The sequence below is a fragment of the Stegostoma tigrinum genome, chromosome 30 (genome assembly GCF_030684315.1).
Source record: "Stegostoma tigrinum isolate sSteTig4 chromosome 30, sSteTig4.hap1, whole genome shotgun sequence".
Taxonomy (NCBI): Eukaryota; Metazoa; Chordata; class Chondrichthyes; order Orectolobiformes; family Stegostomatidae; genus Stegostoma; species Stegostoma tigrinum.
The window spans coordinates 26,907,645-27,152,895 of NC_081383.1; the positions used below are offsets into that span (position 1 = coordinate 26,907,645).

General features: G+C 42.2%; 1 protein-coding gene across 1 annotated transcript; it reads left to right on the forward strand.

The window, feature by feature from the left end:
• Positions 1 to 30,902: 30,902 nt before the first annotated feature.
• fbn2b (fibrillin 2b) lies at positions 30,903 to 236,485 on the forward strand. Its single transcript, XM_048560154.2, has 65 exons — positions 30,903 to 31,420; positions 41,867 to 41,949; positions 43,098 to 43,196; positions 47,782 to 47,877; positions 48,821 to 48,916; positions 82,852 to 83,049; positions 84,068 to 84,193; positions 114,323 to 114,448; positions 125,486 to 125,638; positions 128,162 to 128,410; positions 130,686 to 130,823; positions 137,713 to 137,832; positions 139,635 to 139,760; positions 141,561 to 141,683; positions 142,780 to 142,902; positions 144,008 to 144,160; positions 146,915 to 146,968; positions 147,692 to 147,817; positions 149,377 to 149,502; positions 149,947 to 150,066; positions 152,938 to 153,075; positions 155,269 to 155,319; positions 156,148 to 156,273; positions 158,792 to 159,019; positions 160,340 to 160,465; positions 160,763 to 160,891; positions 162,744 to 162,869; positions 164,481 to 164,606; positions 165,640 to 165,762; positions 168,359 to 168,484; positions 169,319 to 169,444; positions 171,978 to 172,100; positions 172,975 to 173,097; positions 174,917 to 175,042; positions 175,602 to 175,724; positions 177,527 to 177,649; positions 179,906 to 180,067; positions 180,886 to 180,954; positions 181,030 to 181,155; positions 182,670 to 182,795; positions 184,702 to 184,851; positions 186,413 to 186,484; positions 187,487 to 187,612; positions 187,740 to 187,865; positions 188,317 to 188,442; positions 189,097 to 189,213; positions 190,996 to 191,124; positions 197,513 to 197,632; positions 202,137 to 202,262; positions 204,065 to 204,217; positions 206,398 to 206,463; positions 207,891 to 208,016; positions 210,529 to 210,648; positions 210,928 to 211,050; positions 211,949 to 212,080; positions 212,935 to 213,060; positions 214,760 to 214,966; positions 216,550 to 216,675; positions 217,930 to 218,052; positions 219,226 to 219,342; positions 223,426 to 223,554; positions 226,169 to 226,288; positions 227,248 to 227,479; positions 231,166 to 231,337; positions 232,803 to 236,485. Exons 1-65 carry the CDS (start codon positions 31,245 to 31,247, stop codon positions 233,175 to 233,177), a joined length of 8,676 nt encoding a protein of 2,891 aa, XP_048416111.1. The 5' UTR covers positions 30,903 to 31,244; the 3' UTR covers positions 233,178 to 236,485.
• Positions 236,486 to 245,251: the final 8,766 nt, after the last annotated feature.

A 245,251-nucleotide genomic window follows, 5' to 3' on the forward strand; every position in this document is an offset into this window, starting at 1 on the left:
TGTTGGATCTGTAGGAGTGCTTGACTGCATCCTGTACAGACATCATCTCTCAGAACATTGTTCAACTCTTGAAAAAGACTTGATGGAGTGTAGTTCATGACCTTCAGATGTCTCACAGCATTTTACACGCCAATGAAAAACATGAGAAGTGAATTCATTGTTGTAGTGCAGGACACACGCCAAACGATTGGCACACAACAAACTCACACAGCTGACAATGTGATAATGGCCAGATCTTCTTTTCTCAGTGATGGTGATTGAGAGATAAATATTGGTTAGGACACTAGAGATAACACCCCTGCTTTTCTTTGAAAAACGCCACGGGATCTTTTATGCACACTTAAGAGTGTAGATGAGCTTGGTTTATCACTTCCTTGGAAATACAGCACCACCACAGTCCCTCAGTTCCACACTAAATTTCTGGAGTAGAAGTTGAGCCCATTGAACACAGTTAACTAGGCTGAGACTGCCACCAACATAGACACAGCTGACAGTGATCCCTAATTCCATCAGTTAACATATTACTTGATCCCTACATTACAATACCAGCTCCCTGGGGATTGGCATCCAGTACAGACATTTTAGTGTGTGCCTAGATAACACAGTGTGGAACTGGAGGAACACATCAGGCCAGGCAACATCAGCGGAGCAGGAAAGCTGACGTTTCAGGTTGGGACCCATCTCCTGACCCAAAACGTCAGCTTTCCCACTCCTCTGATGCTGCCTGGCCTGCTGTGTTCATCCAGCTTCACACTTTGTTATCCCTAATTCATGTGTAGCCACCTTGATAAATGGGCATATCAAGTGGGCAGACCTACACTAGAGATGGTAAGAACTGCCGATGCAGGAGTCTGAGATAACACAGTGTGGAGCTTTTGTGCTCCTGAGATGCTGCTTGGCCTGCTGTGTTCATCCAGCTTCACGCTTTGTTATCTTGGATTCTCCAGCATCTGCAGTTCCCATTATTTCTGACACATGAATTAGGATTTGTTTTTGCTCAGTAATGTTCACTAACTAGATGAATCTGTATGGGGTGAAAAGGTGAAATTTTGATAACTGGTGGCCTACTGTCATATCTGATTGGAGGCTACACATTACCATGTGTGTTTGCTGTGTGCGTACGAAGGATATGTCATGGTCACCATGTGTGTATGAACAATTTACAGCATTGTGTAGGCACACACATGGTACTGTGTAAAAAAGAGAGTTGATGAGGGGAAACACTGTTAATGTGATACACATGGACTTTTGGAAGGTATTTGATACAGTGCCACGCAACAGACCTGTGCAGAAAGTTTTATGTCATGAAACAAAAGGAACGATAGCAATGCAGATTCAAAATTGGTAGAGTGGCAGCAAGTGGAGAGTAATGGCCGATGGATATTTTTCAGCTACGAGGAATGTTTGTAGTGGAGTATTGAATAGGGTAGAATCCCTACATTGTGGAAACAGGCCATTTGGCCCAATAAGTCCACACCATCTCTCCAAGGAACATCCCATTCAGACTCGTTCCTCCCCTACCCTATAACCCTGCATTTCCACCTGGCCGGCGCAATTCTCAACATGACAAGCAAATTAGCATGGCCAGTCCATCTCACCTGCACATTTTTGGAGTGTGGAAGGAAACCAGAGCACCTGGAGGCAACCCACACAGACATGAGGATAATGTGCAAATTCCACACAGACAGTCACACGAAACTGGGATTGAACCCAAGTCCTTGGTGCTGTGAGCCACCATGAGACCTCTGCTCATATTTGGTCTGGATCTTGGTGTGCAGAGGGCAATTTCAAAGTCTGCAGATAATGTGAAATTTGGAAGAATTGTAAACTGTGAGGATTGATAGTGTCGAATTCCAAAAGCACACAGACAAGTTGGTGGAGTAGGTAGCTTGGTGACAGGTGGGGATCAATGCAGAGAATTGTGAGGTGATGTATTTTTGTAGAATGAACATTGAAAGATAATATTAAGAAATGGGGTACAATTCCAAAGTTAGTGCAGGAGCGGAGGGGCTGGGCTGCATTATCACAGATCACTGAATGAGGCAGGACAGGTTGACACAGCAATTAATAAACCATATAGTATCCTGGGTTTTATTAATAAAGGCTTAAAGTATAACAGGAAGAAGGTTGATGTTGAATTTGTATGAGGCATTTGTTAGTCCCCTGTTGGAATATTGTGTACAGTTCTGAGCACTGCATTATAGAAGAAATGTGAATGTATTGGAGAGGGTGCAGAAATGGTTTCTCAAAAATGTCTCCAGGGATGAGAAACATAAATTATAGTGAGAGATTTAGAATGTGGGACTGTTCCCTTTGGAGAGAAGGCTAAGCGGAGATTGGATAAAGTTTTCAAAATCATGGGGGTGTTGGATAAAGTTGGTAGGGAGATTCTATTCTCACTTGTAAAAGGATCAAGAGCAAGAGGGCCCGGATTTAAAGCAATTTGCAAAGGGAGCAAATAAGTCAGAGAAAACCTTTATCGCACAGTGAGTAGTTAGGGTATGGAATGCACTGCATAGGCGTGTAGTGGAAAGAAGTTTGATTGAGATATTCCAGAAGATTTTGGATGACTATTTGAATAGAAATATATGAAAAAGGGCAAAAAATAGGCAATGATGTACATTTGAAAAGTCAACATGGACATGATGGGTTGAGTGGACTCCTATTAAGCCATAATCTTTCTGTGATTCTGTGATACTGTATGCATATGAAGGTACATGGTAGTGTGTGTATTTATCATGTATGTATTGTGTAAACTGTACTCTGAGTGTTTGTCATGTGTATGCAGAGTATGTTTTACTATTAGTGTTTGTCATGTTTCAGCATGATAGACGCTCGTTATGAGGGATGTGTAAATACTCATGGTTCTTGGTTCCAGTTTCATGGCAGTACATTGAATCTATCTGACATGGTTCGCATAATGCAGCCTGGGATTAATTTTGCATGGCCAGGTACATGTGCATGTTGTAATCTGTGAAGTTCAAACTTGAAATGTATACATTTCAGCCAAAACTTTACCGTCTCTACTTCAAAAATAAATTTTGCCGGTGTGTTGGCTCTGTGAGTAAATGTTACAACATTTCCCAGGAATGTTTGTCTACTTTCCAGTACCAGCCTTCTCCAAAACTCTAAAGACTGAAATTAATGACATGTTCTTTTGAGCAGACAGCTCTCCCTGTGGAACAGCTTGTAAGACTTGCCGTCTGGTAAAACATTTACAATGGACTATTGGCTTTACGAATCATCATTGCTGTTTGTTTAAAGAAAGAATTAGGTGGAAGGTTTTGGCTCACTAGCGAGTCTTCAGGGAGCTCTGCTCTGCCCAATGTCACTAGCCTACAATGCCAAACATTTTCCATGCACTTTACAAGACACAGTGCCTCTGTGTAGCTGCCATGCCTCCTGGTGATTTTCGGCAATATTATCCAACCCTTGTTGGGCGTATTAGAAACATATGCATTCAAGGTTGGATGATGGACAGTCATATGCAACATGAACAGACCAGCTGAGCTGCATAGTCACTAGAATAGCCACAGAGGCTGGTAACCTGTCACCAAGTTACACTTTATTTACATGAACACTGTACGTGGACACTGACCAGCCATCTCAGAGCCAGTCCCTAGAGTGAGGAGAATCCCTGAGGCTCCTGTTTATGTCTGTTAGCCAGGGCTCCCTGACTGGCCCAAGTTAACAGCCCCAATCAGGGAACTCATACTCAATGAGATCCACCTGGCCAAACTCATTCCAATCACTATAACCCTCCCCCTGGGGATATAGGCCTGTTCTTTCTTTATTGTACATTTTTGCCCCTGGTCTGGTTCCTCTGACTCGGACATGGGTGGCATGCACCGGACCATAGCCTGTCTTTTATGTCTGAAGCATCTCAGAAAACATTCCTCCTCTTCTTCAGGTGGTAATTGTATCAAGACTGTGACACCAGCTACATCTACCTTCCATTCTGAGGTTTCTTCAATGCTAGGTGGAGAGGGAGAACCCATGGTTTCTGACAGGTCTTTCTGGCTGTTCTGAGGGGTTGGTTATGTTTTGCTCCTGCCCTGTTTGTGAAGTAGCAGCTTTAATACAGTGCACATGTTTGTTCAGGACTGCCTCACCTTCCCAAATTTTGCACGTCACTGGACCTCACCTCACATTGACATTGTTTCATACCCATGAAGAGCCGTTTCAATGGTTTCCCCACCAAACTTTGTGCACTGAAGAAAACTCTCTCTTGCTTAGAGGAGGCACATGGAGATCCTGAACCCATTTCACCCTCTTCCTCAGGTCCAGGAATAATAGGTTTATTGTAATTCATGTATTGCAAATGATGTTCACAGCTTTTCAATCATCATCCCTGAGTTTGCTGAATGAACTCTATGCACGTCCAGCCACTTTGAATGGGCATCTACAATGACAAAGAACATTGTGCCCATGAAAGGAACGTCTAAAGTTTACCCAGCCACTCCCACAAATGTGGGGGAGCTGTTGTCAGTAACTTCTATCCTTGTTGGCACTCTGGGCACTACCCCAACAATGTTGCTATGTCAGCATCCAATCCTGGCCATCAGACATAACATCTTGCCAACAGCTTCATTTTGGAAATCCCTGAGTGACCATGGTGGAGTTCAGCCAGTATCTGGTAGTGACCTTCACTCAGAACCATCACTCTTGCTCCCCATAATAAAATGCCGTCCTCTACAGTGATCTGGTCTCTCTACGTCCAGAAAGCTTTTCAATTTTGGTTGTGAAAGACTTTTTGTTTCGCCCATTACCACCAGTTGTTTCAGTTTTGCATCCACAGTCTGATATTGTCGGCAGTGTCCAGAAAGTTTAAAACCAGAACAGGCTCCTCCAGGAGAGGTACTACCAGTGGCGTATTGGCAGTGGGAGGCAGCTCAAAGCACCTGTATTTGCCACTGGGCCTCCCAGACAGTGATCCAACTTGTGATTGTATACATAGAATAAGGGCCCACCGCTGTATTTGACTGGAGGCCATGGGCACCATGGCTTAGCCTTCTTTAACTGGCCCTAGCAGGGGTTTGTGGTCTCTTACTAATACAAATTTATGTCTGTAAAGGTATCAGTGAAATTTTCTCACAGCAAAGATGACCGCCTAACCTTTCTTCTCTATCTGTGTGAACTTGCGTTTAACATCAGCCAAAATCCAGGGAAGCATATGCTTTCGGGCGTTCCTCTCCTTTGGGCTGCCAGTGAGTCGGCATTATCCCAATATCATACAGACAGGTATTTCATATCAGCACCACATGTCGCTTGGGATTATAGTGGGCCAACATCCGACAGCGATAGCTGTTTTTTCACCATCCCTAAAGGCTACTTCTGGGGCTAGGTGTCCATTTCCAAGGCTGACTCTTTTTCAATAACAGGTGTAAGGGCATCAAAACAGAGGCCGGATTATGTATGGATTTTTCAGAATAATTCACCAACCCAAGGAATGACCTAAGCTCTGGTTGAAGATGGGGTGACAGTGTCCACCTCCATTGGCAAACCCTGTAGCTCACAAGCTCCACTTGCAGCATATTCTAATGACAAAGCTAGTTGCAGTGCCTGTTTGAAGTCCAACTGAGCTTCAACTAGTAGGTGCTTCTGCATGGTTACCAAACAATCCATCAGCATCTCATAACCAAAAATCGCACGCCTCTGCCAGTTGTCATAAAGGGACAAGATTCCTAAAATGAATTCCCCACCCCCCCCAGCCTGGTTCTCGACCTGCCAAATAAAACCAATAGCATGTTAGATTCAGTGGAGGCTTAATATTCCATGACTAAGTCCGTCAACTCTCAAAAGATTTTCGTATTTGGTGCCTCAAACAAAGTTAGGATCCTAATAACCAAAAATGCTGCAGGTCTGCAACCAGTCAGGAGAATTACTTATTGCTTTCCACCTGCACCAATGTCATTTGCCTGGAAAAATATAATGCATCCTTTACACATACTGGGCTCAGTGTTTGACAGCAGGATTGAATGAGTCAAGCTTCCCAAATCAGAGCATGATGTCAGAAGTGCTTATCTCAATTCAAAGACAGCTGCGAGCAAATTTTCTTCAGGACCATACTGTTTTCTCTCTTTGCCACTGACATAACTCCACAGAGACCGGTATCCCATCACCAAGTCACCCTTTGTGTACATACTCACAGTATATGGACACTGACCAGCCAGCTCAGAGTCAGTCCCCAGAGTGAGGAGAATCCCTGAGACTCCTGTTTATATCTGTCAGCCAGGGCTCGCTGATTGGCCCAGGGTAACAGGTCCAACCAGGGAACTCATATTCAGTGGGATCTACCTGGCCAACCTGCTTCCTGTCACTACCGTCGTCTATGCTGCAGATTCCATGTAAAGTCACCTCCAGCTCTGATAGTTCAGCAGCTTTAACTGGCAAAAATTAAACCTTCTAAAACAGAAGTACCACTAACAACTCAAGTAAAAAGGGAAATCCCTGTGTCCCTTCAATTCCTATACCCAAGCAACCTTTAACCACAAAGTTCAAGTTCCATTGGCCCCAGTTCTCATTGATGCATTATTAACCATTAATTCCTGGAGGAAATAGGAGGAAATGGCTCATAGTTTCCACCCCCCTTGTTCCAGGCCCATAAAGCAGGCTCTGCAACTTTGGGGGGGGGGGGGAGTGGTCTGAGGAAACAGGACCTTTTTTTCCAGTGGCTAGCCATTTCAATTAGCCCTTCATGAATTACTCCCGAGAAAGTGGTGATCATGGGTATCTCACTTAAGCAATGTAGTATTTGTGATTATTTCTCCAGAATGCAGCAGGAAAAATAGGGGAAAAATTCTAGAACGCTGAAAAGATATTGGGTAGTTGGTCTGAAAAGAAAGCAAGGTGAAGAGGTATAGAGAGCCACCAGGATTGAAGTGTAAAGAGGCAGTTCCAGCTGACCAGAGACTGCTACCCATTCTTCCCCACTCCCCACTCCCCATCCATCTTTCCTGTTTATTTTAATTCCTTTTTACACTCTTTTCTTTCATCTTCCTTCAAATGTCTTTCCTACTCTTTATTTGACATAACTTGCCTTTTCTGTTCCCTGTCTTTCCCCCTTCCTTCCTGCTTTTGGTGTATTATCTCTTTATCCAGTTTCTTTCTGATTCCTTCATTTTTTTTTCAGGGAATTCCCACCCCCCCCCCCCCTCTTTGTTCCCTTCTCTTTCTTAGTCCTTTCTTCCCCCTCTCTCCTCCGGTATCAAACCATTTAACTACACTGAACCAAAGGTCTCTTCATGTTAATTGATCTTGACCAGGTAGTGGTAAGGATGTTACAGTTGTCTTGAGCTCCCCTGGGATGGTGAGGGTTACAAACAGACTCACCTGTGTCATTTAACATTATGGCACTTGAGTATTGCTCAAAAGAGAGGCATGTTCCCCCACATTTTTGCCTTCTTTTCATTAGGACAAATGCAAATGCCAAATGTCAAATGATCCCAACAATTCATACTACAGGAGTAGAAGGGTGCGGATCCAGTTGCCACATTGACTCTGATTCTGTTTTGGTTGATAATGCAATGGGATGCTCAAGGTTCCATATTTTTCCCTAGTAATTCACAAAGATGCAAAATTTGAATCTATTCTCCTTGTTTGCAGAAAACAGATCCCCATGTATGTGTAAAAGAATCATATTGCAAGTGTGACTGATTATATTAAATTGGTTGTTAATGGAACTGTTAGCACACTTAGAGCTGCTCAGCCCCTGGTGCCCAATCATGGAATCACACAAGTTGCATTTTATATCCTGGAATTATGCACACTGGCGAAATGAGAAAGGACATTTTGTTCCAGATATTTCCCAATCAAAGTCTTGAATCTCACTTTCTCTAATCATAACTCAATCTTGCTTTAATCAATGTGTTTGATCCCTTATCCCCTCCCCCCACCTCCAACATGGCCCATTCCCTCTGATTTCCTGCAATTGCATGATTGAATTAAATAATATGTTGCTTTGGTTGCTCATAATATGCAGAGCACACACAATGTTCAAACAAGTCATGCTTGCAAAAGTCAAAAAGTAACAAATACTGTATGGTGTATGGGGATTGGACAGCATTTACTGAACAATTTGGAGTTTACCAATATCTTAACTAACAGCCATTTCAAATAATCAAATAAGATCATAACCTGAGTCATTTGTGATTGCTCGATGCAGCTACATATGTTCCAGTTCTCCGCAACAAAAGGAATGTATTCAAGAGCCGTGCCTACTTTGGATCACTTGGGAACTTGAGGAACTTATAGTGCCTGATGCTTTATTCATGGCATTGTCTTAGCTAATCCGAGACAGCTTGCCTGTCAATCAGCACAACTTTTCTCTTGTATAAACTGTTGTGCTTGTTTGAAATTTGGCATCCTTGCATGTCTCCTGGTGAGTGCAAAGCAAAAAGCTTCAGCACAGTGTATCTATTTTCAGCAATATTTAAGTTCTGTCTCATCATGCAAATTTCAAGAAGTTCTCTGGGCACGCGTGTGGAAACAGTTACTGGGTGAGCTATTGGGGATAGTGGGTGTCTGTGGAACTGAATAACAGCCAGAGTGGCTTCAGGAAATCAGACGGAATGGGCCATGTTGGAGGTGGGGGGAGGGGATAAGGGATCAAACACATTGATTAAAGCAAGATTGAGTTATGATTAGAGAAAGTGAGATTCAAGACTTTGATTGGGAAATATCTGGAACAAAATGTCCTTTCTCATTTCGCCAGTGTGCATAATTCCAGGATATAAAATTTAACTGAACTCAGATGGCTTCTGGACTTTAAATGAGTCAGTGGGTTGGCATGGGGCTCACGGCTGCATATCTTATCCTCGGGTAAGAGCCAGGATCTGCTCTGCACTGCTGAGGTGTTAAGTGGGAGCCTGTAGCGGGAAGTAAATTAGAGTAGCAGCTCAGACACCCTGTGCCGAGGACAAAACCTGAAGGAGAAAGAGTTCAACAGGAATCTTCATTTGACTGGAAACTCTCACATCCCAAAATAACCACAATCACAGCCAGAGAAATCAGTAATAAACATCTGTTTGTAATTTCAGACAAAATTAGAAACACAAAACCATTCAGATCTGTATACTATTGTCATCTTATTCATCCTTTCAAATATTTCTTTTGAATCTCTCCTTCTTAATGTCTTAATTTTTCTTAATGCCCCTTCATTCTGCTCCCTGGCACACATGCCCTTTCTCTATGCACCTCCCAAAAGTTGTGGTCACCATCATATATGTTATCAAAGTGATCATTGTCTGAGCAATTTCCACAGTAACCTCTTGCCTGTTCCAAACTGTGGTTGTAGCTTCTCTTTGGTACAGAATTTAATTACATCTGGGCACAGCCTTACAGCTTTCTGTCCTGTTTTAACCTTATTTTATCCAGCTTCTTTTCAAGGTATTAGCAACTCTGGGCTTAATTTTGCTAGCTCAGCAACTGCTAATAATAACAACATGAATTTATATCACACTTACATTGTAGTGAAACATCTAAAAATGATTCATTGTAATATTATCAAACAAAATTTGATGCCAAGTCTTACAAAGACCTGGGAGGACCGAGGATCAATAGTACAGTCACAGGGATAGGTTTTAAAGTGCACTGCACTGGAGGAGAAAGAGTTAAAGCTGATCACAATTTCAAAATTTAGGGCCAAGACAGTGGAAGGCATAGCCACCAATGGTGAAATGATTAAAACAGGGGACACGCAATGAGGAAACATAACTCTTCAATCTCCATTTCACTTCAATTCTTCTCATTTTTCCCTTAAGCCCTTTCTTGCTCATAGTTCTGCCTAAATAACCAACATCAACCTATCTCACGTGTTCTTTTCAACATTTTATGAACCTGGAACACCTGCTCTTCATAAAACAAATTCAGATCTGCAAGACTCTCTTTATAAAGTGGAACCTTGAAACTGTGCTGTGGAATTTTAGCTGGAGAACACTTGGTACATTTGTCTGCAATTTTATGTTGGTCTCATAACAAGCATTAACCATTGAGATTGAACTGATTACATCCTCCATTAAAATAGTGAACAGGAGAAATTTCAACAGAATATTAAAGCATTTTTGCACTAATGTCTCACAGTGTAATTTCAAGGGACAAGCATTAAACTTTTGTTTGCGTTTGGACTCTGTTCAATTCTGCAGACAGCGGGATGCCTGTAATTGTACACGCTATTCCAAGCAGGGTTGTGTGAGTGAGTTACAGAGGGTTAAAGTATTAGTGGCTCGGTTCGCGCAGCTTGTTCTCTGGAATGTTTTTTCTAGCAAGAGCTGGGTGAGCTGGGTAAAGTTGCCTCCTATTAGGTTTCCTGGTTCATGATGACTGAGACAGCACCTCTTGCTCACAATAAGCTACCTGCTGTGTCACAAAGGCAGCAAGGGTGATGACTGCAGCCTGGTGCCGTCATTTCTTCCACTCCGTTTCACATTGGGCCTATTCAGCATGCTTGAGGTTTCCTCTTGGTACAGTGCTGTCACTGTTTATTTGAAAGCTCATAACCGCAGTACTCCAGTGAGGTACCACATCTCATTTAGATCAGGGTCTTCGGGAATCCAGGATACTCTTTGAGTATTTCTCATGGGAATTTTAAAGGCAGGGTACCAGCTCTTTCTGACGAACACCTCGGGATCTTAATCATTCTGCTGCACCAACAGTTAGGGCCTTGTCTGGAACTTGGGCCTGCAAAACCGAGGGTGTGTCCTCACTTAGCCTCTCCTGCTTGCTTCAGAGGCCTGAGATGACTTGTACCTGATTCCCTGTGATTCTCTTTTTCTCATGACTATAATACCACACAAGAGAAGTTAATAAATTAAAGGGTCGTCAATGTTTTCTAAACCTTCTTGGTAATTTTCTGAAGAGAGAACAAAGCCAAGTTAAAATTGAGCAGTAATGTTCAGGACACTGAAACATGCAGGTTTATATTTTGGGAGTTTCATAATTAAAAAAGAAGTTGTTGGAGCAGTTTAACTAACGCGTGCAGGTCAATGAAAATGATCATGTCACCTTAAATTAGGGTTCTTGATTTATTACCCAGATTTTAAAGCTTTAATGCACATTTAGATTATTTATTTTTTCTTCAGACAATCCTGAGGGCACGGAGCAGATGTTTTAGATTCTGTTCCGTGATACACACAGTACCTGTTTTCATGAGTGAGCCATCAAAGTAAATAGTCCTGTAATTCACTTAATCTCCCCCGCAACACTAAATTAAAAAGCACATTTGCTAGCCGGCCTCAGGGTCAGACAGGCAAACAGGGCTGCTCCTGGCCTGCTGTCTCCTGCAGTACTCCTGTTGCTGAGATTATACAAACTCAGACCTCTCCTGCCTGAATGGGCAGGAGACTTCTTTGGCTGTTTGCTAATTATGAGCCTTAGAGCGTCAGTCATCAGTGGGTCCCACAAAACCCAACACATCAAAGCCCCATTAGTGCTGTCTGAAATGTGACGTCAGCTTTTCCTAAACAGCTGGACTTTTGCTGCTGATTTATGTTCGAAGTTTGTTTTCTGGAAAAAAACCCGTGAAGCAGCAACCATTCCTCTCCACACTCTACAACTCTACATCGCTGCCATTCTAATTGGTGATGCCTAAGTTGGAATAGCAGTTGTCTGATCCCTTGTTAGATTGTGGAGCTGTTCTTGTTTGAAACCTGTGGGGAAAGGGAGCAGAAGGAAGGACTGGGTGGGTGGAGGGGTGGGGTTTGAAAAAAACAATGCTCAGGAATCCAGTTGGTTTGTGATGTGACTACACTCACAAACTGAGCTGCTTTCCTTTAAAAGACACAATCCTGCTTTTCAACTTCTTGTCACTGACCCTCCCCATTACTTTGAGACGAGGGTCATGCTGGCTTTGAAAACATTAGGCTACCGATGTGCTTTGAACACGCCGAACTGTTCATTCCCAATGCTGTCAATTATACTCTATTCAAGCCCTATCGATAAATATATCTACAGTTCAGTGTTCATCACTGACTGGATAGACTGACCTCAGGAAGCATGCGGAACAGCTTGCATGTTGCAGTGAGAGTCAATGGAATTTAGGACGGGGGTTGGTTGTGAGCTATGCTTGTGATTGTCGTCAAGGTATTTACAACCTTCACTTAACCAGTCATCTACTTGATCGTGAGCACCTCACAGCAATGAAGAACTGGGTGTGAGAAATACATTGAGCACCATCCATCTCACTGGGCATGAACTATGGGCCTCAAAACCCAGTCGACTGCTCTCCACCAGTGTAAGTAGAGAGTCGATCACTTTCAAAGCCAATGCTTGAACTTGATTTCCAAGCCTGGGATATTACTTTCTAAGATCTAGAGGATTCAGCAAACAATGAGGTATATTCTAACCAGAAGATGAGCTTAGTCAGGCACTGGATCTCTTGTTGACATTCTGGATCCCAGTGCAGCACCATGAAGTCATCCACTGACCCCAGCTCCAATGTACAGAGGAGCATATATCTACAGCAGAGAATTCAGCACCAACTTGTACTGGACTATTCAGGGTAAACGCATTGGACCATTCAGGACAAACTTGCACTGGGGAATTCAGCATAAACTTTCCTAACGACGATGATTTTATTCAAAGTACTCTTTCTTGATCGCATCTCGTCCTCTGATCATTATTCAATTGCTCATTGCAACAATTAGATCAACTAGGACACTATGGTGTTTGTCTTTCTGGGGAGATTTTCCCCTTAAGTTGCTGTAGCTTAAGTTCTAATCAGACCTGCACAGAGCCCTGCAGGCAGAGTGGATAATGTCTAATGTTAATGTGGTTGACTTCAATGCCCTGTGAAATGGCATAGTATGCTATTCAATTGTATCATCTGCTACAAAGTCTAACAAAAAGAATGAAACCAGAGGACCACCCAGCCTTGGCCAAATCACTGAAAACAACATTGGCATTACACATCCCTCTGAACTGTTAATAACCTTCCTGACTAACATCTGGAAACTGCTGCCAAACTGGGAGTGCTGTCACACAGACTTCTCAAGCAACAGTCACAGACTCATACAGCCTGTACGGTAACAGCATGGTTACAGACCCTTCATTCCAACTCATCCATGCCAACCAAATATCCCAAAATAATCTAATCCCATTTGCCAACATTTGGCCCATATCCCTCTAAACCCTTCCTATACCTGCCCAAATGCCTTTTATATGTTGTATTTCTACCAGCCTCCACCACTTCCTCTGACAGCTCATTCTATACATGCACCATGAAAATATTGCCCCTTAGGACCCTTTTAAATATTTTCATTCCCAACTAAACCTATGTCCTCTGTTTTTGGACTCCCCCCACCGAAAGGAAAAGATCTTTACTAATCACCCTATCCATATCCCCCACGATTTTATAAACCTCAATAAGCCTGCTCCTCAGCCTCTGATGCTCCAGGGAAAGTAAACTCAGCCTGTTCAGCCTCTCCCTACAGCTCAACTCCTCCAACCCTGGCAACATCCTTGTAAATCTTTTCTGAACTCTTTCAAGTGCATAAAAGTGGATAAATCCCCAAGACCTGATCAATTGTATCCTAGAACTTTGTGGGAAGTTAGAGAAGTGATTGCTGGGCCCCTTGCTGGGATATTTGTATCATTGATAGCCACGGGTAATGTAGCAGAAGACTGGAGGTTGGCTAAAAGGGGAGGCAATGGCCTAGTGGTATTATCACTAGGCTGTTAATATAGAGACCCAGAGAATGTTCTGGGGACCTGGGTTCAAATCCTGCCACAGCAGATGGTGGAACTTGAATTCAATAAATATCTGGAATTAAGAACCTAATGATGACCATGACTCCATTGCCGATTGTTGGGGAAAACTCATTTAGTTCACTAATGTCCTTTAAGAAAGGAGACTGTCATCCTGGCCTGCACATGGATCCAGTTCCACAGCAATGTGGTTGACTCTTAACTGCCCTCTGGGCAATTAGGGATGAGCAATAAATGCTGCCTAGCCAGTAATGCTCTCATCCCATGAATGAATAAATAAAAGGCTTAACAACATTTTTCCTTTACCAGGGAGACCAGAATTAAATGCAATATTCCAAAAGTTGCCAAACCAATGTCCTGTTCAGCCACAACATGGCCTCCCAACTCCTATACTTAGTACACTGACCAATAAAAGCAGGTAAACCATACACCTTCCTTAGCATCCTGTCAACCTGGGATTTCACTTCCAAGGAACTATGAACCTGCACTCCAAGGTCTCTTTTTTTTTTAGACAGCATGCCCAAGGGCCCTACCATTAAGTCCTGCACTTAATTTCCAAAATGCAACACCTCACATTTATCTCGATTAAACTCCATCTGCCACTCCTTAGCCAGTTGGCCTATCTGATCAAAGTCCCGTTGCACTCTGAGGCAACCTTTTTCGCTGTCCACGACACCACCGATTTGATGCCATTTGCAAACTTAGTAACAGTATCTCCCATAATCACATCCAAATCATTTATATGAATGTCAAAAAAGCAGCGTACCCAACACCGAACTTAGCAGCACACCGCCAATCACAGGTCCGAGAAACAACCTTTCATCACCACCGGCTGTCTCCTATCTTCGAGGCAGTTTTGTGTCCACACAGCTAGTTCTCCCTGTATTCCATGTGATCTAACTTTCTTAATCAGTTTACCATGAGTAACCATGTTGAACACCTTACTGAAGTCCATGTAGGCAACATCCTTCATCAATCTTCTTTGTCACTTCTTCAAAAATTTCAATCTAGTTAGTGAGATATGATCTCGCACACATAAAGTCATGTTGATTATCCCTAGTTACTCCTTACCTTTGAAAATACGTGTAAATCCTGTCCCTGAGAATCCCCTCCAACGACTTGCCTACCAGTGACAACAGGCTCATGGGTTTATTGTTCCCTGGCTTTTCCTTACCAGCTTTCTTAAACAATTGCACAACATTAGCCAACCTCCAGTCTTCTGCTACACCACCCATGGCTATCGATGATACAAATACCCCTGCAAGGGGCCCAGCAATCTCTTCCCTAGTTTCCCACAAAGTTCTAGCATACACCTGATCAGGTCTTGCAGATTTATCCACTTTTGTGCATTTTAAGTTGTGCAGCACTTCAGCCTCTGTCAGGTAGACACTCTTCTAGATATCACTATTTATTTCTCCAAGCTCTCTAGTTTCCATAGATAATGGGAACTGTAGATGCTGGACAATTCGAGATAACAAAGTGTGGAGCTGGATGAACACAGCAGGCCAAGCAGCATCAGAGGAGCACAAAAGCTGACGTTTCGGGCCTAGATCCTTCATCAGAAAAGGATGAAGGGTCTAGGCCCGAGACGTCAGCTTTTGTGCTCCTAAGATGCTGCTTGGCCTGCTGCGTTCATCCAGCTCCACACCTTGTTACCTTTAGTTTCCATATCCTTCTCCATAGCAAACACTAATGTAAAATACTTGTTTAGTCTCTCACCAGTCTCCTATGGTTCTACACATAGATGGAATTGTTGATCTTTAAGGGGCTCTATTCTCTCCCTGGTTACTCCTTTGGCCTTAATTTATTTGTAGAACCTTTTGGATTCTCCTTAACCCTTTTTGCCAAAGTTATCTCATGTCCCATTTTTGTCTTCCTGATTTCTCTCTTAGGAAACTCCTGCTGCTCTTACACTCTTCAAGAGGTTCACTCAATCCCAGCTGTCTATACCTGCCTTATGCCTCTACACTGTAGGGATTTTAAGATGATTTCTTGACCAGACCCTCAATATTCTCCAGTCATCCAGTATTCCCTACACCTACCAGCTTTGCCCTTCACACTAACAGGAACATACTGCCTCTGGACTCACGTTATCTCATTTTTGAAGGGTGCCACTTTCTAACCATCCCTTTACATGTGAATAATCTCTCCCAATCAACTCTTAATTGTTCTCTCTGTGAGGGAAAAGGGTGATAAAAAGTAGAGACTTTAAAACGTCAACAACTGAAGATCAACAACTGAATCAAAGAACAACCATCGTTTTGCAGACAACATCACCAAATAAAATCAAAAAGCCTGGGAAACACAACTCATTCCACATTTATGATCTGGACTCCTGAACTACAAGAATGTACTGTCAAAACTGGCCTTACTCCAATTTAGATTAGATTCCCTATAGTGTGGAAACAGGCCCTTTGGCCCAACAAGTCCACAGTGCCCCTTGAAGCATCCTACCCAGACCCATCCCCCTATAACCCCCATACCCCTGAGCACTACGGGCAATTTAGCATGGCCAATCCACCTAGCCTGCACATCTTTGGGCTGTGGGAGGAAACTGGAGCACCCAGAGAAAACCCACGCAGACATGGGGAGAATGTGCAAACTCCACACAGACAGTCACCCGAGGCTGGAATCAAACCCGGGTCCCTGGCGCTGTGAGGCTGCGGTGCTAACCACTGAGCCACCATGCCACCCTAGAGCTCCAACTGTTAGATCAGATCTATCCTTTTCCATAACTATTTTAAAACTAACAGAATAATGATCACTGGCCCCAACGTGCTCCCCCACTGACAACTCATCACTTGCCCCGCCTTATTTCACAGAAGTAGGTCAAGATTTGCTCCTTCGCTAGTAGGTACATTCACATACTGAAAAGAAAATGTGCTCATTCTCACAGAATCATAACGAGCAGGCAATGTCTCAAACATGACCACCACCACCCCTGATTTTGCGTTATATCACAATTCAGTGAGGAAGATTGTTTAGATAATTGAACCCCACTAATCCACGAACTGTCACATATGTTGAGTTGACAAACTAAGCCACCAATGCTATCCATTTTCTTGACTGCCTACTATTGAGAACAGAAGCAATTCACACCAGGTTTTGTCATGAACAGGAATAAGTACAGTAAATGAGTAAGTGCGTGAACAGTAAACAAACTTAAACTTTACTAAATGGCAAACCAAAATGGATTATTCATTGTGATTTAAGCCAAATCCCTTAAGGAGCTCAAACACCCACACAGTTTGTCTCTGAGACAACAATCAGATTGATACAATTATTAGGGACACAAAATGTAAATAGGGAAAAACAAAATATGTAATTCAGGAGTCCAGATTACAAAGGTGGAATGAATTGTGTCTCACAGGCTTTCTGATTTTATTTGATGAAGTTGTCTGCAGAACGCTGATTGTTCTTTGATTCAGTTGTTGATCAGTTGGGCTTAGATCTTGCATCACAATTCTTTTCTTTAAAGTCTCTACTTTTTATCACACTTTTCCCTCACAGAGGGAAATAGTGAGAGATGCTTCCTGTTTGCAGGTTTCTCAATGTTCCTGAGTGCATTACACTCACAGTCTGTAACAATTTGTAACTGGGCCAATCTGAAGGCTGCCATTAAACAGTTTTTCCTTAACTCAAATACTCCTGGTGCCACTGTGTGCCATAAATTCCCAATTTATTGCTCTAACATAAAGCATAGGACTGAATCTTAGTGAGTGCATGTGCTATGAGAATGACTGAAGGTCCCAGAGTTGCAGCCTGGTCCAGTCTATGAGCTGGATGTGTGCCCCCTGAGTACATAGTATCCTTGCTGCAACATCATTATAATGAAAACAGCCAGTGCAGCGTGAGGTGGAGCATTGTGGAACAGAGGTATCCTGTCGGTGCTTTGGAGATGTGCAGTGAGGGTTGTTAGACTCTGAGATGTAACAGATGTCATATCCATGGATCCTTGGATCATGCCCGGAGATGTCAGTGCCTGCTTTCCAGCATCAAGTCGCTTGGAGCGAGTGATGAGCTGAATCTGCCAAGTGCTTCCTTTGGTTTCCTTATTGCCTCTTGCTGACATTGAGCTTATGTGGTGAGGTGGGTAAGATGGGAGGCTGAATGTTAGTAAGATAAGTTGGGCCATTAACAAGGTGTTTAATAAATAATAATTACTGTCAATCAGCAACTGACTGCTGCCCACTGAGAATCTCTAACTCAAATACCATTTGTGTAAAGCATAAAAAAAGGGCATGTGTTGCTCTTGTAATCAAGATGGGCCTCATTGGACTTGTCGCCCACTTCTACCACACATCATTACCACTTCAAAATGCTTAGGAACCTCACAGACCCTCTTCCCAAATTCTGTATCTACATCGTCCATGTACAAGGCAAATATAGGTGTGAAGTACTTATTTAACACACTACCATCATTCTCCTTGCATGGATCGCCTCCTTGGTCCCTGGTTATCTCTCACCCTTGATAAACATAGAATATCTTGGTATTCTCCTTATCTTATCTGCCAGTATTTTTTCAATACCACTTTTGCTCTCCAAATTGCTTTCTTATGCACACTCCCCCCACACATTCTATATTTCTCTAGCGCCTCCGTTGACTTGTTCCCTTCTGACTTGTTATTTGCTCTCTTTTGCTTCTTCTCCAGTCTTGAATATTCCTAGACATTAGGGTTCTCTGGCTTTATAGCTCCTACATCTAAAGGGAACATGTTGAGGCTATACTCTCACCAATTCCTTTTTGAACGGCCCTACCCATTCTGCCGTAGATTTAACCAGAAGAGCTGTTCCCTGTCTATTTTGGCCAGATTCTACCCAATTTTAATACTACAATATCTGACTATCACCCTTCCTCTTCAGGGTACCCTACAGCTACTTAGTGACATCCCTGACCCTGGCGCCAGGGAGACATCACGCCATCCTGAACTCACATCTGCAGCCACAGAAACACCTGCCTGTTCCTGTAATGAATGAATCCACACTCACTATTGCTCCTGGTTTCTCCTTCCTCCCCTCCTGTACAGTCAGGCCACTTGTGGTGCCGGAAGTTTGGTTATGTCTGTATTCCTTTGAGGAACCCGTGCCGTCATCAGCTTCCAAAGTGTAATATTGACTCCACATGATATCAAGAAACAGTAAAAAGCACTGGACACTTTTTTTCATTTACTGATGGGATGTGGACATTGAGGTCAGCATTTATCACCTGTCCGTAGTTGCTCTTGAGAAGTTGGTGGTGAGCTGCCATCTTGAACCTCTACAGCCACCTGCTGTGGGTAAAACCTACAATGCCATTAGGAGTGGAATTGCAAGCTTTTGACCCAGCAACCGTGACGGAATGGTGATCTATTTCCAAGTCAGGATGATGAGTGACTTGGTGGAGAATTTGCAGGGGGTGGTGTTACCATGTATAACCTGCCCTTATATTCCTAGATGGAAGCGGCTGAGGGTTTGGAAGGAGCTGTCTAAGAATCATTGGTGAATTTCTGCAGTACATCGGGCAGATAGTACATACTACTACTACTGAGTGTCTATGGTGGTATGATTAAATTTTTGTAGATGTGGAACCAATCAAGTGGGTTGCTTTGTCCTCGATGGTGTCAAGTTTCTTGAGCGTTATTGCAGCTGTGCCCATCCAGGCAAGTGGGGAGTATTCCATCACACACTTGACTTGTGCCTTGTAGATGGAGGCTAGACTTTGGGGAGTCAAGAGATGAGTTACCTGCTGCAGTATTCATAGCCACTAACCTCCTCTTGTAGCCTTAGCATTTATATGGTGAGTGCAGCTGAATTTCTGGTCAATGGTAAACCCCAGGATGATGATAGAAGGAAATTCAGTGATGGTAACACCATTGAATGTCATGGGCGGTAGTTAGATAGTCTCTTATTGGAGATAGTCATTGCCTGGCATTTGTATGGTGTGAATGTGACTTGCCACTTGCCAGCCCAAGCCTGGATATTATCCAGCTCTTGATACATTTGAACATCAACTGTTTCAGAATCCAAGGAGTTGTGAATGGTGCTGAACATGGTGTAATCATTAGCAAACATCCCTGCTCCTGACCTGATGTTGGAGGGAAGGTCATTAATGAAGCAGCTGAAGCTGGTGGGCTCCAGGACACTATCCTGAGGAACTCCTCCAGAGATGTCCTGAAGCTGAGATGACTGTCTTCCAACAATGACCACTCGCCTCCTATGTGCCAGGTCTGACTCCAACCAGCATGGGGTTTTACCCTGTTTGCCTTTGACTCCAGCTTTGCTTGTGTGCAGGCTGGCACAATCACAACATTTAAAACACATCTGGATGGGTACATTAAAAAAGAGTTGAGAGGGGTATAGACCCCATTGGCAAATGGGACTAGATGAATTGCGGATATCTGGTAGCATGGACAATTGGACCGAAGAGTCTGTTTCTGTGTTGTACAACTTTATGACTCATGAGTGTCTTGACATCACACTTAGTCAAATGCAGCCATGATGTAAAATGTTATCACTCTCATCTCACTTCTAGAATTCAGCTGCTTCATCCATGTTTGAACTAAGGCTGTTAGGAGGTCAGGAGCTGAGTGGCCCTGGCAGAACTCAAATTCGGCGTCACTGAGCAGGTTATTGCTGAGCAGGTGCTGTAATTGTGCTAGAGGGGTGCAGCAAGTTCTGATGCACATGCTTTCAGTACTGTTGCTGGAATGATGTCAGGGCCCGTAGCCTTTGCAGAATCCAGTGCCTCCACCTGCTTCTTGGTATCATGTGGAGTGAATCAAATTGGCTGAAGACTGGCATCTATGATGTTGGGAGCCACTGGAGGAGGCTGAGATAGATCATCACAGTGCTCCTGGGTGAAGTTTGTTGCGAATACCTTAGTCTTGCACTGATGTACTGGGCTCTCCCATTATTGAGGATGGAGATATTTGTGGGGATTCCTTGTTCAGTGAGTTTTTAAAAGAACTAATTCTCAGCGTATTGGCATCACTGGATAGACCAGCTCTTATTGAATCCCTGAGGCAACCACATTGCTGTTTGTCTTGAGTCACGTATAGGTAGCGCAGGTAAGGATGGTAGATTTCCTTCTCTCATGAGTGAACCAGATGGGTTTATCCAACAGTAATTTCCTGGTGATCATTGGATTCTCAATTCTCCCATTTGCCATAGTAGGATTTGAATGCAGGTATCCCAGTGCATCGCTTACATCTCTCCGTTAATAGTCTCGGAATAATACCATTTGACCATCACCTCCTCACCATTCAAAACTGGATAGAGTGCAGTACTTAGTGCTGATCCTTTGTTTGTGGGATCACTTAGCTCTGTGTATCACTTGGTATAAAGGACTAACAGCCCAGACACTATTCTGGAAATAGAACTGAAGGTATGTACTTCAGGACTAGCCATGCCCATAGTCAAGCTATTTCAGTACAAATTTATTACTGGCATATACCTGAGAATGTGGAAAATTGCCCACAAATTTCCAGTTTATAAAAAGCAGGTCAGATCTAAACTAGTCAGTTAGTGTCCCATTATTCTACTCTCAATCATTAGCAAAATGATGGAGAATGTTGACAACAAAGCTATCAAACGGTGTTTATTTAACAATGACCTGCAACAGGCCTTCAGCTTTTTAAGTCCTAAGTTCTAGAATTTCCTCCCTGCCACTCTACATCACTCTCTTCCTACAAGACACACTTAAAACTAAGTTCACTGAAGTACCTACAGGTTGTGGGCATCACTGGCTACTGCTACTAATGTTGTGAACAGTCTGGCTTAGCTCCAGGTTGCTGTCAGTGAAAAGAATGGAATCGATGGCTGGGTTATTGAGTTTGTGATGGCAACCAAAGATAACATTCCATTCGAGGAGAATTCTGTCCATCCAGAACTAGATGTTGACCAATGTGAAAATCCATGTGGAAGTTTTGAGAGAGGTGAGTTAAAGCTGAGTATCATCTGCGTTCATCATGAAACTTGATGTTGTGTTTTTCAATGCTGTTTAAGAACATCATAAACTCAGTTACGTCTCTTTGAAAGGAGCAGCTAATAAGGCAGAAAACAGCAGATCACCTGAGAAGGATGTGTGAAATGTGAAATGAATTAATGGCCAGAGCAGAAAGGAGTTAGTGCTTGAACTGACATGAACACATGGCTAGACTGAGAAAGAAGCCCATGGTCAGGCAGAAAGGTTCATTGAAATGTAGAATCCCTATACTGTTGAAGGAGGCCATTCAGCCCATTGAGTCTGTACTGAGCTTCCAACAAGCAACCCACCCAGATCTAGACCCCTAACCTATTCCCTTAATCCTGCATTTCTCACGGCTAATCCACCTAGCCTGTGTATCCCTAGACACTACAGAAAATTTAGCATGGCCAATTAACTTAACCTGCACATCTTTTGGATGTGGAAGGAAATTGGAGCACCCAGCAGAAACCCACACAGATAGGAGGACAGTGTGTAAACTCCACACAGACAATTACCCATGGCTGGAATCAAACCCGGGTCCCAGGTGCTGTGAGGCAGCAGTGCTGACCACTGAGCCACCGTGCTGGCCCAATTCAGTCGATCAACCAGAGCTTTAGTATATGATTAAACTGAGGACAGAGCTCATCATTAAGCAAAGGATCATTGATAGGCACATACCTTTTCTAGAATGACTGCGTTATTACTGGATCATAACTGGTGAGCTGTATGAACACTATTGTGTTTGGTTAGCTGTTTATTTGCAAAAGATTAACAGGTCATCCTAGTGCTGTAGATTTGCTGTTTTTTTCTTTATTCTAGTTTTACTGATTTTCCATTTTATCGTTCTTCCGATTATATAAAAACGCACAGGAAAACAGCAACTTTCTGGAGTTGAAGATGTGAGCACAGAACGTGCTAACAATGAACGTGTGGGCCCTGCCTTATTTAACTGTGGCAGCTGCACCCTGTGGGTGTTGCTCAGAAGTTGTGAACAATTGGGTGCAATGGCCAACACATTTTGGTGCAATGCCCAGCACTTTTAGAGCGAGCATCCGGGAATGTCAGATGTCAGGCTTCCGCAGTCATCCTTGCTGCTTTGGGAACGCTGCTGAAAGTGAGTCGGGTTGTATACTTTATCACATGCTGGTTCCCTGACATTCCAGGAACAGCCTGGGATCATCGGCTTAACATTTGCTGACAGCTCAGTAAGAATTGCACCTTCTCCATGGGCCTGCGCTCACTTCCTCTTTAGTCTGGTGACTTGCAGGAATGCCATTCCAATCTGTGAAAAATTACACTGAGCAGCTCAAGAGAAGCAGCTGCATTCTTTATGAGTCTGAGTTGAAGAAAGCAGCAAAAAAAAGACTTACAAGGACCAAACTCTTGTTTAACTTCATAAAATTTGCTGCACTCTCAGGTTTATTTCATAGCCAACTTAGGGAATTCAGCAGATGCAAAAAGAAGAGGAAGACACAAAGTGGCAGAGAGTATGATGGAGAGGAATGTGGGGCAAGGGCAGGGGAAAGGCAAGGGGGGGAGAGGCAGACATAAAAACAGAGACACTGAGAGAAAGAGGGAGACCAAGGAGAGATGTGACAGAAGGAGAATGGCAGGAGAAGGTGGGAAGGTAAAGAAAGTAAATAGGCGAACAGACTGCGTAAAAGTATGCAATGAGAAAGATAAGATAGAATACTTGAGAAATAAAGGCAACGTGTCAAAGGAGAGAGAAATGAAACAGAAGGGAAGGAGGGGAAAAGAAAGGAAGAGGTAGAACTGTACACAGAAACAGTAAAAGAGACAGAGAGTGCAAATTCTGATTGGGCAGTATTTGTTGCTTGGGTTCTGTAGGTGCCATTCCGGTACCAAACTGCCATTGGGTCGCTTCATGCACACCTCTATTGCAAGCAATTAATCATACACACAGCTAACTTCATCAAGTAACACAGAACAAGCAGTTCCTGATGTCAATCAGGGTGCAACCTTAGCATGAGAGTGGTGTCATTTTGTAGCCCAATATTCCATTCAACATGCCTATTGATCTTGAAAAGCTGACAACTTGTTATTCAGCAGAAAGGTCCTTTGTACGTTTAACTACTTATTGGTTAGTCACAAGTTGAATTCTCGTTGATGCTACAAGTTTTTAGTGCTTTGTCTAGTTCTTTTCATTTGCAAAATCTACAGGAGTAGTGTAGCAGGTATTGAAAGCCTTTTCTCTGAGTTCAAGCCACTTGCACTAACCATTTACTCCCAGACATAAATGAAGTAGTAGGCATTCCTCCTGGAGTACAGCATTCCTCAGACAATAAGCAGAGACCACACAGAGCAGGACAAAACTGCCTGAAGAGAGGATTTGCAAAAGCATTAAGAGAGGAGAAAGCAAAGAGTGTAGGTCCGTGATAGCTCTGTTTGCCTGTGTGTCTGTGAAAATCTAATTTAAGCATGATGCCAGTTCCTACAACACCCAAGTTGCCACTTATCAAAAGTCTTGCCCTTTCTTCTGTAAAACAAAATCACAGTATCTGATCGGGTGGCCATGCAAAACCTTAAAGCCATCAACAATAAATATCAAAATGGTAATGAAATCAAATTAAATTGCATCCAATATAAATTAGTCACCCTGCTGCATTCCTGTAGTACCTGTTGTCAGTGTGGCCTTAACCGTCCTGGTTCCCCCCAGGTGACTGCAGTATGGATGTTATAGGCTGCTGATTTGCAGCAGAAGATAACTAATGGCCTTCAAACAGCTCTGGATCTAGAAGGCCCGGGTTTGGACTGTATCAAACTACATTTCAGCATGGCTACTTTATTGGCTGGAGAGCACATTTGGGATCTTAAGGTCCTGAAAGCCAGTAGTTTTTTTTCTAATATCAACATGAGCAACAACAGCCTGGGCTGGCAACCACAGGGCACAGACTGGGTGCCAGGGTGGGAATATGAAGACTGTCACCCTGAGACAGGGACAGCAGGATTGTTACCTATGGAGTCATTGCCACTTATCCAGGGTGGTACCTCACAGTAATCTGTTGGAGTTCCTTTGAACACTGTTATTCGCAGCTTTGATGGCAAAGTCCAAGCTTGTGTCACAGCAAACATAGTTTACACAATAACAGGCTGAGCTTCCAGAGAGGCACTGATTCACTGAGTGGCTGCTGCTATATTGGAAGCTGCAAACTTGGCAGCCAGCAGCTGCTGCATCATAGCTGTGTCCATAAATGTGCTCATGGATTTGGTCACCACTTCCCTGCTGGAAAGGATGGGCTCCATCTCTGCGAAAGGTTCAAAAATGCTACATTCCACTTAACGTGAAGGAAGGTTTTCTGGCAGCGTTCAAAATGCATTAAGCATTTTGTTGCCTGTACATTTTCTGTAGATTACGCTATTGAAATTCTCATGTGAGTTCTCTGCAACAACTTAGGCAAACTGGTCCTTATGCTAACTGTGTCCCTTATCGTGGCATTTTCTCACTCACCTCAGGTGTCCCACTATGTACAGATGTAGAGCCAGTGTCTGAGCTGGTGGCAGCAAGTGTGAAATATCGTGACAGTGTTGTGTTTTCAATAACACTGTCTTCTCGGTATTCAACTGCTGCCTGATGAGGCTTCATCTCTTGAGTAGGTGAAAGGAAAATGGTACCAGGGCAAGGTGTGTCAAAAGGAGAGTGGAGTAAGTCAGTAAAAGTCACCATCTGCAGATTGTAAATCATAAAAGCTTGTGGGATGAGAGGGAAAGCCACAGGCTAGGGCTGTAGCAATGGCTGTTTTCACAATGGCTAGCACCTCTCCTCCAGGAGGGTCAGGACATTCACATGAGCCTGGCCCATTAACTTTCAGTGCTACTTCAGCTTGTAGGAGAGAAGGGACCACGTCAAGGACTGTTGAACAATCTGTTTGGACAATGATGTGGCTGTCATAGTTGTATAACTGATAAATATGTGCAAACTGGGAGATGTAGCTGTGAGGCGAACAGCAGTGCTAAATGCTGTGAAGGTGAGCTGAAGCAATGAGTGATGAATACTGATTGACAGATGTTGTTGGTATGCAAGTGATGAAGTGTGTTGAATTGTGTGCCTTAGGCTAGCGGTGCTGTTAGTAGACCATTTGAATTTTAGAGCAGTTGAGGATGCATTCCTGATCTTAACAATTTGTGTGAAATTATTGAAAAACTTGCGGCAATGTCTCCAGATTGGAGGATTTAACTCATTGCATTGATGTCTATAGCTATGACCATGTGGCCTGTGTCCCAACCATGGATGGCACCTCTCTCACCAGGACATTTGCACAAATCTCAGTACATGTTTCAGCCACAATACACCTTCCCTTTAACAGGTTACCTTTAAGTGGTGCCAAGAAATTAAAATTTTTGGGGCCCATAATAATCTTTGCAACCCTCAAAGACCACACTTGGCCCTGGCTTAGAGTATAAGTCATTCCAAAGAGCAGGCAACATGAAGTTGGCATGCTGGCTATATTTCAATTATTGAGCATGGGTCAATAGTGCATTGTGATCCACATGTTTGTTTTCAGGGCTGATCTAATTCATCCCCAAAGGCATTAATGGACACACAATTTAAGTAATGGTCGTAGAAGTGAAAAGTGGAGAAGGAGCTTGAGACTCACAGTTTGTTAGATCATTGTGTCACAGCTCAGTCTATCAGTTACATGTGATAATAGTGGTGCTGAGAGCCTGACTGGCTTCTTAGATTTTTTATTCATTAATGGGAGTATCTCTGGCTGGGCCATCATTTACTACCGATCCCTAGTTGCTCATGGGGAGGTGGTGGTGAGCTGCCTTTTTGAGGTGCTGCAGTCCACGTGCTGTATCTTGACCTGCATTACCTTTAGGGAAGGAATTGTCTGAAAGTTGTACTGCTGTCTCACAACGTCAGGAATCCAGGCTGAAATCCAGCCTCGAGCAACTGTCAGTGTGGAGTTTGCACATTCTCCCCGCGTCTGTGTGGGTTTCCTCTGGGTGCTCTGGTCTCCTCTCACAGTCCAAAGATGTGCAGCTTAGGTGGATTGGCTGTGGGAAATGCTGGGTTACAGGAATAAGGTAGGGAGATGGATCTGGATAGGATGGTCTTTGGAGGATTAGTGTGGACTCGATGGGCCGAATGGCCTGCTTTCAAACTGTAGGGATTTCATTACAATTACTTCATCAGGTTGTGTTGCTGCCATTTAATCAGGAAACTGCTTCTTTTTAAAGACGTGTCCATTTGAAAGTGTTAATTTTCTGATAAGGTTCATCCAAACAGGGGCCAATCATTGTTGGAGTGAAAGTGGTGGGTGGATGGGTGAACTTGGGAAGTTATCTATGCCATCCCGTCCTCTACCAGTAATGATGGCAACATGGGCACTTTGTATCTATTCCTTCCTGATCACTTCAATTAACAGTAATAATGAGAACGATATCTTGAGTTTATCTCGTCAAGAGTCACTTCCATTAATTGTGACAATAGTAATATATCAATGCCAATATTAATGGGGCTGCAGTGAGGCAATAGTAAACCAGAAAACAGGTTTTCATCAAGCTCACTTCCATTTTTGAAGTCCATTTCATGACCAGCCACACACATTGGATTGCAAGCAAGTTTTGAGAAGATTTGTAGCTCAGGTTGAGGTTCTGGATGTAAGTTTGCTCGCTGAGCTGGAAGGTTCGTTTTCAGACGTTTCGTCACCATTCCAGGTAACATCATCAGTGAGCCTCCGGTGAAGCGCTGGTGTTATGTCCCGCTTTCTATTTATCTGTTTAGGTTTCCTTGGGTTGGAGATGTCGTTTCCTGTGTTGGTGATGTCATTTCCTGTTCTTTTTCTCAGAGGATGGTAGATGGGCTCCAAATCAATGTGTTTGTTGATGGAGTTCCGGTTGGAATGCCATGCTTCTAGGAATTTTTGTGCATGTCTCTGTTTGGCTTGTCCTAGGATGGATGTGTTGTCCCAATCAAAGTGGTGTCCTTCCTCATCTGTATGTAAGGATACGAGTGATAGTGGGTCATGTCATTTTGTGGCTGGTTGATGTTCACGTATCCTGGTGGCTAGCTTTCTGCCTGTTTGTCCAATGTAGTGTTTGTCACAGTTCTTGCAAGGTATTTTGTAAATGATGTTCGTTTTGCTTGTTGCCTGTACAGGGTCTTTTAAGTTCATTAGCTGCTGTTTTAGTGTGTTGGTGGGTTTGTGGGCTACCCTGATGCCAAGATGTCCAAGTAGTCTGGCACTCATTTCCGAAATGTTTTTGATGTAGGGAAGAGTGGTTATGGTTTCTGGGCATGTTTTGTCTGTCTGTTTGAGTTTGTTGCTGAGAAATCAGCGGACTGTGTTCATTGGGTACCCGTTCTTTTTGAAAAAGCTGTATAGGTGATTTTCTTCTGCTCTTTGTAGTTCCTCTGTGCTGCAGTGTGTGGTGTCTCGCTGAAATAATTTTCTAATGCAGCTTCGTTTGTGGGTGTTGGGATGGTTGCTTCTGTAGTTCAGTATTTGGTCCGTATGTGTTGTTTTCCTGTTGACGCTGGTGATAGGTTTGCAAGTTATAGGAGAAATTCATGAAGGGAATGGAAGGAGCAGTCAAGAACATATGGGATGTGTGGAGGAATTGCAGGCAACGCAGGCAGACAATGGTTAAAGGATATTGCTTGGTGAGCCAAAAGAAAAAAGGCTAGATTCTCCTGACCCACAGTGATGCTGGAGATGCACTAACCCTTCCCATGTTGCTGATGGATTTTCCTCGTTTTGAAACTTCTAACAAGCTAACTATTAAAATTAGAACAGTGTAAGAATCTGAGACACTCATTAAAGTATTGAATTGAAACATGATGATTTTATCCAAGTCACGTTTAGTATTAGACAGCATGTTCATTGTGTCTCTTCCCTGTAATAATGGCAGTACATATGCATTGAATCCATTCATTTGACTATTGCCAGCAAACTGCTAATAGTACAAGCACATTGCGTCTTGGGGATTCCGCAGACTCGCGGAAATATCATTTCTCCAACCTAAAATCTATGTAACTATTAATATTTCTAACCATGGGAAAAAAGCCTTTTGTCCCAATGGACTTTCATTATTTTAATCAATCATTGTCACCATCTCCTTACCATAACTTTCACTCTCAGTTGTGCGGCTTCCAGTCACATATATGAACTCATCTCGACAATATTATTCTGAATCTGATGTATGTAATCAGTAAGGAAAGAAGGGATTGTTTGAACAAAGGTTGTCATGAAAGGGGAAGAACTGAGAGCAGAGGTGGGGCTGGGTTTGTTGAAGAAAGGTGATTGCTACCTCAATTCCGCACCACATCAGTTGGTTAGGACTTGCTCAGTGTCAGCGGCCTGATGGTATCACAACTTTGTAAATATCAAGGTATCACCTGCGAGGTGAATTGTTACAACCCCTTTGATTTAATTTATTACTGTCACATGTACCTAAGTACTGATGGGGAGGTGCTGGAGTTGGACTGGGGTGAACAAAGTCAGAAATCACAGGTTATAGTTCAACAGGTTTATATGAAAACACAAGCTTTCAGAGACTCAGTCCTTCCTCAGGTGTTAGTGAGAGACGTACTATCAGACAGAGTATTTGTAAGCAAAAGATCAAAGGTTCACACCATTGATGAGGAATGGACTAAACAAACCTAAGATGCTGGTAAATCTTTAATCAGTTCAAAAGTTTTAATTAACTAATATGTATATGTAAATCACCATTCCTTTCAAGCCATGGTCCTGAGAGAACTAAAGGTTTTATCAGTGTAAAGAAGAGGTGACATTTCAGGTCAGACAATGCTTGTTAGGTGTGAGGCCTTGTTTAGAATCTGTTTGTGTTCTGGTTTGGAGTCAGACTGATTTCATTTCTGAAGTGGGAATTTAGAAAATGCCACATTAACTGACTGTCTATAACTTGTATGCTTTTTGAGCAAAACAAATTATATCTGCAAATACAAATTCACCCCATAAATTCATATGTATATGTGCATGTGTGTGTGTGTGTCTGTGTGCATGTGTGGGAGAGAGTGTGTATGAGACAGTGTGTGTATGTCTGTGTATGTAGGGGAGAATGTGTGTGTGTGTGAGAGAGAGAAAGAGTGTGTGTGGGTGAGACTGTTGTGTGTGTGGGAAAGAGAGAGTGTGTGTGTTTGTGTGTGTGTTGGGGGGCTGAGGAGGAGAAAGAGAGGTTTGAGATGGTGTCTGTGTGAGAGAGGATCTCTGTGAGTGTGTGTTTGTGTATGTGTGTGTGTGCATGCATGTGTGAGAGTGTATAGTGTGGTGGGATCACCTGTAGTGTGGCATAAATCCACCTCCTTTACATTGATAAAACCTTTAGTTCCCTCAGGGGCATGACTTGGAAGGAATTTGGGGATTTACATGTATATATTAATCATTTAAAACCTTCTAACTGATTAAAGATTTAACAGCATTTTAGGTTTGTTTAGTATATCTTCATCAATGGTGTGAAGGTTTGATCTTTTACTTATATATTGTGTCTGATAGCACCTCTCTCACTAACATCTGAAAAAGGACAGGCTCTGAAAGCTTGTGTTTTCAAATGTACCTAAGTACAGTGATAAGTTCTGTTTTGCACGCAGTACAGGTAGATCATAGCTTACAAAGATCATAGGGTGTCTGCATGACTCTGTACAGATTCTGCAAGAAGAGGGCATTTCAATATGCCATTCTAAATTAAGGGCAAATTCAGATTCTGGTTCTGAAACTGGAAAACCTATGGAGCATAAGAATTCGGGTTTGGATTGGAGTTGGATGATTGGAGAACAAATTATTGTTTGGTTGGACTATGTTTCTTCCTCGGACCAGGGATTTTACTAATCAATTCTGTGCTCATCTTTTAAATGTCAACTCTTTGGGTGGGAGTGTAACATCCAGCAGCTCATAGACCGATGTGATCTGAACTGATGGATGTTATTCTGATGCAGGGTTGCTTTGTGCACCCACTTCCAGTTTTTTAAATGCATTGTTTTTATCATCTGAGATCGGATTATTTTTTAAAGTGCCGGATTGCCGTGAGAGTTTGAAATTGTCTTGAAATAGACAAATAGGGATTTTGCAGCTGAAAAGTGTTCAGCTGTTGCTTGTTCATTTCGGACCCCATGCAAGTTGAGAAGAAGTTTGGCTGAGGAATGCGCTGGGTTTCTCTCTCTAGCCCCCCTCACCATTGTCGACAAAAGGGACCGCCTCCCTGCCCGGTTTGGATCCAGCTCCCCCCCCCTCCTCGGGTTAGAATTTTTTATTCCCTCCCCGGCCCAGACTCCCCCAGCAAACAAAGAGCTCTGGGGCTGATCAAGATCTCCCGACCCTGGAGGAATTCTCTTCTGTGTTCCTGATTGGAAGCAGATGTCCTGTTGCTGCTCGGCAGATGATAAACTCTTACCTATTTCTTTAATACCCAGTGCCCTACTCCATCCAGTCCGCGGGATCGCCTGCTGCCTGTCTCAGATGTGAGAGAAGGGGGAGTGGGACAGTTGGAGACACCCCTTTAATCTCTCTCTCTCTCTCTCTCTGTCTGTCTTCAATCCAACTGGAGTGGATCGTGGGGGAGGGGGTGGCTTTGCTCAGTTACAGGAGTGTGAAGCAGTTCTCCAGGAGGTCGCAACATGGGGGTATGGTGGATAGCCAAGTTTGTACTGGGATGCACGGCCCTGATCTCTCCTTCCCTGGAAGATGCACTGAGCCAACAAGAAAGTCAGTTCGGAGCACCGCGCTTCGCAGGAGCCGGGGACAGAGATTTGCAATCGCGGGTCAGGAGGCGAGGTCAAGACAATTTGAGAGGGTAAACTTTAATCCTTCATTGCAAATAATCCGAAAAGATCTGTAAATGTCTCATAGGAGAGAACAGAGAATTAGGTCGGTTTCATTTGAAACGTGGTGCTGGTGGAGAACAGTGAATAGTTCTCTTTAACGGTGTGTAATTCTAACTGGATGAGATTTTTACATTGCTCCCCAATACCGCTGAGCGTCTGAAGTCCCTATATGAAACGAACCGACTTTGAAAGGAGGCGAAACGCGACAACCCAGTGTAATCCTCCGAAAGTTTTACTAACCCACTGATCCTCTGCCCCCGTCGATAGTCGCGCTCGCTCCCCTGCAGAATTTGTAAAGTTTTGTGGGGTTTATTTTGCTGTGTTGTTAATGCAGAGAAAACTGTTGGTTGGGATGTTCGGTGGTGAACAGCCTTAACGGGAAGGTGATGGATTTGTTGATGACGGGAAGATTAGATTTTGAGTTAAGACCATGGATTTTGGGGCTGGGCTTCTGAAGAGGTCTCGGCGCTTCTTTTGTCTTGTTTGGAATGTGACTTGGGAAAAGAGACAGATCTTAAAGGGGTGGGGGGTGCAGAGAGAACGCTGGCCCGGACTGGGAAAAATGTCAACAGCTACAGGGAGTTTATAGGATCCACTTGCAAAAACCCGTATTTGACAGAAAAGTTCGAATTGGAACTTTAAAGTCAATTGTGTGAATTTCCTTCCATGTATTTAACACCCCCAAGCTCCAGATTGTAAAGACAGCAGCTAAGCTGAGCTCCCAACGCCTCAGGAAATCCATTCTAAACAGCGGCAATGGGTTTAGAACTGGCAGGAGAAAGCAAATTCCTTTCTTTCGTGACGTGGAATTCCACAATTTTTTTATCATCGTTTTGGGATCACATTCTGTGGTTCCATTGCTTTTCTCATGGAATCCATTGGGCCTGGATTGTAGTTTTCCAAGGCTCAGATCTGATGAATGGAAGTCTCAAATGGCCAATGTTGATGAGTTGGGTTTTTGTTAAACAATGAGAAACTCGGTGAAATGAGATAGCTGTAAGTGGGATTAAATAGTAGGTAAAACTAACACAGTTGGCAATTTTGGCATTCGACAGAGATTATTGTGAAAGATAGGGTTGCAATAATTTTACCTTGAGGGTAATATTTCTCTCCTGCTGAACATGAGCCAGTGCAAATCTCAAACGTATGAAAATATGCAGGACCCGAATTAACTTGTGTGTAGATTTCACAGAAGTCTGCATTTTTGATAAAGTGGCCGCCTTGGATGTGTGTAAGGAATGAGAGATTCTCCCTGACACAGTATTGGCAGAGGCCCAGAAGCTGCACAGTTTAGACTGTGACAGGACAATGAGCGCGGTATGTTTGCTGGTGACCAGCTTGCCACAGCGCCTCGAGTTGATTTTCCACGAACGTTTTGAAACACAGTTACAATTAACTTTGAGTGTCAGTTGAGATGAATGGTCTACGTCACTCAGACTCACAATTCAGACTGAAGGATCATGAATAATTCATTCTTCTGGTGAGCAAATGAGCCAAGTGTGGTTTCTTTTGAATGTTACACGTGCAGAGTGTAGCTTACAACCCCTTTGCACGAACAAAGTTGCTCTATTGTTCAAAGCGGAAGCAGTTTTGCCTTAAAATGCATGAAGACGAAAACCCATCACGCTACTTGAAACCCAGTGAAATATTTGGTAATAAGCAGCTATGCATTTCTAACTAAAACAAATCCGTTAGACCACAAGATCTGGGAACAGAATTAGACCACTCAGCCCATCGAAGCTGCTATTCCATTTTATCAAGGCTGATAGGTTTCTCAGTCCCATTCTCCTCCTTCTGCCCCCACCCTTATCACGTGATCATGTTACGAATCAAGACCCTCTGGCTCAAAAACGATCCATGAGTGCAAATGCATTTTGTGAGGTCTCCTTTTGCATTCAAAATGCTTCTCGTCAGAGAGACTGAAGTTGACAATCGTTCCATCAAACCTTTCTTCTCGATTTATAAAAGTATAAGAACATGCCGTATTGTTATAGCTTCACCATAGAAATAAACCAGTTTTTGACATGACCAAATCTAAAAGGTCAGTACCTCCTTGGATTACCAGTTAACGCAAGCTTTTTAAAAAATAAAGCCTTTTTCTGTTGCACTATACATATGTTAACCTGGTTTACAATGTGCTACTTTGTGTTTAGACACAGAAGTGTGCATACAAATTCAATTCAGATACATTTATACTGTAGCAAAGTGACCATAATAGCTCACTAAGACCTTATTTTCTGCCCAGTTCGGATTTCCTTGGTCAGGAGAGAGCTTTACATGTTTAAACGTTTACACATTCACATGGAAATTTGCACCAGTGTTCCCTGGTTAAACCACACTGGAATTACACTCCATACAGGTCACACACAAGGTATGAGAGATCGCCTTCTCCATAGGGCTTTCCCTCTTCAGAACTGTTCTGGACCTATTTGTGATACAACATTAGGAATCACACCATTTTTGCATAAATATAGAAGTTACTGTTGCAGTTTGGTAGTAAAGAAAGCGTAGTTTTGTGTTACAGAAATCACTTTACTGCAGTTTTGTAAATCACTTCATTGATAAAGAGTTATTAAGGATTGAGCATTACTTTGAAAACTGAAAAGAGAATTTAATTGCATTACTGAGCTTTATGCTTGGTAGTTCTGTTCAATACAGATGTCTGCAGGACACCCCAAAGTTCTTATGATTGCCCATATAATGAGCTCCCAATCTTGCTCAGCTAGGTATGATGCTAGTATAATGGGTTAGGGAAGAAGAAACGATGTTGCCACTCCTATAGCTGCAATGCATGGGGAAACCATCACTTGCAGTTCCCTGCCAAGCCACATGCCGTCCTGTCGTGGAACTATAATTGCTGTTCCTTCACTGTTCATAGATCAAATTCTGAATTGCTTCCAAACAACATTGTGAATGCAACTGCAGCAGTTCAAGAAGTCAACTCACACCACCTTTCAAGGACAATTCAGAAACCATCATAAATGCTGGCCTACCCAGCCATGCTTGCATCCTGTGAAAGGATAAAAGAAGACAAAGAATATGAAGAAAATGCAGTGTTGCAAAGTTCTGATCTTAATTTTTGAATTTGAGATTTTAAGGCCACCATACCACAAATCATAGATCTCTCCAAATTATATATTGCCTGTATCAATATAATAACTGAAGAAAGTATGAAGCAAAAAAAATTCTATTTGTCTAACGACCCACAGCCCTTTTACAAAAAGTTCCTCATCATGGGCTCAACCCATTCCTTCTGCAGTCTCTACTTCTTCCACAACCAATGCACAATTTACCATATCATGAAATCCACACCTTTCATTAAATCTTCTGAAGATTTGTGTAACTCAGTGGTGTAACTCAGCAGAAACCTATCCATTCATACCATTCAATTCACCCTCTTATTTGTTGCATGACCGGATTTCACTGGCCAGAATAAAATAACCAGCTTGGGCTTCATCCACTGACATAAATAGAACACGAGGTATGGAGATTAACTGTCAGCATAATTCTAATATATAAACTGAATGATGGAAGACTGGTTAAAATATAGATTTAGTCTTTTGAAATTTACCTGTTCTGTTTAATTGAGAATGAATTCAACACGTTAATTTCCTGCTTGAATTAAAAGTTCTAACTGGCTTCAATTAGCAGAATGAGGAAGGAAATTTAGGTTATTGGAGGCCAATACTTGCAACCATTATCTCATTGTCTGTTTCAACAGAATAGCCATTTATGTTGGAAAGAAGTTCTGATGTAAATATTCTCTGTGTATGAACTATCTGATTGGCAGCATAGTCATTTCTGTCAATCTGTATCAATTGAGGTGTAATTCCAGATTTGAAGGATTGTACAATAGATTATATTTATATTTATCACTTGCAGATGTGACTTTCATCCACCGTGAAGCAAAATTAATTTCATTGTTTGTTGGTCAACAGCTGTAATTTTAAACAAATCCACATTACAACAAAAGCTCAGGGGAGAGGAGACAGCAATTAGTACTGGTATTTCAAATTGTGGGTTTGCTTCAGCAAATGGTAGCGAACAACAGGAAGTGTTTGCATTCTTGCAACTTTCAAAGCCAGACATTTTTAACTCTTTGCTTGATTGAATTTCTTATTTAGTGTCTCTGGCTCAGTCAATAGCTACTGCAGATCAGGAACGGCCCAGGTTCCTTGTTTGGATGCAGTTGGGATAATTAGTTTATAGAATCCATACAGTGTGGAAACAGGCCAGTCAGCCCATCTAGCCACATTGACTTTCCAAAGAGCATCCCGTCCAGACCCACCCCGAATCCCATCCCTGTAATTCTGCATTTCCCATGGCTAATCCACCTAACCTAGGCATTTCTGGACAATATGGGCAATTTAGAATAGCCAATCCACCTAACTTGCACATCTTCAGATTGTGGAAGGAAACTGGAGCACCTGGAGGAAACCCACGCAGACACAGAGAGAATGTGCAAACTCTACACAGACAGTTGCCCGAGGCTGGAATTGAACTTAGGCTCCCTGGTGCTGTGCAGCAGCAGTGCTAACCACTGAGCCAATGTGCCACCCAATTAGTGTTGGAGGCCAAAATTAGTGTTAGTGTACATAGATGAAGGTAGGCAGAACCAAGTAAGATTCCTGTTCTTGGTCGCTTATTCTGATGAATGAGGGCACTTTGGATGTGGCTGAACAATTTACTTGGTCACAACCCTGCAGTCACCTCTTGCCCCCACTGCTGTGCTGCTGTACTTTGTGTTTGGTAAGTACTGTTCAGGTTTATGAAGATTGGACATTTGCTGAGGAAAGGGGTACACTTGGAAAAATGTTCCATGCTTTAGAATGGTATCCCATAAACAGAACTGTCACAGGCAATGCCCAGCAAACTGTACCCTGGTCACAGTCAACATCCAGCAAATTGTAGCCCGGTCACAGTCATCGCCCAGCAAATTATACCCTGGTCACAGCCAGGACTCGTCGAACTGTACCCAAGTCAGAGTCAGTGCCAAAAAACTGTAGCCCAGTCTGAATTAGTGCCAGGGAACTGTACTCCAGTCACAGTCAATGCCAGGGAAGTCTACCCACTGTCAGAGTCAGCAACAGGGTCTGTGCTTTCGTCAGAGTCAGTGCCAGGAACTGTACTCCAAACAAAGTCATCATCCTGGGAGCTGTACCTTGTTCATTCAGTGCCATTGTGCAGGGGACCATACTGTAATCACTTGGAAACTGTAGCCCAATGGAAGCTGATGCTTACAGGAGAGGAAATAAGAGTGGTGAAGGAAACTGTGGTGGAAAATTAATAGATGATTCAATCTTAGGTGCTTGGAAAATATAGAAAGGCAGCCCATTCAGTGCATGGTATCAAAACATTGTGGATTTTAGTCATTGTCAATGCTGTTTCTATCAAATTAAGGTTGGTATTTTTCTGTAACTAGCTGAAGAGAAAAAGTCTTGTATGATACGAGATATTGTGTATCTAGTCTCAGAATATAACACGTCTACTGAGGTCCTGAGACAGTGCTGTTGTCTGAATTCTAGAGCTGCAATTCTAATTTAATTCTCATTTGCTGAAGTCCTGTCAAATGGACTGACCTTCACTGGTCACTGTCCCTAATTGGGAAGAAATCAAAGGAAGAAGACTATGCTGCACTTCTAGAAGCTGTATGTTGTTAAACAAGTGTACCAGTAGTGTTGCTAGTGCCTGTCACAATGAATTTGCCACCTCCTACTGATTGTACACACTTTTAATGAAGTAAGAACTGTAAGGCTCAATGACAGATTCTAATATACAAAGATTTTTGAAAAGCGTTTGTAGCCCAGACTCTTCCTCATAGAGGACCATGTCAAGACAAAATAGGAAATTTGACAAATTAAACCATGCAAAGTAAAGTCTACCATGACTGGAGCTTTCTGTTTCTAAGTTAAGGACGTTTTAAAAACTATAGATAACGGACAGATTTAGGTTAAAATGAATGAAACCTTCACCAGAAAGGATGAAGTGGGGAGGATTTTGGATGTGCTGTCAGTCAAACTTGTCAGTTGTCTGAAATCGTAAGGCTAAGAGAGTGCGAGCCTTCATGTGTTCAAGATTCATTCTTTTCCTTTTATTTATCTTAAGGAAGCTTTGATTGTTATGAAAGCACAAACCCACAAGGCCTAGTGTGGAAGAAATTGGAGGGGGTTGTCTCCCATGCTGGAGACTGTGCAATTTAGACTACTTCCAATCTCAGTGCATTCATGTCCAAAGATATATAGGTTAGGTGGATTGGCCAATCCAAATTGCCCCATAGTGTCTAGGAATGCGTAGGCTAGGTGGGTTAGCCATGATTAATGAGGGGCTATGGGGGTAGGCTAGGGCGTGCTGGGTCTCAGAGGGATACTGTTTTGGTGGGGGGAGGTTGGTGTGGACCTGATGAACCAAATAGCCTGCTTCCACACTGTAGGGATTGTATGATTCTATGTTATGGCAGGGGTGTTGGTTAAAGGTCAGGAGCAAGACCCCAAGTGAATTATCATCCTCTTGATAGTGATCCCTTAACCCAAATGAAACTAAATGATTAGGCATTTATGCTTCACTGGCATCCAATTATATTTTCTAACCTTCAGCTTTAGGGCCCTTAAAAGATCATTAGAGTCCAAAGTGTTTGCCTCAGTTCATTAATAAATTATCAAAACTCCTCAATGCTTCTCCCCTAGCACAAAGCACACAGTAAGTATGTTTACACACTGTGGGTTTACACAGTAAAATAATTAATAACCCAATTTAAATTTCACTGGTTTGGCCTTTGAGATTTAATTCAGGAAAAAAGTTTGGAAATGTGAACATCCTTTAAGCATTTTTTCATTACATTGGGACCAAATCCTAATCAGCAAAATCTTAGTTTAACAATGATCCTGCTTGGTCACCAAGTCTATAAATAATAATACCACACTATTCCAACAGAAATTAACTTAGAAGGGGTTTAGAGCTATGTGTTTCTGAGCTGCCTTTAAGGCCAAAGTTGTCCTGCTTGTATGAGATTAGTGATTATAGTAATTTATTCAGGGGGATTTCACACTGTAATAGATGACTGACAAAGCTGTGGTTAGTCTGTATCTGAACTCATCTCTCTAGTTCATCCTAGACTTCAGGAATTACATCCCACTACATCTTCCTCTTTGCCCTTTCAATGTCCCAAAATTAACACTCAGCATATTCCCTTCTATTCTAAATAGTTATTTTTCAGGAATTTAACATTTCCCCTGCTTCAGTTTTTTCATTCAATTTACAGTCTTTAAAAGACAACTCGATATCACTTAATTGGTACTTGATTAACTTCATCCTATCTTTCTAATTGTGAGGATATCCTGCTCTGCAGTCCTTAGCCATTCTCAGGACAGCTCTCAGTTATAAGATTTGATATCTTGATGGATAAATATCCCTAACCTTTAATTCCCATCCTGTTCCTTTTGCAGGCTAGTGCGCACTGACTAATTTATCTGGTATAATCAGTCTTCAGTTAGTAATTCAGGCTGAATAAAACCATACAGTAATAAGGCTGTCTATCTAATAATAGCTCAGCTACTAAAATGGGTTTAGAACTGTGAGCTTCTACTTAAGCAGATGATTACAAAACATGCTATCTTTGGATCTCGGGTTTACATTGGAGTTGTTTTGCTTGTGCAACAGTCAGGCCCGCGGGTATACAGAGTTTGAGATTTCCTTTCGGCATCTGTTTATCTAGGGGTGACTGAGTTTCAAACTGATGTAAGTACAAATCAGTTCTTCAGGAGCAAGAACAACAATTTACGTTTATATAGTGCCTTTAACATAGTGAGAGATCCCAAGTTGTTTCATGAGAGCATTATCTGGGGACGGTGGAGTCAATGTAAATGTCATAGTGACTACAGTGGGAAAATGGAAGACCAAGCCATAATAGGACAGCCAGCCAGAAGTTTGGTCAAAGCAGTATGTTTTAAACAGTATCATAAGGGAAGTGAAGAGGTTTCAGGGATGGTATTCCAGATTGCAGAGTCTAGTAGATGGTGGTGCAATGGAAACTGTGACTAGCACATCAAACTGGCAATTAATTAAGAAACACTAATTAGACTTGATAAGTGTGGATATGATGTTATAATAATACAACCTTCTTGATTTAATTGTTGGGTCCATGCCTGAAATTGATATTAATTCAGTTCTGTTTGTCTCTACTTTTTGCATAATAGTAAACAAGGGCATACTTGTGTAAGTATTGCTTGTGATCCATTGTTGCGTGCAGATATAAGAAATATCTGGAACTGTTTACCAAACCTATCTTGAAAAATATTTCCCATCAGCCTCATGTCTTGCTGGAGGCGAATCTACGTTAGTGTCTCTGTACTGAACGCTAGCACATTCATAATCACAGCTGAATATTTCACTTGCATTATTTGTACAAAATGACAGATGAGAGGAATTTTTCACCATTTTTGTTTGAACTATTTACATGTATAGTTCAAAATCAATCGATCCCACCGAAGTTGTTAGAATTTAACTATTAAATCTACATGCCATCAGTTCTTGGCTCAAATTGTCTTTATTGATCTGAACCAGCCAAGTACATATTTTGAGAAAAGTCACATGATAACTTGTCAAAAGCCTCAAAATCCTACCGCATTAGTTGCCCTAAGTAACTTTGAAATGTTTCAGAATTCCCTTGCTCTGAAGTTATGTTATCCAAGATATTTATTTATATTATCATTGACTGTTTATAATTGTGTATAAGTATTATACAGACTGCTTTAGAAAACTTTACAAATCATATGAATGGCCACAGCAGCAATAATTCTGCAAATGCAAGGGACAAGCTGCCTGGATGGAGTCACCAAATCTGCAAAACTTTGAGAGAAGTCACATGACCCAGTTAATGGCTGAAACAGTGTTGGATTTGAACGCAGTCTGACATAACTTACATTAGCAGCAACAATTTCTGTCTTCTCTCTTTTCTTCTCTTAAACCGCTCACCAAAGTGTGCGTTGAAAACCCACTGCCATTCTTCATCACTAAAAGTAGAGGGTTCTAAAGGAGAAATCAGATTTTACCACCACTGTCTCCAGAAAAAGGAAATCCAGCCAGACATGACTGATCCAGGAAGAAGACAGAATATCATCAGCTTGTGTGCTAAGTGATTTGGGCTACAGACCAACATTTGGGACAATTTATGAATCATTCATTTTCCTAAATTTGACTGTTAATTGACCAATGTACTTATAAGATAATACTTTACAAAAATAAGACAATATATGTTAGACTTGGGGGGTGGTGTATGTAAGGTTGATTGTGTATATCTATTCAGTTTAAAAAGATGGTTAATAATCTTTGCATCTAGCTTAAGTGAGTACCGTTTACAATAATCTATTCTTTATTTGTCATTTAAAGAACTTAGCTGACTTGTTTCTTATACTGAGCCATATGCAGTCAGATAGATTTGGTTATATTATTACCAATGCCACATTTTTAAATGCAGACTTTGTTGTGACCAGTGCAGGAGTGGGCCAGGGAAATGAATTAGTTCACCCTTCTAACTAGATTATACACCTATCAGGAAGCTTCTAGAAACAGTAGAGTGAATTATCCAGGCACATCATTGAATGTTGCATCAATATCACTTTGACTGTGGTGACAATGTGTTCCTGAAGTAAGTAACAGCTTCTTGTATGGGACATTTCAATTTCACCTTCTGTTTAGCGTGGAACACCTGATCTGAAAATGAGTTACTAAGATCCATTATGACATTGGCAGTTGGATTTAAGTGTCAAACACTTGTATTATTGCAATGGATAGGCATTCTCCATTAATAAGAAGATTGAAAAAAAGACTGTGGATTCATGCGTTAGCTCATATTTCCGTTCCCTTATCTGGAAGCATTTGAGGATGAGACGCCTAAGTGAGAGGCAATGAATTGCCCAGACACATCTCTTATTGACCAAAGAATGTTTTCTGAGTGAATGCAGGCATGTCTCCAGTCGGGAGGCTGCATTTAGATTCAAGAATGGAAACCAAAAGCTTTCTAAACTATGGCTACTATGATTTGAGCATATTTACTCTTGAAGCAAATTATGATCTTGCTGCACTTTTGCACGTTTGTGTAAACTTATACAGTTACCCCAAATAGTTTTTTGCATGTGTCAGGAAATGCCTGGAATGAAACTTTCAAATCAGATTGGTATAAAAAGCACCAAACTGCAATTTTCAGGGCAACTTATTCCATTACTTTCGTCTTATGATATTACAACCATGACACTGTAAGCAAGCAGGATGGATATAGAGGGTGATTGGAAGGAGTAACTGCAATAAGCTTATCTAAATGTCAGCTCCACCATTCACTGTAAGTTTGAGTTCAGCTAGTACTATAGCAATCATTAGGGTCACAGGAAGCTCTGTAACTGTTATGTTTCATTTTCTTTCAGGCCAAATGTGTGCGGATCTCGATTTCATTCTTACTGTTGCCCTGGATGGAAAACGTTGCCTGGTGGTAACCAATGTATTGTGCGTAAGTATTGCCAGCTCTATCCACTGGGGAAACATAATTTAATCTGGGCCTCTTTGGGTTACATGCTTTTTCCCTTCAAAGCTAATTCCAGCCTATAATATTGTCGCGCTGAAGACCATTTTTGGAGTTGGTCTGAGACTGATGCAGTGTTTCACTGCCATATTCCAAAAATAACCCAGAATATTTCCACCTAGTCTCAGTTTTGCAGCTGACATTGGCCCTTGGATTATCGTGTTGGGTTGCCAAGCCTCCAGGCTTGTCCTAGAGACTCCAAGAATTGAAGATAAATGTCCTGGACACTGCCAGCAATCTGTGAAAAAGTCACAGTGACTTTCACAATTATCGTGCTTCACTTACATCCTATGATTATTTTTGTCTATTCGTTTCAGAAATATTCAAAATAGGAAAATAAATTGCTGATTGACTACTGAAGGTGGGAGTGATGTGATGCAACCTCTAGGAATGTAGCCGGCCAATTGATCAACCTTGTTTGGCTATGAATTTAAATGAGTCCTTAGCCAGCTAATGTTTAAAATAAAAGTCCATTTCACACACTCTGACAGTGCCAGATTTTACACTTGTAGTCAGATAGCTTCGTAGGTTTCAGGTATTTCCATCATTAGCACACAAACTTAATCGTTTTAAATGAAAGTAAAAATATTTACTTTTTCTCACTTTGCTTCTCCATTCCTCTATTCTTTTCTCCCTTACATTTAGATTGTTTCTCTTGTCTATCTAACTAGACCTATTTTACCTGTTCTGAATAATTTTATTTCCCTCTTCTCTTCATTTGAGATGCAACTTTTAGCAGTTGATAAGCTGTAACTGGTAAAAGAAATGGTTGATACCATCCAGTCAAAAGTGAAAGGTTTTTGTAACAAGAACACAGCAAACTAATTATTGACCAAACTGAGAAAGTCTGTCCATTGCATAACAGCTCAACATCACTGCGGGCAGAACAGTGTAGTGTCATTTACCACAGTATTATCAATATATCCAATATTTCACTGTCAATATAATGACAATTGTCATGAATAATTCTTGGTTTTAACATAGCTAAAGATAACCTAATTATAGCTGGTTATATCTTTGAATGCTTTATGCTAAGTTGACAGTTTCTGAGTGTTTTTCCTTCTGTAATTGTTTAGCAATTTGTCGGAACACGTGTGGTGATGGGTTCTGCTCCAGACCAAACATGTGCACCTGTGCCAATGGGCAGCTCTCTCCAGGTTGTGGGTCTGGTTCAAGTAAGTCGCATAACACTGATTGTATAGACAATGTGACAACATGCAATTTGATCAAGTTAGTGACTGGATATAGAATAATGAAATCACTACACTGCCTTATCAAACACCACCATATCAAATGCAACACAAGTTAGATACAGCGTAAAGCTGTACCTATATTGGCCCAATGTAACTCTTCAGGTCAGGCACAACATGAAATAATATAAAGCTAAGCTTCCTTGACACCAACTATTGAACTTCATCATGTGTTGCAACGTTATGTCCAAAAGATGAGGGGAACTTTCATCTTTTTATCCTGGGTTCAGTTTTAACTGAGAGAGACATGGTCAATATCTAAGTCTGCCCCCATAATTAACAATAGCACAACAACCCAATAAAGTGGAAATTAAAATTGAGACCATAAGCTAGGAAGATAAATATAATAGAGTCTGGATGCATGGAAGCTCAGAAACAAAAAATGATAATAGATTTTACCAATCCTTGCAGCTTTAGGTACCAGGCACAAGACATTCTATAATCAGTCACCACTCATTGGGCTATCAGTGCCTCTGCAGGGACAGGCTGTGCTTTTCTGTTCAGTCCTACACTGACTTTTGTACATTGAATATTCATAAAGCAAGTAATGATCCCTCACAAGATAGGTTTCACTTTCTAGTTAATGCCGACGAAAGACAAAAACTTGTTAGTTTAATAGTTTAGCCCCTCCTCACTATCCTATGGCTTATCCAATGCTTGGAATTAAATTTCTCTGCAAGTTGAGATTGGGGAAACTGGCTTTCCTCCTGATTCCCATCGTCTTTTTTTCCTAAGTCATACTAAACTTGGCATAAGGGAAAAAGGTTTAGCAATTGTCTCACTCTGGAATATCCCAGAAAGGGAGTGGAGGATAGAGAGAGAGTATCACAAAGTACATTTTAGTGGTCAAAGCCAGCCCTTATGCCACCTTCTCAAATACAGTGGGTGAGGGGTCGTATTCACTTCTGAAAGTACACGGATCACTGAGAACATTCACTCATAGGGGCAACCAATCGGAGAAAAACTTTCCCCATAAACAGAATGGAAGGAAATGGTGAGGAACTGCTCCTCCAATTGCAGTCAGGTTCTCTCTCATGCTTGATGCTGATAGGTTCACCAGCAAGGAGGAGCAGTGAGCAATTCATCATCAGGGGAGTTGCCGGGAGACTCACTGGGGTAGTTGCCAGGGGAATCGCCGGGGACGTCACGAGGGGAGTTGCTGAGGCAGTTGCCGAAGGAGTCACTGGGGGAGTAGTTGGGGGAGTGGGAGGTCAAGAGCAAAGATCTAGGGGCTGAGGGACTAAGAGCCAGAAATGGAGATGAGCGTTAGTGGGAATTGGGCACCAAGAGATGCCTTTGGCCAGGCTTGGGTATGAGGACGAGCTTTGGTGGAGCGTTGTTCAACAGGAGCTGGAAGAGCTTTTTGCCAAATCTGGAAATTCTGTCTGCTGGATTTGTATTGGGAATGTCAGCCAGAGGAGGTCAATGGAAAGTGAAGGCTACTGGAGAGTTTAGGGAGGGAGAAGGAGGCTGGAAGTCTGGAGTGAGGGAAGGAAGCTGGAAGTCGAGAATGGGAGTGTGGGAATGGGAGATGATACAGTTAGGAGTGATCAGGGGTCTTAGAAAGGTTCTGCAGGTGGGGAGCGAGAGGAAAAAGAGGCTGGAAGCGAGGAGTCAGGGAGGAAAAAAGAGGGTTCAACAGGGATGGTGCAGTGAATAGGCAGGCTAAAATAGTTGTTCATGGGGATTACAATCTGAAGTCACTTTGAGAGATTGCATTCACAAGATGAAAGCAAATCCAGGTATTTGGTGCTTTGAGGACTTCAGGATGTCCTAAAGTGTTTTAAGCTGGTGAAGAATTCTTGAAATGATGTGATGTAGTCATTGTTTATAGTGTAAGTAATAGGTCAGCTCGTTTGAGCAGAACAAGCTCCAGCAAACAAGCATGTGATAATGACCAGCTTTCAGTGATGTTGATTGAGAAATATTGGGCTGGACACCAGGGAAAGCTCTTCTGTCTTCTTCAGAACAGTGCCTTGCAACCGCTTAAGACCACATGTGAAGGCAGACAGAAGCCCAGCTTGCTTAGATCTTGTTCAAAAGATGGTGCAGCAGTTGGTTAGTCATGAGCTGGCATGGCAGCTTAGATTTCTGTGCTCAAGTCTCTGTCAACCTCTTTGCTTCAGAGGTCCACACTGAACCACAATTGACACTTTTCTATTTGAAACTTTGAATATACCTATTTGTAAGCAAGATGGCCATTTGGGGGTAACTTTGAGTATTATTTTACCCTGTAAACAATTGATGTGATGAGTGTTGGATGTTTCACAAGTGCATTCTGACATCTGTACCGCACCTCCCATAGTCCCGTTGGGATGACCACAGTTATTGTGAAGATCAGAACAGGACAAAGTTGAGAGCCATGACCAAGGCTCATTATTAATCCATTGAGAGGGTCTCTTATTTGAAAGCCCTTTTCTGCAGCAAAAGTTCCTGTTCTTCAATTAATAATAGTCATTTGCTTTGGTCACTTAGATATAATGTTTAGTTATTATTCCAATCATGATCAAGTATGATTAAAATCCATGCATGTCTGGGAATAATACATTTTGGGGCAGAATTGCTCTGCAATTTTGGTGTAGTTTTGGTCTTCGTCAGAAGACCGGGAGAATACCTGGGGAAACTACAGTCATTTATGGCATTTCATCCAGTTCTCACAAGACCGTAAGAAAGTTGGGAGAATTAAATCTTAGTTACTTTTACATGAAAAAAAAGATAAAACGTGTTTGCAAATGGTTCACTTTGATTAGTGTTGTAATCTGGTGGTTCTTAATTTCATATAAAAAACGAGCATAACATGGGTGGATATTCTTGACAATTCTGTAAGATTTTGTAATTCTTGAATGGTTCAATTCTTGATGAGGCCATTGAATCTTTGCACATTATTAGGTCTGGACATTGAAACAAATCCAGTCAAATTCTCACATGGAGAGAGGGCAATGGTTATATTGTTATCTGTCTAAATGATTTGGGGCTGCTTCTCTCTTTTGTTATCACAGGTGGCAGCCATACTATTCTGTCTAGGAATTGCAAGTATGCTAATGTTTTGCCTGACTGCTTGCTACAAATTTCCAACCAACAAACCCCCGCACCCCCACCCCCACACCCCCCCCTCCACAGACACACACACACACACACACACACACACACACACACACACACACACACACACACACACACACACACACACACACACACACATTCTCCATCTGACCATTATCAGGCTTTTCTCTCACTACACACTCCTCCTTAACCTGAAAAAGTATAATTCTAACAAATTAACGCAAAGGTGATTAAGAAAGCTGGTTGAGAAAGCAGACTTGTAGTCAATGTCATTGAGTAGTTTCAAATGATCAGGCCAAAACATGACCCAAGCCTAGCCCCATTAGCTTTATAGTGCCTTGTTTATATGGATTTCTATTCACTTTCTCTCATTTGTCTCCTCCCAAGTTGGAGGACGGCTGTGTGCTAAGTGGGAAATGTGGGGAGGAGGGCTGCATAGGGCAGATATTGTGCTAAATATGGAACATTCAAAACTTTTACTAAATTAATTTAAACTGAAGGTGAAAGGATGCAGGCTCTATTACTAATATTCCATGCTGTATGTTAATGCGCACCGCTCTGCATTCTGCCCAGGTGAGAGTTTCTGCTACACTCTACTCAGAAGCACAAAAGGTGTGGGAGCAACACCATTAACACTGTGGCTGGTTGGGAATTTTGTAACTCAAACTGGTGCAGGAGAATGGCCTTCACCTTTCTTCCTACAACACTGAAGATCTCCTTTCAGCCCCATTCCCACCCAGAAGCTAATTCAAATCAGAAAACCATATGAAGAGAGAAAAAGGAGTAAATCCCCCTCTTAAAGGGGTTGTCAAAGTTAACACAATAAATTATTTTGAGCAAAAGTAGCCTTTGTTTTGCAATATTAAATCTTGTTTAAATATCTTTTTTCTGTACTTCTAAAACCCTTCTTAAAATAAATGCATCTCAATTTACAGTTGTAGAAAATCAATTTTCAGGGGAATCACTTTGAGGACTAGATGGCACACAGTCAGACATAGGGTGAGACAATCAGAGTCAGGAGCTGAGCTTGGCAGTGAGCATTTACTTAAGCCTATTTTCTGTGTAAGAACAGCCTGCAATAATGGGAATGGGATTTTGGGTCTTACTGAATATGTTGATGGCGCAGCCTTTGAGCCCCATTTGAGTGCAGCTGTAGCCAACACCATATGTGAAGAAGATAACAAAGTGTGAAGCTGGATGAACACAGCAGGCCAAGCAGCATCTCAGGACCACAAAAGCTGACATTTCCAGCTAGGCCTGAAACGTCAGCTTTTGTGCTCCTGAGATGCTGCTGGGCCTGCTGTGTTCATCCAGCTGCACACTTTGTTTATCTTGGATCCTCCAGCATCTGCAGTTCCCATTATCTCTGACCATATGTGAAGAAGTCAGAGTCGAGTTTGTGATGCTGCGGGTACAAGTCGGCTGACCTGCTTTGTTCTCCTTGCAGTCCAGCAGTGTAATGTCAGGTGTATGAATGGTGGCTCTTGCTCAGATGACAGCTGTATTTGCCAGAAAGGATACACCGGGACACACTGTGGGCAACGTGAGTATCAATACCACATGACTGCTAATAGATTTTATTTGAGATTTCAGTGCACTGAGGGCTGAGAGCCGTGACAGTTATTAATCAGGGCAAATGTTTTCCACTCTGTGTAGAAACTGCAGAGCTACATGTAATCTCAATGTATTCATTGAGCAAAACTATTTAGGAAACAGCAACAGTCTGTGGCTAATCATGCAAGATTATAACAGCAGTGATACAAGATCTCCTTTTGTGTTGTTAAATGTTCAGAGGGTTGATTACAGTTACATTGTTTTTTCTGCACTGGATGCCTGTTTTAGATCAATGGAAATGTTGTGGTAATCTTTATTCATACAATAAAATCAGGAGTTCAACTATCTGGGTTAGTGGTTAACCTTGATTACTGGCTTTAATATTTAGTAGTCACACTGTCCGTTACTTGCCATATAAAACAGTTAACATCACTCAGAAAGAATTGAATTTTTACCAAAATAAACAGCAGGATTACCAATAATTTCAAGAATACATTAATGTTGTACGTGAAGCCTGGGCTGAATATTCTAATAACTATGATATCCCTGGTGGCAGGCCTGTGTCATTAACCATTGCTGTAACCCATATGGAAGGCATTTGAAGACATACGTTTAACTTATCTCCCTAACAATAGTCTGTCATATTTGACATTATTTGGCATTCTTTTGCCTAACAAAGTTGGAAATTTCCAGGAAGCCATGATTCATACAGGAATCTGGTTAGTGATGTATAATTTTCAGGACCATTTCACACTGACTTTTGCTGGGAATCTGTAACAGCTACATTTGTTTCCGCTAAAAATCATATTTAATCTAAACCATATTTGTTGCATTTTAAATGGATCTGAAAAAAAAATCGCCATTGTGTCTTTATTCAAACCAATGATGTGGATGCTTTGCCAAAGGGTGTCATCTTTCCTTTTCCTCATTAGCTGTTTGTAAGAATGGCTGCCAGAATGGAGGGCGATGCATTGGACCAAGTCGCTGCGCGTGTGTGTATGGGTTCACTGGGCCACAGTGTGAACGAGGTAAGGCCATTTCTGAGGGACAGCTCAGTTCTAGGGTTATGGATGACATGCCAGGTATGGGAATTAATCTTTATCACTGTGTGAATTTTTTTCTCCAATAATTTACATTGGAATCATTAGATCAGGCTCAATGTCAATGCTGCCTGATTGAAAATTATGTTCAAAAATTTTCTGGATGGGCTTTTTACTAAAATTAGTATCCCATGTAAAGTTGATAGATGGATTTCAAACTCTGAGGGTGACTATGATACAGCGATGTGAAAATGTCACGTGGATGTGGACAGATGTGAAAAGGCCTTAATAGTGTAAACATGATGCTTGAAAAAACGTATACATCGTAAAGGAGCAAGAAACATAAATACCTTTAAAAACTGCATTTGTGTAGCAACTCACACAAACATGAGACAGTCCAAAGTGCTTTACAGCTATCAAAGCAGCTTTGAAGGGCAGTCATGCTTGTGGTGAAGACCCAAATTATGAAGCAAATAAAATGGAAAAGGAAAATAAACTTCGAAAAAGTGGAGAAAAAAAATCATCTCTAGCAGTCAAAAAATTAAAAAAACAAAGAATTGTGGGTGTTGGAACTCTGAAACAGAAACACACGTGCTAGAGAAACTCAGCAGGTCTGGTGCAGCTGCGGAGAGAGAAAAACACCTCCGCTCGGTTCGCAATAAACAACTGCACCTCCCAGTCGCAAACTATTTCCACTCCCCCTCCCATTCTTTAGATGACATGTCCATCATGGGCCTCCTGCAGTGCCACAATGATGCCACCCGAAGGTTGCAGGAACAGCAACTCACATTCTGCTTGGGAACCCTGCAGCCCAATGGTATCAATGTGGACTTCACCAGCTTCAAAATCCCCCCTTCCCTCACCGCATCCCAAAACCAGCCCAGTTCGTCCCCTCCCCCCTATGCACCACACAACCAGCCCAGCCCTTCCCCTCCACCCACTGCATCCCAAAACCAGTCCAACCTGTCTCTGCCTCCCTAACCTGTTCTTCCTCTCACCCATCCCTTCCTCCCACCCCAAGCCGCACCTCCATTTCCTACCTACTAACCTCATCCCACCTCCTTAACCTGTCCGTCTTCCCTGGACTGACCTATCCCCTCCCTACCTCCCCACCTATACTGTCCTCTCCACCTATCTTCTTTACTCTCCATCTTCGGTCCGCCTCCCCCTCTCTCCCTATTTATTCCAGAACCCTCACCCTATCCCCCTCTCTGATGAAGGGCCCAGGCCCGAAACGTCAGCTTTTGTGCTCCTGAGATGCTGCTGGGCCTGCTGTGTTCATCCAGCCTCACATTTTATTATCTTAACATTTTGAGAGCAGTGACCAATGGGTATGTGTGACTTACAGCTAAGTTGTGAAAAATTAGAAGGTCACTTGAATATAATTGAGCTGCTAGATGTAGCTATTAAACTGGACCAGGGTAAACAAGGTTCTGAACGCTGATGATACCTGTACCATTCTCCCACACTATATTTAACATTGGAAAGTGAGTAAAATATTTGAAAAATCTTCCTCACATCTGGATAAGAATGATATCGCCTGTATAATATTGTTACCAATTGAAGTACAGTTCAAACACTGGTAAAAAGATGTAATTGAGGTCAGCAGCACTGGATTGGCTGGATTAGTATCTGCAAAAGAGGAGTCAGTGACTTAGTGCTGGCTGGGCGGGATTATTAAATTCATCATTGTGAGTGAGCTGTATTAGCATTACAATGTACTGCTTGTAACACAAAGTGTAGGCAGGGACCAGTTATTAAGTCTTACAATGTTGGGGGTGCACTGGGTTAACATCAGTATTGACGGTTAATGACATAATGCGCTAGTTTGAAGAAGTTACTGATCCCAATCACGTGAGAGAACGGGCTCACTATTACTGGGGTTTGATTCAGTGTCACATGTTGCAGGCTGCAGGGGATGACTGAGTTTAATCATCCAAAGGAGCTGGATTAATCCCAACTGAGAAACAAATACAGCTATGGAGCAGTTACTGAACTTGACAATGAAAAGGAGTTGGATCAGCTGGTCATGATGCAGTTAGCACACTGCGCTGTTTGAGATCATCTCTCCATACAGAAGAAGCACTAAATATCTTGATTGCTAGTGAGGGAGGAGGAGACAGGTGGAATAGCTTCAACTACTACTTTTGTTGCCCTGACATCCGATGGAAGTGATGCAGTGATGTCCTGCAGTTTAGCAATTCCTCCACTGTGAATCATAACGATGCTCATGCTATCTACTAACAAGGCAAAGAAGGATTTTCTCTGGCATGACAACTTTTGGTTAAAGTGTCAATGTTTAAACATGGCGTTAAAAGAGGTGAGAGTAAATGAAAGGCACAGGAGTTTAGGGAGGGGAGTAAGGACTAGGCATTACTGGTATATGTTGGCCACTGTGTGTACCGTATGTAAGAGACAATACAGAATCTTGCAGTGCCTGCCAAAGTCACAATCTCAATCACTTAAAAGGACAAGGCAGTAATAATATGGGAACATCATCGCGTTGCCCTCCAAGCCACACAGCCCCCTCAGCTGGAACTAAGTCTTTGGAACTGTCTCTCGTTTTACTTTTCTGGAGGTGCCTTCCTTGTTGTAAACTTTATGGATATACCAGCCCACATGGACCAAAGTTATTTAAAAAGGTAGCTCACCATCACCCCCTCAAGGGATGAGCAATAAATGCTGCTCTAGCCGACTCCCACATCCTTTAAAAACATGGAATACACATGAATGGACAAATGTGGGAAAGGTCAGATATGTTGCATGTTGGCGGCACTGTCGCAATTTAAATGCCAGAATTTACATTGGAGCTGTTGATGAATCAGAGTTAAATAGGTGAGCAAGACTAAATGCAAAATAGGAAAGAGGAATAAAGATTTGGATGAGTTGGCATTTGCTGAGGATGGCATATAGGAGACAGCATGGAAGAAAATTACTTTAAGCTACCTGTCCCAGTGGGAAATTGACAGGGACAGATGAATAAGTAACATTGGTCAGGCCCTAAAACAAGCTGCTGATCAGAAGTGGTGAGGTTTCCATTGGAAAGCTTGGTGCAAATTCACTAAAAGCATGTAAAGTGCTGAGATGTCCAGTGGTTTTGAAAGGTTCTTATGTACATACAACTAGTTCTTAATTTTCATTACAGCTTGAAGCAAAACATTTTTTAATTCTTTCAAGTTGTCCTCCAGTTTGCAATTGGACGATATTCTCCTCATTCCCTCAGGCCCAGCTGTGTCTGAATCTGTAAAGTTAATATCTAAAAAATTTACTGTTCCCCACTATTGCTTCAATTACATCTAAAATAGTGAGCACTCTACGCTGCTGCGTAATTAATTTAATAGTATTTTTCTTATTTTGTTAGTATAATCTGGGGCAATCAGAATTGAAAGTATGCTGCTTTCAAATAACAAACTTGCACAAAAGTTTTGATTTAATAGCAGACGCTATTAACATCATATACCCACCATTTCTATTTAAGAAATATCGATTTTGACCATTTCAACCATTTCATTAAGTTCCACTAGTATTCCTTAAACTGTAGGGTTGCTCAATACTGTAAATGGTGGCTGCATTAACCTGTCATGAGTTGATCTGTCTGGTGTCCTGTCCATAATATGATGGGGAATATACACTCGTGTAAAATGAATACATTTGAAGCCCACATGGTTATTATCCCTTGGTCAGCATTGTGGCTCTGATACCCAGTGGTTTATGATGGTGATTTACATGTGAGAAGCAAGTGATTGTGTTACAGAAGTGCTGTGACTGGCTTCATTTTTATGCAGTATGTACTTGCTTGTGCCTCTGGGTTTCAGGTGAGACACTGCTCCCATTGTTTTACTGAGGCCACAGATTCTGTTTCTGCTGCCTCTTTAAAAGTGCTTATCTGTAACCTGGGGCATTATTGCCTTAGCAGGAATGTCTCTGCTACTTTGTTCTGTTCTGCATTAACATTGATACCTCATGGGGCCCACCTCAAAGACTATTACTCTGGCAGGACACAGGCTAGGGACTATTACTCTGGCAGGGCACAGCCTAGACACTATTACTCCTGTGGGGCTCTTTCCAGAAACTATTTCTGATTTGAGATAGAATCTAGTGATTATTACTTTGGTAAAGCTTACACCAGGGATTAGGATTCATTCCATGGAGTTATTACATTAGTGAAAGCAGACCTGTGAACATTACAGCCAAAAAGAATTGTACCCCACTGACCAGTCTCTTCTTGTCCTTTGTATGAACTTAGTAAGAACCAACATGCAATAGAATAGCGCTGGCAGAAAACAATTTCCAAGGCATTTTATTTCAAAAATACATGCTATTCAAAAATTATCTGTAAGTTAAAAAAACAACGCAGCTCCATATAGATTTTACAGAAAACACTATGAAAATTTGACATTCCTCGTTACAACTTAAATCCAGTTACAACAAAAAGGACATTTCCTAATTGTAAAAGGAAACTATTTATACTCCTATCAAGACTACAAGGGTATCCTGAAACGTGATAGTCCCTCACTATATTTTAGCAAAAACGCCTTCAACTTTCTCTATTGCACCTTGGCGGCAGCAGCCCCAAGCTTTAGTACGTCCCTGAGCACATATTCCGAGACCTTGGAATGTGCCAGTCTGCAACACTTGGTCAAGGTCAACTCTTTGTACTGGAAGACCACAAACAGCTTTCAAGATGTAATATTGTCCTGCTTCAGTATACAGTACTGAGATTACAGGCCTCATGGTAGAGAAACAGCCCTGATCCTGTCTTGGGTGGATTGGGGAACAGTGTTGGTGTATTTAGAATTAGCATGATTGTTCAGACTTTGTAGCAATGCCCCTTTTGAAACAAATTGTTTGCTCATGGTCACTAGTGCTTGAGTCCTGCCTACTTTACAGGTTTCCTGTCACTGTTAGAGTCGACTCATTCAGGTTGACCAGCTATCCTAAATAAATCTAGTCCCATTTGCCAGCATTTGGCTCAGATCTTTTTAAACCCTCCATATTCATGTACCCATCCAGATGCCTTTTAAATGTTGTAACTGTACCAGCCTCCACTTCCTCTGGCAGTTTATTCCATACATGCACATGTGTGAACAAATTGCCCCTTATGTCCCTTTTATATCTTTTCCCTCTCAACTTAAACCTATGCCCTCTAGTTTTGGACTCCTCCACCCTGAGGAAAAAACCTGACTGTTCATGTCAGCTATGCCCCCCATGATTTTATAAATTTCTGTAAGGTCACCCCCAGCCTCTGACTCGCCAGGGAAAATAACCCCAGTCTATTCAGCCTCAAGCCCTCCAATCCTAGCAAGATCCCTGTAAATCTTTTCTGCACCTTGTCAAGTTTATCAACATCTTTGCCACAGACCAGAGACCAGAGTCGAACACAGTATTCCAAAAGTGGCCTAACCAATGTTCTGTACAGCTGCAACATGACCTCTTAGTTTTAAAGCAGAGATAGATTCAGACCGAAATAACCGATGCATGTGTCAGTGTGTCCTTACATTCAGACTACACATAGACAGGGATCAGTGCCTTTCCATTCATTTCAGTTTGTACCAGAACAATTGGTTGAGTTCCAGAAGTGAAGTTGCTGATGGCATAAGAATGGTTTTGCTTGTAAAACCAGAAAAAAATGCGGGGAATGTGCAGTCCAGTCAAGTTAAAGACAGTTTCTGCATCTACAGACTAGGAACGTACTGCACAATCTCTAGCATTCAGCCGTAGATTATAATAGAGCCAGGCCCTATCTAATCTTTTGTCAGGACCATTGACAAAGTTCACGTGTCCCCAGCTGCCAGCAAACATCAATCTGTTCTCCCTGGGAATCACCAAAGATCAGACTGAGGGCTGAGTGCTAGGGATCAGGCGATAATCATCACTTTGAACATGTTGCTGTTTATCTCTGCTTCTCGAGTTCTATTCATATAACTTGTGATCTTAATATATGAGCTCTTAGTACATTAGAACATAGAACATAGAACATAGAACAGTACAGCACAGAACAGGCCCTTCAGCCCACAATGTTGTGCCGACCATTGATCCTCATGGATGCACCCTCAAATTTCTGTGACCATATGCATGTCCAGCAGTCTCTTAAATGACCCCAATGACCTTGCTTCCACAACTGCTGCTGGCAACGCATTCCATGCTCTCACAACTCTCTGCGTAAAGAACCTGCCTCTGACATCCCCTCTATACTTTCCACCAACCAGCTTAAAACTATGACCCCTCGTGCTAGCCATTTCTGCCCTGGGAAATAGTCTCTGGCTATCGACTCTATCTATGCCTCTCATTATCTTGTATACCTCAATTAGGTCCCCTCTCCTCCTCCTTTTCTCCAATGAAAAGAGACCGAGCTCAGTCAACCTCTCTTCATAAGATAAGCCCTCCAGTCCAGGCAGCATCCTGGTAAACCTCCTCTGAACCCTCTCCAAAGCATCCACATCTTTCCTATAATAGGGCGCCCAGAACTGGACGCAGTATTCCAAGTGCCGTTTGTTCACATGGCGTTTGTTTGCCTACTGTTATAAAAAAAGCTTCATCATGTTTGTTTATTTTGCTTTGTCTATTGATAAGTAATTTTCCTCGGTTTGTGAGATAATGGAACAGAAGTGCACTAAGTGTGAGATATAGGTTGAGGAAATGATTTCTCAGTCCACAGGGACTCAGAGTTTGCGCTCCATTAAAAGGCAGTCTGGTTAGGCTATTAAAATTGTCATTAGAAATTCAAGCCCACCATAATTTTTATAGCCAAGGTGTTTTTGAGACTTTGAGAAATTCATTATACGTAAAAAGTTTTTGCATAAAGTTCCCAGCAAATTCCCCTTAGTGTCTGTGAAGACTCAGTGGGCACCATCTGTGACTGCACTCAGCTTATACTGTTTCTGCAGAAATAGCAGATATTGCTCAAAGCTGTCTTGTTCCTCAGTTACAGACACAGCACAGATATGGTTTTGGGACATGCAGCAGTTGTAGTCAATACTGACCCACCATCATCACTGTCTGTAATAACCATAGGAGGGAATTAAAGCCATCTCTGCATATTCATAAAACAACAAGTGAATAATGCAGCTTTTTGTATCTGAAGTACTTTAAGGACATTTATGAGCGATGAAGGGTTGTATTAACCATCTACCTTAAAACCATAACCCAAATTCATGAAAGTTTTCTTTGATTGTTGTGATGTTGACATTTAGATTAATGCTAGAGATAATCACCGAAGTGTCAGCTTTGGAAAAGTGGGTAACGTTTGCTTCTTGTATCTGGGAGTCATGGGTTCAAGTCCCATTCCCTGGGACCTATTCCATGCTGACACTCCAGAATGGTACTGAGGAAATATTTCACTGTGAGACTGTTGCCTTTTGGATGAGAGATTCAGCTAGGGCCCAATTTGAACTGTCGGGGTTTTCTATTAGTTCATGGGATGCTGGTGTTTCTGGTTGGCCTGGAATGTCTTGTCCATCCCTAGTTGCCCTTAAAAAGATGGCAGTAAACTGCCTTCTTTAACAATTGCAGTCCATTTGCTATACGTAAAACCAAAATGCCTGAGCGAGGGAGTTCCAGGATTCTGACCCACCTCCACTGAAGGAATGACTATATATTTCCTGATCAGGATGGTGAGAGTCTTTGAAGGGAACTTGCAGGTGGTGGTGTTCGCATGTATCTGCTGCTCTTGATCTTCTAGTGGTAGTGATCATGTGTCTGGCAAGTGCTAAGAAGTCTTGATCTATCTTAAAGATGGTACGCACTGTCGCTACTGAGCATCCGTGGAGAGGTACTGAATATTTGTGGATGTTGTACCAATCAAGTGGGCTGCTTTGTCCTGGATGGTGTGAAGCTGCTTGAATGTTGTTGGAGCTGGAGCCATCCAGGCAAGTGGGGAGTGTTCCAACGCAGTCCTGACTTGTGCCTTTGAGGAGTCAGGAGGTGAGTTATTTTTGATATGGTTGGTAGCCTGTGACCTGCTGTTGTACCCAAAGCATTTACTAGGCTGGTTCAGTTCAGTTTCAAGTCAATGGTAACCCCTAGGATGCTGCTGGTGTGGGATTCAGCAATGATAATACCATGAATGTCACGGGACACTGATTAGATTCTTGGTTTTTAGCTGCCTGGCAATTGTGTGATGTGCATTGCACTTGCCTCTGAATATTGTCCAGGTCTTGTTACATTTGAACATGGACTCCTTCAATACCTGAGCAAATAATGAATATTAGTGAACATGCCCATTCGTGATCTTATGATGGGTGGAAGGTCGTTCATGAAGCTGCTGAAGATGGTTGGATCTGGGACACTATTCTGAGGAACTCCTGCAATGATATCTTGGAGTTGCAATATCTGACCTCAGACAACAACCAACCATCTTCCTTTCTTCTAGGTATGATTCCAACCAGCAGTGAAGTTTCCCTCTGTTTCCCATTGAATACAGTTCTGCTTGAGCTTCTTGGTGCCACTGTTGGTCAAATGCAGCCTTGATGTCAAGGCCTGTCATTTTCACCTCACCTTTGGAATTCAGCTCTTTTGCCCATGTTTGAAACAAGTCTCTAAAGAGGTCAGGAACTGACTGGCCCTGATGGAACTCAAACTGAGAGTTAGTGAGCAGGTTATTGCTGAGTAATTTCCTAGCACTGTTCACTACATCTTCCATCACTTTTTTGATTACTGAGTGTAAACTGATGGGTGGGAACCGGCCAAGTTGGATTTGTCCTGATTTTGCAACATGCCTGGGTAATTATCCATATTGCTGGGTAAGTACTATTGTTGCAGCTTTACTGGAAGAGTTTAGCTTGGGAAGCAGCAGGTTCTGGAGAATAAGTCTTCAATACTGTTGAAGGAATGTTGTCAGGGCCAGTAGCCTTTGCAGAATCCAGTACCTCCAATCATTTCATGGAGTGAATCAAACTGGCTGAAAACTGGTGTCTGTGATGCTGGTGGCCTCTGGAGGAGGCCAAGTTGGTTCATCACTTAGCATTTATGGCTGAAGATTGTTGCAAATGTTTAAGCCTTATCTTTTGCATTGAAAGATACCAGGTTGATTCAAAGGAGTGTGGGCAGTTCTATGAGCAATCAGGTTATTTCATAATTTATCACGTTGCTGATTCCTAGAATCTTGCAGTTGCATTTACTTCATTACAAAAGTAACTCAACTTTAAGGATTTGATCAGTTGATTTTATGTATACAAATCGATTTACATCATTTAACAAGCATAATTTAACAAATGTATTTGAATGATCATAATTAATACAAAATAGTTAATGAACAGTACTTAATAAATTCAAACTGAGAGAACCGGACACTGTAAATCAGGAACAAAAACTTAATAAATTCAATTGGATACATGTTGTTAAATGGACATTAATATAACATTATTGTAAGTAATGTAACAAATATAATTAATATGCACTATTTAATAAACATGGTTTAATGAAGGCCACATAATTGTATGATTTAATGAATATTGTTTAATAAGCTCGCTGATCAATTCTATTTAATTTGTTGGGTTTAATGAGGGACATTTATTGAAAGTCAGTTAATCAACGCCATTTATTGAAAGCGGCTGAATTAATTAATTTAATTAGTGAGATTTAATGAAGGTTATTTAATGATTGGAAACTGTCTTAATGAATCAATTTTAAAGCATACCCTTTATTGAAGACTATTTAATAGGCAGGACTTAATGAAGGCATTTCATGAAAGCTGTTTAAAATTCAGAATTTGATGAAGGTCAATTAGTGGACACTATTTAATGAGCATTTTATTGAACACAGTTTAATGTTCACTTTTTAAGAAATACGATGTAATTGAGCAAGATAATAAGATTTTTAATTAATGCAATTTAATGCTTGTCAATCAATAAACATGATTTGTTTACTTAATGCTGTTTAATGAAGGTTATTAATGCACTTGTGTTAATGAAAGGAGGGATGGATTTAATCAACTGTATTGAATAAACATTTCTTAATGCATGCTATTAATTGAATTTGTAATTTAGTGAAAGTCAATTCATTAATGCTGTTTAATAAAGTCCATTTAGTAAATGGGATTTATTGAATGCTATTTCATGAACATGACTAAAGCTATTTTGTTTATACTTTAATACACAAGGTTTTAATGGACGCAATTTAGTGAATGGGATGTGGAATGAAGTTTGACCAATGGAATTTATTGAGTTGATTTAGCAAAAATGATTTGTTGAAAGCCACAATGATGTTACTACCCACCCAACTGTTCTTGCCCCCATTAGTTGGAACACATAATCTGGACTGATTGTTTTAAAAATGGCAGTTAAATTAAAATCGCAACAGTCCCCATGAGCACTACAATGTTAACCAGCTGGAAAATGAATCATGAATAGCTTTGTCCCTTTTACACACATAAGGGTTCAATAAAACATTGTTTACTTAAAATCACTGTATGGTCTTTCCAAACATTTCAGGAAAAAGAAAGGCTTATTTTCTTTTGGTCACTGGGGATTCTGCCTTTGACCAATCTCTATGTAGAGAGACAGAGCTTGAGACATAGTTGAGTACACAGTGACACTATAAGCCAAGACACACACAAGTATCCCCTTTTCAGAAGTCTGTTGTCCGTGAGCTTGGATCCTTAATAAGTCTATCTGTTTTAACAAGGCACTTGTACACATTGCAAGGAAACACCATAAGACTTTTTGCCATGGCTGTTTTTCTGCACTATTTCTCCCAAATTGGCAAAACTTTAAAGGGAAATGTGACTCAAATTTCATCAATCTTAGCAATAAATTAAGAAAAATCAAGTTTCATACCTTCCCATTCACAAAATTGATCATGCCTCCTGAATGAATTCATGAAGGTGTTTGCAAATCTTCAAGGAACCTCCAAGAAATTAGTTAAATGCTTTGGGCATAAGGAGACAAATAGATGTATTTATCTTTTGATTGTGATTTTTATTTTAGTTTACAAAAATTGAGTACAATGACCCGACATAATTAGCAATTATGATATTAATTTTTTTCAGACATTTAATATCTGGTTTCTAAACAGGTAATAGATTAACACTGAAATAAAAAAGCTTTTTAAGTGATGTTACAGCAACTATTACACGTCAACAGAATTTCATGGGCTGTGATGAACTTTTGAATGGTGCTAATCAAGTGCTACTACTCCTTTTCCTGCTTGCTGAATTCTTTTCTCAGTTATATTAACGGCACCAATCTTGGAAGCCTCAAATTTTTAAAATGTTGAATATTTTTCAAAGTTAACTTAAAACACACCACAATTAGTACATGGAGATAGTAAGAACTGCCATTCCTGGAGCCTGAGATAACACAGTGTGGAGCTGGAGGAACACAGCAGGCCAGGCAGCATCAGAGGAGCAGGAAAACTGACGTTTCAGGTCTCGACTTTCCTGCTCCTCTGATGCCACCTGGCTTACAATTAGTATATGGCATATTTTTCATTTAGTGATGTGCATAAAATTCAGGAGTCTGGTGGGCAGAACGTGGGACTTGGGGGGGAAAACTACTTCTTAAAACAAGGGAATTGGCACCTGGATTATTGATTCCCACCTCAAGTGGAAATTCAACCCAGTGGATCTAGAATGAGCCTAAGTAGAATGGGAGATGGTGCAGAAACAGAATCCAGGCAAAGGAAAGAAAGCACCATGAATCGAGATGCCCAGATGCACCTGGAAGAGTTGCGATAACAAGTTGTAGAGCTGAAGAAGGGTCCAGACTCGAAATGTCAGCTTTCCTGCTCCACTGATGCTGCCTGGCCTGCTGTGTTCATCCAGCTCCACGCTTTGTTATCTCAGACTCCAGCATCGTCAGTTCCTACTGTCTCTGAGAGCGTTGTGAGTCTGTCACTGTCTGATGCTCAGTTTATACCAACAGAACATTGTAGATTAGTAACAGTCTAAATGAATATGGAATCGTTGTAGCTCCAAGAAAGTAATGCTCACTGATGGACTCTTAAGAAACAGTGCATGATTGCCATCTGTGGAGCATTTTTGTATGAAATTAGAGCAAGACAAAGCCATTTTTCCCCTTGAGCCTCCTCTGCTCATGGCTGATTCTCTACCTCCACACCAATCACACTATCCCCATAATCCCCTGGTATCTGGAAATCTGTTGATTTCGGTCTTGAACGTAGTCAATGACTGGAGTGGACCAATAGGCTCTTTATGCTTTTTGATTGGCTGATCTGGTTGTGGTCTCAACTTTAGTTTCCTTCCTGCATTCCAGAACCTATGACAGCATTGTCTATCAGAAAATTTATCTAACTCAGATATTTATTGAAGAGGCTCAAGACACTATTGCGTCCTGGTGAAGAGAACTCCACAGACAAATGACCTTTTGAGAGACTAATGCTCTCTTCATCTCTAACTTAAAAGGAAGAAATTTAGTTCTTAAACTATAAGCCCTGGGCCTTGCCTCTCCCTCAAGAGGAACACCATCATGGTATCAACCTTTGCAGTTGCCCTTATACATTTCAATAAGATCACCTCTCATTCTTCTAAACTCCAATGAAGGCAGGCCCAACCTGTTCAACATTTCTTCATGGGATAAGCACTTCATCTCAGGAATGAATTAAATGTACCTTCTCTGAACTACTTATAATGGAATCATATCCTTTTTGAATTGGGAAGGCCAAAACTGTACACAGTACTCAAGATATGGCCTCACCAAGGCTCAGTTCAGCTGTAATGAAACTTCCCTACTTTTATAATTCCATCTCCTTGCAATAAATGCCAACTTTTATTTGCATTCCTAACCATTTGCTCACATTGCATACTGACATATTGTGATCCATGTGCCAGGATACCTATAGTCAAGTACACATTTCGTAAAAGCTTTTCATCTTGCATTTTCATTAGGACTTTCCCAGGAATACCAGTGTAAATGGCAATAACAGTACGTACTGAATGAGAAGAGAGTGCTGATTAGTTGGTAATGGACCTTGATTGGTTGAGGCTTTGTCATGGTGAATGAGCCAATTAGATCATGATTCACAATTATTAAGTTTCCTTCAATTTGATACCTACACTTATTCAGCCATGGATGATGCATCCTTCTCAAAGATCCTTGCTCACGAGGATAAATCTTTGCTGAGATTAAATATCTCCGAAATATCTTCCACTGCGTCTCTACTGTCATATTTCTAAATATTGCTGTACAGTCTACTTTAACCAGATCTATCTCCATACCCTTATAATTATCTTTATAGAATCCCTTCAGTGTGGAAGCAGGCTGCCCAGCCCACACCAACCCTCTGAAGAACATCCCACCCCATTCCTGTAAACCCTGCAATTTCCATGCTAATCCACCTAATGTATACATCGTTGGACTGTGGGAGGAAACCAGAACATCTGGAGGAAACCCATGCCAACATGGGGAGAGTATGTAAACAGACTGCTGAGGTAGAATTGAACGCAGGTCTGTCATGCTGTGAGACAGCATTGCTAACCACTGAGCCACCACACCATACTTCTGCCTTCAAATCAAACATGAAATTCTATCAAGTTATGATCGTTGTTGCCTAGTAGATCCTTCATCAAGAGATTATTGATCCTGTCTCCTTAAACATTACCAAGTCTAAATCAGCTGCACTCTAGTTATATCTGTTGTCGTAAATGTACTGGATGAACTGATTTTCCAGACTACTGATTTGCCAGTTTGATTCACCCATGATTATTGCAATTGTCCTGTTACACTTCCTTATTCTATCTGTATACATTGTCATACAATGTAACTGCTATCAGGGTGTCTATAAACTAGTCTCACAAGTGACCTCCTTGGTATTGCATTTCCTATCTCTACATTAATTGCTTCCCCATCTTACTGTTTCAAGCTAAAGTTGCCTCTCTGTAGTAATGCCACCCTTAATCAGCAGAGCTACCACATCACATTTTCCTAGCTTTCTACCTTTATGACATGTCAAACATCCTTCAATATATGGATCCTAATCAGGCAACGGTTAGATTACCCATGATCTTATTGAATGGGAGTGTTGGCTAGATAGACCAAATGACCTACTCCTGATCCTAATTTGTATGTTTATTATTTTATTCATTCATTGGATGTGGGCTGACCCAGTATTTCTTGCCCATTCCTAGGTACTGTTGAGAAGGTGGCTGTGAGCTGCCTTCTTGAACTATTGCATTGCACATCATCTATCTTCCAGATTTATTGTGTGTTAATTAATTATTTTTCTTCATCAGATTATAATTAACAAATCATATTTCTGCTGATAATATTTACTGTTGCTATTAGACCCTATCAATAATAAAACCTTACAACTATTAATAGATAACCCAAGTTTAGTTTGGGAATACAGTCAGCATGGATTGGTTGGACCGAAGGGTCTGTTTACATTGTGTATGTCTCTATCAATGAGGAAATACTCATTATCCAATTACCTGTCTGTTTCACTGTGAATTTATGCTTTTGGTTACTTTGCAGCAATCAGTAACGATAAAAGTATCAGCAACTCTCTCAGTCGCACACTGCCCCTTTATTCCTGCTGAACTCTCACCTCTCCCGCTAGTTTCATGTGACTCTCAGTCCCTCACTGCTCCTTTATTGCTGCTGAGCTCTCACTGGGTCTGCCAGTTTTGCAGTGACTCTCTCAGTCCCTCATCATTCCTTTATTCCTGCTGAACTCCAGTTTCACAGTCACTCTCACAGTTCTTCCTGCCCCTTTACCTGTGCTGAAACCTCATCTCTCTGGCTGGACACATTGTGACCTAAGTAAGTGTATCGAGTTGTTACTGACAAAAATGCCTTTCCCTTCGGCCCCATTTTCTTTCTACACCTCTGCACTCATTGTTTTCTTCCCTTCCCTGTGGGTTCTGAATCACATTGGGTTCAGTTAGCTGGGCATTAAATCATGCTGGGTACTAAGTCTTACTTGTAGTACAATTCCTCAGACATTGCATTCCTCCATTAGTTTGACTGATTGGTCTTTCTTCAAGTGCTGTCATTGGCCTAAGGAGTGAATGATGAGCAAAAAGAACCATGGCTTTGTCACCTGATACCCTCCCATTATACTCCCAACATATTTGCATTTCCCAGCTTAACTTTTAAAGCAACAGTATGAAAGGCACTTGTACTGTCTCCAGCTGAGATCAGTTAACTCATAGAGCAGGAATCAAACCTGAGAGGGGAGCTTTGCTCCAAAATCACACCAGTTTTGAGGTGGGGTGACATTAAAAAGAAATAGAATATTGATCAGATTTCAGGGAATGAGAAGCAGAATTAAAGCACTTCCACTTTTCCTTGTTTACAGTCAGACGTTGCTTTCGGAAATGGAACATTGCTGGAAGTACGTGGAATGCCTTCAAGGTATAGGAGTTCCCCTCAGATTTCAAACCTTGCAGAAATAACTTTGATGCGAAGCTACATTTAAACCGATTACCAAGTGAAGAATGATGCAGATGTGGTTTAAATTGAGGGCTGGTAATCAGGAAATAATTGTTTCAAAATGTGGCCAAATCTTCAAGGCTCCTGGGGCAGCAATTTTTTGCACAATGTGCAGAAAAATGTTGGATTTGTGCTGTTGCATATATTGTGGCTCTTAACTCTCTCTTGGCCAAAGCACTGTCAGTGCAGCTTCTCTAAACTCTTAAACAGAGGCCACATCTTTGAGAAAACAGCTTCTGCTGAGGCTTTATTGTCAAGGAGATAAACCATTAATCTGCACTATGACTTCACATCTCTTTTTTTTCACGTAACCTCCTTGTTGTTCAAGAGTTACAAATATATGGAGATGTATCATTCAATATGAGTGCAAGGCATGGAAAGAAAGCCCACCTCAGCTGTTATGGACTTTAAACTGCATCAATGGTATCAATCTGCACCACATAACAGCTGTCTAAGCTAAGAGGCGCTAGCACTGTCATTCACTTTTCTTTTGTACTGACACGTACTCAGTAACAAACAACTGGAATCTTACGCTCACTAAACAAAATGTTTTATGGAACCAGTGTGCATTGAGACATTGACCACATCATCAGAGTTCAGATGTGGGCATGAAACAGATATAAAAGGAAAACCAAAAGAATTGCAGATGCTATAAACCAGAAACAAAAATGAAACCGGAAATTGCTGGGTAAACTCAGCAGGTCTGGCAGCATGTGTGGAGAGAAATCAGAGCTAACATTTTGCGTCCAGTGACCCATCTTCAGATATAAAAGGAACTTTAGAAGATAAAGTCTCTTAGAGCAGGGATCTAAGCAGAGTGTCGGGCTGAGGCCCTGGGTGGATTGACACTGATTAGACGCCTTTCAAACTGAGAAGCACTAAATTCAACATTGGTCAGCAGAAATCAACACAAGCTCTCATTGGATCACACATAGTCTTTACACATCATTTAGTTTTGTTTGCAAGCAAAGACATAGATTCAATTATGAGTTTCCGTTGTATTGTATTTTCATTTGGAATTCAGTAAACATTTAATAAACTCATCTTTGGAACTTTTCATTGTGAGAAGCCACACCAGAGCTGTGGAGAGAAGAGCTGGTGGTTTCTATAGTGACAAGGCTTAATGATCTTTCAAATGCATTTGACTGTGAAATACTAAATAATTACAGACCCCCAGTGTTACTAATTAGCAGTAATTTGATGGTTTGGTGATCACTGTAGCAATCACTCAATCTAAATAACCCTTGGAGGGTCTAGTAATGGTTACAATTATTTTTGGAGTCACCTGATCAAGATAAATATCCTGTAGAAACCTCACATATTCCAGCTGCAACACTGAGCTCTCTTTATATTGAGGGATCATTGGTGTGTGTTATAATTCTGTTGCATTGACTCCTCCAACCACCTTCTCTGAGGCTCTCAATGGTACGGTGCTGTGACTATGAATATCCCTAACTCATTGGATTCACAGTGAAGCCCAATTGGTTGAAAGCATTTACAACAAATCTGGGTAGGAGAAGAAAGACTTGCATTTTTATAGCACCTTTCACTACCTCAGGATTTCACAAAGTACTTGATAAAAAGTGATGCACTTTTGAAGCGCAGTCTGGGAAAACACAAGAGCCCACTTTGTCAAAGCAAAGCCTCACAAATGGCAACATCAAATGACCATTCTGTTTCTATTTCAATAACTTATATTTACATAGCGGTTTTTAACATAATAAGACAGCTCAATGTTCACATGAATATGACAAATTAGACAGAGATTAGGAGATATAAGGAGGAAATATAAGTAATAGGACAAATGATCAAAAGCATGGGAGAAGAAATGGGCTTTAAAGGGTAACTCAAAGGAGGAAAGAGAAATAGAGGCAGAAAGATTTAGAGAGGGAATGGGAACCAATTGAAACTAGGAGTACTTAAGAGGCCAGAATTGGGAGGTGTGCAGACTTCTTTGAGGAATGTAGGGAGCGAAGGAAGTACAGAGATTGTGAGGAGCAAGGCCCAGAAAGGACTCTAAATCAAGGGTAAGATTTTGAAGATGTTGCAGGCAACTCTGAGAATAATAGCCTTAGTGGGAGGTGGATACAGTAGCAGCGCTAGAGTGAGTGTGATATATTGGAATGAAGGTGGTGTGACTTAAATTTGTGGAGTGGGGAAGGTCAATGACTTTCTTCCTACATTGCATTGTGACAGCTGAGACTGCACTGACCCAGGTGGCACCCTCAGAGCAGGCTCGGCCTGGTGTGAAGCCCCTGCTGCTGGTTCTGAGGAAGAGGATGTCCTACTTGTGCACTACCCTAAGGATCTCCTGGATCCTGCCTATAAAGCAGGATGTCGATTACTCTCTGACTGCCGTGACTGGGGCAAATGTCAGGAACCATGCAGGACAGCAGTGGACTAACAGTGTTTGTCAGGGGGCACAATGGCTTATTAAAAATAGCACAGGCACCGACTATTTGGAGAGATCCTGGCAGAGGTGAGTTGTGCTGGACACAGTTTGTGGTGAAGATGGGGTTCAAATTGTATCAGAGGGGCATCACAGCGTAGATAGTTAAAGTTGGGTAGTTAGTAAGATACAGCAAGGACACACAATTGTACCTCTGTATGTGCAAGGGCTCCATTTGAGAATGCCCATGAATGATGAAATTCGTGAATATGGAGCTGATTAAAAATACAGGTTAAAAATCATGGCAACATGAGTTTGCCTGCAGATGTTCAATTTTGTTCCTACTTACTTTTTGGTGTGGATAGTTAAATCTGTGATTTGTGAATGCAGGCCCTCCTGCTCCTCTGATGCTGCTTGGCCTGCTGTGTTCATCCAGCTCTACACCTTGTTATCTAGCAAGGATTTACTGTACTTTAGAACCCAACACGAGAAGCCCTCCAACAAACTCGGCAAAACTCACACTTAGCCAAAACAAAATCCAGGCCGGAGATTGACTGGACAGTTACACATGGAAAGAGGCCATTTGGCCTGTCATGTGTATGTTGACTCTCTGCAACCACAACCTGCTTTCCCCACAGCCCTGCTATACATTTCTCTTCAGGCACTTATCCAATTTGCCTACAAAGTTCCTAATGACGATGCCTTTATCATTCAATTCAGCAGGTTGTTAGCTGCAGAAGTGTTATGAACGGATGGATTTTGAAGTTGCAAGTATTAAGTGAATTCAGAGATTGTGTTTTTCTTCCCCCGGGGGCCCTGAAAGAAAGATTCAGCACTGAGGAGGGGCAGGTGAATCTGGCTAAGAAGCAGCCTAGTAAAATGATCAGAGATGGCTAAATCTATGATTGACACCATGGAAATAGTGAGGCCGTGTGAGATGGCATGGTCAAGGGAATGACTGAGAGTATGGTTTGCATAGTTTACATGGAGAAAAGAATGAAGAGAGGGTGAGAGGAGAGAAGACGTGATGGGTGGAGATGGAGGTTAAAATCATGGAAAAGGAGAAGCTGCTTGGTGCAGTGGCTGAGGGAGGAAGTCAATATCTCATTGAGAAACATGTTAATGCTACTCCAGGGAGAAATGAAAAGAGTTGCAACGTGATCCAGGTTAGGGTGAAGAGAATTTACTTAGAAAAGGGGAGAAAGAGTGAAAGTAGTGCTCAGGGTGGGGATGGTGATGGGCTCACTCTTAAATGTTGGTTGGAGGATAAATGTTGGTTTGGCTATTGAAGAGAGATCCTCATTAAATATAGATATAACAGCTGAATTTAATTTATTTTGAAGTGCAACAAATACAACAGCAGCTTGCATTTGTGTGGTGCCTTTAACAAAGCATTACATCCACGACACCATACAGGAGCATTATTCAATTAAATATGACACTGAGCCATATAATGAGATTAACGCAGTTCAGTGACACAAAAACAGAGGTTGCTGGAAGCTCAGCAGGTCTAGCAGCATTTGTGAAGTGAAAAGTCAGAGTTAATGTTTCGAGTCCGGTGAACCTTTCTCAACACCGTTCTGAGGAAGGGACACCAAATCCAAACCATTGACACTGATTTTTACTTTACAGATGCTGCTAGACCTGCTGAGCTTCCAGCAACTTCTGTTTTTGTTCCTGATTTACAGCGTCCACAGTTCTCCGACACTCCAGCAAAATAGCCCCAGCCTCTCCCTATAACTCCAAATGAATCCTGAATTGGAGAAATGCAGAGATTTTGAAGAGTCATCAACAAAGTTATCTCAATGCTGCCTTCATGTGCGGCTCTGCAATAATTATGAGGGTACCATGCAGGTACTCCTCATAGGTCCATCCCTGTAAAATACTGTATGAGATTTGCTGTATAAAACAATTTAAAGATGCTGTACATGGGAGTAAACATGGCAATGAGCAACAAAAAAAGTTTAACAGGATCATTGGTGTTAATGGGTGTGGTGGGGAGGACGAGTCACAGGTATGGATGAGGCTGTGGAAAGATTTGAACATAAAGAGAAAAACTTTAAATTTTGAATGTTGCTGGACTAGAAGCCAATCAGAGGTGATGCATAGAGTTGCGTATTCTGAGCGCGAGATAGCACAGTGTAGAGCTGGAGCAACACAGCAGGCCGGGCAGCATCAGAGGAACAGGAAAGCTGACATTTCAGTTCGGGACCCTTCTTCAGAAAAATAGCCTTCTGATGAGGGGACCCGACCCAAAACATCAACTTTCCTGCTCCTCTAATGCTGCCTGGCCTGTTGTGTTCCTCCAACTCCACACTGTTATCTCTGACTCCAACATCGACAGTTTTTACTATCTCTTACTATCTTCTTACTATCACAATGAGTGCATTGTGTTCCTCCTGTCATTGTTGTATGTAAAATGTTTCTGTGTGTCTTGCAGTTATTGATGGACAGTCAGGATTGTTTCCAACTCACTGATGTGAGTGAGTGTTTTGATTAGGAGTGACTGTTCAGATTGGGAGTATTGGGACTATTCATTGAGACAAACATTGACTGCACCTGGAGGACCATCAATTCGGTGAAAGTTGCTCTTTGGTCTGCCCGAAATTTGTCGGTCCTCCAGAGCAAGGAGTTGCTGCAGACTGGCACATTCCAAAGTCCAGGATTACGAGCGGATGGATGCACTAAAGCCAGGGGCAGCTGCTGCCAAGATGCAGAGGAGAAAGACCACTATCTAAGGTCTTTCTGCTGAAGTTAAAAGGGAGTCCATTCAGTTATTGGACCCTCCCAGTGCGTCAAATATATGTAAATATCGTCTTGTGCAAGTGAGAAATGCCTTGGGTTTTTACATTGGATAGAGTCACATTCTGATGTTTGCTTGTTTCTTCTGCTACTGAATAGAACCGAGCTGCTTCAGTGACTATATGTATATGAAGATATTTTTATGAATAATGTATATCTTTGAAATTAAAGTAAAGTAGTGGGAATGTTCACAATGATCATCAAGACTGGGATTTAGCTGTGCTCATTTTCAAATTCTAATGTTTATTTATGCTAATATTAGAGTCTGAGAATGTTTTGCCAATTGGATTCCATTTTCCACTGAAGCATTACACAAACTCTACAATGCTGGTGAGCAACTTACAATATTTTACTGTAACTGAAAAAAAACTCGGCGATAGCATTTTGTCTCAGAGCAAGTCATTATCTTTTCCATTTTAATTCTTTCTCTCCCTCATTTCTAAAAACTGGTTCCTCAGCTGCCAGCGTTGGCCTATTGCAGTGCGAGCAGTCTCCAACTCCCATAGCCACAACGTCTCCTCCTGGAGAAACCACAGCCAAGGAAACACCCCGCAGCCCTCCCTAAACAGGAAGTGAGTTTAATTTCCTCTATGAAAACCACTGTAAGAAATTTTGAGTGTGCAATTCACTAATGTCTCCACAGAGATTGTAATTCATTTCCAACGTTTGGACAAATAAACACCAGAATCTGAACAGGAATGTTGCCGACTCACTGTCCTGCTGATCAATGTGAACAATCCTGTAGCCTCCAAATTGCAAAACTGCTCCAGATAGAAGCTGCTCAAGTCAGACAGTTGGGAAAAATTCAATTGTCCAGCAATAATGAGATACTTAATCCAGTAGCTCATTAATACAATAGTTTATTTTTGAGCACTTTATCTGGACAAATGCATAATTTAATTGGTAATTGTGTGCATTTCTCAAGGCTAAAGTTTGCCTTGATTTGAAGTGAAAAACTTAACCAAGGCCTAGAAACCAGGTTGAAAAGACAAGGGAGAAAATGTGAGAAATAGGATGTTTGGCTCAGTTGGCTAGATAGCTAGATGCCTAATTCAGAATGATAGATACAGTGTGGGGTTCAATCTATGTCCCCTGGCCAAAATAGACTTGGTGTCTGTGTCCTTGACTGACCTGCAGTGAAGTCACAGCCGGAGCTGAGCTCCAACAATTCTCAACTCTTCTGGGAGGTATAGTTAGTTCATACTGAGCTTTGATATTAAAAGCCAGTAGATCTTAGGAAGCTGACGATTTCCATGGGAAGATACTGGGCCACTGAAATGTAAGATAGTCCACAGCCTGTTGGCAGCCTTAGATCATCAGGTGGCTGCATGCTTCGTTGTAAATTTTACCTGATGCTGCAATGCTGATGTTATCTGCAGTAACATAAGAAATTGGGCCTGGATGTTGATGGGTTATTGTATAACCCTGCACATTTTATTACAATTAACTATTATAAACAAAAGTTGCACTCTTCAGGTACACGATATGTATGGGCTAGTATTAAACTAGTAGCATTACAACAGAGGAGCATGCTTCCAGTAAAGTGTTGTGCTTCAAGTGATCTGAGATGAGATTGAGTATGGGATCTTTATACACTCAGATATCATGCTATGATGCAGTGATGATATCATGAGCTTGTCTCTTAAAGACATATTGACACACAGTCATAAACAGCACAGTCCCAGACATCTGCAGTTCCTACTATCTCTGTTACAATTTTATCCCCACTGTGAGGCCTCTTCTAAGGATGCCCACCCGGAAGAAGTTACCTCCCTCCCTCCAGAAAAATCTCAGTGGATCTCTCCTCTATCCATCTTCTATCTGCCTCCCCCTCTCTCTCCCTATTTATTTCAGATCCCCCTTCCCTTCCCCCATTTCTGAAGAAGAATCTAGGCCCGAAACATCAGCTTTTCTGTTTCTCTGATGCTGCTTGGTCTGCTGTGTTCATCCACCTCTTCACCTTGTTATCTCAGATGCTCCAGTGCCATCTCCTTTCCATATCCTAGTTTTGTTGTTCATGGATTATTTACGCTGGCTAACTCTGCACGGCTGCCAGGCATTTGTTTGTTTGGTGAGATTCACAAAGGGCATTTGTCTATTTGGGTGGAGTTCTTTCGGAAGGAGATAATTAAAGTGGATGACCTGTACATAAACTTTCATAAAACCTTTGACAAACAGATCAGGGATTGCTTAAGAACATTTAAGTGGTAGAGAATTAGTGGGATGGTAGTAATTTGGTCACAAAACAAAATGTACAATTTGGACACAAACCAATAGTGTTATTTAAAGGATTGCTGCATGTTAGACATGAACAATTTATGCAGCTAACTGCAATATGTTCAGATCTCCTCAGTATATATAACTGTCCATCAGACCTTCTGTTAGAATAGACCTCCTGACATGTGAATAGCCTCTATTTGTGCAAGTTAAGTATCATTGACCTGATTTGAACTGTAATCCCATTTGCCTCCTTTCAACTTCAATACTGATTCAATTTTCAAGTGCATTGAAAGTCATTCTTCTGGTATTTTAGTTGCAGTTTTTTTTGACTATTGCTGATAAATGTACTCTTAGTGAAACCCATTCTGCATTATCAGTTTCTTTGAATGCATCTTTTGTGACATAGTATAAAATCAGATGACAGATAATAAAACTTATTCAACTGTAGGCTCCTTGACATGCAGAGGCTCAGCCTTAAGACTGACCAGTGTAGAAGTGGTGGTGGGGTGTTTACAATTTCAAAGATTTGAAACTTAACCCCACCTTGCCTTCAATTTTGAGTTTTAACAGAGATGAGTTGAAGGGCGTATAATTAACCTGCTGTCCAAATCTGGATTTGTTATTTAAATATCTTCGTGGGTCAGTACGCATCCCAGAGTTTAGTTTTAATATGGAAACGCAGCAGCTGGAGGAGGTGTGAGGGCTGAGGCTAGTATGCAAGTTTTGTTTTCCCCTTCCAGCACTTCTTGTGGGCCATAAGCAACGGAAATGCTTTCCCCGGACCCACTAATCAAGCGTGCTGTCATTTTCACAATCAGTCTCTAGCTCATCTTCCACAATGTGCTTCTCCTTCGCCCCCAACCTTACCCCGTGCCTCCCATCACCTCCCCAACTCTGGAAAATGTTTCCCACCCTACCTCCCAGCACAATATAATTTCCCTCATCCATTTCAATCCTTCCCGTCAGCCCTTCTGACTTACAACTCCGCTAGCAGCATGAACAAAAAACTATTGAAGGCAATGTTGAGATGTATCACAGCATTGAGGTAAGAGCTCTGTGAACCTGATATTTCATACTTCACTGAACTATGTACAAACTGATGAGAAACAGCTGAAAGATGTCAATAAGATCTACAAGCTTTTGGCAAGTTAGAGCCACTCAGCTCCTGAAGAAAAGTTCTCCCAGCCCGAATCCCCATCGGTTTGCATTGCAGCTTTAATATAATTTATGCAGTTTAATACTGGTACTGCAAATGAGAAATTGGCAGGTGTTTCCTCAAATGTCACTTGATAGACTGAGAATTATTAGGACTGAAATGTCTGATTCCAATCCTGTTTCTGGTTTTCTGTTTCTCACTCCCTCATCTCCTGCTTGTTGGCGGGATTTGTATTTTACTTTCCAAGTTCTCTCTGCACCCCCTGAGCTGGGGACCATATCAGGATCAAAGTGCTGTGCATGTGGAAGGTAAGCGGTGGCACAGACTGGTTGTGCTGAATTGCCACTTTCCATGGGATGATTTCTACTTCTTTCCTTGACCCTGTTCCTGAATCTGAATTGGTTTACATCGCAGCTCTAATACAATCTATGCAAACTAATCTTGGTAGAGGAGATTAGAAATTGATTGACACTTACTAACGGGTTTCTGTACCCAGCCCAAGAATTATTATGGCTGCTAGTCCCAGCACTGCACAGAGAGAGCAATAGATAGAAGAGGCATCACAATGAGGCAGTTATTTGATCCTACATTCAATTAAATGATAAGTGGCCAGAACATAATTGAATTTTGCAATCCCTGAGACAAAATTATTTAAATCCTCTTTCATGTCATGTAAAAGTGATGTAGGGCAGAGTTTGCTATTTGAAGCTTGTTTTGAATCTTCCATTTGTGCATTTTCTGGAACAATGTACCTTGCCAGTTAATGGTGAATTATCCCAGCTATATGACATGCTGGACACAAGATCCAGTCACACATCAAATATCTTGTTGCCACCTAAATACTATTTTAATAAATGGTACTGTGTTTAACTTCATTGCAGGAATTGGTAAAAGGAAGAAATTTATTTGAGTGATGAAAATGCAACCTGCTGTCTGCCTGCAGCACAGTTAGATACGGTTTTCCCTTTTCCACTATGTGTCCTATTGCAGCTTCTCCTTAGTGGGTGAACTTGCTTTTTTCTGCTGGCCTGAAGGGCTTAATCTGGCTGGTCGAGCCGACCAGCTATCAAGTTGCTGGTGGCATTGGACTTCACATTATCACCCGTGTTATACCTATTAGCAGATAGTCAATAAACAAATATTGAAAAGGTAAACATGCGTGTTTGGCTTTGTGTCTCACCGTGTTACCGAAAAATACACAGAAATCTTAAAGTGCTCATTTATATACCATTACAATGACAACTGTGTCACAGACCCAACAGTGACTTCATATTATTTACTTCATATTTACAAATCAGCCGCATCTGAATTCCCTAATACCCGCATGCAAAACACCGCTGTATACCATGTCATGGTGAAGTGATGCACACTCCCATCTAACCCTGTTTTCTATCATTGTGACTTTGGAAGGTACTGCAAATACTTCTGACCTTTAGTTGGAAATTCTGCAGTTCCTGTCATGTGACGGTGGATTGGTAACTGCTAATATGATGATCCCACTACAACAACATGAAAGGATAATTTGTGGTGGCTGACTTTCCACATTAAATGCAAACCAGATGCTTGGCAAGGAATTAAATAATACTGAACAATCCCAACTTCTTCAATTGATTTGGAGAAAACCAATATGAGTGACAAACCACAGAGGAATTTTTAGAAACAGGAAATAGACATTAGACAAAATCCCACCTCATTTTGTTAGATCTCAGGGCCCCAACTACTCAGCATTTAGCCATGACCTTTAATCACCACTCTGTCCGGAAATGTAGCGAACTGCACTAACGGCCTGTTATCTCTCTTGAGCGATGCACTCACCATTTCACTAATGCATTATCACTTGTGGATCTCCCTGCTGATCACTTACTCCAAAATATTTCCCTCATATCAAATCATACTCTGTTTCAAAGTCCAATTTGACTTCCTTCTCAATTTCAGTTTAATCCTATCATTGTAAAATTAACCATTAGACCATACTTTCGGCCATTGGTTTGAAAATAAAGAATTTATTGACACGCCAGTAACTTTATTTTTTTATTTCATGGCATATCACTGGCTAGGCAGCATTTATTGCTGATCCCTTTAGAAAATGGTTGTGAGCTGCCTTCTTGAAGAGCTACAATTCACAGAGGCTAGGTACTGTTATGAAGGAAGTTCCAGATTGAGTGATAATGAAGGAACAGCCATATTGTTCCAAGTCAGAGTGGTGTATGGCTGAGGAACACAGGATTTAGGAGTGGGATTAGGCCAAACGGACCTTTGTGCCCACTGCACAATGGCGCCCGTTCAACAAAATCACGCCCAATCTACTTGTGGTCTCCACCCTACTTTCTGTCTGTCATCCATAGCCCTTAACTCCATTGTGCCATCAAAGATTTTTCTAACTGTGCCTTGAATAAATTCAAAGACACAGCCTCCACTACTTTCTGGGGAAGAGAATTCTACAGACTAACAATCCTCTGACAGAGGATAAAGAATCCTCACTTTTGTCTTAAAAGGGAGACCTCTTGGCTTGAAGGGGAGCATGCAGGTCCGAGCAATGCATCTGCTGTCCTTGTCCTTATGGAAAGTGGAGGTCCTCATTTCTAAGGTGGTGCCAAAGGAGATTGGGTGAATTTCTGCAGTGCATCTTGTGCACAGTGCACACTGCTGCTACTGACTGTTGGTGGTAGAGGGAGTGAATATTGAAGGTGTTTGACGAACTGCTAATCAAGCAGGTTGCTTTGTGCTGGAGGGGTTGAGCTCCTTGAGTGTTGTTGGAGCTGCACTCATCCAGGCAAGTGGGGAGTATTCCATCACACCCCCCACTTACAGATGGTAGACAAACTTTGCAGAGTTAGGAGGTGAGTTACTGCATGATTTCTAGTCTCTCCTGCTCTTGCAGACACAGTTTTTATTTCATTGATCTCATTAAGTTTTTAGTTGATGGTCAGCCCAGGATTTTGACAGTGGAGGATTGTAATGTATATTACTGAATATCAAGGGTGATAGTTAGATTCTCTTCTGTTGGAGATGGCCAATGCCTGACAAAATGCAACTTGCCTCTTATCAGCCCAATCCTGAACGTTGACCAAATAAAAACTGAAAAAACTGCAGATGTTGTGAATCAAGAACAAAAACAAAGTTGCTGGAAAAGCTCAGCAGGTCTGGCAGCATCTGTGAAGGAAGAAACAGAGTTAACGTTTCACGCCTGGTGACCGTTCCTCAGTTCTTAACTTGCCCCATATCTGACGAGGAGTGTGTTTCTCTCTAACAGAGGTATCTGTAGTTTGTTATGAACTATAGCTAATTACCTTTCTGTTGTTCAGTGCAGTTCATTCATTCACATTCTGGTTCGTTAGGACTATACATTATTGATTCAGTATTGACTTCAGAGTCAAGGTCCTCACTTTCACCAGATGATACAATGGAACTAGCTTTTAACTGATGCCCATTTGCAAATAACTAGTCAGAATGACAGTCTTGGCCAAGGCAAGATTTAGATTAGATTACCTACAGTGTGGAAACAGGCCCTTTGGCCCAAAAAGTCCACACTGCCCCTTTTAACATCCCACCCAGACCCATCCCCCGATAACCCACACACCCCTGAACACTACGGGCAATTTAGCATGGCCGATCCACCTAGCCTGCACATCTTTGGACTGTGGAGGAAACCGGAGCACCCAGAGGAAACCCACACAGACACAGGGAGAATGTGCAAACTCCATACAGACAGTCGCCCGAGGCTGGAATCGAACCTGGGTCCCTGGCACCGTAAGGCTGCAGTGCTAACCTGTAAGCCATCATGCCGCCCGTTTGAACCATTTGAATGGTTACTTTTTACAGAATGCAAATAGACAGTATGGCAAATTATGCCAATGGAACTTTGTAACTGCTAATCAGTTCAAGTAATTTGCCAATTGGTCTCAGTTCGGTAAAACAATAATGTATAGACTTGGTAATATTGTAACCATAAATCAATGTACAGAATAATGATTGACTAAGGATAGTGTAACAATGGAAGTATATTGTATGTCAGGTGGCCATGGGTCAAACGACCAGGGTAACATTCAGTTTGTGACAACACAGAAAGTGGATAATAAAGGTAGTGGGACGATCAAACATGGTTTTTTTTGTAGAACAATGGGTATCAATAGATTAACAGGACTGAATAAGCTTGAAAAACTGCAACATGGCAATGGTGAACTAATTGAACAATGTCAATGGCATATGTTACAATGACAAGGTAAGCACAGATGCTAGGATAGGAAAAGTGCAGGCTATTAAAGCAGGCTAACAATGGGCCAGCGGTAAAGATTAAGCACTGATCGGTAGTGCAATGAAGCTATAAACAATAGAAATATACAGCTCTTGTCAGAGTAACCAGGGGACAAGGGAGGAAACTAATCATTTGCAATTTAATGAGGATAATCAGGGCCAATGGGCACAGTACCTTGTAATTGTGATCTTAGCACTATATATTGTCTCCACTCAACCTGTTTAGAGACATTATTACACACCACTGGAGCAAATAGGATATGAGCTGGAGACTCCTGGTCCACAGGTAGGGACACTACCGTTGTGTCACATGATGGCCCAGCGCTATAGCATCAATAACAGAGAAATTAAAGAAGTATTTCTGTTTTCATTGAATTATAAAACCTCCCAGTGGGAAACTGCCCGCAGTTGTGGGGCCTATAAAATTCCTGGGCTGGTCCTCACCAACCACCACTCAACCTATCTTTTCATGATTGGAGGAGACAGAGGCACACCTCCCCAGGCTCCAACTGAGGTCCTTAAGTGACCAATTAAGGTGTACTTATTTCTCCAGTTTCAATTTTGACGTTTGCACGCAGGGGCAGGGGCAGGGGCAGAGGCAGAGGCAGAGGCAGAGGCAGAGGCAGAGGCGATTAATTGATCCTCTTTAATGGTTTGTAGGTTTGTGTTTAAAATTATCAAGACTTTTGAGACAGTAAATAGAGACAAAATGGTTCCAGTTGTAGGAAGTTTGGTAACGGGAGGTAACATTGGTGTTTGACAGAAGAACTGGATGCAATATGTAGGGCTATGCAGAAAGGGTAAGACTGTAGGCTAATTGGATTGCATTTTCAAAGAGGACCTATGGGGATGCATAGACTCCTCTGTGTTAAACGAGCTATGAAGCTGGGTGCGACAGTTAAATTTTCAAAGTGACCGTACATGGAAGTAGCTAGCAACCTATCCAGATATTTGATCTCAGTGAGTTGAATTGTGAAACCAGGAATTCAATTTTCTTACAGAAAACTAGGTCTTAAAGTTCATCTGCACCTCAGTGAAAACGTAAAGAATGAATTGTTGAGAAGTTGAAGTAATTCAGATCTTAGAGTCTTGCTAGATGTTTTGAAAACTATTCTTGTGCTGGAAAGAATAACTGAATGCAGTGAGGCTGGGTCTACATGAGATTAGTGCTCTGGATTAGGTGAACATTGACTTTGTAAATTGGTTTCTGGGATGGGGGTCACAGCTTAATATATGATCCTCCTTTCATAGGGCAAGGTTCCCAGTCCTAATGACCTTCCAATAATTTCCTGTTCTGAGGATCAGGAAAAGAAAACACTTTGAACTTTAATGGAACCGAAATGAGAAACAGAATGAGAATGTTTCGGGCAAATTAGGGAACCAGTTGGTGTGTGACTGGTTACACTGCACCTGGGTACATCAGGGAGAGTGACACAGAGCATATTTAAAATAGTAAACTGATTCATTTGTTTGACTGTTAGGGTCCACACAGTCTGGAATTTCAATTCTGAAGCAGAAAAAATTGATTTCTTTGAGTTGCTGCTAACATTTTCAGTATGAAACTGAGCAGTGTGTCCTTCAGCCTAATCCAGGGGTTAAAAGTAGCTTGAATATTAAATATTGAAACCTGATGATTTAATAAAGAATATATTTCTTATCAGCATTTAAAGGGTTATTGTAATTGTAATTTATTTCAATGTGACATAGTTTGTGTGTTTTTGTCCCACAAGGAGAATGCTGTGTTCAGATTACATGCTGGTGAATTCATGACATGATTCATTTTAAAGTTCTTTGTAAGTGAGAATCTGCCAGAAGTCATAAATTTAATAAAATGCGACCCTTTTATTAGCAGCTTGGCTTTGCAAAAATTAATGACTTCACGTTGACCTGCTGAGCTCAACCCGAGCAGGCCCAACAAACCCAACCTTCCTTGTTAAAAATGCAACTATCATTCAACTCAGTGTTACAGGAAAACTGAATTGGCATAAAAATTACTTCACAGAAACCTCTGAATGCTTAAGTAAGCTCACTTTTACAAATAGCGCATCAATACAACAGCAGCTTGCATTAATGTAGCGCCTTCCATTGTGCAGACATGCCCTGAGGTGCCACGAAGATGCCTGATGTAAAAACTCTATACAAGAGTTATATTTAAAGGGTCAAGATAAAGGAAGAGGGAAAGATTGAGAGGCTTAGCTTGAGGATTCCAGATTTCAGAGCATTGTGACTGAAATTTGAGGTTTGAGAAATCTCGTGACCCCTTTTTGAGCAATGTGTGTTGAGAGGATTGAGGAGGCAGTTAAGGACTGGAAGCAGGGTCGGTTTTACCTAAGACCTCTCGACACCAAAATTCCTGCTCATGACCCTGTTTGGGGTCCTGATTCCAATTTTGTGGAGGTCTGTCTTTGGAGCTAGCCGTCTGAAGGGACAGCCAGAAATGTGAATCAGTAAAGTTCGGGCACTGAATGGCAGTATAAGAGCTGAACATGAGAGCATTAGGACATGGATATGATTTTCTTCGGATATGATTTTCTTCATTCTAGGAAGGTTATGAAGGATGCTGCCAGAGATTTTTGTTGCTATTTGTGTCTGTGGCAGAAATATAAATTGGAACTACAATTTGTCAGGATCTTGGAGCTGGTATGAGTTACCATTATAAATATGTGTTCTCAGGCAATTTAAAATAAAATGTACAATACATGGGGCCTATAAAGAAACTCAATGTTCCAAATCCTTCAATCAAACAGTAATGAAGGAACTTGAAATCAGGGTTCCTTTAAGTAAAATAAGTAAATAACTTCAGTTAAAGGTGGCTGTTCCTGAGAAAGAGTAAGACATCTGTGTAGAAGTTGTACCCCTGCCACTGGGGAGCAAACTTCTAGGATTCCAGACGATTGATATATTCCAGATGTCCAAATCACAGAGGGTCTGCAAGACTTTGGAGAATTGCATTCCAGGATTAAAATTTTCCAAAAAAGGAATTTTCAATTGTTGACAGGTGTTAACATTGACTGTTCTCATACTTCATTCCTAAGTGTGAAGATTAACATGAGTTCTAAAGTGGGCTCCTTACCATTTGGAGAGTTGTACTGTTATTAGAACATAGATTCCAATGACACCTTGGTCCTAATTGAATTACTCTCAGGTCCTTATCCCCCGACATCTATGGATCTCATCCCTTATCATGCCAGGATCCACATCCCTTCATACCCTTAATGTTCTTATCCTTCTGGATTTATGCCATCTTCATCTAACATCCTTGGGATTATATCCTGCCCCACAATCAGAATCTCCTAAACCTTGCAGATTTTCATCTATCCATACCTTTTGATCTTCACCTCATTTTATCCCAGTATCTGAAGACCTTCGTCCATTATTCAGCTACTCCACTCTCCCACCGTGACATCTTTCCCTGTAGTCCAACTTTGTGTTTGCACTTTCACTTGGTTCCAATTGTAATTATTCCAACATAGTCAGTATATCAACACAACATTTTGTATGAGGCTGCCCTTGATGACAGTCAGCTTCCACTCCACTATCTAACAACAAAACCTAGTTGAGACAAAGGAGCCTAGTTCCTTAGCTGTTAAATCCGGATTTATTCTATGGCAACTTGCAGTGTAGATTCCATAAGAGCCCTTACCATTTCATATTGAATGCTAAACTAATGTTAAGTCATTCAAACATGGCTTCCAAGCAAAAGAACAATATAAAACAAAAAGCTGCGGTTGCTGAAAATCTGAAACAGGAACAAAAATTGCTGGAGAAACTTGGCAGGTCTGGCATCATCTGTTAATGTTTCATGTCTCATCTCAGGCAGTGGAGCCCACTCTGATGTAAAAAGAGTTTCAGTACTTTACTACAGAAAGTGATTTTCTTGCCTAAATATAACACACAACTCAGCAAATGGCAATTTTGTTTAATTTACGAAGTGATAATGCTTTGTAAAGCAGATAATTAAACACAGAGTTCAGCTGTCTTGCTGTTGATTATGTATTTGACAGAGGCCAGCTGTGTGTGTGTGTGTGTGTGTGTGTGTGTGTGTGTGTGTGTGTGTGTGTGTGTGTGTGTGTCTGTGTGTGTGTGTGTGTGTGTGTGTGTATGTGTTTTACTTTCATGATTGTTCAGTTGCCTGGGGTACTGGGAATTTTTCAAAAGAAAATCACTTTACAATCTCATCAAATCATGTGCCACAGTATCAGATATTAGCTAATTAATTGATTGTGAACTTGTTGAGTTATAAAATTTCACCTGAAACAAGTGATATGTTTGCCATATTGTGTTTATATAAAATTTTCACTGAGGCACATTAAACCTAGGCTTCATGATAAATCTACTGTGGGTGTGTGGGCTGTGAAAGATTCATAGTGAAGTATCAAGATAATTTTTACATCTACTTAATTTCCTGTTGGTTATCCAATATGTTTATTGGAGTTAATTTAACAAAATGAAAGTCTAGATATATTTGGGTGCAATGTCAGTGGCGACTGTCTGTCTCTGGTGCGTCTGAATACAGCTGTAACTTCTTCCAAACTAACAGACCAATTGACATCATACAATATAAAACAACACAGGAGAGTCGAAATCCAGAAGGCATAGGTTTAAGTGAGAGGGGAAAGATCTAAAAGGGACCTAAGGGACAACTTTTTCACACAGAGTGATGCATGTGTGGATTGAGCTGCCAGAAGTAGTGGTAGGGGTGAGTACGATTACAACATCTAAAAAACTTTTGCTGAGGTATAACTATAGGAAAGGTTTAGATGGAAATGCAGGCAAATTGAATCAGTTCAATATAGGATACCTGGTCGGGATGGATGAGTTAGACCAAAGGGTCTGTTTCTGTGTTGTATGACTGTATGAATCAACTACTAATGTCACCTGGAGTCCACAATGTCCAGCAGGAAAAAGCCTCTGTTCAAAAAAACTCAAAAAGAAAATGTGAGTTTATATTACTGATGGCAGCTTAAACCTTACTGGTGTATGTCAGGAAATGCATTAGGAGCATCTGACTCCTCAGTTCTGCTCTGCCATTTTCCCTTATTCATTTATTCATTCACAGCATGAGGGCATCACTGGCTAGGCAGCATTTTTGGCCCAGCCGTAATTACCCAGAGGGTGGTTAAGAGCCAACCACGTTGCTTTGGGTCTGGAGTCACATGTAGACCAGGCCAGGTAAGGAGGGCAGTTTTCTTCCCCAAAGGGCATTCGTGATCCAGATGGGTTTTTCCGACAATTGACAGTGGGTTCATGGTCATCATTAGATTCTTATTTCCAGATATTTAATGAGTTCAAATTCCACCATCTGCCATGGTGGGACTCGAACCTGGATCACCAGAATATTATCTGGGGTCTCAATCCATCAACAATACCACGAGGCCATTGCCTCCCCATTTGAAAAGACTGTGGCTAATCTAGTTGTGGCCTTAACCCCCATTTTCCCAAATGCCATCCATATCCCTTGACTCCAGTGCCTTTCAAAAATCCATCTACCAATGGAGGTAATAGTTGCAGCCCGTAATATTCACCTGGAATTACATCTGTAATTGTAGTTGGTGGCGCTCTGACAAGCTGTACCAACCCTGAAAATCAGCGCTCAATTGTTTAACTTGGGGAGTGTAATTCAACTGATGTTACCAACACTGTGGAGACCAGTGAGTGGCGACGGCATTCTCCATGATATTCCAGTACTAACCAGGTCAGTTCTCTTCTATAGATTACCGGACTGGACCATGCTTCACTCAAGTCGAAAATCAAATGTGCCAAGGACAGCTGAGTGGTATTGTCTGTACCAAAACCCTCTGTTGTGCCACCATTGGTCGTGCATGGGGTCATCCTTGTGAGATGTGTCCTGCTCAGCCTCATCCCTGTCGCCGTGGTTTCATCCCCAACATTCGCAGTGGTGCTTGTCAAGGTAAGCACCTTCAGTCTTTATTGAAATTACTGATAGGTTAAGTTCAAATTTCCTTCTAGAAACTTGAGATGTTAGCTTTGGTTTCACACCCAAACTTGATTTTCGTTTTCTCTCGGAGGTGATCTCTATGCATTCACTTCACTTTCCCACTATCCCCACTGCTAGAAGCTAAGACACAGGAGCTTACAGGAGCCTATGTCCATCTGATGCTGCTACATGTGCAAAGCCTATGCACAGGGTGGGGCAGGAAATACAAACCCAGTGTACACGGGTGATCAGGAACAGGAAATACAGACCCAGTGTACACAGGGTAATCAGGGTCAGGAAATACAGACCCAGTGTACACAGGGTGATCAGGGACAGGAAATACAGACCCAGTGTACACGGGTGATCAGGGACAGGAAATACAGACCCAGTGTACACAGTGTAATCAGGGTCAGGAAATACAGACCCAGTGTACACAGGGTAATAAGGGACAGGAAATACAGACCCGGTGTACACGGGTGATCAGGAACAGGAAATACAGACCCAGGGTACACAGGGTTACCAGGGACAGGAAATACAGACCCAGTGTACACAGGGTAATCAGGGTCAGGAAGTACAGACCCGGTGTACAGGGTAATCAGGGACAGGAAATACAGACCCGGTGTATACAGGGTAATCAAGGACAGGAAATACAGACCCGGTGTACACAGAGTTAATCAGGGCCCTTAATTAATTTGAGGTGCTGTAAATACAGAGTCTGTGCACAAGGATAAAGCAGGAAAGTGAAGTTGAGGATAATTTGTTCAGCTACGATCTTACTGAATTGCAGAGCATGCTTGATGGGCCAAAAGGCTTGTTTTTGCTTCTTGATTCTTAATCCTAAGTCTTTCAGGTAATTGTAGATCAGGGTTCGAAATACCATGACTGTAAGTCTGCTGCCACAGGTGTGCTCAGCCTGTGTTGAGATTGGCGATCCCCAGAACATACTTCCAGCTTCAACAATGATTTAATGGTGATCTGTTTTCTTCGGCAGATGTGGATGAGTGTCAGGCAATCCCAGGCCTCTGTCAGGGAGGAAATTGCATCAACACCGTGGGATCCTATGAATGCAAATGTCCAGCTGGGCACAAACAGAGTGAGAACACGCAGAAGTGTGAAGGTAAGTGAAACTTGCTGTGACAAATACCTGTGTTCTACTGTCTGTTGCTGTGAATGTCTCAGTCTATCCATTTAATTACCCTTCCTAGAGCATGTGGGATTGAGGAGGCAATTTGCTGTTTACATGCTGAGAGCTGCCACCAGGTCTGCTTTGGTGAAGGCAGTTCCAGCTTACTCATTAAATATCCTCACCATACTCTTGCCTTCGTTGTAAATGCACTTTTTGGCTCCAGTTCAACCACGCACCCCATTTTACCAACGTTTTGCTCTTCAAATGCTGAGAGAAGACTTTGGGATTTCCTTTACCAACACAAACTCCTGGGCTCGAGGTGGAGCCCAGCACAGACTTCGTGTTTTAGAAAGATTGTAATGCTGAACTTTACCTTCATTTCTTTATTTCTCTAATTTATGCCTAGGATTTTTTACCAAGAAGTCTTTGTACCTAGCATTACAAGGACTGTGATGCTTATCTTTTAACTTCCTTTATTTTTCAAAGTTATACCTGAGAATTTGTACTGAGGTAACTTTGTATCTGAGATGGTGCCGGGAATGGCGACTTTGTACAATTTTCGTTCTCATTTATCCCTCATGTATTATGTATTGAGTACAATAAGCCTAATTTAAAATTAAATTCAAATTCTAATTCTGATTTCTGTTAGCTTATCTGATTCTTTTTGTATTCTGTCTTTAATTTTCTTATATGCTTTCTCAATTGCCCACCTTTTACATTCAGAGAGCTTTCCCAGTTTTATTTATCCACCTTACACTTTTGTTTCTTCGTCTTAATCACAACCTTTTTCTTCATCCTTAGGAACCATGTCAACAATGTCTCCTTCTTGGTTGGACTGGAAACAAAACTGCTTTTTAAAAAATCATCCTGAGCTCATTGTAGGAACTTTTATCCCTCTCTGCCTTTCTCATCAGTTACTATCCCAGTTTATGTTTGGATAATTAAAGTCCCCCAATTAATCTGTATTTCTTGCCATCTCAATACGTTCCTTGTTTGGACTTTGATTCTTCCCCATTAGTTGCTGGTCAAGGACTGCACTGAGTAATGACATGAACTATCTTTGTTCCCCAACTCTCACCAATTTGAATTTGTCTTTGACTCCTCTGGGCTATCCTCACTATTCAACACTGCAATGTTCTGCCCAGTCAATCCTTCGTCTCTCTTCTGATATTCCTGTTACACATTGGTCCATGCTTTCATCTCTCTCTTAGGCATATGTGCAGCATCAGGAAATCTCCCAACTTATTGTGCCTGCCTCAGGTCAAATAACTTCGAATAATGGGATCTTTCTTCTTACTAAGTTTGGGGAAGGGGAGGTGGTGGGCATTGACTAGTGTTGATCCTACTGGCCCTAGAAACAGCTAAAGGCAGTGCCAAGTCATGAGGCTGACGAGTTAAAAGGCCCACATTGGTGATCTCGGAATTTGTTTGTGATGGGTGACTAAATAATAGGGCCTTTAACTCTCAACCCACTGTTATTCGTCATGGCCCTTCCATGCCAACACCGGCTCTACCCACCTTCATGGCTCCTCATGAGCCCCCATGCCAACTCATGCCCCTCCACCTTCCTCAGTAGTACGTCATGCCTTCTATATCAGACTGTTCCCAAATTCATTCCGTGTCGTCTTATAAACCTGTGCCAACTTAGTGCCAAATCATGCCAACACATGATCCTCACACAATCTATGTAAAAGTACAAAACCTGGATAATATTTAGGCCTAAGATGATAATTGGCAAGGATCATTCATGTCACACAAGTGCCAGGTAATAACCAAGAGAAAATTTAATAATTGCTGCTTGACCTTCCAAAGCATTAATGTGCGAAAGCCTAAATAACCTCATTATCAACTTCTGGAGGTTTATCATTGATCAGAAACTGGACTGGACTAGCTATTTAAATACAGTAAATTTAACAGCGGGTCAGAGGTTCGACGTCCTGCAGTGAGTAACTCAACTCCTGATTCCCCAAAGCCTGTCCACCATTTATAAGGCACAAGTCAGGAGCCTGACAGAATACCCCCCACTTACCAGGATGAGAGCAGCTCCAACAACACTGAAGAAGTTTGATATCACCCAGGACAAAGCAGCCCCCTTGTTTGGTGCTGCATCTGCAAACATGAACTCTCCTCAATATGGAGACAAAGTGAAATTTGTCTTTCTGTCATTGCATTTTGGGTTGGTCACTCATAGCTGTTACTACTTCTGACTTGCAAGATTTCTGTCGACTGAGAGAGTATTTTGGATGTGGAGTGGGCTGTACTACTTTCCACGTGTTCATTTGGTATATTTCTCTACTCAAGGATTGCCTTCGTACAAGTCTTTGCTGAATTTGCCTCATTTTTTTTTCTGGAGATTTTCACAGCCGTGTCTACATTCTACAAACCCACTGTTAACATTGACATCAGCTGATCAAACTTCCAGTAGTCAGAATGGTAGCAAATGGTGACAAGACAATTAGTTCCTGGGGTAGTGAAGTGGTTTCCTCCATGGTCTATTAGGAAGTCATAAACAGCTCCTTAGCTTTTTAGCTGACCAGTCATTACAAACACAAAAATGGTAAATGTAGTCCTTAATCTCCTTGGTTATATGTGGCCGGTAGCACAATTCACTTACTTTCCTCAGACTAGGCTCAATTCCTTGATGGCTAGTACGGACGTGCTTTACTGCGAGTTCTCAATCTCCATAACATGTTGGTTTATTTCCTTGTACAAATGCAGTGCTGGGATTTCACATCATCACTATTCTACATCACTACTTCCTACAGCATTGGGAACATTTCTTCCTGCTGTCTAGTTTGCTTGATTTAAGCAGGACACTTGTCGATTCAGTGCCTCTGCTGAGTTGATTTTGCTTGTTGTTGTTGATTCTGGAAGGCGTTTTAAAAAAAAATCATTCATGGAATGAGTGCATTACTAGCTAGGCCAGCATTTAATGCTCACCCCTAATTGCCCAGAAATCAGAATCAACCATATTGCTATGGTTCTGGGGTCAAATGCAAGCCCAGGTAAGGATGGCAACTTGCCTTCCCTAAAGGACATTAGTGACCTAGATGGGTTTTACAACAATTGATGGTGTTTGTATGGTCACCATTAGGCTAGCTTTTTATTTTAGATGTTTATTGGATCCATCTACCATAGTGAGATTCAAACCTTGGTCCCCAGAGCATTAGCCTGGGCTCCTCGATTATTTGTTCAGTGACATTGCCGTTATGCCATTACCTCCCCATTTTACTCTCTGTCTTAGTGCCCTCAACTGTCTTCATAGGGACTGCTGCTCTTGGCAGTATGTCAACAAGCTACAAAAACAGAAGTTGCTAGAAAAGCTCAGCAGGTCTGGCAGCATCTGTGAAGAGAAAATCAGAGTTAACATTTTTGGTCCGGTGACCCTTCCTCAGAACAGGTCAACAAGCTACATTTGTTCTCATTGATTGTATGTCATATCCAGATCCAAATAAAGTAACATTCTTTGCAGACACCTTGAAGCAGATGGAAGTGGTTTGAGAAATATGTTTTGAAGTGGCTGAGGTTGGATTCTACTGTTACTTTGTCTCCTGCAAGCAGGTAGTGATTGAAATGTTCACAAGCAAAGACAATAACTAGGTAGCCCTCTGACCGTAGAGCAATTCCATTGCATTAACACAGAGGCATACGCAGCTGGTTGTCCTGTCTGCATAATAACTGCTATAAGTCCTGTCCCAATGGTATCACACTGCAAGGTTCCTTCATCACTGACGTTGTAGTATCTCAGCCCTGGCATTTTCATTTCTAATTGCTTGATTCTATGGAAGATGCTTTTCTGCTGTGTCCCAATACCACTGCTCATCCTTGGGAATGATGTTGAATAGACATTATTCTTTGGAAAATTAAGCCAAAGAACTACTGTTTTAGCATCTTTAAAGGATCTTTAAGGTCCTTTCAGGAAGTCTGTCAGAACCTTGGGACTTATCAGCTTTTCATTCAATAATTTTCTCAATACTCTCTCCCAGGTTAATCAAACTATTTTGAGTCAAGGACATAAGAACTAGGAGCAGGAATAGGCCATCTGGCCCCTCGAGGCTGCCCCGTCATTTAATAAGATTATGGCTGATCTTTTTGAGACTCAGGTCCATTTACCCGCCCACTCACCATCACCCCTAATTCCTTTACTGTTCAAACATTTATCTAGCCTTGCCTTAACATTCAGTGAGGTAGCTTCAACCGCTTCACTGGGCAGGGAATTCCACAGATTCACAACCCTTTGGGTCCTGACCTCAGTCCTGCATCTGCTTCCCTTTATTTTGAGGCGATGCCCTCTAGTCTAGTTTCACCTGCTAGCGGAAACAACCTCCCTGCCTTCCCTTTATCTATTCCCTTCATAATCTTATATGTTTCCAGAAGATCTCCCCTCATTCTTCTGAATTCCAATGAGTATAATCCCAGTCCACTCAGTCTGTCCTCATAATCCAACCCTCTCAACTCTGGAATCAACTGAGTGAATCTCCTCTGCACCCCATCCAGTGCTAGTATATACCTTTTCAAGTAAGGAGACCGAAACTGCACACAGTACTCCATGTGTGGCCTCACCAGGACCCTATACAGCTGCAACATAGTCTCCCTGTTTTTAAACTCCATCCCTCTAGCTATGGCAGACAAATTCCATTTGCCTTTTTAATTACCTGCTACACCTGCAATCGTACATTTAGCAATTCATGCACAAGGACACCCAAGTCCCTCTGCACAGCAGTGTGCTGCAATTTTTTACCATTTAAAACATTGTCTATTTTGCTGTTATTCCTACCAAAATGGCTGACCTCACACTTATCAACATTGTACTCCATCAGCCAGACCTTTGCCCACTCACTTAAACTATCTGTATCCCGCTGCAGACTTTCAGTGTCTTCTGCACACTTTGCTCTACCACTCATCTTAGTGTCATCTGCAAATTTTGACACACCACACTTCGTCCCCAACTCCAAATCATCTGTGTAAATTGTAAACAAATGCAGTCCCAGCACTGATCCCTGAGGCACACCACTAGCCACTGACCACTAACCAGAAAAACACCCATTTACCCCTACTCTTTGCTTTCTACTGGTCAACCAATCCTCTATCCACGCCAATACATTACCTGTAATACCGTGCAACTTTACCTTAAGAAGCAGTCTTTGGTGTGGCACCTTGTTAAATGCCTTCTGGAAATCCAGATACACCACATCCACAGGTTCCCCATTGTCCACCATGCAAGTAATGTCCTCAAAGAATTCCACCAAATTAGTTAAATATGACCCCCCCTTCATGAACCTATGCTGGGCGTTCCCAACGGGACAATTTATATCCAGATGTCTTGCTATTTCTTCCTTAATAATAGATTCAAGCATTTTCCCCATGACTGAAGTTAAGCAACTGACCTATAGTTACCTGCTTTTTATCTACTTCCTTTTTTAAACAGTGGCGTCACTTTGGCTATTTTCCAATCTGCGGGAACCACCCCAGAGTCCAGTGAATTTTGGTAAATAATTGCTAGTGCATTTGCAATTTCCCTCATCACCTATTTTAGTACCTCCGGGGATGCATTTCATCAGGATCAGGAGACTTGTCTACCTTTAGCCCCATTAGCTTTCCCAGCACTGCCTCCTTAGTGATAATGATAGTTTCTAGGTCCTCACCTGCTATAACCTTCTTGCCATTAGTTTTCGGCATGTTATTTGTGTCTTCCACTGTGAAGACCAACACAAAATAACTGTTTAATGCCTCGGCTACTTCCTCATTCCCAGTTATTAAATTGGCCTTCTCATCCTCTAAAGGATCAACGTTTACCTTTGCCACACTTTTATGATTTACATATTTATGGAAGCTTTTGCTGCCTGCTTTTATGTCCTGACCTAGTTTACTCTCATACTCTATCTTACTTTACTTCATAACTTTTTTTGTGGCTTTCTGTTGGCCTTTAAAGATTTCCCAGTCTACTAGTTTCCCACTACTCTTTGCTTTTTTTGTCTGTGTGTTTTTTTTTCAATCTGTTACTTTCCTTTATTTCCTTAGATAACCATGGCTGGCTCTCTCTTTTCCTACTGTTCTTGCTTATCACTGGAATATACTTCTGCTGAGCATTGTGAAAAATCGTTTTGAAAATCCTTCCCTGTTTGTCAATTGAGCCACCATAAAGTTTGTGCTCCCATTATACCTTAGCTAACTCCTGCCTCATTCCTTCATTGTCTCCTTTGTTTAAGCACAGGACATAGGTACTGGATTTAACCTTCTCACGCTCCAACTGTATTTTAAATTCGACCATACTGTGTTTGCTCCTTCCAAGAGGATCCCTAACTGTGAGATCATTAATTATTCCTGTCTCATTACCCAGGACTATATCTAGGATAGCTTGCTGCCTCGTAGGCTCCATTACATATTGTTCAAGGAAATTATCACGGATGCATTCTATGAGCCCCTCCTCAAGGCTGCCATGACCGACCTGGTTTGACCAATCAATAAGTAGATTAAGATCCCCCATGATAATTGCTGTACCATTTTTACATGCGTTAGCTATTTCTATGTTTATTGCCTGCCCCACCACGATGTTGTTATTTGGTGGCCTATAGACCACACCTATCAGTGACTTCTTCTCCTTGCTATTCCTAATTTCCACCCAAATGCATTCAACATATTGTTCAGTAGCACCTATATCATCTCTCACTACCGCCCTGATATCATCCTTAAAAATCAGAGCAACACTACCTCCCTTACCTTCCTGACTGTCCTTCCCAACAGTTTGATACCCCTGGATATTTAACTCCTAGTCATGACCATCCTGTAACCATGTCTCTGTAATGGCGACAAAATCGTACCCATTTGCCATGATTTTCACCATCAACTCATCCACCTTGTTTCAAATGCTCCAAGCAGTCAATAATGTTACCTTATGCCAGTTTTTGCATCTTCTTTTTGGGTCTTGTTACCTCCATTACTATCAGTTCTTGAGTTCCCCTTCCCTTTGACTTTTTTCTTAATTTTCAATGGAGTTGAAGCTTCCTCATCACCTGCTAACCTGCTGCTTTGCCTTACATTAATTGTTATTCCCCCTGTACGCTCACTTCTCCCTTCCCCCCACTTACTAGTTTAAAGTCCTATTAACCACCTTATTTACCATTTTTGCCAGGACACTGGACCCGGCCCGGTTCAGGTGGAGTCCATCCCAGCGGTATAGATCCCTCCTGTCCCAGAACTGATGCCAGTGCCCCGTGAAAAGGGGCACTCTCTCTTTTATATCCTCATTAACAATTAATTCCGGGATGTTATTTGTGACCTCTACCATGTTGACAGATGTAAAATAGCTGTACAATTCATTTGTCATCTAATTATTTCCATTATTCATAGCCAGAATTCTCTCTGGAGGACCATCACTCACACTACTTATTCTTTTCCATTTCAAATACCTGTGCACTTATGATCTGTTTTTATATTTCTAGCTTTTTCTCATTACCCGTTAATTTCTCCCTAAGATTATTAATCTTAATCATTCTTTGCTGTTCTTTATATTCTGTCAGATCTTTTGACGTGCCACTTATTTTTGTAGAATTATGCAACTTCTTTTATTTTGGAAGAGCTTAAATGAGCTTAGTTACCCAGAGATCCTGCAAACTTCCTGTAGAATTATTCTTCCTCAATTGTATGCCCCTTTTCTGAGTACATCTAAAATAATCTCCTTAAACATCAACCACTGTATCTGTACTGACCTACTCCACATTCTCATTTCCCAGTTCACTAACGCTAGCTCTAATGTCATACCCTCATTATTTCCCTTATTTAAATTTAAAACACTAACCTTAGATCCACTGTTCTCTGCCTCAAACTGATCATGTGAGCATCACTATCTAGGAATGCCTTCACTATGAGATTATTCATTAATCATGTCTCACTGTACACATTTTCGGATGTAGAACAGCTTGCTCTCATTTGGCTCTAAGACATGCTGCTCCCACAAATACTTACTATCCAGACTACCTTTTCCAATCTGATTTGTCCAGTTTCTATGTACATTAAAATCACCCATGATTATCAACATACCTTTCTGACAGACCTCCACGATATTTACAGTAGAACCTGTCCTACTGTGTGGTTAATTTTCGGGAATCTATATACCACTATGGCAAGCAACTTCTTATTTTTACTATTTCTCATCTCTGCTCAAATCTTGAACTCCAGAACAACAGTAATCTCTCTCTATTGTGTCAGTGTCATCCTCAATCAACAGAACAATCCATCCACATTTTCTTAGCTTCACTTCATTTCTAAATGTCACATACCCTTAAATGCTCAGGTAAAATAAAACAAGAACTGCAGGTGCTGGTGATCTGAAACAAAAACGGACATCTAGTGTTCTGATGAAAAGTCGCTGGATTCGAAACATTAACTCTGCTTTCTTCCCAGAGATTCCGCCTGACCTGCTGAGTTTCTCCAGCAATTCCTGTTTTCATTTCTTGAATTATTCAGATCCCAATCTTGCTTTATTTGTAGCCATGTCTTTGTAATGGCTACCAAATTGTACATATTTATTTCTAGTTATGCTGTCAGTTCATCTGTGTGTTACAATGTTACATGTGTTCAAATATAGAGCCTTTCATTCTGTCTTTTTGCTATTTTTATAAGCTCTCAACTTCCCTCTGATGGAGACTTAGAATTGCACACTTGGGATACTCTAATGTTCTTTCCCCTTGCCTTTGCTTGCCCTTTTGCCTTGTCTTCGCTCAACAATTTAATACCTCTTCTCAAACCTGATTCTTTGTCTTCACTACCTAGTTTGAAATGATCTTGACCACCCTTGTTACACAACCAGCCAGAACACTGTTTCCAGTTCCCAGGGTTCAGGTCATGGCTCAGATTCAGCCTGAATGGTACAGCCCCCCAGTACTGGTACCAGTGCTCCATGAATCAAAACTCAATCTCTCCTAAACCAAAAGAAAACCCAGAACTTGCCACAGAAACTCAACAGATGTGGCAGCATCTGTGGAGAGAACATTTCGAGTCCTGTGACCCTTTTTTTCAGAACTTGTAACATTAACTCTGTTTTGTCTCCTCTGAAGCTGAAGGGCCTGCTGAGTTTCTCCAGCATTTCCTGTTTTTTCTTATTGTTTCAGATACCCAGCTTCCTTTGTTTTATTCCCCTGCAGCAATCTTTGAGCCACATGTTTAACATTCCAATCTTATTTACCTCATGTCTTTGTTTGTGGCTCAGGTAGGAAGCCCAAAGTTGATCATGGAGTGAACTGAGTTGGCTGGAAACTTGCATCTATGATGTTGGGGACGTCAGGAGGTGGCCTAGACGAATCACTTCTGACTGAAGTTGGTTGCAAATGCTTCAGCTTTCTCTTGTACATCAACATAGTGAGAGGTTCCACATCATTGAGGATGGGGATATTTGAGGAGCCTCCCCCTTCTGTCATTTGTTTCATTATCCACCAACATTTACAGCAAGATGTGCCAAGACATTAGACTTATTCTGTTCTGGATACTATTATTAGGGAGAGAGTTGACCCCCTAGGTTAGAGCAGCAGCAGCTGCAGCAGTGGCACCACCCTGGCCATGCTGTACTGAAGGGAGGGACAAAGCAAAACAGAGCAATCGTAGTTGGAGATTCAATAGTCAGGTACTTCAATGGCTATGCGAGAGACTGCAGGAAGGAATGTTGCCTCCCTGGTGCCAAGGTCATGGATGTCTCTGACAGGTACAGGGCATCCTGAAATGAGAGGGGTCATTGTCCATACTGGCACAAATTACATAGATAGGAAGAATGACAAGATCCTGCATTGACAATTCAGTAGTAAACGAAGAAGCAGGACCCCTAGAGTAGTAATCTCAAGATTACTGTCCATACCATGTGCTACTGAGGCTAGGAACAGAGACAGAGAACGTGTGGCTAAAGAACTGGTGTAGCGGGGAGGGCTTCAGATATGAGGACCATTGGGATGTGTTTCAGCGAAGGTGGGACGTGTACAAAAAGGATGGGTTGCATCTAAACTGAAGAGGCACCAATATCCTGGCAGGGAGGTTTAATAGTGCTGCTCAAGAGGGGTTTAAATTTGTGTGGCAATTGGGTGGGAACCAGAGCAGCAGTTCCATAAGTATAGAGACAGGGGAAGAGCTTGAGATTAATGCAAATATCGATAAGATGAAGAGCAGCCAGGGAAAGGTTGTTGAGCTCAGCAGAATTGGAGGCTTGGATTGTATTTGTTTCAACGCACGAAGTTTAACAGGTAAGACGGATTAACTTAGAGCCAGGATTGATGCATGCAATTGTGATGTTGTTGCTTTCAGAGTCATGGTTGAAAGAGCGACAGGATTGGCAGCTTAATGTTCCATTAATGTTCTAACATATCAATATGTTAGACGAGACAGAAGAGGAAGCAAAAAAGTTAGGGGAGTTGCATGACTGGTTAGGGAGCATATCACAGTTGTATTGAGGGAGGACACCCTAGAGGGATCTTGCAGTGAGGCATTTTGGGTAGATCTCAGGAATAGGAAGGCTGCCGTAACAGTGCTGAGATTGTATTGCAGTCCTCCTGGCTGCCAGCAGGAGATAGAGGAAAAGATACTTAGATCAGATTCTGGAAATATGTGAAACAAACAGTGTTGTTGTAGTGAGTGATTTTAATTTCCCAGTATTGACTGAGACTCCCTTATTGCTGGAATGTTGGATGGGGAGCAATTTGTTAGGTGTATCTAACTTTTGAAACAGTGTGTGGATAGTCCAACAGGAAGGAGGCATTACTGGACCTGGTATTGGGAAATGAACCTGGCCAGGTGTCAACATTTCAATGCAGGAGCATTTTGGGAATAGTGATCATAATTCCATAAGTTTTCAGATACTCATGGATAAGGACAAGAGTGGACCTCAGATGAAGATGTTAATATGGGAGAAGGCCAACTGTAACCGAATTAGGCAAGAATTAGAGAGTGTGGATTGGGAGCAGCTGTTTGAGGGTAAATCTAAATCTGACATGTGGGAGTCTTTTGAGGACCAGTTGATTAAAGTGCAGCACAGGCACGTTCCTGTGAAAATGAAGGACAGGAATGGCAGGAATTTGGAACCTTAGCTGACAGGGGAAATTGTCAGCTTAGTCAAAAAAGTGGAAGCATACCTAAGATCTAGGCAACTAGAAACAGACAAAGCCCTTGAAGAATATAGAGCAACTAGAAAGGAGCTCAAACAGGAACTTAAGAGGGCTAAAAGGGGCTATAAAATGTGCCTGGCCAGCAGTGTTAAAGAGAATATCAAAGCATTTTATACCTATATTAGGACCCTCATGGTTAAAAGAAGCAGGTTATGTGTGGAGCCAGAGGAAATGGGTAAGCTTTTTAATGAGTACTTTACATTCACCAAAGAAAGGACCATGAGGGATACTGAGGTTAGGGAAACGTATGTGAAAACTCTGGGGCAGGTCAACATAATAAAGGAGGAAGTGTTCGGTGTCTTGAAGTACATTCACATATACTAGTCCGCAGGGTCAGATGTTATCTGTAGGAGACACGGGAGGACATAGCTGGCACTTTGACAGATATTTTTGCATCCGCTTCAACCTTTAGCCGAGGACTGGAGAATGACCCGTGTGGATCCTTTGATTAAGAAGGGAAATTGAGACAATCCTGGTAATTACAGGGCAGCGAACCTGATGTCAGTGGTGGGGATGTTGTTGGAAGAGACACAGAGATGATGGATTTATTCACATTTCGAAGCAAATGGAATTGTTAGTGATCAACAACATGAGAAGGTCTTGTCTCACGAACTTGATTGACTTTGTTGAGGAGGTGACATGAATGATTGATGCGGGAAGGGCAGCGGATGTTGTCTACTTGGACGTTAGTACGGCATTTGACAAGGCACTTCATAGCAGGCTGGTATAGAAGGTGGAGTCTCATGGGATCCAGGGTGAGCTGGCTAAATGGACAAAACTGGCTTGATCATAGATGACAGACAGTGAAAAGGTGTTTTTCAGAATGGAGATCAGTAACTAGTGGCGTTTGCAGCTGATCATAGAACATAGAACATTACAGCGCAGTACAGGCCCTTCGGCCCTCAATGTTGCACCAACCTGTGAAACCAATCTGAAGCCATCTCACCTACACTATTCCATTATCATCCATATGTTTATCCAATGACCAGTTAACTGCCCTTAAAGTTGGCACGTCTACTACTGTTGCAGGCAGGGCATTCCACGCACTTACTACTCTCTGAGTAGTACATGGAATGTACATGGGGTCTAGCTCAATGTGTTTATTAATAGCATGCTTCATGGAGTGCCATGCTTCCAGGAATTCTCATGCTTGTCTCTGCCTAGCCTGTCCCAGGATCTTGGTGTTGTCCCAGTCGAAGTCATGGCTCTCCTTGTCCACGTGGATTGAGATGAGTGAGTATAGGCTGGGATCCTGGGACAGGCTAGGCAGAAACAAGCACAAGAATTCCTAGAAGCATGGCACTCCACGAAGCAGGCTATTAATAAACACATTGAACTCAACCCCTACAGAGGGATTCCACTACAGAGGAAACCTGGACGTGAGGCAATCCATTGCAATGGACCCCAGAGTTTAAAAAACAGGCAGGAAAACACAGTGACACTTCATCAGAGGCTGCACTGAGGATGTTACCCAGCACAGTAACGAAACGCCTGTGGAACAACAAACCAGCTTGGCGAGCTAACCAACCTCATCACCCACAACCCGAGCTACAGATCTACACCAAAACCTTAGAGACAGAGGCTGAGGGATGACCTGATAGAGGTCTACAAAATTACAAGGGGCATAGATTAGGTGGATAGAGGCTTTTTCCCAGGGTCGAATGGCTAACTATAAGAGGGCACAGGCTCAAGCTAAGGGGGTGTACAGTTTAGGGGAGATGTTTGGGGAAAATCTTTCACACAGAGGGTGGTGAGTGCCTGTAGTGCACTGCCATTGGAGGTGGTGGAAGCAGGAACGTTAACAATGTTTAAGGCATATCTTGAACAGGAGACGAACAGAGGGATAGATACCATACATGGGCAATAAGTAGCAATTCTAATTAAGCATTAGGAATCTGCGCAGGCTTGCTGGGCCAAAGGGCCTATTCCTTTGCTGCATTGTAGTGCATAGATCTGATCTATTGGTTGTGGGATCACTTAGCCTTGGCTGTACTATATTAATTGTAACATTTTTATTGAAATCTTTCAATATTAATTACTTCATATTTACTTGTAAGTTTAGGTTACTATTAAGTTTACTGTAGAGATTTCTGTCACTGATGTCAAAATTTGTGCTCAGAAGGTGGACAAAGCCCATCTAGTAATGAGGTTTGACCTACAGCCTGGGATTATTATTGCCCAGTCAACAAATGAAGCAAAGTCAAGGCTTCTTCAACCTTTGTGTTTGTATTTGAATCTCTACAAATATGTGAAGTAAAGACAAAAGACAAGGAGGGCACATTACTGAATTTCACTGAAAAAAAAATGACTCATGACTTGACTTTGACTTTGAACAATATTACTTGTGATTTGACTTGGGGCATAAAAGATTGCCACTCTACTGACTTTCTACCTGTTGTATTTAATATGTGGAGAGAAACAGATGATACAATTCATATTCACTTCAGATCACATCAAAAGCTTCTGCTGACTGAGGCAAAATCAGACTTGAATGAACCTGAATCTATTTCCATACAAAAACTACTTAATGAGCACTTCCTTCTCCATCCACACCCCAAAATTCCACATGATAGCAATGTGACAGATTGTAAACTGAATGTTGAATTGTGGATGAATGTGTAGTGGTTGAAATGAGGTCAGCCAGGTGGACCTGACAAAATATGAATTCTGTGATTGGGGCTGGTACCCATGTCCAACCTGGAACCCTGGCTGATGGATATAAACAGGAGTGTCAGAGGCCGTGTTCACTCTGAGGGATGGCCGTGAGGAAAGAGGACCAATGTCAAGAATTATGCACGTGTAAATAAAGAGTGACTTAGTGATGGGATACTGGCCTCAATAGAGTGATTTAAGAATGTTTCCCATTGTCAGTCATACCCTTCCCCCAACCCCAACCCCACGCCACCTTTCAATCTGCTTCATTTGGCCCAGTCCCCCGACTTCTTCTAATTCAAGATTAGAGCAGCAGCAATAATTTGTATTCATGTGGTGCCTTTAATGTAATAAAGTCTTTCAAGGCACTTCACAGGCATTTTATATAACAAATGTTTGACACTGAGCCACATGGAGAAAACACAGAACATTTACGGCAAGGAGAGGGGCCATTCAACCAACTGTGCCTTGTAGATAACAGCACTCTAATACATACCTAAGTACTTTCTAACCTTACATAAAAGGCAATAAGGGTTTCTGTTTCAACCATCATTTCGGGCAATGAATTTCAGACCAAAATTTCTTCTCAATTCTCGTTTAGTCTTCTGCTAACTACTTTAAAACGGTACACCCTCAGGAACCACGTCCATTTATTACCCACTCTATCTTGAACACTTATCATTTTGTACACCTCAATGATAACTCAGCCTCCTCAGTTCTAAAGATCACAATCCCAGCCTATTTAATTATTGCTCAAGCTAAAATCCTCCATTTTTGGTAATATCCATATAAATCTTCTGTATTCCCTCTAATGCAATCATATCCATCCTGTAATGCACTGACCAGAACTGTACAGTATTCTGTCTGCAGGCTGACCAACATTTCATATGTTCTAGATTAAACAGCTTACTGATATATGTTATGCCCCAGCCATTAAAGGATGGTTTCCCTTGTCCCTTCTTAACCACCTATCCTTTTGCATTAATGAATCTGTGAATTTGCATTCGTAGGTCCCTCTGCACTTCTCAGTATGTTATTATTCATTGTGTATTCCCTTGCATTGTTTGTCCTCCTCAAGTGTATTGTCTTAGACTTACATGGATTGGAGCTTGGTCAAGAAGGTCAGATTTTGGAGACAGTAGGAAATGCAGATGCTGGAGAATCTGAGGTAACAAGGTGTAGAGCTGGATGAACACAGCAGGCTGAGCAGCAGGTTTTCAGAAGAAGGGTTTAGGCCTGCTGTGTTCATCCAGCTTCACACCATAGTATGAGTTTAAAGTTAGCAAGTAGCTTAACTAGGAATTGGCACAGGTCAGCACAGGGTTGATGTTTGGACAGGATTTGATGCAGTTAGTAGGCAAGTAGCAGACTTTTGGAGGACCTCAATTTTACAGATGGAAAAACATGGGAGGTTAGGCAGGGGACATTGGGAGTCTAGCAATAAGACAGGCATAGATGAGGTTTTCAGCAGCAATTTCACACTACAGATACTGATGATAAGAAAAGTACATGCAACTGCAGTGTGCATAGACATGGCCTGAACTATGATGTTGTCATGCCAACTGCACCACAGCCAGATCATTTGATGTAGGATCTTTGGCAGTAAATGGTCATCATTGCATTAAGACTGGAACCTGATCACTGAAAGATTTGAGGATAAAAATAGCTGCTAAAAATGACTAGACATTTTACATATTAATTTGGATTCCATCCATTTCCAGTTTGATAATAATTATGTCATATATCTTTATAATTTAGAATGATAATTACACAGTCTGGAATGCTGTAAGCAGGCCAAGATCCTGTCATCAGCCATTTATCCGAAGTGCACAGGTTACTCAGTTGCAGCTGGATTATTTCTTTGCTGAGGAAGCAACGTTAGGAGGATGCTTTCAACTGAGTGTAATCGTGCAACTCAAAACATTTAATCTTGCTCTCCTTTTGAAACGTGGTTTAATTTGGCTGCAGTGACAAAGGAGTTTGAGAGCCTGTGTGGGCTCTCAAGGTCAGGACAGCAACAGGCTCAATGTGACAAGATCAAGATTTTATCATGTCCAGAAGAATGATGTGTTCACTGAGTTTGAGAGTCACGTCTTCTTGTTACCATAGGGATTTCAGCAAGAAATGGGGGTCTGTGAAACATAACCGCATAACAGTAAGCAGCCAGCAAACCATTGCCCAACATAGACTGCAGCAGTTCAAGGAGGCAACACACTACCATCTTCTCCAGTGCAGTTAGGGATGAGCAACAAATGCTGGCCTAGACAGTGATGCCTACATCCCATTAAAGAAAGATTTTAAAATTAAGACAGAAACCCAGGAAGCTGTACTGCAACCATCATCAAAGCCCAGTGAACTGTATTCAGCAAATGTTAGTGCTCGGGGAACTGTACCCATTAAGACTCGAGAGCTGAGAAACCTTTAATCCACAAACCGTACCTTAGCTATAGTCAGTGTCTTCCAGGAGGGGGAGGAGAGACTTTTACAGTTGAAGAATGAGCTGCTAGACCCCAAACTCATTATGACATTCAAAATTCACACGCACAATTTGAAAGATGAAAACTCCAAATATGGCCAAGTATGTATCTTCATCAGGCCTGATGGTCTAGGGCTGAAACACCAACTCCCATTCCTCTGATGCTGCCTGACCTGTTGTGTTCCACCAGCTGCACTCTGTATCGAGTCCAGCATCTGCAGTCCTTGCTATCTTCAAATGTGTTTCCTAACTCTGAATGGCACATTGTGTGCCTGCCAACCTTTTGAAATTGTTCTTTTAGAATCAATGGATAGGACGCACCTACTTCGGGACTAGAAGCAAATAAGAGATGGAGAATGATAGCCCTTTGGAGAAGGATGGGGAATGTGGATGTGAGGGAAGGGGCTGGATGCAAAACTCAAGGTAGCAATGTGGTGATAACAGAGCAAGATGAAGAATTTAGAGATGAAGAATTTTTTTTAAAAATTGAGGCTATGAGATGAGGTTAGGGAAACTTGAGAGTGAGAATTGAAAGTGGACAATTTGTCTAATGAAGGAAATTTAGACAGAATTGAGCTTGATGGTAATGGAAATAGTCTGGGGTACAGAAAGGATGCACATCATAAAATGCAGAATTTTGGCGGAGTTTAGAACTAGGCAGAAAGAAAGGAAAGCAAAGTGATCCAAAGTATGTGACAGCAGGCAAGCTACTGGATTGTAGCACAGGATACTCTGTTTCATTCACTCATTGGTTATTTTCCAAGTCCAAAAATATCTGTGTGCTGAAAAGGGCCAAATTAAGCAGACTTTCTTGATTCAAAGAAAAACTGAGTTAATTAGTGGGAACAGTTAATGAAATGTAATACACATGCAAACAGATTAGAAATGAACTGACTAACAAGATAACCATTACAAAGGTACATGATTCAGTCCCTGTGAAGATTAGATGGCAGAATGTTTGAGCTGTTAAGTTGAATGATATCAGGTGAATGATACCTGCTCATATTGTTGTTGATAGTGAAGCAATTGATTTCAAGATTCTTGGCTTTGAAAGTTTTCTGACAAAAGCTTATTCTGTTTCCTGTTTCCTTTTTAACAGTGACATTGCTGGCTTGTCTGGCTTATGGCAGTCAGAGTGATCAAGGATCTTTATATACCTGCAATACAAGTATATCTAATGGCTGTCCTCAAACTGTGACCTTCACAGCACACTAATACACACTATCACATCAGCCCACTAACATATGGAGACTATAGGTTGCTGTGGGGTTTTAATTGTTACCGTACATTACTGGAATAGTAAAATATGAGCCTGTCTGCAACTTCAGATGTAACCTACAGGAGATGGCTATGTATGAAGAGAGGTAGTCAGATCCTCATTATCTCTTTAACCAGTGCAAGTCATGGTCCAGTTTGTTTTGAATTGCATCTCTCTTTGAAGGATTGCCGTTTGATGTTCCCTTGACAGCTTTTCAGTTGTGAATTAGCTTTTCCCACATACAATAATTGAAATTGGATCTCCCGTCATCCTTTGGTTGCATGTCCATTTTTAAAAACTGCATGTTGTACTCCGAGGTTCTGTGTGCCCATACATCCAAGGTTATGATCCATTACCATGACAATGAAAAGGTAGTCTCTGGAAACAGTATCTTCCAAATGGTGTTCTGAAAATAGGAACTTCAGCAGATTCCCTGTTTAAGTGTACCAGCCCATATCCATGTTTGGTGTCCAACTTGGAGAAGAACTTAGCCTCTGTGAACATGAGATTAAATTACTTCAGGGCTGGATTCTTGTGTGGGTATCCTTTAAGAGAGAAGTTTAGACATCTCAGATCTTGACACACAATAATTGTACCATCCTTCGATCGTGCACGCATTATTGAACCACATCAGCCTCTGTGGTGATCCACATGGTGAATGATGCATTCCACAACATCCAGCTCATAGTATTTCTTGTACATTGACATTGCATTTGCTGGGAGAGTCAACTGACGAATTGCACATTCTCTGAGATATGAGACAGCATTGCTCTAAAGCCTCCTGTGATGTTAAACCTGTGCAGGTACAATTGTTATAAATTCTTGACCTACTCAGTGTGACTATTCTTGGTCTTTTCCGCCACCATAGTAATCTCATGAATAGTCACAATGTTGAAAGTTGTACTTACAGATCTGTTCTTGTCCATCAGGTAAACCATTTGTAGTTTCCAAGCCAAATTGCAATAGCTGCATTGCACGGTTAGAGTTGCAAGGGATTGGTAATTTTTTTGTATCCAGTTAACTTAGTGGTTGCTGGCCAGCTCAGTCACTAGTGTTTTACTAAGTTAATCTTGGTGATGGGCATTGAATGACTGAATGAATGAATTTGAATGAATGATGTTTTTGTCACATGTATTTTATAGTGAGAAAAGCAGTAAAATACAGTGAAAAGCTTTTCCATGATCCAGCGCTATTTTGAATAGTTTCAGGAATGAGAAAATAAAAGAATGCCTTAGCTTAAAGAGAGTCCATTAGTTCTGAGCCTGCTCATCATCAACAACACCTGCAGCGCCATCCCACCTCACCGCTGCCTACTCCGGACCCAACTCATGTTGAAGACTCCACTCTCTGGGTGCCATCTTTCTCTGCTGGGTGGATTCTCCTCCGCCACTGCCTGCACTGGACCCATCAACATCAGAGTCACATCTCTTGCTGTTGAGCCCACTCATCTATATTGCTGCGATGCCACACTGCCACCACCAGCGCCAGACCCGACGAGGAATGAAATCCCCTAGCCTCAGGAGCTGCTGGGCCCGCCTCACTTGAAGTTCTTCACACAGAACACTACAGCTAAATGTCAACTAAATCCTTAGCTCACCAGTAGGAAGTTTCCTTCCCCCATGTCTGACTTGATGTATTAGGGAATGGAGTCAATGCTGAGGACTCCCAGGGCAGCACCCTTCTGACTGTATACACTGTATCAGTCTGCTAGGACGTAGCCAGGTGTTGTGATGGTAGTGACCTGGAAGTTGCCTCTAAGGTATGTTTCTGAAACAGTGACTATATCAGGGCTGGAAAGAGAGTTTCTGCAAAACAGAGAATTTATGCCATTGACCCTTAGCCTAATGTGGGTGAAAGAAGCTTAAAAGGTTTGTATGCATGAAACAGAGAGATCTGTGAAAGCGTCGCAGAGCAAATGTTTCACTTGGGGCTGACTAATTATTGCCTGCTCTTTTTTTCCTACTTTTCGTGATTTCTGATCAAAAGGGTCGAGTTTCCTGGAGAATATGTAATATTTAATGAGTGCCGTTGCAGTTCTGTGTATCTGAATAGCTAGGTGAGTCTTATGTCTGATGAATAAATTTGAGTCGGTCTTAAACAGAGGAAACGGCAGCAGGAGCAGGCTGTCCATCCCTGAGCCTGCTTTTCCTTTCAATAGGATCATGGCTAATCCTATACTTTAATTCCATCTCCTGTTCTATCTTCATATCAACCCTATTCTCTTAGCACCAAACATCTATTGATCTCACTCTTGAATATAGTCAATGACTGAACATCTGCTGTCCTCAAAAGATTCACAAGCCTCTGAGTGAAGGAATGTTTGCTATCTCAATTTTAAATGATCAACCACTTTATTTTGAGAACATAACCTAAGGATTTAGTTGTCATGGGGGACTTCAACTTTCCAAATATTGACTGGGGACACTATAGTTCGAGTACTATAGATGGGTCAGTTTTTGTCCAGTGTGTGCAGGAGGGCTTCCTGACACAGTATGTAGATAAGCCAACAAGGGGCAAAGCCACATTAGATTTGGTACTGGGTAATGAGCCTGGCCAAGTGTTAGATTTGCAAGTAGGTGAGCACTTTGGTGATAGCGATCACAATTCCGTTATGTTTACTTTAGTGATGGAAAGGGATAGGTGTATACCACTGGGCAAGAGTTATAGCTGGGGGAAAGGCAATTACGATGAGATTAGGCAAGATTTAGGGAGCATAGAATGGGGAAGGAAACTGCAGGGGATGGGCACATTAGAAATGTGGAGCTTATTCAAGGAAAAGCTCCTGTGTGTCCTAGATAAATATGTACCTGTCAGGCAGGAAGGAAGCTGTAGAGTGCGGGAGCCGTGGTTTACGAAGGAGGTGGAATCTCTGGTCAAGAAGAAGAAGGCGGCTTATGTTAGGATGAGATGTGAAGGCTCAGTTAGGGTGCTTGAGGGCTACAAGGTAGCCAGGAAAGACCTAAAGAGAGAGCTCAGAAGAGCCAGGAGGAGACATGAGAAGTTGTTGGCGGATAGGATCAGGGTAAACCTTAAGGTTTTCTATAGGTATTTAAGGGATAAAAGAATGACGAAAGTAAGATTAGGGCCAATCAAGGATAGTAGTGGTAAGTTGTGTGTGGAGTCAGATGAGATAGGGGAAGCGCTAAATGAATATTTTTCAGCAGTATTCACTCTAGAAAATGACAATGTTGTCGAGGAGAATACTGAGATACAGGCTACCAGACTAGGTGGGATTGAGGTTCACAAGGAAGAGGTATCAGAAATCCTAAGATGGTGAAGATAGATAAGTCCCCTGGGCCGGATGGGATTTATCCTAGGATCCTCTGAGAAGCCAGGGAGGAGATTGCCGAGTCTTTGGCATTGATCTTTAATTCGTCATTATCTACAGGAATAGTGCCAGACAACTGGAGAATAGCAAATGTGGTCCCTTGTTCAAGAAGGGGAATAGAGACAACCCTGGTAATTATAGACCAGTGAGCCTTACCTCAGTTGTTGGTAAAGTGTTGGAAAAGGTTATAAGGGATAGGATTTATAATCATTGTGAAGGGAAGATCGTGCCTCACAAACCTTATTGAGTTCTTTGAGAAGGTGACCAAACAGGTAGATGAGAGTAAACTGGTTGATGTGGTGTATATGGATTTCGGCAAGGCGTTCGATAAGGTTCCCCACAATAGGCTATTGTACAAAATGCGGAGGAATGGAATTGTGGGAGATATAGCAGTTTGGATTGGAAATTGGCTTGCTAAAAGAAGACAGAGGGTGGTAGTTGATGGGAAATGTTCATCCTGGAGACCAGTTACTAGTGGTGTACTGCAAGGGTCGGTGTTGGGTCCACTGCTGTTGTCATTTTTATAAATGACCTGGATGAGGGCGTAGAAGGATGGGTTAGTAAATTTGCAGACGACACTAAGGTCGGTGGAGTTGTGGATAGTGACGAAGGATGCTGTAGGTTGCAGAGAGACATAGATAAACTGCAGAGCTGGGCTGAGAGGTGGCAAATGGAGTTTAATGCGGACAAGTGTAGGAGTAACTGGAAGGCAAAGTACTGGGCTAATGGTGAGATTCTTAGTAGTGTAGATGAGCAGGGATCTCGGTGTCCATGTACATAGATCCTTGAAAGTTGCCACCCACGTTGACAGGGCTGTTAAGAAGGCATACAGTGTTTTAGCTTTTATTAATAGAGGGATCAAGTTCCGGAACCAAGAGGTTATGGTGAAGCTGTACAAAACTCTGGTGCGGCCGCACTTGGAGTATTGTGAACAGTTCTGGTCACCACATTATAAGAAGGACGTGGAAGCTTTGGAAAGGGTGCAGAGGAGATTTACTAGGATGTTGCCTGGTATGGAGGGAAGGTCTTACGAGGAAAGGCTGAGGGACTTGAGGCTGTTTTCATTAGAGAGAAGAAGGTTGAGAGGTGACTTAATTGAAACATATAAAATAATCAGAGGGTTAGATAGGGTGGATAGGGAGAGCCTTTTTCCTAGGATGGTGACGGCGAGCACGAGGGGGCATAGCTTTAAATTGAGGGGTGAAAGATATAGGACAGATGTCAGAGGTAGTTTCTTTACTCAGAGAGTAGTAAGGGAATGGAACGCTTTGCCCAAACGGTAGTAGATTCGCCAACTTTAGGTACATTTAAATCGTCATTGGATAAGATGTACATGGATTAGTGTAGGTTAGATGGGCTTGAGATCGGTGTGACAGGTCGGCATAACATCGACTGCCGAAGGGCCTGTACTGTGCTGTAATGTTCTATGTTCTATGTTCTAGTTGTAAATTTTCTATTCATAACAACAAAGATCACCATCCAATTTGGGTTCAGTGTGATCTGATGAAGTAACTAAAGAAATAGTGTATTCTCCAGAGCTATCACATGTTTGCTTTTAATCCTATCTCCATAATTTGCCTATTCCAACATCCACTACATGCCCAAGTAACTCACTGAGTGCAAGTTTTATGTTTAACTTTTTCTATGCCCTTCTTTCTGCAAAGTGAGTAAATGGCTTTCAGTTGGCAGTTCCATCTGTGCCAAGTTACAAATAAACAAAATAGAATAGTCTCTGACACAACTGAATAGTCAGTCTCCTTCATATTATCTCAGCTGACTCCAGCACAGTTTTATTCACAGTAATAAGTGAGACCCCACACATCCTCACCCTTCACTTTTTTATGTGAGTTTGATTCAGGTTGATAACACAACCATCCTTGAGTCAGAATGCAGTGAGTATGACCCTCTATCCGGTATCGAGCAGCTAATGCAGACCATGACTGACTGTTGGATGGGCGTAGAACCCTAGCACTATCTGAAGAACAGCCTGGTGTTCTTCTGATGTTTGACCAAAATTCTTCCTTCATGAAACACCACAAATAGCATTGAAGTAATTTATCTCACTTATCTAATTAATAATTGTTATTTCTAGATTGGCAGCAACATTTCCCTAAGAGTAGCAGCTGCCCTTAAAAGTAATTTGTGGAGTGTAAAATGATTGGGACGTGATATATATTTGTTCTCTTTCACTATTTGTCTTCCATTGCTCAATGTAGCAGGTATGATTGATCATCTTGGGTAATTGGTTCCCAAGACAGTGGCGCAAAAGGAAATAATTTGCTTGATTACATGTGAGTCATAGACAGTCATAGAGTCAACCAGCATGGAAACAGACTCTTTGGTCCAGCTCATCCATGCCAACCGGACATCCTTGTCTGACCTAGTCCCACTTTCCAACATTTGGCCTATATCAGTCTAAATGTTTCCTATTCATGTACCCATCTAGATGTCTTTTGAAAGTTGGAATTGTACCAGTCTTCACCACTTTCTCTGGCGGCTCGTTCCATACACACATCACTCTGTGCGTGAAAAAGTTACCCCTCAGGGTCCTTTTCAAATCTTTCCCCTCTCACCTTAAACCTATGCCCTCTAGTTTTGGACTCCCTCCCCCTAGAGAAAAAGAAAGATCTTGGCTATTCACTTATCTATGCCCCTCACTGTTTTATAAACTTCTATAAGGTCACCCTTCAGACTTCAATGCTCCAGGGAAAATAGCCCCAGTCTATTTAGCCTCTCCCTATAACTCAAGCCTCCATACTTGGTTAAACAGAGTAGTTGAAACTATGCTTTGAGTTACCCCTCATGTCACACTGAGCAAACTGTAAGAAGCTATACGTAGGAATGTCAACTCAGCTCATCGTGTCAGGATTGTCAACACTGAGCAAGGAGATGTTGAATGGAGCCGCTCAGCGAAACAATTAGTAGCAGATTAACATGTGAAAGTAAGAGTCTGGGTGAGAAACGGTGACAGCACAAACAATTACAGTGCAGCCAAAATGCTGAGAGTTTTCAACAATTTTAACAGCTGAGGAATAACAGTGGGGCAGGGCTTGGAAGTTGGTGTGAAGAGAACAGGGGACACACACAGAGTCTATTCCACAAGTGGACAATACATGGAATGTAATCATGTTTACATTGGCCTCGACTCGAGATGATATCTGTGGACCAGTCTGTGGCAAATGAACAAAGAGATGATTGGAATCTGTTTCAATTAAGTTAAATGTTCAGGAGAGAAAAAAGTATATTATTTTTGGCTTTTGACCAAGAATTACGTCAAAAGCAAGAACAAATGTATCAAGCATGCCAGCCAGTTAGAAATGGAATATTTTGAAAGCTCTAACTAAAAATGTTTTTTTGTGAAAGTTTGAGGTAGTCATTAAAAACAGAGTTATTTTAGAGAGTACTTGCATATTTCTAAAAATTATAAGAAATGCCTATCTTTAAGAATTGGAGCTGGATGATTGACATCTGTTCGCTTGTGTTTCCAGCGATATTTAAAACATGTGCACATGCACAAACACTTCAGGCAAGAAGAATACTGTTGGGACCATTGCATCATCACAAAACCACTATATACCTTTAGGACAAAGCCTGACTCGGAGACTGTAGGATTTTCATGGGAAAACTGACATTTCCAAAGCAGTCAGTTTGATTAGATTCTAAGAAAATGTACAGAGTTTGTTTCGAACTCATCTGGGATATTGTGTTCAGTTTTGAGCGATGAAGCTTGCCCTTGGGAGTGACAGCAGATTCATCAGAATGAAAGTGGTTGAATAATGATGCAGACATTTGGTTTGTATTCCTCTCCGTTTAGATGATTGAGCAGTAATCTAATCAAGGTCTTTCATAATTATCAAAGAATTCAATACAATTGAGACTGCAAAACAATTTTCTGTGGCATGAAATCTACACCCAAAGGGTACATTCTTAAAATTTTTACACTATGGTCAGTTTAAGAGTGAATTTCTGACACATAGGAATGTGGAAATCTGGAACGATCTCCGCAAAGCACCTGGATAGTGGGTGATATGAAATGTTAAAGGCTGAAATTGTTAGATTGTTTGCCTGCGTTGGATTACTAGCCATAGAAAACTAATGAGAGTAAGTGCAGTTAAGATAAAAATAGCAAAGATATAATGGTGAGCCAGGCTCGAGGGGCAAAGTAGCTTAATTGTATCCCATGCCCGTAAATATTGACAGCCCTTTTTCACATTTCTGAGGGTTTAAAGTTTTTCATACTGTAGCTACAACTCCTAAGAACAAGGTTTGAGGAGAGACTCCAGCTCCCATTTTGGATTTCTGTCTGTACTGTACTGTAACAAGGTCAGTCAGGTGGCCTCATAGAGTATGCATTCCCTGACTGAGGATGGTAATCTGGTCCAATCAAGGAATGCTGACTGACAGATATAAACAGGAACGTCAATGGTTCTGCTCACTCTAGGAGCTGGCTCTGAGCTAACTGGGAAAGTATCAAATACAATGCACGTGTTAATAAAAGATGACTTGGTGACAGGATACTGGCTTTCATGGAGTTATTTCACTCTCTATCAATTGGCTATTGGTCCTGTTGGCCTTGAGGCCATGGCAGCAGGATAGAGCAGACAATTAATTAGAGAGAAGGGCAGCAGATTGGACGCCACTACCTCCCTAATTTGGGCTTCTGATTTAGTCTAGGTTTGGAAATCCAATGAGGAAGACCTTTTTGTCCTGCCGTCAATTTAGGCCTTTAATGGGCCATTAATGTCCACTGAAAAGCATCACTGGGCTGCTCCTGGTATGAACCCAGCAGCGGTTGGGGGACTTACCATGCCGGAAGCTCAAATTCCAAATTGTCTCAGGGTTGATTGCAGGCTTCTGATGGGGAGTGCCGGTCAGTGCCCCATCAGTGGAACCAGCGTCGGGAAGCAAGACAAATGGGTGGCTGCTCAGAGCCATCCTCTCCCAACCCTTCCTGTCCTGCCCACTCCCATCAACCTCACGCCCTTCAACTTCCTCCCACTGTCCTGGCCCTTGGATGGAAGAATTATCAGCAGCAGGCACCATTGGCTTTGGAAGCAGAGGAGGCAGGATTTCTTGATCTGTGACCAAGCCAAATGTCCATTACTGCCCTGCCAAGTGCCGACTGAGGGAGCGGGCACTGTTGGAGGGTCGGTGCTGAGGGAGCGGGCACTGTCAGAGGGTCAGTGCTGAGGGAGCGGGCGCTGTTGGAGGGTCGGCGCTGATGGAGCGGGCGCTGTCGGATGGTCAGTGCTGAGGGAGCGGGCACTGTCGGAGGGTCAGTGCTGAGGGAGTGGGCACTGTCGGAGAGTCAGTGCTGAGTGAGTGGGCGCTGTCGGAGGGTCAGTGCTGAGGGACTGGCACTCCATTCAGCAGGTCTTGTGGAAACGAGACAATATTCACCTTCCTTCATCTTTCCAGCCAGGTGACAAGAGCTCCATCATCTCAACTAAATACCACCTTGTATCTCTCTGAGATGCCATGGTGGTGACTATCAGGACGATAAAGGGTAACTGGATAGAGGAAGCTTGTTGAATGTAGTTTGGGGAAGTGAGAGAGAGGCCAATGGCAGGGTGAGTGTGTTGGGTTATGGGCTGGTGAAGAGTGGGAGGGTGAAATGGAAGAGAGCAAGGCCCAGCATTTCCAGTGAGACTGAAAGGAGCAGCAGAAACATGGAGATGATGGGAACTGCAGATGCTGGAGATTCCAAGATAATAAAATGTGAGGCTGGACGAACACAGCAGGCCAAGCAGCATCTCAGGAGCACAAAAGCTGACGTTTCGGGCCTAGACCCTTCATCAGAGAGGGTCTGATGAAGGGTCTAGGCCCGAAACGTCAGCTTTTGTGCTCCTGAGATGCTGCTTGGCCTGCTGTGTTCGTCCAGCCTCACATTTTATTATCGCAGAAACATGGAGAGTGAGGGCAGTATTGAGAAAGATGTCGCCAGTGAAGGAATGAGACAAATTTGTGAACATGATTGGGGCTAGAAAGTGAAAGATTGTGACCACTGCTGAGCAAATAAATACAAAGATCAATTTTCACTGGAAGAACCAAGGTGGAAAATAATAAGGAAAGTTTTGGGCCTGAGCATTGTCGGATAGGGAGTGGGTTAAATATTTGAAGGATGATTTGAGGAGATGCAAAATGAGCATGAGTACAATCACAGGGTCCGTGGGACTGAATGATCTCCAGATGTGCAGTAATTTCAAACATGAAAGGTCCCTTTTATTGAGAATAAGCCCAGGGAGTGGTTTGGAAATGTTGGTGCTGAGCTGACTTTAGGATGCCTGGGTTTGATACTGAGCTCACTGCCTCTTGATTTGTTCAGTATAGTGTTGCCTGGTTTTGACATTCACAGGTATCTCCAAATTTAGATCTCAGTCCCAGTTCAGAATTATCATTTTGCCCACAGAACTGAGTCAGAAGATAAGGAGAGAGAAGAAGCCTATTAAAAATGGAAATTAATCTGTAGCCTGACCACAGATATAGTTTCAGTGTGTGTATGAGTGAGTGTAGGATGTTACTAATTAAAGGTACACTGGAAAGGCATTAGACCTATTAGCACCAGTTATGGGCAACCAGTAGGTTATTGGCATTTCTTTTAGCTATGAAGGGCATCTAAATGTATCAATATTACCATTGCAGCATGGTGGCTCAATGGCCAGCACCAGGGACCCAGGATCGATTCCGCCCTCGGATGACTGTCAGTGTGGAGTTTACACATTCACCCTGTGTCTGTGTGGGGGTTTCCTCTGAGTGCTCTGGTTTCGTCCCACAGTCCAAAGATATACAGGCTAGGTGGATTAGCCATGGCAAAAGCAGGGACTTGATGGGCCGAATGGCCTACTTCCATACTGTGGCAATTGTCTGATTTAGTTACCAGTATAATTTCAGCAATTAACTGTATAATTGAAGTTTCTCATTCGGGGTTATCTCTAGAAGAAATAGCTGCACAGGCTGGGCCTAAATTGATTGGAGTTTAGAAGACGGAAAAGTGATCTCACAGTCATTGAAATGTACGGCACAGAAACAGACCCTTCGTTCCAAATTGTCCATGCCGACCAGGTATTCTACATTAGTCTGTCCCATTTGTCAGCACTCGGCTCGTGTCCTTCTTTCCTGTCCCTGTACCGATCCAGGTGCCTTTTAAATGTTGTCATTGTACCAGCCTCCACCACTTCCTGTGGTAGCTCATTCCATACACGCACCACCCTCTGTGTTAAAAAGTTAGCTTTCAGCTCCTTTTTAAATCTTTCCCCTCTCACCTTAAACCTCTGCCTTCTAGTTTTGGACTACCCTACCATGGGAGAAAGACCTTGAATATTCATCTAATCACGCCCCTCATAATTTTATAACCTTATGTCAGGTCACCCTTCAGCTGCCAGTGCTCCAGGGAAAGCAGCCCCAGCCTATTCAGCCTCTCCCTATAGCTCAAACCCTCCAATCCCAGCAACATCCTTGTTAATCTTGTCCACACCCTTTCAAGTTTAACAACATTTTTCCTGTAGCAGGGTGACCAGAAATCTAAAAGTGGCCTGACCAATGTCTTGTACTGCCACAACATGACATCTCAACTCATATCTCAATGCATTGACCAGTGAAGACAAGCATACCAAATGCTGCCTTCACCAGTCTGTCTACCTGTGACTCCACTTCCAAGCAACTATGCATCTGCACCCCTAAAGTCTCTTTGTTTGGCAACACTCCCCAGTGCCCCACCATTAACTGTGTAAGTCCTGCCCCGATTTGCCTTACCAAATTGCGATATTTCATATTATCTAAATTAAACTCCATCTGCCACACCTCTGATTGCAGCCCTGTTGTACTCTGAGATAAGCTTCTTCACTGTCCATTAAACCACCAATTTTGGTGTCATCTGCAAACTTAATAACCATTCCTCCTGTATTCACATCCAAATCATTTATGTAAATGACGAAAAGCAATGGAGCTAGCACTGATTCTTGTGACACACCACTGGCCACAGCCTCCAGTCTGAGAAAGGAATCTGAGAGAGAGGATTTACATGCATTTGGAAAGGCAAGGACTGATTAGTTATAGTCAACATGCCTTTGTGCGTGGGAAATCGTGTCACACTAACTTAATTAAGTTTTTTGGAGAAGTGACAAAGAAGATTGATGAAGACGGAGTGGTAGATGTTGGAAAAACAACCCTCCACCACCACCCTCTGTGTCCTACCTTCAAGCCAGTTTTGCATTGAATTGGCTTGCTTGCCCTTATCCCATGTGCTGTAACCTTACTAACTAGCCTCCGATGAGGAACATTGCCAAATGCCTTGCTGAAGACAACATCTACCACTCTGTCTTCATCAAACTTCTTTGTCACTTCTTCAAAAAACTTAATCAAGTTAGCAAGACACAATTTCCCATGCACAAAGTCATGTTGACTATAACTAATCAGTCCTTGCCTTTCCAAATGCATGTAAATCCTGTCCCTCAGAATCCTCTCCAACAACATACCCATCACTGACTTCAGGCTCACTAATCTGTTGCTCCCTGGCTTTTCCTAACCACTTTTTTATGATCTGTTGTTGTCTGGCACATCACAGTTAGGTCACTAGGAGGCACACTAGCTCATTCATGGTCATTCTGTCATAGTGAAGTGGCCATGTCACTTCCAGGTCCTTTGTGTCACAGCTGAAGTTCTGGTTTCCCTCAGGATGGAATGACAAGTTTGAATCTCACCCCACTGACCTACACTACACCAAGTCTCATAATTTCCCTGTTATTGTTGAATTTCTTTCTCAAATTTTCAAACTCATGGGGGGTGATCTGGACAGAATAGATAAGGGGAAACTGTTCCTTATCATAGAATGATCCAGATTGAAAGGGTATAGTTTTAAAGTGCTTTGCAAATGAAGCAAATACGTGATGAGAAAGGGCTTTCCTTACACAGTGTGTAATTCTGTTTTGGAATGCACTGCCCACAAGTGTGGTAGAAGCAAATTTAATTGATGCATTCAAGAGGACACTGCATGACTATTTAAAACCATGTTCACGATTATGGAGAACAAGCGGGTGTTTGGCACTAAGTCAAAGTGCTCAGAGAGCCAGTGCAGACATAATGGCATTTGTCTGCAATGTAATAACGCTGCAATTCTGATCATACTAAGCAGTTTCTCTTGCTAGTACATTTCGAAATGGTTCAGTGGGATTCAAGGCCTATAGTGAATGTACAACACCTGTGGCCTTTGGTCCATGGTTTTCCTGTTTGTTGTTCATACTTTGATCTTTCTTTCACCTTCCAGACGTTGATGAATGCAGCACCATTTCTGGAGTCTGTGATGGGGGTGAATGCTCAAACACGGTTGGTAGCTACGTCTGTACCTGTCCCCGCAACTTTGTCACAAGCCTGGATGGCTCTAGGTGTATTGGTAAGTCTGATCGATTTTTCAACAAAGCCTGTCCTTTTGGTTTGCCAATCATTGTCGGAAGCCAACTCCTGTCAGTGCCAATCACTTTGGGAAATGTGGTGTTCTTGTGATGTTTTCCTTAGCACAGAATTATCACTCTCATTCTGGATGAGCAAATGGTATGGATCAATTGACCTGAAAATTTCAACTAGGTTTTCTTAATAGATGACTGGTTACGATTGATGGTCTGCATTTCCTTTACTGGGTTTTGCATGTAAATTAACCAATTGGACAAGACTGGTTGTGGTTCATTGATTTAAAAAAAGCCCACAGTGATTTGGTCTTGGGGAGAAAAACGTGTTAAGTTGTGTATAAGACCACTTATGGATATAGAAACACGATTCACTGATAATTTGCAGTCACAGAGCAAAAGTCTAGGCTATAATCATTCAGCCCCTGCCTGAAGCTGTCTCACTTAAACAGTGGTACAACATTCACAGACCTCCAGCAATAGAAAGTGCTGGAAAAAGTCAGCAGATCTGGTAGCCATCTGTGAAGAGAGAAGCAGAAATAACATTACAAGTTTGTTATGTTCAAAACTGAAAGGCTTTAGAAAATGGTTTTTATGCTGTTGATAGGAGGTGAGTGAGAGGTTATGGGGGTGAGTAAATGGAACAGACTTTGTGGGTGCCCAGAAAAATACAAAGTGTTTGCCAATGATGATGTCAGAGAGATAGAGATGTTAAACGGTTGTAAATGAAGGTGTGAAAAAGAGCAATTGGGTGACAAAGTTCATCAAGACACAAAGAAGACATGGTTATACTTAATTCTTAGGCCAGTAACACAACAGGATCGTTGGCCCCCGTGTTGAAAATATTTGTATACTTTCCATTCCTGCTTAAACCAGATCTGGTAACGTAACAAAAATATAGCTGTTGTGCCAGTTATTTCTAAGTCCAGGGCTTCAGCGTTCTGCTTTGTTTAACTCAATATGTTCTCCATTTAAATCCGGTGATTCAGCCTGTAGCTGCTAATAGTGCTCAGGAAATACTCTGTGCCAGTGAAAGGACTGAAACTTTCCAACACGATTATTTCAAAGTGAGCCAAAAGAATACTTTGCAGGTTTGAGTTTGGACAAGGCTGGAATGATTTTGTTCCAAATATTTCTGCCAGCACTGGAATGGGAGTTTGGCTGTGGGCCTAGCTTTGAAAATACCAATGATGTGAGCAGTCCAGTAACTTCTTCTGTATCCACCGCACACAAGCACTCATTGTTACACTTCACAGAAGTATAGTTCCAAATTAAACACTCTGTTTATGTAGAGAGCAGATTATCTCACTGACCCTGCCAACTTTGATCATTGGCAAAGGCTCATTGCCCTCAGTACATCACCCCAACAAAACAAGGGGAATAGACAATGTCAATGAAGGAATAGTGGATTCCAGGGGTAAGGAGATCCTGCAGGAGCAGTTTTTCTAATATTAGATATTATTGCACATGTTTTCTGTCCCTTCTCCCGACGATGCTATCTTATCCCTCACTGGAGTACGTACGGTTCTGTGGGTCTTAACATTGGTTTATCCTCACGTATGGCACACCACCTCATGCCGGGAGTATGTGACTGCAGATGTGGCCTTTGGATGAGGTATGGATCTCTGGAAAGTACAGGGCCCTACATTTGGTCTATTTACTGGGTTACAGATTTGGATGTGGACTCCTGCTGGAGAATAGTCAACAAGTAAGTGACTATTACCCACTGCCCTGATGTTGGCTGTCAACTTCAACACAAACAGCCAGACATAACCTAGGAGCTTGGACAGCAATTGATGATAACTTGGTGATTCACAGCCAAACTGATTCTGTTTTTAACAGTGTCCACACACATACGTCTGTGTCATGGGTGAGGTAGTCCCTACACAACGAGGAAGGGTAGCCCTTTCTCCTAAGATTGATTTTTCTAAAGTTGGAGCAGGTTCAGGGTTCTAAGTTCTCGAGCCTTTAAAAGGTAAAGTAAGCACTTGTCCGGCAATAGATTGTGTGCTGAGAAAGAAGCCTTGCTGTGACTGTTAAGTACACAACTTCAACATTAGTTAAGAGCCAGTAAATCTTTACTCTGAACATAATTCTTTGTTCGAGACCAGAACCAGAAGGGGTGTCAGTACTCTTATTTGAGCCAGCCTATCACAAATTACCCATGTGTAATGATATCAGTACTTCTGCTGCTCCCATAAACTAACTGTATGTCTATGAACTGTCAGTGTACAATATCTTCAGAAAGTTTGGAGATTCTTACGTCAGCGTAAATGTACAATACCACAGAGTTCATGAATGAGAACAATGAATTGGAACAAAAGTGATTTTTGAAATACTACAGGAATTGTAACGTTTACTTGTTATCAGACTTCTCAGTCCAATCAAGTACTTTTGAACAAAAAAAAATAGTGCAGATGCCGGAAACTGGAAATCTAACCAGAAGGGTGTTTCAGGAACCATGAGTGAGGAGACCTATGAACCGCCCATTATCACATGTATTGGAAATTCATCATCCTAAACATGAGTAACAAATCTGTCCATGTCAAACAAACTTTTATTTAATCTGAGACAACAAAATGTGAGGCTGGACGAACACAGCAGGCCAAGCAGCATCTCAGGAGCACAAAAGCTGACGTTTTGGGTCTAGACCCTTCATCAGAGAGGGGTATGGGGTGAGGGTTCTGGAATAAATAGGGAGAGAGGGGGAGGCGGACCGAAGATGGAGAGAAAAGAAGATAGGTGGAGAGAGTATAGGTGGGGAGGTAGGGAGGGGATAGGTCAGTCCAGGGAAGACGGACAGGTCAAGGAGGTGGGATGAGGTTAGTAGGTGGATGGGGGTGTGGCTTGGGGTGGGAGGAAGGGATGGGTGAGAGGAAGAACAGGTTAGGGAGGTGGAGACAGGTTGGACTGGTTTTGGGATGCAGTGGGTGGAGGGGAAGAGCTGGGCTGGTTGTGTGGTGCAGTGGGGGGAGGGGACGAACTGGGCTGGTTTAGGGATGCATTTGGGGAAGGGGAGATTTTGAAACTGGTGAAGTCCACATTGATACCATTAGGCTGCAGGGTTCCCAGGCGGAATATGAGTTGCTGTGCCTGCAACCTACGGGTGGCATCACTGTGGCACTGCAGGAGGCCCATGATGGACATGTCATCTAAAGAATGGGAGGGGGAGTGGAAATGGTTTGCGACTGGGAGGTGCAGTTGTTTGTTGCGAACTGAGCGGAGGTGTTCTGCAAAGCGGTCTCCAAGCCTCCGCTTGGTTTCCCCAATGTAGAGGAAGCCACACCGGGTACAGTGGATGCAGTATACCACATTGGCAGATGTGCAGGTGAACCTCTGCTTAATGTGGAATGTCATCTTGGGGCCTGGGATAGGGGTGAGGGAGGAGGTGTGGGGGCAAGTGTAGCATTTCCTGCGGTTGCAGGGGAAGGTGCCGGGTGTGGTGGGGTTGGAGGGCAGTGTGGAGCGAACAAGGGAGTCACGGAGAGAGTGGTCTCTCCGGAAAGCAGACAGGGGTGGGGTTGGAAAAATGTCTTGGGTGGTGGGGTCGGATTGTAGTTGGCGGAAGTGTCGGAGGATGATGCGTTGGACTTCACCAGTTTCAAAATCTCCCCTTCCCCTACTGCATCCCTAAGCCAGCCCAGTTCATCCCCTCCCCCCACTGCAGCACACAACCAGCCCAGCTCTTCCCCTCCACCCACTGCATCCCAAAACCAGTCCAACCTGTCTCCGCCTCCCTAACCTGTTCTTCCTCTCACCCATCCCTTCCTCCCACCCCAAGCCACACCCCCATCCACCTACTAACCTCATCCCACCTCCTTGACCTGTCCGTCTTCCCTGGACTGACCTATCCCCTCCCTACCTCCCCACCTACACTCTCTCCACCTATCTGCTTTTCTCTCCATCTTCGGTCCGCCTCCCCCTCTCTCCCTATTTATTCCAGAACCCTCACCCCATCCCCCTCTCTGATGAAGGGTCTAGGCCCGAAACGTCAGCTTTTGTGCTCCTGAGATACTGCTTGGCCTGCTGTGTTCATCCAGCCTCACATTTTGTTATCTTGGATTCTCCAGCATCTGCAGTTCCCATTATCACTGATTTTATTTAATCTGATGTAACTTTGCACAATGAGAAGTTATCAGGCAACAATAGAGGGGATTGTTTTTTGAAAAGGAGAAACCTCTGGTTCAGAGGTGGGGGCGCTAGAGTTGTACCACAAAACCTGAGTTATCACTGTCTTCAGTGGAGACGGAGATGATACTGTACTATCACTTGTAGCACATTTCCTCATGACCTCAACTAACACCTTGTGGTAATTTCCACCTCTGCCAGTATGTGGCACTACTGGTGCTTTGATGTAGTTAGCAGGCACTAATCCTCCTTTGGCTTTGTCATGCCTTGGCCTTTCTAGTGATTAGCAGAAAGGGTAGACCACCATGGAGTTTCTATTGACCCAAATGGGGCTAGTGTATCTGATCCCTCTGAAAGCTAGAGTAGAAGACCTTGTCTCCTCCCGCAGATGTGGAGACATGGGTTAAAATCCTACTATGACAGGTGGTGAAATCTGAATTCATTAAAAGCCTTAGTTAGATATGTTGTACAAGCTAAACAAGTTTACCTAATAGTGGCCGTGCAACCACTCCTGGTCATTATAAAAATTGACCTGGTTCACCACTTTCCTCTAGAAATCTGCCATCCTTACTTGGTCTGGACTAAATGTGATTTTAAACCCGCAGCTATGAGACTCACTCTTGTGGCACAGTGGTAGAGTCCCTGCATCTGAGCCGGAAGATCTGGGATGAAGTGTCACATGTTCAAGATATATGCCATGACAGGTCTGAGCAAGTTGTTAAAACTTATTTAACATTGGTGTCACTCTCACATCTAAATTGGGGTTGGATTCAGAACAGAAAGTCACATCGGACCAAAATGTAAACTGTTTCTCTCTCCACAGATGCTGCCAGACCTGTTGAGTTTCTCCAGCACCTTTTTTATTTGATTTTCCAGCCTCCACAGCTTTTTGGTTTGATTTGGTTTTGGGTTCAAGCTAACCTGAAACTAATACTGAGGGAATGCCAAATGTTTGTGAGTTGCCATTGAGTAGACATTATTACTGAAGCCCTGCTCAGCCTTTGGTGGACATAACAGCTACAGTGCAATTGTCCAAAAACAAAAATGAACAGGACGTCTCCTGACCTGCTGAACAAATTTTTCTCTTAACCCACATCACTGAAACAGGTAATCTGGTCTTTCATCACATTGCCATTTGTGCAATTGTGCTATATTTTCCTACAGTACAGCAATGACTGAATTTCAGAGTGCTTCATTAGATTTGGGGCATCTAAAGGATATAAAGAATACCATACAAGTACACTTTATTGTTCACTGCCAGCAATAAACTTCCATGTTCTGTGTGTGGTCAGATGCCTATAGTGTGTTGCTCCCCAGTAGATAAAGAGATTGGTAAGATATCCTTGGTCTATATGTTAATGGGAGATGCATTTATTTCTCAATCAAGTGTACAAAATAGATTTCTATAGAGACCTTGGTAGCTTTCCTCTGGTTTTCAGATCAGACTCGTTGAAGAGGAAGGATTAAAAGAGTAGACTTTTATCATATCAGCTTAATTTGGACGTCTAATGCCTACTTGAAGAGCAAAGATAGCCCCACTTTGCAGGCTAACACCAGAATTGGTAGAATAACTCCACCTGTGAGATTTAGGAAGGAGTGACCAGCAGAGCGCAGCAATGGAAAGGAGCTCCACCCATGCACTGCTATCCCATCCAGGGAACATCCAGGATTTCTGGGCTTGTTTATTTTGGATTTTGAGTGTTGGGCAACGTAGAATTTTTGGAGGATTTCTACAGGAATATTTTTCAAGTTGCAGATGTTTTGTTCTCGGGTGTTTCCATAGGAAGGATTCACAAACAGTGCCAGGAATATGTAAACTGTCAAGTAAGTGGTTTAAAAACTAAAACCTAATTTAAGTACCCAAAAGGAGTAGTGAGTAAGAATTAAAAAGCAGTAATGTAGAAATTTGAAGAAGCTCCACAAACAACTTTCATGACAAATAAGACCATAAGACATAGGAGTAGAAATGAGGCCATTCAGCCCATCAAGTTTGCTCCGCCATTCAATCATGGCTGATAAGTGCCTCAACCCCATTCTCCCGCTTTCTCCCTTGTTCCCCTTGATAATCAAGAATCTATCTATCTCAGTCTTAAATGTACCAATCACCTGGCCTCCGCAGCCTTCTGTGGCAGTGAATTCCATTGATTCACCACTCTCTGGCTGAAGAAGTTTTCCCTTATCTCCATTCTAAAAGGATTTCCCTTTACTCTAAGGCTGTGCCGTGGGGTCCTAGTCTCTCATACCATTGGAAGCATCTTCCCAACATCAAAAAACAAATGGAAGGGCACAACAGGAGGACAAATTAGGAAGGAAAGATCCCATGACGTATTTCCTTCAGTACCACAGTGTAAAAGCTTTCCTGTATTTCTCCTCCCATTCTGCATTTTTCCTTCAAAAGTTCACAGTTAACCCAATTACAATGATTAAGTCAATACTCAAAAGAAGAAAACAGACTAAAAATATAATATGCAAATTGGGTACACTGTGTGTGTAATGTGTGTGAGATGGGGTTCACTGTCAAACATCCTTTGGCTGCTTTTTGAATTATAAAATATTGAGCTAGTTTGGGCAATAAAAAATATTCATAATCGATATAAAGATCATGAACAACTCTGTAAAAATGTTCAACCAGGTCAAACTTCATATGGTCTAATTTTCTGTTCAAGACATCATATTAACCTAAGATAATAAAATGTGAGGCTGGATGAACACAGCAGGCCCAGCAGCATCTCAGGAGCACAAAAGCTGACGTTTCGGGCCTAGACCCTTCATCAGAGAGGGGGATGGGGTGAGGGTTCTGGAATAACCTATCCCCTCCCCACCTCCCCATCTATACTCTCCTCTCCACCTAACTTCTTTTCTCTCCATCTTCAGTCCGCCTCCCCCTCTCTCCCTATTTATTCCAAAACCCTCACCCCATCCCCCTCTCTGATGAAGGGTCTAGGCCCAAAACGTCAGCTTTTGTGCTCCTGAGATGCTGCTGGGCCTGCTGTGTTCATTCGGCCTCACATTTTATTATCTTGGATTCTCCAGCATCTGCAGTTTTAACTGTTCACACTTTATGTTGGTACGCTGTCACTTTGCTTTGTTATGCGACTGTGCTGTACACATACTACAGTGAATGTACAGCCTCTTGTGGAATCGGCAGGTACTTAGAGCGGCTTGTGTATACAGGTAATTATATGTATAGACATGTGGGAACTGCTGAATATTTGTCATATCACATCATATTAACCTAGGTTGTTGCTCCTAAGCTAATTTCATTTATTCTATGGAGGAGAACTGCTGTGAGGAACGGTCACCGGACCCAAAACGTTAACTCTGTATTCTCCTCCACAGATGCTGCCAGACCTGCTGAGCTTTTCCAGCAACTTTGTTTTTGTTCCTGATTTACAGCACCCATAGTTCTTTGGTTTTTCATTTATTCTACTATACCTATATTCAAACCTCACCATCCAGTTTTGTTTCATGTGTCACCACAGCTGTGCTGCATGTACACGTGTATTTTCATTTTGATACATGCACAGTTTGACATGCATTTGTTCACATTTACCTTCCAACCACTGGTACTAAACCGTCAATCCTCCCAATAATTATGTATCTAACTATAGTTAGTCTCTGTTTTAACTGTTCACACTTTATGTTGGTACGCTGTCACTTTGCTTTGTTATGCGACTGTGCTGTACACATACTACAGTGAATGTACAGCCTCTTGTGGAATCGGCAGGTACTTAGAGCGGCTTGTGTATACAGGTAATTATATGTATAGACATGTGGGAACTGCTGAATATTTGTACAACAATGTGCACACATATAGGCTTGGATGTAATTGCATATGTGTATATAGCCGTCATATATGGTCAAAGGCATGTACATGTGGTCATATTATACATGCAGACATGTTTGTATAGATATACGTTTATGTATGTACAGCTGTACAGTCATATAGCATAGAACAGACCTTTCAGTCCAACAATCCATGGCCAACCATAATCCCAAACTAAACTAGTCCCATCTGCCTGCACTTGGCCCATATCCCTCCAAACATTTTTATTCATGTACTTACCTAAATGCCTTTTAAAAGTTGTAACAGTACCCACATCTGCCACTTCCTCTGGAAGTTTATTCCACACACGAACCAGTCTCTGTGTAAACAAAAAATTGCCACTCATGTCCTTATTAATCTTTCTCCTCTCATCTTAATTACATGCCATTCACCTTATCTATAATCCTCATGATTTTATAAACCTCCTGTCTCAATCTCTTATGGGCCTTACAAATCAAACACTTTACTTCCAGCAACATCTTGGTAAATCTCTTCTGAACCCTCTCCAGCTTCATAATGTCCTTCCTGTAACAGGGAGACCAGAACTGGACACATCAAGCTATAACTGTGTGCCCAAAAGTATGTGTAATTGATGCTGTATGTAGCCATGTATATCTAGGCACATACATGTGTAAACATGAACATTCAGTTTCATTTGCAAACATGAGTACTGTACATGTTCAGTTGTATCCCAAAAGATAAGAAACAGAACAGCTAATTGAGAGAATGCTAAGAAAATGAAGCTGGCTTCTTGCTACCGGTGTCTTACTTTGCTCAAGATGCAACACTGCGATGTACTGCCAATTCTCGCTGTGCAAGCTTGTTTGTTTGTAAGTTGGAGAGTGTTCAACGTGGCACAGTTCCATAGTTAATAATTTATGAATTAAAGGATAGTCAAGCCCCAAAAGGCCACAAGAAAATGAAATGAATCACTTGAAATATTCCTGGAAGTTCTCAGGGTAACTAGGAAAGCTCAACTAAATTATGGGAACAGAGGTAATCATAGCTGTGAAATAGTGGAGCTGAAATTGGATGTGTTTTCCTGTTTTCCCATCTGGAATAAATTAATCCAAAACAGTTTACAATGGGCTGTTTGTCAGGCACAATTGAAGTCAGGACCCCTGCACACTGAATGGCGGGAAGATTTCCAGGGAGAGAATTGTGTGGTGACTTGTAGATTAAAAATTTGGGTTAAACAGACACAGAAAGGAGGAGTGTGCTTTGTACCGAGAAATATTAGTGAAGGTGCTTTTGAAGTAAATGTGTGGAATCAGCACAGGATTGAGCTGGGGCAAAAGATTTGAGAAGCTCAAACAGTAAAAAGTGAAGAGAATATGAAACTGAGAGAACTTATTGAGGGATATGAAAAGTTCAAGTGATACGAAGAGGAAGCCTAGAACAGGGGCATGGATGGGGTTTTCAAAACTAGAGGTCATAAAGGAGAAAGATATAAAGGGGACCTGAGGGGCAACTTTGTCGCACGGTAGGCCTTGCGTGTATGGAGTAAGCTGCCAGAGGAAATAGTGGAGGCTTGTACAACTACATTTAAAAGGCATCTGAATGGGTTATGGGAAAATGCTGGCAAATGGGACTGGATTAATTCAGGATATCTGGTCATCGTGGATGAGATGGACCAAAGGGTCTGTTTCCATGCTGTACAGCTCTATGATATTATGACTTTATAACATTGCTGCAAATTAAACTAGGGAAATCGAGGTGAATTCTGGAAATGCTCAGCAAGTGAGGCAACAGCTATAGAGAGTGAGATAGTCAGTGTTTCAAGTTGTCAGCTCAGTTGCTGATTGTTTTCAAGATTTTTAGTTTTTGGATCTAACTTCCAGCATCTGTAATTCCTTGTGTTCATACCTTGTATGAAGTGTAAGACAAACATTACAGAGCTATGTTCCCAGACCTGGTGTCTAGTCAGCCAACAGTCATGAAGATCCCAAAGCTACTTTAAGAGCAAGCTTGCTGAATGGGTGATGGTATTGGTGTTGCAATTGGCCGAGATGCTATTTAGATCAGGGAACAGTAAGCCAGCTGTGGTCCTGCTCCTGATCACCATCAACCCTCTTCTGGAAGTGAGCAAGTATGGCTGTTGGGTACTGTCAGATTAATGGGTTCATTGCTGCAAACTCCATGGTCAATCAGATTGACAACACTCAGTCAAGCGTCACATATAAAGAAAGGTTGCATGCAGGAACAACTCCTAAAGATGGGATAACAAAGTGTAGAGCTGGATGAACACAGCAGGCCAAGCAGCATCAGAGGAGCAGGAAAGCTGACATTTCAGGCCTAGACCCTAACAATGAGAAGATGATGCGTCTACTGGGACTTGACTTGGAAATAACCTACAGAAAGTAGGATCTGAGTATAAACAGGTCCAGAGAGTGGAAGCAGGGACTGGAACTGTGCACTGTGCATAAGGTTCTAAGAGGAAAGAATTACCTTTTAATTTGGAAAATAAACCAGGAGACAAAACATGCCACAGACACACTCAATTACACATGCTTTAGAAATCTTGGGACGTTGGTGGAACTGACAGCAAGACAGAGATGTCACTGTTTAGTGATTTGTCTTTAAACAATATGCTCTCTGACCGGGTATGTTACTTTATGACAACCTATTAGAGAAATGGAGTTTCTGAATGATAGCACCCTGCCTAAATACAGATAATGGTTTTCTGAAAAGGTTAATATTGGAGACTGCATTAAGCTCCACCCAACTCAATGTTACCATAAAGACTGAGTGAGGTGAGACAGAGCAGGATTTTGAAGATAGTAGACATATCATCTAGGTCACCTCACAGTCACAGCAGTGATATCTAACTTACTAATGTAACTTGTGCCTGATTGTTTACATGCAATAAATCATAAGTTGTTTAAGACAGAAACCTCTTCTTGTTAAGACTCACCAGTGGTTTTCAGCTAACCATTGTAAAGCCAAAATGCTCTGTGACCCAAAGGAAATGGAATGCTGCCGAAAAACCATGCCAGCCACAATTTGGTGGTGATTGGCATTGTAGCACATGCTATAAACAACATCTTCTGTGAACTTCCTTTTCGTTTTACAGACCAAAGATCTGGGACCTGTTTCTCCAGTCTGCTGAGCGGCCGGTGTGCAGGAGACCTCCATGGACATTACACTAAGATGCAGTGCTGCTGTGATTCTGGGCGTTGTTGGTCAGCGGGACACACACCAGAGATGTGTCCTGTCAGGGGGTCTGGTAAGTGAAGCTGGTATAAGCATCGGGATTCAATAAAAATCTGCAGTAAAATAAACTGCCAGCTTAATGACCACTCTCGTTTGTGGTAAAGACCTATCTGGTTCACTGTAAAGAAGGGAATCTGCATCCTCACCCAATCTAGCCTGTTTGTGATTCCAAACACCTAGCTAATGACTCGTGACTACCCTCTGGCCAACTAGGGATGGGCAATAATTGCTCTACATGGTGACCTTCATAACCCATGAACAAATTTTGCTAAACATGCAACCAAGTGCATACAAAGTGATTCTGAGCCCTGTAGGAAATGTTATATTTTGATCTTTTGAAAGAAGAAATCTTCGTGGATGCAATAGAACAGGGCAAGATACTGAATACTTTGTATTCTGATGGGCTATTGAATATATTTAATCATTTCTTTGCATCTCACCTGTATATCGAAAGCACACTTGTTCCCAAAAGTGTTGGAATTCCATCTTTGGGATGGGCAAAATCCTGTTTGGTTCAAAATTCCATTTCATTCAAATAAAAATTTATTGTCCAACACAATGTACAGGTTGGTTCAAATATCTTTTTGACTGAAAAAAAAGTCCTTTGAAACAATTCTTATCAGTGGAACGAACCAATCACTAACCAACAATAATGGCACGATGGCTCACTGGTTAGCATTACTGCCTCGTAGTGCTTGGGACCCAGGTTGGATTCTGGCCTTGGGCGACTGTCTGTATGGAGTTTGCACATTCTCCCTGCGCCTGTGAAGGTTTCCTCCGAGTGCTGTGGTTTCCTCCTTCAGTCCAAAGATGTGCAGGTTAGGTGGATTGGCCATGTTAAATTGCCCATAGTGTCTAGGGATGTTCAGGCTAGGTGGGTTAGCCATGGGAAATACAGGATTTCAGTGATGGGATAGGCGTATGATTTGGGTGGGATGCTTTTCATCGGCCCCTTTGGTCCGAAAGGCCTGGCCTGTTTCCTGATTCTATGAAACACTGCCTATGCTTGGGAGCTCATTGCTGAGGATGAGTTCAGAGGTTATTGTGGTTGGAGTGAATGGCTGCTTCAGTGTGATTAACAGCCCAGAAATTCATTGGGGTTATGTTTATTAACAGAGCATTAACCAGACTTCAAAACCTCAGGAAGAATGTGCTGTATGACAATTGAAAGTTCATTGTTCACTATACTGTTGCGAGCAAGTAAAGGTATCGAGGATCTGCACCTGAAATGGTTTGTACACGTGGAGCCTAGCACCTGTTTAATATCCAGATTAAACGTGGCCAGCACTGGGCTTCGAAATCTCCCCAGTGACAATCTCTCGAGGAATGCCCAGCAGATATCTGCAGCTCACCGGTCTCATTTAAATAAAGCCTGAGATCCAACATTTACAGACACCAGAATTGAGAGATTACACTTGTCAGCAAATACTGAACTGCTAGAGGCCTCTAGAAAAGAGATGACTGAGGAAATGAAGGGTTTCAATAGGGCAGGATATAGAAAAGGTGTCTGCACTTGAGGGAAAAGTAGAGACTGTATAAAATAGCCATTAATTAATCCAGTGGGGAATCCAGAAACGTCTTTCCTCAAGATGTGAAACTTGGTAGTAGTTGAGTGAATAGCAAAGATGTATTTACAGGGAAACAGGAGACACACATGTGGGAGGACAGAATGGAAGGTTGTGTTGATAGGTTTAATGAAGTGGGGTAGGAAGAGGTTTATATGGTGTGTTAACATCAGTACAGATCCGTGGAGCTGAATAGCAAGCTTCTGTGCTGAAACTTTCACTGAGTTCTCTGTATTACCAGGACTTCCACCATACGGTACAAGAATTATTTCCTGTGGCCTATTCATACCAATAGATCCATGTTAACAAATTTCTAAGTAGCAGTTTGAACGGTGTTAATTGTAAAACAAATTTTCCTATTGTCTGATCAAATCTACATGATCCAGTACAATATACAAAACATCCATCATTTCCCTCCAATGAATACCCAAGCTCCCCCACATCCTCCTGTATTTATTGCATCTCTTTTGGATACCTGTTACGTTCTAGCCACCCAGTTGTTTGCAAAGCAGAAGAAATGTGGAATGGGATTGTCAATCATCATGTCGTCATCCAAATGCCACTGCCTACTTGGAGGACTGGCTTTCTGAACCCCAACGGGAGAATCCAGGGAAAAGTGGAATGCATGACAAGGAATGACTATAAATCTTGGTGTGGAGTCCTGCCCCAGCACTATTATTGAACCAGCAGGAGAGAAACCAGACTGAACTGAAAACCATTCTTACAACAGGATCGGTTCCTCGTCCCAAACTCAGCCTTTGCAGGAGAAACCGTGACAGATCCCTTCACCAACACTTAAATGTTGAGAATTCAGGCATGGGGGTAGGAGTAAGGGGGAAGACTACTCTGTTACTAAATTCCCACGCATCTGCCCATAGTCACATAATAGAAAAATAATAAATGCTATTTAATAAGCTTTGCTTCAGCTCGGTCCAGTATCTCACATGATGCTGTCAATGTTATCTTTTCAGATGAATATCGCAGACTGTGCACTGAGGGTGCTCCTTTTGGACCAGGTTACCCTAGCATAGGATTTCCAGGATTTTCTGATAGAATCAGGCCTATTGGCCTTGGTCCTGGTGGAGTCGGGCCTGGTGGAGTCGGGCCTGGTGGAGTTGGGCCTGGTGGAGTTGGACCTGGTGGGGTTGGATCTGGTGTAGTTGGACCAGGTGGGATTGGAACAGGTTTCTCAGGCCTACCTGGAACTGGGCCCGGCATTGGTAAGTGTTGAATTAACTGAAGTATGAAAATCATATCAGGCAAACTTAAAATAATCATTCATCCTGCAATACATAGTTCACATTTTTACTCTGCCCTATAGTAAACGACATACTCAGCTATGTTAAAGTCCTCTGTGGCACGAATCGATCAGATAAACCTCAGGTTGATAGAATGCAAGCAAGTGTTTTCAGCTGCAAAGGTTTGGAAACTAAAACAGAAATATCATTTGGAGAGTAGTAGTTACCAAGGAAAACAACACAACCATGGTTCATTCCGCAGTGCTGCTCTCCCAGTCGGAAAGCCAGTGGGAGAACCATTGCTGAGGTATTGGAGCCCTGTCTCTGACCCACACTCAAGCTTAGGCAATGTCTACAAGGTATCTGATGGCATAAATTTATCAACGTTAAATAAGTTCTGCTGTGTGAAGGACAGCCTGAAAAGCTTGATAAGCAACAGTTCCTTGAACATTGTTTCTGTGAATTGCTCAGTAACTAAGTCAGTTGCTCCCGATGTGGCCTCCTCTACAGCAGTGAGGCTAAGAGGAGGTTCGGAGACTGCTTTGTAGAGCACCTGCACTCTGTTTGCAACAAACAACAACACCTCCCAGTCATGAACCATTTCAACTCCCCCTCCCACTCCCTGGGCGACATGTCCATCATGGGCCTCCTCCAGTGTCACAATGATGCCACCGCAAACTGGAGGAGCAGCACCTCATATTCTGCCTTGGGAGCCTACAACCCAATGGTCTCAATGTGGACTTTACCGGGTTCAAAATCTCCTGAACCCCCAAGCTCATCCCATGACCAACCCTCCCTCTCATCCCCGCCTCCTTGACCTGACGCAACCTGTCCATCTTCTCTCCCACCTATCTGCTCCTCCCACTTCCATGACCAATCCCCTCCACTGCCTACCCGCACTCACCTATCACCATGTCACCCACCTTCCCCAGCCCCACCCCTCCTCTCTCTATTTATTTCTGAGCTCCCTTCTCCCTCCCCCATTTCTGAAAAAGGGTCCTGACCCAAAACCTCAGCTTTCCTGCTCCTCTGATACTGCCTGGCCTGCTGCGTTCATCCAGCTCCACACGGTGTTATCTCTGACTCCAGCATCATAAGTTCTTACTATCTCTGAGGATTTGGCCTTGTCAGTGGAAATCTAACATTTCGAAAGGAGAAAAACTGATGTGTACAACAAGAGGTAGTTCATGGAAATTTATTGCTGTATTTAATTTCTCTTAAAAGATGATGGTAAGCCATTTATTGAACAACTGCAGTCTGCCAGAGAGGGAGTTCCAGGATATTAACCCAGGTGGATTTTAAAAATCTATAAATGACACATGCAAAGGAAAACTGTGCGGCATAAGACATTTACAGGTTTATGTCCAAAGAATAAATGAGTAGCTTGGTTTTTTATACTATGAAAGAATAATAAATATTTCCACCGTTGCGAAATCACTAAAGGGCATTTAATCCATTGGTTTAAAAATCTGTAACTGACCAGTTAGCAACTATAATAAGGGATAGATTAGGGTACTTTGTAAATAGCATGAAGTTAAATATAACAGATGTGCAAAAAATATCAGGGCTCAGGTGCATATGTCTTTAAAATGCCACAAGCTGGTGCAGAATATAATTACAAAAGCTAATGGAATGCTGGCCTTTATATTCAGAAGACTGGAGTCCCCAGAACGTAGAAATTATGCTGCAGCTATACAAAATCCTCTACAAACCCTGATTAGAGCACTGTGAAGAGATCCGGGCATCTCAGGAAGGGTATGTTGACCTTGGATGGATTCTAACATAGGTTTACCAGAATGATACCTATACTTCAGGGATTAAGTTATGAGGAGAGATTATTCAAGTTATACAGTGTTTTCTCTGGAATCTAGAAGTCAAAGAGTAATCTGATTGAAGTCTTCAAGATTTAAAAAGAAAATACACGGTAGATAAAGGTTAGTTATTTCTACTGGCTTTGGATTCTGGTGCTACGGGGCATAATGGGGGCCAGTTTGTTCAGGAGAGACGTTAGAAACCGCTTTCACACACGAAGGGTGGTAGATGTTTAGAACTCTCTTCCTCAAGCAGCAGTAGATGTTGGATCAGTTGTTCAATTTAAATCAAAGAGAATATTTTGTTAAGCAAGCGTATTAAGTGATATGAGTAAAAGGCAGATATATGCAGTAAGACCAACCCGCGATCTCTGAATGGTAGTCCAGGCTGGGTTCCCATGTTCCTATAACTAACTGAGTTTTTTTTGTACTTTTCCCATGTACAGCCACCCTAAATCAGACGATTGATGTCTGCAAGCATTTCACTAACCTGTGTCTGAATGGACGTTGTATTCCAACACCATCCAGCTACCGCTGTGAATGTAACATGGGTTTCAAACAGGATGTACGTAGGGAATGTATAGGTGAGTACTGACTCCATCTGCTTAGGCTGGACTACCTGTGGGAAGAGATGATTACTCTGCATTTCTTTTTTTCATTTCCACATCTCTCCTGGAGTAACAAGCTCTCAATGTGGTGTTGTCCCTTGAGCATTGAGTTGCTGCAGTACGGTATCCTAAATACTGGCACTTGCTGGGATATAATTTTTTCCAGCTGCTGATTTACAATGGGACACAGATTCCAAACACAGTATTATCATTGGGGTACAGTAGCTCGGGTACTGACTCTCATTGGGGTACAGTACCTCGGGTACTGACTCTCATTGGGTACAGTACCTCGGGTACTGACTCTCGTTGGGGTACAGTACCTCGGGTACTGACTCTCGTTGGGGTACAGTACCTCGGGTACTGACTCTCGTTGGGGTACAGTACCTCGGGTACTGACTCTCGTTGGGGTACAGTACCTCGGGTACTGACTCTCATTGGGGTACAGTACCTCGGGTACTGACTCTCGTTGGGGTACAGTACCTCGGGTACTGACTCTCGTTGGGGTACAGTACCTCGGGTACTGACTCTCGTTGGGGTACTGTACCTCGGGTACTGACTCTCGTTGGGGTACAGTACCTCGGGTACTGACTCTCGTTGGGGTACAGTACCTCGGGTACTCACTCTCATTGGGGTACAGTACCTTGGGTACTCACTCTCATTGGGGTACAGTACCTCGGGTACTGACTCTCGGGGTACAGTACCTCGGGTACTGACTCTCATTGGGGTACAGTACCTCGGGTACTGACTCTCATTGGGGTACAGTACCTTGGGTACTCACTCTCATTGGGGTACAGTACCTCGGGTACTGACTCTCGTTGGGGTACAGTACCTCGGGTACTGACTCTCGTTGGGGTACAGTACCTCGGTTACTGACTCTCGTTGGGGTACAGTACCTCGGGTACTGACTGTCGTTGGGGTACAGTACCTCGGGTACTGACTCTCGTTGGGGTACTGTTCCTCGGGTACTGACTCTCGTTGGGGTACTGTTCCTCGGGTACTGACTCTCGTTGGGGTACAGTACCTCGGGTACTGACTCTCGTTGGGGTCCATTATTCTTGGTGCAGACTTTTGCTGTTTTTGTGACTTGATTCTTGCTAGGGCTATTGTGTACTACGTTCTGCCTCTGGCTGGAGTATAGTATCCTGAGAGTCTGAGACATTATCTCACTCCAGGAGAGTATCATGGCAGCCGCCCTTGTTTAGTATCTGACCCAAGTGGCTACTATTCACATAAAAATTGGTACACAGAGTGTCAGTAATCATTGGGCTGTTGGAGCTAAGTCTACTGTATCTAACCTTCCAACAGGACAACTCAATAATCAAGGGCAGTTGGAAATAGTGATATGCCTAAGATTTGGACTTCAGCTCTTCACTGGAAACCTCACTGTCTTGTACTTGGTAGTAGGAGCCTCTATTTTCAAATTCATTGACCAATGAAATAATATGACTATAGAGAAAACAAATAGACCTGGTGATTGCTCGTTGCTTTCCTCGTGAGTGCTTTCAGGGCAGTAAAAGTCTGCTTGCCAAAGGACCCTTGGCTTATAAGCAGACATTGTCCCTTGAGCTCTTCTGTCATCACCACCAAAAAATTCTCTATACTCTAGTGTGCTACATCTTGTGATCCTGAGCATAGGACACCTACCTGGGCTTACAATGACTCAAAAGTGATAGTCCATTGAAGTCTCTTCCACCCAACAACATTGGCAACACTTCAAAAGTACTTCATTGACTGTAAAACCTAAAGGATATCCTGAGATTGTGCAACAGCTTGGTGAATGGAAGTCTTTCTTTCTCACCCCATTGAGTAGGTTGAGCCTTGATGGAACATTAAGCCTGGGAATGAGCTAGTCTGCACATCTCATTAGCTGGGACAGGCATTATCCTTACACTATGTCTTGGTGGAAGGGGTGTATAGCAGGAAGCAAGAACATGACATCTTTGGCAGAGATGAATAGCTGACTATTTTTTATGTTCTCACTTTTTTTGGGAATACATCAGGACAGATCACACCCATTTGCAGTGCAGTGTCCAACACAGATATAGCAGACAGTGCAGGACTGCATTCCTTTATCAGTGCCTTCTCTTATTCAACCTATTGCAATATTCAATCTGTCTCTCAAGACTCCCCAAGTGACTCTTAATTGCTCTCTCCCTTTCGTAGACCTTGTTTACACTTTCACCCATTAGGGGCCAGTGTGTCCATGGTCAGGATGTGGAGATTTCTGACTGGTTTGATCTAGTTCATACACAGGGTGAGATTAAATGACTAGTCCCTGTGCACGTGCTAAACAGTTTGTCCCTTCAGAAAACAGTGTTAATCAAAACCAGCCTGATTGGAATTTCCTGTTACATTCTCACTGGCTCAACTGCAAACAAGCGATAATACTTTTCACAGACTGAAAGGAACTCAGACTTCTATCAATATAAACATGTTCCGTAAATTCTAGCTGACTTTTACTAATTTTAATTGGTATGTAATTATTACAATCGGGCACCCACTATGCAACTCCCTGCACTAGGTAAGTTCTAACCAGCTCCATGCACCACACAGTCTGCAAGCCCTCTAGAGATTTAAACTGATGATTGAAAAAGACAATAATTAAACGTGTCTGGGGAAAGAGCAGAGGAAGATGACTAATTGGATAATCAAGGAGAGGATTAAGGTAAGAATCAAACTTTGAGAATTCTAAAGCCCGAATTTTCATCCATGAGCCAGATGCACAGAGCTGGCTCAGCAAACTGTAGTATGAAAATATCTGCTTGACGTCATATTTTCAGTCTAGACTGATAAGCTGCATTAGAAATCAGGACAGGCAACAGTGGGATATTGTGAGGAGGGGACACAGGCTGGCTGAGTGGCAGACCTACCTCAAAATTTTGAACAAAAATATAAAATAGAGAACAACTCTATACCCTTAGACCTCACATCCCCTGGTTATAGCCCAATAGGTTTATTTGAAATCACACAAGCTTTCGGAGCGCAGCCTCTTCATTAGGTGCAGTGAGAGAGCAGTGCACGCAGACCCAGAGTTTATAGGCAGAGGGATCATGGGCAGAGAGGTCAAAAGATCATACAGCTGGTTTGAGTGGAGTGTCGGATGATAAGTTATCTCTCTGCCTCACTCAGTCAGATTATAAATCATCCCTTCACTGTTGACGCTTTACTCACTGTCTGACACTCTTGATCACCTGCAGAGAACTATCATCTGACACCCCACTCGAATCAGTTGTATAATCTTTTGATCTCTCTGCCTTTGACCTCTCTGCCTCTAAACTCTGAGTCTGAGTGCTCTTCTCTGTCACTGCAGCTAATGAAGGAGCTGCGCTCAAAAAGCTTGTGTGATTTCAAATAAACCTGTTGGACTATAATCCGGTGTGGAGTGACTTCTGACTTTGTCCACCCGAGTCCATCACTGGCACCTCCACCTCATATCCCCTCAACCAACCTCATGTCATTTCATGCCCTATATCCATCCTATATAGCCCCTCATTCCCTTCATGCAATCCACTGCCCCCATACCTGCCATGTTAACCTATGCCCACGCCCCCTCCAATGGTCCTTTACGGTCCTGTATCAACCCATGACCCTTCAACCATCACCATTTGCCATTTCTACATATCTTACCAACTCATCCAGTATCTACCTTGGGCTGTACTCAGGACCCATGCACAGATGAAATAAAACTCAGTTCTGTGCAATAACATTGTAAGTGTTAGTTGCAACTTCATTATATTGAGAAACAGAACTTATTAAAAACTACTTTTCAGCATTTGGAACCCTTCATCTACAGAATGGTTTTAATGACAAATATTTCATTCAAATGCATAACCCCTTATAACAACAAACCTTGGAATTCATAGTCCCAATCAAAGAGTTTACAACAACTTGTAATTGTCAATCAAACCGAAATAATAGGCACCCAACTGTGATAATGAATGGTTATGAAATCAATCAAGTAGCACTAATTGTGTATTGGAAACCTTCAGGCTTATGTCACAGACAGAATGAAATAGCAAACAATTGTTTTATTTTAACTTTCCAGGTATTTATTTTCAAAGATGTAAAAAGCAGGACTATTAAATGCCTCAATGGCTTCACTTCTCCTTTTTGATAAATAATTTTGAAAATCTTATTGACATTTTTGCTAGTTCCTCTTGATCAATCTTCTTGATTCTCCTAACTGAGAATTGCCTTTGACAGTTTCAACGATTGATTTTGACCAGTCCACTCGATAGTTATTTTTGACTTCTGCTTTTGACAAGTCTGTTGACAGTTGCAATTAGTTTGAACAGGTGTAGGTGCTTTTTATATGCCATTTTAATATTTCCAAAGGACACCTAACCTCCCAAAGGGCATGGGTCTTTCTCCAAATGCGTCTTGGGATCAAATCCAATGATGTACCTTACCTCTTAAAGAAAAGCACCAGCTCCAGACCTGCTCTTGCCAGGTCTACTCTGTACACTTAAGGTATCACATTCCTAGGCTGTCAAAATCCAAAGCAGCTGCTCATTTAAATGGCCAGCTGTGTCCTTAAATATCACATGTATGAGTTTGCACATGTTTGTGCCCCCACAAAATTAATTAGGGAGCAGCTCTTCAGACTTTTGAGGCCATCTACCATTTTTACCATGATGGAGATCCTTTGTGCAAAAATGTCCAGTCTGAGTGTCCTAGAGGTTTGTGTGCAATCCTGAGGATTGTGGAGAGAGCCAGGCACTTCCAACTCCCTCACTCATACTCAGTGCCATTTTGGGCTAACGGACTGAAGAATGCTAAGGGACTGATAAACAGTGCCACTCTTAAAAGTCAAACAAAGAATAGGCATGAGCAGAAGAGGTCCAGGATTATACTGCCAGGAATACAAATTGGAAGTGACTATGTATCATAGCAAAGACTGTTTAAATAGGCTCAAACCAAATCTTCATGCGTAAAAACATTAAAAGCAAAATCAATATGAAGCCAAAGTTACTCCTTCAAAAAAAACAACTGGGTTAAGTATCCTGATAGGGATGAGATAGGAGCTTAGTCTGAAAGATAATTGCATGATGTAACATGAGGATTTTGTATGACCGAAGTTAACAAGTTACCTATAGGTTGTTGCATGCATGTGGGAAAATAGTGTATATAGGCAGTATTGTGTTAGGTGCATGGGTTCTGTTATATATCTGGAGTGTGGTGTGCAGAGTAGTGTGCATCCAGAAACAAGAACAAAGCTGCTGGAAAAGCTCAGCAGGTCTGGCAGCATCTGTGAAGGAAAAAAATCAGAGTTAACATTTCGGGTCCGGTGACCCTTCCTGACAACTCAGTATGGAGTTCTGAGGGTCACCAGACCTGAAACATTAACTCTGATTTTTCCTTCACAGATGCTGCCAGGCCTGCTGAGCTTTTCCAGCAACTTTGATTTTGTTCCTGATTTGCAGCATCTGCAGTTTTTTTCAGTTTTTATTTAGTGTGCATACAGTCTAATTTTCAAAATTGAGTTATCCACACAAAACTACAAATTTTGCACTTGATCTTTCACTCCAAAATCCTCTGCCTTCCTGCCCTCAGTTCGCAACGTGTTCAATCTTATTCTTTGCCATAAATTTCAAAAAAACTATGAAGATTATATTCAATAGATGTGACAATTCTCAAGCATTCATAAAGCAATATTATGAAGAGCACTAGATGTTACCAGCAGCCAGAAATATGAGAAAGGCTGAATATTGATTTCTTTGGCAAACAGGGAGTTTTTATGTAAACCTTTCCCTCTGGAAGTTCAGTTTGTGAGTTTGGACTATGCAACTGACTGTAATTTCCCTCTCTATTTCATACTCCTCATTTCTATTTTCCCCCTTGATAAATGAGATGAAACTCTGCCAGGCTATTAAAATTAATGGTAAGCTAGGTTCTATGTAGAACTGAATGATAAGTATAGTTCGGAGAGAATTTATGATAGGTTAGTTTATACACTGTCTGTGGAACGAGATTAAACGAGTGAGTTAGGGATTATGAGAGAGCAAAGTGTTCATGTGATTGGAAGAAGATGATGTGGAATGTCCATGATCTGACAGATGAGGTTAAGTGGATAAAGTAGAGCCTATGATAGAGTAGGGAGTAATTGAGCTGTGAGAGAAATTTTAAACAGGTGAAGTAGAGCGCATCATAAAGTATACATGGGCTGTGCCATTAAATGAAGTGGTTGAGGTAGTATATGATAGATTATAGAGTGCATGAACTTCGGGAGGAGTGGGATGATGAGGAGAATGTCTGTCTCCCTCCTTATTTCCTTCAGGGTCTATCACAATGCCTGTAATAAGGGAAACAGCATGTTTGTACTTAACAATAATTAACAGTCAAGTTTTAAGTTCTGTCTCCTTATCTCCTATATTGCAACTTAATTTCAGAACTTCCGAACTAAGAAGACAGTATGTGGATGGATGTATGATTTGAAATTTGATCATATAAAGCCAAATGTCCCTCAGTCCCACTGTGAACAGCTATAGGTTTTTTTCAGAATAAATGTTAAGATGCTCCGGACGTGAGTTATCCACAGAATGCAGGCCACTAAAGGATGTCAGGAAGTAGAAGCCTTGAACTCTTTGCAATTATCTTATTAAATACAACTTGGCTAAAGATTAGTTATAACTTGTTGTGTGACCACAGCAACAAACGTCTCCACAACATGAGGCTCCAGCTCTGCAGGGATTGCCCACAAACTCTCTGATCATTCATGGCCGTCATTTTACTAAAAGATGTCCCAATTAGTGAGTAGTCAGTCTCAGTAATTAGAGAGCCCAGATTTCCTTTGCTATTGCATTCCCTCAATTCAGTGAGCTGGTTAATTTTAACATAATACTGCTTTCTGTTTACTTTTACTCAGATGTTGATGAATGCTCCAGCAGTCCTTGTGTGAATGGGGATTGCATTAACACCCCTGGTGCTTACCATTGCAAGTGTCATGATGGTTTCCAGAGTACTGCCACCAAGCAGGCCTGTATTGGTGAGTTCATACAAGGAGATCAGAGGTCATAACCTCCTTTTTTTCATAAACTCTGTTTGTTGCTTAATTAGTGAGTGCATTCTGTTGGGCCCCACAACTCTCAGCATCCATGCTAATCTTATTATTAACTGAATATTAATATCATTTCTTGTAAAAACACTGTATCTGTGTCCCAACAAATACAGCACAAATCAAAAATGCTCCCTCATCTTCTGTCTTTTATGTAAGTATGAGCAGTTGAATTTATATAGTACCTTTCAGGTAGTAAACTATCCCAAGACATTTCACAAAGAGAAAAAAGTGGACACCTGCCACAAAAGGAGATGTTAGGATGGGCAATCAAAAGATTAGTTAAGAGATAAGTTTTTAGGAACAGTTTAAGGAGAGATAACGAAGTTGACAAATTTGAGGGTACATATTCCAGACTTCAGGACCTAGACAGCTGAAAGCATGATGCCAAAGTTAACTGAAAGAAATTGGGGAATTGCAAAACCTGAGAAACATTTTGGCCATGATTTTAACTCAAAGCGGATATTATGTGGGTGGGAGACAGGATAAGTTTGAACTTCGCCCATTGCTGTGGAAATCAGAGCCGGGCTAGGCGAATCCTAATTTAGAATGTTGCCAATTCAATTTCTGCCCAGGATGGGTGGGAAGTGGCTACTGGGATGAGACTCATACATTCTGTGAAAAACAACACGTGGCATGTGAGTGACTTGAGCTCAGATGGTATGGGCGCAGATCATATGGGTGTGCTGTAACTGTCCTGGGCTTGAGCCCAGTGATAGCACAAACCTCTTGTCCCCTTTGCTTCAGAAAGAGACATGAGAATGGAATCAATACATCAAAACAGCAGATGCAGCAAAGGCACACAAATGTTCTTTCGTTTTGAATTTCTAGCTGCTGTGGTTTGGGCTGATTAGATTATTGCCCAGAGAGTTCAGTTTGCCTTTTTCTATTTTACTTAGAAATCTAAACAGATGTTGGCAAGAGATATTTGCAGCATCTGGCTGGGCTGGACCCAAACTCAGGAATTGGAGGCAAGAGAGAAGGTTTAGTGGTGATTGTTCATATTTCGTTGCTGCCATCAGAGAGTTACCAGAATCAATGTCAAAACTAACCAGCTTTGCCATTTCATGCTATAACGGCCATCTTTTCTGTTTTGGTTGAGATTGGGCTGATCTGAAAGACGGTCTGCATTTGATAGGGGTCAATATCCCACTGACATCTTCCAAAGTAAATTTTCAGATAATGTAAGAAACTGATAATCAAAGAGATCAACATGAGTGAGGTTACTCCCAGAGTGCCATTGGGGCTGGGCATGTGGTAATGTTAGCATGGATCTTGCAGTAGAGTTGCATTTGTGATTGGTCTGTTGGTTTTATCATCAAACCAGAGGTGATACACACAGAGCTGCACAAATGATTTTTATTGGCAGCTTGGAAGTTGACACATCTTGACTCAAGTAAGCAACCATCCCTGAGCAACACTTCTAGAAGCTTGGCAGCTTCACACTTTTTGCCAAGGATCCAGTGTGTGCTGAAGTCTTCATATGAAGACCTGTCCTTGGTGATATGTTCCTTTACAAATCGGTCTCTGATGACATATTTTCCTTCAGAAGAAGACTTCTGACAATAGCAGGGCAAAGAGTGACCTTTACTTCAAGAATATGTTTCTTTTGTGTCTAGGCCAGCCCAAATGGCAGGAGCAGTGCAGTGCCTGGAATATCAACTCAAGCTGGTGATGTATATAGTTGATGGCTGGCTAACATCCCAATAATCTGCTTCCTTTTTGGCCTCTAGATATTGATGAGTGTATCCAGAATGGTGTGTTATGCAGGAACGGCCGATGTGTTAACACTGATGGAAGCTTCCAGTGTATCTGCAATGCTGGCTTCGAGCTCACTCCCAATGGAAAGAACTGCATTGGTAGGTATGCTTTACCCACACTAAATCAATCTACAAACAACAGGAGCCAATTTCTAACACCTTTAGTTACAAATAATAAACACAAGCCAAACAGGTGAGTACTTCTGTAATAATGCAGGAACCCTGACTGGAAAGGAACATCATTTATTGTGGAACTCCAAAACAGCCATTACTCATGGCTTACAGAGGCTATTCTCAGCCTGGGAGAAACAGTCCTGCCAACCCATCCCTGGGTCTGCTTTATAAAGGGTTCAGGTGATGTGTTCCAGCTTGGGAAGTCATTGCCTGTTTCCAAGGAAAGTCATACTTAATGAGTTCCACAGACAGGTTTTAAGTGTTGTCACAACCTCCTCGATGCTTAGAGCAGAAATTAAGATTATGCCAGTAATTAAAACAGACAGCAAGAGGAAGCTCAGCAGGGATAACACATAGTGCCTGTGGAGACAGCAATGAAGTTGTTATCTCAGGTCAATGACCTCTCAGCAGAACTGGGAAGAGCAGGAGATGTAATGGGTTTTGAGGAAAGGGGTAAGTGGGGCAGACAAAAGTTCTGTGATATGGTGGAAGACAGGAAAGATTGAATGAGTTAGCCTTGCAGGACCAAAAGAATAATGATTAGGAAGAAAGAAAATAATTAACCAACTAGAGTAGATGCACTGCTTTTGGTGATCAAAAATAACAGAAAACAAAGGGAAAGACTGAAACGTGCAAGAAAAGAAAACCAAAAGAGGTTACTGTCTAAAATTATTGAACTCAGTGTTGACTGTAACGTACTGTAAAGTACCTAGTAGAGAGAAATAATATTGTTTCTCAAGTATACTTTGAGCTTTATTGATATAATGCAGCAGGCCAAGGAGAGAGACATCAGCCTGAGAACTGTATGGAAAATAAAATTGACAGGTCACTGGAAGCAGAATGTCACGCTCTGTGTTACTGTCATTTCAACCTCCGTATCTTATTGTGTTTTCAAACCCAATATATTACTGTCACTATGAATCCTACATATTAATTATTGCATTGTCAAAGCCAGCATATTACTGTGCATTGAAATCCAGCATATTACTGCCCTTTCAAATCCAATAAATTAATTAATGCATTGTCAAGTCCACTAATTTTAAACCCAGTATATATTAATGTTATTTCAAACCTAGTACGTTAGTTTCCTTTCAAATCCAGCATATTATTGTCATGTTAAACCCAACATTTTACTGTTAAACCAAACCAGAATGCACTTTGAAGTAAATGGAATCGGACATTAGGAAATGTTGAGATGCCATTTGATTGTGGATTGGGGAGGTTGGGGTCTGGAGGAATGGTCTTTAATGGAATTGTTAGTTACTTGGAAAATGGGTTTGCTGGGATAATTACTGTACTCGCAGAGTAAATTCATGAGAGGAACAGTTAGGGAACTGGAGACATGAGTATTGATGGAATAATTAGATTAGATTAGATTAGATCAGATTACAGTGTGGAAACAGGCCCTTTGGCCCAACAAGTCCAGTTAGGCTACTAGAGGATAGACTTGGACAGACTCGTTATTATATTACAAAGTTACAGTGGTCAATGCTGCTTCAAGTGTCGCTTTGTTATTCTTTCGAAACTAGAAACCCCTTTCCGATCTGTAACTATTGAAAAGTATTGCACATTATTTTAACTCAAGTTTTCTCAGGACCTCATGGAACTCTCATCTTCCTCAGTCTTCCATGCTTCATGAAATATTTGAGTTTCAAAAACCCATGTGTCGCCTTTGAATTTTGTGAAGTTAATGCTAAGACTCACAAGACTGAATCTCAACCCTAGATCATGATGAATGTGCAACCACCAACATGTGCCTGAATGGAATGTGCATCAACGAGGATGGCAGCTTCAAGTGTATTTGCAAGAATGGCTTTGTTCTCGCTCCTAATGGACGTTACTGTGTGGGTAAGGATGAGCTAAGAGATGTTACAGTGTGGTTACGGATCTGCTAATAAGGGATACTGTATAGGTATGGATCTATTAATTGAAAGTTGCTGTATGAGTAAGGATCTGTTCCCAATGAATCTAATACATGTGCCAGGACCCTAAACAAACACCATACCCATCCCCTTAGCATTTACACTGTCTTGTTACGTATTCAGGAATGCCTCAAGGTGCCAAGCATGCTTTGGTTATTTTGAAGTGTTGTGAATGTTGGTTTGTGAGCAGATGCCAAAACAGCTTGTGCTCAGTAAGATCTCAAAAAACAGCAATAGGATGAATGACTATTGATGAGTTTTTGATGGAGCTGGTTAGAAGGACAGATGTTACTACAGATACAATGGTGTAATATTCAAGAATACAAACTCTCTTTTTTTTCTTCAGTTATTTTCCACTTCCTGCTGACGTTAATTTCTCATTGAGGCAGTAGGAAGCTCCGATTCCTTCAGAACTGAACTCCTGGTGCGCTATGATGGTCAGGTTGCTCTTTAATAGAGCAGTTGAGTAACTGATATTGTGGAACGAGTTCAACAACACCCAAACAATTTTGTTTTATTTATATACTTTGTTGTATAGCCAAATGTAGAAGGCCAGAATAAAAACAGACGCCTGAGATGGTTTTTCCCACTTTCCCTCTCCTGGAGCTGCTGATAATGGATGTGATAGCTCCACACCTGTTGGTCACTCTCTGATACCTCACCTGAGTGGCCATTCTTTATCAGAGTGTGTCATGCATATGATGGCCAAAGAGGTCCTCTCAGCTGACTCTGCTTCCGGTTTCACTAACATCCACAAGGGGGTGGTGATCAGGAGTTTGATTCCTGACTGAGTTTTCCCTTTCCCCAATGTAGCTGAGGACAGTGTACTGCTCTTACCTCTGCCCTGAGCTCAGCCTGACTTTGTGCTGTTTTCTGGTTCAGTGCAGTACTGGATAAACTTAGCAGGCCTTTAGGAGAAAATGCCGCATGTTTAAATTGGATTCTGTGTTCTGTTCCTCACTAGTTGCAAATTCAGTTACACCACATTATTGCAACCTGATGATCTTCTTTCCTAATGCCAGATATTGATGAATGTCAGACACCTGGTATCTGCATGAATGGCCGCTGCATTAATTCAGAAGGCTCCTTTAGGTGTGAGTGCCCTCCAGGATTGGCTATTGGAGTAGATGGACGTGTCTGTGTTGGTGAGTGACTTCAACTGATAACTAACCATTATTGAGATTCCCTATAGTGATTGCTATTAGAGGTGGCTGTGGTACCTGGTTTCCTTATGTGTGTGGATCTCCGTTCTGCCTAACACTGTTACGTCGTGGTCTCCACTGAAAATACCCATTTTACTATATTCAATAACGAGTCCAGCTCAAAGTATTGACTCAAACTTGTTTATTATTTCCAAATTTTGGAGACATTTATAAAGCATTTTAACTCATTTCTAAATTGCTTTCTAATGTTGAAAATTGACCTCAATCTCTCTATCTTTGTAACCTCATCCAGCCTTGTGTCACCACCTCACTTGGCCTGACTTTAGCAACTGTCCATTCAGACACCTCTTGAATTCTCTTCCTAAATTCTCCTGTCTATGCAGATTCAAACCGTCTTTGTAAGACATTTTCAAAAGCCTAGTTAATGTTTATTCATCTGGCCTCATTTCTTTTTGCAGCACCTGTTTATTTTACTGTTAATGAAGAAGGGTCCAGACCCGAAACATCTTTCCTGCTCCTCTGATGCTGCTTAGCCTGCCGTGTTCACGCAGCTCTTCACCTTGTTATCTCTGATTATTTATGATTTTGCTTCTTGTGAAACACCTTGCAGCATTTTTCTACATTGAATTTTTTTATGTAAATTGATGTTAGTGTGTTTAAGTGCCTCCACAGCCCCAGTTTTCCCCAGCTTGGTAACCTCCTACAACCTCTGAACTTTCCATTCCTCTACCTCTGGTTTCTTGTGCCTCTCTCCTTCGTTTGTCTCACCATTGACAGCCATACATTCATGAATCCAAACGTCCAGTGATCCCCCTAAACACCTCCAACAATTCACGTTGCTCCTATAATTGGAAACCCTTGTGAAAATCCACTCCAGTGCCTGAGTGTCCACCTCCTCGCCTTGAACTCACCACCTCCTTACTCCCTTCAGGTTCTGTGCAGTGCTTTGGGATATCTCACTCCACCAAACACCATGTATAAATGCAAGCAGTGGCTTTGTGGTGAAGTGTTGGCGAGCACAGTGAAGTAAGTGATCCTCCTTGAAGTTCCACATCAACCAGGTGTGATGTGCTTTCATTCCTTTCAGATACCCATATGCGAAGCACTTGCTATGGAGCCATCAAAAAGGGCACTTGTACCCGACCTTTCTCTGGTGCCGTGACCAAATCAGAGTGTTGTTGTGCTAGCCCGGACCATGGCTTTGGAGAGCCCTGCCAGCCCTGCCCAGCCAGGACTTCAGGTAGGGGTGCTCTTCCATGTATTTGGTGATGATATAATTATTGGATTGTGGGTGAACAGAACTCAAACTGAGTGTGACATCATCCTCTTAGCAGTTGGCACCTTGCCTTTGTGTCTATATTTTACTGATTCTGTCAGTATAATAATATTCTTTCTCCTGCAACTTTCTGAAATGACTGATCCATTGCAACATCCAAACTCCAGCTTGTAGACTTGTGAATAGCTACATTTTCTGATGAAATTCGGTGCGGGCATATTTCCACTTCACTCAGCTGAGACAGGATCAACTGAGGGAGAAGCTGCCGAGAAGGGCATGAGCTCCTCCTGCTGGCTGTTAACTCACATTGACTAGAGCAGCTGCACAGAGAAAATAGTTGAGACAGCATTGTGACACTTGTGTGAAAAATGCCATTCAGCTGATCTCTCGAAAGAACAGGCTGTGAGCAGGTTGCAACAGTAAATTAGAATAAATGGAATCAAGGGTTATAGGCAACAGGTAAGGGAAATAGAGGTGAGGCCAAAATCAGATCTACTATGATCTTAATGAATGACAAATTGGAGTCAGTAAGCTGAAAGGCCTGTTACTTGTTTTTGTTGTTATGATCTCATGAGTATGATTTTGAATTATTTCCTGCGTCACGAGGGAGGGAGTAAAACGATTAAAATGTTTCAAAATTCGTTCAGGATGGTAAAGCTGAATTTATTAAATGATAAAATCAATTAGAAGAATTGATAATGAAATAATAACAGATTTTGACTCAGAGAAAGGAAAAGGAAGGATCTTCCACTTGTATACAGTTCCCATCATTTCCAGTGCTTACAGTTAGCACACACTGTCTATTTTGGGAAATAGTGATAACCATAATAACCTGAGAGTAAATTTCACTTTAAACAGTTCAATAAACAGTTACGTATTCAAAGGTCTGGGCTGGTTTCAGTCAAAGTCAAGTCCTCAGGTAATTCCATGCTATTATTAAACTCCTGTCTGTTAATCCTGGCCAATGTTTATTCCCCAGTCAACATAACCGATTGACTCGTCTTAAACACAACTTTTTAATGGGGTTTTGCTGTGTGCAAATTGACTGCAGTGATTCCCACATTAAAACAGTAACCACACTTTAATATCTTCTTTGTTTCTGTAAAATACTTCCGTGTAGCTTGACATTGTGAAAGCTGCTATATAAATGCAAATGTTTTGGTATTGATGTTGTGCAAAGTAGGCTCTTCAAGTGGTTTAAATCAGCTGTTTGCACCTTGGTAAAGTATAACTGTCTCAGTGAAATTCTACATGTAAGAGTAGCGAGGAGGAATTTAAAATTGTGCTGGATTACAATCTCAGCTGATACTAATGCTGGACAGTTCAGGCCCAGTGTCAGTTTTACCTGCCTAAACAGGTCCTACCATTGTTTTTCCATTTGTTTTAACTGTGCAGCTTAGTAATTGAATATATTCTCAGGAATTCACAAGAATTCCCCAATTATTTTTACATAATGAATAAAACATTTATTAAACAACAAAAAGTAACAAGCACTATATTACCTAAGACATAAAAATTCGGGAGACATCTTTACAGACGTCAGAAAAGGATTCAAACTCTCCCTACATGTTTTATCCCACTGATATCCTCACACACACCCACACCTCAGCAAAAAGTTATCTCCATTACTTTCACATTAAGGATTCTTACTCAGGCACGAGACTGGTACAGCTGCAACCAGATTCCTTTCAGTGAATTTCTGTTTCTAGGTACTTTCTTTCCTTTAGCTGGTACCTTTCCCTGAGATACTGATACTTCAAGCTAAACATGATAAATACGTGAGTTCCCTAAACTTAATTTTCCAGCAATTTTTGCCAAACAGCTTCTTATTAATCAGGTTAACACTTCACTTTCAGAGCATTTCCAGACACAGACTGATGACTGCTCTGTTTGTGTGTCACTAACAGCAGCAGAGTTTATTTTTCATTTTTTAACACAGCAAACTGCTTATTCCCCATTTCCACTTCAACGATGATAAAACTTCATCAAAATGCAGATAGATTCATAGAGTCATGCAGCACAGAAACAGGCTCTTCAGTCCAACTCATCCATGTCAGTCAGACATCCCAATCTGACCTGGTCCCGTTTGCTGCATTTGGCCCATATCCCTCTAAACCCTTCCTATTCATATACCCATGATAAATAAACAAGCTTTCAGCCTCTTTTGTACCAGCCCACAAGAGCACTTTAAAATGAAACAAAGTCAGGTATCCCCTTTCTTAACACAAAATTGAACAATATAAGATAAACTTAAAGTCATATGGTGTTCCTAATAGCTGAAACTACTCGGTCCATCAGGCAGCATCTGTGGAAAGACAAATAACATTAACTGCCTTATGTAAATGACCGGTCATTGAAACACTTTTGCTCAGTTAGATCATGTGGGTTTCCACCTGGTTGTACTGTTCACCCTACTGGATGGCTGTAATACTAACTGGATCCTCAGGACCAACCATAACATATGAAAGCTAATGAACTTCTTATTGTGCATTCTGTGTTATTAGGTTGGCCAGTAATTCATGATTTACTAAGGACAGACATTTTCAGGGAGAGCTGGTGGAGCAATCATGGTCCCTGAATTTTACAACCAGAGTTCTTTGCAAGCAATAATCCCTGCTGGTGGAGTGAGTCAGACCCTATATTAGGTTCTGTGGTGGATGGTTGTGATTCAGAGCACTGTATGTCTGCTTTGTTTCATTCTCCCTGTTGTTTTCACAGCTGAGTTCCAGGCTCTGTGCAGCAGTGGCATCGGGATCACAGCTGATGGACGAGGTAAGGAGAAGAACCAGTTTGTGTTACTAGCAAAACTTAGGACTGATCCTTCACTGTTTGAAAACTAAATTCCATTATGTTTAATTTTCCTTTTACACAAATCTCATCAGAAACAGATTTTACTCGTGGGTGTGAGTGAATAAAAGACAGACTAATGTTGCATATCCTGTCTGATTCGAGATGTTGACTAATGTCCTTCTGTAACAGATTCTGTAGGTTCTTTTCTATATATTAAGTTTCACATGAAACTGATTAATTCTATTCACATTAACTCTCTGTGAAGCCTGAAAGAAATGTCCAAAATATTACAACCTATTTTAAATAAATAAATAGGACAGTATATCTGCATTACTGCATTGGCCACACCTGCTTATTTATGGTTTCACTGAAAAACAGACAGAATGTAGCTCCTACATTCCAGGGCTAAGAAATGTAGGCTCTAATCCCCTATCATCCCTGTAATGTTAAAGGTTAATCGCTCTCCGACAATTGATTAGGTCCATGTGTTAGTTTATTTGAATCAGTAAAACATATTACAAGCTGTGAAGCAAACCAATTGATATTTGTATGCAACATATAAAAATAAGGAAGGAATTTGACAGAATCATTGTAAACCAGGACAATAAGTACTGATGTACAATTAATGTGCTCCTTAAGTATACCTTTTGAAAATGTGGAGAGGTTAGTCAAGCATTGCTTAATTTGCATTTCCATTTGCTCTAGATATCAATGAGTGCGCTCTTGATCCTGATATTTGTGCCAATGGGAATTGTGAGAATCTACGTGGCAGTTACCGCTGTATCTGTAATATTGGCTATGAGTCTGATGTCAGTGGCAAGAATTGTGTCGGTGAGTGTGGGACTGTGTTATTCCAACTTGAAGAAAGAATTCAATTAAAAATCATTCCCGTTGATTATCATGAGGCATCCTGATCCTCTATGAAGTATTCGATTCTCTACAAAATATCACAGCCTCTAAAAGCAAGTAGCGTTTCTATTATTTGATGAATCAAGGCAGGATTTTTTGAAAATTCACTCGAGGAGCATGGGTGACCAGCCTTCCTTGCCTATCTCTAGTTGCTCTTGAGAAGGTGGTGGTGAGCTGCTTTCTTGAACCACTGCTATGAGAGAGAATTCCAGGATTTTGACCTAGGATTTTGAAGGAACGGCAATATATTTCCAAGTCAGGATGGAGAGTGGCTGGGATGGGAACTTGCAAGTGGTGGTTCTCCCATGTATCTGATGCCCTTGTCCTTCTAGATGGAAGTAGTTATGGGTTTAGAAAGTGCTGCCTAAGGATCTTTGGTGAATTTCTGCAGTGCATCTTGTAGATGGTACACACTGCTACTACTGAGCGTCGGTGATGGAGGGAGTGGATGTGGTGCCAAACAAGTGGGCTGCTTTGTCTTGGATGCTGTTGAGCTTCTTGTGTGTTGTTGGAGCTGCACCCATCCAGGAAAGTGGGGAGTATTCCATCACACTCCTGACTTGTGTCTTGGAGATGATGGACAGGCTTTTGGGAGTCAGGAGATGAGTCACTTGGTGCAGTATTCCGAGCCTCTAATCTAATTTTATACAATTGCGCTTATGTGGCAAATCCAGTTGAGTTTCTAGCTAATGGTGATCCCATAGATGTTGATAGTGGGGGTTTTAGTAATGGCAACAGGATTAAATGTCGAGGGGCATGAGTTATATTGTCACTTATTGGAGATAGTCATTACCTGGTGTTTGTATGGTGCAAATGTTACTTGCCGCTCATTAACATGAGTAACATACATTTCACTGTTTTTTGCTGCTTTGCTGTTAGTTAATCTGTCATTTGGAAAGCAAAAAAAAATTTAGCTCAATGCCTGAGTTTCAGTTTACTTCTCCAGGAAAGGATAAGCATCACGTTTCAGTAGATTGTGTACAGAAAGCAATTCCTGGCTATCATTATCAGGTAGAAAAGAGGACATTGGCCCATGATAGCCATAAGGCCTGCTTGTAAGAATGGACAGTAGCGACAAATATCTAAGAGAACATGTGGCATAAAAACGCAATGATTTGACAAGAACATTTCAGTTATTTGTCCCTGCCCTGGGACTATTTGTGAATTAAGCAATGAAACATCAGGCTATTGTGTGCAGGAGGTATGAAGAGTGGTGTGATTGTCAAAGAGGGAGGAACATGTGCACAGGCTGAACAGGGGTGGAGAGGACAGGAAATGAGTGGGATGAATGAAGGAAGAATGAGTGAAGTTGTTTGAAAAGCTTCTGGAAGGGTCGGGGTAAATCCTGAGCCTTAGTACTTCTGAGATTTTCCTGCCTGAGTAGACCAAGGGCAATTGAACAATTGCTGGAATGATGTGTAATCTGCAATTTCTAATGTTTTCAAGAATGACCGATTGCAAATAAATACTCCTTTCCCCAGATATTGACGAGTGCTCGGTCAACGTGCTTCTGTGTGACAACGGACTGTGTCGTAACACTCCAGGCAGCTACACATGCACCTGCCCCACTGGTTACATCTTCAAACCTGATACTGAGACCTGTGAAGGTGAGAATCTCCACATTGCGTGACCTGGTCACAATGCTGAGCAGTATTCTTTTTTGCCAATGTGCCAGTTATACTAGTTCTCAAAGAAGTTGAATTCATTGCTGCAGTTACACTAAGATGCTGTAATATAAGGCCCTAATATTTTCATTAAAGCCACCATACTCATGAATGAACTACTGTACCCAGATATCCAAGAGATGTGACAGCTACTGCTTTTCAAAATGTAGCCCCCTCAACACTACTACAGATTTATAAAGCTGTTCCTTTTGGCTTGGTTGGGGTGAACTGAACACAGTGTCAGGCACAGGATGTGACTCTGTTATTATCCACGCACAACAGAGGTTCTTTGATAAACTGCAAGCATGGTCATGCTGTCTGTAATGGCCTGAGACTGCAGCTCCAGTTGTGGACACGCAGTGAGTAATGTCGCCTCTGTATTTCCAGATGTGAATGAGTGTGAATCCAGCCCATGTGTGAATGGTTACTGCAGGAACATGGCAGGCTCATTCATTTGTGAATGTTCACTTGGCAGCAAATTGGATCCAACCAGAACCATCTGTATCGGTAAGTAAGATGTACCATTATATCAGTCCGAACAATCTCTTATCCAGTGTCATTGTTCGGCATAGGAAGTGACTGCCTAGTGATCAGGGAGTAATTGTATTTGAATGCAAAATACAGGGTTAATGGCAGGATTCTGGGCAGTGTGGAGGAACAGAGGGATCTTGGAGTCCACGTCCATACATCCCTCAAAGTTGCCACCCAAGTTGATAGGGTTGTTATGAAGTTGTATGGACTGTTGGCTTTCATTGGCAGGGGGTTTGAGTTTAAGAGCCGCGAGGTTATGCTGCAGCTCTGTAAAACCCTGGTTAGCCCACACTTGGAATATAGTGTTCAGTTCTGGTCGCCTTATTTTAGAAAGGATGTGGAAGCTTTAGAGAGGGTGCAGAGGAGATTTATCAGGATGCTGCCTAGACTGGAGGGCAGGTCGTATGAGGAAAGGTTGAGGGAGCCAGAGCTTTTCTCATTGGAGCAAAGAAAGAAGAGAGGAGACTTGATAGAGTTGTACAAAATGATGAGAGGCACAGATAGAGAAGATAGTCAGAGACTTTTTCCCGGGGCAGAAATGAGTGTTACAGAGGGGCATAATTTCAAGGTGATTGGAGGAAGGTATAGGGGAGATGTCAGAGGTAGGTTCTTCACACAGAGTGTGGTGGGTGAGTGGAATGCGCTGCCAGTGGTGGTAGTGGGGTCAGATACTTGAGGGACATGTAAGCGACTCTTGGTTAGGCGCATGGATGATAGTATAATGAAGGCTATGCAGGGTAGTTTGATTTTAGAGTAGGAATATAGGTCAGCACAACATCATGGGCTGAAGGGCCTGTACTGTGCTCTACTGTTCTAACCCAGGCCCCTTCCTTTTTATCACTAATGAGCCCATTTGTTTGAGCTGTGTTGACTAAGCTGTATTTTATTCAGTACTTAATCTGGGAATGAGCTCTGTTTTTTTAAGTAAATTAATCTGCCTCTGAATGAGCCATTTCTAAGCAGCTAGCAGTATCTACAAGAACAAATTGTGTAGTTCCTTCAACATAATAAGATCTCCGCAGTCTGTTCACAGAAGCATTCTAAAATGGAACATGACATTCAACCACATGAGGAGGTATTGTATGAGATGAGCAAATGTTTTATCAAAGGAGGTAAGTTTTATGCACGGTATTAAAGAAGAAAACCAAGAAAAGAGAATCCATGAGTGTAGGAGAGCTGTGGGCCTGAGGCGTCTGAAGAGTTAATTACCAAAGGTGGAGCAATTAAAATCTTGAGCGTAGAGTTCAGAATTTACAGACGTGCAAATTCTGAGAGGCTTGTGGGGCAGACAGTGGTTACAGAGATAGGGAGAGGTGAAGGCATGGAGTGATTAATAACAAATATGAGAATCTTAAAATCAAGATATTGATTGGCTGAAGTCAACGTAGGTCAGCGAGCACAGGGCTGATGGGAAAATGCAGCTTCATGCAGGGTAAAACAGGCAGTAAAGTTTTGGATAACCCCAAGTTTATGAAGGTCTAATGTTGGAGTCTAGCCAGGAATACATTGCAGTAGTCACATCTGGAGCTAACAAAGACGTAGATGATGGTTTCAGCAGCAGATAGGCTGAAGCAGCAGTGAAGTGGGTCACACAATGGAGGTGGAAATTGACATACTTGACAGAGGCATGAAGAAGAAGTCAGGAACTCCAATGTGACACCAAAGTAGTGAACAAGCTGGCTTGATATAGGAATGTACCTCTGTAGCTTCCTGCTGTTTGACAGCTGAGACTCCACAGACGTAATCCTGCCCGACAGTCCTCAATCTTCCAGCAAACATGCAGCAGATTGGGATGTTGGCAGAGCCTGATTGTGATCTGGTCTAGCCCTGTGGTACTGGCTGCTAATGCAGAGCTCACGTTTGCTGCACGGCCAGCATTGTCCTTTCTTACGGCTCAGATTTATCTCCATTTCTCCAGTCAGCAGGTATGGGAGCCTTAGAGATGAGGCACTTCCCTGAGACACAGAGATGGCAGTCTGATCTGCTATCCATGCACACACATTACAAGGGCTTTGTTTTGTGACAGCCCCTTCCCACAGCACACTTTTCCCAGTCCAGGAAATGCCTGCACCAATTTCAGTTCCAGTGAACTCAACTCAAATTGGAGCGTTAGTCTGGAATTGTCCTGGATTTTTGGCCAAGCTTCTCACTGGCAAGTTCACTGAACTTGCAGTAAGCCCTAAACTTGGAATGAAATTGTGTCCTGGTTCTAATTTCTAATACTGCAGTGCCTTCAGATTACTGTGGGCGCCATAGAGTTCGGTTGTTCAGGTGTTTATGCTCAACATCTTCAATTTTCCAGCTTCTATATTCCTGTTTAAACTACTAGATACAGAGTGGAGACAGAATTCAGCTTTCGAAAACAGGAAGTAAACTATTGCAGCAAGTGTTCAGAATGGTGACAGTGCAGCTGCTGATTATGGAATTTTAAATATAAAGTAATACTGTAGAAGAATCAGATTAATTTTTACAGGCTGCAGTACGATTTTCAACAAGTATGTAGCCCCACCTATGAAGCAGTTAGACTGAAGACTGTCGGGTTCCAATTGAATCACTGAAGCAGAACACGGCCATGGCAACCGGCTAGAAGTGGATGTTTATTAATGGAATGGAGTCAGTTGAGGCATATCAGGTGTCAGCTTGGTCCTATTAGTTGATGGTTTTTGGATGAGGCCCTCAATCCACTCCGTTCCACTCTCTCCTTTTCACACTGTGCCTGAGGCAAGCACTAACTGGGAGGCTGTCCTGGGGTGTGTGGGTTCACTGGTGCCTGTGGGCTGAGGGAAGTGACTTAATGGGGATTGTGAAAAATCCCATTCTCTGATTTTTTTTTTCTTTTCCCAACAGACAGTATGAAGGGGACGTGCTGGCTGAATATTCAGGACGGACGCTGCGAGGTGAACATCAACGGAGCGACACTGAAGTCGGAGTGCTGCGCTACCTTGGGAGCAGCCTGGGGCAGTCCATGTGAACACTGCGAGCTGGGTACTCACCTAGGCTGAGGGGTTTACTTGGCGGGTGGTAGTAGGGGCATGGAGGTTGGAGGGCATTGGCGCAATGGTGATATCACTTTTGCAAAGCTGGACTTTTACATTGGATTGAAATTGAACAGCACACACAGTAAGCAAAACCCAGCACCCAGTTTTCATAGAATCAATTAATCCCTGTATCTTATGTAATTTATTATTCAATTACTCAGTTCCTTGTTTCTCCTAATTTATTTTTCTTTAAATTCGTTCATGGGATGTGGGCATCACTGGCAAGAATGGTATTTGTTGCCATCACTAATTGCGTGGCTCACCAGGCCATTTTCAGAGGGAGATTAACACTCAACCACATTGCAGTGGGTCTGGATTCACATAGAAACCAGACCAGGTGAGGGCACAAATTTCTCCCTGTAAAGGACATTGGTGAACCAGATGGGTTTTTACAACAATCAGTGGTCACCATTCCCACCATAAGTTTTCCCTTCTGGTTTTATGAGTTGAGTTTTTCATTTTGATCGCTGCCCATATGAAATGTGGACAGGAAGCAGGAGTAGGCCTTTCGGACCTTCAGGGCAGCACTGCCTTTCAGTACGATCATAGTTGATCTGATTGTAACCTCAAATCCACATTCCCACCCTATCGCTGATCTTGTTTCAACCCTTGCTGACCAAGACTTTCTCCAACTCAGCCTTTAAAATGTGCAAGACACTTTGTTTCTAATGCTTTTTTTATGAAAATTGCCCTACAGACTTACAGGCCACTGAGAAATAAAAATGTTGCCTAATCTCTGAATTAGATATAACTCTTTATATTTTTAAACACAGCCTCTAGTTCTAGTCTGAGAATTGAACTCCTGTTTGCACAGCGTTGGCTAGAGCCACTGGACTAGTAACTCAGTGACATTACCACTGCACCATTCGCACCCTTATTTGAAACATTATGAAAGGGTGAGTGCTAAGTGGCACACTCAGTTGACATTCATTGTGTAAGTAGGGTTCATTTCTTATTCGTTCATGGGATGAGGGCATCGCTGGCTAGGCAGCATTTATTGCCCATCCCTAATTGCCCAGAAAGAGTCAACCACATTGCTGTGCGGCTGGAGTCCCATGTAGGCCAGACCAGGTAAGGATGGTAGTTTCCTTCCTGAAATGACATTAGTAAACCAGATGGGTTTTTCCTGACAATTGGCAATGGATTCACAGTCATCATTAGACTCTTAATTCCAGATATTCATTGAATTCAAATTCCACCATGTGCCGTGGCGGGATTCGAACCCGGGTCCTCAGAACATTACCTGGGTCTCTGGATTAATAGTCTGGCCATTGCTTCCCCTGACAGAGTTCACGCACTTGTAATTGAAAGGGCAGAAAGTGCTTGGAGAGATCACATTTTGCCATGGTTTTCCACTTATTGGAGAGAAGGAATGAAGTGGTCCTTCATATTTGGAGTGCCAAGTGGGCAGCCACACAATTGTTGTTTATTGACTGGTGCCTAGTTACAGCAGATGGGCAAGCACACAACAGAGTTGGAGATGGGCTCAAGACAGTGACACGATCAGTGCCTGATAAAAATGAAAAGCAATGCCCTTTTCTCCAAGCAATTTGATCCAGGTTAGCTACACAAAGTAAGAACCACTCATTTTAATAGCCATACAATAATAGGACGTGAGCACACAAATTCGCAGTACGGATTTCAGCAGAAGATGCGCATGCCAGGAAATTTTGATACATAATCATTTATTGTAGTGGATTAATCTGCGTCTTCACCACAGGTAAAATTAATTTACAATGATTATATTGGCACATTGAAAATAGGTACATTTATCACCAGTAATTGTGTCATGGCCTCTCACTTACATAAATAATACACCGTACAAATTTCTCCAAAGTTTTGATTCTCCTGCCTTGGGCCTGATTTGCTTTGTTCGAGTATGTGCTGGATCAGCACTTGCACAGAAACCCTCTGTGTGATATGTTGTCAAGTCAGCAGTCCGCTCAAGTGAAAGATTTCACCAGGTGAAGTGAAAACACAGAATTATTCACTTATTTGGATCTAACAGCATCATAAACAGAGTCTTGCAAAACTTAGGTCTGTATGTTTGATCATGTGCCGTTATGCATGCCTGTTAAAGGTTCAGAAGATCAACTGCCAGGAGCTGAATTAGTGAACCATGTTTATGTTTCTTTTGCAGATCCCACCTGTCCCAGAGGCTATGCTAGAGTGAAAGGCGTTACTTGTGAAGGTCAGCTTGGAATGTTCAATCATTCCAACTAAAACAAGGATTAAATCACCTAGAACTGACTCAAAGGATGACATAAACACAGCTCATAGATTTACATTACTATAGTGTATATTTAATCTCCATTCTTATTTTCACTGACATCATAAACTGCCCTGAGGTATGTGTGGGCTATTACAGATGAGTTCACACAAGCCCATAAGGGTGAGGCTTCCTGTTTTCATTAGGAAGTTAATGTGACTATTAATGCTGTTTAGTTTGGGAGGTGTTCCAGAAGTGTCTTCGTGAAGACCTAGCAGACTGTTAAAGGTTGATAGAAAGTTAACCCAGAATACTTTTCTAAGGTAAACTATAAAAGTAGAACTAATGGACAAAGCCCCAAACCAAATGGTGGTCTATTTAGGGAAATAACAAGAAAGATTTTATATAAATTGATCAGCCAGCTGTTATATATCTCTGCAACCAAAAAAGCAAGATTGTGGCTTTCAACAATTCCAAAAGTACTAATTTGTGATTGTTCCAAATATTTTCTGAAACACATAACAGTTGTAGATGTAAGGTGTGTCTAATATGATTTCACATTGATTCTGTGAAGCCTGTTGCACTTCTACCAAACTGGAATACTAATTTTCTGATCAAATGTAGGCATCTGATATTGTTATTGAGTTAACTTTTTCATCAAACTTAAAATCTAGTATTGAAATTACTTCATCCTTTTATCTCTGTATTTTCGCACTCTAACTTCCTCGAAGCATATCTATAACATTATCCTATTTTGCTTGTTTTATAAATCATGACATGACTAACTTATGATGTATCTTTTTTCACCAGATGTGAACGAGTGTGATGTATTCCCTGGTGTTTGCACAAATGGACGGTGTGTGAACACACAGGGCTCATTCAAGTGTGACTGCCCTGAAGGACTGACTTTGGATGGGACTGGAAGAACCTGTGTGGGTAAGAACAGATCACTGAGGGACCTGAGTGGGAGAAAGTGTTTACTTTTCATCAATAATGACATATTTGAACATAGCATGATATTCCCTGCCTTGATGTTGACCAGGGCATAATGGCCAGCATACTTACCTCCTCATCAGAAGATTCCAGGTTTATGTTCCACTCCAGTGATGAGATCCCAATTGGCTTTGATTTCCATGCACTTCAACATAGTATTGACGGAGCGCTGCACTGTTGAAAAGGTCGTCTTTTGGATGAGGTGTTAAAGGGATCAGCTGAGCCAAAAGAACTGAAACTTCTTTGAACATCCGAGCCTCTGCTTTATTGTTGTTCTGATTCCTCGATCTCTTGTTGTCACATTCACAATGTTTCATTGCTCATAGTCAAACGGCTTCAAGTACTTTGCTGTCTTATCTATGGAAATTTCAAAGGAAGGGTGGGAGGTGGGGCATAGCTTGGCATGATTGTTGTCTTAGGGGCGTACATTTGAATGGAGGAGTGAGTCGGAGGGATGACAATACCTCCCTTCCAAAACATTATCTCATAAAGACTATTGTTCATAATATTTCTGAAATACATTAGCCTTAGTCCTTTAAAAATCTACCCAACTCCATTGGATAGAGTTGCTAAATAAGTTAGTATCACTTGAAATGGACAAGTCATCTAGTACAGATGGGATGCATTCTAAGTTGCTGAAGGATACTAGGTATGGAGAAATTCTGACCATGATCCTTCATTCCTCCTTGGGAATGGGACTGATACAACAGGATGGGAGAGTTGCAAATGTTACAACCCGTTTCAAACTTGATACATGGCAGACTGATCAATACATTAGTAATGAAGAAAGCTACTAGAGATCGATACCAGGCCTAAATGTTTACTGTCTAACTAATCCAACAGTTCTTTGATGCAATGCTTCGCAATAGAGCAAATAAAACGATAGTTGTAGACTTCAGGACAACAAGTACAGGCTGTAGAAATGGGCAGTTACACGGAGTTTGAAGTTTGGAGAATAAACTTGGGGAGAAACCATCATCAACACATTGCAAGAACAAGAACCTGGCTGTGTATATTCATTAAGTTATTAACAGTGACAGGGCAAGGTGATAAGGTCAGTTTAATAAGGATATGTGGCTTAGTAAATAGGGAATTGAATACAAAATCAAAGAAATCAGGTTAATCCTTTACAAATCTCCAGTTCAGAGATGTGCTCTGATCATGTGCTCAGAGTATTGTATATCATTCTGGGCATCATGATGTTAAAGAATTTGAAGTGCAGATAGTTTACTAAATGAATGCAAATAAAAAGGGACCTTAGTTTGTGGAGATTTGCAGGAAGCTAGGATTCATCTACTTAGAGCAGAGAGGTAACGGGGAGACCTAATAGAGGTATTCACAATTATCCAGAACTGAGATATTGCAAGGAAGGAATTATCAAAGGGGGAAGTATAGATGATTTTTAGGTGGTGAAGTTGTTGAGCTATGGGTGACAAGAGTAAATTCTATAAGAATTTTTAAAGGACAAGTACTTGAGGAAGACTAATTTGCCAGGATGTGGAGCAAAATTACGCAGCTCTTTTAGAAAATGAGATAAACTGTCTCCCTCTTTTGTTAAGGGTCTGTGATCCTAAGACAGTCAGCTGAAGGCAGCCATACATTTTGCTGATGGAAATGTGATGTTCTTTGTTCTCTGTTTTGAGTGACCCCTTTATGCTGAGGCAAAGTAGCAGCAATAAGGAAAGGAAAGGAGACTGTTCGTGCACTTGGATCGCGCCCTACACAGCCACTCAGAGGATCTGCGCACACTGCGCATGTGCTAATTGGTACTTGGATGCATTGGCTTGGGAAGTTGTGGCCTCACGTGGACTTCACCTGCCCATACAGTAGCAGTGAAAGCTGGTGGAACATAGTCTACTCGCCCTTGGGACATTGTGCCTGATGTATCCAAAGATGAGAAGTTCGAGAGTTGGCTTGTTTAGCCTCATAGACACCCACGGAAGACATCTGTGACCTTCAGTTAAAAGCTATCTCAACTTGATAGAGCTGACCTTAAGAGAGCTTCACATCACACTTAGGTACAGCAAACCTGCTGAAGATGAAAAAATAGTACTTAATATGGACTAACTTCAATCTTTTGACAATCTCTGATGAAGCCAATCGAAAGTTCATTACTTGAAATTGCAATTGATATCTGATAGAACCCCAAACAGAATAGAAAATAGCTTTTCACAAAGTTGAACTCTGATGAATAGTCATCTCATCAAGGCAGAAGTCTGGCTAGATCAGGGTTAACTAAAGCAGGAGACGGGCTTTCTTTTAAAAACTATAGACAGTAGATGCCTCTTTCAGGTGCTAATGTCTATACTGCTTATTTCCAGCACCTTCTGTCCCTTTTCTGTTTGTGTTTAAATTTAGACTGAGCTAAATGGTGGAGCATTGCTGTCAGTCTTGTTACTCTGTTATGGAGCGCTGTTGTGAAATGCCTTGGAGCTGACTCTATGCTATCTACTCCCTGTAGACGTTCGCCTGGAACATTGCTACCTGAAGTGGGAGGAGGATGAATGTACAGAGCCAATGGCAAACCGGTTCCGTATTGATACTTGCTGCTGTTCGATTGGCCGTGCCTGGGGTGGAGAGTGCGAGGAATGCCCACAGCCTGGCACACAGGAATATGCAGCTATCTGTCCCAGGGGACCAGGATTTGCCAACAGGGGTGATGTCCTGACAGGCAGACCATTCTACAAGGGTAATGGTTCAATGAATAACTATATCAAATTACATATTACACGTAGAGGCATTCTCCTGAAGACCTGTTTGTCATGATTTTTGCTAAAGCATTTATCTCAACATCTAACCATGAAAATACCTCTGAAAACAGTTACCTTTAACTATGTAGCTGCCAGTTCTAGCCAACAGATGAAATTGAAACAGATTTCTGAGGACTCTCTGCAAAATGTGGATATGAAAATAGTTGTTTTCATCAATAAACTGAGAAATGTCATAGGCACATCTCTTTCTAGTGTTTCGGTAAATACTGAAAAATTACAAACTCTGGGATTACATATCCCATAAACAGAATATTGTTGTTCCAAATATTGGATGTGCTTCTGATGCACTCTTCCAGAAGTGATCCTCCATCTGGTACAGCTGATGCGCATCGAGGGCAGCACGTTTCATCAGTGTTTTGGTGTTAGATAGATCTTTGTAATTAAAGCATTGATTCAGAACAGTATTCTTTCCTTAGTGTTTAGGATACTAGGATATTTGTGCTGCCATTGTTTTCTACTGCTCTCTCTGGGTCTCTGTTACAAGTGAAAATTCAGTAGTAACATTGGTACTAGAAACCAGGTGGTCTGCCAAGAGAGAAATAGATAAGATGGAGGTACTTGCATCAGAAGAAAATCTGAGCAGGTAGAGGGGAGATTGCCACATTTGCAAAACATTTCAGGAGATTTCAACAGCACATTTTCACTGAGTGGATATTAACGTAAGGTTGTAGAAAACGATGCTGTTCAAATGAAGAGCCTTTTACCCAAAAAATGATGATTCACATTTAAAGTAAAATGGCTGTAAATGCTGGTGTGGCAGAGTTTGCCTCAGATGTAAGTTTATCTTTATGGGATGTGGCTTCACCCCAACTGTTATCAGACTCAGTCATTCCACTCCCTTTGAAGAGAAAGCCATCGTTCTAGATGCTTTCTGACCAGATATTTGGCCAAGCTAGCTTTTTCCTATAATGACCAGGGCAGTGAATCCATGTTAATTAGAATCAGCCCAACTACTCCAGTTATGGACCAGGGTTCACCACCATCGGTGCCAATGCCCCACTCCAGTCGCTGGTGAACATAGCTAGTCTGTTTCTTCCGGCCCTCCTGGTATCGACCCATTTAAATATGTTCAATCGCCACTGCCTGTGTTTGGATCCAGGTCTGTACCCATGTGAACAACTTGCTACCCTTTGATGTCAAGTTATTTTCTAGTTTGTACAGCTTCAGGTGGAAAGTTTCCCACCTCTGATTTACATGGTGCTCTTAGTGATTACTCTAATTGTCTTACTGTCTTTCAGATATCAATGAATGTAAGGTATTCTCCAGTCTGTGCACATATGGAACATGCCGGAACACAGTCGGAAGCTTTAAATGTCGCTGTGATAGTGGGTTTGCCCTAAACATGGAGGAAAGGAATTGTACAGGTAGGACAACACTAGGAGATATTGGCAAGCTCATTGTTTGAGACAGATATAGATAACATTCTCTCCATTTGCTTTCCCTGTCTTCTGTACATTTTTTTTTCTCTCTACATCTGTTTAACATTTTCTTTGACTGTCTAAACTGCAGTTCTTTTCATCTGTCTAATTCTGCTCATCTGCACCCTCTTTATCTTTTTATTCCTTTTCTATTTAGCTCTGTTCCTTCTTTGTTTTCTTTTATTCTCTCTCTCCCGCTCTGTCACATATTCACTGTCTGATTCTCGTGTCTCATTCTTGTAGATATTAACGAATGCCGTATCTCGCCGGACCTCTGTGGCCATGGCACGTGTGTGAACACACCGGGCAGTTTTGAATGTGAATGCTTTGATGGATATGAAAGTGGTTTTATGATGATGAAGAACTGCATGGGTAAGTGATCATTACCAGCTGATCACCATTGACAGTCTAAGACTGGGTTTTCATGAATTAAACGACACAAACGAGGGAAAGTGAATCACAGCACCGCTCAGACTGAAGTCTGCAATGAAGGCTGAATGAACTGAATGAAACACCACACAGTACATTAGAGCTGAAAAGAATGAAGAAACGGGAAAACCCAACAGCCTAACAAGTGTGTGCATCTCTAATGTATCGCCTCCATCTATTCACCTCCTCACTATCTATTTCAACCTTGTCTATCACCATTTATATTATTTCTGCAAAAACTGAACTAAGTGCCTGATCCTCTCCACTTCAATGGCCTTTGCTTCCGAGCTTTACTTCTTACTCTTACATTCCTAACTTTAAATCTTCCTCCTTTGGAATCTGAATTCCAGCATAATGGACAATCTGACTGGATTAGTTTGGAAATACCCTCAGAGTTTAAATTAAAAACATTAATTAACATACCTCAAATTCTCTTCAATTTTTTTTGTCACGCCAACCTGACTCTAGTGCCCTATGACCCTTCTCCAGTGCTGACATCTTTCCTGCGATTAGGAGCCCTGGACTTACTTACCAACAGCGGTCTAACTAATACCTTATGCACAACAACAGTATAGGATGGCCTTCTGGTATTGAGGTTGAGGATTGTAATTCATTATTCATCTCACTCCTACAGACCTGTGCTGTGTCTCCATCTTCTCATGGGTAAACAGGCCAACCAGATTTTTGCACTGTTGCTTCCTACCTAATTACCTCCGTAGTCTGACCCTTCATCCCACAATCTCTCATTATCCTGCAGTTATTCTCAATGGTCACCATTAGTCTTGGTGCTCCAAACAAATTCCCACCGCCCGTGCTCCCTCTCACAGTTCACAGAGGGGTCAGGCAACAAATGTGCAATGAGATTCATGTGGTCTCTTGCTTTAAATAACTTGAATGGATGATGAGCTGTGCAGAAATGAATTTGTGAGATGGTGTCAGTTTGGAATGCCCCCACCCAGTAACTGCTTTGAGTCCTTTTGATACAGATGTAATCTTGTATCTACATAGACATTCCAGGACAGGAAGTACAGAGTGAAGCCCCCAGCTCTCCTTCTTGGAACGGCCTCAGCCACTCTTTGTGGTGGCCTGTTTTAATGGTTTCCACATGTTGCTTTGCTAGCAGGGGCTGATCTGTGCCAAACAATCCTTTATTCACTGGACTTGGAACCAGCTGTAGAACACTTAATAAATTCCACGCAGTAGACATTCAGATTTAAAGAACGTTCCAGGATTTATATTGCCTGAGCCATAATTAGAGGTGTGAAAGAGATGTAACATTAGCATCAGAGAGAGCCTTTGATTGCATTACAGACCTCACATCATGCTACAGGCCTGTTACTGTTCCGTAGGTCCCACGGTCCTGGGGAGGTTGCAATTTCTGTTACACAAAGGACACAGAACTAGTGGCAATCACTCTGCTCGTCACTGATTCACTTGTAGGCCTTCTCACTTACACTGTTCCCATTTCAGACCCTCTCACTAACCCCCATATCTTTGCACAGAGCCCTCCACTTAAATCACCCATTATTCCAAATCAGCCCTAAACCACTCTTCAACCTAGTATTTGGGGATTGTTTATGATTGCAGTGTTTTATGTGTTACATTATTATGAAATCTCTGGTTAAATACAGTTAGACAGATTAAACAGCGATTTGATCACCTTTCATACTGTACTGAGTGCTGCAAGCTCACTACTGTTAGGCCCAGAAATAAAACCATATTGCATTGGCTCATGCTTTAGATGTTGACGTAAGGTTGAATTTACGTAACCTTTCTGTACATTATGCTGATCCAGATATTGATGAGTGTGAGAGAGACCCATTGCTGTGTCGGGGAGGAACCTGTGTAAACACTGATGGCAGCTATGAGTGTATTTGCCCACCAGGTCATGAGTTGACCACCGAGGGAGATGGCTGTGTGGGTAAGCAGTTTTACAAATCCATTTTAAGGCACTCAGCAGATGTTGTAATTATACTATGCTAAATCTGTACAGCAACTTATAGACTATCAAGTCAGTCGAAGCAAGGTTCAGCTTCGTTTAAACAAAAATTGACCTGGATCCGCTGATCACCATTAAATTGCTGCTTCATTCCCATTTTTCTGCACCCAAACAGAGCTCTGCATTTCTGGCTATCTAGTCTGACACTGCCTCCTTCCAAATTGTGGAGTGTTCTTCCACTAAGCTGTTTCCTCACAGAAATAGCAAGCCATGTCCCCTCTTTACAACACCAACTTTCTTATTTTGGAAGGCTTTTTGGCAATGTTTCAGTGTATTAGTGATTGGATTTGTGATTACGGGGTAGAATGGAAGCTGGGGTTTGATGGAAAGATTGGGATGGTGGGAAGGTAGAGTTGCTAGGTCGGAAACCAGCCAGGTATGCTAGACCGCAGGGAGTTGTGGGTAGGGAGTGGGTAATAAAGGCAGGTTGGGTCAGTAGGCAATCAGAGTCTCCGGCCTGGGGAATTTTTTGGTGAGAATTAACCAGATCAGGCTGGGAGGTGGTCAGGTGGTAGCTAGGGGAAAGGAGTTAGGGCTTACTGGGAAATCAGTTAGTGGGAACTAGACATGTGGAGGAAGTCAGGTTGTGAGTCGTGTGCTGGGAAGCAGAAGGGTCAGGCTGGGGCATTGTGAGGTAGTTTAAAAGGTTGAGGTGAGGGATGTCAGTTGTTTAGTTACCCAGACTAGAGGTTTTCTCTCTGACAATTCCTGGTAACCAGCTGGATGAGTAAATGGGAATTGTCCAAAATCTGTGACTCAAACACAGCATTTGAGATTTTGGAGAGCAACCTGGGGAGTAGGTAAAATACTTATCGGGAATTCCAATTTCCTGATCAATTCACAAGGAATCGGGTGGGGCCCTGATGGATCCTACATTACATCTCCAACAAGACTGGGTGATCTTTGCCATTGCCTCTCGGGTTGGAAGGACCATGCGTTGCCAATTCTGATTCTCCTTGAAGTTCCATCACAGGAGGTTGGGCTTCCAACCACCCCACCCCTATTCTTCCTGCCATTGGTTGTTCAATCCATCCATTTCGGCGACTCCTCACCTCTGACACCAAGTAAACCAGTGATTTTATATATTTACGCTGTTCCTTCACTGTCAGCCAAACAGCTTTCTCCAATACTTTTGCAAATAATAAACTAAAATGTTCAGGCAAGATTTAAGCGACATACAATTCTTTTAAATATCCATGTGATTTTCCTTCTTGACTTTTTTTTGGTTCATGACCCTGGATAAACCAGCATTTATTACCCATCTCTAATTGCCCAGAGGGCAGATAAGAGTCAACCACATTGCTGAGGCTCTGGAGTCACACATAGGCCAGACCGGGTAAGGATGGCAGATTTTCCTGAAGGATGTTAGTGCACGATTAGTGGAGCATTATCCTCACTGCAATTCCAGCTGCCCCCACCGGGCTTCAGATGTAATCTGGGATGTTTGGAGCTGAATATGCTGTCAGGTGTTTATTTTCTGTGCAGAATGCACTGTGACTCCTTAAATGTTCACAACTTTATTTCCTAATATAGATATCAATGAATGCTCACTGAGTGATAACCTATGCAAGAATGGTCGCTGTGTAAATATGATTGGGACTTACCAGTGCGCCTGTGACTCAGGATATCAGGGCACAGCGGACAGACAGGGCTGTGTGGGTAAGAGCTACTTCCTTACTCCTAAGACGGTCAGTTGACATTAATCAGTACAGTGCAAAATACTGATGAAAGTTATAACTTATATCCTCTGCAAATATCATTTAATCTGTTCACTTGTCAGATGCTTATTCATCCTTTTGGGACAAGTGAACTGTGGTCAAACGTGGTGAATAATGGGAAATCTGTCAAATAGCTGTGGCCAATTACCACCCCACCAGTCTGCTTCCAATTGTTAGCAAAGTGCTGGGACGGGCTATGGACAGTGCTGTCTAACAGCACTTACTCACCAATAACCTGTTCACTGACGCTTGGTTTGAGTTCTGTCAGGGCCACTCAGCTCCAGATCTCATCTTCGTTCCAAACAAGGGCAAAAGAGTTGAGTTATTACACCAACTCTCGCCACTCCATTCCTCAACCCCAGCATCTCACTAAATCCCTTAGCCTCAACAATCCTGTCTAGTCTTTCCCCAGAAACAATTCTAACTGTGTTTTTCTTCCCATTTACACAAGCTTTTGACTGAAGCTCTAACGGTGGGAATTTGTTCCATGATCTGACTATCATTTGCACAAAAAAGACTCCCAATGACCCCATCTCGTTCTAAATTTTGTATGACTTACAGTAGCTTTTCCTTTAATTGTATTTATCAACTCCTTTTGTTAATTTGGAAAGTATCACCTTACAACCATCTGTTTTCCTGCAATAACTGCGCCCTTCCCCTGAATGTTGATCCCTCATGCATGGTGTTAAACTGCAGATTATTCATTGTATCCTTTTTTCATAGCTATAATGAACCAACCTGTTCAGTCGTGCTGTGATACAGCAGGTAGGACTTGAACTACATCATCAAGCTCAGAGACAGGGACATTGCTATTGCAACACCAGGGCATTGATATCCTTGCTTCAGTCCACCCACTAACCATGCTCACATCACTGCAGAAGATCCCCATTTTGTTTTTAATTAATGCCCTGTGAGCTTAAAGTGTATTTGACTTACACAAAGGCCTAAGTTTCAGTTTCTTTTTCTTCTTTCAGATATTGATGAATGTACAATCATGAATGGTGGGTGTGACACCCACTGCACAAACGCCGAGGGAAGCTATGAGTGTAGCTGCAGCGAGGGCTATGCACTGATGCCTGACAAGAGGACATGTGCAGGTAGGCAGCATGGAGTTCTTAGCAATGACCGCATCCTGTTGCACAATGAACAGTCACAGTGATAGCTACAGCCTTGAATATCAGCCCTGAGGCTGAGGAAACTTGTACAATTTTACCTGCATATCTGATTGGGTTTACGATACCCACTATAACTGGGCACCCATGAAGCTCCAGAGGCCATCAGAATTGCATTCACTTACAATCTTTAACTTCAGGGCCCAGCATATTCCTCACTCAACCATTGCCATCTGATCAATTGAGGATTCAAGGGGGCCATGCCAGGAACAGTATCAAGCTTATCCTGGGAATGACAAGCCAACCCATTGAAGCTACAGGATCACGTACTTGCTAAACTTAAGAAGCATTATGCAATAGGTGGAACTAAATGGCCCCTATCATGAATAGTGGCAGGCAATTAAGTAGAAGAGAAAGGTTCACAAACATCCCCATTCTCAACGATGAGGGAGCCCAGAACATCAGTAGAAAAATTAAGCTGAAGCATTTGTAATCATCTTCAGCCAGAAGTCCCCAGTGGATGATCCATTTCGGGCCTCCTCTTGAGGACCCCAGCGTCAAAGATGCCAGTCTTCAACCAGTTTGATTGTGACATCGCAGAATGGCTGTGCAAGCTTGACACAGTAAAAGTTATGCGTCCTAACAATATTCTGGGAGTAATATTGAAGTTTTGCACTCCACAATTTGCTGTGCCCCTAATCAACTTATTCTAATACAACTGCAAGACTCGTCAGTGATGTGGGTAATTGCCAAGGTGTGTCCTGTCTGCAAAAAGGCCACGCCTGTTCAGGTCAATTATTGCTGCATCAGTCTATTCTGAACCATCGTCAGTGTGTTGGAAGGTATTGTGGTCCATGCAATCAAGTGGCATTTATACATCGATATTCTTCATATCAATGCTCAGTTTGAGTTCCGCCAGGGCTACTCGCTATAGCATTGAAGCAAACATGGACAAAAGCATCTAATTCCAGAGGTTCAGTTGGAGTGACTGCCCATCAAGATCGCAATTGACCATGTGTGACATCAAGGTGCCCTTGTAAAATTGTCAGTGAGGATTGTGGGGAGTCTCTTACTGTTTGGAATCATAAATGAAAGATGATTGTAGTTGTTGGAGGGCAATCATCTCAGTTGCAGTATGTCATGGTAGACTTTCCTCAGGGTAGTGTCCTGGGCCCAGGCACCTTCAGCTATTCTATGAATGTCCTTCCCTGCATCACTAGTTTTGATGTGGGGATATTCACTGAAGATGGCACAGTGTTCAGTCCCACAAGCAGCTTCTTGGTTCTAAAGTAGCTGTGCCCACATGTGTGATAAACACAATAACATTTAACCTTAGGTTGATAAGTAATAATTAACATTCATCCCATTCAAGTACAAGACTTGTCCAAATACTATCTCCAGTAAGAGAATATCTAACCATCTCTGCTAGACATTCAACCATATTGCCAACACTGAATTCCCCACTGTCAACATCCTGGAGGCTAGTATTAATCAGAAACTTGACTGGATTAGCTACATAAATCCTGTGATCACAACAGCGGGTCAGAGGCTTGGAAATCCGTGGTGAATAACTCACCTCCTGACTCCCCAAAGCCTGCCCTACACCTACAAGGCACAAGTGAGAGTATGATGAAATATTGTCCCACTTGACTGGATGACAGCAGCTCCTCAACCCAAGAGGCTTGACACCATGAAGGACCCACTTAATCAACACGTCATTCACCACCTTCATCATTCACTCCCTCATCACTGATGCACTGTGGCAGCAGGGTGTACCATCCGCAAGATGCACTAAGCTACGCACTGAGACACCTTTGACAGCAACTCTGCCATGTGGAAGAACAAAGGCAGAAGACACGTGAGAATGCTGCCACCTAAGAGGACCCCCTTGCACATCAGTATGACTTTATCACTGCTTTGTCATTATCACTGCTGCTGGGTCTAAATCCTGGAACCCATTCCTCAAAGGTGCTGTAAATGTATCTCCACTCCATGGATTAGAACAGTTCAAGAAGGTGGCTCATCACCCTCTCAAGAGCATTTAATAATTGGTGACAAATGCTAGCCTATCAGTGAGGCCCACATCCCATAAGTAAATATATAAGAAGTTGGGACTCACTCCCTCATTTATTGACTGATGCTTCAATAACCATTCTTTCCGATGAGATAGATTGTTATCTTTAAATCCTGTAACTTATGTAAATTGAAGGTATTAAGGGTTGTGGGGGAAGATGTGTATTAAGGCTTAGGTCACAGGTCAACCATTGAACAACACAACAGGCTCAAGCAGTTCAGTGGCCATCTTCTGCCCCTGTGTCCTTCTGCTCACCAACCACTGGAACTTGGATGTTTCTGCTGTCTGACTTCCACAAAGCAAGAAATGGAGCAGCTCATCGGCAGACAGACTGTCACCTTGAATAAAGTGTAGTCAGTTCCTTACAGCAGCCCCGCTCCTGCTAACTGTGATGCGTAGATTTATTTCGTGACAAGTGAAGGTCTGACTAAAAGTTAAAGGTTTACATGGGAGATCTGTGTGTAATATTGAACATTTCTGGTGACCCACTGATTTTGCTTTGTTCAGATATTGATGAATGTGAGGAGAATCCTGATATTTGTGAGGGCGGACAGTGTACCAACATCCCTGGGGAGTATCGCTGCCTCTGCTTTGATGGGTTCATGGCTTCCATAGACATGAGGACCTGTCTAGGTGAGAGCTGAAGTTCATTGCTGTTGTTAAAATGTTGCATGATTAGCCAGAGGCTCCTGTAAGTCAAGAACAGTCTATCTGCATTTGGAGATAACAAGAAAGGATTTCAGAATTATTTGATAATTTTTTTAATGCACTACTTTAATTATATTGTCACTCCTGCTTCCTTTTATAGTCCAGTTACCAGGCAACAGTGAGCCAGGACATGTCACATGATGTGAATCGCAGCACGGAGGGCAGGTTGCTCACTGCAAACGGGGTCTTGTCAACATTTATTTTTACACAGGGTCTCAAAGCCTTCAACTAAATCAATGGGGTTTTAGGATTTCCTACATGGTTAAGGAGGTAGGAACAATGAGGGTCGTGAGCAAGAGAGACAGGCACAATTCATGTGGGAGGAGCATGTGATGGTGGTTCATGGGTAGAGAGGGAGACAGGGAGACACCAGTGGTGAGTGAGGGGAAGGGTGAAGCTGCTGGTTTTTTGGGGGGAGGGGAAATGAAGTGGAGCCAGTGGTGAGAGTGGGTGAAAGGACACTGGCGATGTTGAATAGAGGGCAGGGCAGATCCAAAGGTGAATGTGGAGAGGGAGGGAGTCAGCAGTGTTTGCACTGCACCTACTGTGATACTGATTAGAAAAGCCACTGTATGGCTCGTTCGCAACCTGTTGAAATTGCAAAGCGCAATATTTGAACTTAAGCTGCACTTCCCTACATCCCCCCCCCAACCCCCAAACCCCGGTCATACCAGCACAGATTAAACCTGTAAAGCTGGCCAGCTCCGATGTCATTATTTAATGTGGAAAATAAATCTTCATCTTCAACTTTCCTTCCAGATGTTAATGAATGTGACCTGAACCCTAATATCTGTCTCCACGGTGACTGTGAGAACACTAAAGGCTCTTTTATCTGTCATTGCCAGCTGGGATATTTTGTGAAGAAAGGAACAACAGGATGCACAGGTAGGAATATTCACTCTTCACTTTGTTCCCCTGCGGACTTTCCATTGATGTTTAAACCCAAACTCTGTACTGCCATCCAACATCCCTGGCTCAAAGGCTCTTTGTTCAGAAATAGATGGAAATGCGGCGAGTATTTCCATGTTAGTTTGACGTGGCTGTGTATTAGCCCATCCTGCCCAACATGCACTCACTTCTCCTACCTTCTCCCTGTAGAAAACAAGGCTCACCCACAGCATTTCCAATTCCACTTCACTCTTTCCCAGAAACTTGAAACTCTTTTCAGTGCAATTTCTGGTGATTTTAACCCATTTACTTGGACAGAACTATTTTGGGCTCATTGTCTTCCTCTATATTCCTTTGTCCTAAAATTTTCATTACTTCATCAGGTGCTTTTAACCAGATGTGGCAGCCCCTACCTCTGAGACCCTAACCTCAAAGAGGGTCTCCAGTGTGGAAGGGCAGGTAGTGTTGACGAGGCAGGAGGCTGCAGAAGGATTTGGACAGGTTGGGCAAGTGGGCAAAGAATTTGCAGGTGGAATACAAAGTGGGAAAGTGTGAGGCTATGCACTTTGGTAGGAAAAATATAGGCATAGACTATTTTCTAATTGGGGAAAGTCTTTAAAAATCTGAAGCAGAAAGGTACATGGGAGTTCAGGATTCTCTTAAAGTTAACATGCAGGTTGATTTGGCAGTTAGGAATGCAACTGTACTTTTTGCATTATTTCCAGAGGACTTGAATACATGAGCAGAGGATTATTGCATCTGGAATATTGTGAGCAGCTTTGGACCCTGCATATAAGGGAGAATGTGCAGGCTTGGAAGGGGTCTGGAGAGGCTTTACAAGAATGATCCCAGGAATAAAGGCCTTGGAGTGAGTGTTTGAGCACTCTGTACTCGATTGAATTTGGAAGGATGAGAGGAATCTTATTGAAACTTATAGAATAATGGGAGCCCTGAATAGAGAGGGGACACAGAAGATGTTTCCACTAGTAGGAGAGACTGATACGCAAGGGCACAGCGTCTGAGTGAAGGGAAGGCCCTTTAGAAATGAGATAAGGAGTAATTTCTTCAGCCAGTGAGTTGTTTATTGTGGAACTCATTGCCACAGACGGCTGTGAAAGCCGAGTCATCGAGTGCGTTTAAGACAGAGATAAATAGGTTCTTAATTAGAAGGCAATCAAGAGCTCAGGGAGAAGACAGGAGAATGGGACTGAAAAACATATCGGCTGTGATCAAACAGTGGAGCAGACTTGATGGGTGAGTTGGCGTGATTATGTATCTATATCTTATGGTGAAACCTTGCACTTCTGCACCAACAATTCTAAAGGTGCCTTGTAGTGAGATTTTTGATTTAGGATACATTAACGATAGTTAAGCATGTGCTGTCTAACAGTTGGCTTGAAACCAGAGGAGAGGGTTCCCTCTTTCCCCAAGGAATGTTCAGACTGTCAGAATCAGCCCCCCACCTCACCCCCGACCAACTACACTGTAGTGGGATTTCTAGAACTTCCTCATGCAAATAGAAGTGGGCTGGATTTCAAAGTCATTGCAAAGCCGGTATTAGCATTCAAATAAGGCAAATTGTTCGTGGCCGCTTAACTTACTTTCTTCTTCTCTTACTATATCTCCTACATCACGATTTTTCATTACAAATCAAACATGCATAATTGGTAAAGCATGTGGGTAATTCTGAAGTAATGTAAGACGCTATATAAATTCAAGATTTGCTTTTTAGACATTCATAGTTGACAGGACATTGAAGCCAAAGACAGCATAGCTTCAATCTGGACAATGATGCCAGGGTTGGAAATCTATAGCTGTGAGACAATACTTGGAGATATTGGAACTTTCTACAGTGGAATGTTAATGCTTCTGATAGACTGAACTGGAAAAATACTGATCCAGCTGTTGCATATCAGTAATTAAAAAGTCAAGCGTTTTAAATTGTCAATAAATAAGTGGCTACCAAAATGTCTTCAGATACTTGAAGTATGGGATGATCCACAAAACTGAGACAAGGCAAAGATCTTTTGAAAGGAAAATGGATAGTTAGTTGAAGAAAGAATCTCAGGTGAAAGGAAGTGAGCAAAGGAGTTGAATTAGTTTTGGATTTTTCTAGCAAAGAGCATCACAGACACACAGAGTTGTAAAATTCTATTGTTTTAACCTTCTAATGAACAATATGCCATATTGCGCCCAGTCCTCCAGCATTCATTTCCTGACCATGTTGTGCCAAGTTGCAGCACATTAAGTGACTACCTTGACATGAGCATTTCTAGAAGTTAGATCATATTAAAAATGAGACCCACACTTGATATGGAAGAATTTAATGAATCAGGATTTTAGCCAGAGTATTTCTTACAACAGTAGCCAATGACATTAATGCATTCTGGACAATTCTGTAATTGAAGCAATGAATCTCTACAATGTATGGCTCCTCAATATCACAATTATATTGTGCAGTCCTGTAAGTTGGAATGTTCCAGATCTGTGAGCACAGCTTCGTTGCTCAAAGCTTCTTCCACTTTTTCAGATATTGATGAGTGTGAAGTTGGGGCTCACAACTGTGACATGCACGCCTCTTGTGTGAATGTGCCAGGGAGCTTCAAGTGCAAGTGTCGTGATGGATGGATCGGAGATGGACTGGAGTGTATCGGTGAGTATGTCAGTGTATTAGGGCTTGGTTCAGTCGTAATGGAGAGTTCGACTTTGCCAGCAAAGAGGAGAGACAAGTAGAGAGACTCAGCCTTAGCACTTTGTTTAAACACAGTTTTCAAGTCAAAATGCTGTGGGATTTTGAGGGGAAATTGCAGATGGTGGTATTTCTGTGTGCCTGCAACCTTTAGCCTTCTAAGTGATAGAGGTCATGGCTTGGCGGGGGGGGGGGGCGCATTTGAAAAAACCTTAGTGTTTTTCTGCAGTGCTTTTTTTAAATTATCACATTATCACATCGTGTCTGTGTGAACCCCTGTGATCATAACAGTGGAAGTCACACATGTGCCCCTACTCCCACCATCCCTCCCAACCACTGCCTATTCCCCTCCTGCTGTCTATCCATCAGGCTGACACCTGCCCCAAGACCCCAGCACAGTGGTACAGCATTGGACTATGAAGGCCCCAAGTGTGACCCCCCAGGCTCTGCCATTACCCAGTTGCAGCCTGTCACGATTTTTGAGACTCAACAGTTGACCTCAGCACCCCAGAAAAGGAGGGTCAGCCAGGACGCCTGTAAATATTTGCACTTCTCAACATCCAGTTGTTACTCAACTTATTTGATATAAACATTTAAAACTCAAACCTGAAGCTTTAGATTAGCAATAACATTTTGGGGGGCATTAACATGCTTGGCTTCTCTCCACCCCCAATCATTGAAACGATGCACCCAGTGAAGGTAACGGTACCAGCGGTGAAGTGCTGAGGAACGAGACGATTCCAGCGCTGCCCATTAGGGGGAAGCCTCAGAGGAATGAGGGATTTGTGTGCAATCAGGGGGATTTGATTTCTGAAAGCCTTCGATCTTCTCATTGCAGATCTGGACGAATGTGCCACCGAAGAGCACCAGTGTAATCCCAGTGCCAACTGCATGAACACACCTGGCTCATACCGCTGTGCCTGTAAGGATGGCTTCAGTGGTGATGGTTTCAGCTGCTCAGGTAATGGGTTCCCAGCAAGTAAAGAAAAGTGAGAGATGAACTGCACTAGTGCAGCTGTTCTGGGAGAATTTACTGTCAGTGACGAGTCTGATCATTATTTATTAAAACTACGTAGAGTTTATGTAACTGTATGTCTCCTTTTTCTTCTCTCCTCTTTGGTGCAGCCATTAGAGCCCTCTTAGAGTCATTAAAGTCATCTCTTTCACTTTCAATAATGCAGTCCTCTCTGAACAGACATTATTACCAACCAGACTATTCATGTACAGCCATCTAGAAAAGCAAAGACTTGTTTGTCAGTTCAAATACAAAAGGGATTGGCAAGCAAATTAGTTGAGGTTGTTTGACTGGTTGGATTGGGCAGTTCTCCAGTCTCCAATGTCTCAACCCATTTTACACATTTGTAGGTGGTTCGTCCGTGGAGAGGAGTCTTAGCATATCTGATCCTCCCTCCTTTTGAAGGCAGTCTAGCTGATAGAGGCACAGAATTCTACTCAATGACCAATAAACACAGCACCAGAAAGACATGCCGTTCAAAAGTTATAGAGTCATACAGATGTAGAGCACAGAAACAGACCCTTTGGTCCAAATCATCCATGCTGACCAGATATTCTAAATAAGTCTAGTCCCAAATGCCTGTGTTTGGCCCATGCCCCTCTAAACCTTTCCTATTTGTACGCCCATCCAGATGCCTTTTAAATGTTATAATTGTGCCAGCACCCACCACTTCCTCTAGCAGCTCATTCCTTACATGCACCGCCGTCTACATGAAAATAGTTGCTCCTTAGGTTCCTTTTCAATCGATCCCTTCTCACCTTAAAACTATGCCTTCTAGTTTTGGACTCCTCTACCCTGGGGAAAGGACCTTGGCTATTCACCTTATCCATGCCCCTCATGATTTTATACAGTTCCACATAAGGTCACCCCTCAGCTTCTGATGTTTCAGGGAAAATACCCCTAGCCTAATCAGCCTAATCCTATAGCTGAGACCCTCCAACCCTGGTAATATCCTCGTAAATATTTTCTGAACCCTTTTAAGTTTCAAGTTTACAGAGAGACCAGAATTGAATGCAGTACTCCAATAGTGGCATAACCAATGTCCTGTACAGCTGTAACATGATCTCCCAACTCCTATACTCAATGCACTGACCAATGAATTTTGTAAATGCTCTGGCTAAACTCTTTAGATTACACCAGAAATGTGCTCAGTTCTCATTTCCCATACCCATACATCTGCAAATCAAAGGCCTGATCGAAGGTGATGCCACCCTCGAGGAAACTGTTCTTAAGCAGGCTGCAAAGAGGAAGCCCATAAACTGTGGACAGAAAAGTACCATTTGTGTTGCAATTATTTTTCTATAACCTCCCAGGACAGCAACTTCTCAGCAATCAAGTGGAATTGGCACTGAGTTAGCATATCGTTAATGGAATTGTATCCCCATTGAAGCTGTCCCCAGGTCCACAGTATCCAAGACACAGTCATTATCATTGGCAAGGATTGTCCAACTCTGGGGCTTCATGCAACACAAATGTGTAAACTGATAGATACTAATTTCATGTCAAAAAACAGCTTGATAAGTTTTAGCCTTCATGCAAGGGTGGCTTCAGAAAATTAATCGTAATATTGTAGCCAGGAGGATGAGGGAGCACTTTCTGTATAACCTACTTTATTCAGAGTTTGTTGTCTGGACATATGTCACCTCATATTAGCTGGACATAGGGAAAAAACAAGAGGATTAGGAGGTGGGCGCTGGACTATGACAGTATCCATGCTGCTCGTGCTGTGCATGTTACTGACCAGACGACATGTTTTCCCTTGCAGATGTTGATGAGTGCGCTGAAAATGTGAACCTGTGTGAGAATGGGCAGTGTCTGAACGCCCCTGGGGGATATCGCTGTGAATGCGAAATGGGATTCACACCAACCGAGGATAGCAAGGCATGCCAAGGTGAGGTTAGATGAAAGGCTTCTTTAGGATACTGCAGAATTTACAAAACTTTTGCATTCCAATGAGGTACAGTCATTTTTCTCACAACAGTATTAACATTCAGTCATGGAGAATGTCCAATCAGACTTACCAAATCCTGGCAGTAACTTCGATTTCTTTCCCCTAGGGTGATTTTGGCTTCCCCTTTGTTTGTTCAATGATTGTACAGACCTGATTAATAAGCTTGACAGACATTTACCAGTTTCAAAGATACCCACTTGAAACAGAATCTGAAGATTCTGATACCTCATGGGTAACTGTACTGATTTCTATTTTTCATATTAGTGGTTTGAATCTTTTATCTAGAGATATCTAAGAGTGCCAATGAACTGTAACCAGTCCACGAATTTGTTGGCAACAGTTTTCTGAGCACATCTGTTGATAACAACACAATGTGTGCTCAGGGACTCGGTACATCTAAGATTCTTACTGTGTTATCTTTGAAATGACTCTGCACAGTGGATGCATCAGCTCATGCTTCTCACTGTCTTATTAATAAATCCCTGTGTGCTTTCTTCAGATATTGATGAGTGCACCTTCCAGAATATTTGTGTTTTTGGAACTTGCCAGAACCTACCTGGAATGTTCCGCTGCGTTTGTGATGATGGATACGAACTTGACAGAAGTGGAGGCAATTGCACAGGTGAGCTCAAACTGACAATGGATGATTGCAGCAATCATTCCCATTCATTCATTGCTTTTAATGGCTTGATGCTACAGTTAGTCTCATTAATAACACTAACTTACTTTGATGATTCAGAGCCACATGTAGTCTGTGGCGCAGTGGTATGGTCTCTGTCTCCCAGGACAGATGGTTCTTGTTCAAGTCCCATCTGCACCAGAGGTGTATCACAGCAAGCTGTTTAAAATAGCCCAAAACTGTGTTCTACAAGAGGGTTTATTTTTTGTGACTTTCTAATAATTAGAATGAAACAATAAATTCTTTATCTTTATAAAATATCTGTAAATCTCGTACTGGCGGAGTACAGGTACTTCTACACACACCCTGACCATCAATAATTCATGACTCTGATCGATCTTTTGAGCTTTCTTGCAAAAGATTGGGCTACACATGCCTTTTCCTCTCAGCCTCCACCACCGCTGATCTAATAAATCGCCTTGAAAGCACTACTTCAGAATGTTGCAGTGAAAATGTCAGGAAACAGCGAATTATAGAAAATAGGGAGAGAAGAATTTTCTGAAGAAGGGTCCAGACCCGAAACGTCGGTCTTCCTGCTCCTCTGATGCTGCTTGGCCTGCTGTGTTCATCCACCTCTACACTTTGTTATCTCTAATTATAGAAAATGCATAGGTTAGTCAGACAAATGGTTCAAACACAGTTACTTCAGTTGTCTTGAAAAATAGGACCTTCCGACAAGAATGAGAAGAATAAACTCCAGGGATCAAAGCTCAGACTCTGGAACTATAATCAACGGGTCAGGTTTCCCTCTGATGACTTCTGTGTGACCCACTGGCCTCATAACTGAAAAGGGATGGACAAAAAAAGAAGCAGCCAAGCTTGGAGCACTTTTTGCATGTACCTGATAGTCAGGTTGGAAGGCCATACTAGAGACCAGAACAACAGATGTATCTGTCCACTTACATGTTCAGCTGCAGTTGGTCATCAGGAGCAGAGGAGTATAGAGTAATAAAAACATTATAGTGTTAGCTAGGCCCAAATGCATTCTGTGCCTGGCAGATATATCAAAAGAATACCAACCACAGGACAATCTGCATAATGGCTGAATGGGGTCATCCTTTGCTGTACGTTACTATGATCTATTATTAAATAATGATATAATGGACCATGTGATTGGAGCAAGTGTTAGAGTCATAGACTTATACAGCACAGAAACAGTCCCTTTGTTTCAACTTGTCTGTGCTGACCAGATCTCCTAAACTGATCTAGTCCCATTTACCAGCATTTACCCCTGACCCTTCCAAACCGTTCCTATCCATGTACCCAACCAGATGCCTTTAAAATGTTGTAATTGTGCTAGCCTGCATCATCTCGTCTGGCAGCTCATTCCGTACATGCACCCTCTGTGTGAAAAAGTTGCCCCTTAGGTTCCTTTTAAATCTTTCCCCTCTCACCTTAAACCTATGACCTCTAGTTTTGGACTCTCCTACCCTGGAGAAAAGACCTTGACTATTCACCCTATCCACGCCCCTCATAATTTTATAGACGTCTGCAAGGTTGCCCGTCAGCCTCCGACGGTCCAGGGAATATAGCCCCAGCCTATTCAGCCTATCCCTGTAGCTCAAACCCTCTGACCTGGCAACATTCCTGCAAATCTTTTCTGTAGCCTTTCAAGCTTAAGTGTTACTGAGAAGCAAAGGAATGCGTTTCAGAATCTGATTGATGATGAGTTAGTGATTGATAATCAGCTGTTTAATGGGCTAGATGATTCATTGTTTAATGATTCACTGAGTTTACATTCACAGATATCAATGAATGTGCTGACCCTGTGAACTGCATCAATGGCCTCTGTGTGAATACCCCTGGGAGCTACCTGTGTAACTGCCCAACAGATTTTGAGCTGAATCCCACAGGAGTTGGCTGTGTGGGTGAGTCCTAGTTCTACTTTTGGAATGATTTAATGACAGTATCAATTAATGATTCCATGGAAACGAAAGCATTGAACTGCAGAATATGGCAGGCACCTGGTGACAGTACAGGTTTCAGTCAAGACAGAGATGGAAGACAGAGACAAACAGTAGCCATGAATCTCTTAGCAGTTCCTACTATCTCTGTGACAATTTTAACCCCGCTGCGAAACATTTCTGAAGGGTCCTGACATGAAACGTCAAGCTTTCCTGGCCCCCTGATGCTGCTTGGCCCGCTGTGTTCATCCAGCTTCACACCATGTTATCCCAGATTCTCCAGCATTGGCAGTTCCTATTATCTCTATGTCATGAATCTCCTGCCCACTTAATTATTGAAATCTAATTCACAGGGCCGTTTTTGGTATAATTTATGTTGATATAAATGGGGAAGCTACAATCCTTTGAACCCTTAGCTAATTTGCCCAGGGCTATGATTTTCTAAGCTTTACTGACTGTAAATTCCAACCTGATCTGGCGTTAAACATTGGCAATGTTACAGAATTTCCTTTACTCTAGGAATTGGAACAGATATAATCCAAACCTCCCCCAACATCCCCCCACCCCCCCGCCAACACCAATCATGGTGGTAGAGCGGTATCCAGGACAATTAACAGCTTGTGTCCCTGATCTTCACAGTTCCTTCCTCAGTCTGTATCTTCCCTATGTTGAAATTTACCCATCCTGTTAATCTCTATCCACTACCCATGTATGTCTTATACTGCCAGAAACTGTAACTTTTTAATCTGCTCTGGGCATGTTCTAAACATCCCCTCTCAGAAGTAAATTTCCAAAATAAATACCCATCCTCCTCTGTCCAATGATCCATCATCTTCCATCAACTGAAATAATTGTCCCCTCCCCCTCACTAGAGCTGTATTCAATAACGGTTTATCTTTGGCTGTCTCAGTCCCTTTGCTGTCAGTAACTTAACCCAGCACTGATACTTGGGCCTTTTACTGCCATTACTTTCTACTATAGCAGTCTATTAGCTAATTATTCTATTAAGTAAAGAAAATATTTAGTAATAGATTAAAGTGATGGTGACCTTTGGCTGAAGGGTGTTCTATTCCTATATTTAAAAAGATCCTGTCCTTGACTTGATATCTAATATGTAAAAGGTTGATAATTGTGTCAACTTCAAAAACACACACATATATACACATGGGCACTCACACACACACACACACACATTCTCACACACAGATACACACACAGACACACACACGCTTGCGCGCTCACACACACGCACTCATTCACCCATGCATGCACACACACACAAACAGGCACACACACATTCACTTGCACTCACACACACAAACACACAACACATGTGCGCGGACTCACACACACTCACTCGCACATTCTTGCGCGCACACTCACTCGCACTCACGCACAGGCACACACATTCACTCACTCACTCACTCACTCTCTGACATGCACGCACACACACAGACACACAGGCACAAGCGGTCACTCACTCGCACACTCACGCTCACACACAAACACATGCTATACACACAAACACACGCACATATCCACAAAAGCATTTGCACACACAACCTTCTATATCAGTCCACAAAGCAAAATCTAATGTCAAAAATGAAACGATGCTTCACTCATACTTCTCCCAATGTACAGTACTCTGTGTTGCTTACAACGACGTCTCCTCCACTCTGAGGAGACTGGACGACCACCTCTTAGGTCATTTCTGCGAATTCACTCTAAGCTTCCAATTATTTGTCACTTTAGCTCTCTACATCATTCCCACTTGGATCTTCCCATTCTTAGCCAGCTGCAGTATTCCACAAAAACTCATTGCAAGCTTAAGGAACTGAACTTCTTCTTTGGCTTGGCACTTTACAGCTGTCTGGACTCAATCTGAATTCAGTCTCTCCCCGGTTTTGTTTCCTTCTACTCGTTCCACCAAAAACCTGAACCATAAATGCTGTTTCTCTCTCCATTCGCTTCTCTGACTTTCTAACATCTGAAAGGCTGCCTCATACATTCCCTGTAACATTCACTTAAAATGACAACAATGTAGAGGATTTTTCACATAATATAGTTCCCAGTGAGTTATAAATTCCATGTTGGACAACCCTGTTTTATTTTCTATTGCTCCTGTGTTCTGAGATGTTCCTGATGATCATTTTATGGTACCCTCTGTACACAGTTTCAGTGCAATCTTGTGCTCATTGCTTCTGCATTGTTTTCTTACAGATACCCGTGTTGGTAATTGCTTCCTCGAAACCTTGCCAAGGGGAGATGGTGGGATTTCCTGCAGTGCTGAGATCGGTGTTGGCGTCACTCGAGCCTCATGCTGTTGCTCACTGGGAAGGGCTTGGGGAAACCCTTGTGAATTCTGCCCTCTAGTCAACTCCAGTAAGTGCACCCAAAGCGTTTCGGGTACTATAGCTGTGTTATGATTGGGGTGGTCACGAAGACAAGAACAGAATTAATTGGAAAGTAAAGAAGGGAAAATCTGACATTTCATGAAGTATCCTTCTGCACAGTTATTCAAAGCGAACTGCAATGGATTTTCTTGGAGTTACATCCCTGTTAACGTGGAGAATGTTTCTGTGTTTCTAATGAGTCGTGCATTTTGCAAGCTGCTGAAATTTTACAAGACCAACTGTAGCAATACTAAGCTGTACCTGCCCAGATCCTTCTATCTTCACTCCATTTGAGTTTCTGGTCACGGTAAAATATACCATTTCCTCCTGGCATTTGACTCCAGGGATCTGTTATGTCCTGCAGCCACCAAGCAGGAATCAGCATCTTCTTAGCAACAAGACATCATTTGAATCTTGGCCTTCTTTACTGAATACAGTCAGACTGGCTCTAGAATAGCAGAAAGCAGCTTGAGATCAAGGGCTGTGTGTAATTTGGGAGCCCAGTACCATTTAAATTTCATTTTCTTAAGTTTTCCAAAAATGAAGGTAATTCTAACTGAGCAAAGACAATTGCATCAAAGCAATAGAGAAAAATAAGAACAGCTGATGCCAGAAAGTAAATTTGCAGGCTGGAAATAAGAAAAAGATGGAAAGCTGGAGATGAGGTAAAGGCGACAGATACAAACTGAGGAAACGGGGTGAGATAGAATTTGTAATGAAGAAAACATTTTGTTTCAGGTGATAAACATTGTGTTAACTGATTAAAGACTCTAAATGCTTATGTTTACAATGTGGATTTTCTTGCAGCTGAATACAAGACACTGTGTCCAGGAGGGGAAGGTTTCCGACCAAACCCTATCACCGTCATTCTGGAGGGTATGTCTCTTTGAGTAAATATATTTATAAAGAAAAAATGTAGACTGCAGTGTAACTGCCGATTGTTTTTTGCAGATATTGATGAGTGTCAGGAATTACCAGGCCTCTGTCAGGGTGGAAATTGTGTGAACACATTTGGCAGCTTCCAGTGTGAGTGCCCAGCTGGATACTACCTGAATGAGGATACTCGTATATGTGAAGGTGAGAATGGATTGTTGGCCCTGAACGTCAACTTCAGGTTCTTGGAACAGAAAGGAGGCTGCGCTTATTGTAGAAATCTGCATGTCTTTCACTTCTGATGTATTTCTGCCTACCTATAGCTAAAGCTGTCAGCCAGGGGAGTTTTATATCTCCTGGATTGATGAGCCTGATTTGAGGTTATATATGGAGCTAAGTACCGCATTTAACTGAAGATAAAAGAATGTGAATACTTTAATTCCATTGTTGTTATTTCCTACTTTCTCTCCAATCTTACTGTTCCTGTTTTTTTCTCAATCTCTCATTTTAGCCTCAGTCTCCATTCCCCTGTTTTCCAATCTAACCCAAACTCTGTTGATCTCTCTTATTGAAAATCTCTGGCTCTGCATTTCTCCCCCTCTCTCAACCTGAATTTTCTTGACATCTGTCCCTTCTTCTATCTCTCTCTCCTTTTCTTTCCATTGTATGTACCTGTTATTTATTTATTTAATATAATCTATCCCATCTTTTCCTAAACTCACTTTCCTAAGACTGGTTGCTTATCTTTTGCCCTGTTTCTCAGTCTCTAGATGAGAGCAAATTTTGAAAATAAATTGGATGTAAATTAATGGCCTGTGATCCAACATTAGCTTGCGGTGCTACAATTCACATTAAGACCACCTTTTGTATAAAATTTGTTTAAAAAAATCTTGAATTCATTTTGTGTAATTCTGAATGTTAGCCCTCTTAATCCTATCTTCATGACTGCTGTCACTATTTACCTTAGTCTTTTCCTTAAACTTTGAAATCCCATCTCAGATTACCACCAAATCTTCTCATGCATGAAGAAAGCGCTTTTTCATCAGGGCTGTCTTTAACCTGTTTGAATGAATCAATGCTGTTTCTTTTCCATAAATTTTACATCATAAAAACATCTTGTGGATTCAACAGAACTTTGCTTTGTTCATCTAATGTTTCAGGTTCATTTTACATCCTTACCCACTTGGACTGAACTTTTAATAATCCATGCATTTACAAATTGAGAAATGTCCACTGTGCTGCTCCATTTCAAACCTTGACATTTTCAGACGCATCTTATTTCCCTATCACCATTTCTAAAGCATGACAATGACGTTGAAGTGTAACTACATATATGTGCCAATTTTTGTTGACCTGTTTACAGCCTGCTGGAATCCGTCACAATGTTTGACATGTTCGCAACACACCAACAGAAACATGTATTTCAGTGCATTTCAACAGTAATCCTTCAATTCCAAAGACTAAACCATTCCGAACCTGAAAGTAATTAAGAGTGGCTTATGGAATACCACATCTGTTCTAAGAAACTATCTTTTGCCAAAAATTCATTACATACTTTTTTCTGTTCTCTTAGCCACATTATCCTCATGTTTGCCAATTGGCTGTCACACTTACTACATTTTGAAAATCCATGACATCTATCACATTACCTTTAGCTCTCCTCTCTACATGTCCTCTGTTAATGGGATGTGATTGATTTTAATGCATATCTTTATCAGATATCGATGAATGCACCACTCACATTGGAATCTGTGGGCCTGGAACATGCTACAACACTTTGGGCAACTATACCTGTGTCTGCCCGCCGGAGTACATGCAGGTCAATGGAGGAAACAATTGTATGGGTAAGAGTCTAGAGCTCAGCTTTGTGCCCCATGTTCAAATATGACAGAGAAGGTAATATTTGCAAGAGATACAATAACTGACAAGAATCAAAATTTTAAGAGATTTTGGAGCAGCTCCCTGCACAGGAACACCGATGACACATTTAGAATGTAATTCAAAACAAGTATGGAACTAAGGACAGCAGAATTTACACCTGCAAGATAGTTCTTCAGGTGTTAATACTGTGTAAATAATAATGTGCCTACATCTCTATAATCCATCAGACCACTTCAGAGGACAGTGTTCTCAGAAACCTCTAATGCATTATAAATCCAAACACAGGGGAGCTGCCGTACATTATAAACCCCAGCTAACCACTTCGGTTTGCCCTATATAAATCGGCTTGCAGTTGACATTGTTTATATAATGAGCATAAGTGTAAAAGGGCAGTTTGCTATTTTTCACAGGTAACACGTACCTGTATGAAAGATGATCTCGTGCATGATGCACACTTTACAATTATATGTAGTCCATTTTTTCCTCTAGTGTGGACAGGGTTGTGTGATGCTCCTACCCATCCAACATTCACTTCTATATAGCCAACACATCCACTCAACTTCCATTTACATGTAGTACTCAGTCACATATAGAGTGAACTTGCATATTGTAGGCATTTCTGTTATGTCCACACATATATATTTGTAGCACACAGCATCATTGAGTGCTTATTCGTAGCATTCACCTATTTAAGCATTAAAACAATCATTTCTGCAGCAGGGACAGGGAAGAAGGAGGAGGGAAGAGTAGAGGTTTAGGAAAGTGGGAAGAAGGAGGAACGAGGGAGGGAGAAGTGAATGTCTTTCACTGCGATAAAATGAACAGCCTTATGTAGTTTTCATTGACATAGATAGTCATTCCAATATGGTTCTGATTTTATTTAATGTCAAACAGCCCTAAATAGTGCACATTCACATATCATTTTCACTTACAGTGGACATGCCTATATGACAGGCACTCCCATATATCAGGTACTTATATTTGGCTGTCACTCATACACAACTATGCATCTGTTTACGTATAGTATGTACTGCAGATCTGGAATTTGGACTTTCCATCATAAACTGTTTTAGGACAGAATTTCCTCTTTCCTTCCCAATTTTATATGGACCTGGGCCAGCAGTAAATTCAGACAGACATAAACTGTCGGTTGTGGGTTTTCATTGCAAGTGTCAGTTGGTTCCCATGCATTCCAAGGATGGGCGTTTTAAATGAACAAAACTGATGGTAGAAAGTTGGAAAGCGTATTTGCCAGCAATCTTACCAAAGCAGCAGTGAATGTGAGTGAAGGTGAAGAAGAAAAACTGCAGCAATCCTAGGAAAGAGTGAGGTGCAGGACTAGCTTCTCTTGAGACCCAATATGGACAGGATTAGTTAAGTGGCCTCCATTCTGCACTAATGCCGTTGTATGATTCTAGTTTATGATTCTAACAAAAATCAATTAGCTTGGCCTCAAGAAGTGGCTTGAGTAAAGGGTTGTGTTGAAGGGGAGGGGCTCATTGAGAGAAATAACAGCAACAATCTGTATTAATAATGTTGTAAAACTCCAAATTGACACCAGGTTATAAAAGAAAATATTAGGACAGGCAGCCAAAACTAGAACAAAGAGGTATGTTTTAACAAGCTTCATAAACAAGGAGAGAAAGGTGTAAGGATGGAATTAAATCTGTTTTCACCTCCCCTCATTATAGCCCTCTCTGTCCTGAACATGTGAAAATCACTGCCTCTTTGCCGTGCATTATACTTGTAAATCAGTTTGCAGCTTTAACTGGTCCACGTGTGTGAGGCTGCATTCAGTGGATTAGTTGTGACTGAGTGAAGTTTATATTTATCAGGCACATTTAAACATTTTTCTGTTCTGAATTGTAGATATGAGGAAGAGTGTCTGTTATCGCAATTTCAACGATACATGTGAGAATGAACTCTCCTTCAACATGACCAAGAAAATGTGCTGCTGCTCATACAATGTGGGCAAGGGATGGAATAAACCGTGTGAGCCCTGCCCCACACCAGCTACATGTGAGTGCATCAGGAAGTGTGCTGTGGAGTCAAGGGCACGGGTTTAAAATCTATATTTTAACAAAAATCCACTGCTGGATAGTAACAGTCATTGGAGTGAACATCAGCGATGGTCAGTGGGTAGATGGTGGAGGTCAGTGAGTGTGCGGTGATAATCAGTGGGCAATGATGGTCTGTGGCAGGTCAGTAATAGTCAGAGAGTGGTGGTAATGATGGTCAGTGGGCAGTGACAGACAGTGGGTGGACAGTGACAGTCAGTGGATAGTAATGGTCATTGTGAGGGCAGTATAGTCAGTGGGTGGGCAGTGACGGACAATTTGGGGGGTCAGATGGTCACTGGGCAGTAATGGTCAGTGAGCAGTGATGATCATTGGGTGGTCAATGACAGGAAGTGGGCAGAGATGGTCAGTGGGTGGTCAGGGATGGCCAGTGGGCCGGCTGATGACGATCAGTGGGCAGGGTGTTGATGTTCAGTGGGCAGCGTGTTGACGTTCAGTGGGCAGCGTGTTGACATTCAGTGGGCAGGGTGTTGACGTTCAGTGGGCAGGGTGATGACGTTCAGTGGGCAGGGTGATGACGTTCAGTGGGCAGGGTGTTGACGTTCAGTGGGCAGGGTGATGACGTTCAGTGGGCAGGGTGATGACGTTCAGTGGGCAGGGTGATGACGTTCAGTGGGCAGGGTGTTGACGGTCAGTGGGCAGGGTGATGACGTTCAGTGGGCAGGGTGTTGACGGTCAGTGGGCAGGGTGATGACGTTCAGTGGGCAGGGTGTTGACGTTCAGTGGGCAGGGTGATGACGTTCAGTGGGCAGGGTGTTGACGGTCAGTGGGCAGGGTGATGACGTTCAGTGGGCAGGGTGATGACGGTCAGTGGGCAGGGTGATGACGTTCAGTGGGCAGGGTGATGACGTTCAGTGGGCAGGGTGTTGACGTTCAGTGGGCAGGGTGATGACGTTCAGTGGGCAGGGTGATGACGTTCAGTGGGCAGGGTGTTGACGGTCAGTGGGCAGGGTGATGACGTTCAGTGGGCAGGGTGTTGACGTTCAGTGGGCAGGGTGATGACGTTCAGTGGGCAGGGTGTTGACGTTCAGTGGGCAGGGTGATGACGTTCAGTGGGCAGGGTGTTGACGGTCAGTGGGCAGGGTGATGACGGTCAGTGGGCAGGGTGATGACGTTCAGTGGGCAGGGTGTTGACGGTCAGTGGGCAGGGTGATGACGGTCAGTGGGCAGGGTGTTGACGTTCAGTGGGCCCGGTGATGACGTTCAGTGGGCAGGGTGTTGACGGTCAGTGGGCAGGGTGATGACGGTCAGTGGGCCCGGTGATGACGTTCAGTGGGCAGGGTGATGACGATCAGTGAGTGGAGAGTGGCCATTTGGATGTAATAGATACTTCTGATGATTTTATATAATAACATTACTTGGGATAAAATGAGGTGAATGTGGATTGTGCAATTTCTTTTATGAAATACCTTTCTGGTGACTGCACACAAAGTGAAGTCATCAGTGTGTACTGACTGTAAATGATGGGGCAAAATGATGACTGATTGAACATTCTCTTCCAGCTCACTATCAACTCCTGTGTGGGAATCAGGCTCCTGGCTTCATCATTGACATACATACGGGCAAACCAGTGGGTGAGTGTCCATTCTCTAACTTTCAGGAACTGGAACTGCATCTATGCGCCTCTGCACTGGTCATGAACAATACAAGCTGAAATTAGTTCTAATATATTTTTGATATGAAAAGTAACTGGAAGGTATATAGGGAATATAATTTGTTGACAGTTGCAATGCAGTCTGAACAAGTTAACTCACAGTCAGTCCATATTGTTAGGTTGGAATCTAATGTTGAAGGCAGTGTTAGATTCTGGCCATTCTGTTCCTTACTATCCCTTATTAATGTCCTTCCATTTCAGTTCTTCCTCTTTCCAGTGCAAGGTTGGTACAGTGTAGAGGAGTCCAATCAACAGGTTCTTAGGCTCAAGGCAATTCCTATTGCAATGTGCAACAATGTCTGCTATTTATAAAAAACATCCCTGAGACAAACATTACCTGCAGCCTGTTTGTGAGTTCTCAACTCTGAGAAGTCACATAACACCAGGGTATAGTCCAACAGGTTTATTTGAAATCACAAGCTTTCAGAACACTGCAGACTTCACCTAACAGACAGGGCTCTGCTCCAAAAACTTGTGATTTGAAATAAACTGTTGTACTGTAACCTGGTGTCGTGTGATTTCTGAGCTTAATTTGTGCACTGATTTGATACACGTAGAATGGAATTTTAAGTGACCCCTTATGTGCTCTACTCAAGCATTCTAAGTATAGTCAGCAAAGCATTTCCGAATTTTGGGCACAAAACTTTAATTATAAAAAGGCAGATCAGTGTGAAAATAAATTTGCTCAACATCTTCAAGGTTAAATTGGAACGGAGTTCTTCAAGGAAATTTGTTCTTTTTCAATAAGGAAACAGATTTAATTTTACCCATTTTGTGATGAAATGTTTCAAATTGAATTAGGCTGAGCCATCCAACCTGTCGGTTCATTAAACCCTGTGCATTTGGAGGCCTGTCATTTACAGGATTGTAACTGAGCAAGGTTAGAGTTAACTTTCAGCTTGAATGTCTGTTTCATGTTTAGATATTGATGAATGTCGGGAAATCCCAGGCATTTGTGCGAACGGCGTCTGTATCAACCAAATTGGTAATTTCCGCTGTGAGTGCCCAATGGGATTCAGCTACAACAATGTGTTCCTGATTTGTGAAGGTAAGCAGTTACCTTTCCACTGCGTTCCTCTCCTATTACATTTCATTTTTCAGTATTTTATACATCATGTCCTGACGTTTTAATGAAGAATAATGAAACCCTGTCTTTGCCTGTTGTTTTGGGATAGACATTGACGAGTGCACCAACGGAGATAATCTGTGTCAGCGGAATGCTGACTGTATCAATATTCCAGGCAGTTACCGCTGCGAGTGTTCCCCAGGCTTTAAACTGTCACTGAGTGGAGCCTGTGTGGGTGAGTAGCACCTAATATTTTACCCACTGGTTGCTAACTTCTGTTGGAGAATGTTACAGATCCCTCCAGGTCTACAGCTGGTTTTCAAAATGCCAAATAGGAAATGCCACTGGGTGTGAAAATGAAGGATCTTATCACATTTCATTTATCCATAAAGAGGTTAGAGGTTCCCCATTTTGCACCTGATTCTTGAAGCTACTGTTGAGATTTTGTCTCTGCCCCTCTGTCAGGGCGAGTTCAGCCTGATGGCAGGCGGTTGGGGAAGTGGGTGCTCAGTCCAGCCTGTCCCTCTGGAGGGTTGTGTACAAACCACCCTATCTGTATGGGTAAGTACAGACCTCCCTCTCCCTAAGCATAGTGTGGAAAGATCTCCTGTCCTGTATGTGGTGTGTAGCTCCCTGTTCTACAGAGATGGTGTAACAGCCTTTCTTCCAATGTCTTTCCCTGACAGATCGTAATGAGTGCCAGGAGATCCCCAATGTCTGTAGCCACGGAGAGTGTATTGATACAGAAGGAAGTTATCGGTGCCTTTGCCACAATGGATTCAAAGCAACAGAAGACCAGACAATGTGTATGGGTAAGAAATCTCACATCTTCACTTGCCTAGAGGACTGGACTTCACAGGGGTTAGGGGCCATGTTGCTCATCTTCGAAAAGTAAGGCACAATAGGACAACGTCAAGAACACAGGCTGGCCTACCTTGATTACAAGTTGGGGATCAACCATAACGAGGTAAGCATAGCATTTCTGTCAGCCAGGGAAAGGCCTGAAAGGCTGATAGCTGTTCCTGATTGTAGCTTCCATACAGCCTGTAATCAATAGTTGACGCTGCTTGGAATACATCCAGTCCCAAAGAGAAGGATAGTGGATTTAGAGGCGAGTCTGGGATTTTAGTAAGAGAAAGCAAGAGAACAAGAGGAACAGAGGGCATTGGAGGACGGGGTTTTAGGGATGGAGGTTTGGAGGATGGGAGGGGAAGGAGTTCCACTGGGGGGCATAGGAGATAACACCCTATGTGGGGGCATGCCGTGATAGGTGAGCAGGCTAGCTGAGGCTTTACTCATCAGTCATGTTATGGGGGACAGCTTGAGGATGTACATTTGGCCACCCATCCTATTTTACATGACAGCCTCTCTACTCAGCGAATATACCAGCTGGTTCCCCCACTGAGACCCGGTCTGCTCATTGAGTGTGAGACGGTGAGTGAACTGGCTGTGGGTTTGTGTTTTAGATATCGATGAGTGTGACCGGCAGCCCTGTGGAAATGGAACCTGCAAGAACACCGTTGGATCTTACAACTGTCTCTGTTTCCCCGGATTTGATCTCACCCACAACAATGATTGCATGGGTAAGGGAAACAATATCTGTCTGACGCTAATCCATTCCCCAGCCTCACACTCAATCTTCATTCTGTTATAGTAAACATGTAATGAAATAAGCTGCAGTGTCTCCCTCTTGAGCCCAAGGACTCAGAAGCAAAAATTATTGTATCAATTATTGGCATAGCACAGCCAAAAGCCAAGTTAAGTTGCAAATCTCAGATATATCAAAACCAACAAGCAACCTTTTTTACAATTATATTAGGAAAAAAGAGGTTAACCAGGAGCCCCTGGAAAACTGTTAATAGTGAAATTACCCATGGGGTTTGGGCTGATACTCTATTCTGTAAGGTCTCCACAATTCACTAACTTAGATGATGGAATCGAAAGCTACATATCCAGGAACAAAAAACAAAGTTGCTGGAAAAGCTCAGCAGGTCTGGCAGCGTCTGTGATGAAAGAAACAGAGTTAAAGTTTCGGGTCTGGTGACCCTTCCTGAGAATGTTGTAATGTAACGGTTGCTGTAAATCAGGAACAAAAAGCTGCTGAAGACACAAACAGTTGGCATTGTTAGCAGTTCAGATGGAAGCGTAAAATTACAAAAGAATCTTACAAGCTTAAGTGAATGGACAGAACTGTGACAAGTTCATTTCGATGTTAGAAATGCAAAGTCTGAAAAGAATCGAACAGGGTATTTTCTAAAAGTGAGAAAGAGTAGAGATCCAAAGAATAGTGGGGGTACAGATACATCAAAATGATATAAATAGTTATCAAATAATAAGAAAGTCATTTAAATAAAAGATAAAGGTGTAGAAGTTACTGTTCAGTAATACAAGGCCCTGCTCAGGTAACACTGAGAGTATGTGAGAAATTTTGAGCACTTTTTGGGAAAGACAGAGCGCCAAGGAGCTTTACCAGAATGATACCTGAACTCCAGGGGTAACATTGCAAACAGCCATTGCAAGGATTCACAGGACTGAAATTCAGAAATAAGTCCATTCACAAATGTTTGCAGAGATTTTGAATTTTCATTGGCAGTTAACAATTGGTGTAATATTAATTGTTCATTTTAAATCTAAGCTTGATAGAGTTTTGTTAATGAAGGGTATTAAGGACAAAGGTGGGCAGGTGTATAGAGTTTGATCATGTCATGATCTTATCAAATGGCAGTACAGGCTCAGATAAAATGAAAACATTACAGATGCTGGAAATCTGAAAGAGAAACAGAAAATGCTGAAGAAACTCAGCAGATCTGTGAGTATTTCTTCACACTTGCTGCCAGAGACACTCCAAAATGTTCTGTTTGTGTGGAACAATTGTCCTGAGGGGCTGAATGGCCTACTGTTGTTTCTCTGTGCTGACCATCTTCTTGCTGCATCATCCTGGTAACAGAATAGGGGTGAGATTACCATACACACCACTCATAAGTCACCAAAAGCTGTAAACTTTGAAAGATAATTGTTTAATTATTTCCTATATAATTAACACCATCTTCCTCCCTGTAGAGCAATGTGAGAGATCCAGTCTCAGTACAGGAGCATGATTGGAAAAAGTAGGAGGTGCATTGGAATAGGTCAGGATTAGGACAACAATTAGATTTTTAACAGGCTGTGAATTGTCCACATGTTACATTCGTCTAGTATAAGCCCACAATGTTTTATCCATCTTGGTGATGGTATTTATTGTTTTTATATTTTGGTCCCTTCAGAAACTTCTTTAACTTCCTGTTTCTTCACATTGCTCCATTTCATAATCAATTAAAAAAGTCCATTTTAAAGGAGAAAGTCATTTTCTCTTTTCTTCTTCTTAGATATCGATGAGTGCTCAACTCAGATTGGTCAGGTCTGTCGAAATGGGCAGTGTATAAACAGTATCGGTTCCTTCCAGTGCTTATGTCAGGATGGCTATGAGCTGCCACCCGATGGGAAGAATTGTGTTGGTGAGTGAACAACGCCAGGTCTGAATAGAACCTCATCAGCTGTGTTTCATTTGTGCCATTTCCATACATGACAAAAGACCTCAGTCAGATCTTCATCTGATAGCTTTTATTCTCTATATGATCATGGCAGTAAACCCTGTAACTCAACAAAGAAATAAAACTAGACAGACCATCTGGGCATTGGAATAGACAATGGCAGAAACAACCCTGTCGACCTTGCAGAGTCCTTCACACCAGCATCTGTGGGCTAGTGCCAAAAGTGGGAGAGCTGTCTCATAGATTAGTCAAGTGACAGCCTGACATAGTCATTCTCATGGAATCATACCTAACAGAAAATGTTCCAAACATCAACATCACCAACCCTGGCTATGTCCTGTCTCACCAGCAGGACAGACCCAACAGAGGTGGCAGCACAGTGGTATACAGTCAGGAGGAAGGCTCCCTGGGAGTCCTCAATTTTGAATCCAGACCCCATGAAGTCTCTAGGCTTATGGTTAAACATGGGCAAGAAAACTCCTACCTCAGCTGATGAAACAGTCATGTTAAATAACAGTGAGAGGAAGCACTGAGGGTGGCCAGGGTGTAAAATATACTCTGGGTAGGGGATTTCAATATCCACCACAGAGAGTGGCTCAGCGGCAGCAGCACTACTGATCCAGTTAGCCAGGTCCTAAAGGACATAGCTGCTAGACTGGGTCTGTGGCAGGTGGTGAGGGAACCAACAAGAAGGAAAGACATACTTGTCACCATCCTTACCAATCTGCTGGCTGCAGTTGCATCTGACAATGACAGTATCAGTAAGAGTGACCATCATACAGTCCTTGTGGAGACAATGTCTTGCCTTCACACTGAGAATAACTTCCATCATGCTGTGTGGCACTATCCCCGTGTTAAATGGGACAGATGTCACACAGATCTAGCAACTCAAGACTGGGCATCCATGAGGCACCGTGGGCCATCAACTGCAGCAGAATTGTTCTCCAGCACAAGCTGTAACCTCATGGTCTGGCATATCCCCCACTCAGCATTACCATCAAGCCAAGGGATCAACCCTGGTTCAATGGAGAGTGCAGGAGGGCATGCCAGAAGCAGCATCAGGCATTCCTGAAGATAAGGTATCAACCTGGTGAAGCCACCAAACAGGACAACTTGCATGCCAAACAGCATAAGCAGCAAGTGATAGACAGAGCTAAGTGATCCCACAAGCAATGGATCAGATCTAAGCTCTGCAGTCCTGCCACATCCAGTCGTGAATGGTGGTGGACAATTAAACAAGGGGGGACCTCCACAAATATCTCCATCCTTAATGATGAAAGAACCCAGCACATCAGTACAAAAGATAAGGCTGAAGCTTTTGCAGCAATCTTCAGCCGGAAGTGCCCGGTGGGTAATACATCTCAGCCTCCTGCAGTGGTCCCCTGCATCACAGGTAACAGTCCTCAGCCAATTTAGTTCACTCCTCACAGTATCAAGAAGTGGTTGGTAACTCTGAATACTGAAAAGTCTTTGGGCCCTGACAACATTCCAGAATTGCCACTCCCATAGCCAAGCTGTTCCAGTACATTTACATCACTCGTATCGACCAACAGTATGGAAAATTGCCCAAGTGTGTTCTGTACATATAAAGCAGAACAAATCCAACCCTGTAAATTACTGCCCCGTCAGTCTACTCTCGATCATCAGTAAAGTGATGGAAGGTGTCAGTAACAGTGCTACCAAGCAGCACCTGCTCAGCAGTAACCCGCTCAGAGAAGCCCAGTTTGGGTTCCACCAGGGTCACTCAGCTCCTGACGTTATTACAGCGTATGTTCAAACATGGACAAAAGAACTGAATTCCAGAGGTGAGGTGAGAGTGATAGTCCTTCACATCAAGGCTGCATTCAGCCGAGTGTGTCATCTAGAAGCCGTAGCAAGGTAGGGATCAACGGGTAACATGGGCAAACTCTCTATTGGTTTTCTCAGGTCCAGGACATCTCTGAAGATGGTCCACAGGATCGTGTCCTAGGTCTAACCATCTTCAGCTGCTTTATCAATGAACTTCCCTCCATCATGAGGTCAGAACTGGGGATGTTCACTGATGATAGCACATAATTCAGAATCATTTGCGAGTCAAGAACAAAAGAGAAGTACGGCGCAGGAACAGACCTTCTCCCCTTATTCTGTCCATGTCCCTCTATTCTCTCCCTATTCATGTTATCATCCAGGTTCCTCTTAAATGTTGCCAATGTACCTGCTTCCATCACCTCCTCTGGCGGTGCATTCCAGGCTCCTACCACTGTCTGCATGAAAAGCTTTCCTTGCACATCTCCCTTAAACTTTGTCCTCTCAACTTGAACTTGTGCCCCCTTGTAATTGAAGCTTCAACCCTGGGAAAAAGCCTCTGACTCTACACCTTATTTATGCCTCTCATAGACCTCAATCAGATCTCCTCTCAGCTGCCGTCTTTCCAGTGAACACAATCCTAGTCATTTTAACCGTTCGTTATAGCCGATGCCCTTGAGATCGGGCAACATCCTGGTGAACCTTCTCTATACTCTCTCCAAAGCTTCCACATCCTTCTGGTAATGTGCCGACCAAAACGGCACACAATTCTCCAAATGCAGCCTTACAAGGGCTTTTTTTTAGCTGCGACATGTTTTGCCAACTCTTGTCCTCCATGTCCCAGCCAATTAAGGGAAGCATGCCATGTGCCTTCCTGGCCACCTGTGTTGCCACTTTTAGGTAACTGTGTATCTGCACTCCCAGATCCGTCAGAATGTTAGTGTTGCTAAGGGTTCTGCCAATAACTGTATCATTCACATCTAAATTTGATCTGCCAAAATGCATCTAATTGCATTTGTCTGGATTAAATTCCATCTGCCATTTCTGTGCCCAAATCGCCAATCTACCTATATCCTGTTGTTCTCCTTTCACAGTTGTCAGCACTGTCAGCAACTCCACCAATCTTCATGTCATCTGCAAACTAATCAGACCACCCACATTTTCCTCCAGATTATTACATATACTATAAACAGCAGAGGACCTAAGACTGATCGCTGTGGAACATGACAAGTTACCGGTCTTCAGTCTGAAAAACACCCTTCCACCACTACCATTTGTCCTCTATGACCAAGCCAGTTTTGTATCCATCTAACCAGCCCACCCCGAATGTGATTTTAGTTTTTGTACCAATATGGGACTTTATCAAATACCTTACTAAAGTCCATATAAATTACATTTGCAGTTCTTCCCTCATCAATTATCTTTGTCACCTCTTCAAAAAATTCAATCAGGTTGGTGAGACATTACCTTCCCCATATGAAACTACGCTGCCTGTAGCTAACTAGTCCATTTTCTTCCAAATGTGCATATATCCTGTCCCTCAGTATCTTCTCCAAGAACTTCCCCACCACAGATGTCAGACTCACCAGCCTCTAATTTCCTGGATTATCCCTGCATCGTTCCTTAAACAAGGGAACTACATTGGTTAATCTCCAGTCCTCTGGAAACTCACCTGTGGCCAAGGAAGCCGTGAAGGTATCTGCTAATGCCCTAGCTATTTCTTCCCTTGCCTCTCGCAATAAACTGGGATAGAGCCCATCTGGCCCAGGGGACTTCTCTACCTTATTGCAATTTAGGATACTAAAACTTCCTCCTTTAATATACTGACATTCTCCAGAGTATTTACACACTTGTTCCTGACTTCAACATCAGTCATGTCCTTCTCCTCAGTGAATGCAAAGTACATACTGAGGATCTCTCCCACTTCCTGTGGCTCCATGCATAACTTCCCTCCTTTGTTGTTGAGTGGGCCTACTCTTTCCCTTGCCACCCTCTTTCTTCTTGTATATGCATAAAAAGCTTTGGGATTCTCCTTGACCCTGTTTGCTAAAGACATTTCATGGCCCCTTTTGCCTTCCTAATTCTGCATTTACGTTCCTTCCTAATTTCTCTACAATCCTCAGGGCTTTGTCAGTTTGTAGCTGCCTCAAGCTGTCAAATGCATCCTTTTTCCTTTGACTAACTTTACAATTTCCTTTGTCATCCCTGATCCCTGGGTCCTGCCATTCCTATCCTTCAGTTTTGCAGAGACATGCATGTTCTGCACTTTAATCAATTGGTCTTTAAAAGCCTCCCACATGCCAGATGTAGATTTGCCCTCAAGTAACTGCTCCCAATCCACATTCCCCAGTTCATGTCTAACTTGGATGTATTTGGCCCTCGCCCAATTAAACACCCTCACCCGAGGGCCACTCTTATCCTTGCCCATGATTACTCGAAATCTTATGGAGTTATGGTCACTCAGCCCAAAATGCTCTCCTACTGAAACATCGATCACCTTTTCAGCTTCATTCCCTAATACCAAGTCTAGTCTGGCCTTCTCTGAAGGAGATACTAAAGGAGTCCATGTCTAAATGCAACAAGATCTGGACAGTATCCAGGTTGGCCTGACAAGTGGCAAGTGATATTTGTGCCACGCAAATGTCAGGCAATGACCATCTGTAATAAGAGACAATCTAACCATCGCCCCTGCTATCAACATCCTTGGTGCGGAGAGTTCGCACCCGATACCCATTGATTCCCAATTTGCTGCGGCTCCTCTTGCCCCACTCAGGCAGCTGTGGTCTTGATGTCAAGGATTGTCATTTTCATCTCATTTCACCTCAACTCTGGAATACAGCTCTTTTATCCATTGACCAGAAACTCAACTGGATTCACCACGTAAACACAGTGGCTACAAGAGCAGATCAGTGGCTAGGAATAATGCGGCAAATAACTCACCTCCTGACTCCCAAATCCTGTCCACCATCTACAAAGCACAAGTCAGGAGTGGGATGGAATACTCCACACTTGACTGGATGGATGCAGCTCCAACAACACTCAAGAAACTTGACTCCATCCAGGCCAAAGCATCCTGTTTGATTGGCACTACATCCTCAAATATCCAGCAGCAGCAGTGTGTACTATCCACAAGGTGCAGGACAGAAATTCACCAGAGATCCTTCGTCAGCACCTTCTGACCCACAACTATTTGCATCCAGAAGGACAAGGGCAGCACATATATGGGAACACCACCTGCAGGTTCCCCTCCAAGCCACTCACCATCCCGACTCGGAAACATATCACCATTCCTTCACTGTCAAAACCCTGGAATTCCCTCCGTAAAGACATTGTGGATCAAGATACAGCACATGGCCTGAAGCAGTTCAAGAAGGTAGCTCACCACAATCTTCTCGAGGGCAACTAGAGATAGGCAATAAATGTAGGCCCCGTCCAGCAGCACCCATGTCCGATTAGTGAATAAAAAAAATCACACAGAGCTAAATGTGCACTCAGGTGGTTTCCGGCACAGCCCAGTGTTTATCAGGAGCGAATATTATTTGTAAGCCCGCTGGCAATCTAACTGTATGTCACCATAACTGATCGTTCAGTCACAGGATCACACTGAGCTGCAGCATAGCAGTTGAGTGAGGGTGGTCCTGTCTTTGGCCTGAGGTCTTGATTGCAGGAATTGCTGTTGTTTGATCTCTTTGTCTGTAAAGTTTATAAACTAATGTTTGGTCCTTAGATATTTCAGCAAGCTGTGCATATAACATGTTTTCCACAAGAAATCTATTCGATAGACATATAATCGTTAATATAATTTTCTTAAAATGTTCAATGTATTTGATAAAATGCAGAGATAGAGAACTACCAGGATGGACATGTGGATAGCATGGAGGCTAAAGTGTTTTGTACTGTATGGATTTGTGATGGATGGCCTTTGATTATCAAGGATTTTTATTTGTCGCACATGTGATTTTCTTATGTGCCAAAGTCTTTTCCTATAATTTCATGCATTGGAATTTCATCACCTGCAAGTTTCCCTTTGAACCAAGCACCCATCCTGACTTGGAAACATATCACTGACCCTTAAGTGTTCCTGGATCAAAATCCTGGTATTCCCTCATTAGAGCTGTCAGTGTATCTATACCACATGGACTGCAGCTCACCACCAGCGTCTCCAGGACAATTAAGGATGGATACCAAATACTGGCCAAGTCAGTGATATTCAATAATTGTTTTAAAAATCACAGATAACAGCATTTGATAAATGGGCAGATTAGAGAACATTGCAACACTGTAGGATTTTATATGGCCACCTTCATTGCAGTCAGTGAGTTTTTTTTCCTATGCTGAAATAGCAAACAAAGGAAATTGTTGCAAAACTAACTTGTTGAGTTTATCATCCCATTATTGCCAGTATCTCCATAAACAGAAAATGCATTAAAGCATTTTAATTATTTTCAACTTGTTTATACGTAATCAACCGATTTCTCAAAGCGCATTGAAATAAACGGGGAGGCTTTATGGTTGCCTGCTAGTGCCTGGAATCTAACTTATCTCTGTTCTTTCCCTCTTTCATTAGATATCAATGAATGCATCAGCTTCCCTGGCACCTGTGCCCCTGGGACCTGCCAGAATTTAGATGGCTCATTCCGGTGTATTTGCCCCCTTGGCTATGAAGTACAGAATGACCACTGTATCGGTAAATATAATGAATGGAAGAATGCTGAATTACTGTCATGTATCTAGAATTTAGAACATAGAACATAGAACAGTACAGCACAGAACAGGCCCTTCAGCCCACAATGTTGTGCCGACCATTGATCCTCATGGATGCACCCTCAAATTTCTGTGACCATATGCATGTCCAGCAGTCTCTTAAATGACCCCAATGACCTTGCTTCCACAACTGCTGCTGGCAACGCATTCCATGCTCTCACAACTCTCTGCGTAAAGAACCTGCCTCTGACATCCCCTCTATACTTTCCACCAACCAGCTTAAAACTATGACCCCTCGTGCTAGCCATTTCTGCCCTGGGAAATAGTCTCTGGCTATCGACTCTATCTATGCCTCTCATTATCTTGTATACCTCAATTAGGTCCCCTCTCCTCCTCCTTTTCTCCAATGAAAAGAGACCGAGCTCAGTCAACCTCTCTTCATAAGATAAGCCCTCCAGTCCAGGCAGCATCCTGGTAAACCTCCTCTGAACCCTCTCCAAAGCATCCACATCTTTCCTATAATAGGGCGCCCAGAACTGGACGCAGTATTCCAAGTGCGGTCTAACCAAAGTTTTATAGAGCTGCAACAAGATCTCACGACTCTTAAACTCAATCCCCCTGTTAATGAAAGCCAAAACACCATATGCTTTCTTAACAACCCTGTCCACTTGGGTGGCCATTTTAAGGGATCTATGTATCTGCACACCAAGATCCCTCTGTTCCTCCACGCTGCCAAGAATCCTATCCTTAATCCTGTACTCAGCTTTCAAATTCGACCTTCCAAAATGCATCACCTCGCATTTATCCAGGTTGAACTCCATCTGCCACCTCTCAGCCCATCTCTGCATCCTGTCAATGTCCCGCTGCAGCCTACAACAGCCCTCTACACTGTCAACGACACCTCCGACCTTTGTGTCGTCTGCAAACTTGCTGACCCATCCTTCAATTCCCTCGTCCAAGTCATTAATAAAAATTACAAACAGTAGAGGCCCAAGGACAGAGCCCTGTGGAACCCCACTCACCACTGACTTCCAGGCAGAATATTTTCCTTCTACTACCACTCGCTGTCTTCTGTTGGCCAGCCAATTCTGTATCCAAGCAGCTAAGTTCCCCTGTATCCCATTCCTCCTGACCTTCTGAATGAGCCTTCCATGGGGAACCTTATCAAATGCCTTACTGAAGTCCATATACACCACATCCACAGCTTGACCCTCATCAACCTTACTAGTCACATCCTCAAAAAACTCGATAAGGTTTGTAAGGCATGACCTACCCCTCACAAAGCCGTGTTGACTGTATTTGATCAAGCCATGCTCTTCCAGATGGTCATAAATCTTATCCCTCAGAATCCTTTCTAACACCTTGCAGACGACAGACGTGAGACTTACCGGTCTATAATTGCCGGGGATTTCCCTATTTCCTTTCTTGAAGAGAGGAATTACATTTGCCTCTCTCCAGTCCTCAGGTACGACTCCAGTGGAGAGCGAGGATGCAAAGATCTTCGCAAGTGGCGAAGCAATTGCATTTCTCGCTTCCCAAAGCAGCCGAGGACAAATCTGATCCGGGCCTGGCGACTTGTCAATCTTAATGTTTGACAAAATTTTCAGTACATCAGCTTCCTCTATCTCTATCCATTCCAGCATGCACACCTGCTCTTCAAAGGTTTCATTCACTACACAGGTCGTTTCTTTCGTAAAGACAGAAGCAAAAAACTCATTTAGGGCTTCCCCTACCTCCTCAGGCTCCACACACAAGTTCCCTATGCTATCCCTGATCGGCCCTACTCTTTCTTTGACCATTCTCTTATTCCTCACGTAAGTGTAAAATGCCTTTGTGTTTTCCCGGATTCCTTCTGCCAAGCCTTTCTCGTGCCCCCTCCTGGCTCTCCTCAGACCATTTTTGAGCTCCTTCCTTGCCTGCATGTAATCCTCTCTAGCTGAACTTGACCCTAGCTTCCTCCACCTTATGTAAGCTACCTTCTTCCTTTTCACTAGAAGCTCCACCGCTCTCGTCATCCAAGGTTCCTTTATCTTACCCCGTCTTGCCTGTCTCAGAGGGACATATTTACTCATCACTCCCAACAACTGTTCCTTAAACCATCTCCACATGTCTATAGTTCCCTTACCATGGAACAACTGCTCCCAGTCCATGCTTCCTAACTCGTGTCTAATCGCATCATAGTTTCCTCTTCCCCAATTAAATATCCTCCCATTCTGCCTAATCCTCTCCTTCTCCATAGCTATGTAGAATGAGAGAGTGTTATGGTCACTATCACCAAAATGCTCTCCCACCACAAGATCTGATACCTGCCCCGGCTCGTTTCCGAGCACCAAGTCTAGAATGGCCTCTCCCCTCGTCGGCCTGTCAACGAAGTGATAGATCATTTCTCTAGAAGAAGGGTTTAGAGACAGAGAACAAAAGCCACAGATGTCGAAGCATGGTTCTTGAATATCAGAGCTAACATTTTTATTCCACAGTGCAGTGGAAGCTGAGGTGACTTTGTGAATTGATGCTGTTTACTTAAAATAATTGGCCAGCCACCTTTGTGATTTAAGACTAAAATTATGTTTTCTAAGTTTCCCTCTCAGTTTACTTCTCCTCATTTGCAGGCACTACCTCGTGTTGCTCGCTGGGAAGTGACATTCAGTTTTCTTCTGTGGTTTGATTGTGACCCTTCCATTACATTGGACCCTCATTCACTATCTTTCTGAGCATTCACTATCTTTCTGAGCATTCACTATCTTTCTGTGCATTCGCTATCTTTCTGTGCATTCGCTATCTTTCTGTGCATTCACTATCTTTCTGTGCATTCGCTATCTTTCTGTGCATTCACTATCTTTCTGAGCATTCACTATCTTTCTGAGCATTCACTATCTTTCTGTGCATTCACTATCTTTCTGAGCATTCACTATCTTTCTGTGCATTCGCTATCTTTCTGTGCATTCGCTATCTTTCTGAGCATTCACTATCTTTCTGTGCATTCGCTATCTTTCTGTGCATTCGCTATCTTTCTGTGCATTCGCTATCTTTCTGTGCATTCGCTATCTTTCTGTGCATTTGCTATCTTTCTGTGCATTCACTATCTTTCTGTGCATTCGCTATCTTTCTGTGCATTCACTATCTTTCTGTGATGACTGAGATGTTTGTCCTTTTAATTTTGCTTCTGGTTTTTCTGACCGATGGTCATACTGTGTGTAATTGTAATGTAACTTTTTTTTCTTCCTTTCTCTATTCTGTAACTAAGGATTGTACCGAGGTCCCTTTGTACCTATTAAAAAAAAACAAAAGAACTGCAGATACTATGAATCAGGAACAAAAACAAAGTTGCTGGAATAGCCCAGCAGGCCTGGCAGCATCTGTGAAGGAGAAAACAGGGTTTCGGGTCCGGTGACCCTTCCTCTTTTTTGTCCCTTTGTACCTATGATGGTGCTGTAAGTGCCAGCATAAATTTTTCACTGTACTCATTTGAAAACATGTGACAATAAAGCTAATTTAATTCAATTCAGTTCACACCCACTGCCTCTCTTTGTGACATGGTGTTCACACCCACTGCCTCTCTTTGTGACATGGTGTTCACACCCACTGCCTCTCTTTGTGATATGGTGTTCACACCCACTGCCCCTCTTTGTGACATGGAGTTCACACCCACTGCCTCTCCCTGTGACATGGAGTTCACACCCACTGCCTCTCCCTGTGACATGGAGTTCAGACCCACTGCCCCTCTTTGTGACATGGAGATCACACTCTCCCTCTCTCTGTGATATAGGGTCCATCAGTTTTGAGTGTTCTTCAGTCTACATTCCAAATAGACATTCCTCCTGAAGACAGGTGAATATGTGCACAATGCTCTGTGGTGGGCTTAATGCACCACAATCATTGCTGTTCCTGCCCATTATTCACTCAAACCCAATTCATCCATAGGTCAGTGGGCAGGCAGTGTCTGCCAAGAGGCATTCTGTTTGTACAAATATACTGTTTAGACAAAAAGTATCCAGATTAAAAAAAAGTTTGTGCCCAATCTTGTTAAGCCTGCACATGAGAACTCAGCGACTTAGTTGTTTAACTACGCTAACTATATTCTAGTCTTCTACTGAATAGTAGTTATTCACTCATGGGGTACGGGTGTCACTGGCCAGGCGAGAATTTACTGCCAATCCCCAGTTGCCCAGAGGGTAATTAAAAGTGTAGGGTTGGAGTCACATGTAGGCCAGTTAAGAATGGTAGATTCTTAATCCTAAAGGGCATTAGTGAACCAGATGGGTTTTTAGGACAATTATTAATGGCTAAACGGTCACCATTAGGCTAGCTTTTTAGTACAGATTTGCCCATTGAATTCAAATTTTACCATCAGTCCTGGCAGTATTTTAATCCGCGACCTGAGGTTTTCCCGTGGGTCTGGATTAACAATCCAGTGACATAACCCTTGTACCAATTCTAAATCAGCTTGGATGAAGCTGTTCTTGATTTGCTATCTTCTTTGCTTACAGATATTAATGAATGTGAGGAGGATCCTAACATCTGTCTGTTTGGCTTCTGTACTAATACACCTGGAAGCTTCCAATGTAACTGCGCCCTAGGATTTGTTCTCTCGGAAAATGGAAGGAGATGCTTTGGTAAGTGAGCCTGAATCTAAACCTCTGCACTTGGATCCTCATATAGGGTCTACCTCTTTGGGTGCACATGTTACTTAATTAACAGCTACATAATCTGGTAAATCGTATTTAGCCAGTATGTGTGTTGGTGTGTGTGTGTTGATTGAAGGGCTGCATGAAAAGAGTGTGGAATCAGAGATTGTGGGAATGTTAGGAATGTGCAGTTTAGGTGGGTTAGCTACAGTTGAAAAAAAAACCCTTGCAGGAATTACAAAATGGGGAGGCGTAGATCTGAGTAGGATGCTCTTTGTAGACTCTGTGCAGACTAGTAGACTGGGGCCTCTTTCACACTGTAGGGATTTTCTGATTCTGTGATATTTAGGGGATTTTTACAATACTGTAGGAGTACCTGAGCAGGATGAGAAAAAGTAATGAATGAAGATAATTAGTAAATAGAAACCTATATAAAATTATAAAATGGAAATGAAAGTAGAAAGGTCGTCAAGATAAGATGATTTGCATCCTAGAATGTTCATGAGGAAGACATCACTGGAGTGAAGATAATGTCAAAGAATTGTCTTTTACAAGACTGGAGGCTAGGTAGAACCCAAATTTCCTCCTAACGTATGTAGGTTATGTTGGGTCCCTGAAAGGTATATTGGTTAGAATTCCGGGCTTAATCTGGGAGAACACACAGTTTAGAACTCTCTTCCATAAACGGCATTGGATGCTGAATGAGTTGTTAATTTTAAATCTACAATAGATCATGTTTTGTTAAGCAAAGATAATATGGGATATGGGCCAAAGGCAAGTATATGGAGTTAGAGTCACAGATCAGCCATTGAATGGTGGAACAGTCTGAAGAGGCTGAGTGGCCTACTCCTGTTTCTGTGTTCCCGTTGAGGGGTGGATGGAAGACTTTGCTAAGATTACTCATACTAGAATTCGACATAAGGGATGAAAACTAGTTAACTGAGGCTCCTGCAGCAAAATCAGACCACCCGGATAAAATAAGTCTCTCTTCGTGCTCTTACCCACCACTAATGTTAGACGCTACAATTCTATATCCGTATATTAGTTGAGAAACCATTCCGCGCCCTCTCTCCCTCCCCCAACGCAATTAGAAATTTGGGTCTAGATATTAACAAGGGCAGGTCACAGACGCATGGTGATGGACATTGAATGGGAAGCATTCTAACTCTCATCATGCCTTTTTCAGCCCCGTCAGATTCTCCTCTCAAAAGTCACCCTGATTGAATGGGGAGAATTTTGGAGCAGGCAGCAGGATGGGATGTGTCTATTCCATCGCCCTGGAGCTGTTTGAAATCTGACATCCAGAACTTGGGGGATTCCTGTTCCTTACTTTCTCTCTGAAACTGTCCTTACCTCCTTCAGGGTGGGAAAACTGGCTATCCATTGGAACCCTGTGAAACAAGTTAATCAGAAGCTGACATTGTAATATTTAAATAGGAAACCTTTGCTGCCCATCCCTCATCCCTGTAAATCCTACAAATGCAACATTCTTCAACCTGTATTTTGCGACCTGATCCTAATCCTCTGCTTTGAGCATAAAACTCCCTCTGCTATGTTTCTAAAACTTACAGAAACATCACCAAATCACAGTAGCAAGCTGCCTGTTCTTTCGCTCAAATTTAGATGAATGAAAGATATAGTTCATTTCAATAATGCTGACTCTTTTGAAGTGAAACTTTGCAATTGTTAAGCAAGGATCAATCCACCTTCTGCTGTGTGTATCAGTGCAACCTGTGAACTGTTGAATATTTCATGTTAGATTTATTATTTATTGGATTCTAACCTTTCAGATACCAGGCAGAGCTTCTGCTTCACCAGATTTGATAATGGCAAGTGTTCGGTACCCAAGGCCTTCAATACAACCAAAGCCCGCTGCTGCTGTAGCAAGATGCCAGGGGAGGGCTGGGGTGACCCATGTGAACTTTGCCCTCAGGAAGAAGAAGGTAGATTTCCATTTTGCCATCAGTTAGCTGGTATTTTGAGTTTTGCTAAGGATTTGAGATATACGTGTATGTACCTCTTGTGTGGTACCTGGACAATATTGGTTCTTATCATCCTAAATACATCTCAAAACTCGCTGTCCTAAATATAAGCCTGGAATTTCCGAAGAGCCATTCTCATCTCACAGCCGTAGCTTCGCGGACAAGCAATGCAAGTCTACTTTATTCGTGATTGTGTAACCCCAAGGAAATTCCACAGTGAATGAAAATTCAGGAAAGCTCAGTATAACATTCCATTTTCACCTTTCTCAGAAGTAATGTTAATGAGAAAACTGATTAACCTGACTAAAGACTGAAGAAAAGAGGGAGAAAAATGAAGCTGTTTTGTAGATGTTAAAGGATCAGTAGATAATATCTGTAATGATGATCTTCCAAAGTTTCTTGGTTTTGGAAACCTTTGCTTTAGACTAGGAAATTGCGCATCACTCTGCTATTTAAAATAGATGAACAAAGGAAGCCCTTTCCAGGAAATTACAGGCTAGGTAGTTTTACCATCTGTTGCTGTAAAATTACTGAAGTTTATAATTAAGAGTTGACTAACCGATACCTTGAAAGTTTTCAGCAGATCAGAGAAAGTCAGCAAGGATTTGTAAGTGGTAGAACTTGCCTGACAAACCTAACTGGACGTTTTTAAAGCGTGTATGTAAGATAAGTGTTATTTGTGTGGACGCACAAGAGGCATTTTGACAAAGAGATCGTTAGATCAAATGGAAATTCAAGAGAATGCGTGCAAATCACTAATTTGGTTAGAAAATAGGCTGAGTAACAGGAGTCAGGAAGAATAATGGGCAGGTCTTCTGATTGGTAGAATATGACTTGTGATATCGCACAAAGGATTATTGGGACATTAACTGATCATTGCATTCGTTTATAACTTGCACAATGTGATAGAAGGCCACGTATTCAAATTTGCTGATGACTCAATTATTGGCAGCATCATAAACAGTACAGATAAAAGCATAAAATTGCTAAGAGATATTAATTGATCAAATGACAGTGCAAAACTGTAGCGAATGGATATCAATTTGGATAAATGTGGTGGATTCATTTTGGACCTAAAAAGAATAGCAATGGGTATTTTCTAAACTGTGAGAATCTAGAAACAGTGGAAGACTGTGGAGACCTGGGGTACAGGTCCATAGACCATCGATATGTCATGAATCAGTACAGCAAGTAATCACAAAATGTGTTGGAACTCAGATCTTTATAACCAGAGAACTGGAATACAAAGGGGCAGAGTTTACACTCAGTTATACAAAGCCCTAGTTCGGCCACACCTGGAGTATTGTCATCAGCTCTGGGCAAAGCACATTAAGAAAGATATATTGAAGTGAGAGCAGTCTAAATGTAACAGAAGGAAACCTGTACTCCAAAGCTTATATTACCAGGTGAAATTGCACATATGAACTAAAGATGCATTCCCTGGAAGGTTAAGGTCTAGCTCGATCAAAGTTTTCAGAAAAACAAGTGTGATAGATAAAGGAAGCTGTTTCTACTAGTTGGGGAATCTAGGACTAGAAAATATACTCCAGAGATAAGAGGCAGGGCATTCAGGAGTGACATTAGGAAACACTTTTACACGCAAAAGGTGGCTGAAGTTTGGAACACTCTTTGACAAATTATAGTAGATGCCTGAGCAATTTGTGATTGATCATTTTTGTTAACCGAAGATATTAAGAGATAAGAGGCAAAGGCAAGTATATGGAGTTAGATCACATATTAGCCATTATGTCACCGAATGATAGAACTGGTATGAAGGACCAAGTGGTGACTCCTATTCGTATGTTCACAGTCTGTACTTAATCAGTGGTCAATAAACACAAGGGCTTCCAAATCATATAAAGGCACTTATTGGATCGAGCGAAAGAGCATATTTTCATTAGTGTACAAAGATCAGTGTTAAATTAAGAAACCCAGAAAAGGAACGTATTACAAGCCTTTTTTAAGAAGCTGTACTCTGCAGAGTGCTCTGCAAATTCCTCCATTGTTTGTGGTTCTGACAGGTTTGGTTGCTGTAATTTATTTTCAGTGCACCATTCTGTAAAATCACACATCATTTTTGCTAATATAGAGACAGACATTTAATTGTTTCTGCTTTTACTGAGTTTATTTTTCTTCTCCAGTTGCTTTCCAGGAGCTGTGTCCTTACGGTCATGGTGCTATCCCTGGCATTGGCGATACCCGTGAAGGTACCTGCCTTTCAGTAACTATGTGTAGAATTCACCAAATCCAGCTTTGTAAATAAAATAAATATCATTAAGCAACAGTAAAGAAAATCAAAATTCAAGATATAGAAGATCAGAATAAGTACAATTCCTGTTTTCACTAATACATACAAGAACTGTTTCCTTCACTTTGCATCAAAATCAACAGACAATCCTGAACCTTCAATTTCATTTATTTGTCTTGTGATTTCCATTTGTTAATTACTTTCTAATAATTTTCATTTAGACTTTGATTCTTTGTAAACTTCAAACTGGAGGTGAGCCATTTTTGCTGTTATTCATGCAGCTCGGCCTATCAGAAACTATTGACTTGAAAAAGGAGAGACTATTGAACAGCTGTGAATAACTAATGAACTAAACCAAATCTGTAGCAATTGTTGAAAAGTAATTGATAGAGGATACAAATCATCCAAGCTAGTGGTTAGGAGGCGTAGTGGGGTTGTCTGTGTGGATACAGATATGTGTGTTTTCATGAGGAAGAATGTCATCATAAACTCAGCAAGAAAAGGTCCTGTGATAATGGGAACTGCAGATGCTGGAGAATCCAAGATAATAAAATGTGAGGCTGGATGAACACAGCAGGCCCAGCAGCATCTCAGGAGCACAAAAGCTGACGTTTTGGGCCTAGACCCTTCATCAGAGAGGGGGATGGGGTGAGGGTTCTGGAATAAATAGGGAGAGGGGGAGGCGGACCGAAGATGGAGAGTAAAGAAGATAGGTGGAGAGGAGAGTATAGGTGGGGAGGTAGGGAGGGGATAGGTCAGTCCAGGGAAGACGGACAGGTCAAGGAGGTGGGATGAGGTTAGTAGGTAGGAGATGGAGGTGCGGCTTGGGGTGGGAGGAAGGGATGGGTGAGAGGAAGAACAGGTTAGGGAGGCAGAGACTGGTTGGACTGGTTTTGGGATGCAGTGGGTGGAGGTAATAGGGAGAGAGGGGCAGGCGGACCGAAGATGGAGAGATAATAGGGAGAGAGGGGGAGGCGGACCGAAGATGGAGAGAAAGAAAAAGGTCCCCTCGTCTCTGAGTAAGTGCTTTTACAGAGGTTTTTGTTTCCAGAATCACAGTAAAGAACATAATGTGAAGTGTAGAAGATTACTGTAAATGGACAAGTTGTCTCCTGCTCACCACATTACCCTTGCATAATGATATCAATGTATGTCAGATATTCCTAGATATTTCAAGTAAAGCTTGTCTATGCTGTCCACTTCTAATATGGTCAAACATAGCTGAAATCATTCAAGTCTTATGTCTATGTGTACAGTGAGACTAGTCACAATATTCTAGCTTCTGCTGTTCATTACTGTATACCCCAAAGCTTACCAAGATAAATTTTGCATTGAATTGACTGATTAAATACAGACCTCCTGATATTTTTTGTTTTCCTCTTTAAGATGTGAATGAATGTGTCGAAAACCCTGGAATCTGTGTTAATGGACATTGTATAAACACTGACGGTTCTTTCCGATGTGAATGTCCATTTGGATATAGCCTAGATTTCACTGGAGTTAACTGCGTTGGTGAGTTTCTTGAAGTGATGAGTCTCATTTGAAGAAAATCTGTGTAAAGGAGCACAAATTGAGAATTAGAGCTGAAGCACAAGACGTTTTAGGAATGTTTTCACGTGAATGTCTATTAAATACAGAATCTGTTACCACAGGGGTCCTGAGACAATTACAGTATTAAAGTGATAGTTTAAACATGTGAAGAGGAAATATATTAATATGCAGCAGGCAGAAATCAAGAAACAAAGTAAAAGTAAACATCTCTGATACTGCTGACTCGGGTAAAAGTGACTTCTGCTGCTGTGAAACCAGCGCAGTATTGTGATCATTAATAAGATGAGGAGTTCTCAGGCTCAGGGCTTGCCCCAGTACTGGGACTGGGACTGGGACTATGACTGGTACCATTGACGAGGTATAAGAGCTGTCAATAATATAGTTAGCCTGTCTGATATGCTGACCATCTGATGTTGAGGGTAAAATCCATGAAATGCTGGATGAATTGTTCAGTATCAATGTGCAGTGGGGACTAGTGTAGACTCTTCACACACAATCCCTGCTGACCAGATAGCTGGCACAGGGCATTTCATTGCACAGGAGAGTTACAGGTGTCCATCCCTCCAGCATCCTGCCTCTACCCTGATTGTGTTTGTAGCTGTAAGGTCCATGGGTGACCATCCCTCCTTCCTGCAAACTGAGGCACTGAATGGGCAATTACCCACACCTTAAGGCCCTCATCCCACTCCAGCTAGTATTAAACTGACTACTGGCAGAGGAAGGGAGGCCTGAGGAGAGCCACTGTGTCAGTCTTTAGCTGCTGAACCGCTCTTCTCTGTGACTGCCACCCTGTAATGCCCACTTGTCACCACTCACCTGGGGCCCAGTGCACTCGGCCTCAGTGTGTGTCATCCTAATAACATTGATCTCCCAGTGCCAATGCACCCAGTGCTTCTGCCTCTCCAGAGCTCATACCCCCCAGCGCCACTGTCCCCCAGTACCCTTGCCTCCCAATGCCACTGACCCCCAGTATCCCTGTGTCCCCCCCGTGCCAGTGCCCCCGGTATCCCTTTTCCCTCAATTCCACTACCCCCCATGTCACTGTCTCCCCAGTGCCACTGCCAGTCCAGTGCCACAGCTGTCGAGCAGCCCTCAGCAAAATGGACTTCCAACCCAGGGCTTTTTGATCCCAGTGCAGTTCTGGCACTGTCCAGTTAGGAGTCTCGCTGACACTCAATTGTGTGACCCTTCTGTAATAAGTCAACACAGGGTCTCGCTGGTTTTCCAGCCAATGAGCTAGACCCTGGTCACCTCCATTAAGTATCATCGCAGAGTCAGTAGCCCAGCAGACCTGCTTCAGTTATGTGTGGAAAGTGGGAGACAGTAAAAGGGTCCTCACACGGAAACTGAGGGCTGAAAATATGTAGGAATATATGAAATAGGAGCAGATGTAGATTGCTCATAGGCCACTCATGCCTGGTCCACTGTTCAATAAGATCATGGATGATCTGTTTGTGTTCTGAATTCCTCCCGCCTCCCTCTGATAATGCCCAAATCCCTGTGCTAGTTTCCTACTTCCTCACTCTATTGGTATACTCCTATTTTGTTCTCTTTAATTCCTATTTTCTGCCTTTTGATGATTCCTCATTTGTTATGATCTCAGCAGAGACAGATACTTGTTAAACAACCTCTGAATGTCCAGTAAATGTCTGAAAGAATCCATCCAGAAGATGTCAAGTTTTGTGTCTTCACTGTAACAAACAAACTAAAATCAACATTGAATAAATATAATTTTATACACAAATTAAGTTTAAATCTACAAAAAAGTCTTTAAACCTTTCAACTTTTACAATGACTAAAAAGCTCTTTCCATTCATTACCGTGTCTTTTAAATGAATACTTCATTCTCCAGGAACCAGTTCAGCTCCCAATGGCTGACATTCCTAACACCTCCCTGTTAGACTTGGAGTCCATTCATAGTCATCACAGGTGCCCTTGCTATTGTTCACAGATATCTTTAACAACAAAGAACTCAAGGTTGTTGTCAGGTAGAACCAAACGCATTTCATATGATCCTCTTCATTCCTTTACATATCCCAACTTATGTAGTCAGTCCCAGGCTGTAACAACTTTATAAATGTTGGATTTGCAACATTATTCATAGCTTCCTATTTCTTTCCCTCGTGCTTCTGCTTTTATCCTAATATTTCAATCTAGTTGTCTTTTCCCAGTTCCTTAACCCTCTGGTCTCTTGCCAGCTCTTACTTTCCAGGCTTCTCCCTAATTTCTCACTCCACAGTTCTCTGTTATTTCCTTGTGAACTGTTCCTTCACCCATCCCTAAATGATATTAAGCCATATTGGAGCAACCGTGGACTCTAGATAAATCTTGATGTGTCCCTCCTGCAATACATATGCATTGTTGAATGAAGCTTTGGATCAGGAATTGCACATAATCAGAATGCAAGGAGGTCTTTCCAGTCGAACTCTGAGATGCGTCATTACGCAAGACTGAGTGTGATCTTTGTGTCTAGATACTGATGAATGCACCATTGGTAACCCGTGTGGCAACGGAACTTGCAGCAATGTCATTGGAGGGTTTGAGTGCGCATGTGATGATGGATTTGAACCTGGTCCGATGATGACTTGTGAAGGTAAGCCAAACGTTATGATGACTCAATTGCATGACATTTCTGGGAGAAATTGGTGCTGTTGCTTTGGAGCAGGTACTGGTAAATTTGTAGCAGATACTGGTGACATTCGCTTTGAAGCAGGTCATGGTGATGACTAATGTTCAAACAACAAATTCTGCAGAATTTCATTCTCTGCACAGTGCATTAGGTGGGCACCTGGAACATGTAAACCAACCCCAAGAGAAGCTTCAGGTGGATAATCAGAAAGTGTGATGTACAATATTTTGTTTGTATTTTTAGATATCAATGAGTGTTCCCTCAATCCCCTGTTGTGTGCATTTCGCTGCATCAACACTTATGGTTCATATGAGTGCACTTGCCCGGGAGGGTACACTCTGAGAGATGACCACAAGATGTGCAAAGGTAAGTGAAGGCATGGAGGTGCTGAGCTCCTCTGTAGCCAATATCAGCCTTCTCTAAATTAGCTTCACAATTTGATTGGAAACTCATTCTTTTCTAAATAAAGTGTCAGCAATTTAACAGATTTCTGGCAACAATTATTAATACTGACAATAATGTGAATTATTTTAACACCAGCCAGACAAAATGACTGCTCAGGCAATTATATAAACAATAGCCAGGAAAATGCACCAAATCTCTGGTACACCTAGCAAAACCAGCTGTGGAACAACCAAGTCCAGATGTGTGTGCAATTATTAATTCATGATTGTGTAATGATTCAGAACCAGTTCAATCCATTATCACTTGTGAAGTGTTCTGTTACATCAATAGAGTGATCTGCCCCAGCTGTGGAGTGATCTGCCCCAGCTGTGGAGTGACCAATTCCAGGTTCAATGTAATCCAATACAAATTCAATCCAAATGGCCAACAAACATTTTGCAAATTGATAACCTGACCCAAACCTGATAATAACCTGCACAACTGACTGAATAAAGTTACAACTGACAAATTTGGTTCTTTTATGATAGAGCAGTCAGTCACGTAGGTATGATTAAATTTATAATTGTTAGCCCGTTTCACATGTGAATCATGTAGCCAGTGACTGAGCTTAATGTTTGTAACATCGTGCGCTGGAGAGTTCAAAGACTTTAGTTATCTGAGTGATTCATTTCCATTCTGTTGTAGCTCACTAGTTTATTCACAAACACTCAATATTCCAATATTGTTCCAAACACTTGGCAATTTTTAATAAAATAAACCATAAGTGAACGTATGTTATTGTGAATGAAAATGTGTGGAGAGTTGGGGGTCTGAGAGAGATGTTTATGCATTGCTGACTCATGCTAATCCCTAATTGCAGATTTGGATGAGTGTTCAGAAGGATTACATGACTGTGAGTCTCGAGGAATGATATGCAAGAACTTGATCGGCACTTTCATGTGCATCTGCCCACCAGGAATGATGCGAAGACCAGATGGAGAGGGCTGCATGGGTACATGTTCCTATGTGTGTATGTGTGTGTGTCGTTATTCATTCATGGGATGTCGGCACCGCTGGCTAGGCCAACATTTATTGCCCATCCCTAATTGCTCTGAGGGTGGTTAAGAGTCAACCACATAGCTGTGGGTCTGGAGTCACATGTAGGCCAGACCAGGTAAGGATGGCAGTTTCCTTCCCTAAAGGAAATTAGCAAATCAGATGGGTTTTTCCAACAATCAACAATGGCTTGGGGTGTTGCATTGTCAGAAACTTATTTTAGGTTAAGCACAGCCTTGTTTGTAGATTTTGTCCATAAAGGTTTCTCAGCTGTGAGTGCTCCCAACGCCCTGACCAACACATTTTGCCTTGGGAGCCGGCCTGAATATTGACTTCACCAGCTTCAAGATCTTTCCTCCACCAACTTGTCCATCTTCTGACTCACATGTCCACTTAACCCTTCCCAGTGATCAACCACAGTATCCCCCTCACTGCATCCTCCACCCAGACCCATCCTGCTCCCTCTATTTATTTATTTCTGTGCTCCCCTCCCCATCCCCAATTCTGATGAAGGGTTTCGGCCCGAAACATTGACTTCCCTGCTCCTCTGATACTGTCTGACCTGCTATGTTTTTCCAGCTCCGCATTTGTTGACTCCAGCTTCCAGCATCTGCAGTCCTCACTGTCTCCGTATCAATGATTATCCCTAAAATCAATCTGGGACCTTACTGGGTGTCAAATAGTCAACATAACAACAGTAACTGTGCATTAAATGAAGTGACATGTTGCTGAGAGACTGATAAGATGCTTTCTGTAACTGCAGTTCGTTCATTCTGAAACATGGTTAAAGTTCTATTGGAACATTTTCAGATGAAAATGAGTGTCGCACGAAACCAGGAATATGTCAGAATGGGCGGTGTATCAACACAGTGGGCAGCTACAGATGTGACTGCAATGAAGGATTCTTGGAAAGTCCGTCAGCTACAGAATGTCTGGGTAAGTGGGAAACCTAGAAGCGTCTGCAAGATCTGTTGGCAGCCTCTTGGGAATCAAGATGAAATTTGATTTTCTTGGGAATATTCCAGGGAATTATCAGGAGTAGGAAGAGAGGTTAGGGATCTTAAAATCAAATACTGCACAGAATGAACAGACTGGCTGAGACGCCAAGCAGTAATTTTCCAGTTTGTATTCTCATTCAATGTCCACTATTTAGATATAGCCAGCGAAATCAGAATTGTTCTGGTTTATTCTGGTGTTTGGCATTTAGCATAGCAGCAACACAAAAACTGTACATTTACCATTTCAGAGTGTATCAGCTGAATCACTAGTGCATTAACTCTCTTTTGACTGCTTATAATCATGGATTATACCAAACAGCTAATGGGTAGAGTGGTTGAATATTGAGAATGGAATTTCATTCTGAACTGAGCTGGATTCATCTGCTGCAGGTTAGCTTAAACCAGAACCAGAGTATCTTCCCATAGACTCTCTTGTCAGTGACCACTGACACCATCCATCCCACTGGCAATAAAGTACATTTCAGGGGCTGAATTTTTCTGTGTCTGTGGGTGTATGTTTTGGATTGGGTCACACTGTGGGTGTTCTCGTCTTTGAGGTTTTTGTGGCTGTGTGTAAAGCTGCATCTCCATTCATGTTTTTTCACTAGAGCGCAGGAGCTTGAGGGGTGACCTTACAGAGGTTTATAAAATCACAAGAGGCATAGATAAGGCGAATAGCGAATGTCTTTTCCCTACGATCTGGGAGTTCAAAACTAAGAGGCATATTTTTAAGATAATAAAATGTGAGGCTGGATGAACACAGCAGGCCAAGCAGCATCTCAGGAGCACAAAAGCTGACGTTTCGGGCCCAGACCCTTCATTGCTCTCTGATGAAGGGTCTGGGCCCGAAACGTCAGCTTTTGTGCTCCTGAGATGCTGCTTGGCCTGCTGTGTTCATCCAGCCTCACATTTTATTATCTTGGAATCTCCAGCATCTGCAGTTCCCATTATCTCTGGCATATTTTTAAGGTGAGAGGAGTGCAATTTAAAAAGGACATGAGGGGCAACTTTTTGTACCCACAGAGTGGTTTGTGTGTGTAATGAACTACTAGAGGAAGTGGTGGATGCAGTTACAGTCATAACGTTTCATAGATATTTGTCTAAGCACATGAAAAGGAAAGGTTTGGAGAGATATGGGCGAAGCGCAGGCAGGTGGCACCAGTTGGACTGAAGTGTCTGTTTCCATACTGTATGATTCTATGTTGAATATTTAACTATGTGAAAAGAACTGTCAGGTTAAAGTGATTAATTTGACTTTGAATATATGGTATTCCCTGAATATGCACCAGACCGTAGAACATTAATTTGCAATTAAACACACAGATGTTGATCTTCCTCTTTTCCAAAGAAAATCTCCTTCTTCTGAAGTTGTTGACTTCCAGTTCCCTGGTTGGTCACCCCACACTGGGGTATTTTTAACATAGTCCCACATCAGATAGTGCCTTTAGAAGGTGAGCCATTGGAATTCCATGAAGTTTTAGAAGTTAGAATAACAGGAAGAAGAAATTAAATGAAACGGCAAATACAGGATCATTTTTCTTTTGTTTAACAATTTTTAAGAACGAAGTTGTGATTCATATCCTGTTGTCTGTGGATGACCTCTGTAATCCGACCTCACACCCTTTCTTCTAATCTAGACAATCGTCAAGGGTTCTGTTTCATTGAAGTTTTGCAAACCATGTGCCAAATGTCATCCACCAACCGTAACATGGTCACCAAGTCTGAGTGCTGCTGCAATGGAGGCAGAGGATGGGGCAACCAATGTGAGATATGTCCACTACCCGGCACTGCCCGTTACAAAAAAATGTGCCCACATGGACCTGGATATGCCACAGATGGTAGAGGTAAAGCAGATCTATACAGGTCACCTCTGTCTTTCAAAACTAGATGTTGCGTGAGTAATTTCCAAATATGCATCAACCAAGACCTTTGGTACTTAGTGGGTGTGATTTCAAGTGAATGGTCAGAAAACCACGTACCTATATTTCAAAAATGTTTTTTTTTAGTGGGTGTGGCTTCTGGTCAGGCACAGAAGGTAGGAAACTGACCTCCTCTGTGTACTGGTTATGTCAGTGAACTCCCATCTGTTTACTGATAACAAAGTGTTCAGTGAGTCACCTCATCAGTCCCTCACTGCAGTGTGAATGCCCTCATCCATTTTAAATGTTGCGTTTGTTCGAGTCCATTATCACTGGCACCTTTCAAAGGTGATGCCAGCATAGAAAAGGCACCATGGGTAAGATGCACCAATGCCTCAAATTGACATTTCAGACCATACTAATGCCCTGCAAGGAAGAAACTTGTTAGTACGTTTCAGTCTGATAACAGTACCACAGTATACCCTGTTGCACAGCATGAAGACTGACTACACTCTTCGTAGATCTATTCTAACAGACACGCCTTGGTACAACCCTGGAGGATACCAGTCCTACCAGTGGTGTAACACCGTCTGACAAATGTTTATTTGTACAGAGAGATGAGCCCATACGACCACGAATCAGTATCTCAGATGAAGTTACAGATCAGCAATACAATGAAGAAAGCATTTTGCCTTTGTGGCGCACTTTTCCATGAATGCAATGCTGTTTAACTCCAGTCCACGTTTAAGGGTCACATAAAATTTGTCTCAAAGTTGAGTCCTTTTCTCGGAACCCAGCACAGTTCAGGAACTCATTATTTCAGGATTCACTGGATTTTGTTTTTATCCATTCGTGGGATGTGGGCATCGCTGGCTGGGACAGCATCCCTAATCGCTCCAGAGGGCAGTTAAGATTCAACCTCATAGCTATGACTCCGGAGTCACATGCAGGCCAGACGGGTAAGGACTGAAGATTTCCTTGCCTGAAAGACATTAGTGAACAAGATGGGGCTTTCCAACAATCAGCAACAGTTTCATGGTCATCATTAGACTGTTAATTCCACATAGTTACTGAATTCAAATTCTACTGTCTGCTGTGACAGAATTCAAACCCAAGTCCCTCGGACATTATCTGGGTCTCTAGATTAATAATCTCACAATAATACCATGAGGCTATTCCCTCCCCCTCAAAAATGTTCCATAATGTTATACCCTGCCCTGGGCTGACTTCAAACCAACCTTTAGCGTAATTACCCTCATATACAATTTCTCCTTTGATCTGATGAAATACAAGGGTTTTTCAATCTTTCAGGGTTGTTTGAATGCTTTTAAACTAATTTAGTTCGAAGTTTCTCTGGATTTCCCCTGTGATATCATATCTTCAGCTCTTTCCAAAGTAAGCCCAGCTACAGTTTTACAGCTCTGTCCTGTCTTCTATGCTGACTTTTCTTAAAAGCTAAAACCTAAAAGATAGATTCCTAAAACTGAATTTGTATTCTTAAAACAAATGAGCTATGAATTAGATATTCACAACAGCATACCAATACAGATACTTCTTGTCCATTTCAGATATCGATGAATGTAGAGTGGTACCAAACTTGTGTAAGAATGGACAGTGCATCAATACCGTGGGCTCCTTCCGCTGTTTCTGTAATATTGGATACACCACTGATTTGACATCAACCTCCTGTGTTGGTGAGAACCATTTGTGTCACCCTTTCTGAGCACAAACTGTAGGTGATGTGGATCACCCTTGCAGGCGAACTTCTTGTTACACACGTTAACATTGTTTTCTTTAAGAAAAAGTACATGCTGTTCTTGAATTGAGACAGCCAAGTGACAGCTCAAGGCTGTAATGCTGGATGTCACTAAGGTTGGAAATAATGGGAGAGAAATTGAGGTAAGTTGGGAAATAGAGGCCAAATGAACAAGTTTTGATTTTAGAAACCTTCAGATTGGGGATGGGGGGAGAAGGGGTAAGACATGTCCAAGCTTTCAGATGCTTGAAAAGAATGGATTAGGAATTGTGAGAGACTGATAATTTGAGTACAGTGAGGATGCAAGGAACAGGAACAGTGGACTTGGATGGGATATCTGGAGCTCCAGAAGAACAAGAAAGATAAAGTTCTAAGAAACACTGAGATAACAAGGTGTAGAACTGGATGAACACAGCAGGCCAAGCAGCATCACAGGAACAGGAAAGCTGATGTTTCGGGCCAATCTGATGAAGGGTCTAGGCCCGAAACATCAGCTTTCCTGCTCCTAAGATGCTGCTTGGCCTGCTATGTTCATCTAGCTCTACACCTTATTATCTTGGATTCTCCAGCATCTGCAGTTCCTACTATCTCTTCTAAGAAACACTGACTACTGTAACATAAAGAAAGGCAAGGTAAGATGTGTTAGAGACCAAGAAGTAAGAGATGAATTGCTTACTATATAGGACACTTTCAAAAGGGCCTCAGTGAACTCCTCCCATTTTAGAAAAGGTTCAATAATTGCCTGGGATTGTGCCTTCATAGAGAAATAACAAATAAGGAGGAAGGGACCCCAAGAATAAGTGTTAATGGAAACCAGTATGTCATGTTAATCTTTTCCAGCAAGACTAGGGTTGAATGATTGAATGAGAACCAGAATGAAGGCCTCTAAGAAGGAAATGAAACACAACCGATACTTTTCTATTTGTTAATCCCAGTGAAAACTATTTGAAAGCAAATTTGATTCAATTCCTGATCAGTGCTATTCTGAACTCCATTGCTTCTTCCTAAACAGATGTAGCAACAGAGAAGGCTTCCAATGTTTGTCTGGAGCAATGCACTCAGTGGTTATCTAGAACCGCGCACACTAATCATGGCCCCAATAACCCTGGTGACTCAGAAAGAACTGGCTATATGGGATTCGGAAAAGTAACTCAGAGCATTAACATGTTCTTCCCCCATTGCTTCCTTACAGATTTCGATGAATGTGCGCAGTCTCCCAAACCGTGCAACTTCATCTGCAAGAACATGGAAGGTAGCTACCAGTGCTCTTGTCCACGAGGCTACATCCTGCAGGAAGATGGAAAGACGTGTAAAGGTAAGGAGCTGGCGAGCTGCTAATCATAGGTGTTCTGCATTGCCCTAGCAAGCAGAATACTTATGTGTCGTTGGTGGCCCAAACAAAAGTGTTCTTTGCCACTGAGTAAGAAGGTTTAAGGTTCAAGTCCCTGTCTAGAGATTTGAGTCTCTGAAAATCTAGGCTGATGATCACATCACACTAACTAGGGAGTGCTGCACTGCTTAGAATTTATATCTTTTGAATAAGGTAGTTAATGAATTCCTGTATATTGTCCTGCGTAATATAAAAGATCCCATGGAAGTACTTTGAAGAGAGCCATGAATTTATCTGTAGTAACCTGGTCAAATAATATAAAGAAATAGACAGATTATCTGGCTATTGTCGTGATTCAATTATGTGATCTTACTGTGCATTAGTTAGTATTTCCTAAATTGAAAGTGACTATGCTACAAACAATAATCATCCAGCACTTGGTTCTGCAGGGGATATCAGAGGTGAGACAGAAACAACTGACCTCTGCACATTTTGTGGTTGAGGGACATCCCCATTGGTGAGAGGAAACAACCTTCTGAAAATGACGTGCATTTAAGTTGCACCAACCTGGTGCAAGGGTGAAAAGAAATTTCTTTTTCCCTTTTTGAGAATTCCACTTTTTGTCCTCCGGTAGAATTATCAAGTTCAGGAAGTTTCCCAATAGAGTTTGATCTGGCTTTAGTGATATCAATCTGAATCAGCTCCCTCCTCCAACACCAGTGCTGCTTAGATTACCCTGAATAGGGGAAATGATTTTATAACCTATAACCCTATCCAAGGATTGGGAGTTTTGTTCCTGCACCCTGCAGTTATTGGCTGACATGTCAGTGTGCAGCCTCGTTGACATCGCTTATTATTTTAAGAGATTTAAAAAATTTCAGCCAGGCAGCTGCCTGAATCCCAGGCTGGTCCCTTGGTGAAAGTGCTTCTAATACTGAAGAACTGAGACTATGAAACTTATTCCAGAAAAGATGCTTTTCACTTCCCTTTAAAATCACAACCCATGAAACCCAATGCTAAGAATAGTGCCATTTCACTTGCTGAAGTATTATTTCCATTAATCGTTCCCCAGGATTATTCCCATTTCTCATCTCTCTCGAATAATTTCTATTTTGTGTCCCCCTGGATTTTTCTTTCTTTTTTCTGTTAATCCCATAGATCTTGATGAATGCTCAACAAAACAGCATAACTGTCAGTTCCTGTGTGTTAACACAATTGGATCCTTTGCGTGCAAATGTCCGCCTGGTTTCACACAACACCACACATCATGCATCGGTGAGTAAATGTGAACAGTTACAAAGGACTGCTTTATATTCCAAAGCATTTCCAAATCTGTATTGATTCCAACTTGAGTCAGTTAGAATTGTTCAGAGTTAACCCTTCCTTGCTGGGTTGGGTTAACTCAGTGCAGTTCTGAGCCATTCTGTGTGACACAGTTCATGGCTTAAACTATTAACGTGATCAGGAACTCTGCTTCCGAATCGAGGTTTCCCCTACAAAGGGAGTAGACCCATGCATTTGTTGAGTGGGTAGGTAAACACCCTGTGCAATGTGATATTCCCTGCCTAATGTAGGTTGAGTGGTTATGTTCACTGCCAAATGTGTGTGTGTGGGTATGTTCACTGCCCGGTGTGTGTTGGGTGTATTATCACTGCCCGGTGTGTGCTGGGTGTATTATCACTGCCCAGTGTGTACTGGGTGTATAATCACTGCCCGGTGTGTGTTGGGTGTATTATCACTGCCCGGTGTGTGTTGGGTGTATTATCACTGCCCGGTGTGTGCTGGGTGTATAATCACTGCCCAGTGTGTGCTGGGTGTATTATCACTGCCCGGTGTGTACTGGGTGTATAATCACTGCCCGGTGTGTACTGGGTGTATAATCACTGCCCGGTGTGTACTGGGTGTATAATCACTGCCCGGTGTGTACTGGGTGTATAATCACTGCCCGGTGTGTACTGGGTGTATTATCACTGCCCAGTGTGTACTGGGTGTATAATCACTGCCCGGTGTGTGCTGGGTGTATAATCACTGCCCGGTGTGTACTGGGTGTATAATCACTGCCCAGTGTGTGCTGGGTGTATAATCACTGCCCGGTGTGTACTGGGTGTATAATCACTGCCCAGTGTGTGCTGGGTGTATAATCACTGCCCGGTGTGTGCTGGGTGTATAATCACTGCCCAGTGTGTGCTGGGTGTATAATCACTGCCCAGTGTGTGCTGGGTGTATAATCACTGCCCGGTGTGTACTGGGTGTATAATCACTGCCCGGTGTGTGCTGGGTGTATAATCACTGCCCAGTGTGTGCTGGGTGTATAATCACTGCCCGGTGTGTGCTGGGTGTATTATCACTGCCCGGTGTGTACTGGGTGTATAATCACTGCCCAGTGTGTACTGGGTGTATAATCACTGCCCAGTGTGTACTGGGTGTATTATCACTGCCCAGTGTGTACTGGGTGTATAATCACTGCCCAGTGTGTGCTGGGTGTATAATCACTGCCCAGTGTGTGTTGGGTGTATTATCACTGCCCAGTGTGTACTGGGTGTATAATCACTGCCCAGTGTGTACTGGGTGTATAATCACTGCCCGGTGTGTACTGGGTGTATAATCACTGCCCAGTGTGTGCTGGGTGTATAATCACTGCCCAGTGTGTACTGGGTGGGTGTGTCCACTGCCCAGTGTGTACTGGGTGTATTATCACTGCCCGGTGTGTGCTGGGTGTATAATCACTGCCCAGTGTGTACTGGGTGTATAATCACTGCCCGGTGTGTGCTGGGTGTATAATCACTGCCCGGTGTGTACTGGGTGTATAATCACTGCCCAGTGTGTACTGGGTGTATAATCACTGCCCGGTGTGTACTGGGTGTATAATCACTGCCCGGTGTGTACTGGGTGTATAATCACTGCCCGGTGTGTACTGGGTGTATTATCACTGCCCGGTGTGTACTGGGTGTATTATCACTGCCCGGTGTGTGCTGGGTGTATTATCACTGCCCGGTGTGTGCTGGGTGTATAATCACTGCCCAGTGTGTACTGGGTGTATAATCACTGCCCGGTGTGTACTGGGTGTATAATCACTGCCCAGTGTGTGCTGGGTGTATAATCACTGCCCAGTGTGTACTGGGTGTATAATCACTGCCCAGTGTGTGCTGGGTGTATTATCACTGCCCGGTGTGTACTGGGTGTATAATCACTGCCCAGTGTGTGCTGGGTGTATTATCACTGCCCGGTGTGTACTGGGTGTATAATCACTGCCCGGTGTGTACTGGGTGTATAATCACTGCCCGGTGTGTACTGGGTGTATTATCACTGCCCGGTGTGTACTGGGTGTATAATCACTGCCCAGTGTGTGCTGGGTGTATTATCACTGCCCGGTGTGTACTGGGTGTATTATCACTGCCCGGTGTGTACTGGGTGTATAATCACTGCCCGGTGTGTACTGGGTGTATAATCACTGCCCAGTGTGTGCTGGGTGTATTATCACTGCCCGGTGTGTACTGGGTGTATAATCACTGCCCGGTGTGTACTGGGTGTATAATCACTGCCCAGTGTGTGCTGGGTGTATAATCACTGCCCGGTGTGTACTGGGTGTATAATCACTGCCCAGTGTGTGCTGGGTGTATTATCACTGCCCAGTGTGTACTGGGTGTATTATCACTGCCCGGTGTGTGCTGGGTGTATAATCACTGCCCAGTGTGTACTGGGTGTATAATCACTGCCCGGTGTGTACTGGGTGTATAATCACTGCCCGGTGTGTGCTGGGTGTATAATCACTGCCCGGTGTGTGCTGGGTGTATAATCACTGCCCGGTGTGTGTTGGGTGTATAATCACTGCCCGGTGTGTGCTGGGTGTATAATCACTGCCCGGTGTGTGCTGGGTGTATAATCACTGCCCGGTGTGTGTTGGGTGTATTATCACTGCCCGGTGTGTACTGGGTGTATAATCACTGCCCGGTGTGTGCTGGGTGTATAATCACTGCCCGGTGTGTACTGGGTGTATTATCACTGCCCGGTGTGTACTGGGTGTATTATCACTGCCCGGTGTGTACTGGGTGTATAATCACTGCCCGGTGTGTACTGGGTGTATAATCACTGCCCAGTGTGTGCTGGGTGTATAATCACTGCCCGGTGTGTACTGGGTGGGTGTGTCCACTGCCCAGTGTGTACTGGGTGTATTATCACTGCCCGGTGTGTGCTGGGTGTATAATCACTGCCCAGTGTGTGCTGGGTGTATAATCACTGCCCAGTGTGTACTGGGTGTATAATCACTGCCCAGTGTGTACTGGGTGTATAATCACTGCCCAGTGTGTACTGGGTGTATAATCACTGCCCAGTGTGTACTGGGTGTATAATCACTGCCCGGTGTGTACTGGGTGTATAATCACTGCCCAGTGTGTACTGGGTGTATAATCACTGCCCGGTGTGTGCTGGGTGTATAATCACTGCCCGGTGTGTACTGGGTGTATAATCACTGCCCAGTGTGTACTGGGTGTATAATCACTGCCCGGTGTGTACTGGGTGTATAATCACTGCCCGGTGTGTACTGGGTGTATAATCACTGCCCGGTGTGTGCTGGGTGTATAATCACTGCCCGGTGTGTGCTGGGTGGGTGTGTTCACTGCCTGGTGTGTGCTGGGTGTATAATCACTGCCCAGTGTGTGCTGGGTGTATTATCACTGCCCGGTGTGTGCTGGGTGTATTATCACTGCCCAGTGTGTACTGGGTGTATTATCACTGCCCGGTGTGTACTGGGTGTATAATCACTGCCCGGTGTGTACTGGGTGTATAATCACTGCCCAGTGTGTACTGGGTGGGTGTGTTCACTGCCTGGTGTGTGCTGGGTGTATAATCACTGCCCGGTGTGTGCTGGGTGGGTGTGTTCACTGCCCGGTGTGTGCTGGGTGTATAATCACTGCCCGGTGTGTGCTGGGTGGGTGTGTTCACTGCCTGGTGTGTGCTGAGTGGATAAGTCCACTCCCCAATGACTGCTGCTTCGATGTGATCACTGTTTGTCACAGACTCACACAAAGCAAGAAAATCCCTGGCTCATCTATCAAGTTGTAGTAGGTCAGTCAATCTAAGCTGCAACTGAAATAAACTTGATGAAATTGGCTCTGTGCCTCTGATAAAATATTAACCATGGTCCCTGCTCCTGACCACTATGATTGAACTTTGAGAGACACATCTGTGTACGTGTGTCGACAACGACTGAGGGCAGGATCAATCTTAGCTTTGATTCACATCTCCCCTCGCCCCATTTCTCTGTGCCCCCAATGCACAACCATCATGGATACCTGATATAATTTGTGTCTATTCACTGAGTGCCCTTAGTAAAATAACTTTATCATCTCTTGACAACAGACAATAATGAATGCATGGGCCAGCCTACAATCTGTGGTTCAAAGGGCACGTGCCAGAATACACCAGGAAGCTTCAGCTGTGACTGCCAGAAGGGTTTCTCATTGGATGGCACTGGTTTTAATTGTGAAGGTAAAAGGAGTGAGAGTGTTTATAGTGCACTGAACTGAACGGAAAACATTTTCTTCACAGGGCATGAAGAATGAGTCTAATAATGAAATAGACACTGTCCACTGTTGATGTTTAAAAGGTGGCACATCACTCCACCTCACCCTTTTAGAAGTTTAGATAGAGGGAATCAGGAGTTCTGGTTCCTACATTGTATAAAGTGGATAGTGTAGGGTTGATGCTCCTGAATTAAATAGAAAGAATAACACAGGAACTGCAAAGTGATATGGTTCATGCATTGGTTTTAATTCGCAAACTCCTTAGATTTGGGGAAGGCTCAGTTAGGTTGGAAAATAGTTAATGTACCTCCTTTATTCAGAAACAGAGAGAGGCAGAAACCTGGAGATGACAGGCCAGTTAGCTTTACATCTGATTTAGGGAAGATGTTAGAAGCCAATTTGACAATGTTATAGCAGGGCACTTGGGGAAAAAAATTCAAAGTAATCAGGCAGAGATAACATGGTTTAGTTAAAGGGAATTCATATTTAATCAGGTTTTGCTGGAAAAGCTCAGCAGGTCTGGCAGCATCTATGGAGAGAAATCAGAGTTAATGTTTCAGGTCCAGTAACCCTTCCTCAGAACTGAGTTTTTACAATTTATATTAATGACTTGGATGTAGGGACTGATGGTATGGTTCTAAATTTGCTCATGACATAAAAGATAGATAGGAATGGAAGTTATGAAGAAGATATAAGGAAGTGATAAAGGGATTTAGATAAGTGAGTTGGCAAAGATTTGGCAAATGGAGTATAATAGCAAAAACATGAAATTATCCATTTTGGTAGGAAGAATACAAAAAAAGCAAAAGGTTAGTGTGCAGGTGCAGCAAGTAATTAGAAAAACTAATAGAACATTATCATTGTTATGAGGGGTATTGAATACAAATGTGAGACCACATCTGAGTCAGTGTATAATATTATTCTCTCTATTTTAGGAAGGATGTAGATGTGTTAAACCAGTTCAGAGAAGGTTTACGGTGGTAATATCCGAATGTGTGGGTTGGACAAGTTAGATTTGTTTTCTGCTGGAGTTTAGAGGACTAAGAGGCCACTTCGTCAAAACATTCTAAGATCCCTGAGGGGTCTTGACCTGTGGAAGTGAACAAGATCTATCCTTTAACTAGCAGTCAAAAAAATAAGGGATCACTCATTTAAAACAGATGAGACAAGTTTATTTTTTCTCAGAGCATTGTGAGATTTTGGATCTCTTTCTCAAAAGATGAAGGCAGCAGAGTTTTTGAAAACTGGTAAGGCAGGTAGACTGGTTGTTGGTAAGCAAGGAGGTGGATGGTTATCAGGGCAAGCAAGAACGTAAGCTATAATCTAATTAAATGGCAGAGCCGAATAGCATACACCTGTTCCTAATGTGCATATTTGTGTGCATGTTTATTGGTTACATTCCTGAATTGCTGTAAATGGCAGAGAGAAAGTGGAGAGAGGAGCATGAAAAAATAGTTCCTGGGGTAGCTGCCTTGCAGAATGAGATAACTGTGTTTCAGTCTCTACCAGCTTCCGTTCAGAGTCTTATCCTTTTGAGAGACTAGGAGAATCATCCAACGCTCCTGTGACCCTGACAACAACAGACTTGTCCTTTTATAGCTGGCCAAGGGTAAAATCACATAAAGCAACAGCATGAATTGAGCCATTGAATTACAAAGCAAGAAGGAAGCCATTCAGCCCTATATACCTATTCCAAATCTTTCAAAAGGCTATCCAGTTTGTAGTCTTTCTCCCATAGTCCTTTTGGAAAGAAAACATGAAGACTTTAGCTCAAGAACTGAAAATTGTATCTACTGCTGATAGGATCAAATCACCATTATTGGTCCAACCCAAACTGGAGTCAGCTTTAAGTCCACCCAGAGATGCCGTTAAGATGTTAAAATATTCAATGCAAAATTTGTCTTACTTTTTTTTTACTCAAACATATCAACAGTGTTTGCTGTTTTAGTTGTCCCACAATTTGTCTTTTTGCCATTTGTTCCTGTACCTTGATGTATTTTCAGGCTGAGAAGCTTTGGAATCCCCATTTTGCCACTGAAAGGGTGGTGGGTTGCGCTTCTACCCATCAATCCTCATCCTGACTCTGTGACAGATTTCAGCTCTCTCCCGAGGTCTGCCAGACTTTATCACAGGTCAGGACAATGGAGACCTAGTGACAATGGGTTCCAACTCAAATTCTTCACAATCATTCATTCATGCCAAGATTACAGGGAAAGTTGTTCACAATTCATTCATTTTGAACCAGATTCAACAGAAAATCAGACATACTTTAGTGAATTATTTATGTAATTCTTCTGATGTACTGATGTGCAAATAACTATAGAGTAGGGATGTATAGCAGCCAATTGCTCCTACTGTGGAATGTAATTTGGATTAAAGACCATTCCTGACCCTTTTTATATTGAATGGATTTCTGATTCAGGCTCAAGTCTTTAAGTTTCTAGTGATCTTGAGACTGCATGTTTGGTCCCTGTAAGTAACTGTACGTCCAGAAGCAGCTCTGTTTCACTTCTCTCAATGCCACATCTCACCTAATATCTGACTACCTCAGGTTGCTTTCCTTACTCTCTAACCCGCAGATATTGATGAGTGTGATGGGAACCATAGGTGTCAGCATGGCTGCCAGAATATGCTGGGTGGATACAGATGCAGCTGCCCTCAAGGGTACATGCAACACTATCAGTGGAACCAGTGCGTGGGTGAGTATTAGAGCTCTTGGGACTCAGGAGATCTGGGAAACTTCAGTGTAATTGAAAATGAGGGAGTCAATGCAACTCCCATTTAACTTGTCAGTGGTACAGATTGGCACCACAACAGTAGTTAGCAGCATATGAGTGTCAGCTGGAACACATTGCTAAACTTTAGATTGATGCCTAAGGAGTAACTCTCTAATCTTGGTGAAATAGAATGAGGTAATGCCTGAACATGAGCAGGTTACAGCCCCTTCAGTCGCAGGAATCGTGTGCAGTGGGATAGTACAGAGGGGAAAGGGGGCAAAACAAAAACAAAAGATAAAACTTGAAATAAGGTTTGAAAATTAAATCACCAGAGTTGCATTTTCAAAAAAAAAAGTTAGAATGATCTCTATTCAGGACAACTTCGATTCACAAATCGTCATTGTCAAGGTGAAGTTCAGGATTGAACTGTGTAAACAATTACACAGAAGGAAACTGTCTCAACTGTAACTAGAGTCAAGTGGAAAATGCTGCACCCAGTCAGGTAGTGGGTTGGTTAGGAAGTTCCCTTGGTCAATGTTAGGTTTGTGCTGAGACAGCTGGCTTCGGTCAAGGCAGCAATAGGACCGTGGCAATTGGCCTCAGTGTTCCTGGGCTAGGGAGGAGTGAGTTAAAATTCCAACTCCACTTTCCACTGTATCTCAGCACACATGACAATAATAAATCAAATAAAAATGATGTGAAAATGCCTGCTTGACAATCAAAATAGATGAGATTTTGTGAATGCGAGCAGGGGTCATCATATGCCCTTCCCCATGTCCCTAGTACAGGATGGCTAGGTGTCTAAGCCAATGCACTAAGAATAAAGGGTTACAGATGTGACCATGGGACTGTATCCCAGGGAGTGTCAGTACTTTCAGGGCAGCAAGTGAGAATATTATTGAAGATGTTGCTTTGCTAATCTCCCTTTGACTGTTTTGCAGATGAGAATGAATGCAGCAATCCCACAGCCTGTGGAGCTGCCTCCTGTTATAACACTCTCGGTAGCTATAAATGCCTCTGTCCATCTGGGTTTGATTTTGACCAGTACTCTGGGGGATGTCAGGATGTGAATGAATGCTCAGTCTCTGGAAACCCCTGCACATATGGCTGCTCCAATACAGATGGTGGTTACCTCTGCGGCTGCCCTGGGGGCTACTTCAGGGTGGGCCAAGGGTAAGTGACAGGTCAATGATGGACTCGAAGGGATGGAGAACTGATGTGCTGTGGTACTGTTGAATAATAAGGTCCAAAATTTGAATAGTTGAAGAAATTTCTAGTCTCAAGTTAAATGCAAAAGGATAAAAGATTAGGGCAGTCAACGAGGATTCCCAAAACAGGAAATAAATTCAGCTTTAATCAAATTTATTGGACCATTTTCCTTTAATGCTGCTATCACTGTCCTATCCATGGCTATATATAAATAATACTTCACCCTTGACAACAAGTAAATTCCTTTTGGGACATGTCTTATGAGTAGAGCAAATTTAAACATGTCCCATGAATCTCATTATTTGCAAATAACTCTACCTCCATGTCTTTGTGCAGGAACATAATCTTCCTCTCTGCCTTGCCCTCACAAAATTCAGATAGTCCTTGTTGGAATATAAGATCATAAATGGAAGAGGAAGTCGTATAAGTTCTGGCCTTATCCTCATTGAGGGTGCCAGTATATACACAGGACACATGTTAGAACATGGAACAGTACAGCACAGAACAGGCCCTTCAGCCCACAATGTTGTGCCGACCATTGATCCTCATGTATGCACCCTCAAATTTCTGTGATCATATACATGTCCAGCAGTCTCTTAAATGACCCCAATGACCTTGCTTCCACAACTACTGCTGGCAACGCATTCCATGCTCTCACAACTCTCTGCGTAAAGAACCTGCCTCTGACATCCCCTCGATACTTTCCACCAACCAGCTTAAAGCTATGATCCCTCGTGCTAGCCATTTCTGCCCTGGGAAATAGTCTCTGGCTATCAACTCTATCTATGCCTCTCATTATCTTGTATACCTCAATTAGGTCCCCTCTCCTCCTCCTTTTCTCCAATGAAAAGAGACCGAGCTCAGTCAACCTCTCTTCATAAGATAAGCCCTCCAGTCCAGGCAGCATCCTGGTAAACCTCCTCTGAACCCTCTCCAAAGCATCCACATCTTTCCTATAATAGGGCGCCCAGAACTGGACGCAGTATTCCAAGTGCGGTCTAACCAAAGTTTTATAGAGCTGCAACAAGAACTCACGACTCTTAAACTCAATCCCCCTGTTAATGAAAGCCAAAACACCATATGCTTTCTTAACAACCCTGTCCACTTGGGTGGCCATTTTAAGGGATCTATGTATCTGCACACCAAGATCCCTCTGTTCCTCCACGCTGCCAAGAATCCTATCCTTAATCCTGTACTCAGCTTTCAAATTCGACCTTCCAAAATGCATCACCTCGCATTTATCCAGGTTGAACTCCATCTGCCACCTCTCAGCCCATCTCTGCATCCTGTCAATGTCCCGCTGCAGCCTACAACAGCCCTCTACACTGTCAACGACACCTCCGACCTTTGTGTCGTCTGCAAACTTGCTGACCCATCCTTCAATTCCCTCGTCCAAGTCATTAATAAAAATTACAAACAGTAGAGGCCCAAGGACAGAGCCCTGTGGAACTCCACTCACCATTGACTTCCAGGCAGAATATTTTCCTTCTACTACCACTCGCTGTCTTCTGTTGGCCAGCCAATTCTGTATCCAAGCAGCTAAGTTCCCCTGTATCCCATTCCTCCTGACCTTCTGAATGAGCCTACCATGGGGAACCTTATCAAATGCCTTACTGAAGTCCATATACACCACATCCACAGCTCGACCCTCATCAACCTTTCTAGTCACATCCTCAAAAAACTCGATAAGGTTTGTAAGGCATGACCTACCCCTCACAAAGCCGTGTTAACTGTATTTGATCAAGCCATGCTCTTCCAGATGGTCATAAATCTTATCCCTCAGAATCCTTTCTAACACCTTGCAGACGACAGACGTGAGACTTACCGGTCTATAATTGCCGGGGATTTCCCTATTTCCTTTCTTGAAGAGAGGAATTACATTTGCCTCTCTCCAGTCCTCAGGTACGACTCCAGTGGAGAGCGAGGATGCAAAGATCTTCGCAAGTGGCGAAGCAATTGCATTTCTCGCTTCCCAAAGCAGCCGAGGACAAATCTGATCCGGGCCTGGCGACTTGTCAATCTTAATGTTTGACAAAATTTTCAGCACATCAGCTTCGTCTATCTCTATCCATTCCAGCATGCACACCTGCTCTTCAAAGGTTTCATTCACTACAAAGTTCGTTTCTTTCTTAAAGACAGAAGCAAAAAACTCATTTAGGGCTTCCCCTACCTCCTCAGGCTCCACACACAAGTTCCCTATGCCATCCCTGATCGGCCCTACTCTTTCTTTGATCATTCTCTTATTCCTCACGTAAGTGTAAAATGCCTTTGTGTTTTCCCGGATTCCTTCTGCCAAGCCTTTCTCGTGCCCCCTCCTGGCTCTCCTCAGACCATTTTTGAGCTCCTCCCTTGCCTGCATGTAATCCTCTCTAGCTGAACTTGACCCTAGCTTCCTCCACCTTATGTAAGCTACCTTCTTCCTTTTCACTAGAAGCTCCACCGCTCTCGTCATCCAAGGTTCCTTAATCTTACCCCTTCTTGCCTGTCTCAGAGGGACATATTTACTCATCACTCCCAACAACTGTTCCTTAAACCGTTGGATAACATTAAGAAGAAATTATTAGGCACAAGTGAGGCGAACCAGCAAACATAGTTTAAAAAGTTTAGAAAACCTGCACTAAGCAATTACATATTAGCCATCTAGACCATGACATTGATAATTTCTTCTCTAAACCTTTTCACATTTCTCTCAACTCCCTAAAACCAAGCACATGAAATCTATGCTAATGTCTCCTTTGAATTATCGTCAATAACTTTTTGACTAATTGCATTCTTGTGAAGCATTATTGGATGGTTTACAAAGTTAAAGATGCTATACAAATGCAAGGTTTATTGATGATCTGAGATCAGTAATGGGAATATAATGGAAAACACTGCAGAGTTGGTTGGAGGAACTTTAGCTAGGAATAAGAGGATGCTGTTTGAAAAGCCTCTGGTTTCTTTGAATGCAGAGTGAAATTACCTATAATGTCGTTTATTTTCACCATCAGTAAGAGGAACAACTTATTACATAAATTGCCTTTAATGTAAAGCATCAGATCTCTCACTGTTTGCAGTTTCTGACCTAGCCCTCCCTCTTCCTACTCAAAGTTAATTTTATCCAGTCCCCTCAATCTACTCCTTGTTCAGCCCTCATACAATGTGACATTCTCAGTAAGTCCTGTTTCTCATCCTTTCAAAACCATCTCCTTTCATCCCTCCCTCAAATTCTCATGTGTGATCTCCAAAACCATTTTCCCCTCAGAGATCCTCCAATCTGTAATTGCCTCCTTCCCCATGTCTTTCTGTCCTGAAACTCCTTATTCAAAATCTCAAATGGTATCCTCTCCAAGTATGATCGGAGAGAAGAAGAAAACAGAATATTAAGACAGAAGCAAATGGTATGCTTTTACTTTATGGATGTTATAAAGAAAAATGAGTACATGGGAGAGATGGGCTTCAATGGGAGTTTAAGGGCTCCAAAGTGATGCAAAGGTGATTGTGTCCCACTAATCTATATCCGAGAGTACAACTGAATAAGGAGAGGTTTACATGTCAAGTACAGAATGATATATCCAAAATACTTCAAAATATATTTATTGCAATTGGTATGATTAGAATTTATGCTAAGTGTTTTCTTGTGTCTGTATTGCTGTTGATTCCCTGTTCAGACACTGTATATCAGGAATGGGGTTTGGAAATGGTCAATATCTACCTTTGGAGGAGGAAGAGGGTGACGCAGAGAATGTGCTGTCCCCTGAGACATGCTATGAATGCAAGATTAATGGCTACCCCAAGAGAGGCAGGCATCGGAGAAGCACAAATGGAACTGTGTCATATGAGGTAATTTCAGGAATTGCTTAAAACCATAAAAAAAGCATGTGTTTATACACAGTGTGTCTCAGTAACATCTCACTGTACTTCACATATAATGACTAATTGTGAATTGTAGTTAACAAAGTGTGGAGCTGAATGAACACACCGGGCGAAGCAACATCTCAAGAGCACAAAAGCTGACGTTTCAGGCCTAGACCCTTCATCAGAAAAGGTTTCTGATGAAGGGTCTAGGCCCGAAAAGTCACCTTTTGTGCTCCTAAGATGCTGCTTGGCCTGCTGTGTTCATCCAGCTCCACACTTTGTTATCTCGGATTCTCCAGCATCTGCAGTTCCCAATATCTGTGAATTGTAGTTATTTGTCTTGTGGGTAAATGCAGCAGTAATTTTTGTCTCTGGCAAGATCCCCAAAATACTGAATGGGATGAATGGATTATTAATCATCTTTTTGAGAGCAATGCTTAAAGAAGCATATTGCCCTAGAAATTGAGATTTCCTTGCTGTTCTTCAGATAATACTATGTAATCTTTTATGTCTGCCCCCTACTGTCTCATCTCAGGTGACTCTGATGTGGAAATGACTTCTAACTGTTTGATTCCCAAATCAATCAGGAAATCAGCAATGAAAAGTAGCAATTAAGATTAAGGAGGTTTTACTTTCTTTGGAAAGGAAATCTCAAGGTTTAAATTAAAATTTTCCAGATTTCAAAGGAAACTGATCACTTTGAAGCACTGAAATATCAGGAAATACAACCTAAAAATGAAGGGAAATTAGGGAAATTGGGGATCTTACAGAAACATATAAAATTATGAAGGGAAGAGATAAGTTAGAAGCAAGGAGGTTGTTTCCACTGATAGATGAAACTAGAACAAGTGGGTGTAGCCCCAAGATAAGGGGGAGCAGATTTGGGACTGAGTTGAGGAAGAACTTCTTCATCCAACAGGTTGTAAATCAGTGAAGCAGTTGGGGCTACCTCGTCGAGTGCTTTTAAGGCAAAGATAGATTTTTGAACAGGAAAGGAATTAAAGGTTCTGGTAAGCAGGTGGGTAACTGGAGCTGAGTCCACGACAAGATCAGCCATGATCTTATTGAAAGGCAGAGCAGGCTCAGTGGGCCAGATGGTCTACTCCTGCACCTATTTTTTATGTCCTTACTCAAAGGGTAATTGTTTCCTGGAATATAAAGCTAGATAAAGATATTGAATTAAGCAATCAGTTGGAAGAATTAACAACCAGATGCCTTTTTGAAGAAAAAAATAACGATAGATATAACAGGGAATTGGTAGATAAGGTTGGGCAATATGGTTGGGAGGTAGATGTCTGATAGTGAGGACTATGGCAAGGAGGTGAGTTTAATCCACAAAATACAACAGGTTTTGAACTTGACAGGTTTTCATTAATTAATAATTTATTGAAAGTGTCAAAAGCAAGTCCTGAAAATAAGCTTTACTAAGCTAATTTTATTCTCACGACAGGATCTCAAGATTAGTTTGGCTAGTTTGGACATAGATGCACCAATCCCATTGAATGTGAATATCTCAGACATGGGAATCCATGATCATATCATGGAATTCCTGCCAGCCATTGAGCCTCTGGAAAACCATGTACGTTACATCATCTCCAGTGGGAACGAAGCCAACTTCTTCCGAATTCACCAGAAAAACGGACTCAGTTACCTCCATCTAAGCCGCAAAAAGGCCATGCGAGGGAAGTACATGCTAGAGATTTCCGGTATGCCTCTGTATGGGAAGAAGGATCTTCTGAAGCTGGAAGATGAGAATGACATTGACTACCTCGTGGGTGATCTCGGCGAGGCCCTCCACATGAAACTTCAAATTCACCTTCTTTAATGTTCTTGTCCTGTCACCCTTGGTGGGGAAAAGGCCTCTGCCATTTTAAATAGCACCTCAGCACCAACCTCTCAACACTAAACTTGATGATGGGATAATGGGCTGTGTCAGCTCAACAAAATCTTTGCATGATAGTCCTTTTCATTCAGGCTATGTATTGGGGATTGAACGGATCTTCCGGAGTGTGTCACTGACATCACACTTACAGCAGATGATTGGATACCAATTCTGAAGGACTAATTAATATTTAAAGGTTGAAAATTCCATGTGCTCCACCAGATTTATTTTATAGCACAGTGAGTCAAATTGAAATGTATATCAGGAAGGAGTCCACCAAATTAGAGCAAAATAAATTGGGAGGGAAAGAATCAGCGAGGGCAAGGGCATTAGAAGATTTGAAGGAATTAATGCCACTGAATCAGTGATGAAGGGAAATTTGCTTTGCATTTAGGGGATAAATTTGGGACTGTATTAATAAATAAGGCCATTAGAGATTGAATTGAAAAACCGAATTACGGAACTGAAGGAATCTTGATGTATTTTTTGACCAGTTAACTAGCTCTTTTTCAGGGACTGACTTGTTCCAGCCTGAGGAATACACTTTGCTTATTGTTCTGATCTGAGTGCTGTTGAATTGCAGGAAAATTTATTTTGTACAATTTGCATTGTCCTGAGTCATTCACCTCTGGCTTTGGAATAATTTGTTTAACCAGGAATATCTGTCGAAAGTGAATAAGTTGAAAAAATGTTGATCTAGGGAGGGAGAGCATGGAACTGCCATTTTGTAATGAAAATGTTTTGATTAAACCAACCAATTATTTAGTGTATAACCCGGCCTGTCAAGTCAGGATGAGAGCAAAGGTAGGGAGATATTTTCAACTCATTCCCTACAGTTCTGATTAGAACAGCAGGTTGATGTCACAAGGCAATGAAAGAAAATATTTTCTTTAAAGCATGCTCTTCCCCTTCTAATAAGGCAAGTAGCAATAGCCAACCCATTGTGCAGGTAGTCGGTGGTACTTATTAAGTTTCAGTGAGATAGGATCAATAATTAAAGATCATTGTCAGGGGTTAAAGGCAGCTTTGTGTGTGTGTTACCACAGGAACCTTTCCAAGTATCCATGGAAATGCTTGTTGAGCAGTCACAGCGATATATCCCAACATCCTCTTCTCTGTTAACTCTATCCCCATTTTAGGAGAAACTCTCTTCCTAACACCATCAGCAATAAAAGCCGTCTTCAAAAATTGCTGCACTAACCTGATTTAAAGAATCTTATCCATGTGCTGGTTTGCTACCCCAAATGCATTTTCCATGTGGATCTTGGACAGTTGGGGCTCCCTCTATATTCCCCATTGGAATTAATAAGTATGCACACACATTGTGCAAGTTTGGCTTGGGTTTATTTGCTATTCCAGTCAAAATTTGCTGTTTTCCATGAACCCTAAAATGAGAACATAATCCTAAATTTTAGGCTTTACATACCAGTCTTAAGGTGCAGCCATCTCACTTCGGACCTCGCTAAGAAAGCCCACCAACTCTGTGGAAGGTGTGAGTGCAAACAAATGGTGGAAGATCTCTTTTTAACTTTAGTTATACAAGTATGCATTGCTCCCCATCAACAGTGACAGGATTGGCTCCTTATGGTAGTTCCCAACAGTTGACAGCACTGATCCCCAAAAGGATTGTCCCTTCCCTAACTGACAGTGAGAAGCACATGGAATATTATCTTTGAAATTTGATGTATCCTGACACTCCTCCACACAACGGGTGGAAGATAAATTTGGTTCTCAAAGCTTCAATTCTCAGAAAGCACTGCGTGAGATATGAACACTAGATTATGTACTGTAGATGATAGAATCACCCAGATGGTTATGACAGCTATATGCCACTAAGCTGCAAAGTAGTTCATGAAGAAAAAACAAAGCTCTTCATCAACCCTACATCCTCAGTGTTGACACTGCACTAAACATTCAGGTTCTTCTGAAGGGAAAACCACAGGATGATCCTTTCTTTATCTTTCTCTCCATATTTGATAATATCTCTAACTATGACAGAATGAGACAAAGTAGGAATCTGGAGCCAGATCTTACTGGGTGAGATTCTATGGGTGTCAACTTCCCAGCATCTAATCACTTCACAACACAGATTCAGGGTTAGAAAGTAATTTGCCTCAATTACCTTTTCCTGTCTTTGCCCCAAATAAGAGCACGTGAACCAAAAATATCAGTACCAGATGGCTAATGTTTATTTGAAAGATCCAGTGCAAGTGCCAGTTGATTGTACTCATGCAGTTTGTTTATATTTTACTGTTTCTGAGGTATGTTTAATAAATACATCTCCTAGTTGACATTATTTTTGATGACCTGAATCAATGCATTGTCCTGTCAGGGAGTAAAAATGGCATATCATTCAGATAGTTAACAAATGCAGCTGTTCCACATTAAACTCTGTGTGTGCTTTCACAGAATTTCACAGAAGACAACCATTTGACCCATCCCGCAAGTGTTGACTTTTCTTTAGTGGTTATAACAAGACGTACGACGCTAATTAGTTTTTTTTCAGTTCGCATTCAAAAATATGGGGGATTCCACTGGTTGCTGTGTGTGACAGAATTGGAACAAAATGTTTAAATGTAATGGAGTTTAATATTACAATGACTGTGTCATGACATACTGCAACCAGAACATCTGGTCATCCTTCAAGCTATTGTCACTCATTATGCTTTCTTTGATTATTCAATTAACAATAAATTTGTCTTATCTTCTTTAAACAATTCCACATGGACATTGCATAGTGCAGGCAAGTTACTGTTTCATAAAGGTGCTAATGTTAAAGGATTTTCCTGTTCAACCTCAGACTACCTGAAAAGCTTTTGTTCAGTAGTGCAATTGATCAATACAATGGTGCTAAGTATCAAAATTCAGGGTTCCTGCACTGTCCATCCCATTTTATATTTATGTATAACCGACAATTTGTACTGTTCATTTTTTTTGTGAGCTCATATCTTGTAGCTTTTTTTTTGTAAACTGCCACTTCATGTAAAATAGAGGACGTGTTTATACTGTAATCATTTAGTGACAAACTTGAAAAACAATTTTTTTATTGTAAACTTGTAATACTGTATACAGATTTTTCTACTGCAAAGAAAAGAGGGTTATGAATATAATAATTCTGCCTGAACACTGGACCCTCGACATCTGTTGAATTGACCATCCTGACTTTTTGAGATGGACTTTGTACTAACGATGTGAAGCCTGGACTGCTAAACAATGAAGTACTGTTATACTACAAGCCCAAGTCAACCTTTCCTCTGTGTTCTGGTGTTGTTATTGATGCATGGGATTGGGAGGGTGGAATTCAGCACATAATATATACCTGGGGAATTGGATTTGTACCGAGAAACATTCTCGGCAATAAAATGGATTATTTTGGGTTACATTCTAAGCCTCCACTGTGATTTCGCCTGGAGCTGACTCAGGTGATTTTTTTTTTACACAAAAGAATAAGATGCTAATGTCACCAAAAGGGCCCGGGGCTGATTTACAGTAACAGGCTCCTGTGTGGGCTAGGTTTTTCTTCATTTTGCTATCCTAATCAATTTTATCTGAGTTACACATCAGCAGTCCTTTACACAGGTTCCAACTGCTGCAACAAAGCTCCCTAGTGAAGCTTTAGTAACTTTTAATGAGGGCTTTTGGGAAAAGGATATAAATTTTATTCAATATTAACAAGGAAATACTTGCTTTTCTTTCTGTCAATTTTCTTCGCTCTTTCCTCGGAGTTGTTGACTTTTAACCCACAAGCATCAGGTATCCTCTAGTGGTTCACCTAAATGGCCGTTATTTGCATCTGAACTTTAACAGTGATCAGAGCAGTACATTTAGTTGAAAAAGAAGTCCTGGCCAGCCTGCTTATGGGCCTCACCTAGTGAATAAGTCATTGGGTGCTAGTCAACACAGTAAATATGAAAGTTAACAGTTAATTGTCCTACAGTTGACCTGGGGCACTTATAGCTCTAATGATGCTGTGCACCAGCTTCATTGATATTCTTCACACCACAATATTTATATGGCTGGTCTATTTTAATTTTCAGTCATTGGTGACTGCCACGCTACTGATAGTGGGCACGGTAAGCCCTTTGAATGTCAAGGGGAGATAGTTAGATTGTCCTTTCCTTTCCTTTGTACCTACAAGACTTTATAAAATGGTGTTACCAAGTGGTGATTGTTTATGACTATTACATGTGTACCTGGGCCTGTATTCTGTTTTAGCAGACAAGGTGGTTCACAGATAGGCAGCACCTCAAATGCATTGGGACACAGATCGATTCCATTGCTCCTGAGTTCCCAGTACTGTACAAGAGACACTGGGAAACAGCATTATGAGGGGGAGGATATGACTGCAACTCCAAGAAAATTTCACGAACATGATATGCCCAACTCCTTCATGGTTATGCTCATGCAAAAATGGGCCCAAAGGAGCTGTAAACAAGGTGGCATGCTAGATCTATGCCCCTTTCTCATTCTCTCTTCATTGCTGGCACAGCAGAGCTCTGCCTTTTGGTTTGTGATCTAGGGAGCCAAGTGTGAAAAATCAGCCCATTTACTGTCAAACAATGGTTTAAAAGCACATTGCAATATCTGTGACTTTCTGAAGCTAACATGCAAACTATGAAAGCAATAACATTTTTAAACCTGCACTAGGGTGGAAACTATAATGTGTGTAGAAAATCATCTAAAAAGATTCCAAACTCAGCATTAAATATATCAAAAGATTTATTGCAATTTTTGATATCCAAAGAGAAAAGTCTGTCTAAGTGAATAAAGAGTCATTTGTTAACTAATTCCATGTACTGCTTACAGGAAAGTAAATCTCAGCAATTAGCTGCAAAGATCATTATTTAAACCTGAACAATCTGTAAGTGTGAATAGTGAACAGAACCCGAGACTAGAAAAGAACACTTCCGACGCAATTTCTACGCAAGCACATTTATTTAATTGCTCATGTTTCACGGGTTATGGGAACCTTCACAAGTTAGATTCACCTTAACACTTCTTACAGTGCAAATATATTCTCTCAGGATCAGAACATCCAAAAATATTTATCCAATTAAAATAAAAGCACATTGATACATTGGGGAGGAGTGACAAGGTTCCACTTGACTCGTTTCACTTCTAGTTGAAGGTTGGACAGGAATTTTGTGGAATGATTTCATTCTTTTTCTTCATATAAATTGAGGATACACAAATAGGAGTTCCAGATTAAAATGTGCCCAATGCCTTCCAGCCCCGTGCCTATGTTTACAGAGGACCTTGGCCAGATACAGGAGTTCCCTTTCAAGAGGCACATGGACATAGAACAGCACAGGCCCTTCAGCCCACCATGTTGTGCCGAACTTTTACCCTAAACCTAAGGTCTATCTAACATCCACTCCTAACTTATACTGTCATCAATATAACTGTAGACAGGAGCATTTAGCCATATCAATCATACTGTCCCTGGCCTTTCGACGGCCATCATGTCTAGGCCCAGATTGACCCAAGGTCCTCTGATTTACCCGGTTCCCTCCAAGATGAGTGGCCAAAGATCAGCAGCAAGGGCCTGAAGCACAACCAGTAATTGAGGAGAACTTGTGATTAATAAAAGTTAGCTTCATTTCTTGCGGCACTGTGGGTAGACCTACAGAATGTGAACTGCAACAGTTCAAGAAGGTACTTCTCCACAATCTTTTCAAGAACAATGAGGGATGGGTAATAAATAGTCAGCATGCCCACATCCATGACCAAATTTTTAACAATCTTTCCAGGAGTAGAAGAGGATCCTTTCGCACCTCACGTTTGTATGAAACATCAGGGGAGGCAATGGTTAGTGGTATTATCGCTGGACTGTTAATCCAAAGACCTGGGTAATGTTCAGGAGACCTGGGTTCTAATCTGCAATGGCAGCTGGTGAAATTTGAATTCAGAAATATCTGGAGTTAAGAGACTCATGATGACTGTGAATCCATTGTCGATTGTTGGGAAAAACCCATCTGGTTTGCTAACATCCTCAGGGAAGGAAACTGCCATCCTTCCGTGTTCTGGCTTACATGCGACTCCAGACCCACAGCAATGTGGTTGACTCATAACTGCCCCCAGGCAATTAGAGATGGGTAACAAATGCCAGCAACACCCTCATCCCATGAATGAATGAGGCAAAAAAATCTCATTGACGTGTTTGAAGCAGACCTTGGAGTCTGTGAATCCACTTAAATAACATTGTTACAGTATTCGGCACAACAATCTCGACACCGTGTTCCTGATGTGACACCCTGATTAAAGCTGTCAGATTGGGACCAACCCCCAACAAGGCATGTCCAGTGTCAGGGGTTTGGGTGATGCTGAATGTTAGGGCTTGGAATGGATGCTGCAGCAGTGTGTACCAGGAAAGCCCTCAACCAGGAGGGGAAAGGCATGAAGGGCAGCACTTAAGAGACACAACTCATGTTGTGACATGCCAGATCCCGAGGGAGGCCTTTCATCAAAGAGAAACTTGAAAAATTCATATTGGATTGCTCCACACGTTTGGAGTGTCCTCAGGATACAGTGAAGGCAATGAATCAGTGAATTTTAGGAGCACAAAAACTGATGTTTCGAGCCTAGACCCTTCATCAGAAAAGGGGGATGGAGAAAGGATTCTGGAATAAATAGGGAGAGAGGGGGAGGCGGAGTGAAGATAGAGGAGAAGATAGGTGCAGAGGAGAGTATGTTTGGGGAGGTAGGGAAGGGATAGGTCAGTCCGGGGAGGATGGACAGGTCAATGGGGCAGGATGAGGTTAGTAGGTAGGAAATGGAGGTGCGGCTTGGGGTGGGAGGAGGGGATAGGTGAGAGGAGGAACAGGTTAGAGAGGCAGGGACAAGCTGGGGTGGCTTTGGGATGCAGTGGGGGGAGGGGAGATTTTGAAGCTGGTGAAATCCACATTGATACCATTTGGCTGCAGAGTTCCCAAGTGGAATATGAGTTGCTGTTCCTGCAACCTTCGGGTGGCATCATTGTGGCACTGCAGGAGGCCCAGGACAGACATGTCGTCTAAGGAATGGGAGGGGGAGTTGAAATGGTTCACGACTGGGAGGTGCAGTTGTTTACTGTGAACAACTGCAGCTCCCAGTCGCGAACCATTTTAACTCCCCCTCCCATTCCTTAGACAACATGTCCAATCTGGGCCACCTGCAATGCCACAATGATGCCACTCGTAGGTTGCATTTATTCCAGAACCCTCTCCTCATCCCCCTCTCTGATGAATGGTCTAGGCCCAAAACGTCAGCTTTTGTGCTCCTGAGATGCTGCTGGGCCTGCTGTGTTCATCCAGCTCCACACTTTGTTATCTTGAATTCTCCAGCATCTGCAGTTCCCATTACCTCTAATCAGTGAAGTCGTCTGGATATATGATTACCTCAGAATTGGACGTTTTCTCTCATTAATGAAAAAGAAGAATTATCTAATTTGGAGATCTTTTAAACACCACATCCTCTGTAATTTAAGAAGCTAGGTGTTATTTTTCTTAAAAGTCCTGATTTCTGAGATTAGCATTCACAATCAACAACAAAAAAACCTAAAGTAAAAACTCCAAACAGGTCATTCTGAATATTCCACGAGAAATTGGAGCATGTTAGCTGGATAAGTGACCATGTGCATGAGGCTGCATTTCTAGCCCAAGAATTTGGGTTGAGATTGTACAGAATTGACCCAATATATGCTGTACATGGTCATCCTGATTGTTTCAGCTCACTTTCAATTTCATGTCAGATTTCAGTGTTCCTCAGTCTTCTCTCACTGCCGGCCAGAGGATGGTGTATTGTGCTGCAATGCAAGTCCACAGACTAAGCTACTCTTTGTGAAATGAATTTAGACCAAGCAAGCTATACCTTCGGTATAATAAAGAAACCCAATCCTATCTTAGTCCAATATCCACATGTGTACACATCAGCAGAGAACACTATGGAGATCCAGAGCTGAAACTCCCCCTCAATCCAGTGGTACTGAGATTCACTGCCACACTTCTCTTCCCCCAACAGACCAAAGTAATAAGCGTGACATTGAATCTCAGTGCCATGTCCTTTCTTCACATAATTATACCATTCAAACATTTGTACTGTTCAAAAGTTGTAATCAATGGATTAGATACAGATCCATAGAGGCTGGAGGGGGAAGGAGCATTCTGATTTATGGGTTTATAACACACATTCCTTCTTGAGATCTGTCAGGACAGGTTAGTTGAAATCAAAAGAAGGGAGTGCCTCCAAAAAAAACAGAACTGCCCATCCTGACAAACCTCAGTAAGGAGTACGTGTTATAAACCCATAAATCAGAATGCACCTCCTCCTCATAGAATTAACAAATGAAAAATAGTTGTGTACAGTCTAATTCCTGAAGAGTACAAATGCTTGAATGGTATAACAGTATATAAATGCTGGGAGAGGATGTGCATTCTGGACTGATAAGTTGCTCCTTGTTATAGGTTGTCTATCTCTGGGTAATAAGTGCTCAGAAATGGGAGTTCCTGTCCTCATTCATGACTGTAACATGGGCCTCCCTGCTTCAAGGTTAATGGCCAGAGTCTAACTTGAGACTTCAAAGTCAAACAGAACTATACAGAATTGAACTCAACACTGAGTCAGGGTTAATGTCAATTAGAACAATTTTCGTGAATAATTTTCGTGCCCATTTTACTTTGTGGGATGTTTTTTCACGCGTTTGGTTTTCTTTCACTTCTCTCTTATTTCTTTCACTTTATATTTGGGTCAGCTATCCCACCATATGCACCTCTTCTAGGCAAATTTCACACCTCTTTAGTTGTCCAATTACACTTCCTTTGGTGTTACAACATCAAGCCCTCTATCATTTCACCTTGCCCGCCCCCACTCAGTCATACGTCTTTCCTTTTGTTCTTTATTATTTCCAGACTCCCTGACTTTTACTGGCTCAAGAACCATCAAATTTCTACTTCCCCAAGTCACAAAGCAGAAACTTTGTGTGGAATCCTGAGCCCTTCCCTGTTCGTCCACCCGAATTATGTCCATATCTATTAAATGATGGCCTAGACTCTATGACAGGATATCGTACACATGAGCATCAGAGGGGATTAAATGAATGGGTTAGAATGTACCTGAGCTGTGGAAGGAACGGAGGAATCTGAGTTATTGTATTGGTGGATTTTGTCACCCCACCAATTATTGAGGCCCTTAGGTGGGCAATTAATGGGAAACTCACCACATGGGAAGCAGAACAAGTGGTGTGCTCGCTTGCGGGCTCCCAGAGATCAGGTTGTAGGTCGTTGTTCCATTCATCCATAGAGTTATAGGGAGAGGCTGAATTGGCTGGTGTATAGGGTGTCGGAGGCTGAGGGCTGACCCTTTAGAAGTTTATTAAATCATGAGGGGCATGGATAGGGTGAATAGCCAAGGTCCTTCCCCCAGGGTAGCGGAGTCCAAAACTAGAGGGCATAGGTTTAAGGTGAGAGGGGAAAGATTTAAAAGGGACCAAAGGGGCAACTTGTTCATGCAGAGGGTGGTGCGTGTATACGGAATTGCCTATCAGAGGAGGTGGTAGAGGCTGGTACAATCACAACATTTGAAAGGCAGATGGATGGGTGTATGAACAGTAAGGGTTTAGAGGAATATGGGCCAAATACTGGCAAGTTGTAATAGATTAAATTTAGAATATCTGGTCAGCATGGATAAGTTAGACTGAAGAGTCTGTTTCTGTGCTGTACATCTCTATGACTCTGATCATCTGCAAGGAACAGCAAAAATTAGGCAAATGATTATTTTAAGAGTGAATTTACAATAAAACCAAATCAGTCAATAACATTAAGCTGCTGCCCAATCATAAACGCAATGTTCTTCACATTTCCCACTTTATCTATTAAGCACTCCAATGGAATGATATTTGTTAAGCTGCGGTGACGGAGGTGGGAGATTAGTGTCTGCACAGCCCAGTAGGCGGAGTTTTCTTTCTGGAGTTCTAAGGATGAATTAATATTTTGAAGTTTAACTTATTTCCTTTCAGGTCTGTATACTCATAAAGCTCCCTCAGATCGTTGAGCATTTCAATGGTGACCACAATGTGTGTTCTGTGTTCGAGCTGTTCAAAAGAAGTTACACAGAAGTGTGTAGAAGTTACTACAGGAGTTGTTCAGCCCAGTCTGTGTCTTCCTCCACATGGACCGTGGTCTTCATCTCATATGGTCACGTTATTCACATGTTCCTTTCGCTAGTTCTACCTTAGCACTCGGCCATTCTTAAAATTTGGTACAACCTTTGCATCAGTCAGTCACTAACTTCATTTGTACATTTCACAGTCTCAAAACCATCTGCTAGAACAATGATTCTCCTGCTGAATGACCTAATATTTTTACACTTCGTTTTATTTATTGAATGGTGGCCTGGACTCTATGACAGAGTGCTGTGCACATGAGTCACATAAGAGGATTAAATGAATTGGGTTAGAAAGTATCTGCGTTGTGGGAGGAATCTAAATGGGTGAGTATACATGGACAAGAGCAGAAGATTAAATGGATGTGTTAGCATAGGTATGGATTGTGGAAGAAATTAAATGGGTGGCACGTTACATGATAACATTTCAAGATAACATAATTATTCCAATGCCAAAATGACTTAAGCATCCCTGTTTAAACATTTAAAAAATCAGTTTACAATCTCCTTCTCAGTGGTGGGCCAGCACATTATCTCAATCCTTCAGTACAGGCAACTGAGACACAACTTGTCCTTCAATCTATACTCAGCAATCCCTGAAGAATTAGCCTTGCTGTGGTCACCCACAGCTTAAGGAACAGCATTCTTAGAGGGAATGGGTGACCATCAGCTTTCTGTGACTGGAAGTCTGTGTCCAGTGGGTATTGCAGGGTTTGGTACTGGGTCCCTTGTTGATTGTAGGGAGGCAGGCAGACAAGAAAGCCCCAGACTACAGCCCACTCAGATTTTGTGTTATAAAATGGAGAGAGTTACTGGTAGAGCAGTGCAGCCAGAGTACACAAGGCAGCAGGAGAAAGAGAAAGTGATAGGTTACTCAGTGGTGAGGACCAGAGACTGGTGTTTCCATGGCTGTAGACATAACTCCAAAAATGAGTTCAGGAGAGTCCAATGGTGTCACTGAGCTGCTGCAAGACATTCCTCAGGGAGAAGGCAAACAATCAGAGATCATGGTTTACACTAGGCCCAACAATGCAGGTAGAAAGAGGGATGAAGTCCTACAACAAGAATTTGAAGAGCTAGGTAGCAGATTGAAAGCGTTATAATCTTTGGGTTGCTCCCAGTGCCATTTGCTAGTGAGTAAAGAAATGGGCAAATAGAGCAGATAAATATTTGGCTGAAGAGTTGGTGCAAGAGGAAGGGCTTGAGATTCCTGGATCACTGGGACCATTTCTGGGGAAGGTGAAATCCGTACAACTCAGAGATTGCACCTGAACCAGAACAGAACCCTCAACAAAGGGAGCAATCACATTGCTGGGGTGAGTACCGTAGACCAATACACAGAGAAGGAGAGACAGGGAGCATTTGCTCGTGTATTCACAGTGGACAAGGATGATGTAGGTCAAGAAATCAGGAAGGAAGACTGTGATATATTTGAACAAATTAGCAGTGTTGAGGTACAAGTGATTTTAGCAGACTATGAAGTGCATAAAACTCTGGCCCGAATGAGTTGAATCCAAAGCTGCTATGGAAAGCAAGGAAAGAGATTGCAGAGGCTCTAAAGTTAGTTTTCAAATCCTCTCTGGCCACAGGAGACATGCCAGAGGACTGGAGGACAGTGAATGTGGTGCCATTGTTCAAGAAGAGTCATAGAGTAAACCAGGAAACCCCAGGCAAGTAAGTCTAACATGGCAGGGAAGCTGTTGGAAAAAATCTGAGGAACAGGTTAATTTCTACTTGGAGAGGCAAGGATTAATCATAGATAGGCAGCATGGTTTTGTTGAATTTTATTGAATGTTTTTTCAAGGACGAAACTGGGTATGCAGATGAGGATAATGCAGTTGATTTGTCTACATGGGCATCAGTAAGGCTTTTGACAAGGT

Excerpts from the sequence above, each read along its gene's own strand:
- fbn2b (XM_048560154.2), top strand. The coding sequence starts at position 31,245 with ATGGGGGTATGGTGGATAGCCAAGTTTGTACTGGGATGCACGGCCCTG. Across the intron at positions 175,043-175,601 it reads GGATAGCAAGGCATGCCAAG|ATATTGATGAGTGCACCTTC; the intron begins GTGAGGTTAGAT and ends TGCTTTCTTCAG. Across the intron at positions 213,061-214,759 it reads GTCAGCTACAGAATGTCTGG|ACAATCGTCAAGGGTTCTGT; the intron begins GTAAGTGGGAAA and ends CTTCTAATCTAG.